The sequence below is a fragment of the Heptranchias perlo genome, chromosome 18 (assembly GCF_035084215.1).
Source record: "Heptranchias perlo isolate sHepPer1 chromosome 18, sHepPer1.hap1, whole genome shotgun sequence".
Lineage (NCBI taxonomy): Eukaryota > Metazoa > Chordata > Chondrichthyes > Hexanchiformes > Hexanchidae > Heptranchias > Heptranchias perlo.
The window spans coordinates 19,764,778-19,980,344 of record NC_090342.1 but is presented as its reverse complement, the minus strand read 5'-3'; the positions used below and the strand labels follow the sequence as shown (position 1 = coordinate 19,980,344).

The following is a 215,567-nucleotide window of genomic DNA, read 5'->3' as shown; positions in this document are numbered from 1 at the left end:
AAATATTTTCATAATAATGGTTTTAATAGTGAGTTTCCTTCTTGTTGGTTTATGTTTTGCACTTTACTGTTGTGTATTTGTAAGAGATATAAAGAAATCTGCAAAAGAGAGATATGCCTATTGACGATCATTGTTTGTTTATAATTAAACATTCTAACGTGTAACACAAATACAGGTTAAACTTAGCAATTAATCACTTAAGGCGCACACATAAAATGAAAAAAGAATGTACTTGATGGGAAAGTAAATATTCTGTGAAATATTCAAATTCAGACCTTTATTGCTTGTGGGGAATGCTAGAAATAGATGATGGAGAAAAATTGGAGTATCGCAGCAGTGAAAAGCTTTCTTGTAATTATCTGTAAAACATGATGCCATCAGACAAATAAAAGAAAAACATTAAGTTAAAGCTCTGTTATTCAATAGCAAGGAATGAGCATAACTTTCAAAGCTTAGTTATTATAAAGCAAATATATCGGCTTACGTTTGATTAAAAATATATATTTGAACATAAAATCTCTTTTTGCACCAAAAGATGTATGAATATTTAACAGAAGTTGAGGATTGCTGTACCCTTTCTGCACCAAAACCAAAACTATATTACTTTGCACTTTTGTTCATTTCATGAATCAGAATCAAAATCATTTTATTAAACTGCAATCCTGATAGGAGATGATTGAAGTTGTTATAAATCCACCTAAAAACTATAAATATAATTAAAATTCATGCATATTTGCTAGAGAACGCCTCTTATTGACATGCAGAATTAGTCGACACAATCATTAACATACCTCAACCTTAATACAAATACTGCTGTATACTTAATTGTCAATGGAGGGTGAACAAGGAAAGGAAGTAGGAAAGATACAGGAGGAGAGAGGGATCAAGATCAGTTTGCAATCAGAATTAATAATTTGTATTAGTCTTGCTTCCTTGTCATTTAAATTTTAAAAAACTTTTTTTTATTAGCAATTTCCTCATATTAACGTGTGAGCTCTTTGGCCATTCACAGTGCTGCTCAAAGATCAAACTTCACAAAGCACATTTCTTGTGGCATGGTAGAGATTATATAATTTATTTTCCTAAAGTGGAGTGAGATGATCCTCTTTGCTGCTGAGTTAAGAATTTAAAAAAGGGCAACTATAGCTGCCAAGCAGATTTACGTGATGGACAGTCTTGGAACTGGAAACTGGAATTTTGGGAGTCAGCTTTGGCTCAGTGGTAGCACTCTCACCCCTGAGTCAGGAAAGTTGTGAGTTCAAGCCTCACTCCAGAGATTTGAGCTGACATGTCAGTGCAGTACTGAGGGTGTACTGCACTGTCAGGGGATGCTGTCTTGCAGATGAGACTTTAAATTGAGACCCCGCCTGCCCTCTCAGGTGGACATAAAAGAACCCATGACACTATTCAAAAAAGAACAGGAGAGTTCGCCCAGTGTCCTGGCCAATATTTATCCCTCAACCAACATGACTAAAACAGATTATCTGGTCATTTATCTCATTGCTGTTGGTGTGAGCTTGTTGTATGCAAATTGGCTTCTGCGTTTCCCAATATTACAACAGTGACTCCACTTCAAAAGTAATTCATCAAGTGTAACGTGCTTAAGGACATCCTGAGGTCATGAAAGGTACTATTTAAATACCAGCTTGTTTTTCTTTCTTTGGTCGTGAAGGAAACTGCTTAACTATTTAACTGTTGTGATATTGAAAGGATAATATTCTCTACAAAACTGGAGACAGTTGAACAAAAGCAAAAAGTTCTGTTTATGTGCGCTATCATATAACATCTGATATACAGTACAGCTAAAAAGCATGTATTTTCTAGTTCACAGGTTGTTCGGATTGCCAATTCGCTATGAACAGATCATCAATGAGTGTTTTGGTTGAGTGGAATCCTTTTCCTAAAGGAGAACAGGCAGAGAGTTACTTGATGACATACGGAACGCTGTCTCCACTTTTTTCCAGTACTGTGGTGAGATCAATACCATAGCTAAATCTTGCCATATTACTTTGTTAGCCATTATGACAGATTTAACTGAGGCTGCATTTATACTCCATAAAGTGAATCACTTTCGAGTTCACTTCAGATTTGGAGAGACAGTTTTTACTGGCTTTTCCACACTGAGACTTTACTTTCTGGTGTTGAAATCAGCTTCATCCTTTTGACATTCTGATGTCATGACATTATCACATTTCTTGTAACTGACTGCTGAACTACAGTAAAACACAGATTGAAACAAGATTGCAAATTACTCAAAGTTGGTAATTGGTATGAGAGTGAATTAGTAACATTTTTATGCTTCATGTACAGTGGAAAATGTATATTCTGCTATAAGTCTGCACTTCTGACCCGAAGTGCAAACGACTGTTGTCTGGAATCTGCATTTCCACTGTGAATCCTGTGCCCCTCCTCACCCCCAAATATTAGGGGTTTCACTTCCATTGCTCCATCAATCAGTAGTAAGATCATTTGGGAAATCCTTGTTTTACACATCAACTCAGCGTTGCAGTGAAGAGAAGTCATATTCAATAAGTGACGCAAATATTGTCATCTTTGAACAGATAAATTCCATAACAAAATGTAATTTATACATTCTAGAATTTTATGATTGGCTCTGACCAACATCTTTCGTAAATAGTTAATGTCTGGTGCATAGTTGACAGTATTGGACATTGCAGGTTCTCAGTGTGTAACACAATACCAATTTCAGGAAATATTTTTTAGATGGTACCATTGTTTTAAACAAAAATCCCTTCTACTAATGGATTAAGATAAGTTATTAAAGACAAAACCACAGAACATTCTGTTCAATGTATCGAAAAGTACATGTTGTGGCATATTTAATAAAAAAGACTCTTTTATAAACATGTGTTAAGTTACCTTAATTTCTGTTATAAGAAATCACATTGAAAATTTGTATAGGCCTGAATGAAAAAATACTATTTTGTCAATTTGATTTTTGAACAGCACCGAAGTAAGATCGAAGGACTTTGTCTGTAAAGTTATAGAACTTTGGTAACATTAGTAAATAGTCACAGTGTAGTTTGGGTGAATTTAAGATATTATTTCAGACCCATTAAATAATCAAATAAAGTTCTTTCGTTTAGCATAATCTCGCTATAGTTTAAGTATTTTGCTCAATTAACAGTTAATGTTTATGGTTTTCCTTTTGCTGTTCAGAGATCTGTCCAAGGATCAAGTATCATCCTGGATGACCTTCAGGAAAATATGAACTATTATTTTACCATAAAATCAATGAGCAATGGGAAAATCTTAGACAACAAGTCATTCACTACATGTAAGTACTAGTTTGCTGAGTAGGCTGTTGTGATTTGCAGTCAGGTAGCCATGTTGTGGAGTAAGAAAAAACCCAGCAAAACATTTTTTAACATTGAGTGGTTTCCCTATAGTAGTAATGCAAATTTGATTATTTTAAGAATAATCTAATATGAGGCTCGTGTAGTGGCACAATGCGTTGGATTATTAAACCTGCTGAGATGTGGCAATGGGGAGATGCAGGTTTGATTCTACTCCACTGGTGAGTTCCTGGTCTTAGTTGTTTTGGTCCCTCCCATGGTTTTGGTGATAAAATTGTATGAAGAATCATCTATTAACTGCTTTTGTGTGCCTCCTACTAGCTAACTCAAAGCAGTATTGGTGGAAGCCTGGGAGTTAGTTTCCAACCACTTGCTTTCTTATCTGCAGTTAAAAAGTTGCTTGAAGACCAGGGAATCATCAAAATCACAAAAAAATGCATTTAATTAATACTTCACAATATGGCTATCTGGCCATAAGGAGGGATTGAATGAGAAATTGCATTTAGCTCCCTAAGCTGTTCCTTCCAGAGATCCAACCCATCTGATATCTCAACGAAGGATTCTTCTTGCCTTCAATCCTTGAATACCTATCTAAACTTATATTTTACATTATATTTTGACAGAAGATTAGCTCAATCCCACTGCAAAGTGTGAGTAGATGATTTAAGCTGAAGCTCCAGTGGGTTGAGGGCATACTGCAATGTCATACTTTGAGGGTACCATATTTGGATGAGAGTTAAACCAAGACTCCGCTTTCCTGTTCTAGTTTTTCAGATGGATGTTAAAAGATTCCATGGTGCTGTTTAATAAAGATGTGGAGATGCCGGTGATGGACTGGGGTGGACAAATGTAAGGAATCTTACAACACCAGGTTATAGTCCAACAATTTTATTTTAAAATCACAAGCTTTCGGAGATTATCCCCTTCGTCAGGTGAATCACCTGATAAAGGGGATAATCTCCAAAAGCTTGTGATTTTAAAATAAAATTGTTGGACTATAACCTGGTGTTGTAAGATTCCTTACATCTGTTTAATGAAGAGCTAGGAGTTTTGCTGATGTCCTGGCCAGCAATCTGCCCTGAACCAACATAACCTAAAACTGATTAATTGGCTATTCATCTCAATGCTGTTTAGAAAATCTTGTTTTGTGCAAAATAGCAACCTTGTTTGCCTATTTAACAACAGTTATTGTACTTCAAAGTAGTTCATTTTATGTGAAACGCGTTGAGAACTTTCTGAGGTACCTGATAAGGCTCCATATAAATGCAAGTCCTTCTGTCCATCGTTCTTTCTGTCCCCTTCTACCACAAAATAGAAATGTTGCCTTTTTTAACTTTGTGTTCTCTATTTTTACTAATTTCAGTGGTACAAACTACAGTACATGACTTTATTACATTGAAAACCACTATAGAAAAATTAAATTAAAAATCCAAATTATTTATGGGTCAAGATTACTTGATGGTGCAATCTTAAATTATTGAGAACGCTTAGAAAAAAGCTGCATTCTAAATTTGACACTGCCAAATTATAGTTGACAATTTGGTGAGAGAAATATTAACATTTTCTATTTCTTCAGGTTTGCTTGGAGAAAGTGGCATTAAAACAAATGTTTCAACAACTACTGCTTCATTCAATTGGCTTGAGTTTGGGTCTGGAAGATTTATTACTACAATAAGCCTTAATTTCACTTCGTACACTGTACCACCAGGTACCAATAAGTATGTATGGAATCAATTAAATCCTGGAACTCTGTATAACTTCTCTTTAGAATTCAAGCAACTACATCATGTAGGAATGACTTTGATGCAAGTATTTTATGTTATCATTGAAACAGGTATGAAAATCAATTATATATGAATGGTCTGTTTTTCTACATTTTAATGAGTTAAATATTTTGAAAACAGAATATTCTGTAAGAAATGATTTTGTTATGTAAACTAAAATTTAAGCGCTATAAAAATCTCAACGAATCAGTTATCAGATGAGTTTAAAATTGTAGCATTTTAAAAGCAAGCATGCCACTTGGCAGTACACAAGAAAAATAAATCATATCCTGCTTCTCAGACAGACGGATTAGAGGAAACATTTTCTCAGGTAGATGTTCATCTCTAATATATTATAATGGCAAAATGCCAGTTTATAGAAACAGCCGATGCATAGGAAGCACTCCAACCAATCAGAGTTTGCATAACCATCTGCTGTTGACGTAAAATTAAACAGAAAAAAATTATGTCCTCTTCTCATTTAATGCTATCCTGTTGTTAGAATTAGGCTAATAACTTCAGTCTTATGCCCTTAGGGCGCATGGTTTTGCTGTTTAGAATATGTAAGTTTAATTATATTTTGTTAATAAAGAGGCTTGAGCAGTGAACACCCTTTCCACTCGATGATAATGTTTTATTTAAATTGTTAGGTAAAAAGGAAGTTTCGCTTGCCACTGAGATATTTTCATTTGGAGTTTTGTTGTATGAAAGTATCAGCTGGTATTGCATATTACATTATTTTTGGTCAGACAGGATTCTGACATTTGCAGAAATCCATCACCATGTTGGATAGTTTCCAACTCAAACTACTCAGAAATTCACACTGATAGTCTCTGTTTGCCTAATTTGAAGTGAACTATTTCTTCAATTTACCTAAATCCAGAGAGTTTAGGGGAAGGTTGGCAAGACTTAAGATTTAGAAACTCATAATTGTGTGCAGGGGTAAGGCTGGAGTGTAACCAACTATGCATTGATTAGCATACAAGACCACCCTGCCAGTTAGGGCATTGGCTTGCAGGGTTATTTCGAGCCAAGTGGAAAGAATCTCAGTGACAGGTCAATCACTCCAAGTGCCCTTAATGAGGCAGGCTGGCTGGTTAGTCATCAGTGTGGAGTACTGCGGACTTGCTTGGTTCAGGTATCAGATTACTGTGTTTGCCACAGAGGGTTGATTTAGTCTCAATCTTCCCTCACCAGTTGTGTTGATTTTGAAGCGAATTTGATCCCAAGGATAGCCAGCTTATTTTCTCCTCCTCCGGCCTCCTGGAGGACAATCACTAGCTAGTCATCAGAGAGTTGATAAGTATGGATTTGAGCCCTTGCTGGTTAGACAGGAGCACTCCTCATAAATGGGATGGTGAGCAGCATAACTCACCATAAATGATTAAAACACATTGCTGCCATCCTCCTGACCACAGCACACATTGTAGTCCAAGGGCCAAATTTCTATAATTCTATATGTAGACCTCTTATAGTTTAACTAGCTAATAATACAATTATTACATTTGTAGCACCATGCCCTCCTGGCTGGATAGGATCACTCTATAGTTGCTACTGGATCAGAAAAGATTACAAGAGATGGAAAGATGCATCACATTTCTGTGAGTCAGCGGCTAATAGAGCTCACCTTGTTGACATCAATACCGAAGAAGAACATAAGCTTATATCTTCACATCTGAGGTCTGTGAATGACCTCAGCATGTTATGGACTGGTCTAAATGACATTGAGGTAAGTAGGAAATCTTCTGTTTCATAAATATATATTTTGAAAATTAATGGTGATGAAGCTTGAAGGGTGACCCACAAAGAATGGCCACTTGGAGAAGTTGCTGATGCCTATGAAACCATACCCAGCTTCAGTCACTGCCTTTAGGAAAGGAGAGATATGCTAAGAAGAGTATTTTTATCCCAAATTTTATCAATCAAACACAGTTCATAATTGTATTGATAACAAACTATATAAAGCAAACTGGCTGAATTACTGACTTAGTTCAAAACAAACTAAGGCCCTGAATCCTGGGCTGGGAGCCAAACGTATAAAATCTCTATGTTCTATGTCAATAGAAAGTACAAATTGGTCACATAATTTGAAGTTTTTTAACTTTAAGAAAATTCTATAATGCTGGCTGTCTTGATGCAATAAATGCTTCTGGTTTTGCTTCTGTTTGGTTGATTTTCTTTATTTCAAATGGAGTAAGTGCTCATTTCCTACCTTCTTGCAATAGTTCCATTTCACTTATCAATTTCAACTTTTCTTATGGTTATTTTGTAATCAAGAGAAATGAAGGTGGCCAAACCGGAAAAACCTCCTTGTGCAGCATACTGCCTGTGTGCCACATAGAATGTGTCTGCAGCATGTTGGCAACATATTCAATTTTCTAATATTTCTCCCATACTTTGTTCCCTTCAATTTAAAATTGCCAGAAGCCTAGCTTAAAGTAGGGGTGGCTAAAGGTAGGTGAGGAATGACCCCATAGTAGGAAGTAAGCAGGCTGATCAAAGCCATTTTATTTTGTTGCTACTGCCATATTTTGTTTTTCTTCTAGTTCATGAAATTATCCTACTGTATAAATTAACCAATTCCAGTCGAGGTTGTGTCCACGAATGCTTGAAGCCACAGTTCTGAAGGACAATAAATTATGGATAGTATGCATTTTCCTTAAACCTTTCATAGTTGTTATCTAACGATATTTCAAAGCCTGTGCTCTAATAAACAACGTTTCCAGTCTCAGAACACAGAGCTGAATTTCTCTTGAGCTCATTGGAAAAGTTCTAACCGCAACTAGTTTGACAGGAAATAAAGAAGCTTCCTTTATTAAACTTTGTGTCATATGTAGTCACATGTTCAGGATATCTTGGCTAAAGAAGATTGAGGTGGAGTCTGGCTCTTGAGCAGTATTTTAGACAACAGCAACAATTTGTATTTACATAAGAGTCCAAAGGTGTTTCACCAATGAAATAAGGTAGAAGAAGTGACACCAAGGGCTCGATATTAGGAGGGAGGCGGGTTGGCAGCGGGGGGTCGACTGGGCGCATGGGTAACGCATCCAGTGAATTTGGGATGCTCCGCATGCGACCGCAGCCTAATTGAAGGCACTTACCTTGGCTTCTGGGTTTCCCGTTCTAGACCTGCGCAGCCGCATCACAGGCTGTCAGCAGGAGGAGCCCTATTTAAAGGGGCAGTCCTCCAATGCTCCTCCTGCAGCAAAGAACCAATTTAGGATCATGGAGCAGGCCAGAGGCAAGGCTGCTCCAAGGTTCTCTGACTCCTCACTCCAGGTGCTGCTCGATGGGGTGAGGAGGAGGAGGGAAATTTTTTTCCCATCAGATGGATGGAAATGTCCTCCCTCCACCACCAAGAAGGCCTGGCTGGAGGTGGCCGAGGAGGTCACCAGCAGTGGCAATGTGTCCAGAACCTGGGTGCAGTGCAGGAAGAGATTTAATGACCTAACCAGGTCAGTCAAAGTGAGTATACTTACGCATTCTCCCACACTCCGTCTTCCACATCACCACACAACTCCTTCTGCACTGCCACCACAATGCTCTCGCATCACTCCTCACGTCCACTCAACTATCATCCTCACCTTGCCTGCATGTACTCACCGCCCCAGTTCCCATTCGAACACTACCACGCAATCCAATCCTCATACAATCTCATGGCAATGTCTCACACGCACCCTCCCATGCATCTCCCTCATGCTCACGCTCACCCACACCAACGCATGCAGCGGGTCACCATGCAACCATCACTCAATTATGCCTCTGTGTTTTGCCTTGATAGGAGAAGAGATGCCAGAATGCCCGGGAGAGGGCAAGGACTGGAGGGGGCCTGCCGCACCAGATGGCCTTAACAGATGCGGAGCAGCAGGCACTCGAAATAAGCCGGACGCTGGAGTGCCTGTCCGTGGCGGACGCTGAGACTGGGAGCGCACAAGTGGCTGGTGACAGAAATCTAACACTCAGCACTCATGATAGCGAATGATCTTAGTATCACTTGGCATCTGCAGCACCTCAACATCTGTCCACATTGCTTTCTGTTCTCTTGCAGGGCCATCTGCGAGCACCGTGACTGTGGAGGGCGATTCCTCAGAGGGCCTGCTGGCCTCTGAGGGGGCATCGTCACATCTGAACTAGCCATCCACCAGCGCAGATACACACACCTCGGTGGGTCCCCGTCCTCAATTAGTTGAGCTTGCACATGGTGAGTCACCACGCACATGTGAGCACGAGCAGACCCTGGTGGCAGGGGCAACAGTGGAGAGTCCGCGTCGGTGGGGGCTCTCTACTCCAGGCTCTGCTCAGCTGGACCCAGATGCTGAACCCTGGGTGCCAGCCGTGAAAAGGAGAGTCATCGAGGGGCAGCAGCACATTGCCGAGGTACTGGAACAGTTGCCACGCGCGCTCTCCACGATCACACAGAGGATGGAGGAGTCCAACTGCTGCATGAGTGGAATACTGTCACAGGGACGTGAAGGCATCTCTGAGATAGTGTCACAGGTAGGCGCGGGAACGTCTGTGATTGAGGAAAGGCTAGCCTCCATTGAGCGTCAAGCACGGCTCAACAATGAGTCCATTCAGGCCCTGACAACGGCCGTTTGGATTCAGGGTGAGCAACATTCTGCCGCCTTAAACAGGCTGACAGATACCTTACAACTAGCCTTCCAAGGCTTCACACAAGTCCTCCAAACTGTTGTCCAGCAGGGTGGAAGCAGTGATGTGGGCCTGGGCCAGGAGAGGGATGATGGTGAAAGGGGACATGGAAGTTGGGACGCCACTCAAAGCGCTCCTACGTCTTACCCGTTGCCCCTCTCTCAACCAGTACCCGCAATACTGCCCCCTCTACAGGTGGCAGAGTCTGCCTCTGCACAGGTGCAGTTGGAGCAGTCTTTGGAGGGGTCCTCACGGGTGCCAAAACCCAGAGGGCATCCGCGCAAAGCATCTCATCGGTCAGGGCATGGACAAGAGCAACCTGCCACTATCTCTGCTGAAGCCACAGGGGTAGCATCACGTAGGGGTTCCCGTAAACGTAAGGTGAAGGTTTTGTGAGCACGAAGGGAATGCACAAGGGTGTAAGACAAGATGTCATGTTTTGATTTTATTTTCGTTTGTTTTGCAAAAAATCATAAAAAATTGTTATCACCACTACTGCCGCACCTTTGAAAATCTGATCTGGTTTGTGCAATAATGCCCTTTCCTGAGGATCACCATGAAGACCCACACCTGATGACACCCATTGTGTCACTGCAGAGTGGGTGTAGGTGCATTTGCAGGGCTCTTTTGTGTAGACGACTGAGAGACGCCGGCGATGTCCCCGGTGGCACACTGAAAGGATGCAGAGGAGAAGTTGTTGAGGGCTGTGGTGACTTTGACAGCGACAGGTAAGAAGATGGTGCTCGGGCCAGCCGGGAGCAGCTCGGCATGAAGGAGGCTGCAGATGTCCACAACTACATGTCGAGTGACTCTGAGCCTCCATGTGCACTGCTGCTCAGAGAGGTCTCGGAAGCTGAGCCTCAGTCTGTAGACTCTGTGGCGAGGATAGTGCCTTCTGCGACACATCTCTCTCTGCGGTTGCCCTCTCTCCTGCTGTGCCGCATCCGGGGGCTGCACGCACGTCACTGGGGAACCTGGAAGTGGGCGGGTTGGAGCCGGGCTCCGGACCCGCCCTGGGAATCCCCAATTTTCGGGAACCCCCCGCCACGAATCCCCCAGCTCAGACGTCCAAAAATCGGGCCCCAAGTCATGGAGGGAGAGATTAGGACAGGTGGCACAAAGTTTGGTTGAAAGACACACTTTCAGGTTTGTGGAGAAGTTCAAGGATTTAGGGAGGGAATTCCAGCGAGAGGGGTCAAGGCAATTGCAATCTCGTATCAATGATGGAGTGAAGTTACGGGGTGTGCACAAAAGGTCAGAGTCAGGAGACCAAACGGTGCAGAAGGGGTTTTCATAAAATGTGTGGGGCAGGGCATGGAGGAATTTGAAGATGAGGACTTTAAATTTAATATAATGGGGGGCAGGTATTCATTGTGGGTCAACAGAGTGTTGATGGACAAGTGGGACCCAGTGTGGGACAGGATACGGGCAGTTGTATTTCAGATAATTGAAGTTTTTGAAGGGTATAAATACTTGAAGGGGAAAAATGTGCAAGGCTATGGGGAAAGAGCAGGGGAATGGGATTAGCTGGATTGCTTTTACAAGAGCTGGCATGGGCTCAATGGGCCAAATGGCCTCCTTCTGTGCTGTAACCATTCTATAATTCTAGAGCCTGGGAGCCAGTAAGGAGGACATTGGATAAATCATTAGAGGTGACAAAAAAGCATGAATAAAGTTTTCAGCAGTGGATGGGCTGAGATAGGAGCAGAGGCGGGCAATATGATGAAGTGGAAATAAGGTACCTTGGTGATCGTTAGGATGTAGAGTTTGAAGCTCAGCTCTGGGTTGAACAGAGTGCCAAGTTTTTACATAGCCTTGATGACTTGTGTGAGTGGGAAAGGGGATGGAGCCAGTGGCAAAGAAGTAGAGTTTACGGCAGGGGCCAAAAACAATGGCTTCAATCTTCCTGATATTCAGTCAGAGAAAGTTTTGATTCATCCATAGCTTGATGTAGGACAGGCAGTCTGACAGTACAGAGGTGGTCAAAGGGTCAAGAGAGATGGTGGAGAAATAGAGCTGGAAACTGACTCTGTGCCAGTGAATGATGTTAGGAGAGACAGCATACAGATGAAGTGGCCGAGGATAGGTCCTTGGGGGATCTCCAGAGTTATGGTGCGGGGGCAGGATGAGAAGCCGTGGCTGGGGATGAGCTGGTAGGGGATAGGTTTTAAGTAGGTTCAATAATTAAATAGCTAGAAGCATGTCTGATTTATATTTAATGTATTGTCATGGAATAAATGAAGATTTTTTTTGCCAGCCAGCATCACTGGCATCAAAAATGTGATATCCATTTGTTTGTAATGTCTCATAATCAGGTAATTTTCTGATATATTTTAATAAACTAGTTTTTACTTTGCATCCTAGGACCATTGAGAGGTGGATTCTGAATTAAGTAACAAATGTCATGCTGTATTCAAAATTGTTTTTTGTTTGATAGATCAATTTTTTTTCTAAGCAATTCTACAACTGACAAGCCACTAATAGGGTTACGATGAGGTAAATTGTGATAGATTGTTTCCAGAAAAGACAGAGCACAAATTTAAGATAACCCAAAAAAGAATTAAAGGAGAGGTTAGAGAACAATTTCTTTATGTAGTGGATGGGTTTGAGTGTGGAATTCCCTGCCACAAATAGTTGTTGAAGCGGAGTTCACAAATTCTTTTAAAGGGGAATTAGATAGTTGCTTGGAAAAAAGGGCTATTAATGGGTATGGGGAACAAGTAGGATGGGGGATTGGACTGGTGGTCCAATTAAGTGGTTCATGTGGAAAAGAACACTGGTGCAGACTTGATTGTTGAATGGCCTGTTTCTGTGCTATAACATTCTATGATTCTATGTATGTTTTCATGACAATTTGCTGAATATTTTAGACAGCTGTTTTATAGCATTTGCTTTCTGTGGGAGATTCACAAAGCTAATAAGCCAAGAGAGTGCTTCCTGCTTATTTTGGGAGTTCATAATGAAGAATTTAGTGATGAATGGATGCTAATTAGGATAAGCTTGCTTTCTGATCACATCATCACATTTTTAACCTTTGCCACCACTAGACAACATACACAAACATTTAATCTGTATTTGGAAAATCAAGTATTATTGTTTTCATTGAGTGTTCTTGTGGCTGCACCCTTGCTGGCAAGTGGCATTCCATCACACTCCTTACTTGAGCCTTGTAAATGTTGGAAACGTTTCGAGGTATCTGGAGGTGAGCCACTTGTTATCGAGTATCTAGCCTCTGCCCTGCTCTTGTATTCACATTGTTGATCTGGCTGGTCCAATTCAATTTCTGGACAATAGTGACCCCCCCCAGGATTTGATGGTGGTGGACTTAGTTGGTACTGTTGAAGATAAAAGGGAGATGGCTGGGTTTTCTGACCATTGTCTGGCACCTATGTGTCACTTGTCAGCACAAATCTGAATATTATCCATGTCCTGCTTAGGTAGGCATAGTCTATTTCATTAATGCAGAATTTGTGAATGGAGCTGAATGTGCCATAATTGTCAAGGGACAGCCTCAGTCCTGACCTTATGATTGAAGGAAGGTCATTGATTAAGCAGCTGAAGATGGTTGGCCAAGGGCACTTCTCTGAGAAACTCTTGTAGCGATATCCTCTGACAATCACAACCATCTTTGTATCAGATATGACTTGCCATTGGAGGGTTTTAACTTTGACCTCCATTAATCTCAGTTTTGCTATACAGATAATATACAGATCACTGTTGCAAATAAAACAGCTTTTAACATCTCAACTGCTTATATTTAGACAAAGTTTGAAAATTCTTCAGTATTTGTTTTGTTGCCATCCATTTCTTTGGATAAAATCACCTTTTAGAGGGAGAACAAAGCAAGAGCTCCTCCTGATGGCTGTGTTGATGTCAACATTCTCCATTTTTTTTCTCAAATGGAGGTAACACACCTGTAGGGAAGATTATCTTTGTTTACTATTTATAGTGAAATTATAAATGTGACCAGAAAGAACTAATTTGTGATCTTGCTACGAATGGCAAACAGAGAAAATCTTTCTTATTGCAGATTACTGCTACCATCTGAAAGTACAAGTGCCTTTTTATACAGAGCAACACATCCATCTGAAGGAGCTCAGTTTGCATTACTCAATGCTGCAACCCAAAATCGGTGAAGAGTGGGAAAGAAAGATCATAGATGCTCCCAGCTACATTGGTTTATAGGGTTTTGAAAAAGCTTTTGCTAAAAGAGAAAAAAAAAACAAATTAACTATCTTAACAACTAAAGTTTGGCATCAGTTGTAACTTACTTAAATGCGGAGTGTATTAGAATATATAGTAAATTAATGCTTTTAGCTATTTATCAATTAAACAAAACTGCACTGGAGTTAAAGGACAGAATGGTGACATTCTTTAATCAGAGCTAAATGGAAATTTCAGCCAGGGTGCATGGTGTGTACCAGACACTAGTAACTTATCTCAAAGACTCAAATGTCTAATTAATTGTTGATACTGAAGACCAAGTTTCTATGCAAAACAGGATATGATTTAAGATGAGAACTACATTTATAAGGTGTGGAGATATTCTGGCAAACATAGAAAACCACACTATTAATAGATGCTGGATATTAAATTATGTTACATTATTTTTATAAAGCAATCATTTAATTAATATTAAACAATAAGTTGCATTTCTATAATGTTCCTCACATGCAGAGAGACATCTTAAAATGCTGTCAATCACTGATATACATAGGTACTTTTGCTTAAGTCAAAGTTGTAGTCAATTATATCAGGGAATTACCTCAAATGACTTGGGGATTGATTCAGGGACTGGTCACAAATGCGTTTGGAAATGCAAATTTATAACATAAAATAGCAATTGGCTTTGGTATTCCAGTGTATACTCAATTAAAATGGCTCCTATATACTATTAAATGGTGTGGCTTGAATCTGCATTGTTTAATCAGCATATGGGAGTCATTTATGACCTTGTAAATCCTCTTCTGTGCGACCAAGTCCCTCGCCCCTGCCCCCTCCACCCTTGCTTCTTACATTAGTGAGGAGCTCATGGATTTCTTCATCTCCAAGATAGAGACAATTCAATGACTCTGTTGTTTTCCCTCTTCCCCCTGCCCACTAAACCAAACCTCATTATTCCTGAACCCATCCTAGCCCTGAACCCTTGTCTCTCTTTCTCTCTCTCTCATTTCTGTCTATCTCCCCGCCCCCCCCCCATACCCTCTCCAAGCCCATCTCATCTATGAGACTATCCTTCTGCTCCCTTGACCCCATTCCCACTAAATTCCTGATCACCCAACTTCCCTTTCTTGACCCTATTTTAGGCAACATTATAATTGGGGCCCTCTCCTCAAGCACTGCACCTCTGCCTTTCAAAACTGTTGTCATCACCCTTCTCCACATAAATCTAATCCTTGACTCCTCTGTCCTCGCTAATTACCATCCCATCTCCAACCTTCCTTATCTTTCCAAGGTGGTTGAACGTATTTTCACCCTCCAGATCCGTGCCCACCACTCCCACAACTTCCTGTTTGAATCGTTCAGGTTTTTGCCCCTACCACAGCACTGAAACTGCCCTAACCAATGTTATGAACAACATTCTTTGTGCCTGCAACCATGATGCATGATCCTTCCTCTCTGCAGCGTTCAACAAAATTTATCACATGATCTTCCACTGTTTCCAATCTTAACTATCCAAATGTAGCTAGAGCTTCTCTGCCAAAGGCTTCTCTTCATCCCCCCCACTTTCCTCATCTAAATGCTGCCCCTTGGCAACATCATTCAAAGTCCTGGAGTCAGCTTCCACACTTATGCCGATGACACCCAGCTCTGTCTCTCCAGCACCTCTCTCAATCTTCCAGTGCTGTCAGGCTGCATGTCCAACATCCAGCCTTGGATGAGCCGTAACTTTCTCCAGCTAAACATTTGGAAGACAGAAGCTATTTTACTTTGATCCTGCCATAAATTCGGTACCCCTACCCTGGCCACTGTTTTTGGCTGAACCAGATTGTTTGCCATCTCTGCTTCCTGTTTGACCCCAGGCTGAGCTTCCAACCTTATATCCTTTCCATTACAAAGACTTCCTACTTCCATCTCTGTTAAATCAACTGCCTCCATCCCTATCTTAGTCCATTTGCGGCTGAAACTCTTGTTCATGCTTTTGTCACTTCCAGACTTAATTACTCCAATACTCTTCAGGCCAGCCTCCCATACTCCACTCCATAAACTTCAGCTCATCTAAAACGTAGCCACCTGTTTCCTCACCCCCACCATGTCACGCTCAGCCGTCACAGCATTCCTTGCTGAATTACATTGGCTCCCAGTCCCCGAATGCCTCGAATTTAAAATTTTAAATCTTATGTTTAAATCCCTCCATGGCCTCACTCCTCTCTTTAACTGTAACCTCTTCTAGCTCTATAGCCCCCCACCTCTGACTCTTTGGCCTCGATTTTTGGATGTCCGAGCCGGCGGGTTCGTGGCGGGGGGGCTCTGAAAATCGGGGATTCCCGGGGCGGGTCCGGAGCTCGGGTCCGGAGCTCGGCTCCAACCCACCCACTTCCGGGTTCCCCAGTGACGTGTTTAGATGCGTGCGCAGCCCCCTCATGCAGGACTCCCGCCGGCACTTAAAGCCAGCGGGATCCCACTTAAGGCAATTAATTTCCCCTACTGGGGGAAACACTCCCAGTTGAAATGGACGTGCTGCAGCCATCAGCCTGTGGCAGCTGCAAAGGTCCATTTGACAGGTTTGGTGGGGAGACCCCCACTCATTGCAGGAGACCACTCTGTCACTTTGCACAAAGTTTGACCTCCACCAGCCTCCTAACAATAAAATTCACCAACTTGGAACCTCAACCCCTACATTTACCGACTTGCGGACCCCCTCAAACGTACATCTTCCGGATGGGGGCCGCCGTAGCTGCAGTCATGACCTCCTCGGAGGACGAACAGCATCACCAGCCTCGCCGGTCACGCCATCCACCTATGACACGTGGAGCTCCACAACGCAGTGCTGTGACACATCCACCTGCACAGCAGGAGGGAGGGCAACGGCAGAGAGAGATGCGTCACAGAAGGCACTACCCTCGCCACAGGGTCTACAGACTGAGGCTCAGCTTCCTGGACCTCTCTGAGCAGCAGTGCACATGGAGGCTCAGAGTCACTCGACATGTAGTTGTGGACATCTGCAGCCTCCTTCATACCGAGCTGCTCCCAGCTGGCCCGAGCATCATCTTCTTACCTGTCGCTGTCAAAGTCACCACTGCCCTCAACAACTTCTCCTCCGCATCCTTCCAGGGTGCCACCGGGAACATCACTGCCATCTCTCAGTCGTCTGCACAAAAGAGCCCTGCAAATACACCTACACCCACTCCGCTATAACACAATGGGTGGCATCGGTTGTGGGTCTTCATGGTGATCCTCAGGAAAGGGCACTATTGCACAAACCAGACAAGATTTGCAAAGACGTGGCAGTAGTGGTGATAATATAATATGTAATGTGAGTTGATCAGAAATAAAATGTAAGTAAAAATCATGACAAACCCTCAAACACCCTTGTGCATCCCCTTAATGCTAGCGCCATGTTTGCCTAACGCTTCCTACTACACATATGTGATGCATGCCCTGTGGCTGCAGCACAGGTAGTGGCAGGTTGAGTGAAGTTGACCGTGAAAGAAATGCATGAGAGGGTGAGTATGAGACAGAGCCATGAGATTGTATGAGGATTGAGGATTGGGATGAGTACTGGCGAGGTGAGTACGTGCAGGTAAGATGAGGATGAGGTTTGAGTGGGTATGAGGGGTGATGTGACAGAGTAGTGTTGGCAGTGCAGAAGGAGATGTGGGGTGGGGGCGGTGATGTGGCAGATGGAGTGTAGGGGAATGAGTAAGTGTACTCACTTCGGCTGACCTACTTAAGTCATTGAAGCGCCTCCTGCACTGTATGCAGGTGCGTGATATGTTGGTGGTGCAGGTGACCTCCTCTGCCACCTCGAGCCAGGCCTTCTTGGTGGCAGAGGCAGGTCACTTCCTCCTGTCCGCCGGAGAGATCTCTGTCCTCCCCCTCCTCCTCACCCCATCCAGTAAGACCTGGAGTGAGGCATCATTAAACCTGGGAGCCGCCTTCCCCCTGTGCTGCTCCATGCTGTAATTTTGGCTCCTTCCTGCAGCATCAGTCAGTGGAGGACTGCCCTTTTAAGTAGGGCTTCTCCAGCTGACAGCCTGTGATGTGGGTGCGGAGTCCGCACGCTGCGCAGCTTTCTAGCGCGAAACCCGGAAGCCAAGGTAAGTGCCTTCAATTAGGCTGCGATCGCTTGCGGAGCACCCCGAATTCACTGGTCCACGTTACCCACGCGCCCAGTCAACCCCCCGCTGCCAACCCGCCTCCCTCCTAATATCGAGCCCTTTATACGTCTTATTCCGCCCTTTTGTGCACCCCCTCCCTTTGCCCCACAATTAGCAGCCATGTCTTCAGCCACCAAGATCTCACCCTCACTAAACCCTTCTGCCTCTCCACTTTCATCTTTTCCTTTAAGACTGTCCTTAAAACCTGCCTCTTTGGCCAAACTTTTGGTCAGCTCTCCTTATCTATCTTTCTTATATATATTTCTTATATATTAGCATGGATAGTGGATTGGTTAATGGACAGAAAACAGAAAGTAGGGATAAACGGGTCATTTTCATGTTGGCAGGCTGTAACTGGTGGGGTGCCGCAAGGATCAGTGCTTGGGCCTCAGCTGTTTACAATCTGTATTAATGACTTAGGTGAAAGGACCGAGTGTAATATATCCAAGTTTGCTGATGATGCAAAGGTAGGTGGGAAAGTAAGCTGTGAGGATGACACATAGAGGCTGCAAAGGGATATAAACAGGTTAAGTGAGTGGGCAAGAAGGTGGCAGATGGAGTATAGTGTGGGGAAATGTCGGGCTATTCACTTTGGTAGGAAGAATAGAAAAGCAGAATATTTTTCAAATGGTGAGAAACTAATAAATGTTGGTGTTCATAGAGAACTAGATGTCCTTGTACAAGAAACACAAAAAGTTAGCATGCAGGTACAGCAAGCAATTAGGAAGGCAAATGGCATGTTGGCCTTTATTGCAAGGGGGTTGGAGTACAAGAGTAAGGAAGTTTTGCTACAATTATACAGGGCTTTGGTGGGACCACACATGGAGCATTGTGTACAGTTTTGGTCTCCTTATCTGAGGAAGGATACACTTGCCTTAGAGGCAGTGCGACAAAGGTTCACTAGATTGATTCCTGGAATGAGAGCGTTGTCCTATGAGGAGAGATTAAATAGAATGGGCCAACACTCTCTGGAATTTAGAAGAATGAGAGGTGATTCCATTGAAATATATAAGATTCTGAGGTGGCTTGACAGGGTAGATGCTGAGAGGTTGTTTCCCCTGCCTGGCAAGTCTAAAACTAGGGGGCATGGTCTCAGGATAAGGGGTCGGCCATTTAAGACTGAGATGAGGAGAAATTTCTTCCCTCAGAGGGTTGTGAATATTTGGAATTCTCTACCCCAGAGGGCTGTGAATGCTGAGTCATTGAGTATATCCAAGACTGAGGTAGATAAATTTTTGGACTCTAGGGGAATCAAGAGATGTGGGGATAGGGCGGGATAGTTTAGTTGAGGCCAAAGATCAGTCATGATCTTATTGAATGGCGGAGCAGGCTTGAGAGGCTGTATGACCTACTCCTGCTTCTATTTCACGTGTTCTTGTGTTCTTTGGGTCAGTGTCTGTTTACTTTGTGAAGTGCCTTGGCACATTTTTGTACATTAAAGATGCTATGTAAATACAAGTTATTGTGGTTGTTGTAGTGTGGCCGAAAGCCGCTACCCTCAGAAAATGATGGAATGTTTATTAACTGGGAAAAGTAATCTCGAAAGCCAAAACTGAAATGCTGGGACTGTATATGGGAAGGTCGGAACAGAAGAATGGCCTATGGCACACAGCTGCAGGAACTGGCAGAAGAGAAAGCATAATTGGTTTTGTGGCATCTATTTCCAGCCTAATTATGATGACTGAGTGATTTGACATGCAGTCAAAAGTACATGACTTAAATCAATATGTGTCTTAACAAGTGGATGTCTTCCAAGCTAGTTTTTTTTAAAAATGAGACATTGACTAGTTTATACAGAAGTACTCCCATATCCTACTTCTTTAAATAGAAAGACTTCAAATACAAACCACAACAGTACTGATCTTACTCAATGTAATAGACATAAACATTTTCTTTTCTCAGACAGAAACTGAGCTTCGGTGGACTGACACATCTACCTATAGTTTAAACAGCATTTTGCTGCAGACTCTGCCAACAAATGAGAGTGATTGCTATGCATTACAATTGAATCCAATGGGCCCAGACTATATGCTTACAGGGCTTTTCTGCTTCCTGTCTCTACCATACGTTTGTGAATATGAAGGTAGGTTACTTTTAGACAGCTGATTCTACACTGGAACAAATATTGCTAGCATAATTATATTTATTGAATGACCAAAGCAAAACTAATATTTCCTTTATTTGTATTTATATAGAGACCGCACAATGTGATTTAGTGGCTAACCAAAAAAATTAACAATGCTTTGTTATCCATTTGAAGCAAAAGTGAACTATGTAGGCCCAGCTCATTCAATATCTTATTTTTCCAAAGACCATTTCAATCTATTGTGTGACGTTTTCTTATGACAAACGTTGACTGATTTTACAAGATTATTTAAATTATGGCTTTAAAGACTAAAATAACATAATGGGTTATTCTGGTGGGATCAACCATGGCAGAAGGCTTCATGATGCTTAATTGTACTGTGATGCAAATATGTGGTGGTTGACAGCTGGTGTGGAGCTGGGCAGTTTTTGTAGATCATACAGCAGTAGAAAATAATGTTCAAGGTTTTAACTACCATTTTTATTGTAACAACAATAATCTGCAAGAAATGGACATTGCAGTAAATAATTGTGACATGGAAAACACGGTTAATTTTTAACTTCAAATAAGTTAAATCATCAAAATAAAAGTGAAACTGCAAACCATAACCTTAACCTTGCTCAGGACCACCAAATTCACAAGACATCTCTGGCCTTTTCCATGCTTTGTTTGTTCTTTTCTGTGAACATACTGTTTGTCTTTGCAAATTTCAGATCTGTTGATCTTACATGTAAACATTCACTCCCTCCACCACCGGCGCACAGTGGCTACAGTGTGTACCATCCATAGGATGCACTGCAGCAACTCGCCAAGGCTTCTTCAACAGCACCTCCCAAACCCACAACCTCTACCACCTAGAAGGACAAGGGCAGCAGGCACATGGGAACAACATCACCTGCATGTTCCCCTCTAAATCACACACCATCCTGACTTGGAAATATATCGCCGTTCCTTCATCGTCGCTGGGTCTAAATCCTGGAAGTCCCTTCCTAACAGCACTGTGGAAGAACCTTCACCACACAGACAGCAGTGGTTCAAGAAGGCAGCTCACCACCACCTTCTCAAGGGCAATTGGAGATGGGCAATAAATGTGGCCTTACCAGTGACACCCACATCCCATGAACGAATAAAAAAAGATAGTTTTATTGCTTGAAGTACCAACTTTGTGTTTTGCCATCTGGGGGATCAAAGATTCAGAACCTAATATGTAGAATTACTTTGTTGATCAATGAAAAATCACTCTAAGTAACTCTTTGTGTACATTTTTATCTTCATATTTTGAAAGAAGTTTCTTGTGTCTTTATCGGTCATGATTTTGAATCTGAACCTTTTCTGTGATGGTAGAAGAGCTGAAAGCCCTGGCAAGCTGTCTTGTATTGTTACGGCACAGGTTACGTTAAAGTTATTTGATGGTTTTGAGGGTCTTGCAGGATTTGTTGTGCTTGGAGTCTGCTTAGTGGTTGAAAGTGCCTCTCTGCCCAAATTTGTCTTTTGCTTCCAGTTCTTGTTGAACTGTTTCTATGAATAATACTTCTTCTTGGTTTCCTGGAGTGTAATCAGTCTAAATCGAAGTCTGTCAAAGCGAAATTAATTGCTAATTAAACACTTGTTAACATTGATTTTAGTCATTTTTATTTGCTTTTGTATAAACTTCTGATATTTTTGTATTTTGTGACTTCTGTGGCAATATTGTTTGTGTTAAACATTTGAAATCTGTTTAATAGTTAGGACATAAAATGGCAGTGTTGTGGTTGACTGCTTCTAGGTGATACAATGCTGGGAAGCTCAAGGTTGCTGTCGCTCTTTGTTTATAGGTAGTGTCATTTGGATATGCAGTATACATGCAAGTACATCATGGGATGAGTTGTATCATTTTGCCAGTTTCACCTTCAGAATTTCACCAAAACTATATCTTCTATGTAGGGGTAGATTTTTGTCTTTACTCCCCGGGCATTAAAAATTGCCTGGGTGGAGTGCAGAAAGGAAAATCTGGTTAGGAGGATTGCACGCCCCTTACGGGACCTGCTGGATTTTCCTTCCATTAATTTCAATGGAAGAAAAATCAGGTGGGTTCTATAACTAGCATGCTATCCTCCCTGCTAGATATTCTTTTGTGCGCCCATCCCAGGTGATGCTTAACACCCAGGCGGTAACAATGAAAATCTACCCCGGTTCAATCCACAGGTGTTATGAATTTGAATTATGAATTTGTGTTAAGTTTTTATACTGATTATAAGAATTTTGAAGTAGCCATTTTTAAATGTGTTGTTCTTCAGTCCTAGTTCTTACAAAGACTATTAGACTAAAATTAGAAGACGTTAAAGAAAATGAAGCCACCGTTGTCTGGGATGATTTACAAGATTTGTTCACTTCAACATCTGAACTATTTATTTGGTACCAAACTAGTTCTGGTGAAGGAATGCAGTATTCCCACAGCATATTACTAAATACTACTAAAGCAGCTATTCCTGGGCTGCGCCCTGGACACCACTACTATTTTGCATTAATGATGAGCGACATTGCGGGTGCTCAAAGAACTCTTACTCCAGTTTTGAGTGTAAAAACAAGTAAGTTTCAATGGTGTTGCACTGCTAGATGACTATGTAACATCATTGTTAAATTCTGTGTGATGGTGAATCTGAATGTGGGTGCTGGTTATACCTTCAATTTGTTAGCCTGTGTATATTGTCACAAATTTTATAAAATCTACAAACTCAATAGAATTATTAAAGGCGCACCATGGGATAGTATTTGAAAATTCAGCACAAAGTGATAGGCTGCAGATTTTTCCTTCACGATTTCAACAGAGAGTTTCCAATCTTGACCATAGCAACTGGTGAAGACATATGCTAGAGGTGTTTCCCCTTATAAGAGGGGAAAGGGAAATCTGAGGACAATTCACCCTATTGTGTTCTCGCATGACACCTGGTAGCTGGCATTGGATCTGGTCTGAAATTCCTCAGGATGTCTGAAAGTGGTTCACAGCCAACAAAGTACTTTTGAAACGTAATCATTGTTGTAATGTAGGCAAACATGGTAGGCAATTTGCACACAGCAAGGCCCCACAAGCAGTAATGAAATAAATTATGAAATAATCTGTTATCATGGTATTTTTTTGAAGGATAAATGTTGACCAGGATACCAGGAGAACTCTCCTGCTCAACTTTGAATAGTGCCATACAGGGCCTTGATTTAATGTCTCATTTGAAACACGGTACCTCCGACAGTGCAGCACTCCCTCTGTATTGCACTGAAGTGTCAACCTAGATTGTATGCTCAAATCTCTGGAGAGGGAGATAGAACCCACCAGGCTGATAAATAGAATATCAAGAGCTTTATTTCTCTTACTATGTCATTTCATGATTTTAATTATATCTCTTGATGCTGCCGAAGATTTGGTTGCAAATTCCATGCTAAAGTGCAAAGTTGCTATTTTTCTTTGGTGTTTACTAATTCCAAATTGACATTAGGTTAAAATAATCCTGTGATGGACCAATGCATCATTGCCAGCTTTTTTTACCTCTGTGTTCAGAAGCGAATATAGCAAACATTTTCTTTGAAGATTCAAATCACTCTTATCACCCTTTCCATCTTGTCATTCTGTTAAGTCTACAATTTATATTTTCAAATTACACATTGTTACTATTTGTTGATTCTGCACATTTATTGTAATTATTGTAGCACATTTAGTAAATTTACACTTGCTAGTGTAGTACTGTCATTTGTGACAATGACAAGTTAAAGATAATGTTTGACATCATTATCTATTGTGGATTATAACATTAAAACAGTCCAAGTACAAGTATGTTGATATTTTCAGTTGACAACCCTATCAGCACAAATCCTAAATACGACTATATTTTATAAAAATCTAATAATACAATATTTCATTTTTGGAATTCAGAAGAAACTTTGAAAGCTAAATCAGAGGATTAGTTTAGGTAGTCAAAGGAAAGAAAGTATCACTTGTATTTAATAAAACTATAAGCTGATTAAAGAATTTTAATGGAAATGACTGAGAATTCAAAATTTATATTAAGCCATCTGTACTTTTGGAATAACAGTAAAAAGGCAAGCATAAATGTTAAAGTACAAAATCTGCCTATTAAAATACAGTAGAAATAGGATGAGGCTTTTTCTTGTATTTAAATTGTAAATCATGTTTTTTAGCTATGGTGTTTTTTTTACTAAGTTATTCTGGTGCAAAAATACAGAAACCTTCAGTTATTAATCTTTTGTGTTACATCAATACTTATGCATTTGTTTAACTTTTAAAATTATATTTCTCCTATTAAATAGGACCAAATCCACCAAGAAATATTACACCTGGAGAAGTATCATCCACTGTACTACAGTTGCTTTGGGCTCCTCCAAAGAAATCACAGAATGCATCATTTCATCACTATCTTGTCAGTTATATGGAATTTGGATCTAAAAGTCAAGGAACGGAAGATGTTAAAAGAAATGAAACATCTGTAGTACTTAAGAACCTTAAGCCATTCCACTCTTACAAAATTTATGTACAGGCAGTGGCTGAGGAAGGATCACTAAGTTGTGCTGAAGGACCATTGTTTGCAACTACAGGTAAATTTAGCTGTAAAGGGATAACTATTTTCAAATCAAAGACAGATCCATTGGGTCTGATTTTATGTTTTTTTGCAATAGTGTCAAACTTTGTTATATTTAGTTATGTTTCTATACCAATATATTTTTATCATGTAGCATCTGGAAAATTCCTCTCTTTAATTTAAAAAACCCAAAATATGACGCAAAATATGACTTTTGGCCCATCAGGATCATAAAAGCATGGCAAAATGATTGCATATGTGTTTGACTTTAGTATTAAGATGGAATAGATAGATCTGAGTGAGTGATAATGAATTTAAATCTTTAAAATTTGTACAGTGAAAATAATATTGCATTTAGATTTTACTAATTATTTACTATTTATTGTGAATTTAGCTCCCAGCCCTCCAGTCAGTATTTATATTGACAATGCAGATGTTTGGGAGGACATAGTCACTGTGCACTGGGAACCACCATTAGAAGGATGTGATGACTACCATCTTCAAATACAAATCAGTAATAATAATGATGCAGTAAAAGAATATTCAGTGATAAATGCAACAATGTTTCGATTTGATTTCTTGATCCCGGGTGTCACATATGATATTGAGGTGACGGCAGTAAAGAATGGGAAGAGAAGTGAACCAAAACTTCTCACACAAACTACACGTAAGTCAGAATGAGCTGAGATTTTGATCATAATTTATTTAGAAGGATTTTCTGATTTAGCTAATATCATGGCTCCGAAATTCCACAGGTGGTCTACCTATCTCCTGCTGCAACTTTGATGGGAGCCTGGTGGAACCCCCAAGGAAATGGGAGAGGCTCGGTAAAGTTGCTGTCTGCTGTTTCTAAGAGTTTCCTGATTGCCTTGTAAGGGGTGGAACTTTCATCCAGCCCTTACAAAGTAAATGACAGGTCAGAGGTGGAGCCAAGGTGGGGACTCCCTAAGTGAGAGTTTTAACTCCTGAGACTCACTGGGGACCCTGCGTAGTAGTAGTGCCTTGCCCGCACACAGTGAAAGATGAGGCGTATTGGCCTCCACAAGGGCACATATGGGCCCAACGGTAGGATCCAGGCTTGGCAAGTGGCCTGGATGCCCAAAGAAGAAAAAAAATGTAAACATTTATCCTGGATTGGACACCTTGTTTGGAGACCTTTCCGAGCAGTGCTCGGGTTGGGCAAGGTTGGTTATACGAATTTCCGCCAGCTTAGGGCAGGTGGTCCTAAATGGCTCATGTTCTCACCTGCCCCATGAAAATGAGGTACCCTCCCATTGACTGCATACTCTGATGGGGATCAGTGTTGGAGAGAACTCATGGACACAGGCACCAGAATCAGCATGAAACTTTGGAGCTCATGACTTTATGTTTTAAAAAAGGGAATAAATATTCTTAAATGTTTTTCTGAATTTTCAGTAGGATCTCATAAAGGGCTTGATTTGGTATAATGGTTTGGAGTTACCTCATGCACGTTCTTATATTACTCTTCACAGTCACGTTTGGTTTGGTCCCGAAATCCTAATTAGTATATGTACCTTGTTTAAAGAATTGTTTTTGTTGTTGCTATGAAGTAATACACTGCACAAAACATCCAATTTTTTGCTTTTTCCTAGTGTATCTCTCGCATTCTGTGATATCAAACAGTTGCTGATTGGCATATATCATTCCTTCAACAAGCCAGTAACAGGCAATTTTAACTATATAAATACTAGTACATATATGAGAAAGATTGTGCTGTAATGCAGAATTTGCAAATGTAGAAAGAAGAACCAAGTTCAAAAAAATTGCATCAGAATCCAGGGCAACAGATGTTAATTGGGTATAGCAGTGCAGAATTACCATCTTTAAAATGAGGAGAAACCCCAAGAAGCCACATTTGATTTGCCAAGCATGATATTGTCTTTGGCTCCCACCACAAATTCCGTTCCCTGGCCACCGTCTCAGGCTGAACCAGACTGTTTGCAACCTTGATGTCCTATTTGACCCTGAGCTGAGCTTCTAACCTTTTATCCTTTCCATCACAAAGACTGCCTAGTTCCACCTAGAATCATAGAATGCTTATAGCACAGACGGAGGCCATTTGGCCCCTCAAGCCCATACCAGCTCTTTGTAAGAGCAATCCAGTTAGTCCCATTCCTCCCGCTCTTTCCTCATAGCCCTGCAAATTTTTTCCCTTCAAATATTTATCCAATTCCTTTTTGAAGGCCACGATTGAATCTGCTTCCACCACCCTTTCAGGCAGCGCATTCCAGATCATAACTACTCGAAGCCTAAAAAAAGTTTTTCCTCATGCCACCTTTGTTTTTTTGCCAATTACCTCCGTAATATTTTCTGTCTCCGCCATCTGCTGCTGAAACCCTCATCCATGCTTTTGTTACCTCCAGACTCGACTATCCTCATCCTGAGAATGAATTTTTCAAAATTGCAAAATTACCTTCTTGTCTTTATTTCAGAGCCTAAACCAGTTGAAATAGTTATTCCCATTAATGTTCAGACTCACTCAACAGTACTGTATGTTGGAATGCCAAAGGTTGGTTTATTTGATGGAGTTAATGTTACATTTGAAGATGAAAATAAAAGAATGCCTACAGCTAGTAGAAATGTTAATATAACTATGGAAAACCTGACACCAGGCAAAGAATATAACTTTGCTGTATACACAACCAGTGGCAACATGAAGAGCAAAGTCTACAGAGTTCCTGTTGTGAAAACATGTAAGTATCTATGATTGCAATTTATAAACACCTGTAACTTGAGTATGAATTATAAAATTTTGCAAATGTTTTAGCAATTTTTGACCATTTTTTCAATTGGGTTTGAAAAAAGAGTTATGTTTAATGCAAAGTTTATTCACACAAGTTTTTTTTTGAAAACAGGCACTGAGTTGATAAGTGGTTAAAATGCTAATAAACTAGTTTTGATATTACTTCCCAAAGACTAAATATTTAACAAGTTGTTGGCCGTTTTTTGGTAATCAGCAAACACCTCACACTCATTGTGTTGTGAAGTTTCTGGCCCCAGGCACTAAGCACAAGTGGTCTAGGCAGGCCTTCCTTTCTGTCTGTGAATAGAAGATGGTAAAAACAGAGATAGAGATAGAGATAATTTCAAGTCTTCAAATTGAAATCTGTGAGGCCAAGCTTTGGCTAGACTTAGGGGTTTTGCATGCAGGAGGGTAATTGGGAGTGATTTTAAGTCAAGTAAGATGACCCACTGATGTGGAAAGTGTAATGCATTCATTATTTTGTATTATTATGCAGAAAAGTTGTCCTGATTTAAATGTGAATCTGATCATAACTTCTCTGTAAACTCAAAAACTGTGAAATAAAGGAGCTTAACAATTGGTATCCGGCCTCGTCTTACGAAATGTTTTCTTGATCTGTCTCCAACAGAATGAAGAAGCATGTGTGCATGAGATACCAGTATCCAGTTCAGATCACAAAGGGGTCTTACTGTTATACTCCTAGGTTACGTAATCGTATAGTTAAATATTGGACAGCACAGGCACACCCTTAAACATTAGCTGTTCAGTCTCCTTAAGGGAGTGACTGGCACTGCTGTACTAGAGAGAATATCTAAAGCAACATCTTCCACCCTCCATAAACTTGAGCTCATCCAAAACTATGCTGCCCATATCCTAACTCTCACCAAGTCCCGTTCTCCCATCACCCCTGTGCTCGCTGACCTACATTGTGCTCCCCGTCCAGGAATGCCTCGATTTTAAAATACTCATCCTTGTTTTCAAATCCCTCCATGGCCTCACCCCTCCCTATCTCTGTAACCTCCTCCAGCCCCACACCCTCCGAGATCTCTGTGTTCCTCCGATTCTTGCCTCTCTCGCGCATCCCTGATTTTAATCGCTCCACCGTTGGCGGCCATGCCTTCAGCTACCTAGGCCCTAATCTCTGGATTCCCCTCCCTAAACTTCTATGCCTCTCTACCTCTCTCTCCTTTAAGATGTTCCTTAAAACTTACCTCTTTGACCAAGCTTCTGGTCATCTGTGCTAATGCCTCCTTAAATGGCTCAGTGTGAAATTTTGTTTGATAACGCTCCTATGAAGAGCCTTGGGACATTTTACTACCTTAAAGGCGCTATATAAATGCAAGTTGTTGTTATCTATTATAATGCTTTCATTTAGGTACGTAAATTCAGAAAGCAAAAGCAATGGCCTGTGTAAGTGAATCAAGTTCATCTGATAATACAGAAGTATATTATTGTCAAATATTTGAGTGATAGTTGACAATAAAAGCAATTTATTATTAGTTATACTGGAACATTTGCACCTTTCTTTACATGCTTCTCTAGCCATTGTCTTACTTATTAAAAGAAATTTTGTCAATTCCATTAAATACCAACTTGAAACTTAACTGTGCATGGTGAGGACTCAGTGTTGCAACAGGTTTTTCTAGTAATTAGCATTCATTCACAAAATTATGCAAGCCACTAACAATGTACAGATATGTTTTTCAAAGCATATTTAATCCTTTTTTTTATTGCTTATTCTAGGCGCAGGATTTTCTGCTGGAGTAACTCCAGTGGATGGGAAAGGGAAATCAGTTAGGGAGTCGCTCCACCAAGTTACGCGTCACTTCCATGCTTTTCTGCTGGAAGTGATAGGGGACGTAGAATACATCACTCTAATTTGGATGCATATGTTCCAATTAGATATAAATGATGGGAATACACCATACTATTTTCTGCTATTTGTGCCCTATTAAAGTTGGACGTTAGGAATTCTGGTGTGTTTTTGGTATCCAGAATTGCTGTGTTGGTGGAGGGTATTTAAAATTTAAACGACCTGAGCCTTGTGATAAAGTGGATCCAATTAAGCAGGCCTTGTTATGTATCATGGCCTGGCACTTTACATTCAGCTCAGCGCTGTTGCTAAGGGAGTTAAACTTTTGTCAAACCGTGAAACAGCACCCTGGTTGATCATAGTGTAACCAATTGCTGAGGATATGGCTGTATGTGTTTTTTTAAAAAAAATTTTTGGGGCTAGGCTCATCGGCTGCCAGCCACATAATCGTATGGCACATGTCAGAGGCCCTTTTCTTTCGCCCGGCAAAGCAGGTTCCTTAACAGAAGCTGGAATCCCATCAGGAGCCTACCAACAATACTTATGTTATCCTGACCTTTTAAGATCAACCAGGGTTGGGGCATTGGAATGGCCAGAACTCCCATCCTTTGGCACGATTCTACCAAAATAGAAAATTCTGACCCAGATGTTAGCATACAATAATGTAATTAATCAATAGTTAGAATATGTGGGGGAAAATGTTATTACTGTAATATTTTTCTCCAGTATGGCACTAAAGACGCATTGGTTTGGTGGCATGAAGTAGATTTAGTACCATCAAATGAATATTGAAATTGAAATGCTTTCTTTTAGTTTTGAATCACAGCTGATATCAAATTGTGGAACTATTGAGGAGCAAAAGCTGTTAATTTCCAGTTGTACAAGTAAGAGAATTAAAAAAAAAACACATGCACCAAAAGGCATAAAAACTACTTGGAAACTCCTCCCTTGTCAGGAACAGAGACCTGAATGGCCTATCTCATTTTGCCGATGATTCGTGTATTTAGTTACAAAGTACTACTACTAGTTCACTTCAGAAGTGGAGTTATTGGGACACAAGAGCTGATGCTCAAAGATTGTTGCAAAATATTGATAAAATAATGCCGGCAAGCTCATTAATGGCAAATTGCCTGTCCCGGTCTCTTCCATTTTTGTAGTGGATTCTAGTGTAATCCTGCAAGTCTAAAATTCTTCTGATGGCAGAGTTACACCTGAAAACTGACACCTTTGTTGGGACCAAAAGTTACACGTTTACATTGCCGGTTTCAATTGTGGGATTGGGTTAGTGAAGCTCTCATGATAACACCATTTAAGTGTGTTAAATGATAAAATTGATCCAATTAAGCAGGCGATGTAATGTATCATGGCCTAGCACTTTAAATTCAGCTCAGTGCTTTGCTAAGAGAGTTAAACTTTTGTCAAATCCAGAAACAGCACCATAATATTGAAGTTTGTCCTCTGGCAGCTGTTATCATCCTTAAAGATAAGACGCAGAATAAACAGAAGGTTTGGGAAAATCTGATGCTACCTTGTGCTGAGATGACTAACATGATATACTGGTCTAACTGTTACAGGTCACACACATTCACCCACTGGAAACATTACACAGATTGGTACTTTACAGTTAATTTCCTTTCTGAATTTGTTACACCAGTACTTGTTTCCTTAGCACAAACTTACTATTGCCCTAATACCTAACCAGAAGTAGGAACACAAAATGCTGGAAATATTCAGCAGGTTGATGAGCATCTGAAAGGAGAAAATAACAGGCCACTGTTCCCCCATTCCAACATTAAACTGTGCAACATTCCAGTTTAAAAAACAATCCTAACTAGATCTTTGATCTTTATACTTCCTGCTCCCATGTTTTAGGGCCCTGGATCTAGGATTCCTTATTGGCCTCTTCAAACTACCTTCAGCTAGTGGAGTTCCATCTCCATGCTTCTGAGTTATCTTGTCCTGAAATCCATTGGGCCATGAAGATGTCTCTGTGCTGCTGCTTTGTCCCATCGGGATGGTTGTTCTTACATACTTGGGATGCATTTATGTTTAGGAGCCTATGTTGTTCTATGAAGAGAATGTAAGATAAGTTTTCCTAACTATGCACGGATCATGAGACTCCAAGGTATCACACCAGTGCATCTGCAAGGCAGATAATATTAAGCATAAAAAAGGCCATCTTTTATCACAGCCTACGTTTTTCCATAATTGTGCATTGGAAAGCAGGTCAAGAAGAAATACATTTAACAAGATCGTTGGCTGATATACTAATCTCAATTTCTCTCACTCCTTCCAGACCTTTTAGGCTAACCCAGTCCACAGCAACTTCTTTGGGTAATAGCAACAGTTTTATTTCCTGTGGCTCACCACTCTCAAACTTGTGTGCTTCAATTGATAGCTAGATTTTGCTTGCCTGAACTCTTGCCACCTTTGAGGGGTGGTGCATATAGCATTGAGCCAGCTGTTGATCTCTTCTACATATGGATTGAGTTAGTGTGCACCAGAGCTGAATATTGCTGCTTTCCTGGCCAGGATATACTATCCTGAGAGGTTATACCTATCAGGAAAGTTTGAAGAGGCTGGGGCTCTTTTCTCTAGAAAAGAGAAGGCTGAGGGGTGATCTGATAGAGGTCTTTAAGATTATCATAGTATCATAGTAGGTACAGCACAGTAGGAGGCCATTTGGCCCATCTTGCCTGTGCCAGCTCTTTGAAAGAGCTATCCAATTAGTCCTATTCCCCTGCTCTTTCCCCATAGCCCGGTAAATTTTTGCCCTTCAAGTATTTATTCAGTTTCCTTTTGAAAGTTACTATTGAACCTGCTTCCACCACCCTTTCAGGTAGTGCATTCCAGATCATTACAACTTGCTGCTTAAAAAAATGTTTCCTCATGTCGCCTCTGGCTCTTTTGCCGATCACCTTAAATCTGTGTCCTCTGGTTAACGACCCTTCTGCCACTGGAAACAGTTTCTCTTTATTTACTCTGTCTAAAACTTTTATGATTTTGAACATCTCTATCAAATTTCTCCTTAACCTTCCCTGTTCTAAAGAGAACAACCCCAACTTCTCCAGTCTCTTCACATAACCGAAGTCACTCATCCCTGATACCATTCTTGTAAATCTCTTCTGCACCCTCTCTAAGACCTTGACATCCTTCCTAAAGTATGTGCCCAGAATTGAACACAATACTCCAGCTGAGGTCTAACCAGAGTTTTATTAAGGTTTAGCATAATTGCCTTGCTTTTGTATTCTATGCCTCTATTAATAAAGCCCAGGATCCCATATGCTTTTTTAACGGCCTTCTCAACTTGTCCTGCCATCTTCAAAGATTTGTGTATGTGCACCCGAGGTCTCTCTGTTCCTGCACACTCCTTTAAAATTGTATCATTTAGTTTATATTACCTCTCCTCATTCCTCCTACCAAAATGCATCACTTCACACTTCTCTGCGTTTAAATTTCATCTGCTATGTGTCACCAGTCTGTCTATGCCCTCCTGAAGTCAGTTACGATCCTTCACTTTATTTACTACATTTCTGAGTTTTGTGTCATCTGCAAACTTTGAAATTATATCCTCTATACCCAAATCCAGGTCATTAATATACGTCAAAAAGAGCAGTGGTCCTAATTCCCTGGGGAACGCCACTGTATACTTCCTTCCAGTCTGAAAAACAATCGTTCATTACTACTTTGTGCTTTCTGTCCCCTAGCCAATTTTGTATCCACACTGCCACTGTCTCTTTAATCCCATGGGATTTAATTTTGCTAACAAGTCTATTATGTGGTACTTTATCAAATGCCTTTTGGAAGTCCATATATACAACATCAACCGCAATACCCTCATCAACCCTCTCCGTTACTTCATCAAAGAATTCAATCAAGTTAGTCAAACACGATTTTCTTTTAACAAATCCATGCTGACTTTCATTTATTAGTCCATACTTTTCTAAGTGCCAATTAATTTTGCCTCGGATATGGGGCCCGATGTTACCAGGGCTGCGGGTTCTTGGCGGGGGGGCCACGCGCCCGGCGAAATCAGTCAGCTCCCCGCGCGATCGTAGCCCAATTGGATCCACTTACCTGGTCCTCCGGGTTCCCCACTACTGATCTGCGCGTCGGGCAGGCTGCGCATGCGCAGTAAGATCTGTCAGCTGGAGGAGCTCTATTTAAAGGGGCAGTCCTCCACTGACAGATGCTGCAACAAATAGAAAAAATTACATCATGGAGCAGCCCAGGGGGAAGGCTGCTCCCAGTTTAATGATGCCTCACTCCAGGTATCAATACATGGGGTGAGGAGGAGGGGGAGGACAGAGATCTTCCCCCCGGCGGGCGGAAGGAAGCGGCCTGCCTCTGCCACCAGGAAGGCCTGGCTCGAGGTGGCAGAGGAGGTCACCTGATTCGCCAACATATCGCCCACCTGCATACAATGCAGGAGGCGCTCCAATGACCTCAGTAGGTCAGCCGAAGTGAGTACACTTACTCTTTCCCCTACACTCCGTCTGCCACATCACCGCCCCCACCCCACATCTCCTTCTGCACTGCCAACACTACTCTGTCACATCACCCCTCATACCCACTCAAACCTCATCCTCATCTTACCTGCACCTACTCACCTCGCCAGTACTCATCCCACCACTACCACTCAACCCAATCCTCATACAATCTCATGGTTCTATCTCATACTCACCCTCTCGTGCATTTCTTTCACGGTCAGCCTCACTCAACCTGCCACTATCCGTGCTGCAGCCACAGGGCATGCATCACATATGTGCAGTAGGCAGCGTAAGGCAAACGTCTCATGATCATGAAGGGGATGCACAAGGGTGTTTGAGGGTTTGTCATGGTTGTTACTTATATTTAATTTCTGAGCAACTCACATCACATATTATATTGGCACCACTACTGCCATGTCTTCGCGAATCTTGTCTGGTTTGTGCAATAATGCCCTTTCCTGAGGATCACCATGAAGACCCACAACTGATGACACCCATTGTGTCACTGCAGAATGGGTGTAGGTGTATTTGCAGGGCTCTTTTGTGCAGACGGCTGAGAGATGTCGGTGATGTCCCCGGTGGCACCCTGGAAGGACGCGGAGGAGAAGTTGTTGAGGGCAGTGGTGACTTTGACAGCGAGAGGTAAGAAGATGGTGCTCGGGCCAGCCGGGAGCAGCTTGGCATGAAGGAGGCTGCAGATGTCCACGACTACATGTCGAGTGACTCTGAGCCTCCATGTGCATTGCTGCTCAGAGAGGTCTAGGAAGCTGAGCCTCGGTCTGTAGACCCTGTGGCGAGGGTAGTGCCCTCTGTGACGCATCTCTCTCTGTGGTAGCCCTCCCTCCCGCTGTACTGGTGGATGTGTCACAGCGCTCTGTTGTGGAGCTCCACTTGTCAGAGGTGGATGGCGAGACTGGTGAGGCTGGTGATGCTGTTCGCCCTCCGAGGAGGTCATGACTGCAGTGACGGCGACCCCCATCTGGAAGATGTACATCTGAGGGGGTCCGCAAGGTAGGTACATGTCTCTGGACCCCGGGGTAAGTGTGCAAGTTGGTGACTTTGATTGTCAGGAGGAGGGTGGTGGAGGCCAAACTTTGTCCCAAGTGACAGAGTGGCCTCCTGCAATGAGTGAGGGTCTCCCTCCCCCCCCCCCACCTGTCAAATGGACCTTTGCAGCTGCCACAGGCTGACAGCTGCAACAGGTCCATTTGAACTGGGAGTGTTTCCCCCAGTGCGGGAAACAGTCCCAGTTTGCTTTAAAATCCCACCCCTCCTCACATAATCCCTTAATCGGGTCAGTTAATGACCTGAACAAGCAAAGTAAATAGCGTCAAGTGGCATCCCGCTGGCTTTAATTGCCTGCGGGATTCCCACCAGCGGGGGCTGCATGCGCACGCCGGCGCATCAGCGGGGAACCCGGAAGTGCGCGGGTTCGAGGCGGGCTCCGGTCCCGCTCCGGGATTTCCCGATTTTCGGGACACCCCCGCCAGGAACGCACCCGATAGCGGGTGCTAAAATGATGCCCATGGTCTCTAAAAGCTTCTCCACCACTGATGTTAGGCTCACTGGCCTGTAATTGCCATTTTTATCCCTCTCCACAGGTTTTGAACAGGGGTGTAACATTTGCAATCCTCCAGTTCTATGGAACCATCCCCATATCTAAGGAGGATTGGAAGATTGTGGTATTATGAAAGGGTTTGATAGCATAGACATAGAGAAGATGTTTCCACTTGTGGGGGAGACCAAAACTAGGGGCCAAAGACATAAGATAATCACTAATAAATCTAATAGGGAATTCAGGAGAAACTTCTTTACCTAGAGAGTGATTAGAATGTGGAACTCGCTACCCACAAGGAGTAGTTGAGGCAAATGACATAGATGCATTTAAGGGAAGGCTAGATAAACACATGATGGAGAAAGAAATAGAAGGTTTGCTGATGGGGTTAGATGAAGAGGGGTCGGAGGAGGCTCGTGTGCAGCATAAACACCGACCTAGACCAGTTGGGCCGAATGGCCTATTTCTGTGCTGTACATTCTATGTAATTCTATGTAAATGCACTATCAAGTTTACTACTACACTGTTGAAATGCACCTTTTTTGGTTAATTAATCCAAACTGTCTCTAAATTTTCTACTCTGTACAACTGTCCAAAAGTTCAAGTCTTATAAGAGTCTCGTCTCATTTCCTTATTAAATTGATAACAGTGATATTTGCAGCTTTGCTGTGATTGGTTCAAACTGAGTACTAAACTTGACGAACAGTGGGCAGCATGTGGATGCTGCAATTAAACTTTTGTATTCATAATTCTTCATGTTTGATGACAAATAGGTCCATTGGAGTTTCACATTTTTGGCATTCAGAATTTTGGACTTACTGTGCAGTGATACTGCAGTAAAGCACATTTTAGCCTTTTGCTCAATGTAGTACTCAACAAATAGTAGGAAAGAGAAAGAAACTTGTGCAGACTAGAGTTTGAATTGTTGGACCTGTATGTACTATGGTATAAAACAAAATGGAACTTCACAAAATATCGCTCTGTGGATGTTTTTTGTCTGATCTGGTCCAGCAGTTGATGGTGGTTGCCATATAAGGGAGTAAGTCATACAGGTACAGTTTATATACTAGATTTTAAAGTACTTATATCTGTAATATATCTTTACTAACAGTTTCAACCCAATCTTGTAAAGCAACTTTTGCTACATAAAGATGTTTGACTTTGCATGTCTCACTTATACCCTCTATCTTCTGAGGAGTTTGAATGTGATAAAAGGAAATTCCTTGGGGTACAGCCCTTCATCTCTGCTGCTAAGCCTCACACTACCACAGTACTTATCACATTTTGTATTGAATTTACAGAGCAGTAGTTAATTACACAGTAGGGCGGATTTTCCAAATGCATGTTACTACTGGGGAACCTCATTCACTGACCATTCATAGTGAGAAATTTTTGCAGGCTTTCCAGAATTTTCCACCTATTCATTTTTATAAGATTCTTACACTTCGCAAATAAAATGTGACTATATTACCTAAAAAATCAGAGCTTATGGTCAATATGGATCGGGAAGAATTCTTTTTAATCTTGTCTACAACAACAAAAATGTCCATTTATATAGCGCCTATAATGTCAAAAAATGTTCAATCTTATCTATAAACTGAAATATTGATCATCTTCAGCAAAGAATTCTTAATTTTCTACCTCTGATGGCATTACTGTATGAAAACTTCATTCTTATGTTTTCCCTTTTAGCTCATGGTGTCATTAATTATCTTTGTATTTTTATTCTAGGTTTGGCCCCACCCACTAATTTACATGAAGGGAAAGTCACAGAAACATCACTGGAATTACTGTGGGATAAGGCAGAAGGCCATTTCCACCAATATGAAGTGCTATGTGCAAACTGTGACAAGCAGCTTGTGGTAATCTCAAATTGATCTTGGTGCATTAAACCATTCACTATATACAGCATGTATAACATGTGTTTAACATTTAATTCTGCTTTCTGCTAAATAGCTTTGCAAATAATTTGAAAATGTTATAAAACAACTCTTGGTGCAGTTAAACTCCTGATGGTGAAATTTTGTTTTGACAATCTCAATTTCATTATAAAAATTTCTAGCTATATTTAACCCTATTATGAAAAGTGTTTGATAATGTGTTATATATTGAATTACAAATGTATAAAAACCACCACATTTATTGTGTAATTTACTAATTTCAGGTCCAGAAAGTTGAACAGGAGTATGTAGTATTTACACATCTGACCCCCGGAAAACTGTATAATATTTCAATTCGAACAGAAAGGGAGGGCTATCGAGATAGCATACCGGTGAAACAATTAATAAATACACGTAAGATTGCATTTTGTCAAGCTTTATTTTAAATACATCGGTTTATCTTGTCTACTCTGAGTTAATTTTAATGGAGAAGTTAAAATGTGTTAATTGGTGAGAGAGCCTCAGAGTTAGTGATAATGGAACTTTCTTTTGTTATTAACTGATGTTTACAATTTTTTTCCCAGGCTTAAAAGTGTTGAGGGAAAAGAGGCAAAATAAAATCTTGCATTATTAACAAAAACAACAACTTTCAGCATCCAAAGGCACTTCACAAATGGAAATAGAGAGGGAAATGGAAACTGTGATATTGAGGGAGAGGTTAGGAGCGGTGACTGAAAGTCTGAGTAGCAGATGGGTTTTAAGAAGGCTTAAAGTTCTGAAAGATGTAATAGAAAAACATCCAGAAAATGAAAATATAATAAAGAGTAGTCAGCAAGATTTCAGATGGGAAAGTCATGCTTGACCAACCTTATTGAATTCTTTGAAGAAGTAACAGAAAGAGTAGACAAGGGTAATGAAGTGCACTTAATATATTTGGATTTTCAAAAGGCCTTCTATAAGGTACCACATTGTCGACTCATGACTAATGTCAGAGCATGCGGAATCAGGGGACAGGTAGCAGAATGGCTAGCAAGTTGGCTACAAAACAGAAAAGAGAGTAGGGGTTAAGGGTAGCTGCTCAGACTGGCAAAAGGTGGGAAGTGGTGTTCCGCAGGGATTGGTGCTGGGATCACTGTTGTTCACAATTTACATAAACGATTTGGACTCGGGAATCGGAAGTACAATTTCAAAATTTGCAGACGACACCAAATTGGGGAGTGTACTTAATACGAAGGAAGAATGCGTTAAAATGCAAGAAGACCTTAATAAGCTTGCAGAATGGGTGTGTAATTGGCAAATTAGTTTCAATATAGAAAGGTGAGGTGGAGCATTTTGTTGGGAAGAATAAGGAGGCCATATATTGCTTGGATAATAAGAGTCTAAATGGGGTAGAAGAACAAAGGGATCTGGGGGTACAGATGCACAAGTCACTAAAAGTAGAGAGGCAGGTTAATGAGGCCATAATAAAGGCAAACAAAGCACTGGGTTAATTTCGAGAGGAATAGAATTGAAAAATGCAGGAGTTATGTTAAACTTGTATAGAACCTTGGTTAGACCACACTTGGATAACACTGCACAGTTCTGGTCTCCATATCATAAAGAGGATATAGAGGCATTAGAGAAGGTGCAAAAAAGATTCACAAGGATTATACCAAAACTGAGAGGATATCCTTATCAGGAAAGACTAAACAGGCCGTGGCTCTTTTTTCTAGAAAAGAGAAGTTTGGGTGGGGGGACCTTATTTAAGATAATGAAAAGGTTTGATAGGGTAGACGTAGAGAACATGTTTCCACTTGTGTAGGAGTTCTAAACGCGACGTCATCAATATAAGATAGTCACTAACAAATCCAATAGGGAATTCAAGAGAAACTTCTTTACCCAAAGAGTGGTAGGAAGGTGGAACGTGCTACCACAGGGAGTAGTTGAGGCAAATAGCATAGATGCATTTAAGGAGAAGCTAGATAAGCACATGAGGGAGAAAGGAATAGAAGGATATGCTGATAGGGGGTAGATGAAGTGGGGAGGGAAGAGGCTCTTGTGGGGCATAAATGCCGGTATAGACCAGTTGTGCCAAATGGCCTGTTTCTGTGCTGTAGACTCAATTTAACTCAATGTAAAGTGAAGTGGATAGGTGAAGGGGTTTAGGGACTTAGAAAGAGTGAGATGAAGGCAGCTGAAAGCTCCAACACCACTGGTGGGGCAAAGTGGAGGTGGGGGTGGGAGTGGTTGGTGGGGCGTCAATGCACAAAAGGCCAGAGTCTAAGGCCCAAAGGTTGTGCAGTGTTATAAGGCTCGAGGAGATTGCAGAGATAAAGTGAGGCAAGGCTGTGGTGGAATTTAAGGATGGGTAGTTTAAATTTGATACGTTGGGGGACAGGGAGCTAGTACGTATCAGTAAGGATGAGGTGGGGGGGGGGGTGGAGGTTGATAGGCAAACTAGGTATAGTGAGGTATAGGATACAAGCAGCTGAGTATTGAATAAGGAGTTTAGTGAGGGTGCAGGATGGGGACCCAGAAAGGAGGCTCGGTGAAATATTAGAGTTTACAGGATAAGGGTTTCAGTAACAGAGGGACTAAGGTATTGAATAAGGGGTGTTGGTGATGGATAGAATGTGGGGTTTAAAGCTCATCTCAAGATTGAGCAAGACACCAAGGTCTGGTTCAGTCCTCACTGGCTGGGGAGGGGGATGTTAAAGGTTTGCTAAGAACTGATCTTCATAGTACACAGGTGGTGAGATCGTGCTACATTTTAATGAAATTTCTCTGGCTGCTCTGACTTCTGCTAAACTCTGGCAGTTATGTTTGAGTCAGGAATTGGCTTGGGTGGATGGGGGGAGTGGTTGGCGGTGGGGAGCAACTCCCTCCCAAGCAACTGCTGGTCTCAGCCTGACCCCAATCCACGTCTTGGCAGTCGATACACCAAAATATAGTTAACAAATCAGCCATAGTTAATGAGTAGGGTAATCATATAAAGAAGAATAAATAGTAAGTGTTTGTGTTTTTATATTTTTTCAATCATACCTTTAAAATGACTTCCGTATGGCCACCCTCTTCATATTAACAGTGGATGACTTATTGGGGTTGAAATTGGTCCACGCCAGTAGCATGAAACGGGCTCATAGCGAATCGGCAGCCTGTTTTACACTGCACTCAATTCTTTTCTATTGACTTTAATAAAATAACTGCATTCACAGCACATCTCATAGAGTCATAGAGTCATAGAGTTATACAGCACGGATAGAGGCCCTTCGGCCCATCGTGTCCGCGCCGGCCATCAGCCCTCTAATCCCATATTCCAGCATTTGGTCCGTAGCCTTGTATGCTATGGCATTTCAAGTGCTCATCCAAATGCTTCTTGAATGTTGTGAGGGTTCCTGCCGCCACAACCCTTTCAGGCAGTGAGTTCCAGACTCCAACCACCCTCTGGGTGAAAAAGTTCTTTCTCAAATCCCCTCTAAACCTCCCGCCTTTTACCTTGAATCTATGTCCCCTTGTTATAGAACCCTCAACGAAGGGAAAAAGCTCCTCAGTATCCATCCTATCTGTGCCCCTCATAATTTTGTACACCTCAATCATGTCCCCCCTCAGCCTCCTCTGCTCCAAGGAAAACAAACCCAATCTTCCCAGTCTCTCTTCATAGCTGAAGCGCTCCAGCCCTGGTAACATCCTGGTGAATCTCCTCTGCACCCTCTCCAAAGCGATCACATCCTTCCTGTAGTGTGGCGACCAGAACTGCACACAGTACTCCAGCTGTGGCCTAACCAGTGTTTTATACAGCTCCATCATAACCTCCTTGCTCTTATATTCTATGCCTCGGCTAATAAAGGCAAGTATCCCATATGCCTTCTTTACCACCTTATCGACCTGTTCCGCCGCCTTCAGGGATCTGTGAACTTGCACACCAAGATCCCTCTGACCCTCTGTCTTGCCTAGGGTCCTCCCATTCATTGTGTATTCCCTTGCCTTGTTAGTCCCTCCAAAGTGCATCACCTCGCACTTTTCCGGGTTAAATTCCATTTGCCACTGTTCCGCCCATCTGACCAACCCATCTATATCGTCCTGCAGACTGAGGCTATCCTCCTCGCTATTTACCACCCTACCAATTTTTGTATCATCAGCGAACTTACTGATCAAACCTTTTACATTCATATCCAAGTCATTAATGTCGACCACAAACAGCAAGGGACCCAGCACCGATCCCTGTGGTACCCCACTGGCCACAGGCTTCCAGTCACAAAAACAACCTTCGACCATCACCCTCTGCCTTCTGCCACTAAGCCAGTTTTGTATCCAAAGTGCCAAGGCACCCTGGATTCCATGGGCTCGTACCTTCTTGACCAGTCTCCTGTGGGGGACTTTATCGAAGGCCTTACTGAAATCCATGTATACCACATCCACTGCGTTACCCTCATCCACACGCCTAGTCACCCCCTCAAAAAATTCAATCAAATTAGTCAGACATGATCTTCCCTTGACAAAGCCATGTTGACTATCCCTGATTAATCCTTGCTTCTCCAAGTGGAGACTAATTTTGTCCTTCAGAATTTTTTCCAATAATTTTCCTACCACTGATGTTAGGCTCACTGGCCTAACATCTACCTGAACCTGAATCAGGATACAATTCGGGCACCCCATGTAACAAGAAGATACAAAAATAGGAATGAAAAAGTGCTATTCAGCTCATCTAGCATACCCCATCCTTTAAATCTATATTCAGAACCTATACAGAACAATTTTCTTTTCTTTTTTGGAATTAGGCCAGTACCTGTTAAATCAGGATTCTGTCTATTTGTTTCTGAATGGCGTTGGCAGCTGCTGCCCTACCTTAAAGAGGAATTATCACTCTTAACAAACACAAAATAAATTTTGGCAATGAACAGATATTTTAAATAAATTTGTAATTAATTAGTTCATTTTTGTTATTTTAGTGCCAAGCCCAGTGGAGTTTTTGAATTATAGCAAGACTTCTGATTCAGTAACTGTCAGCTGGCCACGATCTGCTCATGTATTTGATGGATATAATCTTACACTATCCAGCGAAATAATCCATCAGGTTGTTAAGATTCCTTTTACTCACTCACGGTAAGCATGTCAATAGCATTTTGAAAATTATGATTCACTAATATTTATAATATAAATGGTCTGTGTATATGCTTATATTCTCAGTTGATAGTAATTCATATGATGTACAATATATGAAGCCATTTCAGTTTTTTATATATTATGGAAATGATGACATTACCTCGCAATGTAATTACTGGAATAATTTTTCTTTTGAAAATGAATGCATAAACTCAATGCATAACTGAGGGAGTTCATTATCAGAGTGCAGTTTTTCTGATGAGATGTTAAGGCTGAGGCCCTATCTGCGCGCTCAGGTGGTATGGTAGCATAGTGGTTATGTTGCTGGACTATAATCCAGAGACCTGGACTATTATCCAGAGACCTGGACTATTAATCTGGAGTCGTGAATTCAAATCCCACCACAGCAGTTGGGGAATTTCAATTCAATTAATTAAATAAAATCTGGAATTAAAATACTAGTATCCGTAATGGTGGCCATGTAACTACCGGATTGTCGTAAAAACCCATCTGATTCACAAATCCCCTTTAGGGAAGAAAACCAGCTGTTCTGGCATATATGTGCCCCACAGCAATGTGGTTGATTCTTAATTGCCGAGCAAGCCACTCAGTTGTAAAATCTCACTTAAAAAAAAGTCACAATAAGAATAAAACTGGAAGGACCACTAGGCACACGGACACGATGAAGGCAAACCAAGCCCAGTCGACCCTGCAAAGTCCTCCTCACTAACAGCTGGGGACTTGTGCCAAAATTGGGAGAGCTGTCCCACAGACTATTCAAGCAATACCCTTACTCACAGAATCATACCTTTCAGCCAACGTCCCAGACTCATCCATCACCATCCCTGGGTATATCATATCCCACCGGCAGGTGGATGTACAGTGATATAAAGTCAGGAGGTAGTGGCCCTGGGAGTCCTCAAACATTGACTCCGGATCTCATGGCATCAGGTCAAACATGGGCAAGGAAACCTCCTGCTGATTACCACCTACTACCCTCCCTTAGCTTGCTGAATAAGTCCTCCTCCATGTTGAACAGCACTGAAGGTAGCAAGGGCACAAAATGTACTCTGGGTGGGGGACTTCAATGTCCATCACCAAGAGTGGCTCAGGTAGCACCACTGCTGGCCGAGTCCTGAAGGACATAGCTGCTAGACTGGGCCTGCAGCAGGTGGTGAGCGAACCAACATGAGGGAAAAACTTACTTGACCTTCGTCCTCACCAATCCACCTGTCGCAAATGCATCTGTCCATGACCGTATTGGTAGGAGTGACCACCGCACAGTCCTCGTGGAGACGAAGTCCCATCTTTGCACTGAGGATACCATCCAATGTGTTGTGTGGCACTACCACCGTGCTAAATGGGATAGATTCAGAACAGATCAAGCAGCTCAAAACTGGGCATCCATGAGGTGCTGTGGGCCATCAGCATGCAGCAGAATTGTATTCCAGCACAATCTGTAACCTCATGGCCCGGCATATTCCTCACTCTACCATTACCAACAAGCCAGGGGATCAATCCTGGCTCAATGAGGAGTGTAGAAGAGCATGCCAGGCATACCTAAAAATGAGGTGCCAACCTGGTGAAGCTACAACTCAGGACTACATGCATGCTAAACAGCGGAAGCAACATGCTATAGACAGAGCTAAGCGATTCCACACCCAACGGATCAGATCAAAGCTCTGCAATCCTGCCAAATCCAGTTGTGAATGGTGGTGGACAATTAAACAAATAATGGGAGGAGAAGGCTCTGTTAACATCCCCATTCTCAATGGTGGCGTAGTCCAGCACGTGAGTGCAAAAGACAAGGCTGACGCATTTGCAACCACCTTCAGCCAGAAGTGCCGAGTGGATGATCCATCTTGGCCTCCTCCCGAAATCTCCACCATCACAGAAGCCAGTCTTCAGCCAATTCGATTCACTCCACGTAATATCAAGAAATAGCTGAGTGCACTGGATACAGCAAAGGCTATGGGTCCCAACAACATCCCGGCTGTAGTGCTGAAGACTTGTGCTCCAGAACTAGCTGCGCCTCTAGCCAAGCTGTTCCAGTACAGCTACAACACTGGCATCTACCTGACAATGTGGAAAATTGCCCAGGTATGTCCTGTCCACAAAAAGCAGGACAAATCCAATCCGGCCAATTACCGCCCCAACAGTCTATTCTCAATCATCAGCAAAGTGATGGAAGGTGTCGTCGACAGTGCTATCAAGCGGCAGTTACTCACCAATAACCTGCTCACCGACGCTCAGTTTGGGTTCCACCAGGACCACTCTGCTCCAGACCTCATTACAGCCTTGGTCCAAACATGGACAAAAGAACTGAATTCCAGAAGTGAGGTGAGAGTGACTGCCCTTGACATCAAGGCAGCATTTGACCAAGTGTGGCACCAAGGAGCCCTAGTAAAATTGAAGTTAATGGGAATCAGGGGAAAACTCTCCAGTGGCTGGAGTCATACCTTGCACAAAGGAAGATGGTAGTGGTTGTTGGAGGCCAATCATCTCAGCCCCAGGACATTGCTGCAGGAGTTCCTCAGGGCAGTGTCCTAGGCCCAACCATCATCAGCTGCTTCACCAATGACCTTCCCTCCATCATAAGGTCAGAAATAGGGATGTTCGCTGATGACTGCACAATGTTCAGTTCCATTTGCAATCCCTCAGATAATGAAGCAGTCCGAGCCCGCATGCAGCAAGACCTGGACAACATCCAGGCTTGGGCTGATATGTGGCAAGTAACATTCGCACCAGACAAGTGCCAGGCAATGACCATCTCCAACAAGAGAGAGTCTAACCACCTCCCCTTGACATTCAACGGCATTACCATCGCCGAATCCCCCACCATCAGATCCTGGGGGTCACCATTGACCAGAAACTTAACTGGACCAGACATCTAAATACTGTGGCAACAAGAGCAGGTCAGAGGCTAGATATTCTGTGGCGATTGACTCACCTCCTGACTCCCCAAAGCCTTTCCACCATCTACAAGGCACAAGTCAGGAGTATGATGGAATACTCTCCACTTGCCTGGATGAGTGCACCTCCAACAACACTCAAGAAGCTCGACACCATCCAGGACAAAGCAGCCCGCTTGATTGGCACCCCATCCACCACCCTAAACATTCACTCCCTTGACCACCGACGCACAGTGGCTGCAGTGTGTACCATCCACAGGATGCACTGCAGCAACTCGTCAAGGCTTCTTCGACAGCACCTCCCAAACCCGCGACCTCTACCACCTAGAAGGACAAGAGCAGCAGGCACATGGGAACAACACCACCTGCACGTTCCCTTCCAAGTCACACACCATTCCGACTTCGAAATATATTGCCATTCCTTCATCGTCGCTGGGTCAAAATCCTGGAACTCCCTTCCTAACAGCACTGTGGGAGAACCTTCACCACATGGACTGCAGCGGTTCAAGAAGGTGGCTCACCAGCACCTTCTCAAGGGCAATTAGGGATGGGCAATAAATGCTGGCCTCGCCAGTAACGTCCACATCCCATGAACGAATTTAAAAAAAAATCCCATAACACTATTGAAGAACATGGAGCTCTGCTGGAGTGATGGCCAATATTCAACCTTCAACCAACACCATCAAGACAGATTAATTGGTCATTTAACATTTTCTATTTGTGAGACTTTACTGTGCACAAATTGGCTGCTGCATTTACCTACAAAATAATAGTGACTGCACGTCACACCCAACAAATTATTTTTGGATTGGATTGCTCTGAGGATGTGGAAAATACTACATAAATGCAAGTAGAATAGTTAACACTTAAACTGCCAATCGCTTCACGGGACAAAACCACAAAGGAATTTAATATAATACCAAATCAATAATGTAAATTTCTTTACCCAGTAAGCTTTACCTATTTTTTTACCAGATTTTTTTTTAATGTTCTAAACAGACATTATGAAAACCTGTGGGAATTGATGTTATCCCTTTTGTGGTGTTCGGCATAACTGACTTATGACTTCATTGTTCATGTGCTTTCAGGTCAGCTCATTTGTGAGATATAGATCATATCCCATGAACCTTCACAGTGTATCTTCCATTTCATTATGAATTCAGATGAGAATGTTGACCTGTTTAAAAAGTTTGTTAAACTCTGTGCTGAATATTTAAGCACAGTACTTGCAGTAAATTGCGTAAAATAATGAGTTCCAACAAAGCAAAAGCCTCCCTGAAAGGATATGGCTAAAAAGATGTAACAATTTTATTTTGTATGTTTACATATTGCACAGAACATATAATTATGACAAGCTGAAACCAGGTACCATCTACTTTGTAACTATTGAGACAACAAGTGCAACAAAGAAGAGCTATCCCACTACAATCAGTGTTACAACATGTGAGTTTAAGTTACGAAACTAAAAATACTTATCAAAAAGTCTGCCTACATTTGCCATAAAATGTGCACCGAGTTATTGTGTATTTACATATCCATACGCCTGTGACTTAATTAAATGTGAAACAAACTTAGTCATTTTTTTTGTTAATAATGCTGATTACTTGCCACCAAAAATTCCCCTCCAGTCATATTTGGGGCTGTGGTTTGATTGGATAAGGCAATGTCCATTTTTCCTGCTCCCCAAGATGGATTACTTTCTTTATGAATAGTCTTCCATCAAACAATTCGGCCTCTGAGTGACAGAATGTACCTAATTAAGACAGTTGGATGTAAACCTGTTACTTATTGGGAGGCAGCTCTCCACTGCTACTATGTTTCTAAAGATTCATTAGTACTTATTGGCACATCCTAATGTCTGGTAAAATTTAAATCTGGTCGATAGAATTTAAAGAATTCTCAAGTGAACCATCTGAACTTTTTAAACTGATATTTTAATGTCTTTAAATTTACACGGCCATCTACTAAGATTATAATTTAGCCAGTGCTCCATTTTCCCCAGTCAGAATGATGTGCAGCAAGAAGTACAACTCGCAACCACGGGCCCCGATATTACCGGGGAGGCGGGTTGGCAGTGTGGGAGGGGGGGGCGGGTGGGGGGCGACTGGGCGTGTGGGTAACCCGCCCAGTGAAATCCGTCTGTTCCCCATGCGATCGCGGATTAATTTAAGCCACTTAATGTGGCTTCCGGGAAACCTGTGCAGCAGGCGGACTGCACACCTGCATCACAAGCTGTCAGCTGGAGGAGCTCTACTTAAAGGGGTAGTCCTCCAATGCTGCTTCTGCAGCAAAGAACCAAAATTATAGAATGGAGCAGCCCAGGGGAAAGGCTGTTCCCAGATTTACTGACACCTCACTCCAGGTCTTACTGGATGGGGTGAGGAGGAGGAGGGATATTTTCTACCCGGCGGATGGGAGGAAGTGGCCTGTCTCTGCCACCAAGAAGGCTTGTCACCAGTAGCAGCAACATCTCCTGCACATGGATCCAGTGCAGGAAGCGCTTCAATGACCTAACTAGGTCAGCCAAAGTGAGTACACTTCCCATTCTCCTACACTCCGTCTTCCACATCACCGGCCCCACCCCACAACTCCTTCTGCACTGCCAACACTACTCTATCACATCACTACTCACAACCACTCAAACCTCATCCTCAACTTACCTGCACTTACTCACCTCCCCAGTACTCATCCCACCACTACCACTCAACCCAAGCCTCATACAATGTCACGGCTCGGTCACATACTCACCCTCTGATGCATCTCTTTCACGGTCAGCCTCACCCAAACCAATGCATTCAGCAGTTGGCCACTTCACCATCCCTCATTCAAGCCTCTCTACTTTCTCCCCTTATATGTAAGGAATCTTACAACACCAGGTTATAGTCCAACAGTTTTATTTGAAAATCACAAGCTTTCAGAGGCTTTCTCCTTCATCAGGTGAGTGTGGGATTCCATGGAAGGTACCGCATATATAGTCAGAGAACAATGCCTGGTGATTGCAGATAATCTTTCCAACTGCCCGTTGTCAAGGCAATCAAAGGAGTCGAATAGTGTTCAGACAGAGAGACATTACATACAGGATTACTGAATATACAAACGGTCAGAACCCAACGACAGAGAGAGAGAGAGAGAGAGAGAAACATCCGAAAGGAAGAGAAAGAGAGAGAATGATCAGTTGTATTAAAAACAGATAACTCTTTTTTCGCTGGTGGGGTTACGTGTAGCGTGACATGAACCCAAGATCCCGGTTGAGGCCGTCCTCATGGGTGTGGAACTCGGCTATCAATTTCTGCGCGACGATTTTGCGTTGTCATGTGTCTCGAAGGCCACCTTGGAGAACGCTTACCCGAAGATCGGTGGCTGAATTTCCTTGACTGCTGAAGTGTTCCCCGACTGGGAGGGAACCCTCCTGTCTGGCGATTGTTGCACGGTGTCCGTTCATCCATTGTCGCAGTGTCTGCATGGTCTCACCAATGTACCATGCTCCGGGGCATCCTTTCCTGCAACGTATGAGGTAGACATCGTTGGCCGAGTCACAGGAGTATGAACCATGTACCTGGTGGGTGGTGTCCTCTCCTGTGATGGTGGTATCTGTGTCGATGATCTGGCATGTCTTGCAGAGGTTGCCGTGGCAGGCAGATACACTAGCATTGGCCTTACAAGGCTTCACACATGTCCTCCAAACTGCCGTCCAACTGGGTGGTAGGAGTGATGTGGGCCTGGCCCAGGAGAGGGATGATGGCAAAAGGGGACATGGAAGTGGGGACGCCACTCAAAGCGCACCCACATCTCACCCGTTGCCCCCCTCTCAACCAGTACCCGCAATGCTGCCTCCTCTCCAGGTGGTTGAGTCTGCCCGTAAATGTGTTTGCACAGCGGAGTTTAGGGTATAAATTAATAATTTTGAGTGGAAAGAGAAAGGTGTTGCAGCCAAAACTTTGTCTGAAGTGACAGAGTGCCCTGCTGCAATAAATGAGGTATTCCCCCCAACTGTCAAAAAATCCTTTGCATCTCCCTCTGGCTGCTGGCTGAAACACGTCTGCTCCAACAGGGAGTGTTTCCCACAGCACGGGAAACACGCTGAGGATCCTTCAAAATTGCACCCCTGCCAAAATCTCCACTCGATGAAGTCTGTCAAGTACCTCAACTAGCTAAATAAGTATCAAAATTATCATCCCGCTGGCTTTAATTGCTGGTGGGAGTCCCGCATGCGGGAGCTGCGCGTGCACCCGAACGTGTCACTGGGGAACCCGGAAGTGAGTGGGTTGGAGCCGGGCTGCGAACCCGCTTCGGGATTCCGCCATTTTAGGAGCCCCCAATGCACCTTGTCAGCCATCCGAAAATCGGCCCCACTCTCTCTGCATCACTCTAAATACGACAGAGTTGATTTTGGTGTGGAGCACAGATCAGGTCCATTCCGGCTGCCAGGAGGGCTGATCGATTTTGATGGTCAGGACTAATTAGCAGTGAACAGGCGTAATCCCAGCACTAATCATGCTGCTTATAAGCTGCTTGCCATTTGAGACAGCGGGAAATCCGGCGAGACAGACACAGATCATTGGCATTCAGCGATACCTTAAAGGGGAGGGCTGGAAAATGAGGGAGTCAATGGACCAGCTTAATTCAGCATTGGAGAAATTTATAGAATACACCCAACAGCAAGAAGTTGAAGTTAAGAAAGTCTTAAGGCTTAAAACTCCCAAAAGAATCAAGGAAAAATGAGTGCCGGAACTGCATGCTGCTTTCCCTTACTGCAGCTAACGATCCATTCAAGTAACATTGGAAATGGCCACCTCCCAATTTATACCACTCATGTTTGTGGTTGAGGAAGTAGCAGCACTGAATTGACATGAAAATGGGGTCTTAACGGCATCATTTGACCCCTATTTACATAAATTCATTCGGCTCCTGCCTGTTTCTGGCGGATATACTGGCTGCCTAAATTGAGGTCTGCCCAAAAATCAGAACCGACAGGCGGTAAGTTGGCATTTTGTTTTCATACTCATCCAGCTACCATCCCGTTTACACTAAAAAATGGGGCAGTAGCCATTCTCCACTCAAACCAGTACACTTAAAGAATATTGATGCCCTATGAGATCTGGGTGAAGTCAATGTGTTCTTACTCTATTGCTGAGACATACCTAAAGGTGACATGTTATTGATTTACTTTTTATCATAAAAACATACTCAATGCTTGTATGTACATTAATTCTGAACACATGCAAGTCTTTCTTTCTTTCTTTTCAAATTGCATCCTGTATTTGCTGACAGAATGTCACTGAACTTATGGAGATAGAAATTCGCCACTAAACTTAAGGGGGTAGAACGGGGCGCGTGGTTTGATCCCTGTGCCTGAATCAATAGGCCCGAGGCTCATCAGATATTGGGCCTCATTTAGAATACAACGGTGATCTGCGGATACCTAATAGGCCTCCCCAGGTAGCTAGCCGGCGAAGAGAAATCAAAGATTGGGCTACTGCAACGCCAGCAGCGGTCCATCTCATGAAGCAGGGAGGACAACTGGGAAGTGGGGGGGGTGGTGACTGGGAAAGGGGATGATTGGTAAGGGGAGTGACTGGATCGGAAGGGTAGCGATGGCTAGGATGGAGGATAGCGGTGGCCAGGAGGGAGGTTAGTGGTTAGTGGCAATTGGGGAGGGCAGATGCCAGGATCAGGGAGGGCAAAGGCCAAATGGAGGGGGTAGCGGTGATTTACCTTGTTGGTTGTGGCCTGTAGCGGTCCCTTTAAGTATAGCCTGTTAGGCCGTGTGTAGACTGGTTTTCCTGAATACAACCGACACTGGCTGTGTCAGAGAAAACTAATATTGCAGAGGGGTTTCAAATAGGTGCAAGCCTCTTATTTGCATATGCAAAGGACCTAACGCCTGTTTCAGGTGTGGGCCCTGGATGCCTGTTTTTTTTTTCTGGTACAAATATGGCAGTCAACGCACTTGCGGCTATTAATGAATGTGCACTTCCTGGCCCACATATTGGGGGTTTAGTTCCTGAGAAACGGGCGCTGCACTGTCGAATTTCTAAACCATGCTACTTACTTTTAAGACTTAATGGGACCTGCTTAAAAGCAAATATGCATTGAAATGCCTTGCCTATTGTGTAATATATACCCTTTATAGTTAGTAGAGAAATACTGAGAATAAATCATTGTATGAATTTCCTAGTTCCTGAACCTCCAGTAGACTTGCAATTTGTTGAACAGGATGAGTACTCTGTATACCTATTTTGGAAGCATCCACGAGGGAATTTTGATATCTTTGAGGTGAGTGAAACTTCTGTTTTAATATTTGTTAACTATTTGAAGTACATCCACCCGTAAGGAAAGATGATTACTGTATAATTTGTTTTCATTTTTATGGTCGAATGTGGAAACTTAATGTTGCTTTACTCAGTTTACGCCTTAGCCGTGGGAAGCAAATGATGATCTTTCAAAGGAATGAAGCTATATTTTAATATTTAATAAGGCAAGCATAGTTAGATGGGTCACCTAACAATGTGGGCTTACGCAAGCTGGATTAAATTCCTTATCATTCAAAATTAATTAATGAACAATATGTTTCTTCAGTCATATTTGAATTTTGTCGTAATAATTGAGTAGGAGTTCTGGCAAATGGTTTTGAAGAATAACAACTTTAAAATGAATAATTGTGGCTTATGTTTCAAGTACAGTATTTATTTTATCATCAAGTTTATAAATTATTTCCAAATAATTTTCAGTTTGGTTTGTTTTAATTATTACTGTGATCAGACTTTATAATTGGATTGCCCTTAAACTAGCTATATATCATAATAACAAATAATCACTAAAACTTAATGGGAGGGGCTTGTTTTGGACCATCAGCATCAAAGGACTTTAGATAACTTTACTGGGAGAGGAGAAAGAGAATCTTTAGACTCAAATAGCACTAGTTTTGACCTGCTTGTTAACTTACTTTTTGTAAGCCTGGTAATAGAAACATCCTTTGCAAACCTTGTGCTTTCAGGCCATCAATACAATATGTTACACAGTTGTGCAGAGGAGATCTCGCTGTTGCATGAAATATGATACATGGCGGTTTTGTCTTTCACAAGTAACAAAAGCAGGAAAATCAATATTCTGATAACTTTTTGGAAAGTACATACTACATTCAATCTGCTCATTAATTTATTCGCAACATTTTCATCACATTGTTACAACTGCAGCACAGCAGATAAAGTGCTGTTGATCCAAATTGTAATATTGATTCTATTCGCAGTTAAGGTACCATTTATCTGGTGCCAATGAAACTACATATAGAACAACTCTACGTGGCAACAGTTTGAGCATCAAAGATCTCATTCCAGGAGTGGAATATATTTTTCAAATGAAAACAATTAAAGGCATGGATGAGAGTGAAGTAATTGAGAAGAGGCTAAAAACAAGTAAGAATTCTGAATATTATTCTTGTTCTATTTATCTATCCCCATTGTGATTTTTAATGAATATGGGGGTAACTTTCCATGGGGTTTCTCTCAATTGTCTGCTGTAACTTCAGCAGGTGAGCCGCAGAAACCTTGTTTTTCAAGGGTTCTCCTGCTGAAGTTACAACAGGTGATCGGGAAAACATAATCAAAATTCACCCCCTATATATATTGTTTAAAAGACTATTGCAAAAGTATAGATCAGAAAAGAAAGAACTTGGATTTATATAGCATCTTTCACAGCCTCAGGACATCCAAAAGCACTTCACAACCAATGAATTGTTTTTTTAAGTGTAATCATTATTATATGAGCACATGCAGTGTTAATTTGCACATGGTTAGGTACCAGAAACAGCCATGAGATAAATGACCAATTAATCTGTTTTTCTGGTGGTTTGGGGCGAGGGATAAATGTTGTCCAAGACACTTGTTAAATTTCCCTGTACTTATTTGAATAGTGCCATGGGATTTTTTACATCCACCAGAACAGGTAAAGCCTTGGATGGTGAAACCATCATGGCTTGCAGGGATTAAACATTAGTCCCAGACACTCTTCAGAGGATTCAGAGCATAAACTGTTGGTTAGGTTTCGTACTCGTGGGATTTTAAAATAATTAAACTGCTAAAACAGTACAGCAGAGTCCTGCTGCCAGATCCACAATACCGGCACCTGTAGCTTCCACACGGGTTTTGTTTCTTCTACAGGCAAAACCAGGCTATCTGTGCATAATATGAAGCTCAGGTTTCCACCTGTACCTGTTAACTATCTCGCACACTATTAAAGCAGCCCCGGGCTTCACTACTTGTATCAATCACATCCCAATATTGACTGAAGATTTCTGAATGAATGATATCTATATATCAATGTAATTTTAGAAAATGTAATAGGACTTCTTTGCTGTGATATAAGGAAAAACAGGAAGTTTACTACTACATCGGTAAGCTCAGGGGATTGAACTGCCCAAAATAGCGGACGTGCTTAATACGTTTTTAAAGGCGCCTTTGCAATTGATTCCTATTGGTACTGGCAAATGATTAGCGCTATTTGCCCGATATAGGCCGCTGCCCTTGATAAGCTTGGACGGTGTAAGTAATGGGGGCTGATCTACTTTCCAATTTTTGCATTTCCAGTCTTTTTGGTAGAGGTCTACGACATTTTCAATTACCTTGCTTGAATATTTAGAATTCTCTACCCCAGAGGGCTGTGGATGCTCAGTCATTGAGTATATTCAAGACTGAGATCGATAGATTTTTGGACTCTAAGGGAATTAAGCGATATGGGGATCGGGCGGGGAAGTGGAGTTGTGGTTGAAGATCAGCCATGATCTTATGGAATGGCAGAGCAGGCTCGAGGGGCTGTATGGCCTACGTCTGCTCCTATTTCTTATGTTCTTATGCTCTTATTATCATCGGATCCTAACTGCTATTTTAACCATTGGCCTAAGCAGGGAAGTAGTTGTGGCTTTTCCGCCAGATGGAGATTGCGGGAAAAGCATCCTAGGCCAGAAGAGGCCTAAACATATATGGTTTTGAAAAACTTTTCGTGTGGGGCCAGAAAGAGCAGGAGTGCTCCTCCAGGCAACACAAGAAAAAGTCTAGGCCTTCCCTGCACTATGTTTAGCCCCCTTCCTTTCCTTGAGACTCTCCCGGGTGCTGATGACCATTCCTTTGATGTCAGCCGATGGCCTTCTGCCACCTGAAATTCCGTTACCATCCCGTCGGCCAGCTACCGCTTCCCACCCATTTTGGGCGGGCAGCTGACCAGTGGTGTCCAGATGAGGCCCAGGAATTAGAATCACCTGGGTCTCACACTGCCGAGGTCAAGGGGGGGTTGGCTCGCTTTGCCCCTGCCCACCTGATTCCCACTCCCAGTTAAAATCAGAGCTATAATGTTTGGCATTTGAATACAAGGAACTGAACTAATTTATTTTAGAAGAAAAGGATGATTTCAACTTGTTTTTCACCAACTGCTTAGTTACGGTCCAAAAAAGGTAACTCCCCATAAAAATGGTTAAGAGATTTGAATTTAACTAGTTACAAATTCTGCCAAAAAGAATTGCTTAGAACTTTGCTAAAGTCATTCCAGTCCACCAAAAATGTACTGATCCTGCACAGTTACTTACATCACACCACAGTATTTCATACCCCTTCCTATTTCTCCACTTACTTGGTGCTCTTGGTAACATTATCCGTAAGCATGGGTCAGCTTCTATCTGTATGCTGACACCATGCAACTTTACCCCTCAACCACCATCTTCCTAAACACTACCACCACAGTGCGCTCCTACTGATTGTCTGATATCAAGTCATGTATGAGGCATAACTTTCTTCAGCTTGACATTGGCAAGACAGGACGCTTTCTCTTTGGCTCTTGCCAGAAACTTTTCACCTTAGCTCATGATAGCATCCCCTTCCTCGGGTGCTCCCTCAGGTTGAGTCTGATAGTGTGCAACTGTTATGACTTTTCAGCTGTCTTTCTCAATAGTCCTTACTCATCACAACAGGCAGTTTCAATAGACAAGCCCACACTTCCTCCGAACTGAAATTTAATCTTGATGCATTAAGAGTATGGGATATATCAGGTCACCTGATCAACAGTCTATCCTTTTACTGTAAACATACACCTGATTGCACATAAAGTTCCACTGTGTGTCACTCACTTCAGAAGATGGGTAACATCAGTTTTGCAAGACATTTTTCGTAACAGACTAATTTTTTAATCGGATTTTTTTCAAAGTGAAATAGTTTACAAAAACAAGCAATACAGGCAATGCATTAATTAGCATTAACTAATACAGCACTTGGGGCTGGAGCCATTTCACGAGAATAACTGAGCAAACAGGTCAGACAAGCTCCTTGGTGATCCCTGCTGATTTTGAGACAAACTGATTCTTAGAAATTTTTGTGCTTCAGTGAAAACAGGATATAGGAGAATTTACCTAAGTATTAGTTCATGGATTTTAGTAAATCCCTGTGCCGCATGGCACAATTACTGACCTATTTAACACACAAAATGTCCTGTTATTTTCTATTAATATTACTGTTGTAAAACAGATACTTGTTTTGATATTCAGTCTGTCAAACAAAGCTGATCAGCTGAACAATACCAATGACTATAACACCTTTAAAACACAAATGTCATTGAAGATTACCACATGGCATGTGTTGATGACAGTTGTTAATATACATCATCTGGGTTTGGAAAATTCAACACATCTCAACACACAATAAATTTCAGACACATTGGGGGCGATTTTTGTATATAGCATTAATCAGGCACTTTGCTGGTCTGAAGGAGTTGGCCTGGAGCCCGAGCCAATTTGCTGATCTGGGGAGGCGCCAATTTTGAAAAACCTGCAGCAGCACTTTGAAGGAGAGGGGTGGAACCATTGGGAGTGAAATGGAGCAACAGTATCTAGCAGCAGAGAAAACTGACAGCAGCAAGGAGATTAAACAAGGAAGCCTTTAAGGCTCATAAACCACAAGCAACTGCAGTAAAGATTAGTGCCAAGCCTGCTTCCAGCTTTCTCGTACTGTAGCTAAGTATTCCTTTAAAGAATGCTTAAAATAACTGCCTCCCGATTTCTACTGCCCAGGATCAGGAACTGGCAGTAGCAACACAAGCAGAGTTGAAAAAAGCAATGCTCTGCCCACCTGAATTGAGGTCCGCCCAAAAATCGGAACAGGGATCAACTAACGGTAAATTAGGGCTTTGCTTTCCCATGTGATTTTGATTTCACTACCACTCTAAGTTTTATGCACAATTGGGCCCGCCACAACATAGAAATCGCCCCCATTAAGTTCAAAGCAGCTTCAATTTTTTAAAATCAAAAATTAAGCAGCCTTGTTCCTGAAGCTGAGATCACATCAGCTGCCACCTTGCAGCCTTGAGCAGACCTAATTCCATTTTAATCAACTGAGCAGTGATTGTATTTAAATCTGTGGGTGAAACCAAAGATAAAAATATTTATTTTCGTCACACAGCCTCAGTACGCTGTTTGATTCTGAGCTTAGCTTCAAACTCTATAATCCAATCTGTCATCAAAACTATCTATTTTTGACCTCTGTAACACTGCCTGCCTCCACCCCTATATCATTTCCTAGCTGCTGAACCGTCATGTACACCTTTTTCACCAGTAGGCTGAATTCCACCAATGTTCTCCTCTCTGGCCTGTCAAGCCTCACATAATGTGGAGATGCCGGTGATGGACTGGGGTTGACAAATGTAAGGAATCTTACAACACCAGGTTATAGTCCAACTGTTTTATTTGAAAATCACAAGCTTTCGGAGGCTTTCTCCTTCGTCAGGTGAGCGAGTGTGGGATTCCATGGAAGATTACCGCATTTATATTCAGAGAACAATACCTGGTGATTACAGATAATCTTTCCAACTGCCCGTTGTCAAGGCAATCAAAGTGTTCAGACAGAGTGATGTTACCTACAGGACCACCGAATACACAAACAGCCAGAACACAAAACAGAGAGAGACAGGGAGTTACGTGTAGCGTGACATGAACCCAAGATCCCGGTTGAGGCCGTCCTCATGGGTGCGGAACTTGGCTATCAATTTCTGTTCGACGATTTTGCGTTGTCGTGTGTCTCCAAGGCGGCCTTCGAGACACACGACAACGCAAAATCGTCGAACAGAAATTGATAGCCAAGTTCCGCACACCTCAACCAGGATCTTGGGTTCATGTCACGCTACACGTAACCCCACCAGCGAAAAAAAAGTTATCTGTTTTTAACACAACGGGTCATTCTCTGTCTTTCTCTTCCTTTCGGATATTTCTCTCCCTCTCTCTCTCTGTTTTGTGTTCTGGCCGTTTGTGTATTCGGTGGTCCTGTAGGTAACATCACTCTGTCTGAACACTTTGATTGCCTTGACAACGGGCAGTTGGAAAGATTATCTGTAATCACCAGGTATTGTTCTCTGAATATAAATGCGGTAACCTTCCATGGAATCCCACACTCGCTCACCTGACGAAGGAGAAAGCCTCCGAAAGCTTGTGATTTTCAAATAAAACAGTTGGACTATAACCTGGTGTTGTAAGATTCCTTACATTTGTAAGCCTCACATAGGCCAAGATTGTGGATTGATCCTTTGAAGCAGAGCCCCAATTATTTTTCATAAATTTGTTTTAAAGGTGGCTTCTTTACCAAGTGGGATGCTGGGGCTACTTTAACGTCTTTCTGGGGTGGAGACCAGACCAGTCACAGAAAGTTGTACATTGTAGCCTCTCTGAGCTGGTGAGGGCCTGAGATGTACCCGTAGAGGTGTAGCTATCTGCCATTCCAATGCAAAACAGGGAACCTTGCCCTTACCCTTGCCCTTACTTGTGCCTTGTTGATGGTGGAAAGGCTTTGGGGAGTCAGGAGGTGAATCACTCACTGCAGAATACCCAGCCTCTGACCTGCTCGTGTAGCCACAGTATTTATCTGGCTGGTCCAATTAACTTTCTGGTCAATGGTGACCCCCCCAAGATGTTGATGGTGGGGGATTTGGTGATGGTAATACTGTTGAATGTGAAGGGAAGGTGGTTAGACTCTCTCTAGTTGGAGATTGTCATTGCGTGGCACTTGTCAGGTGCAAATGTTACTTGCCACCTATCATCTCAAGCCTGGATGTTGTCCAGGTCTTGCTACATGCGGGCACGGACTTTTTCATTATCTGAGGGATTGCGAATGGAACTGAACACTGTGCAATCATCAGCGAACATCTCCATTTCTGACCTTATGATGGAGGGAAGGTCATTGATGAAGCAGCTGAAGATGGTTGGGCCTAGGACACTGCCCTGAGGAACTCCTGCAGCAATGTTTTGGAGCTAAGTTGATTGGCCCCTAACAACCGCTAACATCTTCCTTTGTGCTAGGTATGACTCCAGCCACTGGAGAGTTTTCCCCCTGATTCCCATTGACTTCAATTTTACTAGGGCTCCTTGTTGCCATATTCGTTAAAATGCTGCCTTGATGTCAAGGGCAGTCACTCTCACCTCACCTCTGGAATTCAGCTCTTTTGTCCATGTTTGGACCAAGGCTGTAATGAGGTCTGGAGCCGAGTGATCCTGGCGGAACCCAAACTGAGCATTGGTGAGCAGGTTATTGGTGAGTAAGTGCCGCTTGATAGCACTGTCGACGACACCTTCCATCACTTTGCTGATGATTGAGAGTAGACTGATGGGGCGGTAATTGGCCAGATTGGATTGGTCCTGCTTTTTGTGGACAGGACATACCTGGGCAATTTTCCACATTGTCGGGTAGATGCCAGTGTTGTAGCTGTACTGGAACTGCTTGGCTAGAGGCGCAGCTAGTTCTGGGGCACAAGTCTTCAGCACTACAGCCGGGATGTTGTTGAGGCCCATAGCCTTTGTTTTATCGAGTGCACTCAGCCGTTTCTTGATATCACGTGGAGTGAATCAAATTGGCTGAAGACTGGCTTCGGTGATGATGGGGATATCGGGAGGAGGCTGAGCTGGATCATCCACTCGGCACTTCTGGCTGAAGATGGTTGCAAATGCTTCAGCCTTGTCTTGTCTTTTGCATTCTGCCATCATTGAGGATGTGGATGTTCACGGTGCCTCCTCCTCCCATTAGTTGTTTGATTGTCCACCACCATTCACGACTGGATGGGGCAGGACTGCAGAGCTTTGATCTGATCCGTTAGATTTGGAATCACTTAGCTCTGTCTATAGCATGTTGTTTCCGTTGTTTAGCCTGCATGTAGTCCTGTGTTGTAGCTTCATCAGGTTGGCTGCTCATTTTTAGGTACGCCTGGTACTGCTCCTGGCATGCTCTTCTACACTCCTCATTGAACCAGGGTTGATCCCCTGGCTTGTTGGTAATGGTAGAGTGAGGAATAAGCCGGGCCATAAGTTTACAGATTGTGCTGGAATACAATTCTGCTGCTGCTGATGGCCCAATGTGCCTCATGGATGCCCAGTTTTGAGTTGCTAGATCAGTTCTGAATTTACCCCATTTAGCACGGTGGTGGTGACACACAACACATTGGATGGTGTCCTCAGTGTGAAGACGGGACTTAGTCTCCACAAGGACTGTGCAGTGGTCATTCCTACCATTACTGTCATGGACAGATGCATCTGAGACAGGTAGATTGGTGAGGATGAGGTCAAGTAGGTTTTTCCCTCATGTTGATTCGCTTACCACCTGCTGCAGGCCCAGTCTGGCAGCTATGTCCTTCAGGACTCGGCCAGCTCGGTCGGTAGTGGTGCTATCAGCCACTCTTGGTGATGGAATACTCTCTACTTGCCTGGATGAGTGCATTTCCAACAACACTCCAGAAGCTCGACACCATCCAGGACAATCTAGCCCGCTTGATTGGCACCCCATCCACCACCCTAAACATTCACTCCCTTCTCAACCAGCGCACTGTGGCTGCAGTGTGTACCATCTTCAGGATGCACGGCATCAACTCGCCAAGGCTTCTTCAACAGCACCTCCCAAACCCGCGACCTCTACCACCTAGAAGGAGAAGGGCAGCAGGCACATGGGAACAACACCACCTGCACGTTCCCCTCCAAGTCACCATCCCGACTTGGAACTATATCGCAGTTCCTTCATCGTTGCTGGGTCAAAATCCTGAAACTCCCTACTTAACAGCACTGTGGTTCGAGAAGGTGGCTCACCACCACCTTCTCAAGGGCAATTAGGGATGGGCAATAAATGCTGGCCTTGCCAGCGACACCCACATCCCATGAACGAATAAAAAAAAAAGTGCTCCAGGGTCATCAGCAGAGGTTCATGGCAGGCCTCGATCTTGGGGAATTACTGGGATTACAGGCGCTCCAATTTCAGAACCCTCCCATGCAGATGCCAGAGATGAAGTATAACTCAGGCATAAGTTGCTTGGGAGGTAATACTGTACAATTGTCTGTCATAAAAATATTACATTTTCACACACTTCTTGTCAACTTTGCATTATAAATTCCTATGTCTACATTTATAATGTAAATTGCCCATGTAAACTTGTCTTGTGATTATTACACCTCCTGTCAGTGAAGGCACTGTTGCACCTCAGTTTTTCAAGTCCTAGCTCTTCATTCTCTATTGCTGAGAAACTCTTGCATGCCACCCAATTATACTTCTCTGCTTCCCAAATTGCAGTAAGTTTTGCTATTTAACTATAAATAATATTAAATCAAAGTATCATTATAAAAATAAGAGCAGAATATATGGCTCAGAATTTGCTGACAAAATAACTGTATGTGAATAACGCACACAGTTATTAATGTTCAAATCGGCTAGCAACTTGTGGCGAGGAAGAGATACCTCATGAATTGCGAATCGCCACAAGTTGCTGGCCGATTTGCGTTGCACCACCATTAACTTTGTGAAAGCAGCATCTCTCTGTTAACCTCCCCGTGATTTTCATGATGTTGCACGTTAATTGCACATTAAGTTCAGCACAGAAAGTTTAGTCTAGTGATTAACAGCGTAAGTACCCTTTTAACAACGCGATAATTGTTAATGACTGTCAATCAACCTCTCTTGCCCAGAAAGTGAACAATTAAAAGTGTGGAATTTCATTCCTTCAGGTTGTGAATTGTTGGAGATTTTAAAAATATCACATTTTAAATTTAATTTTTTTTCCATAGTTTTTCTTTCTGTCTCTTTTTTCTCTTTCTCTTAGCCCAATTTTTCTTTCCTTCTCTTTATTTCTTTTTCTGTACCTGATTTGACATTGAATTCACCCACTCTAATTCACCGTCCTTCTCAGTCCTTCCTCTGTTTATTTCTCATCCTTTTAATCTCACTGGTTAAGGAGATACACTGTTTGGGACGTTGGTGAATAATGCAACAGATGCCTTGTTCCCTCGCTGCGCCATTATCAGTTTGCACTTCCAACAACTTTGTGGGCAAAACATTTTTGTGCTGAAGGGTGTGGGAACAAGTCTAACCAATAGGGCACGCCATAAGATGCTCCGCTCCAGCAAATTCAGAGCCTATGACTTTAAAATAGGGATTGAAAAATGCTTGTGCGCCGTGGTCCAATTATCCCCTACTCTCTAACTCAGCTTCACCTGAAGACTGCACTTAGCCTTGATTCTCTATGTGTAATGCCACAAGAGATTGCTTAGTATTCATAATAAATCTTTCATTATAAACACCATTGATATATAAATAAATATATTCAATTACATATTGATTAAATCTCATGATAATCTGTTTTTATTTCAAGAACCTGAAAAGCCTCAAATGCTGGAAGTTTCAAATATTTTACCAACAGCATTTACTGTACACTGGAGAGCACCTGTTGGATATGTTGATAATTACAAAGTGGATCTCATTCCTGACAAGGGTTTTGTTAATGTCACAGACCTGGGGGATGGCAACTTCAAGGTATGACTTTCATGAGGCTATTCACAATGTGTGTATCCTAAGAGTGCTCTAGACAGTATAGAGGATTTGACTATGCATTGAATTAAAATTACTCCAGATGCAATGAAAATAAGGCTGCATTTGCATGTTTCAGTTTTGTTCTTCTGGCAAAACCTGTATGATCCTTCCAGAGATTTACCTTATACACAATCATCTCCAAGAGATTCATGAATAGTGTAACACAGGCAGTGTGGTGATATTCAGCACAATGACATTAATTACGCACCTGCTTGGCAGGTCTCATAAATATTTAATGATATGACTCGTATCACAATCTGATCGACAGAGTACAGCTGAATTAGTCTGACTGAGGTGATAAGTAAAATGCAATAATGATGGTACTGTTCATTTTATCTTTCACTGCATTCATATTTGGAGCCACAAGGACAAAGGTATTCTTTTCCTAAAAAAACTGTTTCGTATTCCGTAATTTATGATAAAGGTAATGTGTGTTTTACCCCAGTTAGTTAAATATCTATTGGAAACTGAGTGCTATTGTTTGCAGAAAGTAGTTTCAAAATAAATGAAAATGTATCTTATAAACTTAGATGCAAAAGTTAAAGAATGTATCCAAAATATGCTTAATAGTTTTTTTTTGCTCTGTTGGACTTTCTTATCTAATAATAACCCCTATTTTGTCTTTCTACTGTACTAGGCTGATGTTTCTGATGCTACCCCAGGTATACAGTACACCGTCACAGTCTCCTCAGTCTCTTCATCATTTAGCAAGTCTGTCAGCAGATCATTTACAACAAATGAAACTAGTAAGTAGACTTGCTATGTTCAATAACCTGTGCCCAATACTACATGCTTTAGCTGGCTTTAAATCAACTTTTAAAAAAAAATTTTGAGAAGATTTAAGAAACACCTATGTGATCGTTGTAAACATTTATAAATAATTTAGTGAATGATGCATATGCAAATGGTAATAAATTCTGTGCAAACAACTTTTAAAAGCTACAGTCACTAATTTGCTCTATTTGTGAAAATTATAGTTTCTTTACAAAATGATATCAAAGATAACTACTCTCTTGTATTTGTTGAGTTGGATATTTAAATGTAATTACAACAGAATAGATTATCTACTTAAACCACTAGAAATAACTTATTGGAAAACATCTCTTTATTGCAGATTTAAGTGGACTGCTCCAAAGATCAAAGAAATGATTTATGATACTTGATTTTCTTTTTAAAAAATGAATTTTAAAAAATGAATGAAAATTGCTGAAGTATCTTCTATCATAAGAAGAAAACAATAGTTTGCCACATGGATGGGCATAAAACTGATAAAATGAAATTCTGAAATGCATTTTATTTCTTCGTTTGCCTGGTTTATCAACTATATTCAGCAATGTTATCATAAATATTTATATTTATTGTTCTATCATTCATCACATATTAAGTAATTTAGCACTTTATTAACACATTTCAAAGAGGATGTGTGTCTTCATATATGTCAGCATTATACTTGTGGCAAACCATAATTATTTTTCTTCAAAGTAACTTTATATGTAAATAGGAATAAGTAATAAGATCTAGGCTTAATTTCCTTTTAAGGAAGAATGGTGCAGATTTTGACTTCTGGGCGACCGACCGGTGGAGTGCGCTGGTTGGCTGCCCATTCTGGCGGCGAAGAGGCCCTTGTCATTTTGAGACTGCGGCCTCATTCAAATTTGGCAGATGAGTTGCTGGGCGCTAAACAGGCAAAGAAAAACGGGCCAGAGCTGCTGCCAGGGTTGCGTTTGCAGAATGAGGAGGTCCTGGGCGGCAGTGGCCCAGATTATTTTGCTTCTTCGGGGCCCACAAAAATAATAGGACACTTACCTTTAGAGGGCCTCTTCTCATCCATTGCCCATGGAACTGTACTGCGCAGGCTCCAACCAGTTCCTACCTAAAATGGCATTCGGGGTCCTATTTACGCTATAGGACCCCAATTTCCATATTAAAGGGGCCCATGAATTAGGCGGGCGCTTCGGACACCCGGTGGTAGGTCCCTTTTAAAATGGAGACAGCCTCATTGCTGGTTTTAATGGGATGATAAGGCTATCATCCCCATTTTGAGGCTGTTACCACCCTGTTAACGCCAGGCGAGGGCACTCAAAATCGACCCCAATGATTGGACATTACCCTTTCTGTTTGACTAATTCTGAAATTCTAGAATTTGTGTCATTTTATACAATATTAGTGCAAGGTGCAGAAAAAAACTGTAACATCTTTTGGCAATTTCATGTCCTATTCTAGTATTTTATTGCAAATAATCCAGGGTTTAATTACATGCCAGTCCTATTCTAAGTATGTGTAGTCATTTTCTTTTTTTTTGCCAATTTTCTCCTCTTCTTAAAACACTGAATTCTGCTGGGGTACTGTTCCACAGGCTCCAGGTGCCATACAGGTACTTTGCCCAATTGCCAAGACAGTGAGTATTGGCAGGCTATTCAAATGTGGAGGGTAACCCAGTGCAGGCTGATATTGGTCTTCACCTAACATTCAACACTCTTTGATTTTCCAGCAGGGGGTCACTGGATAGCAGGAGTACAAATCCAGGCTAATTTTTTTCCCTCTGTTTAGTCTGGGGTGCTAAAGCGAATACTGCCAGTTTTGTTGAGTTATTTTGGAATGGTCTTTTGTCAATTTTTTTTTGCTCTTTATTTTGAAGGGTTATAGCTTCATTTGGAAGTCTTCCTTGAGACTTTTTTTTTTGCTTGAGGAATTTCCCTATAATGAAATGGATGGCTGGAAAAGGTTTTTTTCCCCATAGGGATTCCCAAGTTTATCATTTATTTGTTGGAAGAGGAAGTTGAGGAGGAGGAGCAGCAGGCAACTCAGGAAGTCAGGCTTATAAGGCAGTATCAGAGGAATTCCAGACCCTCCTGCAGATACCCAGCCAATGGGTATATAGCCCCTGAAGATCATTCTTAAGTATGTCCATGGAGTTATGTGTCAGGAAACGTCTGTGGGATGTGTGAAAAGCTCTTGAAGCTGCCACTTGCTTCAGGATGCTCTGCATTGTAGAGAAGCCATCTCTGATAGTGCCAGAAAGGATGGCATTGAACTCTGCCGCCATCCCTGCCATCTGCTGCACATCTTTGGAGATTCATTGCTGAGTGTTCATTTGGTTTTAATGCTTTGCAGGCATTTGCCTTTTCATGGCAGGACCCTTGAAATCATTGTTTGCATGCTCAACAGCCAGGTTCTGACATCTCCTAAGTACATGATGCTCTACCTCCAATACCTCATCCTTTGGCTTCCATTTAAATTGTGAATCACCCTATTCAATTCCTCATCTAGACTATCTTTATCATCAGAAGTTAACCTATCAGGGCTAGTGAAGTTGGCCAATTCCTGCTAGCAGTACCAGATGTTGAAGATTTTGGCATTGGTTCCTTCTCGCTCTTCGCAGCAGCTTTCTTGCTTCCAGCTTCTGTGGACATATGAAGAATGAGAAGTGTAATGAGTTTCCTGCTGTCTACTTTTTCCTTCCTGTTAGACTCATGTAACGGTCTCCTCAAAGTACGAGCCTCAAAAAAGAGAAAGCATTTCTAATCTTTGACCATGAGCATTTAGTTAGCACAAACCATCAGTGTATGCAGGCCCTCCCACTTCTCCATTTCCTACAGCATTAGCTGAGTGAATTCCCAGAATTTGCTTTGACGACTCCTCCTCTTGCTGTCTCTCCTTCTGTACCCTGCCATTCTTGGGGAATTGCAATCTTTCCCTGCATGACAAAAGAATACGTGTTCTTGTCAAATACAGACTTTAAATTGGCAACTATTTGAGAATTTTTGTCACTTCTCTTATGGAATTCCCACTGAAGTGGTGAGGTTTCGATGGTCATGCATGCATTCCAGAATGTTGTATCCATTTAATTAAAATATTCCATGTGCAGGTGTCACTACAGTTTATTAAGTGCACAGGGTGATTCCATTAGATTTGTGAATGCACTTTTAGGGTAAAAATAGGTCTATTGTCTGAAATGTACAAAATGTACATTAATAGCAGCTTGCAGCCACCACACTTGCCTTTGCTGACCGTGTGAGATCAATAAACCTCGTCCTGCATTGGAGACAGGTCCTGGGGGGTTAGGGAGTTGCCACTCACTACCTGTGCCACTTCCTTGCACCTGGTTCTGGCTGCTGTATTGGCAAGTTTAATGACATCTTTCATATTTTATCCTCCCCCTTCTGTGCCTAATTTCAGTCAGAATCATATTTACATCACTCTCCAAGGAATTTCAGGCTCTTTTTATTCCAGATTCCTTTTTAATCCTTGGATTGAAATTGCTACATGCAGATCCTGCTTTAGGAACAATCCAGCGATAAGAGCTGCATGTCCACCCAGAGAGCTACTTCCATTGTACCTCCTCCCATGAATTTTCTGGTCCTCCTGGAGTAAGTGGGTAATTGCTGGTCCCTTTGTCCCAACCAGGAATATTCAAATTTACTGACCCCAGAATTTAGGACTTGGTCAGCGTTGATCTGCTTAAGTGGTCTGGAGTTCTGCCGCACTTACAATGATGAATGATGGTACTCAGAATTTTGGGGTCTTTGTCTTTTGCTAAGTGAGTGTTTGTGCTTAGTACGCATTGGTAGTTGTACAACTGGATATATTCGTGGTTTGTAAAATGTAATATATTGTGGCAGATTTAAATTCATTTTTGTTGCACTTTTCCATTGAAAAGACTATGTAGAGTTAATTGGGAAGTATTGTGCATACTGATCAATTTTAATTTGTTAACTGAAGCAGTAGGATTTTAAAACATTTTCTTTTGGGTATTTTTATATAAGTTTGTTTTTTAAAAAATTCTGCTTTCATCACCTGCACCTAACTTAACCCTAGGAATGACCAGATGCACTATGGCATGGACGTAGAATTTCCTGGAGACAAACCTTTAAGAGTTAAATTGTACAATTTGAGTTTTCCGCATATCTATTTTGTTTTCGCTAAATTAAGAAACCAAAATGAAGGGACAAGGGCCATACTACAAGACACCATCAAGGCTGAAAGTAGATGAGGTAAATCAGGAAGTAATGATGAGATGATACCAAACTTCTCCTAACTAAAGATGGCAGGAAGTATGAAAGAGTAAGGCAGGTAGTGAGTTCCACATTTTGAAGGCCAGAAACAGAACAAATTAGAGTAGAATGCAGTCAATGAGCATTGGTTTCAACGGAGTGAGGAAATGGGAGGAGAACAATTGTGTAGGATGTCATATTTTCAGCTAATGAGGCACAAAACAGGAAAGTTTAAATGCATAATAACCATAGTAGTATTAATAAAATAAGGAATCATTTTCTACTTTTGCACTTCTGACACAGTGCACATTGAAGTAGTGGAGTATTGCGTGCCAGTTACACAGCCCGTCCAATTTTCTGTCCAATAATTTAAATGGGTGTAAAATTGGGCAGGTTGTATATCAGGTGTGCTGTCCTACACCTCCAATATTCTGATTTGCGCTCCTGGCAGCCATTGCTCTGCGATGGGAGCACAATTGCAGAAAATTTACCTGATAGTGACAAAAAAAGTTGAGAGAGAGAGCATGGGAGAGAAATTCCATGGAAGAGGTGAGCGATGGATTGCTTATCAGATAACAAGCTTTTATTTGTTTCCTATCCAGAAGTTTGAGAGAGACAATAGAATAACCTCTCCAGATATGGGAGCAGTATTCAGTCTTAAACAGATTTGGGCTTTATAGAGATTTAACAGCTGTTGAAAGGAAAATAAGTAGTTTTCTAAGAGGCAGCTTCAGCAATGGAGGTGATTTAGGAATCATTTGAGGTGAGGCCAAGAATGTCAACAGATGAATCTATTATTTGGCATTTATTGTAGATTCAAGGTCTGATTCCCAATTGAGAGCCCCCTGCAAGAAGTGATAATTGCAGGAATTGCTGGTCAGAAAATTATGGCCTGTATCTCCTGATTTCCCCATCCATAAATAAAGAGAAAATCCATGGCTGCGGGCCAGTGATTTCTTGACCAGCATTCTCCATGAGCACTGCTTCTCACTGGGAGCACCCAGCTGAGGATCCAGCCCTTCAGTGTCTTGGAACATGAAATTGAAATCAGTAATAAAGGTTTTTGTGTAATCCAGCTTTGTAGTTTTGATGCATATTTAAGCATAGGTAGTAAGATTTTGTTTGTTGTGTGGAGTAGGGTGATGACTTCAGATATTTGTGATTAAAATTCATTTCTGGTGGATTGTGTTTGCATGCTTTGTGCTATGCGACTGTGTCATAAGTACAGTATCCTAACATTGGGATGTGAAAGAGGCTCACACCATTGTTTATTTGATGGTTATTTGCTACTCAGTAGTTTTGGAGAAAAATATTTCATGGAAGGGTAAATTACTGCCATATATAAAATGTACTGTATAAATGTTGTTATAGAGTAAGTTTTCTCCTGTTAAATCCAACTTCTGTTCTGCTTAAATACAAAGCAAAACATTTCAGACTCAGTGGTCTTTTTTAACCAGTAGGAAATAACATACAATTTATGAGTTTTGCAAGGCAGTAAAACATTGAGGAGTCAGAATGGGATCATAAACTGCAAGAACAAAGTTTAGTTGACGATGAAAACATTTCATCTATGTGGCTCTGTATATTATACACAAACATAAGAATTTCTGACTCTTTTATTTTTGGGCTTTTCTTGCTGGTGGAATGCTTTGGCAGACAGCATGCTCCAGAGATGAGATTTCGCAAGCAGTATAGATATATAATCTATAATACCATATTTACCCTTAAGATTATTCTTTTGTTTTTCATAACATATATTGCAAACTTGTTCACTGTGATCATTCATCATTTATCAATATGTTTCAATGCATAATGCTACAGTATATTTTTTTCATAAGAGATGTGTTCTTTTTAACAGATGCAGCCTCTCCAGATGGTCTTACAGTAGGCCCCATTGGTGCTACAGCTATAATGTTGGCATGGAGCTTACCTTCTCGGCCAAATGGAAGAATTTTATCCTATATGGTCGAGTACAAAGAGGTTTGTCCTGTGCAGCAAGCCAGCTTTATCCACGTTTCAACAAATGCAGACACTCCAGAGTTTCTTCTCAATAATCTGAAACCAGGGACAGCTTATAAAATTCGGGTAAGAACATTTTTCTTGCTGCACTTCATAAAAGAAGCCATTAATGAGATATTACTCATGCTGCTATCTGACCTGCAGTCCACCTCCACCATTTCAAGTGGCTGTGAAGGTCACCACTGAGTTTTTATTCTATGAGGTAATTACAAGCTGCCTGTAAGAGCAACAGTAACATTAGCCAATCAGCTGTACACTGTTGCATCAATTAGTCAAAGATGCATTGTTTGCTTGAGCAAGCCAGCTCATTGCCTTCCCCATGGACAAGTAGCAGCAGCTTGACTTGGCACTGCAACTTTTCAGAATGGCAGGATTCGCCAAAGTACAAGGAGTCTTAGATTGCACCCATGTGTTCCCTTGATCAATCGCATCTTCCATAGATGCGTCCAAACTTTTCAGACGGCTTGGTACACTCTCAAATGACTGCATGAAATGCTGATACTGACCTACCAAATTACATTTATAAGCAGGTTCTGTGAGGTCCAAATCTCTGGGCTCTATATTTGAAGGAGCCCTTGAGCTGATCTTCCTGCCAGCAGGTGAAGACTCCTCCAATGTCACCTCCACTTACTTCTCCTCACTTGTGTTCAGTCATTTACCAAGTGCTGCCTCATGCAAATCACTAACTGAACCTGTCCAGAGGATGTATGTGTGTTGGTGCTTGCCAGTGTAGGAATAAGTGACACAAGTTCCTGTGAGCTCTTCGGTTAAGGGAGGACAGTGGGTTTTGCCACCTACACCTCTTCAGCACCTAAAGGATTGAAGAAAAATATATTTTAGAATGCTTCAAGTGAGACACTTGTTGAAATAGAGCTTACATGGTGCTACAGTGTATGCTTATGTCTGAAGGTGTGAATGAGTACATGGGTGTTAAGCTAATGAATAAAAATAAATGATGTTACTAGCTGTGAGTTTGAGTTCGGGCTTCAAAATCCCCCGTTTCCTTGACTACCTCCATTCCTAGAATCTCCAGTACACTCACTTTGTAATAATTCTTAGATTCGGTAACACTCCTCTGAACAACTGTTATGTGTACACTGATGCCAGCAGCCATCTACCTCACTGCCTTCTTCTGCAAACAGTATAAAATAGGGACCAATGTTGGAGTGAGGAATATGAGAGAAAATGTGTGTCACCCAAGTGTCCTGTTGAGCAGCCAACTCATGTGAGTTCCTGAGCATGAAGTCTGTAGTATCTTGTCTTGTCATCGTGCTTTGCATTTGTACCTTGACACTTTGAGTTGAAGGCCAAATGCATTGGCTTGGCAGCAATACAGAGTGGCCTGCAAAACATGCCTGTGCATTTGAAGTCTGTGAACAGTTGCCAGAATGCTGTGCTTTCTCCCTCCTTGGTGCTCCACCATGCTTATAGAGAAGTACTGCTATCGTGCATTTTAAAATGAGATTATAAAAGCAGGATACGTTTGAGCACACTTGCCGTGGCAATCTTATGAAGACCAGCACATTTATTACTCATCCATTACCAGGATCAATTTATAGGTGAGTCACCATTTACTTTTTCATCCGCCTTTATTCAGGCTGCTCTGGTGCTGCTCTTCTCTGGGATCTTCCCTCCACTCTGAAAGGAGCATCCTTCACTACAGTATCTAAAGTTGGATCCTGGAATGGTGCTGCTTTGCCTCAATGGCCGTGCTTCATCCATTTTGCCCCTTAAGTATGGAGATAGCTTTAAGGATGGCCAGCAATTATTTAAGAGCTGCTGTTCCTAAATAACCAGTCCACTGATCCCAGTGCATTCCTATCATGGCATGCGGTGTGTGCCAAGAATGCTGTGATATTATCAAAATGATCTGACCTCCTATTGTAGTGCCCAAGAGCATTCCAGACAATGCCCAAAAGAGCAGCAGTGCCACCACTTCTTCCCATATTAGCTACCCGCTGCTTTGCTCAATTCAATTGTGCCTCTTCCAGACTCGCAAATTTTTCTAGGCAAGAATTTAAATTCACATACTGGTCACTATCAGTCAGAACTTCAGTATACAATATGCAAAGAGTTCCAATTTTTTTGGTCATAATTCTAACCAATATTTGGGATAATGAGGTAGAACTTCTGGTCAACACAAACCAAACAGGTTTATGGAAGCTGGGAAATCCAGCGGGGATCAAGTTCCCTAGCTCCGTGCCAGACTTGTTTAGTGTATAAACTTACAGCCTACCTTTTAGATTAGTGTAAAGTACTCTGTACCATACAATATTCATTAACAGTATGAGAGCATTATTTTAATAGTGCCTGCTTATAAACTCAGACAAAACTGCTGGGAATGTCTGAAGAGAACTACCTCACATGCTGAGGTTCATCATGGAGGTTATTATGTTTGACTAACTTGCTTGTGTTCTTTGATCAAGTAACATAGAGGGTTGATGGGGGTAGTGTGGTTGATGTACATAGTCTTTCAAAAGGCATTTGATAAAGTCCCACATAATAGACTTGTTAGCAAAATTAAAACCCTTGGGATTAAAGGGACAGTGGCAGTGTAGATACAAAATTGGCTCCTTAGAGCAGAGAAGGCTAAGGGAAGATTTGATAGAGGTGTTCAAAATCATGAACGGCTTTGCTAGAGTAAATAAGGAGAAACTGTTTCCAGTGGCAGAAGGGTTGGTAACCAGAGGACACACATTTAAGGTGATCGGCAAAAGAGCCAGAGACGACATGAGGAAACATTTTTTTACGCAGCGAGTTGTGATGATCTGGAATGCACTGCCTGAAAGGCTGGTGGAAGCAGATTCAATAGTAACTTTCAAAAGGGAATTGGATAAATACTTGAAGGGAAAACATTTACAGGCTATGGGGAAAGAGCAGAGGAGTGGGACTAGTTGGATAGCTCTTTCAAAGAGCCGGGACAGGCACGATGGGCTAAATGGCCTCCTCCTGTGCTATACCTACTATCATATTATGATACTATGATTTTCTGCAACCTAAATTGCAGACAATCTCCACCACAGGGATGGCACTGCCAGTGGCAGTCAAGGTCACCACCATGCTCTCTAGCTCCTTGCAAAGTACCACAGGGGACATCTGCAACATCAGTCAATATGTGATACACAGATGCATCAAGCAGGTCATTGATGCTTTGTTCTCCAGAACAAACAACTTAATCACTTTCCTAATGGAAAAGCAACAGCAGTATGAGAGGGCATTGTATTTTTTTCATTTGATCAAGATATGTCAAAGCCATCTAGGTGCCTAGTTACCTAATGCCTACTTCCTAGGGAGTAATCATAATTCTTTTATTTTAAGGCAGTCCTCTGGGCCTGGTTTATTCGAAGGAGAAGGTCAACTTCAAAGATGGCTCCTAGGAGACCCTGGCTCCCTCCAGCCCTGGCTAATGATGCCCATGTAAAAGCCACATTCAGCAGTTGAATGTTGATATAATGAGGCCCATGAATCTAGGGTGATAATAGAACAAACTGTTGGCATCTTGATGCCCCAACAGATCAGGACAGTTCTGCCAAGGTCTCCAGGATCATCTATACAATCCACAATTCAAAGAGGCCTAACCAACAAGGAGGAGGCCCATCCACAGGCAAGACCAGATCAGTATCCTGACAATGACCCAGAGAAGGTCATGGATTAATATAATATAACAGTCTCTCATAGAGGAAACATTTACTTGAGTGTCTGAGCCACCCCACTGAACTAAGCACCCAATACACCATTACCAACATTGTCCTCTGCAGTTCCTCAATTACCTTGGATGTCCATCCTTTAATCTGCTGCTATCTCATTATGCATCATCAGAACTCAATTCTCTGGACAAAGGTCAAATTAAATGCAACCCATATATTTCCCTACGTGTATTTCTCTGTGTATGTGCCTTTAAAGTTCTTTGTCACCAAGGAGAAGCACCAGGATAACGTATGGTGTACACTTTCTAGAATTAATCCTATTACTTCTCCTAAGTGTTTTCACAGTAGAAGGACTCAGTAAGGTGACTGGGTGTTCGATGTCAGCGGTAAACACTTGGGACTGAGTTAGTCCTGCAACTCCTTGTGCTGGGTCATGAAGTGGCCCCACAACTGGTTCCACCATATACACTCCTGCCATGGCTGCCTGCTCCTGAATCACTGGTTCCACCACTTTTGTCCCATCCAGACGTTTTGTCCCATCCAGACATTTTGGGCTATAAATTGGGCTATGTAGTGCTCATTGTGTAGGCGCTACGCGGCCACCTAAGGACCCAAGATGACGTCCGGAATACATGCGCACACTTCCAGCGTGGCGTGCGCTGGATACCATCTTGGTAAAGGTGTTTGCACACGTGCAGATAATGAACACTGACACCGTGTAAAGTAGGGAGAATATGCGTTAAATCAGTGTGCAACGGTGATTTAAGGGGACAGATGCAATTTTGGAACTCAACGCTCCAGCCAACACACTGTCTTAACCACGCACAGCTGAACAGGTCGTAGATGGCCTGGAGGATACCTCACCTGTACTATTTAAAGGAATCATGCAGGTTAGTTGCTGGATTATTGCTTCTGGCTGTCGGTACAATTGTACGTGTTTGTTGAAGCTTATACTTGGAGAAAGTTGCAATAGTATATAAAGAGTGGCGTGGCAGGTCCTGCATTACTGTTGGTGGCATTTAAAACAATGTGCTGAACAAGGTTTCTGCCAACCATGGGTGGCCTGCCTGGGCATTGAACAGCGAGGTCATGCAGAGTAGGTCAAGCCCCGAGGAGAGGGAGGAAGAAGAGGAGGCGCAGGGCACTGAGCAGGAGGCCATGTCCAATGAGGGCCTTCAGGGAACAATTCTCTGACCTCAACCTGAGCAAGGATCAGTGCATCCGACGGCTGTGGTTCAGGTCGTGACGGAGATTTGTCAACTGCTGCAGCCTCAGAGCAGGGCAAGGACAGCATTGCCTGTGGCTGTGAAGGTAACCGTGGCGCTGAGCTTTTATGGCTCTGGATCCTCTTAGGCTGCTGCTGGTGATATTTGCAACATCTCACAGTTTGCAGTGCAGTGCTGCATAAGGGAGGTCACTGAGGCACTGTATGAGCTGCATAACAGATTCATAACGTTTCCTCTTGACAAAGAGAAGCAGAATGAGCAAGTACGAGGGTTTGCCCGCATTGCAGGCTTCCCCATGGTGCAGGGTGGGCATTGACTGCACGCATATTGCCATGCGTGCTCCACATCTCAACTTGGCTATCTTCATGAACAGAATGAACAGAAAGGGGTTCCACTCCCTCAATGTGCAGCTGGTGTGCGACCACATACAGAGCACCATGCAGATCAATGCCCACTACCCTGGCAGCAGTCATGATTCCTTTATTCTGCAGCAGTCCAACATCCCACCTATCTTTCAACCGGCACGGCAAGTCAAAGGCTGGCTGCTGGGCGACAAGTGCTATCCCCTCATGAGGTGGCTCATGACTCTGGTCAGGAAGGCATGCACACGTGCAGAGCAGGCCTACAGTGAAAGCCATACGGCCACATGAAACATCATCGAGCACACCATAGGTGTCCTCAAGCAACGCTTCCGCTGCCTGGACCTTTCTGGAGGAGCCCTTCACTACTCCGCTGAGCGGGTGTCAAGATTTGTCGTGGTATGCTGCATGCTGCATGCTGCACAGCCATGCCCTTATGAGAGGACAGCCCTTGCCACTGCCTATCCGGCAAGACTCTAAGCCAGAGGAGGAGGAGGAGGAGGAGAAGGAGGAAATCGAAGAAGAGACAAGGAGGCAACAAGGTGCACAGGCCCTGTCTGCCAGTGCTCTGCGTGCTCACCTTATTCATGAGCGATATCAGTAACCACAACGACACCTCCCAGGTCACCAACAGTCCTACACTCCTCACCTTTCCTCTCCCACATGACCATCAAATCGTCCTCCTTATGATTACACACTGCTTCCTCTTGCAGCTCATCGCATAAATAAAAACCACTACCAACTGCAACTTCCAATACAAATTTATAAACTAACACATGAAATCGTGTATACAGCATTACACTATTCAACCTTGTGCATTCCCTTAGTGCTTGTCGTTTGTGTGTCTTTACCTTTTCTTAGTGCTCCTACGAGGTGCATCCTCAGTGGCTGGAGCATGGGTGGTGGAAGGCTGCTGACCTTCAATTGAGGAGCGTGCAGATGGCTGTGGAGGATGACCTGGAGCAGCTCTAGGCCAGGAGGGCCTGGCTTCAGACTACACCATCTTGGCATAGGCTGCAGCAGTCTGGCCTGGCTGGCTGACGAGTAACAGCAAGGGCACTGGCAGAATGGCAAGGATGGGAGCAGGAATGCTGTCATCCTGAGAGAGGACAGCAGATTTGACTGCCATGGCGCCACTGGCACTGCCATGGCGCACGGGGCGGCGCCTCAGCAATCCTGGTGATCTTCTGGAGAACAGATTGCTGGACTGCTGTGATGGCCTGCAAGCCCCGTTCCACAGTGGAACCCAGAACCACATTAGCAGCAATCTGAACTTCCAAAGTAGCGGTCAGATCTTGGATGGCAGATGTTTGTGCTGCAATGGAAGCTGTGACATTGGCCATCAGACGCTGCACCATGGTGGGTTCTACAGGTGTGCTGATGGGAGGTGACCACCCGTTCCATGTGGGAAAGGATGGGCCCCAAGCTCTGCGCAAAGCCCTGTGCCACGTTTGAGGTGGATTCCTCCATGACCTGTGACATTGCTTGTAGGCTTTCCAGCGCACCAAGCATTTGGTTGTGTATGCCCATCAGCTTTCTTCTGTAGCCTGGCCCATCAAGGTCATCATCTGACTCCTCTGTAGCAGAACTAGTGAGCGACCTCGTCCTCTGGCGAGCTGGCACTTGTGGTATCTGTTCCTTCTGCCCTGGCTCCTGCGCACTTGTACCCGGTGTCTCACCATATGCACATCCCTCCTCTAACCTAGCCTCTACACTACACGTGGTGTCTGTATCTGAGCTGGTGGCTGCGAGTTTCAGATTGAGTGATGGTGCAGCTTCATTGTCACTGTCCTCATCCACCCCGGACGGTGCTGGCTCCAGTTCTTGGGCATCTGCAATGACAAAGGGAGATGGGTTGAGTTGTGGAGCGGGGGTGGAGAAAGTAAGATATGTGTGCTGACACCATCAGCAGCACGTGAATTAGAAAAGATTGTGGAATGAGAAGGAGGATAAGGTATGCAGAGACCCTCATCGTCGAGACTTCCAGCTCCACCTGTAGCCACGGCTATAACGACAGACGGGCAATGATCCCCAGCACTGTCTCCTCCAAGGGGGTGAGAACGTGTAGGTGTGCCTGTCCTCCCCCCCGGTCTTTGCTGCTGCCAGTTGTTATGCGCCACCTTCTCCTGTAAGACAGAGGGAAGTGTGTCACTGAGCGTCCTGCAAGGTGTTTGGGTGATGTGGCTGTCATGGTTGAATAGCTGCCAGTGTGTGTGACCTGTGAGTTGTGGGTGTGTGGCTTGCAAGAGTGATGCTGTGTGAGGGTGAGATGCAGCATCCGAAGTTGCGTACAGATGGAAAGCGTTTGTTGGTGGGTGGGTGGCGGGGGGTGTCGTGCATGGAGCAGTGTGCAGTTGATAGGATGTGCCACTTGACATTTGAATTCACTCACCTTGACCACTCGTGTCAAATCATTGAACTTTTTCCTGCACTGCATCCACGTGTGTGGTGCGGTGCTCCTGGCATTCACTTCCAGTGCCACTTCCTCCCACTGCCTCCGCAGCTGGTGTCTGGAAGGCCTCCTGCCACCCTGCGGATACAAGATGGTCCTCCGTGCGTCCACCTCGTCTACCTCGGCCTCTAGTGCGTCATCCGAGAACCTTGGTGCGCACTCTCTCGCAGGTCCAGCTGTTAGAATTTACTTCCACCATTGATTGAATTAACAGTGCACCTCCACTTTAAGAGCTGCAGGCTGCCTTAAAGTAGTGCTGGCCATGCCCCATATCGGGCCCCCTGCTGGTGGTTTAAGCCAATCAACAGCACAGGTAGCACTGGCTGCATGTAGAAATCATGCAGATTATCAGGCAGCACAAATCTCACGTGCTGCCTGCAATTCAACTACCGGGCGCGGGTTAATCACACACCGTGACCCCCGCATCCGGTTTCGGGGGTTATCCAATTTAACCCCTTTGTACCCTAAAATCATTTTGATAATCCAATTATTTCTACCCTCCATACTTGGTCACTTATCTTTAAGTAGCTGCTTTGCTTTAAATAGCACAAAATCCCACATCTTCATTGCGTGAACCTTAAGCATTGCATGCATTTCAGTCAGGATGTTTGAATTTTAAAATTGGCTGAACCCAGAAGGTAATGCGTTATTGGCTGTGCTCAACTTGGATGGGCATAAAGCCCACACTGCACCATGCTTCTGCACAAATTGTAAAAATTCTACCTCAAAGAGCTAGATTGCTCACTTCACTGAAAAAATGCTTTGTTTAAAAAAGAAAGTAAATTCTCTGTTACTGACTGCTTTTCCTTATCATTTAACAATTTACAGTCAAAAACTTAAATGCCAAATGTGGTCCTATAGTAAACCTCACCATTGTCTAGTCTTACCTAGATTTGCAGCAAATGATATATCCCTTCAAACTGCTATAATTGCTCACACAATGTAAAAATTATTTATTATGTTACCACAGCTGCTATAAAATATACAACTGACTTGTATATTTGAATTATGTTTGTTTATTTTACTTTTCTTCAAACTTAAATTCAAATTATGCAGCCATTTAAAGAACTTCAAATATGATTTATGAAGTAGATTCCATCATAATACAAATCGCCAATTTATAGAATTTTTTGTTGGGAATATATAGATTAAAACTGCATTTTGTTTATCTTATTAGGTTGCAGCTGAGAACAATATAGGCATTGGAGCTTTCAGTACTTTTCGCCAAGTTGTAACTGCAGAAAGTGGTAAGTTCAGTCCAATAATGTTAACATTGTTGTGCTTCCCTAGTTCTACATTACTTCAAATCACCGATACAAAATGTCACTGATCAATGAAGTGTAAAGCATCATGTTTCAAGATTTTTACCTATCTGGCCTAGAAGAGATTTCAGGCTCACAGAATGAGGCCATTCAGCCCATCGTGCCTGTGCCTGATCTTAGAAACAGCTATCTAATTGGTCCCACTCCCCTGCTCTTTCCCTACAGCCCTGCACATTTTTCCTTTTCGGGTATATATCCAATTCCCTTTTAAAAGTTACTATTGAATTGGACACCAGCTGAGGCCTAACCAGAGATTTAGAAAGGTTTAGCATAACTTCCTTGCTTTTGTACTCTCTGCCTCTATTTATAAAGCCAAGGATTCCATATGTTTTTTAATAGCCTTATCAACTTGTCCTGCCAGCTTCAAAGATGTGTGTTTGTGAACCCCTCAGGTCTATCTGTTCCTGCAGCCTCTGTTGTCCCATTTAGTTTATATTGGATTCATTAATATTATATTGCTATGAAGTCAAATTTGGTCTACAAGGTGTTAACTTCTAACAACATACAAGGTTATCTGTGATGTTGATTAAGTACCAGATGAAGTAGTTAACAAAATTGTATATACGCACAATACTATATTAGTTTGAGACTATGGGAAAGGTTGTTTACACATTTCAAAGAGGTTTGCATCTATAATGTTGGATTGGTTTAATTCATTGAACACAGCAGGAGGCCTAGCTATACAGACAGTGAAATGGACATGGCTTTTACACTGGGTGGGGAGATTTCTGATCCAAAGTGGCCATTTTGATTGCAGCTCAATGAGCCAATTCTTGACACAGAGAGCTGGAGGAGTGTCAGAGATTAAACTTATCTTTCTTTTTCTTTCTGTGGGGAATAAAGTCAGTATGCAGCAAATTGTTTTGGTAAGAGTCAGTGAGGCAGAGAGATCTTTCTCTCCAGCCAGAGTACGTGTGTTAGAACTTCTAGATGGAGGCTTGAAGGCATACAGCCTATAAAATGAAAAGTTAGTGCTGGCTAGTTTCAGGGATTGCTCGTCTGTAAATTGAGTTTAGTCCGTTAACAGGGGTGGAGTAGTGTATTTGTTACTTTCTAAAATATGAGGAACAATATGAAATAGATTGTATTTCACTAGAAAAATGTGTATTGGTCATATTATTTCATATAAAATAACTCAAGTCTCACATGAGATTCTTGAGCCACTTACTAGGGAAGAGTAGCTGAGTTGGTTCCCCATTGCTTTCCTCACTTTTTAATCTCCTAGGTGGGCTGCAACCAAGACTAAAGATCCCCACCTACCCTTTATGATGGGTGGAGCCTCCTGCATCCATCGGATGCAAATAACTCCCGTTGGATGTCACCCAATATTTAGAGCCAGCGCTCTGGTCTCCGCTTGCCAGGGCTGTGTGGAGTGGCGCCCAAAGTTAAAATAGTAGCAGAATGATAGTAGTAGGATTGTATAAATCATCGTTTTGTTTCTTATTGTTTATGTTTTAAAATGTTATGTTTTAAATATGATGTGGTTTAAATTAATTAATTTGGTTTAAAATTTACAATTTTTTGCTTGGATTTATGAATTAGAACCTTTTTCATAAATCTACAAGTTGGAGGGAACAGTTTTCAGACCATTCACTTTTTATGTTCGAACATTTGTTTCCTAGCTCCTGGTCCAGTTTCATCTCTTACTGCAACAGTAGTCAACCATACAACTGCCAATGTGACATGGTTTCTACCTAAACGACCAAATGGTAAAATTACACATTTCAGTATAATTATAAAGTCTGTAAGAAGTGGGCGTATATCAAAGAATATATCAGTGAATGCAGATACACTTTTCCCAAACACCTTACCACAATGTGAGGTAGGTGAAAAGAATTTGAAGGAAAATACTTAATATTCTTATGGATAAAGTTGTGTGCTTCTTTTAATAATGTATGGTATTGTATACGAATATCATCATAGCCGATGTGATAAGATTAAAACACAGTTAACTTTTTTCACAATGTTTTGAAATAATTATTTTAATGTACCAATCTATATTATTAAAAATCTTATCTGCAGTATTGTATAATTAGAATGTATGATGATTGCAAATCTGTACCAATCTGTAATCAGTTCCCCAAATTGGTTCGTCCTAGCCATGTGATGCCACAGACCAATCAATCATGTGGAAACAAATAACTTCAAACTATTTCAGCTGCCACAATAGTTTCACTTTTCCTCCTTCATTAATTCTCACCCCTGGTATTTTAACCACTCTACCCAGCCTCTGCCATCTACCAGGTCCCTCAAGCGAAACAGTTCCAGTTTGCTCCGTCCCACCCTGTTGCACATGGGCTACAGTTCCAGGTCTTTGGCCTCCACCCAATGCTTTTTTATGAGGTACTTTAATCAGAAACTGGTTTTCGACTCATTCCTTTGCTGCTCAAGCGTCCAATCTTCCCTACCTGCCACGAGTGGACAATGGTGATATGAGGTTTGCTGATAGATTGCTGCTGATCTGTAGTTACATGGCTCTAGGCTTCCACCTGGCTCTTCTTATTTGGTTCTTTTAATGGAAGTTGGCATGACCTTTCTCTGAGACTGATACTGGCCCAAGGCAGAGGGAAATTATGAAATTATTATTTTACCTGTCTTCTGCTCTCTTTACTATTTAATTATTCATCCATTCAGCCCTACAGCTATTCCATGGGTTAATCTTGGAGTTGGTGAATTTAACCTTAAATACCAGTTCGCACAGTAGGTTACATGTGAAGGTCTCCTGGACTAAATGTAGTTTCTAACTTTTTTTTTAGCCTGTACTCTAGAACTGCAATTGTAATCAAAATTCCCATTGCCCCATGATCATAAATGTAGAGTGTAGTACAAATTTGTGGTTAACCCTTATGAAATAACATTGTTTGATCTCAAGAATGCTGTTGTGTTTCAGGTCTTTCAATTATTATTTATTTGTTACCATCAGAAGGATAAGTAATATTATGTAAGGGAGATGAAAGTAATGTGTATCTATAAGTGGAAACCACGTACTAATGGGAACTTTCTAAAAGAAAGTAAATGGTTCATTATGAAAATGTTGATTTTCACAGGCTAAAATCCTAAAATATATGTACTTTCAATCTTACTGTCAAGCTTACATTGCTCACTTTATTCTCAGTGGACTGTTGTACCAGCAATGCCATGGATTGAATATAAGCTTGTTCATCTTGCAATTTGTTTAAGGTGTTATTTAAATCCATGGAATTATTCTTATTATCTGAAAGGGAGTGACCTCATTTTGTCAATAAGTAAGTGTTATCTTCAGGATTTTGGAGTAATGAGCTTTAAAAAATTTAATTTCCTTGGTTCATCCTATTTTGTAAGTGAAACACACCAAGCCCTAACTGAGAAGGCCAGAATTTACTTGTACCTAGGCATCTGCCAATCTTGGTCTTGACCTGATCACAAACAAGCCAATGAGCTGTATCTTACAGGTGCCCTTCTACATATTTTTATTAAGAGACCCATCTCCCTGTCACAGTTCTAAGTGCTAAGATGTGAATGATGTAATTTAGCTTATAAGTAAACATTGGTCTTTGTTATGTAGGATGGTAATCCAACAAGTACAACTCCTGCAGCATTGGTTTCATCCTCTCCACCTACTAGTGATGCATTTTCAACAGCCACATCAGAAAACCCAATACAAGAAGACGTATCACCTGAGTTTGCCAGCATTTTGGTGAATCAGCTGAAATCATACACCACCTATCTGTGTGAAGTATCTGCATTCACGAAAGAAGGAGAAGGCCAGACAGCAAGTGCTCTATTTAGAACTCCGGAATGGAGTAAGTGTTCAGTCAATATTTTGTTATGTATGTTCATATTTAAATATGCATTCCTTGGTGCACTCATTGCAACTTTTTATAATCAAATAGGAAAATCTGAAAATTTATTTATCCATAGAAAATCAAAGTTATATTACTATTGTATCCGTCCGTCCAGAGTGGACTACGGGCTCGATGTTCGGACGTCCGAGATGGCGGGGGGGGGCTCTGAAAATCGGGGATTCCCGGGGCGGGTCCGGAGCCCCAACCCGCCCACCTCCGGGTTCCCCAGTGACTCACTTAGATGCGGACCCCCTCAAACGTACATCTTCCGGATGGGGGCCGCCATAGCTGCAGTCATGACCTTTTCGGAGGACGAACAGCATCACCGGCTACGCCGTCCACCTCTGACAAGTGGAGCTCCACAACACAGTGCTGTGACACATCCATCTGCACAGCAGGAGGGAGGGCAACCGCAGAGAGAGATGCGTCGCAGAACCAGAACCCTCGCTACGGAGTCTACAGACCGAGGCTCAGATTCCTGGATCTCTCTGAGCAGCAGTGCACACGGAGGTTCAGAGTCACTCGACATGTAGTCGTGGACACCTGCAGCCTCCTTCATGCCGAGCTGCTCCAGGCTGGCCCGAGCACCATCTTCTTACCTGTCGCTGTCAAAGTCACCACTGCCCTCAACAACTTCTCCTCCGCATCCTTCCAGGGTGCCACCGGGGACATCACTGCCATCTCTCAGTCGTCTGCACAAAAGAGCCCTGCAAATACACCTACACCCACTCTATAGTGACACAATGGGTGGCATCAGGTGTGGGTCTTCATTGTGATCCTCAGGAAAGGGCATTATTGCACAAACCAGACAAGATTTGCAAAGACGTGGCAGTAGTGGTGACAATATAATATGTAATGTGAGTTAATCAGAAATTAAATATAAGTAAAAACCATGACAAACCCTCAAACACCCTTGTGCATCCCCTTCAAGCTCACGCCACATTTGCCTTACGCTTCTTACTACACATATGTGATGCATGCCCTGTGGCTGCAGCACAGGTAGTGGCAGGTTGGGTGAGGCTGACCATGAAAGAGATGCATGAGAGGGTGAGTATGAGACAGAGCCATGAGATTGTATGAGGATTGGGTTGAGTGGTAGTGGTGGGATGAGTACTGGCAAGGGGAGTAAATGCAGGTAAGATGAGGATGAGCTTTGAGTGGGTGTGAGGAGTGATGTGATAGAGTAGTGTTGGCAGTGCAGAAGGAGATGTGGGGTGGGGGCGGTGATGTGGCAGATGGAGTGTAGGGGAGTGAGTAAGTGTACTCACTTCGGCTGACCTACTTAAGTCATTGAAGCGCCTCCTGCACTGTACGCAGGTGCATGATATGTTGGTGGTGCTGGTGACCTTCTCTGCCACCTCGAGCCAGGCCTTCGTGGTGGCAGAGGCAGGCCACTTCCTCCCGTCCACCGGGGAGAAGATCTCTGTCCTCCTCCTCCTCACCCCGTCCAGTAGGACCTGGAGTGAGGCATCATTAAACCTGGGAGCAGCCTTCCCCCTGGGCTGCTCCATGCTGTAATTTTGACTCCTTTCTGCAGCATCAGTCAGTGGAGGATTGCCCCTTTAAATAGGGCTCCTCCAGCTGACAGCCTCTGATGCGTGAAACCTGGAAGCCAAGGTAAGTCCCTTCAATTAGGCTGCGATCGCGTGCGGAGCACCCCGAATTCACTGGGTGCATTACCCACGCGCCCAGTGGACCCCCCGCTGCCAACCCGCCTCCCTCCTAAAATCGAGCCCTAAGGGTTTTCTATTTACAGGCATAGACACAAAAATAAGGAGGTAATGTTAAACTTGTACAAAGCCTTTGTTTGCTTCCAGTTGGAGTACTGTGTACAATTTTGGATACTTCATTATGGATAAAAGCAAGGGAAAAGGTGAAGCATTAGATTCACTAGAATTCATATATGAATAATGTATACATGCACATATATATACACACAGACATACATATATGTGTGTGCGTGTGTGTGTATATATATATATATCTATATGATCTGTGTGTGTCAATATAGGGCATGGATGATTGAATTAAGCCAAGAAGGGGATGGAGGAATGAGGCAGATGGGATGGCAGGAGAGAAAGGGAGAGATTGGTGAGGAGGGGAAGAGGGAGGGAAGGAGAAGAGTAGGAGAGCAAGGAGGGGTAAAGGGAAGAGTGGTGGCGAGCGGATGGAGGGGGAGAGGAGGAAGGAGGGACAGGGAGTTTGGCTCCAACCAATTAAGTGATGCTTATTGAAGGTGAAGAGGTGCTCAGATGAGGCAAAACAATGTTTCGTGCATAGGAGGGAGGAGGTGGTCGTTTGGCTGATGGATGCGGGCTTCAATTATCTAAGTGATGGTCAGTGTGGGGGGTGGGGAGATGCGCTCAGGTGAGGTGTGTGGGCTCCAATCACCAAAACGATGTGTGTGGGGAGGTTGGGGGTGGGGGGTGGGTGCTTGACTAAGATGGGTGTTTGCGTAGGGGAGCGGGTGCCAGGTGCAGTTTGGAGATTCATTCCAAATATCTGTGCTCAGTGGGGGGATACTGGAGCCAAGTACAGTGGGGTAGCACCATACCTCTTATCAATGGAGGGGAATCCAATGTGGAATTGGGGTATGTTCATGATATTTCTGCTTAGGGCGGGGGATTGAGTGATGGGGTGCAGTGGACTTCCCATTATTTTCCGGAATTTCTAGTCAGTAGATGAGGGCTAGGGGTTTGGAGGAGGTCCGATTTCAGAAATTATGGTGGTTCATTGGTTCTTCTCCGGGAATAGCAGCAGAGTACTTCAGGCGATCGAGTTTGTGACACTCTGGGAGTTTCTGTTGCAACTCTGTACAACAAGTGAGACGGTGACAAAAAGCTTTTCTGCAGGTCCATTGGGACATCTACAGCTAATATCCTGGAGAAAATACAGTTATTTTGCATGTCCAATGTTATTCCATCCAATCTCTCAGGATACACAACAGCCGTGGTTCAGTAAATCTGCCATTCCGCCCTCTTACTACAAAAGTCCTCCTCCTCTCCCCCCCAGGAGGGTGTGGGGTATCTTCTTCTTTGCAGCCCATACAGTGTAGTACCTAGCATTTTTTGTTTCTGATTTTATTTGTACCGTTCTCTACCAACATGTCCACCACTCTCCAAGCAAAGGATTCCTCCATACCATGTAGTAAATGAAGTTAGGAATTGCACTAAGATTTTACAGAAGAGGTTACATAATATTAGGTGGGATGTCACTAGTTAATAGGTAACGCAATATTACCCTGACATCACCAGAGACCCAGTCCCAAATCCCAGGAATGGTGTCATTGGGAAGATTGTTGTACAGAGTTGCAATGGAAACTCCCAGAGTGTCACAAACTCAATCGCCTGAAGTACTTTGCTGCTATTCCCAGAGAAGCACCAATGAACCACCCCTACCCACCCATCCAACTACCAATGTCCATAATTTCTGAAATCGGCATGAGTTCTGCTGAGGCCCAAATAGGGCATACAGGGTGGAATATTGGGCACTCCCCCAGATGTGGGTGGACATATGGAAGATCCATCCACAGCCTCCCCCCCAACACAACTGGAATTTAAAGGGCCAGTCTAAGTGGGGTGGAATCTTGGTGTAACGGGGTTACACCCCAGTTCCTGGCCCTCAGGTGGAATTGGTATTTCTGTTCTCTCCAGCCCTAGGAATTTTGAGGACTCAGTGTATAATGCTGTTTATAAAACAGGAAAAAATTTGGGACCTATGAATTTAACATACTGTTCTTTATCCCCCTATAGATTAGTGATCAAATTGTTATGCTATTTTATATTTCTTAAATTAACAAACTTAACAGAAGTCATGATCTATTATCCTGTGTGTGCATTGAATAGTCAATGATTGCTGAGATAAAGGTGTGAAACATGTACTTGCAGTTCCAGAAGAACCACCTCAAAACCTAATTGTTAGTAACATCACATCAAAGTCATTCATAATTAGTTGGGATCCACCACCAACAGTAACAGGAAGAGTCTTTTACAGAGTTGAGCTGAATGGCCCATTGGGTAAGTGGTGTGAATTTCACTGAAAATGTTCAATTTCCTTTAATATAGACTTTGTACACCTAAGTTACCTGTGGAAACTTTTTTTCTTCTTCTGTGGAATAGTGGATCTATTCTGTTTTGCTTAAGTTATCTGTTTAATTTCAAATCTGATGCATTTGCAGCCTGCCATTTTTTCCTTTTCTCTCAATTTTCCGTATTTCTCAAACTTATGATTCCTTGGGCCACCCCCTTATCTATATGCATGTTCTTTTGTTCTTTCATTGTCTCTCATTAAAAATCTTCGAGCATCTAACACCTTCCTATTAATAAGTGGAATTTATTCATTACTCCTTCTCTGTGATTGATGTATCTGTGATTCTCCCCCTCCTTTGTCTCAATTTTTTTCAACTTTACTAAGATGCCTGTTAATCATTTGGTCGTTGGTTCTGATGAAGAGCTACACACAAGAAATGTCATTACTTGTCTTTTCTCTTTACAAATGCTGACTGACCTGCTGTGTGTTTCTAACTGTTTCTACTTTTATTTCAGATTTACAGCATTTGCAGCTGTTAATTTTTTATTTAACATTCTAAGGTTAACATTCTCCTGGTCATGAATTGTGAGGTTTGGGAATACCAAATGAACACATTGTAAAATTATTAACTAAAATTAGTGCAAGAGTTGAAATATCAGTTTCTATTCATGGTTTCTTGAATATCTACTTCCACACCAAGACTAACAGTTTTACAAATCATCTTCAATAAAATAGAAAACGTGGTCCTTGATGTAATTTAACATTTGCACTGGGCAACACATAGGGTGTCATTTTAATCCCAACGAACGGGTGGGTTGGGGGTGGGTGGGAGGTAAAAAATAACAATTCTTTAAAGTGGGACTGCAACCCAGCTCCAACATGCCCGAAACCCGGAAGTGCCATCCCCACTTAATGACGGTGGGCGGATTGTTAGAGGGGCAGTGTACCGCATTTCAGTGTGCCTCATTGAAATAGTTGAGGTTCTTAATTTTTTGTGGATTCTAAAGCTGAAACAAATGTAAGCTCACCTGCATGGGTTTCCCATGTCTTCTGATTCTCGTTGGGTGAAAGCAGGCGAGAAGGGCCAGATCCATGAGGTGAATGTCTTTATTGCACTGCGTATGGGTCAGGAGGAGCAGGAGCGCTTCATCCAGGCCCAACAAGCTCACCTACCGCGATCGGACTCCCACAATTTCCCCCCCCCCCCCGACCTCCGATTCTTCAACCAACTGCCGATCCGATCATCTCCACCCCCTCCGATCTTCTCCAAGGCCCCCCCCCCCGATCTACTCCAATGTCTCCCCCTCTGATGTCCTACATGCACCCCCCCCCACCCCTGATGTTGTCTGCGGCTCATGATTTCTACCCCCCCCCCCCCCCCCCCCCACCTTTTCCATTCGCGACTCCTTTCCCTCCCTCCTGGCAGCCAGCATGCGCAGGAAATCTGGAAGCAAAAATAATGACCTCCAGTTGAGTTGTGATCGCAGATTGTGACGCACTCACTTGACTTCCGGGTTCCCCACGAGAATATCGACCCACCCATTGAGTTCCAGGCTCCGAGTAAAAATCATACTCGTAGATTCACTACCAATCACAAATGCCATGATCAAAGTGGAAGAATCATAATGGGCATTGATCACATTTATTAAAAAAAACACATTTAATGTGTTAAATTGTATTTGATTCGGTAAGGTGAGAGACAATATTTGTACTGCTCTAAATATATTGAAAATAATATAAATAGGAAACTGCATTTACTGTGGCCAAGCATACCTGTTAGAAAATGGTTGCTTTCTATGTCAGTTACTTGCTAAGTGTAAATATATTTCTTTTTTTTTATTTAGGGCAAATATCACATAACAGCACCAGAGATATGAAGTTCTTTTTTACTAATCTGCTACCATTTACAAAATATGAAGTGTTTGCAATTGCTGAGACAGTAGTGGGACTTGGACCAAAAACCAGTGTTAAAATCACTACATCGTCAGAAGGTAACCTGTAAAGGATACAGTGGAAAATTACAGCACACCACTGAAATAGTAGCTGCATCTTTTAACATTACTCTTTGTTTGGTACAGATCTTGCAATTCAAATAATTTGGAGTCCATTTTTTTTTCATTTTAATTTAGCATTTCAGAAGAGTCCAGTGAAACATAAGTTTCCCTAAATACCACAGTAGCAATTATGAAGGAACAAAGATCATGGGGTAAATTTTAACTGAGACCCGGGAAGGGAGGTGGGTGGGGGGTGAAGATTTCCAGGTGCGAAACCTGTAAGGTAAGTGGATCGTGCCCTTGATGAAGCCCATCAATTTCACTTCCGGGTTTCGCGCTCGGCAGCCAGCTTGATTGTCAGGCTGGCTGGTTGTCAGGCAGGAAGGCCTGCTGCAGTAGGCTGCAGCCGGGGATCGGAGGGAGGGATCACGGACCAGGGTGGAGATTGGGGGCTGGGGTGGGATGGGGGCCAGCAAGAGATCGGAGGGGGCTGGCAAGAAGATTGGGGTGGGAGGCCAGCAAGATGATCGGGGTTGGGGGGGACCAGTAAGATGATCGTGGGGGAGGAGGCCGGCAAGAAGATCGGAGGGGGCCGGCAAGAAGATCGGAGGGGGCCGGCAAGAGACCGGGGTGGGGGGGTTTGGAAAGAAAGATCAGAGGCCGCTGGAAGTCCAGTGCCGAGTTGGAGGTAGGTGAGGGTCTACCATGGGGGTGCGGGTTTGGCCGATCGCGGGGGTCCTGTCGGTCAGGTGAGCTTGTTGTGCTTGGATGAAGCATTCCTGCTCCTCTGGGCCCACAAGCAGTGCAATAAAGGCACTCATCTCATGGATTCGGCCCTTCCCACCTGTTTTCATCTGATGTGAATGGGAAGAGATAGGAAACCCGAACAGGTAAAGTTAAATTTTTAAAAATTATCCAATACACAAAATATTAAGTACCTCAAGTATCTCAATGAGGTACATTGCCCTTTTAATTATTGGCCCGCCGGCTTTAAGTGTGGGCGGGACTTCCTGGTGTCAGCTCTCCATGTGTAGACAAATGTGGCAAGGTTAAACCCAGAAGTGGGTGAGTTGGAACCAGGATGTGGTGACGCTCTGAAAACTTGGAATTTTCACTTATAAAGTATAAGGTTATCTGAATTTTGTGAATTACATTGTAACTAAATCTCAGCATATCGGCAATATTACCATGCTATTGCATGACATTTGTGAAAGTATTAATGTATTTGAAAATTGTGTATTTCAGGTTTACTCACCATTAACCTGTGTTTTGTTTTCATAATAAGTTTGCATTTGTAACTTTACAGTTCTCTATAAATTCTTTGACGTAAGGGACAAGATTTCAGCCTTTGCTTCAAATTTAGAGTTGATATTAGGGACTATTAAAATATATTTTATTCAGGGATGTGATTTTGTCAGACTGCTCTTAACATGTTACAAAATTCCCATGCCATTACTATAATGAGGGAGGAAATTAAAAATTTGTCGCATATGATTGTGTGTACTATTAGATAGTAGCAGCATGATCTATTAATGTACTAATGATTTTACCATATTAATTCCTTACCCAAGTTGTTTAGATGATGAATTGCAAATATATTGAATTAAAAAATGTGACTCTGACGCTGCTGAAGTATATTGCAGAAATCACTGTCCAAACCGATAAAAAATCAAAAAAGCAACAAACAGCGGATGCTAGGAATTGGAAACAAATTACAGAAATACGCAGCAGGTCTAGGCAGCATTTGTGGAGAAAGGTATGGACCCATTGTCAGAACTGGAAGATATTACAGATGAACAGCATTTAAAAAGAAACAAAACAAGTGGAAGGGGAAAAACACAAACACACAGGAAAATAAATAAAATGACATGTTTGGAAAACAGAAGACTGTTAAATGGCAGGTGATAGAAGCATGAGACAATAGGAGGCATAATGAGAGAAGTCAAAGAAATAGAAGACATATACGAGACACAGTGAGGGTGAGCAGCTGAAGAGGTGGGGGAATAGGTTGGTGGAAAGGTAAGCATGATAAATTGGCAAAGTGCAGCAGGTTCCAGTTGCCCAGGAGCCCGGTAGAAGAAAATAACGGGTCGACACCAAGTGTGCAGATCATCCTGCCAACATGGTGGTCCGACAGGTGGTCTCCACCCCAAGCACAAACTCCCTTCTTCCTCTATCCCCAGAAAAAGAGAGAAAATGGGAGCTATAGTTAAGGTCTGAAGTTGTTAAAGTCAATATTAAAGCAAAAGGGCTGCAAAGTGTCTGGTAGAAAAATAAGGTGCTGTTCCTTGAGCTTATGGAACTTAACCACTATACAAGTCATTTTATTTCATTTCCTATGTATGTGTTCCCCCCCACTCCTCCCCCCCCCCGCTCTTTCCCTTGTTCTGTTTCATTTTAAATGCTGTTCATCTGTAATATCTTCCACTTCCGGCAAAGGATCCATACCTGAAACCAAAAAAAGATCCTGTTTAAGATGTAAACAGACATAAAAGCTTGTGAACCCAACTCCAACTCGACAATTTTTCTTTCACTCTTAATTTGCAACATTATACAGAAGGTAATGTTCAAACTTTTTGCTGTGGGATTACTTTATTCTAGGAATTTCCCTGTAAAGAGTAAAATTATAAACTTAATTAACCTGCTACCATTAGATGGCAGTAACTGATAGAGGTAACAGAAAAAAACTGTTAAACAAAAGTACTACTCTATCTGCAAGATTATCTGAGTACTGATTAGCAAAACAGAAATAAATGCTGTTTTCTAATTATTTCTAACTGGAAATGTGGTTTAAATGTTTTACCTGAAGATGTTTGATTTGCTAATGGGAATAATAATTTTCATGCATCTGTGAAGTTGGGGCATTGAGACTTGATGAACCTGAATTTTCATGGGCTCAGTGACACACTTCCAGTGTATATCAGTTAGGATTTCAGCAGAGGTAGTGCAAAATTAGCTAGCACCATGATGGTGCTAATCAGTGGTTCAAAGGATAATAATTTTTTGCTTTCCCACCTTTTCTCATTTTTCTCTCACACCTTGTCCTTTCCTGAAGGGGCTGTATCTTACTGGGGCGCAGTTTCATGGATACTGGCAACCGTCCACTACTTCATTCAAATGCCCATTTTCAATGGCTGAGCTGGGACAGTGATTATCAAGGGGATATTCAACCACAAAGGGCACCACAGCAGATTCTGTTTTCGACCCACCTTGACAGACACGCTTTCCAGCAGGGATCAGGAACCTTGTCAAACGTTTATCTCTCCCTAGCCCAGGTGTGCTGGGGTCAATTACAGCACTCCAGAGACCAGCTGACTGATTGCAGACTGGGTATTAAACCTCAAACTTTTTGGTCTATATGGCTAAGTGGTAAAATGGTGCTTTTATCTGCTGCACCATTGGGGAACTATACCATTCAATTTTCATATTTCTCCTCACTTTTAAATCTCTCTACATCACACAGTTTTTGCACCTTGGAAGGTGGGCAAGTGACCTCGTCCCAATTTACCAGTGATGCCTTTGATCCATTTGCTGGAAATACACAAGAAATTCCTAGGATGACTTGCACATTCCTTTTTCCTTCATCCAAATGGGGACACATGGCCTCTGTTGGGCCTCCTGAGGTTATGACCAAAATCTAAAATTTGTGTTGGTAATTGGGACTTTGGACCCAGACCTTCCACTCCGTTAAAGCTCCATGTCCCATAATTTCATCAATTTTACTTCACATTATTCAAACTGAAATGTAATAGATGTAGCACAGAACACAGCTGTTTTCTGTGCTCCATCTATTACTATTTTATCATAAATATGTTGCGTAGATTTTTTAAATTACTTTCTAATAGGAATTGTGGCTCAGTTTTTAATCTGTGTTTTGTCAACAGTAACCTATTACAGTAGTTCATTTACAAAATGAAAGCACATGTAAATTAGAATGGTTATCCTGCTTTTTAGTTCCAGGAGAAGTATTTGATTTAAAAGCAACAGAAGTTGAAGCTAAATCTGCAAAATTAGAGTGGGGAAAGCCTCGTCAACCAAATGGAATTATTATCCAGTATCAAATCACTGTCTTTCCAAAGGAGTCTCCAACACCTATACAAAATATAATCTTGACAGAAAACCTCCAGGTATTTTGTTTCGTTTTGGTTTACTTGGACATTATAAATATTCATTGCCTTTTAATAACATCCGAGTTAATTGCCCCTTTTTATTAGCCAAGCTTCTGCTGAAACACAGGCTGTATAAGATTCATACCTATAGAAGTGTTTCCTAATGTGATTGATACTTAGTCATATTTCCTGTTACGGAATCAACAGATATGGGGATCGGGCAGGAAAGTGGAGTTGAGGTTGAAGACCAGCCATGATCTTATTGAATGGCAGAGCAGGTTCGAGGGGCTGTATGGCCTACTCCTGTTCCTATTTCTTATGTTCTTATGCTATCTTCATTCGCATGTAGGGAACTTAATGTGGATTAAAACGTGTTACATAGAACAATTGGTCAAAGAGCCTGTGCAAGCAGGGTTGCTATTGGGCCTGATAATAAATAATAACCAGAAGATGTTAGAGTAGGGCAGAGTCAGAGAACACCTTGGCAACAATGACCCACAAATGGAATTTAAGAGCAGGCTTGTGATGGAGAAAAAAGGATGACTACAGTAGAAATATTCAACTTTAGAAAGAAGATTATGAAGGATAAGCTAAGGAAACTGCTGGACAGCATTATTAGAAGCGGAAAACATGGATGAAAGTGATCATATTTAGAAATACTATACACAGAGTAAAAACAGATACATACCACTAGGGAGAAGGATAACAGAAAGAAAAGAACAATGTATGTTTTACAAATTCAGTCTTCTGTAGATATCTTTTCAGGTTCAGTCATATCATGTCGATACCATACACAGTCCGAGTGTAACTTTTATACGACTTGACTCATACTGCCCTATATCTTCTTGTACAATAGCATGACCTAGGTCGGGGGGCTGTAATAATATTATCCTCTTGTGACCGAACCAGATATTCATGTCTTTTGCATGTGTACTTCTTCAATCATTCTAAAGACTGACCGAGCAAACATTTAATGAGATGAGGGCAGAATGTTAAGCTGCTTTGTTTCACAACATGTGAATATATAGAATGCCATTTGAAAACAAAATCATTTATTGCACTCAACTTCATTTTGCTTCCCATACATACAGAAAGTAATGAACTTGCCAGGCCATTCCACATTGGTAGACTGGTTTGCTTATATTTTCAGAATTAACTTACTTTCTAAAAGCCTATCCTTGACCCTCCCTATCCTTGCAAACTACCATCGATTTTAACACTCCCGCACCCGACGAGAACAGGATGTGCGAGGGGCAGAATACTCACCTCCCTGTGATTGCCTTGGATCCACCCACACCCCCCCCCCACCGACCCCATGTCATTTACCTTGCTGGGGATCATTTCCTGGGGCCCCTGGCAGTGTCTTGCTGCCATGCAATTTCCTGATGCCACCCATCAACCATTGTGTCATTCTTGCTGCCTTCAGGCGGATATCTGATTTGATGAAGCACAGGGGTTAAAATAGCCTCAACGTCTCGCTGATGTGGCCGTGCAAGCTTGGCGATTGCCCTGCTCCCCCCCCCCCCCCCCCAAATGCTGCACTCGTGCCCCGGGTTAAAATCAGGGCTTAAGTGGCTCTAGGTTACAGGACACAACACAGGAAGGTGTTTTGTGGTACTTGTAGATAGCTTGTTGAAAACAATAGCATCATGTACAGCAGCAATAAATAAAGTTAGCCAGATCTTGGCATATATGGCCAGAAGGATAGAGCAGAAATCTCAGGAGGTGATAATGGGTCTGCATACGGAATTCATACAGCCACATTTGGAGTAATGTGTACAATTTTGGTCATCGTGTTGCAGCAAGGATAGCCAGACATTGGAGGTATTGCAAAGAAGGACAACCAAAGTAATACCTGGCTTAAGGTATCTGAGCTATGAGGAGAGATTTAAGAGCCTGATAATTTGTACTGTGGAAAAGGGAAGACTCGGGAGATATTATTCTAGTAGTCAAAGTCCTTAAGGGAGTAGTCAAATGCAACCTCGATAATATGTTAGAGATAGCAACAAACTCTAGAATTAGAGGACATGGGCTCCAGCTTAGAAGAAGGTAGGTGCGTAGGCCATTTAGATTTATGTAGAGGGTAATGAATGTGGATTATTGTGCCTATAGAGGGGTGAAAGTAAGGAGCTTTGGAGATGTTTTATATAGTGAACAAGTGAAGGTTATTAATTTTTGGGACGGGTTAGGTGGACTGTAAAGTATTTTACAGTCTTGCACTTTTCCACAAACAGCCTGGTGCCTAAATTACTGTGGAATGAAGACCTTGTTGAGTAAATCACACCTTTTGAAAACTTTAAAAAATAAATTTAGTAATGAAGCAGGATATTTTACATAATGCTTTTTGCTATAGGTTTCTGCTACTTATTTAATTACTTGCATCATTTGCTTGTAGCATATACAGTGGTTTTTGAAAATGTAATCACATTTAATTAGTACCTATTTAAAACAGTTGTTATGAAATGATAGCCACTATAGATATTTAAAACAATAATTTAAATTATAATCTTTTTTTAAATAGAATTACCAACAAAAATCAAAGCACAGTTGAAGTTGCAACTTGGTAATAAAAATAAATATATATTTATAAAATTGGGGAAGTTGAAGGAGCCCAACTTAATACTGATGGTAATAATGAAAATAATATTATTCTGATTGCTGAACGTGGAATGGAACACTATTTAACTTGATTCTATTTCAATATAGAAATTAATTGGAAAAGTATATTGATGGGACTGTTTTTGTTCTAGGAAATGAAAAACTCTACTGAACCAATAAATCCTGGTATGTTGGTTACAGACTCCAATATATTGACTTCAGAGAATGATGCAATAATATTTACAGACTTGGATGAAGGCTCCGCTGAGCTGTTTTCTGAATCGTCATCTTTAGAGCCTGCAGTGACTTCACCTACTTTTTCACCAGTTGAAACACTCATCACTGTTAGTTCAGAACTGTCTACTATTCATGAAAAAAGCTTGGCTGCATCTCTGCCTGATCAACTAACATCACATGCACGAGTTTTTCCTTCTCCACTAATTTACTCTAAAACGTCACTGTCTAGTACAGTACACTCAATGGCTGCTACTGGCTTCACTGCGTCATTTACTGAACGAACAACCCCCAGCTCCTTGGGGCCCTTTGAGTCTCTTCCTACAATCAGCATGACTCTCCAGCCGAGATCAATGTTGCATAGAAGATCAGTTATTGCAGTTGTCAAGGCAGGTGGGATTTCCCTGCCTCCAAGTTCCTCACCATTTCCTCCTCAATGGAGGCTTCTGGCTAATGGCCTTCAAAATATCACTGAAGGTAAATAGGTCACAGCTCCAGTATGTCGTGACAACAGGTGGAGATGACCCAGTGACATGATGATGTAATTAGTATATACACTTGCTTTTTAGAGTCACAAAACATTTTATAAAGAATGTATGTTTTGACAGTGTAAGCATTGTTTCTTTTTTCACAAAAAGAGATTTAATAAATGAAGGTCCTATCAACATTATACCAGATAGTTCTAGAATACAAAAACAGTTTATTTAAATATTTTTACAGTTTGTAACAATCCCTTTTTTGTACTTCATTATATTCAATTTAAAGCAGGTTGTTCCTGTTTAACATTTATGAGGGAATCTTAAAAACTATTTAAACTGTGCTTGTACGTGTGAATGATATTTATTGCAGTGTTTCTGTCTCTTGGCTCCTTGTTGCTTCTTCCCTATTTTCTTTTTAGGGGTTTATTTTGTTTTCAAGTACTAACATATCTATGACCTTTACTAAATGTGAGAATTGTGAGATAGAGGACGTTTTCCTTTTTCTACCTTATGCAGAGAGTGAAAGCAGTCTCCAGGTCATTGACCCTACATCTGAGCAGCTGTCATATGTTGTAAGGCAACTTGTACCTCATACTGATTACATTATCAGAGTGTCAGCATTCACTATTGTTGGAGAAGGACCACCAACAAGTATTTCCTTAAAGACGCAACAACATGGTACGTTACTGAAGAAACCATGATGTTTGTTTTTGAAATTAATGTGATGTCTTAGATTCTTCAAAGTTAATTAAACCTTTCTCTTTGGTGTTTTTAGTTCCAAGTTCAGTGCAGAATGTAACCTATAAAAATATCAGTTCTACATCTATACTGATAGTATGGGACCCACCTGCTATCCCTAATGGCATAATAACTCACTACACTATCTATGCTGTGGAGGAAGGCACAAATGAAGCATTTCAAGGAGTTGTGATAAGCAATAACATTACTCTAACAGGTATTTTAAATAAGCAAGCAAGTTTAACTTAAATGTGAAGATGAACACACCACTACTTTTTAGTAACTAATTAAATCTTTTCAAGAAGTTATTGATTAAGATGATTATGAAACTAATTTTCATTATTGTGTTGAAGGCAAAATACCTAGTTGAAAAGCACCTCTAATGGAGCTGTACTTAGAAACCTATGGCCCAATGTCCTGAAAGCTTACATTTGGAGACTGCACACATCTGTGGCATGGGTACAACGGCACCTGTAGGGGAGAGGGCAGTCTGCACCAAATTTTCCAATATAAACTCTGCCCTCTATTTTGATTAGGCTACAGGAGAACTTGGCCTGCTGCACACAGGCAACATTGGATGCAGGAGCAGCTCCTAAAAGACTGCAGCTCACCATAAAAAAGTTATGGGAATAGAAAATTTGCCTAATTGTTCACAATGGCACCGTGGAGATATGTGGCCAATATTACTTGCTTTGGTATTGAAGGTTTGGGGGCCCTCCCACAGAAGGTGCACCAAAGGAAAGTGGTCTTATTTGGCTGTAGGTCACTCGCCAGTAAAAGCCAGCTGCATGGAGGGAGATCTGTGCCCAGAGCAATACAGTCACCCAGCTCCTTCATACCTGGATGAAAGTGAGGAAGTCACGTCCTACTCTCGGGCAGGGCAAAGGTGAATGTGGTTTTCCACTTGGTCACTAACATGTATGATGATGTTTCTACTGGTCAGAAATAATCTGACCCTGCCTCTCCATGAAGCCCATTCAGTTAATATGAAAACCTGTGATACCTTCGCGGGTTCTATCTGTGACTCTTTGCACTCTAGGAAGCCCTGCCATCTGGTGAAAGTTGTGCATCCTGTTCAGCTAATGCCTCCTCTCCACTGGAAAAGTAATGAGGTGTTGGCCCTTGCCAACATAGCAGTTGCTATTTCCCTGATACATGCATGCAGTGTAGGTTGTCTCCTGGGGTCTTGAAAGGATGTGATGACATGGAAGCTTCTTGCTGTGGTTAACTTTATTTCTAAGCGAATGGTCATCCCTGATCCAGATGCCAATCATTGGGCAGTAGCGGGCACAACTATGTGGCATGAGTTAATTAAGCCTTCATTTAAACAAATTTGCTTGAGTTCTTTGAGGACATAACGTACAGGGTGGATAAAGGGGAACCAGAGGACGTAGTGTATTTAGACTTCCAGAAGGCATTCGACAAGGTGCCACATAAAAGATTATTGCTCAAGATAAAGAATCACTGGATTGGGGGTAATATTCTGGCATGGGTGGAGGATTGGTTATCTAACAGGAAGCAGAGAGTTGGGATGAATGGTTCATTCTCGGACTGGCAACCAGTAGCCAGTGGTGTTCCGCAGGGGTCGGTGCTGGGTCCCCAACTCTTTACGATCTATATTAACGATTTGGAGCAGGGGACCGAGGGGAAGTTTGCAGATGATACAAAGGTGGGAGGGAAAGTAGAGAGTGAGGAGGACATAAAAAACCTGCAGGGGGATATAGACAGGCTGGGTGAGTGGGCAGAGATTTGGCAGATGAAATACAATATTGGAAAATGTGAGGTTATGCACTTTGGCAGGAAAAACCAGAGAGCAAGTTATTTTCTTGATGGCAAGAGACTGGAAAGTACTGCAGTACAAAGGGATCTGGGGGTCCTAGTGCAAGAAGATCAAAAAGTTAGTATGCAGGTGCAGCAGGTGATCAAGAAGGCCAACGGAATGTTGGCGTTTATCGCTAGGGGGATAGAATATAAAAACAGGGAGGTATTGCTGCAGTTATATAAGGTATTGGTGAGACCGCACCTGGAATACTGCATACAGTTTTGGTCTCCATACTTAAGAAAAGACATACTTGCTCTCGAGGCAGTACAAAGAAGGTTCACTCGGTTAATCCCGGGGATGAGGGGGCGGACATATGAGGAGAGGTTGAGTAGATTGGGACTCTACTCATTGGAGTTCAGAAGAATGAGAGGCGATCTTATTGAAACATATAAGATTGTGAAGGGGCTTGATCGGGTGGATGCGGTGAGGATGTTCCCAAGGTTGGGTGAAACTAGAACTAGGGGGCATAATCTTAGAATAAGGGGCTGCTCTTTCAAAACTGAGATGAGGGGAAACTTCTTCACTCAGAGGGTGGTGGGTCTGTGGAATTTGCTGCCCCAGGAAGCTGTGGAAGCTACATCATTGAATAAATTCAAAGCAGAAATCGACAGTTTCCTAGAAGTAAAGGGAATTAGGGGTTACGGGGAGCGGGCAGGAAATTGGACATGAATTTAGATTTGAGGTTAGGATCAGATCAGCCATGATCTTATTAAATGGCGGAGCAGGCTCGAAGGGCCGATTGGCCTACTCCTGCTCCTATTTCTTATGTTCTTATGTTCTTAAAGTTGGGAGGTGCTGATATCAGATGCTGATAATGCAGCCTTCCAAAATGTCAATTGGTAAATTGGGCACACAGAGTATCTGGTACTTGATATCCCATGTCAGATTTGTGATTGTTAATGGCAGCATGTGAGACCCTGCTGGCAGCATGTGGCCTTGGAAAATAAGGGCCTATAGTTTTTTTAATGCTCTGAGAAAAGAGATACTGCTGCCTGCTGTCTCCTAACATTTAAAAATAATTGCTTGTGCAGCAGGTCTCTGTGTCTTGCCTGCTGTACTTCACACTATACAGTTACCAGTCTAAGACCAGTAGTAGAACGACAACTTTGAAGACCACATGGGAATGTTTTAAATCTGTGTGCCTCATTTTAATTTATCTGCTTTTCCACAGATCTGGAAACTTCAGGTTTTTCTGTTTATTTTTGTAGGTTTGAAAAAATTCACAGATTATAAAATGAGAGTGACAGCATCCACCTCTGTAGGTGAAAGCTCTGTCTCTGAAAAAGATGATATTTTTGTGCGAACTCTCGAAGATGGTAAGAAACATTTTGAAATGAACCAAATCCTAGCTTTGCAATCATTCCCATTGTTACATTACTCTATTCTCTTTTACCATAAATCTGTCTAAGCATTTCTTCTTCCCCTTTTTTCCTGATTTTTTTTCCCCCCCTTATACTTCCTTTCCTGATGGTGGGTTATAGTGGTAGTGACCTTCCGTTATCTTGCCCAAATGGTCATTCTTCATGTATGAGCCTGGACAGTGCATGCTGGGAGGCCATTAATACTATGGACCCCCACAGCTAAACTTCATTCGTCATACATCACTGTATGATTTCTGCACATGCATTTTCCAGCAGGGGAGTCATCAGACATTGATCAGTTTTGAGAACATTTCGTAGCCTGCAAACGTTGAGACCAATTGGTGTGGCCACACTGCTGCCCTAGCTGGGATTGGCTAACTCAGCAAAGGTACCTAAACTGCATTTTTAGATTTACTTGTCTTGGCATGAGATATTTTCCCTGGTAAGAATCCTGGATAAATATAACATAAACTTATGATGCATTTATACTTTTTTTTTTGACACTCTGGGGTGCCTTATTGCCTTACAGATTCATTCCAGATTCCTTGCAGTGACATTACATCAAGCCAAAGCTCTACAAGCCAAAGCTCTACACTCTGCCCGAGGGGATTTCTCCCTGACTGCATCCCCCCGGCATACAATGGCAGGAAGGCTCCAAATGGTTGCCTTCCAGTGTAGAATCACTAGAAGCAGTATTGGTTTCAGTCAGCAGTGCCCGGTTTACTTTGCGTGGCTCTAACTGCAATCCTTCTGCCCAGGAGTGAGCTGTCTACATGCATGCTTACATATATGTACAGAGTTTCTCTTCCAGTGGTTAAAATTTAACGCCTGGATTTCCCACAGGTGTTCTTCCAATTTCCCGCCATAGGTTTGGCAGAAGACCAGTGGAAACCTTGGAGAATCTGCATAAACAGCTGAGAACAGCTATTTACTCCATTTCTAGGGCTGCTCGGCTGGTCTCCCACTGAATTTCCGGTGGGAACCGGAAATACCTCTGTAGAATTTCAAGGCTTACTTGTGACCTATCTTAATTCATCAATCCAGAAAGACCTTACAATCACCCCATTTCAGAATCATCCTTAAATGATTCCAGATTTTTATCTCCTCTACTCTCTCTGGAGTCCATTCCAAGTATTAGGGTGTGATTTTAAACCCCAAGAACGGGTGGGTTGGGGGAGGGTGGGAGTTGAAAATAGTTGTTTTTTTGGATCGGAACCCCAAAATTTTCGGACTTTGCATTCCCACTGGAAAGCCTGTACTTTTATGTGCCGACGTTAAACCCGGAAATAAAGCCGGGTTGCGGTTGTGACCCAAAAAACAACTATTTTCAACTCCCACCCACCCCCAACGCACCCGTTCTTGGGGTTTAAAATCACCCCCTTAATCACTCTTTTTGTGAAGAAGCACTTCCTGATATCAGTCTTAAATTCATTTTTCCTAGTTTAAACTTGTGCCCCCTTGTCCTACTCTCAAAATTTAAGTTAAAGTAATATTTTGGATTTAATTTTCCGTTCTCTTCACTATCTTATATACCTCTATAAGTTCATCTGTCTGATGCCTCCTTTCTAGGCTGAAAAGGACATGGTTCTCCAGAATTCCCTCAGAACTCTGTTCTCTCACACTAGAGATCGGCTTTGTGGTTCCTCTCTGCGCCATCTCCAATGCATGAATCTCTCATTTGTTTCTCAGTGACCGGAACTGAACACAGCACTCAAGGTGTGGTCTGACCAGAACACTGTCTAGTTTGATCATTATTTCGACTTACACTGTGCTATTTTGGCTATGCATTTAAGCATTCTATTGGCTTTATTGATTGCTGTTGTCCATTGGTTGGTCAGGTCGAGTGTCGAGTCTATTAAGGCTCCTAGATATCTTCCAACTTCTTCTTTAGCTATTTCAACAATATGTGTGGGGTACGTGTGTCATCCATTTTTCCTTCCTCTGTGCAACACTTTACACATATCAGCATTACATTTAATCTGCCATTGCTCTGCCCACATACATATTTTGTCTAAGTCTTTCCATAATTTCTGAACTGCCTCCTTCGATTCCATTACCCTTCCTGGTTTGGTATCATCTGAAAATTGAATTATTTGTATTGAGCTTCTGAATCCAAGTCATTGATTTAAATTAGAAACAGTAATGATCCCAACACTGAGCCCTCAAGCATTCCACTCAGTACTTCCCTCCACCCCAACATGACTTCTCTAACAAGCACCAGTTGCAGATAAAATTATATGCAAAGGCAGATACAGTGGCTAGATACTAATAAGGTACAATAACCAAATGCACACTACAGGGTAAATTCTTCGATCCTACGGACCCAGTGATAAACTGTGTCTTAAGGGAGCGCAGGTTTCAGATAGGGCTACAACACATTGACTATTTACCTCTTGAACTTGAGCTTAATTGCAGCAGCGATTGATGGGATAATTTTTTTCTCTCCCAGCAATATTGGAACTGTGTGAAATAAGATTGGACACTCTCAACCCAGTTCCCAGTGGACATGGGTGTACAACAAAAAACTGACCCAATTTTGCACTAATTTCACTTAGATGGACTGTAAGGATGTCTGCCGTGAAAAATGGAAATTTCCCAGTAGTGTAATAAGAAATATTCTTCTGATGCACAAATTAAAACACATCATTAGGGTAGAATGGATGGAGCAATAGATTACTGGAGCTGGGAGCGCTTGATGTTGATGCTGGGTGCAAAAAGTGGGAACCTTTTCCTAGCAATGACATCTTTCACTTTGATAAACACAAAACAAAAGACCAAAAAGAAAGAAAAATGAATGAAAAGGAACACAATCTACCTTTTAGAGTCCTTTCCCTTCTCCACCTGCCACATGCCATTGCTGTTGATTTCAGAGCTGCAAACTGAAAGGTGGTTCCACACATGATCGAGGAAAGCTGACTGCCAAAATAGGGATTTTTATGTACAGCTACTTTAAATGAAAGCCTTGGATTCAACACTTATCCCTAGCAGCATCGTTGGATTTTTTTTTCATATTTCCATTAGTTTATTAGTACACCGATTCAATTTAAACCTTCATTACAGTAATTAAGTATTACAAGTATTTCCAAAAATGTCTTTGACAAAATACATTTATGTTCTTTGTTGTACCACACAGAACCAGAGACACCTCCTGAAAACGTAACCTTCAAAAATATAACTGAAACAGCTGCGTACTTGAGCTGGTCACCTCCAGAAAGGCCGAATGGGATTATTATATACTATGAAGTCACGTACGCTAATTATACTGATTCCTTTACAATGAACAGTTCAGAAACGAACATTTGTCTAGAAAACTTAAAGACATTTTCTCCTTATAACATCTCTGTGAAAGCATATACCAAGTATGGTCATGGGAATCAAACATCTTTAACTGTGCTTTTGGTGACTGAACAAGATGGTAAGTACTGTTCTGTAATACTATCACTAAGGCAGCATTAGGTTATTAAGAATTTAGATTTCTGCCAAAAAGATGGAGGCGCACTGCTTTTACTAGGAAAATGGAAAACTATAGCTCTTACATCAATACATCAAACATGTTTTCTGCAGCTGGGTTATAATTCTGATCCAATAAAAAGCCATCTGTAGTGGAAGTTGATATCTCTTTAACTGTTTGTTCATACAGGAGAACTGTTTTCACCCAAATGCAATTCACTTTAAAGAGACATGTTTTTTCATTTATAGTGAGGGCAAAGGGTTAACAATAAACTGGCAAAATATTCTACCCAAAATCCATCCGGTTTAAAATGTTCCGACTCTTTTCTTGCTTTCTTTACAGCTCCTAGCAGTCCGCCCTTTAATGTGACCTATAAGTGCATTAGTTCCACTGAAGTAGCAGTTTCATGGAACCCACCACTGAATGCCAATGGCATTATATTATTCTACACTGTAAACTTTTGGAATGTCTCCCACTCCATTCAAACCATCAGCAATAAGACATCCATACGTCTGTCTAATCTTCGCAAATTTTCCCAGTACTGGGTTACTGTAGCTGCTAACACAGTATTTGGAAATGGAAATGAAACAAGTGACGTTCTGAATATGATGACTTTAGAAGATGGTGAGTCAATATAAACTGTGTGCAGATTCTGACAGAAAATAATGTACAGTTTTCTTCACAAGGGATGAGCAAAGCTACATATGAACTGAACTGATAATTAAATATGTTGTGCTATAGCGTTTTAAAATATTCACTTCGAAGAATGTTTGTTGGGATGCAAGAGTTCTTATTGAAAATTTACAAAAATATGTCTTACATAGGCACAGTAGTATAATTCTCAGTTTCGTGCATCCTGGAAAAACTACTCCTGAAATTGCACTCATCATTCATTCGATCTACTCATTCCACATTTTATGTTGGTTTAGTCCCAACTAAGGTTCACTTGTCCCCTGTATTTTAACTTCCATTTTGAGACTTGGTCCTGGATATCATTGATGGCCATAATTGTGCTGCTTTATTTTTGATTGATTTCTAGTTAGTAGTAACGACAACTACAAGGTGAAATAATTTCGGCAATGGCATTATCATCGGTATAAATAAGTTATCCTGCTTATTCAATAGAAGTACTGACACATCTCCAGGTTTCTTTCTTTCAGAATTTGGCCAAAGTTTACAGAAGTTGTCTTTAATGAAGAGTGTTTTTTTTAATGGGTCATCACTCTCTAATGGAATTGACTTCTGTCATTAGTGAGGGAGGTTTTTAACCATGTGTTCAAATAGCATTCATTTAAATGGAATTACTGCAATAAAGAACCTTCAGTTGTTACAACCCAATCCCTACTTATCCATTCCTCTGAACTCCTTGCCCTCCCTTTAATGGCAACAATCATAATACTTGCAAGTCTTTCTTTTCTTTTGTGACAATGAATTTCAATTATAATTTATCGGCTTTGAATATTGTAATAAGATTCAAATTCAAATTAATTTAATGGCCCAGAAATTGCACCGAGTGGCGAACCAACAGTGCTCGCTGCTCCATAGATTTATACTAACCCAGTAACTTACCGCGGTCTTTACTGGGTGCATTTCCTCTAATAGGAAACGGAGAAGAGCCCAGCGTTCGCTCCAGCGAAGCTAAGACCCATGGGAGAAGCGAGAGGATCAATCTCTCCTCTCGACCAATCAGATTGCAGCATTTTTGACAAGCTGCGAACAGTTACTGCAAGCTGCAATGTTAAATCCAGGAAGTGAAAGGTACAACACTAAATTCATTTGTAAAAACAGTTATAGACAGCAAAAAAAGAGAGTAAGAAATAAACAAATTAAATAAAAGAGACAGAAGGAAAAAGTTTTTTTTTAAATTAAATTTTGAATGTAATTTTTTTTTATTGACCAAAAACTATTAAAATAAGGAATAATGAGACTCCACATTTATAAAAGTAAATTTTTAGTTGTTTGGCAGTCATGAAGACTTACCGCGCTGTTAAATCTGGTATTTTTAAGCGTACCTGTTTTGTGGCAATATTAGTTACTTTCTGGCTGGGCAGATTGAGCAAGTTGGCGCCGGTCCATTGTTTCCACTGATTCCAGCTGGCGGTATCCTTTTAATTCGAAGTTGTCATATCACTGGCAAACCCCATTTCACTGCGCATGTGCGAATGCAGCAACCTGCTCCTTGATTTCGCCACTAACAATGGTGAATGCTGTTGAGCTCACCATTCTTTTTAAAGTAATTTCTAGGCCATTATTTATTTTCTAACTCAAATTCATAATGGTTTTAACTGATTAAGAAAACTCACAATGCTTTTGTGAGCTTAATCTGATAAAATGCAAAATCAGCTGGAGCCCATATACACCAGGTCCCAGCCCTTAGCCAGAGTTTCACGTGTGGTTCTGTGGGTTCAATGTATCCTCCAATTCCTACAAGGACATTGACATAAGGGGGAATTGGGTTAGGGGCAGCTGCTCTGTAAATTTGAAGTTCCCACTTCTAGCCCTCAGGCTAGCCCTGGCTGAAGTGGGGCCCACCTGCCGGTCCAGCCCAGGATCACGGCTTAGACCTCTGAAGATGAAGGTGCAAAAACATTTTGGAGGGGTGTTTGAAGTGGACCCCTTTGTAAGATTCCTCTTTTGGGGGAGGGGAGAGGAGGAAAACAACAGCTGCCACTGGTTTTTCTAACTGCTGGGATTGGGGCCATGCAGATGTTATAGGCCATGTTCTCTATTTTTTTCATATTTTATTTGTTAAAAATGTTCTCATTGACAGTTCGCTGGAGTATGATTCTGTGGGTGCTAGTCAGTTTCTGGTATGCATGCATCTGGCCATCATTGGTGTCTGAGCCTTGACGGTGAGTTTTCCCAGACCAATAAACTTTAAGGGAACATGAATACAAGTTCAATCTTCCCTTCACCCGATGTCCACTCACATGCATTTCCAGGAAGAGTGCCTGGATAGCCATTAGGAACAGGAAAAACATTTTTTTTCCCTCCCTAGCCCATGAAAAAAAAAATGAGACTGACCCCGGAATATCAGCTGGGGTCAGCGCCCACAGGGACAGGTAGGTGCAAAGCCCGCCCGCCACCAATCCGGTGGAATTCCCGCAAGATCAAAAAATGTAGGTCTTATTGTCATTTATTTGCAGTTATGGATCAGAATACAACAGGTATAGTGCAAAGCTGTTATATCTCAGCCATGCATGGCTGAGTAATTTTTAATTTGTTTTTATTTTCATTATTCATTTATTTTACAGTTCCTGATAGTGCACCAGAAAATATCACATATATACTTCTCTCTCCTTTGGATGTTGAAATATCCTTTCTTCCACCATCAACTCCCAATGGAATTATCCAGTTTTATACACTGTACCTTACAGTCCAAAATGGTAGTGAAGAGCACATTGCAAACAGTACAAATTTGACCATCACTATAAGAGGTAAGTTAAAGAAAAATAATTGAAAAATAATTTCAATTTGCTATTTAGCTTTTTATTAGAGGTTTTTATGTTTAAAAATATCTCATGTGAGTACTTTGTTTATTTTTCAAGTCTTGACTGTTTCTAAACAATTAAGAACATTGCAGAATTATGCACCCAATGCACTTCATCGTAGAAGCCCAGATGTAATAGTACACCAAATTTAGGGTGAAACTGCCTTGATAGCATTCAATAGGGAAAAGTGGTCTTTTAAAAGGACATCATCTTAATGAATAAAATGTTCAGGAGATTTTTTTTCTGGTGTTATTTGAGGAGGCAGAAGACCAGAAAATTCATACATTCATTTTGTTGGGATGACATTGTGCACAAGTAAAATTTTCATTTGTATTGCATGCCACTCAACTGTCCCTGTTTAATTGGAACATACACTGAAAGAAGCAGCCATGATATGCAAGTTTCCCAAGCTGGCAAATCTGTTGATCTTCTGATTCTACAGAAAACCTTTTTCCATTGCAAGTATTGCCCCAAATTTCCCCTTTCAACACATTGCGGCTTGAGGTTTTGATATGATTTATGTAATCACGTTGTATCTTGGCAAACAAATGAATAAAAGGTTTGTCAAAGACTTTATGGTGAAGATGGTGCTCCTTTATATATCTCATAAACTGCTTACAAAAAAAAAATCAAATTTTGTTCAGACACATGCAGTGCACTTACCTAAAATCTGACAACTATAGGTTCAATTCCAACAGATTCCTACCACTTTGGATTACCTGCCACTGCTTGGGTGAATTTTATCAGTACGCTGAATGAAATGCCCAGTTTTCATTAAAATAACCAAATATTAAATACAATGTATATTTAATCCACAAGAAAATTAGCTTGTGAAACATTTTTTTGTGAAACAGTACTAAAATGAAATATTTTCATTTGTGAAATATTTCTGTCACTTATATTATAACACAAGTTATAAGTGAACCACTGGCAATGGAAATTAACTCTTTGTGCCTCTTCATTAGCTGTGCCTTTTGTCTAAATCAGGCTATATTTTGCACTGTCCAATAAAAATGGGAGAAATGTCCATTTTTAATCTAAATTAATGACCACCTAATGAAATCACAGGTACACACACCTTAGATATATTTGACTCCTGAGAATGCAGTTTTGTTAGCAGGATTGAAAAAAAGGCAGACAATCATGACACGTCTCAGTAATGATCTTTTAACATTTCTCAAATAGATAAAAACGCATATAACCAGTACAAATATCAAAGTTGTTAATGCAGCAATGGACTTCACAATATTTGTGTGAAATGGCTGGATACCAAGTTAAAAAAGACTATTTTATGATCAGGCCCTAGATATACTGGTAACTAATGTAATGAAGAAACATGAACAGATTTTTGCTGGGAAGGACGACACTCACTACTTGGGGTAGTACATGCATTTCCTATATTTTTGCATTCTTCAGCCAGCCAGTGATCCTCCAACCTCACTGGCCCCTATTCCTATGATTTCAGACAGAAAACTCCCATGTATTATGGACTTCTTTCACTGCTGTGGTTGTACTTCAAAATCTTGTTCCTTGAAATTTACTAATTCCAGGTCTGGAAAGAATATCCTGATTTTAACTCGGGTGGGAATCGGAGGTTCGGTGGTCAAAGCGGGGATGAAATGTCCACCCCCTTACCCCCACCAAGGAGTATGAGATAGTAACTCCCAGGCCTCATTAGCATTTCCCAACACAGACTCCCGCCTGAAGCCAGCAGAAATGACGTCATCGTCAGCGGGTGTGAGTCAAAATTCATGGGGGTCAGGCTGCTACGGAGGACCCATGGAAATGGTCCCCGGCAAGGTAAGTAAGGAATGAAAGTGGGATCGGGAAAGTCCACTGGTTAAGCCGCCTCACTGCTTGATACAAATGGACAGAGCATGCACAGCAATGCTCCGCCCATTTGCACTTCACAATTGCAATCGGGGTTCTTTGTACATCATAGGACCAAATTTACACATTACAAGCGGTCTCCTGCCTGCCCATTTCAGGACCCTACCTAAGACACAACAGACAGAACACCAGCATAAATGGGGTGGTAAATGACTAACACATTTTCAGGCGCTACCGCCCTGTTTATGTCGGGTGGAGCAAGTTAAAATCGGCCATAAATTATGTTGTCACCAACAATTGAATGTATAAAAGTACAGGAAATAGTGGTATGTAACTTTGGTATTAAGGCTGTGAACTTTTCTAGACCAGTTTCTTGTCCTCATAACTCTCAATAAAGCAATATGAGATGTACAGCTTAAAAATAGAGGATAGATTACTCCATGAGAGACTTTTATTTTTGATGCCAGGTTGCCAGGTAATAATGTCAGATCTTTCCTTGACTTGTATTTAAAGAATTGTTTATAGGACTATGTGCCTAACAAGGTAAACTCTATTAATAAGAACAGAATTAGTGAGTGTCAGTGGAGCATCTGAATGTGTGACATACCATAATTGAGAGATGTCCATTCTATCACAGGTGGCACTGTAAAAACTGGGGATAGGTATGGACCAGCCATTCTGAGTGAAGTGGTTTATTCAGATAAAATAGAGTGCTGCATATATGCAATTAACTCCTGCCTCTTTGAAAACCCATAAATAGTGCAAAATCACCACAGGGCAAGAATTCCTCATCATAAATATGTTCATGTAATTTCTTATATTTGTTCTTTCTAGTGAAATCATAAATGCACTCTTTTAGAGCTTGATTACGATTTCACTAGAAATACTGAACAGAGGAAATCTTCACAAACACATTTACAATATGGTTACATAAAGCAACCAGAGGAATTCTTACCCCCATATCTAGGCTAAGTAATAAACTTTAAAAAGCTGCTCCAGATATGCCCTTACTTTCCACAGCAGCACTGGTGTTAGCACATGGAACAAGTCTACCACACTCTGATCTTTCCCCACTGATTGATCACAATGGCATGTATTGCAATTACATTTTATTGTGAACTAAATATAATTCATCACATTATGGATCTAGATGTAATCATTATTCTTACTAAGTATGTACCAAATTAATCATATTTTCTGTATTCACATTTTACAGGTTTAAAAGCTAATGAAAAATACTCATTAAAAATATCTGCAAGTACTAGCAAGGGTGAAGGTGTTCAAAGCCAACCACTGTACATTTTAAGTGGGGAAGGTGGTAAGCATAACTGTAAAACTATCAAATGTTATTGTCCAGCAATTGCAACAAAGTATATGGAACCTGTGAGTTAAAGGGATAGTTTTATCATTTTGAAACATTTATTCTTTTGACAGACTGATAGTTTTTTTTAGAATACCAGAACAATACTTTTAAAGCATATTATCTTTTGATTATGCTATTATAAGGATAAAAAACACTTTTCTTATAATTGAATCTTTCACTTTCATCACTTTGGAAATTGCAGCAGCTTTGAAATCTGATGTTTCAAAATCGGCAGAAATCCAGTTCCCAAAGTGCAGTATAACCATAACAAATTTTTATTGAACTATGGGAAACTGGAACAAACGAAATAGCTGCAAGGTGCTAATTTCCATCTGGTTTGTACGGCATCTAATTGAAGTGTAGCTGCAAGCTGGTTTCAGTTCTAGATTACACACCTAGAATGTGATACTTGATAACAGACATGCTATGATTACTTGGTTACATGAAGATGTAGCAGTGATCTGTACATGCATGACAACTTTTTCTACATGACCAGAATGGATTCAGAATCAGAACATGAAGTAAGTAGAATGGGAGGACCCTAGGCAAGACAGAGGGTCAGAGGGATCTTGGTGTGCAAGTTCACAGATCCCTGAAGGCAGCGGAACAGGTAGATAAGGTGGTAAAGAAGGCATATGGGATACTTGCCTTTATTAGCCGAGGCATAGAATATAAGAGCAAGGAGGTTATGATGGAGCTGTATAAAACACTGGTTAGGCCACAGCTGGAGTATTGTGTGCAGTTCTGGTCGCCACACTACAGGAAGGATGTGATCGCTTTGGAGAGGGTGCAGAGGAGATTCACCAAGATGTTACCAGGGCTGGAGCGCTTCAGCTATGAAGAGAGACTGGGAAGATTGGGTTTGTTTTCCTTGGAGCAGAGGTGGCTGAGGGGGGACATGATTGAGGTGTACAAAATTATGAGGGGCACAGATAGGATGGATACTAAGGAGCTTTTTCCCTTCGTTGAGGGTTCTATAACAAGGGGACATAGATTCAAGGTAAAAGGCGGGAGGTTTAGAGGGGATTTGAGAAAGAACTTTTTCACCCAGAGGGTGGTTGGAGTCTGGAACTCACTGCCTGAAAGGGTTGTGGAGGCAGGAACCCTCACAACATTCAAGAAGCATTTGGATGAGCACTTGAAATGCCATAGCATACAAGGCTACGGACCAAATGCTGGAATATGGGATTAGAGTAGACAGGGCTTGATGGCCGGCGCGGACACGATGGGCCGAAGGGCCTCTATCCATGCCGTATAACTCTATGACTCTATGAATATAAGAATCGTAGGCTGAGTATAAAAGTAATAGAGATATCAGCCATTTTTGACAAGTTTGCAGCTTTAAATGAGAGTACTTGCATTTTTGGATGTGGATTCTGGATGGGACCCGTTTCTGCCCCATAACGGCAGCACTGTAGTTTCCATCACAATCTGGGATCTCCCATGTGTGCACCAATGCTGCAAGGAGATTATATTAAAATGAGGAGGAAGTTAATGGAAAAGAAAATTGGGTGCAGTGTAAAACTGACTGCCAATTTGCTATCAGCCCGTTTTGCACTATTGTCATTGACCAATTTCACCCCCAAGGGATCCTAAAGGGGTGCTTTCACTGCCTTGATAGATCAGGAGGAGCTTTGCAATATGCTCTTGTTGATAGTATAGTTGATTGTATCCAGTGGCTCAGTGTAATGCCAGCAGCTCATTGATAGTACTCTAGCTTCTGAATCAGAATGTTGTGGGTTCAATTCCCACTCCAGAAGCTTGACTACATAATCCAATGCAAAAGTTAAGCCTTCAATTACATGGCTAATATTGTGTAATAATGAAATATGCAGTAATTTGAAGTGATTTAAAAAAAAATTAGCTAACATTAAAATTCATTCAAGGCATTATGGGATGTATAGTTTACTTAGTCTAAATCCTTGGTATGGTACCTAGTTTGTCTTGTGGTGTTACAGTAATAGATGTTAAACTTGCTTGTATCATGTAGACAGAAACAAAATCATCGTTTACTTAGTTTTATGATTTGGCAGTACTCAATTTTTAATTTAAAATGGACAGAATTGCATCAAAATGCAAATTGTTGATATTCCATCTATATGGTATGAGTCAACATTCAAATACAGAACTCTTATCTTTTTATCTACAATCCATAGTTCCTAGCTCATCTCCACAATCACTCACATCAAAAGAGTTGTCTTCTACCACTGTACATCTGTCATGGAAGCCTCCCATGGAACCAAATGGAGTGATTCTGTACTACTCAGTCTATGTTTGGTAAGATTTAGTAAATTAGTTGTTAACTTTAACAGTAAATTTTAATTTATAGCAAATTGTATACATGGCATTTTAAACCATTTATTGTACAATTAATCTTATCAAAAATATTTACATTTTTCAAATGGATATTTATCCTGTGCTTCTTCCCATATACTGTACTAGATGGGCAAGACAGTGTGAAGTGTAGAATAATTTACATCTGCTGTCAGTGATGCACCATGATAAACCGTCTGCAGGGTGATTTAAGCAGGGCAGGATGGATGATATCAGTTTTGTCTTTCCCTGAGATGGATATTTTGATGTCATGAGGCACTCTATTTAGTGGCTTGAATTGAAGATTCACCTCACTGAAGGAAGTGAGTTTGAGAGACATATGACTCAAATTCAATGTGCTGGTATAGAATCAAGCCTGCAAACTGTTTGAGCCACTGGGCCACATTGTGAAGATATTGGCCCCAAAAATATGAGGACACAATCCCACTCAGGCTCATGCTCGCCCTGGAGCACGCCATTACTAAGTGCAAAATAATTCAGCAAGCCATTAGTAATATTCACGAGCTAACTACTTCTAACCAGAGGAAAAAAAACTCTAGCCATAAACTAAAGTAGGGCTGATTTTGTGATAAAGGCAACTCAGCAATGTTTAAATTCCACCACCCAGCTATAAGCCAATTAAGGTGCATTTATGCTGCAACTTTAGTGTTGCTGCAAAGCTTTTTCTAGGATTGGATCCCAAGCTAACTCCAGAGAGAAACAGTGCCAAACCTCCCCACCTCCCGCTCCCCCCCCCCCCCCACCCCCGGAGGATGTAGCTTCACACCATTTGGGTTTGACAACGCAAGATTCAGAGGCATTGGTCTATGTTTTCTAATCATACCGCATTCATTTTAATGGGTTACTGTCAACATTGTAATTGGAAAATCTAAGCCATTGTGTTACAGATTATCCTGTGGGGTACACCCCAAGATAATATGACCGTAAAGATACATACTTCCACATAATCATCAGGGACAGCTGTAGAAATGTCTATTTTCTATTGTCCTGGTAGACTCAAAGCTTTGATTAGGCAGAATGCAAGTAAAATGCCTGTGAATGGGTGGGTGCAAGCTATAGTAAGAAAGTGGAGGCCAAAGGACTGGAACAGGAGACTGAACAATGAATAAAACAGCTCTGAAGGCATGAGTGAGGCAGTGCCCTGTTACAGTAATGTAGCAGAAATGAAAGAAGAAAAATAACACTGCCAGAAAAAAATGGAGTGAAAATGTTAAGAGAATGAACAACATAAAAAATAACACATACATTTCCAGATGAAAATCTTTAAAAAGGAAATAACCAAGAAGATAATTTAGTGCATTGATCCATTCTATGTTTTGTATATGACATGAGCAAAATCTGATCATCAGAGATCATGTGAAATTGACAGGCAAGAAAAGACCAGCTAGTCCATCAAGCCTGCCCCACATCATGATGGCTGGCCATCGTGGTTAAACACTTCAGAAGTGAGACACCTGTAGGAACGAGTTCATTCCAGCTGTGCTATTGAAGGTTGTTTTCAGCAGCACTTCGGAACTGCTCTGAACAAGGTGTTCTATTCACTATATACATAACTAAGGCCAAATACAAGATAACTGTAAAACAAACTTCAAGAAACACTTGATGAAGGGATCATTAGGCTACAGGAATAAACATAGGCAACAGACAAGCAAATATTGCAAAGACATTGATCCAAAGAAAAATCTCAAAAGCAAGAGAGAAAAAAGTTAAATACAAAAGTAAAATGAAACAATGACATTATTAAGGAGGCCACAACTCTACACTCAAGTTGTAGCCTTCTCTTCCATGCCAGCTCATGCTACCGTCTCTAGCATCATGGCATTAACTTTCATAGAATTGGGCGCCCTAATGATGGTTGCTGAGCAAGGCCTCAGAAAGTTAGGTTCAAAGTGGTGACATCTCTAGTGACTTAATTGTTCGAATGCTTAATTTACTCTTGCTAATTGGAAGATAACTTCATTAAAAAAATTAAACTTAAATATGAGTAATCCTATCTTCTTAGCCTTTACCCTGCTCAATAAATAAAAACCCTATATGCTTAATATAACACATGCTGTGACATCATTTAACTTTTTGTAACATTTTCATATCCAAGCAAGAGGCCTGAGTTATGAGGAAAGACTGGACAAAGCTGTGCTTTTCGGTCTTGAAAGCAGACTCAAGGGGCCGTATGGCCTACTCCTGCAACTATTTCTTATGTTCTTATGAAAAGAAGTGACTGGGGTAATTTTATTGAGGCATATAAGCTAATAGGTGAAATGGGAAAGGTAAATCCATAAAATTACCTCAAATTAAATTGTGTGAGTAGGGCAGAGGACAATAGGTTCAAACTAGTGACTGATAAATTTAGAACTGATATCAGTAAGTTGTTCTTCATACAAAGAGTGATCAGTATATGGAAGGGACTTCTGGATAGAAGACTGGGGAGAATTAAAAAAACTAGAATTGTTTAAGAAACAGTTGGATTCTGCAGTGGAGTAGAACTGTAGGTTACTTCTGCATGGATGAACTAAGATGAACTCAATGGCCTGTAATTATCCTGTGATCTTGTGATATGAAATAATGTAGATTCTTTTCATTTTCGGTCATTATTTTTGTTACAGGAGTGCAACAATGCAACTAATTTTAAATGAGACAGGAACATCTGTACTGTTGAAAGACTTGGACAATAACACTGAATACCATGCTTTTGTAACAGCAAATACTAGGCTTGGTGATGGTGGCATGAAAAGTAATAACATCACGTTTCGAACATCTGAGAATTGTAAGTATCTACACTGCCTTTAGAAACTTGTAAGTAATAGGTATTAAAATATTGGCATTATTGATGAGTAATTGTTACAGAAATATATAAAATAACACATTCTTTCTATTCTTACATTTTTTTGTGAAAGGAAGCTATCTAACTAATGTATACATATTTTCCTGCAGCAAATAACTCTCAAGGCATTATCTCCTATGTGAACAAAAGTTCCACCTCTATTCAGGTTTTTTGGAACCCTCCTTTTAAACCTACTGGAAATGTCCAATATTACACAGTTCACTACAGAAATGCTTCTGGTATTTTTACACAGGTATGATATTTTCAGGCTTTAACTGGAAAAGTGTCTTGCCATCCTCATATCAAGCAGTTAATTGGAAACAATGGGAGGTTTGTAGATGTTAAGGGACTATAGCCTAGAAATTACTGTTGACGATATGAGTGGATAAGCACATAATACATTCATATGACTTTTTTTTTGTCCATTATATTAGTATGACATTAAACCATCTAAAATAAATGGGTTAAGACCTATGTTAAATAACATGCAGAGGATTGTCATACTTTCATTCGCTAATGTCACAAACTATAATTTATAGGCTTATAAAACATACTGAAATTGTGTTATACTAATCTTTTTACGAATTCCAAAATTAATTAGTAATCAATCTGTGCTTCAAAAGTGAAATTCACTGAATATTTGGAAATAACGAGCACTTTGGCAAGCTGACTGACCAAATCAAATAGCTGAATATTGAAAGAAGAATTAATTATATTTAATTGCTTAAGTGGTACAATAAAGAGTGGAAAAAAATGAAAATGCAAACTATAAAGTAGAGAGATAAACTATAAGTTAAAAATGTCAAAGCTGTCGAAAGATTCCAAAGTGTCAAGGGACATGGGTAGGCATAATACCTGCTTTAATCATTCAGTAGACTCGGGGTCAGCATTGTAGAGTCTGGAAAATCCTCCTGATAGACTAGCATGAAATGTGCAGCCATTCAGTAGATGTGTGGCATCTTCAACTGCACTGCAGCTACACAAGGGCAGTTCCTGAGTTCCCAGGTGTGGTCATTTGCCACACACCTTACCACCCCACATCTAAAATGGTTGAACTTGCACCAGAGATGTCTTGGCAGCTTGAAGCCAGACAGTCTCTCATCAGGTTTGGTGATGAGGAAAGAGTTTTTTTTAATGGAGGGATCTGCTCATCTCCATTCTGTTCACCATAATGAGGCAGCATCATTAATGGTGTTTACTCACAGGGTGGCAGATGGTTGTTATGAATTATACAGAGTTTCAAAAATCCCCCATTGCAGCATCTTGTTGGTTCTTAAATGATTCCAGAGTTTTTGCTTCCACCACTTTATCCAGAAGTCCATTCCATGTATTGATCACTGTCTAAAAGAAGCTTCCCGATATCAGTCTTAATTTGCCTTGTCCTACTCTAACCACTTAATTCATCTTTTCCATGCCATATACCACCTTATGTACCTCTAAGATTGGGTCTCAGACATTTCCTTTCAAGACTGAAGAGTCCAAGTTACTCAGTCTTCCCTCACAAATGAGACTGCGGATTATCCTTGAGGCTCTTCTTTTTATTTCAAAAAATATACTTTATTCATAAAATTTGCATCAATACATACAATACAGTTGTCATATCACATTCCAAACGTACACAATACAGATTATACAAGTACAGTTCAATGAACACATTGTACATAATTACAGTTCATCACACTCTAGGATGCCTCATTGCATTACACTCAATACAGATTATTGATTACAGATTCATTACAGGTACATTACATCAATTTGAATTTTACATTCTGCCCGAGGGGGTTTTTCCCTGATTGCAGCCCCTCAGTATACAGTGGCGGGAAGGCTCTAAACGGTTGCCTTTCCCCACCAAGCCTTTGCGGTGGCCGCACCCAGCCTCATTGCGTCCCTGAGCACATAGTCCTAGACCTTGGAATGTGCCAGTCTGCAACACTCGGTCGAGGACAGCTCCTTGCACTGGAAGACCAGCAAGTTTCGGGCAGACCAAAGGGCGTCTTTCACCGAGTTGATGGTCTTCCAGCAGCAGTTGATGTCTGTCTCGGTGTGCGTCCCCGGGAACAGCCCGTAGAACACAGAATCCTGTGTTACGGAACTGCTCGGCACAAACCTGGATAGATACCACTGCATCTCTCTCCAGACCTTCTTTGCAAAGGCACATTCCAGAAGGAGATGGGTGACTGTATCGTCTCCACCGCAGCCTCCTCGGGGACAGCGCGCGGTGGCGCTGAGAGTCCGGGAGTGCATGAAGGATCTGACGGGAAGGGCCCTTCTCATCACCAGCCAAGCTAGGTCTTGGTGCTTGTTTGACAGCTCTGGCGATGAGGCGTTCTGCCAAATGACATTGACAGTCTGCTCGGGGAACCAACCGACAGGATCCACCATCTCCTTTTCCCGCAGGGTCTCGAGGACGTTACGTGCGGACCACTTACTGATCGCCTTGTGGTCAAAGGTGTTTTTCTGCACAAACTTTTCCACGAAGGACAGGTGGGGCGGAACGGTCCAACTGGATGGAGCGTTCTGTGGCAGCGTGGCCAGGCCCATCCTTCTCAACACCGGGGACAGATAGAACCTCAGCACGTAGTGACACTTTGGGCCCGATTTTACCAGGGGTGCGGGTTTTCGGCGGGTGGGCCAGCGCGCCCGGTGAAATTAGTGGGTTGCCTGTGCGATCGTAGCAGGCAACACACTAATTGGATTCACTTACCTGCTCCTCCGGGTTCCCCGCTGCTGATCTGCGCGTCGGGCGGGCTGCACATGCGCAGTAAGATCTGTCAGCTGGAGGCGCTCTATTTAAAGGGGCAGTCCTCCACTGACAGATTCTGCAACAAACAGCAAAAATTACAGCATGGAGCAGCCCAGGGGGAAGGCTGTTCCCAGTTTAATGATGCCTCACCCCAGGTATCATTAGATGGGGTGAGGAGGAGGGGGAGGACAGAGATCTTCCACCCGGCGGGCGGGAGGAAGCGGCCTGCCTCTGCCACCAAGAAGGCCTGGCCCGAGGTGGCAGAGGAGGTCACCAGCGCCACCAACATATCGCCCACCTGCATACAGTGCAGGAGGCGCTGCAATGACCTCAGCAGGTCAGCCACAGTGAGAACACGTAGTCTTTCCCCTACACTCCGTCTGCCACAACACTGCCCCCACCCCACATCTCCTTCGGCACTGCCAACACTACTCTGTCACATCACCCCTTATACCCACTCAAACCTCATCCTCATCTTACCTGCACCTACTCACCTCGCGAGTACTCACCCTGCCACTACCACGCAACCCAATCCTCATACAATCTCATGGGTCTATCCCATACTCACCCTCTCGTGCATCTCTCTCACGGCCAGCCTCACTCAACCTGCCACCACCTGTGCTGCAGCCACAGGGCATGCATCACATATGTTCAGTAGGCAGCGTAAGGCAAACGTGTCGTGAGCATGAAGGGGATGCACAAGGGTGTTTGAGGGTTTGTCATGGTTCTTACTTCTATTGAATTAAAGAACAACTCACATCACACATTATATTGGCACCACTACTGCCATGTCTTCGCGAATCCTGTCCGGTTTGTGCAATAATGCCCGCTCCTGGGTATCCCTATGAGGACCGACCACTGATGCCACCCAGTGTGTCACCGCAGAGTGGGTGTAGGTGTATTTGCAGGGCTCTTCTGCGCAGACGACTGAGAGACATCGGGGATGTCCCCGGTTGCAGCCTGGAAGGCTGTGGAGCAGAAGTTCGGGAGGGCAGTGGTGACTTTGACAGTGACAGGTAGGAAGATGGTGCACGGGCCAGCCAGGAGCAGCTCAGCATGAAAGAGGCTGCAAATGTCCACGGCTACATGTCGACTGACTCTGAGCCTTCGTGTGCACTGCTGCTCAGAGAGGTCCAGGAGGCTGAGCCTCGGTCTGTGGAACGTGTGGCGAGGGTAGTGCCCTCTGCGACGCATCTCTCTCTGCGGTAGCCCTCCCTCCTGCTGTACAGGTGGATGTGTCACAGCACTGTGTTGTGGAGCTCCACGTGTCAGAGGTGGATGGCGAGGCAGGTGAGGCTGGTGATGCTGTTCGCCCTCCGAGGAGGTCATGACTGCAGCTACGGCGGCCCCCATCCGCTAGATGTACATCTGAGGGGGTCCGCAAGGTAGGTACATGTCTCCGGACCCCGGGGTAAGTGTGCAGATTGGTGACTTCGACCATCAGGAGGAGGGTGGTGGAGGCCAAACTTTGTCCCAAGTGACAGAGCAGCCTCCTGCAATGGCTAAGGGTCTCCCAGCCCCCCCCAACCTGTCAAATGGACCTTTGCAGCTGCCACAGGCTGACAGCTGAAACACGTCCATTTCAACTGGGAGTGTTTCCCCCAGTGTGTGAAACAGTCCCATATTTATCCAAAATCACACACAGTCCCTTAATCAGGTCAGTTAATGACCTGAACAAGCAAAGTAAATACTCTCAAGTGGCATCCCGCTGGCTTTAATTGCCTGCGGGATTCCCACCAGCGGGGGCTGCGCGCGCACGCCGGCGCGTCATCGGGGAACCCGGAAGTGGGCGGGATCGAGGCGCGATCCGGTCCTGCACCTGGATTTCGGGATTTTCGGGGGCCCCCCTGCCGAGAACGCACCCGGTAGCGGGTGCTAAAATCGGGCCCTTTGTGTTTGCGTACCAAGAGTCTAAGCACAGCTTGATGCAGCCGCACACAAAGGTGGCCATCAGGATGAGGGCCACGTTGGACACGCCTTTCCCCCCTTTCTCTGGAGATTTGTACATCTCCGCTCTTCTTTGCACTGCCTCCAGGCCTTGAGTGTCTCCCTTTGTCTCAGTGATCAGAACTGGACACAGTTCTCAAAGTATGGTCTGACCAGAGCACTTTACAGTTTTGTTGCAACTTCTTCTGACTTGTATTCTACTGTTATGGGTGGATAGTTCAACATTCTGTTGGTTTTATTGATTGCTGCTCTGCATTGGTTGGACTTGTTGATGGTCGAATTTACTAAGACTCCTAGGCCTATTTCAACTTCATCCGTAGCTATTTCAATTTATGGAGTGTAAGTCATCCATTCTTCCTTCCTTTGTGTGGTACTTTATACTCGCCTGCATTAAACTTTTTGTTCAAATCATTTTGTAATTTCTGAGGAGCCTTCTCCAATTCCACTGACCCCTCCCAAATGTAACCAATTTGCATTGAGTTTCTGAATTCAAGTCACTGAAGTAATAGAAACAGTAGTAATCCTAACACCAATCTCTGGGGTAACTCACTTAATATGTCCCCCCTTCAACTTGACATAACTCTTCTAACAGCTGTCTGGTGTTTTCTATCCTTCAGCCAATTTCTTAGCTTATCTGTTCCCAAGATTTTCCCTGAATCCCCACAGCTTTGAGCTTTACTAACAGGGGTGGATTTTCCTATCTACTGCTTGGGTGTAAAGTATTGCCTGGGCAGAACACAGAGGAAAATTGAGAGAGGAGGAACGCATACCTATAACTCAGTTTATTAGCCTATAGCAACAGATAGAACACTAGAAAGTCAATAAGTATGGAAAATAAAGAAATCTGATGACCTCATGGACCACCGTAGGGTTTGATGATCCCAGTTCAGAAACATGATTTAAAAGGTATGCTTGGATGCAAATACATCAGAGAAAATAAGAATGCAGACAGAATATAACATTATTTAATGTCATAATCTAAATAACAAAGCATATTTTTAATTAATTTCACCATTTCTGGTATATAAAATGCTTGAGATGAGACAGAAAATTCACATATGCAACGAGCTACTTGAAATTGTTTTTCAGAACATCACAGACTTTGAAAAAGAAAGTATTGGTGAAAATGCAAATGTGTCAGCACTTTTGGTTAATTTGGCCAAATTCAGCCACTATAAATTGTGGGTGACAGCCTGCAGTATCTTTGGAGATGAGATTCAGACGAGTGAAATGAATGATGTGTACACTGATGAAGATGGTAAGTTTATTTCAATGCAAATACAGAACTACTGGGGTATAGGTTAAAATAGAAAATAGTAAAAAAGGTACAGTGACTAAAATGATAATTAACTTATCGTACCTTGTCAATCAATCTTTCAACTAAGAATTGATCAACTAATTTGTGCACAATGCAGCAGGACATTTTTTGTTAAGAAATATACACTTATCAGCACAACCAATCTCTCAGCAAGCTTTGATTTTTGTGATGAAATGCATTTATCTACCTCTCTTGTAAGTAATGACATTGCTGTGATAATGATGGCCCGGAAATTGCTTCTAAAATAATGATGAGCTCAACAGCGCTCACCGTTATTAGTGGTGAAATTGAAGAGCAAGTTCCAGCGTTTCTCACATGCGCAATCCGGGGAAATCCGGAACGTGCGCTCTCTGGTTTGCCGACAATGTGACAGACTTGAGTTAAAGGGACCTCGGCGACTGGAATCAATGGACCAACACCAACTTGCTCTCCTGCCCAGCTGGAAACTAAGTAATGTTGCCACAAAAAAGGTAGGCTCAAAAATATCAGCTCTAAACTAAGATTTAACAGCGTGGTAAGTCTTAATGACTGCCACCAAACTCTCTAGCACTGCAAATTAAATTTTAAAAATGTGGAGTCTCATTAATTGTGATTTTAGGAGTTGTTGGACATTTAAAAAAAATTCTTTTAATTTTAATTTTTTAACTTTTTCTTTCTGTCTCTTTTTTCTCTATCTTTTAATTCAATATTTCTTACCCTCTCATTATTTTGTTGTTTCTAACTGTTTTTACAAGGTTTATAATTTTTTACCTTTCATTTCCTGGCTTTGACTCACTGACTCTTTGCAGCGTGTCAAAAATGCTGTAATCTGATTGGTCGAGGGGAGAGAGCGATCTTGTCATTGCTCGCATAGTCCTAGTTCCTTTGGAATTAACGTTGGACTCTTTTCAGCTTTGAATTAGAGGAACTTCATGCAGTAAAGACTGCGGTAAGTTTGTGGGTGAGAAGAAATCTAAGAAGTGGCGAGCGCCGTTCGTTCGCTGCTCGGAGCAATTTCTGGGCCATTGGGTTTCAATTATTGGCTGAATGAAATAACACCCCATACAGCTTTTGTGATCTTTGATTTATCTTTTTCATGCAAAACATGTACTCATCCCTGTGCATTGTTTTTCTGGTACAATGCACTTGCAAGAAAAAGTGGAGTTCAGCAGCAAGAATTAAACTTATCTCTATTCGTCTAATATTACTGTATTGAACATAACTATGAGCAACTGCCTATTGGCCCAGAACTTACTTACCTTGGATGCCGCTCTGTAATGGCGTCCATCCCAACCGCCGTCAAATTCATCGGAGCAAGTTCGCAAATGCGCACATGCGCATTAAAACCCGGAAATCGCAAACTTGCTCTGATTGGTTCAACGGTGTTTTGGCAGTCCCGAATTAAAGAGTCAACCACGCCACATTCAGTACAATCAAACACAATCACCAAACAACCGTAAACTTACCCATCTGCCCAGCTGGAACGAAGATACTTACGCCATGAGAAGGTAGGGTTGAAAATACCAGCCCCACAATACTTTTTAAAAGTGCGGAGATTTATAATGACTGCAAAACAACAAAAAATTAAATTTTAAAAATGTGGAATGTCAAATTATTCCTATTTTAATTTTTGATCGTTAAAAAAAATGTTAAAATAATTTTTTTTAACTTTTAATTTCTGTATGTTTCAGTACATTATAAATAATTTCCTTGCCTTTTTATAATAAGGTATGTTATTATGTTAAATTGTTATTTAGACTAACATAAGGAATGTCACTTTAAATGAATGAGTATTACTTGCCTACTTGTGGGCGGGGCATGCATTCCCACAGTCTTTGCATGCGCACATGGCCTGCGCTGATCTCGGAGCGCACCATTGGAGAAGATTTCAAAATTAAGCAAATGGATGTTGTGGCCTACGTAGTGAGTATATTTGTATTTTTTATCCGCAGGATGTGCGGAGAGGCTTACCATGCTGGTCGGAGCAAGTTCCAGCCCATTATCTTTAGAGGTGTCTCTATATAAAAATGGTTATTACATCTAAACAACATTCTAAATAGTTTTCCAATGAATATGCCTTTACATTCCTAAAATATAGGTACAATACTGTCAGGTTCTGAGATTTTTTAAACTTTTTTTTCATGGAAAGTATTTGAAATAATTTATGTTTAAATGTTGTGTTTTAAAATTAAGTGAATTCACACAGGTTCAAAATCCTTCTTACAGCTGCAGGGACAAAAGGGGGATCGATGTGGTAACGAACCACCTATCTTTACTGTTTTCCATAACAACCAGGAGCAATAAGTAATTTGTTATCTCACTTTAGATTACTAGAAGACCAGTCACTTGAAATGGTATTCTTGAATACCCAGCAGGGTGTTGTCTGCTGGAATATAGGTAGCCAAATTGGTTGACAGGCCTATTGGTGAATCCCTGAATGGGGAAGAAAAATATGGCCATAGCACTCCCACTTCCTAGGAACATAGAGAAAAAATGGAAAAGGGGACACACGAAGAGTCAGTCGGTCCATTTAGATCAGGGAAAGGAAACTGGCTTAGTGAGGGAGAATTTGGCCAATTTAAACTCAAAGCTCACCAGAACCAGAAGGCTGACCAAAAAAAGTTGTTAGCCCATTACATGGAATAGTGTTGTATGGTCAATTATTTTTATCATTATTTATGAATAAGGGTTTGATGTTAAGTTTTGATTATAATTATCGCTTTATGAAGGATTCTGCTCCATTCAATCCACCAATACTGATTCATATACTGCGTATTGATTAAGAATTGCTAATGTACAAGAAATCTTGAAGAAAGATTTGTTTTCAACTGCACGCACTAAATGTTCACAATGACATTTGAAAATGATAGAATATTCCTGCAGGCGGGGTCAAAGGTTACATAAGGGCTGGCAAAGAGTACTCCTTCTTAATAAATTCCACTTTAACCATTGCTGCTGAAGTTTAGAAACAGGCCTTCAGATACTTGCTTAATGCAGCAGTAGATGATATAGTGATACAGTGGACTTTCCTTCATGTCCCCTGTGGATGCCTGGAAGAGCTCTGCAGCATGAGAGCAGTGGTAGCATAGTACACTGGGTATTGGATTGTGGAATCACCCTTATAGTTCATCACACTGCAGTGACAATGACGCTAACATTTTTGCACCTGTGATTTCAAAATTAGGTTTATGCAAATAGGTTTTGCAGTCATGCCTTTTTGTGACTGAAACAGAGTTTCAGTAAGAGTTTTACCAAACTGAAAAATATTTGCATCCAACAAAAAACAAGAATAATTCCAAAATATGTTCAGAACAGCCAGTACTATGTCCCATTTGGAGAGTGTATATGTGACCAGAATTAGCTGGTAGAAAAGTTGAAGGCTTATGCAGTACATATATTTTTTAATTTTAAAATTTATGATTGATTTGAATTTCATTTTCAGTACCATCAACTCCTCCACAAGACTTGGTGATATTAAATCATACAGCAGACTCTGTCTTGGTTAGGTGGAAACCTAGTCCTATGCCAAATGGTATTGTGCAGCTCTACAGTTTTAAAATAATTGACAACACAAGTGAAAGCATATATTTTAAGGTACTGTTCTTTGAGGTTTGATGCAAACATTTCACTATTGCATACCATTCATGGCACTTAGGGTTTTGAATTGGTATATATTTTTTAAGATATATAAAATTCATACTTCTCTTTTGAAGGTGGTAGTGACTATTTCAATGGTGATGTCAAAAGAAGTTTGACTGTTGGCAGTACCACTGTTTTACATGGCAACATTCAGGGAAATCACACTGACTCAAAAATAATATGGGATTGTTGATTTGACTAAGATAAATCCCATAATGCATGTTTACTTGTACACTCCCTCTCTGGGTAGATTTAAAATGGACAAAAATACATGCTGTAGACAATTAACAATTAACTCAAGTAATTGTTTTTATTTTCCACTCAAGTGGTTTACTTAGTCGCCAAAAATGATATGCCCACAACATATATTTTTGATATATATTAATGATCTGGACTTCGGAATACAGGACATACTTTCAAAGTACTCGAAACTCGAAAGTGTGGGAAACAGTGAGGAGGATAGTAGCAGACTTCAGAAGGACATAGACAGCCTGGTGAAATGGGCAGACACATGGCAGATGAAATTTAATGCAAAGAAGTATGAAGTGCTGCATTTTGGTAGGAAGAATGAGGAGAGGCAATATAAACTAAATGGTACAATTTTAAAGGGGGCGCAGGAAATCTTTGAAGGTGGCAGGACAAGTTGAGAAGGCTGTTAAAAAAGCACATTGAATCCTTGGCCTTATAAACAGAAGCATAGGGTACAATAGCAAGGAAGTTATGGTAAACCTTTATAAATCACTGGTTAGGCTCAACTGGAATATAGTGTCCAATTGTGGACACCACACTTTAGGAAGGATGTCAAGGCTTTGGAGAGGGTGCAGAGGAGATTTACTAGAATGGTACCAGGGATAAGGGATTTCAGTTATGTGGTGAGACTAGAGAAGCTGGGATTATTCTCCTTAGAGCGAGAAGGTTAAGGGGAGATTCAATATAGGTGTTCAAAATGATATGGGGTTTTGATAGAGTAAATAGGGAGAAACTGTTTTCAGTGGCAGGAGTGTCGGTAACCAGAGGACACAGATTTAAGGCGATTGGCAAAAGAACCAGAAGCGAGATGAGGAGAAATTTTTTCACGCAGCAAATTTTTAAGATCTGGAATGCACTACCTGAAAGGGTAGTGGAGACAGATTCAATAGTAACTATCACAAGGGACTTGGATAAATACTTGAAGGGGAAGAAATTGCAGGGCTGTGGGGAAAAAGCAGGGAAGTGGGACTAATTGGATAGCTGTTTCTAAGAACCAGCACGATGGGCCAAATGGCCTCCTTCTTTGTGATGTATGATTCTATGAAGATAAACCACACTCTACTCAAACATACAGTATAAATGAAAATACCCAAACATACAGTATAAATGGAAGTACTCAAACACAGTAAAAATTTTTACGCAAAGTATCTCATGTTGTTTTCTTTTATGTTTCAAGAATATATCAGGATTATTTCATGAAGCATATCTCACTGGCCTTGAATCATTTCATGAGTATTACATCAGCGTATCAGCATTTACCAAAGTGGGAAATGGAGATCAATTTAGTAACATTGTAATTTTCAAAATAAATCAATCAGGTTTGTTGAACTTTATTGATATTTTATAACAGCTGTTTCAAGTACATGAATAATATGTTTTGTCATAAAACTTTGCTGGTATTTTAGAACTCAGTAATTATTGGATTTTGTTCCTAGATTCTGAATCATAAGTAATCTAATAGTCACATCATGCCTGGTAAATAATCCATCCATCATTTGTCTGATGCATTTGTGCATAGCCGACTGCAACACCCTCGCTATGTCTCCTGTCGCTGCCTGGAAGGATCCAGAAGCGAAGAAATTGAGGCTGATACTGACACTTTTACTGCCACTGGCATGGCATGGCCGCCAGGTCCAGCAGGCAGAAGGTCTTCCTTGAGGAGGCTGCAGAAATCGGCGACCACCTCCCATGATGTTCGGAGCCTCTGAAAGCACTGCTCCTCAGAGAGGTCAAGGAAGCTGAGCCTCTGTGTACACCCTGTTAGGTGGGTAGAGCCTTCTGCGAGCATGGCCCCTCTGTTGATGCCTTCTCTGCTGCCCACCTGCAGTTCCATCCTTAGCCCGTCCTTACTGCTGGTGCTCCTCTTCCTCTTCTTTAGCCCAATACAGTGCTGCTATAGCACCCGTAATCAACTTCTCCTTTTCGAAGTATAGAGTATGAAGGTCACAATTGCAAACAAACTATTCTCTCAAAACCATAGCCCACAATGAACCGAGGAAGCAACTGTGAATGCAGAAGCTTTATTCAGATTGGGCCTCCTTAACTTTAAGCACCTTGATAAAGCCGTGACCAATCCCACCTCTGCACCCCTGGCGACTTTGTCGACCCACGGGAACCCCATGCTGCAGCAGTTAAATGCAATTCGGAGTTCTAATTGCATCACAGGACCCCGATTTAAATACATTCATGAGCCTCCCGCCGCTCCATAGTGGGAGACTCGTCGGCCCCGATAATCGCCGCCATTAATATTGCGGCTACCGGGGACGGGGCGGGTTGCTCGTTTTCAAAATTTTAATCCCTCGCCCAACCCTCTCCCGCCCGGCCGGTGGCGGGGAGTTGGGGGGGGGGGTGGGAATTAGAATCAATGCCATACTTACACCATTACCCATCAATTATAAAATTGTTCAGCTAATACCTCATAGGTCTACGGTAGGTAGAGAGTTTCAAGTCTCCACTCTGAAAGAAACAGAAACATTGCTCACCCACATTGTAATCTTACTGCAGATTAAATCCTTTCAATACGTTTTCTTGAAAATAAACTATAGGTAGTAATCAACACGCACATGGGGAAATGTTGCTTGCATGCAATTTGTTAATTCATTCCTGTCTTTATCTGTGCTACAATGCTTTCTCTACCGTACAGTTCCAGATACTATCCAAAATCTTCAATGCAATGCGTCAAGTTGGCAGTCGGTCATTGTCGAGTGGGATCCACCATTAAAACCAGATGGAATTATCACTTATTATGCACTCATATTTGAAAATAATGTTCAAAGAATTGCTCTCAGTGATTGTATATATACTTTTAAAGAACTCCAATCAAATACTTCCTATCAGTTCAGTATAATGGCTGCTAACTCTGTGGGCCAAGGAAAAAGCAAAAATTGCACAGTCACTACATTACCAGAAGCAGGTATGAATTTCAGTAGATTTGGTCTACAGTGTTTATACCATGAAAACTTCCAAAATGTTATGACTAATATGTATATTGTATATTTTTATTAGAATTTCATTTTATAGGAATTGTAGTAATTTTAGGTTAAATCCAAGATGGTTGTCTTTTCCAGAATGCAATGTAAAAATGAACTGTTGGATTTCAATAGCTCACCTGTGAATACTAAAGCATAAAGGAAAGATTTCCTCTGTGTGCTAGATGGGGAGGTGGTAATGTGCAAGAAAATGGCTTCAATGTGAAATGCTTTCTAGTTGTTACCAGGTAAAAGCAGAATACTGTTCATGCCTGTCCTGAGGGCAGCAGCAGCAGTGAGTATGTGATTAGAACGAGAAGGAGGGTAGGTGTAATGTTCCATTGTGATTAATATTTAAGAAGGGAATTCCAGAGCGTAAGGTGGGCTGAAGGGAGGGGGGATGCACAAGAGGCCAGAGGCAGCATAATGAAGAATTCAGAAGGTTGAGACTATGACCATTGACTACAGTCTGTATCACCCTTGTCCTCCCACAACCATAACTTCATAAGCAAAACAAACTTATCCAATGACTCTCCTTCTGGCTTTCTCAGATATGCAGTACCTAGCTCCTGGATATTTTTTTCTGGTGTCTCAGAATATCTTTAACTGAGCATATTGATACTCCAAATGAATGCAGCATTTCCCTATTGTCAACATTAGTGCCTTTTCTAGGTGGAAACTTCAGCTGCTTATATTGATGTTTCTGATTTCCCCAAGGCAGAATGGCATAGACTTTGGAAATAGAAGAGTAATTGTAAGCCCGTGATCTGATTCAGATGAAAGCCCTATCAACTGAGCCAAGTTGACACACAAAGATGTGACTGTCATTTTAGTTTGATTGCTATTCAGATTGAATGCTATTGATTTTTCATAGGCTGATAAAGCAGAAGCAATGATTAATATAATTCTATTTTTCAGTCCCTAGTGCTCCTAAGGATCTAGAGATAATTGCCATTCAATCGACCTTTGTTACTTTGAGGTGGATGCGCCCTGATATTGTCCCTGGCTATTTAAGGCTTTTCAGGATCATTGTACAACTACGCTCTGCCTCGTGCATGGACTGGGGAACCCAAGAATGCGTTGAAGCTGAGAAAATTGAAGATTATGACGTTGATACTGAGAATGACACCATGGAGACAATTGTACCTGGATTAAAGAAATTCCGATGGTACAGATTTAGGGTTGCTGCTAGCACAAATGCTGGATTTAGCAATTATTCAACTTGGATTTCTACAAAGACGGCAGTTGGCTGTAAGTATAGATTGAATTGATTATGAAATTATAACAGCAGTTAGTACATTTTGCCGATAGTTCATTTAATTTTTGTATTAAAATTAAATATTACATTCCTCATCAAAATAAATGATTTTCCCCTCATAGGGCTTAGATATTACACTGACAAAAAAATGATTTTGAAGGAAACCCCTGTAGATTTTCAGGCCCTTATCTCTTATGAAAAATATTTTTGATGACTTTGTAATATATTTGAAGTGTACAGAAATTAAATATAATTATAAAATAATGTGCAAAATATTACTTGGGCACAAAAGCTAATGCCAGAGTGAAGCTTTATATGAAATGGCTCTTTATACCTGTTCTGTTTGTATGTATACTGTGTTTCTGTGTAATAAGCCACTCCTTTTATATTGGAAAAATATTAGAATTGGATTTATCTATAACACTGAGAGTACATAGGATAATTGTGAAAAAAATATAACGGATGAAAAATGTAATATGCATTTATTGCTGAAAAGATCGACACAAATTCAAATATTTCTATAAAGTGGTTATTAACCCAAATGGCAAGCGTAATATGTCCATTAATGGACTGCCCTAAACTATTGAGAGGATGAGTCACAAAATGATATGATAGCCAGATTTACCTTCTCACAAACCTGTTCTAGCTACAGCTTCTGGAGCCTAGTATGGAGAGAGCAGTAAAGACAGCCCTTGACCTTTGTTACGACCCAAATTCCAATGCAGCAATAGAAGCATGGTAATCAGGAAATTATGGTTATTAGTTACAGAAAATGCATTACTGTGGAAAGCAGAGAAACAGTATTCAGAACAGGAAGTGGACAGCTTATCTAGGAATGAGAGAATGAGGACAGAGAATTCTTACAGGGCAAATTACTATGATTTATAAGGAGGAGATATAGCAGTATCCGTCACCAGTACTTACTGGACTTGATTTAAAACTACCTTAAATCATGCTGTGACAGTTCCTGATGTGCCAACCAAAGTTCATTTAAATTCTTATGAAAGATGTGATACTAGGCATATTTTTGAGTCATCCATTATAGAAATTTTTCCTGAAATAAAATGTTTTTGCTTCATATACATTTTATTAACTGAAGGCGTTTTTAAAAAATTATACGGGCCTGGAATTTCCTGAAAACCTACACCAACACAACTACGTAAGTATGGCGAAATGCCGATTTTCAGTGCCAAGGGTCAAGGAAAGTCACACTACAATTGAATTTCCTCTATGTTTTACACTGATGCTACGAAACCTCTGCAAAAACGCTTTGCCACTCATTAACATAGCCTCAACCAGAATTGCCTGAAAAAGTACACTCCTTTCAAGAAGCTTCAGGGACTCTGCAGCATAATCCAGGAAACAGCATAGGCATACATATGCCAGGTCACTGATGCCCTTTAAAGCTGAGCAGTCCACTTCACCTATGTGAACAGGAATGGATTCCACTTCATGAATGTGCAGATAGTTTGTGACATCACTCAGAAGATCATTCACGTCAACACTCAATATGCAGGAAGTTGCCTTGAGGGCTTCATCCTCAGGCATTCAACACTTTCTGACCTCGTAACGAAGAAAATTATATCAACGGATGATTAGTGGGCAAGACGCCATACCCCCTATTGCCACAGTTGATGACCCAAACCGACTTTCCCGAACAGAAGCAGAAAAGCGGTACAATGAGCACATGCAGCTACCAGGCTGGTAATTATGGAGCCATTGAGATGCTGAATGCGTGCTTCCGCTGCCTGGACAGTCAGGTGGGGATCTGCAGTATACAATAGGGCCTCTAGAATTGTCATCGCCTGCTGTGTCCTTCACAACTTTACCATCCAGGAAGGGCTGCAGTCTGAATTGGCTGAAGAGGTGGCCCTAGCTTCGGAGGATCCTGAACTTCAGAGATCAGAACATCAGAATGTCATCCATTCAGAGGAGTACTTGCTGACAAGTGCAACAGGCACCAAAGGGTAGATACTCTCAGACTCTTCGTGACTTAGTCTACCTGGACACCACAGCCCTAACCTCTTTCTCCCAATTTGCAAATAAAGAGATACTCCCTCAAACGAATACCCATTTTACCGCATGACAACACATCAGCCCTCTTTGCCCCGTTGTGACTTTGCCAACAATCATCACCTGAATCAATAAGCCATCACCAAATGAATTCTCCCTTTCCAGTATGACTGTGCTGTCCATGAATAACAAAGCGTAAGTGCACTGTCTATTTTAATAAAATAATTGTAAAGTGCATCATTCTACTCTTTCCTAACACTGTGCTTCCACATGCCTTTCTATCACCTTTCTTTATTTCAGATTTCCAGAATCCTCAATATTTTGCTTTTGACATAGTCCATTGATCCTTCTAAGAGCCACCTGGGGGCTTGGATTGCAGGAGATGGTTTGCTCGTCCTGCTGCACAGAAGGGTCATGGGACTGAAGTGGCTCTCATCTCATGGCAGCTAGCCCCTGATTTGGAGCCACTGCTGGCTACATCTCTAGAAGGTGCCCGGTCTTGCCTCCCAAGTTCCACTGGCATGATGCCCTGAGGCGGAAGGCCATAGTCTTGACATGTAGTGTTCTTGAGAGACGACAGTATCAGGCAGATGCATTCCAGCCGTTGCCATTCTATGGGTTCCTGGATCTGTGGCTCCAGGGATGAATGCGATGTCTGGTCTAAAGGCGTTGATAAAGTGCCGCATAATAGGCTTGTCATCAAGATTGAAGCCCATGGAATAAAAGGGGCAGTAGCAGCATGGATAAAGAATTGGCTAAGTAACAGGAAACAGAGAGTAGTGGTTAACGGCTGTTTTTCGGACTGGAGGGAGGCGTACAGTGGTGTTCCCCAGGAGTCGGTACTAGGCCCACTGCTTTTCTTGATCTATATTAATGACTTGGACTTGGGTGAACAGGGCACAATTTCAAAATATGCAGATGACACAAAACTTGGAAGTGTAGTGAACAGTGAGGAAAATAATGATATAGTTCAAGAAGATATAGGCCGGCTGGTGGCATGGGCGGACACGTGGCAGATGAAATTTAACACAGAAAAATGCAAAGTGATACATTTTGGTAGGAAGAATGAGGACAGGCAATACAAACTAAAGGGCACAATTCTAAAATGGCCACAGGAACAGAGAGATCGGGGGATATATGTATACAAATCGTTGAAGGTGGCAGGGCAGGTTAAGAAAGCGGTTAAAAAAGCATATGGGATCCTGGGCTTTATAAATAGAGGCATAGAGTACAAAAGCAAGAAAGTCATGATGAACCTTTATAAAACACTGGTTCGGCCACAACTGGAGTATTGTTACTAGTTCTGGGCACCACACTTTAGGAAAGATGTGAAGGCCTTAGAGAGGGTGCAGAAGAGATTTACTAAAATGATTCCAGGGATGAGGGACTTTAGTTACGTGGCTAGACTGGAGAAACTAGGGTTGTTCTCCTTGGAACAGAGAAGATTGAGAGGAGATTTGATAGAGGTATTCAAAATCTACATAGAGAGAAACTGTTCCCATTGGCGGAAGGGTCAAGAACCAGAGGACATAGATTTAAGGAGATTGGCAAAAGAACCAAAGGTGACATGAGGAAATACTTTTTTACACAGCGAGTAGTTAGGGTCTGGAATGCACTGCCTGAGGGGGTGGTGGAGGCAGATTCAATCATGGCCTTCAAAGGGAAACTGGATAAGTACTTGAAAGGAAAAAAATTGTAGGGCTACATGGATAGGGCGGGGGAGTGGGACTAGCTGGATTGCTCTGCATAGTGCTGGCTTGGACTCGATAGGCCAAATGGCCTCCTTCCGTGCTGTAACCTTTCTATGATTCTATAATGGCAGTGATCAGATCCTGAAAGCCCACAGCAGTTTCCTTGGTCTGGAAGCCATGATTCATGCTACACTCCAATCTGTCCCCTATTCTCACCAGAGCTGCAGCCTGTTCTTCCGTCGAGGTGGAGGCACCAAAGGTGCCTGGCTGCTTTTTAGCTGGAGTTCTGCTGCAGATTTCAAAGCAGCTGCCCCTGGCTGCGTTGGTGCCTGAAAGGAAGACAAAGCTTCTATGATGTTTCAGCAAAGGAGAGCTGCAGACTTAATAGTCAGACCTGTCAGTCACTGCACATCCTGGGAGATTGCCCACAAAGCCTGTATGTAGGTATGATGTTCCTCAAACATTCTTCTTTTCAGGCAAGTACCCATGCATTCTGGGTCCCACAACTCCGAAGACATAGGCAGCTTTTTCCTCAGCCTCTGCTAGGAAGGGAGCATGTCCTGCCCCATTACCCACTCCTCTGGATCTCTCCTGCTCGATGAATCACCTGGTGCCAATTCCTCACTACTAAAATCTAATTCCCTTGGGTGAAACACTCTGAGCTGATGCCTGGGAGAGAGGAAGCAAGTGCTATAAGTGATAAATTGGACAGGGTTTGGGCAAAGGAAGATACAGCAACTGGAAATAGTGGGTGGGCTGGTCTCTGTCCTCCTCCTAATCACTTTCATCTTCATACGCAACAAGGGAGAACAAAATTCCACAGCTCCTCCTCCTCATCCTGAGCATCATCTTCCTTGTTGCTGTGCAGTGTCTGCAGAAATGAGATGGTAGAATGTGAGAATGAGTGAGCATTATCCCCTTGGGATTAAAGAGGTAGAGAAAGGGCTGGAAAATTGTGGCTGTATGGTGTTTCACAGGGATGCCAGGGTGACAGTGTACATGCTCAGTTACTAACCTGGGGTTAGCAAGATGCTACTGATCTCATCATCTCCCACAGCAATAGCTGGGTGAATGACCAAAAAACTGCATGCCTTGTCCTCAAATGAGATGGGGGGTTTAAATGTGGGGAAGACTCCTCCAGTGGCCTGCCTCTGGTGGGCATTGTGCACCAATTTCTCCTGCAAAAGATAAGTAAATGAGGGTAAGGCTGGCAGTTGAGTATGTGCCAAGTGGCATGGGAGAGGTGAAGTAGTAGATGTGGGGATATGAGAGTGCTAAAGTGGAGGAAGGGGTTTTTGGGGTTGTGCAAGACTGTTATTGGAGCTGTGTAGCCAGGACAGGGAGTTAGAGCTGCCCTTAACCAATGCATTTCATTATTTCTTCAGATTATTGACTGTATCTAGGTAAAAATACAATTGATAACATAACACATAAAAACTTAAATGATTTGCAAAAAAATTTAAACTTACCCATAAATACTAAATTTTTGATCCATCTAACAAGTTTTTATTCCATTGGCTTTTCATTTCTCTGGGCCTTGGGCCTTGTTCTATTCTTATCAGTCTTCATCTCTGTCTTCACTCTTAATATTTCCCCAGCTCCACGTATGCACAAGCCATTAGTGCCCCTCACTGCTGCTTTGCACATACACAACTCAATCTCTGATCTGTCCATTCCTTCCTGGCCTGAGTTTGGCTCTTGTATCCCCATGAGAAAAGACATGGCACATGTAAATTTTAAAAAAATACAATATATCTGAATGGTGATCCTTTTTAGAATGTTCATCTTTTTATGAATACTTTTGATTTTTGCAGTAACTATTCTGGAGAAATGCAACTGTAATCAATGATTTCTTATATACTCAGTTAATATTCTACTGAATTAGACAAAACTTGCTTGCCCTATTTTGGCTCATACACTATTCCTGGAATGTTGAAGTGTTGTCTATGAGTTTGCTTTGATCCCAACTGTATCGATGTCTGATACATGTTCTAATCCACAGTCAAAAACATAACTTTAAACCAAATCATGATAACTATATGTGGATAATGTTTACTGTTGATTTGTTTGCTTAAATGCGTTAGCATTGTGCTGCACGGCATTGTTAATTTTGAATTATTCTTTGAGAAGAAATATTTTTATTCTGCAGATTCAGACAGCCCTCCTGAAAATGTAACTGTTACAGTAAAATCCTATGACATCATTGAGATTGGCTGGGAAGAGCCTGCAATTATCACAGGCCCAACTTCTTATCTAATAGATGTAACATCGGTAAGAGCTTTGCTTGGACCTGCACAAAAAAAATGAAATCCATCCGATCTTTGTGCCCATATCTGTTTAAAAATGGTACTTACAACAAAGTTGCCTGTAAATTTTCAAACAAATAGTATTTTCTATTTTTGATGAGCTGGTGAATGAATTGAAAATCATACTATTGTAGTACTGTAGATAATTCAAGCTTAAATTGTTTTGTCTGTGAAACTTTATATTTTTAAACTTTAAAAAAAAAAATTCATCCTCCTTGTTTAATTTATTGTTACTTTCTTCTCCCTCTCTTTTAGCACCATTCCTAGGCTGAGGTAGCCTGTTGTAAGACTCCTGCCTGTATGAGTTTTGAGTCCACCTTCAGGGAGTGTGTCTCAGCAATCTAGAAATCCTCTCCCCATTATATTTTGCATCCCCCCCATCACACATAGCCAAATTTGGGAATTGATCCTATGGAGAATCATTGGTGTGAAGCTGCACACTACAGCTCTGTGAAAATGACTTGCAGCCCCATCAAATTGTCACCAAACTATGAAATAGTTAATTTTCAAATAGAGTTGTTTTTAGCTAATTTGTCGGACTAATGTGGGTAATTGTTCAAGTTTGTGCTGCTGGCAGGGAGCCCTTTCCACCAGCTGCACAGACTTGGAAAATCATCCCTAATATATTCATTGAAAATGTTATTTTAAGAATTTAAACATTAATAAATAATTCCTTTAAAATAAATGCTACAACAATTGTGCATTTTAGCTTAAACGTTGTAGAAAATAAATGTTTCTTTTTTTCAATTTTATGCAACAATTGTTAAATTGTCATGACAGTCTTTTAACAAATGATTTCTGAAGTTAGGGAAAAATATTTTGATTGTCAGTATAGGAAATGAAAGCCTGTTTAGTACATCAATAATTTCAGTCATGGTCAGATCTTAGTGGGGTTAGAGGCACATCTGTCAAAGTGTACCATGTAACACCATTACACAGCTTTGATTGACCAAATACTTCAGCAGCTGCATTTGAGCACAAAGTGTCTAGTAAATAGATTACAGCTGAGTTAATCAAACATGGATCTAAATGAAGCAAAGTGAATATTGAAAAATAGTCCCTACATGACATATAGTAATTGTCGTGAAAAGTTATTTGCAATTAAAAATGTTTTTCAGCTCAGTTGCATTGATACTTTGTAGCAAAGTAAGAGATGCAAAACTATTTGATTTTAATGAAAACAGAAAATTGAAATTAGCAAGATTATTAATAAAAAGAACAAAATTGTTCTACGCATAACTAATTCTATAAAAAGCATTATAAGTCCATCATTCTGATGAAAACAGATAAAAATGCAGAAGCAAATTACAGCAATTCTATATATGTCTAGCCTTCGATGCATGTTAGTTTAGAAGATCTGTAGAAAGTCATTTTTATATTTACTGCTAAAGTTTATATAATGTATTAACAATTTATTTTTAATTCCTTACAGGCAGATAGTGGGGACTTCAATATGACCATTCTTAGAACAGAGAAACAGAACAAAACCTGTGAGATATCTGGTTTAAAGCCATTCACAAGATACTCTATAATCGTCATAGCATTTACTGGCAGAGAGGAAGAGGCCCGTATTCATGGCAAAGCCAGTGAACCAATCATCGTTCGGATGCTTGAAACTTGTATGTGTTCCTTACATAAAACATAAGCTGTGCTTTAAACTATTTCCAGGATATGCATGAATGAGGGTTTTTAAAGTATTTTTGTATACGGTTTAAGTTTTCTGGTTATAATCTTGTTATTTGTATATAGTAGATGGGTACAGCTGAGTTAAAATGTGGAATGTTTCTGATGAGAGTGAAGTTCGGTCTATGGAAGTAAAAGAAAGAAGAAAGGTGCCACCTCCGGGTATTCACTTGTTATCTGTATCTCTTGAATGTCTTTTTTTTATTATTATGCTACTTCCTATCATCTCATGTAAATATTACTTCAGCCGTTTAACAATCTCCTGATTTCCTTTTAAGCAATTTACATGTCATTCTAGTGTTTCTCTGATATGTGTGTTTTTATTATATTTTTTCCTTCCCCTCCCATTTGTTCTCATCCTTTTTAGATGTTGCTCATCATTAATTTTTTGAGTTCTGGTGAAGGGTTACACCTGAAATGTTAACTTGTCTGTTCTCTCCATAGATGTTGATCAGCCTGCTTAGTGTTTCCAGAATTTTGTGTCTTTGTTATAGATTTCCAACATTTGCAGTTTTTATGATTTTTATTGATAAAGCTGTTAGTGATGTACATCCTAAAGATTTATAGGGGGTGTTTTTTTTTCTCGTTATCATCCCATTTGTGCTCAAAAATGAGATGGTAGCAGAACCAAAATGAAGGGGTTGCTAGTCCTGCTGACATACTGTTGCTTTGATGTATGTTCTGATTTTCCGATGCACTTAAATCCTGGTGACCTGAGCTCCCATCAGAAACAGGCGGGAGCCTCGTGCATACGTGCAAATAGGACTCGAGTGATATCACTTAGACCACAACCCCATTTTCGCCTCTGCCCACTTAACTAGTGCCAGTTCCTGTTCCTGCCCACAAACCACAGGCAGTACAAATCGGGAGGTGACCACTTCCAAAGATACTTGATGGGATCCTCACCTTCTGTCAGGTAGAGGTGGTTGGAGCTTTTGGAGACACTTTTATGACAGTCACTTGTGGATTTTCCCACCTTAACGGATTTTAAAGCTTATGTAGTTGTTCCTGTAGGTCGGGCACTTTTGTTGCCTGCTGCTCCACACCTCCCTGTTAAGTTGCTGGAGGTGAATATCACTTTGCTTTACATCTCTACCTATTCATTAGTTCTATATAGGGTAAATTCACCAATCTCACGCTCATGATGGACAACCACGTGCAATGAGAGCTTGGGTTGGTGAATTAGTACTACAGTGCTGTAGCCATACAACAGCTTTGAGTGCAGCTTCTCGCTGATAAATTCACTGATGCTGCACTATCATAAAGGTTAATTGTCTGACTTTGTGCTCCCAGCGAAGAGCCTTGCCCATAGCAGTGCTAACTGTGCATGATTTTCCAACCATTTAAATTAATGGTCATAAAATCAAGCACTGCATGTGCCTAAATTTCCAATATGTATCGCAGTAGGTTGGACTCCCCACCAGGATTGCAAAGTCAGAAAATTCCCCCCTCCTCTCATATGTTTTCAAAGATCGAGCTTTGGCTGTTAAAATAATCCACCAAAACCTGCTTTTTTAGTGCCTAAAGATGCACCACAGAATTTTATGCTTCAGAAGATACCAGATGAAGTGACAAAGGTCTATGCATCTTTCTTGCCACCGTCTATGCCAAATGGTAATGTTCAGGGATACCAGGCTATTATTTACAAAGAAGGAGAAACTTCTGAACTCCGTGTAAACAATCTGAAAATTGTTGACAACAACCAATCACTCATTGCTGTCATTGAAGGGCTAAAAGGTGGAAACACATACACCATAAGGGTAAGAATCACTTTTTACTATTTAAGAACATAAGAACATAAGAAATAGGAGCAGGAGTAGGCCAATCGGCCCCTCGAGCCTGCTCTGCCATTCAATAAGATCATGGCTGATCTGATCCTAACCTCAAATCTAAATTCATGTCCAATTTCCTGCCCGCTCCCCGTAACCCCTAATTCCCTTTACTTCTAGGAAACTGTCTATTTCTGTTTTAAATTTATTTAATGATGTAGCTTCCACAGCTTCCTGGGGCAGCAAATTCCACAGACCTACCACCCTCTGAGTGAAGAAGTTTCTCCTCATCTCAGTTTTGAAAGAGCAGCCCCTTATTCTAAGATTATGCCCCCTAGTTCTAGTTTCACCCATCCTTGGGAACATCCTTACCGCATTCACCCGATCAAGCCCCTTCACAATCTTATATGTTTCAATAAGATCGCCTCTCATTCTTCTGAACTCCAATGAGTAGAGTCCCAATCTACTCAACCTCTCCTCATATGTCCACCCCCTCATCCCCGGGATTAACCGAGTGAACCTTCTTTGTACTGCCTCGAGAGCAAGTATGTCTTTTCTTAAGTATGGAGACAAAAACTGTATGCAGTATTCCAGGTGCGATCTCCCCAATACCTTATATAACTGCAGCAATACCTCCCTGTTTTTATATTCTATCCCCCTAGCAATAAAAGCCAACATTCCGTTGGCCTTCTTGATCACCTGCTGCACCTGCATACTAACTTTTCGATTTTCTTGCACTAGGACCCCCAGATCCCTTTGTACTGCAGTACTTTCCAGTTTCTCGCCATTAAGATAATAACTTGCTCTCTGATTTTTCCTGCCAAAGTGCATAACCTCACATTTTCCAATATTGTATTGCATCTGCCAAATCTCCGCCCACTCACCCAGCCTGTCTATATCCCCTTGTAGGTTTTTTATGTCCTCCTCACTCTCTACTTTCCCTCCCATCTTTGTATCATCTGCAAACTTTGATATGTTACACTCGGTCCCCTCCTCCAAATCGTTAATATAGATTGTAAAGAGTTGGGGACCCAGCACCGACCCCTGCGGAACACCACTGGCTACTGGTTGCCAGTCCGAGAATGAACCATTTATCCCAACTCTCTGCTTCCTGTTAGATAACCAATCCTCCACCCATGCCAGAATATTACCCCCAATCCAGTGATTCTTTACCTTGAGCAATAATCTTTTATGTGGCACCTTGTCGAATGCCTTCTGGAAGTCTAAATACACTACGTCCACTGGTTTCCCCTTTGTCCACCCTGTACGTTATGTCCTCAAAGAACTCAAGCAAATTTGTCAGACATGACTTCCCCTTCATAAAGCCATGCTGACTTTTTCCTATTAAATTATGTTTATCCAAATGTTCCGCTACTGTCTCCTTAATAATAGATTCCAAAATTTTATCCACCACAGATGTTAGGCTAACTGGTCTATAATTTCCAGCCTTCTGCCTACTACCCTTTTTAAATAAGGGTGTTACATTAGCAGTTTTCCAATCTGCCGGGACCTTTGCCGAGTCCAGAGAATTTTGGAAAATTATTACCAAAGCATCCACAATCCCTACTGCCACTTCCCTCAAGACCCTAGGATGTAAGCCATCAGGTCCAGGGGATTTATCCGCCTTGAGTCCCATTAATTTACTGAGTACCAATTCCTTAGTGATTTTAATCGTATTTAGCTCCTCCCCCCAGAGCCCCCTGTTTGTCCAGTGTTGGGATATTCTTAGTGTCCTCTACCGTAAAGACTGAAACAAAATGTTTGTTCAGCATTTTTGCCATCTCCATGTTTCCCACCGTTAATTTCCCGGTCTCATCCTCTAAGGGACCTACGTTTGCCATAGCCACCCTTTTTCTTTTTATATAACTATAGAAACTCTTGCAATCTGTTTTATATTTTTTGCTAATTTATTTTCATAATCTATCTTCCCTTTCTTAATCAATCCTTTAGTTACTTTTTGCTGTCTTTTGAAGACTTCCCAATCTTCTATCCTCCCACTATGTTTGGCTACCTTATATGTTCTTGTTTTTAGTCGGATACTATCCTTAATTTCTTTACTTAGCCACGGATGGCTGTCTTTTCTTTTACACCCTTTTTTCCTCAGTGGAATATATTCTTTTTGAAAGTTGTAAAATAACTCCACACCACTACTCATGTACCGTCTTATCCTTTAATCTATTTTCCCAGTCCACTTTAATCAATTCCGCTCTCATACCATCATAGTCTCCTTTATTCAAGCTCAGTACACTTGTTTGAGAACCAACCTTCTCACCCTCTAATTGGATATGGAATGTAACCATGTTATGGTCACTCATTCCTTAACTTGGACATTATTAATTAATCCTGGCTCATTACACAGGACCAGGTCCAAGGCTGCTTGCCCCCTTGTAGGATCAGTTACATACTGCTCAAGAAATCCATCCCTAATACACTCAATAAACTCTTCCTCAAGGCTGCCCTGCCCAATTTGATTTGTCCAGTTAATATGATAGTTAAAATCCCCCATAATTATAGCTGTTCCCTTATTACATGCCCCGACTATTTCCTGATTAATACTTCTTCCAGCAGAGTTGCAACTATTAGGAGGCCTATATACTACGCCCACTAGTGTTTTTTTACCCTTATTATTCCTTATCTCTACCCAAACTGTTTCATTATCCTGATCCTTTGTCTCAATATCATTTCTCTGTATTACAGTGATTCCTTCCTTTATTAACATAGCCACCCCACCTCCCCTTCCTTCCTGCCTGTCCTTCCTGATTGTTAAATGCCCTGGCATATTTAATTCCCAGTCGTTGTCACCCTGCAGCCATGTTTCTGTAATGGCCACAAGATCATACCCATACGTAGTTATTTGTGCCGTTAACTCGTCCATTTTGTTTCGAATGCTACGTGCATTCAGATAAAGAACTTTCAAGTATGTTTTGTGACACTTAGTTCCTGCTTTTTCCTTTAACACTTTACCTTTTACTCCATACCTTCTGTCCCTTCCTGACACGCTTTCCTCTGTCTCCCTGCTCAGGTTCCCAACCCCCTGCCACAGCTTTGATGCTGGGTTAATCGCCTTACGCCTTCTAGTTTTTATTTTATCTGTCGTGCCTAAAGTACACTTTCTTTCCGCTGCTCTACGCTTTTCCCTCTCACTTGTTCTTGAACAACTGTTTGTACTATTTGTATTGTAGATTTCCCCTGGGTCTTCCCCTCTCTTGCTGCTCTCAACTTTATTCCCTTCTGACTCCCCGCTCAGGTTCCCATCCCCCTGCCACTCTAGTTTAAACCTTCCCCAACAGCACTAGCAAACACCCCCGCGAGGACATTGGTCCCGGTCCTGCTCGGGTGTAACCCGTCACGCTTGTACAGGTCCCACCTTCCTCAGAACCGGTCCCAATGTCCCAGGAATCTAAATCCCTCCCTCCTACACCATCCCTGCAGCCACGCATTCATCCTGTCTATTCTCCTGTTCCTATACTCACTAGCACGTGGCACCGGTAGTAATCCTGAGATCACTACCTTTGAAGTCCTGCTTTTTAATTTATCTCCTAACTCCTTAAATTCACCTTGCAGGACCTCATCCCTTTTTTTACCTATGTCGTTGGTACCAATATGGACCACGACTACTGGCTGTTCACCCTCCCCCTCCAGAATGCCCTGCAGCCGCTCCGTGACATCCTTGACCCTAGCACCAGGGAGGCAACATTCCATCCTGGAGTCATGTTTGCGGCCGCAGAAACGCCTATCTGTTCCCCTTACAATTGAATCCCCTATCACTATATCCCTGCCACTCTTCTTCCTCCCCTCCTGTGCAGCAGAGCCACCCGTGGTGCCCTGAACCTGGCTCTTGCTGCTTTCCCCTGATAAGCCATCTCCCCCAACAGTATCTAAAGCAGAATATCTGTTTGAGAGGGAGATGGCCCCAGGGGACTCCTGCTCTACCTGCCTAGTCCTTTTACTTTGCCTGGCGGTCACCCATTTCCTTTCTGCCTGCGTAATCTTTACCTTCGATGTGACCACCTCACTGAACGTGCTATCCACGATAGTCTCAGCATTGCGGATGCTCCACAGTGAATCCACCTGCAGCTCCAGCTCCGAAAGACGGTTAGCCAGTAGCTGCAGCTGGACACACTTCCTGCACACATGATCGCCAGGGACACTGGTAGTGTCCATGACTTCCCACATAGTGCAGGAGGAGCATATCACGGGTGCGAGCTGTGCTGCCATGACTTGCCTTAGACTCTCAGACTCTCCTCCCACTCTAGGTCTCTCCTTTTATACTGTGCTCACCTCTCGGACTCTCCTGCCTCACCTGTGACGTCACACAGTAGTTGTCTCTTATTGCAGGTCTGCTGCTGCTTTTATTCCCCAATCTCAGTCTTCTACTCTCAGGTCCACTGCCGCTCTGGGGAAAAAGTTAGGAAAAACAAGGCAAAGCAGCACCTCCTTCCCCCACTTCACCGAACTCCCACACGTACCAAACTCTCCGTTCACACAGTGTTGTCCGCACACCGTGCTGTCAGTTGAAATAAAAAAGATTAAAGTTACACAAAAGATTATGAAAGACACTTGTTCATTATTGTGAAGACTATTGGATATATTTTCTCTGTGTGTAAAGTTATATTCTTCTACTAAACTCACTATAAACCAACAGTTTAGTAAAATAATTTTTTTAATAACTTTACATGCAGAGAAAATATATCAATGATTTTGGCTTAGCATTTGTTCGTAACAGGGGTGCTGTTTAGTCTGGGTATATCTTGTTTCTTAAACACAGATGCTCATTTTCATTGAAAGCAATGTAAGTGTATTTCAAAAAAAATAGTTCTTTTTAATGTTGGTTTTGGAAGATAAGAAAAATATTTGACGACAAACATTTTGATGTGCTTCAGCAATGTAACATTTTTGAAACCCATGTTTCTGTTTATGAAAATGGGGCATGTGATTACTTAAGAATAGCATATTTCACTACATCAAATGATTATGCTGAGCATTGGTAAGCTCTCCTTTAGTATTCCAAAGTATTCTGATTTAATCCTTAGAAGGGGACTATGACGCTGACTGAGATAACATTTTAGCAGCAGAATGTGTTTGATATTAGTTAAGGTTTACTCCAGCTAAGTGAACTTCCTTTCTGTGTTTATTTAAATGCCAATTCTTATTTTCCAAGGTCCGTGCTGTTAATGGAGCTGGTGTTGGGCCACAGACATCAGAACAGAAAATAACTATGGATGTGAAAGGTAGGTATTCTGATATCTTTTACATAATTTGCTTCTCAAGCAATTCAATTATGCCTTCCATGAGTGAGATAAGGGTATAGATAAGGCGAGAATAGAAATGAGGACACTTGCTGGCCGATAGTAGCATGTCACCAAACTCTCTCTCCCCAACACCTCCAAGGGCTCCAGACCCAAAATACCTCGGACGATTTCCTCAAATGTGGATAGCTCTTTCACAATGGGAGTCCCCCGCCAGCGCATATCCACTCATGGGGGTAAATTTTTAATTCCTGCCAGGAAGGGAGTGGAGGGAAGACTCCCGGGAGCGAAATCCGGAAGGTAAGTGGGTAGATCGCGACCTTAATGAGGCCCATCAGTGGCACTTCTGATTGACAGACTGGCTGGCTGTCGGCAGTGAAAGGAGCTGCACGTCAGAGTGGTGGGCCGGAGGGAGAAAGAGATCATCGGGCTTTGAAAAAAATCGGATGGGGGGTGGTGGGAGGTGTGGGGACGTGGACGACATCGGGGGTGTCAGCCAGCATCAGGGATCGGGGAGGTCAGCCAGCATCAGGGATCGGGGAGGTCAGCCAGCATCGTGGATCGGGGCGGCGGGGGTGGGTGGTCAGCAAGCATCGGGGATCGGGTGGGGGGTGGCCAGCAAGTATCGGGGATCAGGGTGGGGGTCAGCAAGTATCAGGGATCGGGGGGAGGGGGTCCATCATTGGAGTGGGGTCGGCCGATTGTGGGGGTCCTGTCGGCCAGGTGAGCTTGTTGGGCCTAGATGAAGCACTCCTGCTCCTCTAGACCCACAAGCAGTGCAGTAAAGGCACTCACCTCATGGATTCGGCCCGTCTCCCCTGCTTTCACCTGATGTGATTTGGAGGCGATGGGAAACCCGAACAGATAAGGTTAAATTTGTTCTAATTGTACAATGCACAAAATATTAAATAGCTCATTGAGGCACATTGCCCTTTTAAGTATTGGCCCACCGGCTTTAAGTGGGGGTGGGACTTCCTGGTGTCTGCTCTCCACAGGCATACAAATCTGCCTGGGTTAAACCCAGAAGTGGATGTGTTAGAGCTGGGATGCAGTCCCACTCCGAAAACATAGCATTTTCACTGCCCACCTGCTGCCAACCCACCCGTTCTTGGGGGTTAAAATTTATCCTGTGGTATTTTTGTACATCCTTCTCCTGAAAGCACACATAAGAAATGCAGGATGTTAGAAATTACATACATCTCTTGGTCTCTCAGGATTTTTTCACTGGCTGAAAGGGCAATGAGATCATGAGGCATGGTATCAATTATCTGTGCAAGTGGCCATTGTTGCCTTAATATTCTAATTGATGCACCTGCATCAGCTTTCTATGTTAGTTGTGCCATATCCTCAGACAGCAGTAAAAGCTGCTGTTGAGTTCAATATAAGAGTAAGAATTTTTAGGAACACAATTCAAACGCTGCAGTGAATGTTCTTTGAATCACTGATGAAACAGTCTTAATACAGTCAATATTTTATAGCTACAAAAAATTTGTTTTGTTGCTGTCATTAACTATTTGTCATCATACATTCAGTAATCATTATAAATTGTGAAGATTGTGGAAGCTCATAATTAACAAACTATTGCATACAATATGTTGAGCAACATGCTTTATTTTTATGCTTATGGAGCACTTATACTGACCTAATGTGATTTTCTTGTTGAAATGATGCAAGATAAGCAGCATACGTCCAGTGTAATTGCCAAGTCAATATGATTCAACATTTTTCTCATGCGATAAAGTCATAAGATTCTGCCCCAGTGTCAATATGAATATTAAACACTGCCTATAGTCCATTGTTTCCATAATCCTGAAGCAGAACTTCATGATATCACAGGAGATGTAAGTTTTACACAAAATGTCTGCCAACAGGCTACCTCTAACATCTCTAAGCTTAAAAAAAAACAATACGACAGAGATAATTAAGAGATATTTATAACTATACATATTCCCTTTATAACATTCAGGGTTATGGCTTGTTCAGCAGAGTAAAATACTTCCTCCCCACCACCAACAGTTGCAGCAGGCCTATTGCTTCACATGTTTTACTGGCATTACAATTATAGAGATATCTCAACAGATAACATGATACATATATCGTACAAATATATTTATTTTATACGCTTAATAATTTTATACAGTAATTATGCCCTATTACTGAACCAAAGGGCATGCAGGAACAGAGACCAGGGGGTATACGGGGTTTTAAGTACACTAATAGTTGAAGATGGCAGGACAAGTTGAGAAGGCTATTAAAAAGGCAGAGGAGATTCTTGGCTTTATATATTAAAGATAGAGTACAAAAGCAAGGAAGTTATGCTAAACCTCACTGGTTAGGTCCCAGCTGGAGTATTGTTACCAATTCTGGGCATCACACTTTAGGAAGGATGTCAAGGCCTTGGAGAGTGCAGTGGAGATTTATTAGAATGGTACCAGAGATGCAGGACTTCAGTAATGTGGAGAGACTAGAGAAGCTAGGATTGTTCTCCTTACAGCAGAGAAGGTTAAGGGGAGATTTGATAGAGGTGTTCAAAGTCATGAAGGGTTTTGCTAGAGTAAATAAGGAGAAACTGTTTCCAGATACAGACGGGTTGGTAACTAGAGGACACAGATTTAAAGTAATTGGCAAAAGAAGCAGAGGCGACATGAGGAATTTTTCTTTTACGCATTGAGTTGTTAATGATCTGGAATGTACTGCCTGAAAGGATGATGGAAGCAAATTCAGTAGTAACTTTCAAAAGGGAAGTCAGTAAATATTTGAAAGGGAAAAATTTGCAGGGCTATGGGAAAGAGCAGGGGAGTAGGATTAATTGGACAGTTCTTTCAAAGAGCTGGCACAGGCACGATGGGCCGAACGGTCGTCTCCTATGCTGTATTATTCCATGATTCTAAATCTTAATTTTAACAGTCCTAGAGCTCAGTACTTAACCAGAGCTTTTACATTTTCAATATTATTTTAAACAATGATTTTAATTATTCCTTTTGCCTCCACAGCTCCACCTAAACCTAATCTCAAACCAGTTGTTGCTTTAGACAAAAATGGAATATTTCAAGTCACTTCCACAACTATTACAGTCAGAATGCCTGTATGTTATTTCACAGATGAACATGGTTCTATCAAGAAAATCCAAGTAATAGTGACTGAAATAAGAGGTAGGAGTTTATTTTTCCAAACTTCGTTGAAGTGTCATCAAAATCAAATATAAATAAAATTAAGAAATCCATTAAAATAAAATACAAGTATAACCTGCATTGTTAACAGTTCATCAATTTGCATTAATTGTAACAGAATAACATCATGAGAGCTAGTTCTGATGATGGTACTATAAGTCTGATTCCCTGATCAAGCATTGACATCGAGGAGTGATGCTATTAAGGAACACTGGCCAGGAAATTGAGCGTACCAAAAATGTCATCCCCCAGCGCACCCAGCACTTCTTGAGCTACGGGAAAGGACCATCAGTATTAGAGAAGCTATGCTAGATGAACTTGTATTCAGATTCCAATTTGAATTAAAGACTCCATTTTGTGAGTAAAAAACAGCTTCTTCAGTGATTGTCCAAATACTAGCTATTTCAACCAATGTTAATAGGACAGTCAAATCTGTAAGATTGGTACCACTGTCCGCATCTAAGATAGACTTGGAAGCTCTGATCTTCTCATTGATACATCAATTTGGTTAACAACTAAATGTTTATTTTTTTGTACTAGTAAATAGATACGGAGTTTATGTACTCATAGTGGTATCAGGTTATTTTTATACTTGGTCTTAGCTAAAGGTTTTAGAAGGAAGGAATAACAGTCAATTACAGGTAAATTACACAATGCATTTAAGGGGAAACTAGATAAGTACACGAGGGAGAAAGGAATAGAAGGATATGCTAATAGGGTTAGATGGAGGAATTGTGTGTTTCTGTGCTGTAAATTCTATATAAGTCTATGTAAAATTCATTGGTGTAGGTTGAAAATCATTGCATTTTTGAAAATTTGTTCTGGGGATATGGGCGTCACTGGGAATGCAGTATTTATTGCCTAACCCTAGTTGCACTGAGGGCATTAAAAGTGAACCATACACTGTGGGACTTGAGTCACATGTAGGCCAGACCAGGTAGGGGTGGGGTAGGAGTGGCAGCTTCCCTTCCCCGAAGGACATTAGTGAACCGGTTGCATTTTTAATGAAATAATGACAGCATTCGTGGTCATTTTCTAGCCTACAAGTTACCAGATTAATTGAATACAATTTCACAACTTGCCATGGTCAGATTTAGGGCATGATTTTTATCTGGAGCTGGGAAGAGAGTGGGTGGGGGCAGGGGTAGATTTTCACACGGGAAACCCGGAAGTAGAGTTGGCGGGTTGGAATCTGCAATCCCGACCTAATTGAATGATAAAAAATTTTACTTAAGAACATGAGAAATAGGAGCAGGAGTAGGCCATACGGCCCCTCGAGCCTGCTCCGCCATTCAATCAGATCATGGCTGATCTTCGACATCAACTCCACTTTCCCGCCCGATCCCCATATCCCTTGATTCCCCTAGAGCCCAAAAATCTATCCGTCTCAGCCTTGGATATATTCAATGACTCAGTATCCACAGTCCTCTGGGGTAGAGAATTCCAAAGATTCACAACCCTCTGAGAGAAGAAATTCCTCCTCATCTCAGTCTTGAATGGCCGCCCCCTTATCCTGTGACTATGCCCCCTAGTTCTAGACTTTCTAGCCGGGGAAACAATCTCTCAGCATCTACCCTGTCAAGCCCCTCGTAATCTTATATGTTTCAATGAGATCATCCTTCATTCTTCTAAACTCCAGAGAGTATAGGTCCAGTCTACTTAACCTCTTTTCAAAGGGCAACCCTCTCATCCCAGGAATTAATCTAGTGAACCTTTGTTGCACCGCCTCCAAGGCAAGTATATCCTTCCTTAGATAAGGAGACCAAAACTGTATGCAGTACTCCAGGTGAGGTCTCACTAAAGCCCTGTACAACTGTAGTAAGACTTCCTTATTCTTGTACTTCAACCCCATTGCAATAAAGGCCAACATGCCATTTGCTTTCCTAATTGCCTGCTGTACCTGCGTTTCTTGTACTAGGATGCCCAAGTCTCTCTGAACACCAACATTTAATAGCTTCTCACCATTTCAAAAATATTCTGCTTTTCTATTCTTCCTACCAAAGTGAATAACCTCACATTTCCCCACATTATACTCCATCTGCCACCTTCTTGCCCACTCACCTTAATCAGTCTATATCCCTTTGCATACTCTTTGGGGGTGATTTTAAACCCCGAAAACGGGTGGGTTGGGGGTGGGTGGGAGTTGAAAACTGTTATTTTTTGGGTCGCGACCGCAACCCGGCTTTATTTCCGGGTTTAACGTTGGCGTGTAAAAGTACAGGCTTCCCACTGGGAATGTAAAGTCCGAAAATTTTGCAGTTGCGACCCAAAAAAACAACTATTTTCAACTCCCCTTGCACCCAACCCACCCATTCTTGGGGTTTAAAATCACTCCCTTTGTGTCCTCCTCACAGTTTACTTTCCCACTTAGCTTTGTATCATCAGCAAACTTAGATACATTACGCTCGGTCCCTTCATCTAAGTCATTAATATAAATAGCTGAGGCCCAAGCACCGATCTTTGTGACACCCCACTAGTTACAGCCTGCAAACCTGAGAACGACCCATTTATCGCTACTGTCCATTTTCTCTCCTTTAACTCTCCTAATCCTCTATCCATGCTAATATATTACCCCCAACCCCATGAGCCCTTACCTTGTGTAACAACCTTTTACGTGGCACCTTATCAAATGCCTTTTGAAAATCCAAATATACTACGTCCACTGGTTCCTCTCTATCTACCCTGCTAGTTACATCCTCAAAAAACTCTAATAAATTTGTCAAGCACGATTTCCCTTTCATAAAACCATGTTGATTCTGCCTAATCATATTATGATTTTCTAAGTGCCCTGTTACCACTTCCTTAATAATGGATTCCAGCATTTTCTTGACGACCAATGTCAGGCTAACTGGCCTGTAGTTCCCTGTTTTCTCTCTCCACCCCTTCTTGAATAGCGGGGTAACATTTGCTACCTTCCAGTCCACTGGGACCATTCCAGAATCTAGAGAACTTTGGAAGATCATAACCAATGCATCCGCTATCTCTGCAGCCACCACTTTTAGAATCCTAGGGTGTAGGCATTAGGTCCATGGGATTTGGTCCACGGGATCATGAAGTAATCACAGGTTAGTTGCTGGATTATTTCTTCTGGCTGCTGGTGCAATTGTACGTGCTTTAGGAGGTTTCCTATACTTGGCTATAGTTTAAGTGAGTGGTCTGGCTGGTCTTGCAGTACTTTTAGTGGCATTTAAAATATTGTGCTGAAAAAAGTTGCTTCCAGACATGGGTGGCCTGGTAGGGTTTTCTCTGGTAATTGAACATGACTGGGAGAATGAAGAGAGGCCATGCAGAGCAGGAAAAGGTGCTAGAAGAGGGAGGAGGAGGAGGAGCAGGGCACTCAACAGAAGGCCATGTCCATGGAGGGCCTTCAGGGACCAATTCTCTCACCTCAACTTCAGCGACGACCAGTGCATCAGACATCTTTGGTTCATAAAAGAGCTCGTGACTGAAATTTGTCAAATGCTACAGCCACAGCTGCAGTCTCAAAGAAGGGCAAGGACAGCATTGCCTGTGGCTGTCAAGGTGACCGTGGCTCTTACTTTTTATGCCTCTGGCTCCTTTCAGGCTGCTGCTGGACATATAAGCAACAACTCGCAGTTTGCAATGCACTGCAGTATAAGGGAGATTACTATACAATGAGAAACACATTCATCTCATTCCCTGCTGCCAGAGACAAGGAGGAGAAGCGAGTATGTGGTTTTACTTGGATTGCAGGCTTTCCCCATGGGGAAGAGTGCCATTGACTGCATGCACATTGCATTGAGTGCAACTCATTTGAACTCAGACATATTCATAGAGAGAAAGAGATTCCACTCCCTCAATGTGGAGCTGGTATGCGACCACAGGCAGCGCATCATGCAGGTAAATGCCTGGTATCCTGACAGCAGTCATGATTCGTTCATTCTGCAGCAGTCCTCTGTCACACCTATATTTGAACCAGCATGGCAAGTCAAAGGCTGTCTACTGGGGGACAAGGGTTACCCCCTCATGAACTGCTAATGACTCCTGTCAGGAATCCACGCACACGTGCACAGAAGGCTACAATGAGAGCCATGCTGCCACAAGGAATATCATAGAGCACACCATAGGCGTCCTCAATGCTTCCACTGCCTGGACCCTGGAGTACTCAGCTGAGCGGGTATCGAGATTTGTGGTTACATGCTGCATATAACCTGGCCATCGTGAGGGAACAGCCCTTGCCACCGCCTATCAGGTGAGAACCTGAGGAGCAGGAGCATGAGCAAGAGGAGGAGGAATTGGGGGAGTAGGAGGAGGAAGTGGAAGAGGAGGAATTGCAAGAGGAAGAGGAAGAGGAAGAGGAAGGGAGGCTACAACATAGACAGGCCCTTTCTGCCAGCGATACCAGTAATCTCAACTACACCACTCTATTCACCAACAGTCCCACATTCCTTACCTCTCCTCTCTTACATGCCCATCAAATCATCCTCTTTATGATTACAGATTGGTTCCTCCCTCAGCTCACCGTAGAAATAAAAACCACCATCAAATGCAAATTCAAATCCACATTTATAAATTAACTCGTGAATGTATGCATACAAAATTAGACTATTCACCCTTGTGCATTCCCTTGGTGCCTGTCTTTCGTGTGCCTTTACCTTTCCTATTGCTCCTATGAGATGCTCCTTCAGTGGCTGGAGCTTGGGAAGTGGAAGGCTGCTGACATTCAATTGAGGAGACAGCAGATGGCCTTGGAGGCAGAGAGGTTCTGGCTTCAGACTGCACCATCTCACCCTGAGCTGCAGCAGTCTGGGCTGGCTGGCTGACAGGCAACAGCAACGATACTGGCGGAGTGGCAGGGGTGGGAGCAGGAATGCTGTCATCCTGAGAGAGGACAGTAAGTTCCTCTTCCATGGAGCCACTGCCACTCTCCCTGAGCAGCAGCTCAACAACCCTGGTGATCTGTTGGAGAATAGATTACTGTGACGCTTGGAAGCCACTTTCAACAGTAGGACCACAGCCACAATGGAAGCAGTCTGAGCTTCCAAGACAGCAGTCAGATCTTTGATAGAAGCAGTTTGTGCTGCAATGGAAGCTGTGACATCGGTCATCAGACGCTGCATTGTGGTCGGCTCCACAGGTGCGCTGATGGAGGTTACCACCCATTCCATGTTGGAAAGGATGGTCTCCAAGCTCTGCGCAAAGCTCTGTGCCAAGTTGGAGCTGGACTCCTCCATGCTCCTTGACATTGTGCGCAGTCTTTCTGGCACGCTTTCCAGTGCACCAAGCATTTTGTTGTGTACGCCCATCAGCCTCCTTCTGTAACCTGGCCCATCGAAGTCATCATCTGAATCCTCTGCAGCAGAACCAGTGCGAGCTGGCACCTGCGGTATCCGTTGCCCCCACGCTGGTTCCTGCGCACTTGTGCCCAGTGTCTCACCACGTGCAGATCCCTTCTCTATCCTAGCCTCTAAAATACGTGCAGTGTCAGTCTCTGAGCTGGTGGCCGGGAGTGTAAGATTGAGTGACAGTGTCTCTTCATCATCACTGTCTTCTTCCTCTGCCTCCTCTGACCAGGAACGTTCCAGTTCTTGGGTATCTGAAATGACAAAGGGACAAGGGTTGGGTTGTGGTGAGGGGAGAGGCGAAAGTAAGAAGTGCGTGCTTACACTATTTGCAGCTTGTGAGTCAGTAAAGATTGTGGGATGAGGGAGAAGTGTGAAGAGAGAAGGAGAATTAGGTATGCAGAGACCCTCATCATCGATCCCTCCAGCGCCACCAGTGGCCACAGCCTCAGCAATGCCCCTTCCCATGATGGTCAGCACTGTCTCCACCACGGGAGTTAAAAAATGTAGGTGCGCTTCTTCTCCTCCAGCTCTTTGTTGCTGCCTCCTGTAATGTGCCACCTTCTCCTGCAAGAAAGAGGGAAGTGTGCCAGTGAGTGTCCTGCAAGATGTTTGGATGATGTGGCTGTGATGGTTGAATAGCTGTCAGTGTGCGAGTTGTGGGTGTGAGGCTGACAACAGTGTTAAATGTGAGAGGGTGAGGTAAACCATTGAATTGAAGGGTTGAGTACTGATTGATAGAGATTGTTGGTGGTGGGGGGGGTGCAGTGAATTTTTTTTTATTCGTTAATGAGATGTGGGCGTCGCTAATTGCCCTTGAGAAGGTGGTGGTGAGCCGCCTTCTTGAACCGCTGCAGTCCGTGTGGTGAAGGTTCTCCCACAGTGCTGTTAGGAAGGCAGTTCCAGGATTTTGACCCAGCGACGATGAAGGAACGGCGATATATTTCCAAGTCGGGATGGTGTGTGACTTGGAGGGGAACGTGCAGGTGGTGTTGTTCCCATGTGCCTGCTGCTCATGTCGTTCTAGGTGTTAGAGGTCGCAGGTTTGGGAGGTGCTGTCGAAGAAACCTTGGCGAGTTGCTGCAGTGCATCCTGTGGATGGTACACACTGCAGCCACAGTCCGCCGGTGGTGAAGGGAGTGAATGTTCAGGGTGGTGGATGGGGTGCCAATCAAGTGGGCTGCTATGTCCTGGATGGTGTCGAGCTTCTTGAGTGTTGTTGGAGCTGCACTCATCCAGGCAAGTGGAGAGTATTCCATCACACTCCTGACTTGTGCCTTGTTGATGGTGGAAAGGCTTTGGGGAGTCAGGAGGTGAGTGACTTGCCGCAGAATACCCAGCCTCTGACCTGCTCTTGTAGCCACAATATTTATATGGCTGGTCCAGTTAAGTTTCTGGTCAATGGTGACCCTAGGATGTTGATGGTGGGGGATTCGTCAATGGTAATGCCGAATGTCAAGGGGAGGTGGTTATACTCTCTCTTGTTGGAGATGGTCATTGCCTGGCACTTATCTGGCGCGAATGTTACTTGCCGCTTATGAGCCCAAGCCTGGATGTTGTCCAGGTCTTGCTGCATGTGGGCTCGGACTGCTTCATTATCTGAGGGGTTGCGAATGGAACTGAACACTGTGCAATCATCAGCGAACATCCCCATTTCTGACCTTATGATGGAGGGAAGGTCATTGATGAAGCAGCTGAAGATGGTTGGGCCTAGGACACTGCCCTGAGGAACTCCTGCAGCAATGTCCTGGGGCTGAGATGATTGGCCTCCAACAACCACTAACATCTTCCTTTGTACTAGGTATGACTCCAGCCACTGGAAAGTTTTCCCCCTGATTCCCATTGACTTCAATTTTAGTAGGGCTCCTTGGTGCCACACTCGGTCAAATGCTGCCTTGATGTCAAGGGCAGTCACACTCACCTCACCTCTGGAACTCAGCTCTTTTGTCCATGTTTGGACCAAGGTTGTAATGAGGTCTGGAGCCGAGTGGTCCTGGCGGAACCCAAACTGAGCATCGGTGAGCAGGTTATTGATGAGTAAGTGCCACTTGATAGCGTTGTCGACGACACCTTCCATCACTTTGCTGATGATTGAGAGTAGACTGATGGGGCGGTAATTGGCCGGATTGGATTTGCCCTGCTTTTTATGGACAGGACATACCTGGGCAATTTTCCACATTGTCGGGTAGATGCCAGTGTTGTAGCTGTACTGGAACAGCTTGGCTGGAGGCGCGGCTAGTTCTGGAGCACAAGTCTTCAGCACTACAGCCGGGATGTTGTTGGGGCCCATAGCCTTTGCTGTATCCAGTGCACTCAGCTGTTTCTTGATATCACGTGGAGTGAATCGAATTGGCTGAAGACTATGTTCTGTGATGGTGGGGATATCGGGAGGAGGCCGAGATGGATCATCCACTCGGCACATCTGGCTGAAGATGGTTGCAAACGCTTCAGCCTTGTCTTTTGCACTCACGTGCTGGACTCCGCCATCATTGAGGATGGGGATGTTTGCAGAGCCTCCTCCTCCCGTTAGTTGTTTAATTGTCCACCATCTTTCACGACTGGATGTGGCAGGACTGCAGAGCTTTGATTTGATCCGTTGGTTGTGGAATCGCTTAGCTCTGTCTATAGCATGTTGCTTCCGCTGTTTAGCATGCATGTAGTCCTGAGTTGTAGCTTCACCAGGTTGGCACATCATTTTTAAGTATGCCTGGTGCTGCTCCTGGCAGGCTCTTCTACACTCCTCATTGAACCAGGGTTGATCCCCTGGCTTGTTGGTAATGGTAGAGTGAGGAATATGCTGGGCCATGAGGTTACAGATTGTGCTGGAATACAGTTCTGCTGATGGCGCACAGCACCTCATGGATGCCCAGTTTTGAGCTGTTAGATCTGTTCTGAATCTATCCCATTTAGCACGGTGGTAGTGCCACACAACACGTTGGATGGTATCCTCAGTGCGAAGACGGGACTTCGTCTCCACGAGGACTGTGCAGTGGTCACGCCTACCAATACTGTCATGGACAGATGCATTTGCGACAGGTAGATTGGTGGGGATGAGGTCAAGTAAGTTTTTCCCTCGTGTTGGTTCACTCACCACCTGCCGCAGGCTCAGTCTGGCAGCTGTGTCTTTCAGGGCTCGGCCAGCTCAGTCAGTAGTGGTGCTACCGAGCCACTCTTGGTGATGGACAATGAAGTCCCCCACCCAGAGTACGTTCGGTGCCCCTGCTACCCTCAGTGCTTCCTCCAAGTGGTGTTCAACATCGAGGAGGACTGATTCATCAGCTGAGGGAGGGTGGTGGGTGGTGATTAGCAGGATGTTTCCTTGGGTCCAGAGTCAATGTTGAGGACTCCCAGGGCCACTCCCTCTTGACTGTATATCACTGTACCGCCACCTCTGGTTGGCCTGTCCTGCCGGTGGGACAGGACCATAGCCAGGGATGGTGATGGAAGATTCTGAGACATTGGCTGAAAGTATGATTCTGTGAGTGTAGCTATGTCAGGCTGTTGCTTGACTAGTCTGTGGGACAACTCTCCCAATTTTGGCACAAGTCCCCAGCTGTTAGTGAGGAGGACTTCGCAGGGTCGACTGGGCTTGGTTTGCCATTGTTGTGTCCGGTGCCTAGTGGTCTGTCCGGTTTTATTCTTGTGACATTTTTTAGCGAGATTTTACAACTGAGTGGCTTGCTAGGCCATTTCAGAGGGCAATTAAGAATTAACCACATTGCTGTGGGTCTGGAGTCATATATAGGCCAGACTGGGTAAGGACGGCAGGCTTCCTTCCCTAAAGGACATTAGTGAACCAGATGGGTTTTTACGACGATCCGGTAGTTTCATGGCCACCATTACTGATACTAGTATTTTAATTCCAGATTTTTATTTATTTAATTAATTGAATTTAAATTCCCCAGTTGCTGTGGTGGGATTTAAACTTATGACTCAGGATTATTAGTCCAGGCCTCTGGATTACTAGTTCAGTAACATAACAACTATGCTACCGTACCCTGTTAGGCAGTAGATGAGGCTAATGGTGCAGTTGTTGGGATATGCCACTTGAAGCTTGAACTCACTCACTCACCTTGACAACTTGTGTTAATTATTGAACTTCTTCCTGCACTGCATCCATGTTTTTGGAGCTATGCTCCTGGCATTGACCTCCTCCGCTATTTCCTCCCACTGCCTATTCAGCATATGTGTGGAAGGCTTCCTGCTCCCCTGCGGATACAGGATGTCCCTCTTTCTCTCCACCTCTTGCGCCAAGGCCTCTAGTGTATAATCAGAGAACCTCAGTGCACGCTCTCTCCCGGTGCAGCCATTCTTCAAAGTATTAGAGCACTGAATCACTTCACGAAGGACTCCCACCACTTCTTGCAGCCACAATGCACCTTCCCTTTAAGATGCGTGAGCCACTCGCAATATTGAGGCCCCTGGTGATGCGTGCAGCCAATCAACAGCGCAGATAGAGCTGGCTGCACGCAGCAATCATTTAAAACAACAGGCAGCACAAATTTAACGTGCTGCCTGCATCGCAATGGTCTGGGAAAGCTATCCTGGGAGCGTCAAATTTAAAGCTCAGTTAAAATCAATTAAAAAATGCTACTTAACATCTCTTAACTACCTTAATTACCCCGCTAATGACCCATCCGCCGGCACTAATTGGTGGCATGACCTCGGCGATTCAGCTTCGCGCACAAGTCCAAATGCACCTACGTTAAACCCGGAAGTGGGCGCTTTGGTGCCGAGTTGCGGTTGCGACCCAAAAAACTATTTTCACCTCCCAACCGACTCCAACCCACTCATGCTTGAGGGATAAAATTCCCCCCTTAAACTCACAGCCTCTGACTTGCTAGTCCAGTAACATATCCATCATCACTAGGAGACTTTGAAGTTGGAAGTATACTCATTAGCACACAGAAACATATATACCCACCACAAGATGTATCTTACTCTCCCCATCACCACACCAAAGTTAAAACAAAAGAGAAACAAAACTTACTTTTTACTGTCGTGACTTTAGCCACAGATGGTAAACACCTACTTGTCACCCTATACAATGCAGTATTTTCAAGTAGAATCTTTTTAAAGAATTACCAAAGTAAAAATGGTTTGATTTGTTCAAAATTTGTGTCTTAGTAATAGACACCATAACAAATGAATTTTGATCATCCATACTTGACAGAAATATGACTGAAGTTATCAGATACCGATAGCAAATGTAGCTAGGTAACCAGTGATGAATGCTAATTTGAGACACAGCAATAGACCTATTGCTTAAAATGCACTCGGAGCACAGGCAGGATGTAATTTTCTTTTTCCAACGTTTCATTTATAATGGGAAGGGAAGAATGCATATTTTAAATGCTGCTGTGTCTGATTTCTCTGGTGTGGAAAATAAAGCAGTGGATACTGTAACTCCGAATAAAGTACTGAATTTTATTAATCATTGTATCCTGCTGTACTGATGTTACCAATTCATCACATGATGTTTTAACATAGGAGACTTGCTGCATTTGCATTTCATTGAGGATTATGCAATTCCCAGCCCCCTCCAGAAGGACTGTGCAATTCCCAGCCCCCTCCAGAAGGTTCAGCCATTGTAAACATTTTAACTTTTTTAATGTTGTCCCCAATAATTTAGATTACAAAAAGACTTTAATCCTGGACTCATGTTAAACTGACATTGTGTCTTTTCAGGCAAGTACTCACATCGTAAATGAAACTAGCTGAGGTCACCTATTTAAGACAACAGAATTTTTATGAGGGACCGCTCATGGTAATTCTCAGCAGGATCATACCACACATCAGGCAGTGAACACTGGGAGTTGTAGCAAGAAATATTTGGCAGAATGTTTGTCTTAGTTGAAAATTTGTCCTTTGTACTTAGGCAGGGATGTGCATTTTATCAAAAGCTGCAAAGTGTTTTTTTTCTTCTCTTAGTCAGCATGTCTCCTGACTAATGTTACATACTCCAACTGAGGAGTGTCAAATTTTGACATCTCCATTCTATTGGAAATTGACTATTATGTGAAAGGTCTAACTTTTAAAGATAATAATGATGCACAAGAATCATGTTTAAAGCATCATAAAACAATAATGGTATTATTTTTATTTTGCATTTTTATTTTACACTTTTATTAATTTTTGTGCTCACCATGGTGGCATTGAATTATAAAAGAGCTTCCCATTTTAGGCACACAGTATAAGGACAAGTTGAGGGAGTTTCACTCTGAATCTGACCATGCTATACCTAGTCAGGAATGCTTCATACTAATGATGCATCTCAGACATATGCTCTAAAAAGCATCCCTATTGCTCCAATGTTACATTTTGCATTTCCTACACTGCCATCATGTGGTTTATGTAAGTGAAAGTGCCAGTTATTGTGGCGTTATCGGGGTCGATTTTCGCATGTCCGAGCGGGTGCGTTCGTGGCGGGGGGGGCTGCTAAAATTCGGGATTCCCGGGGCGGGTCCGGAGCCCGGCTCCAACCCGCTCACTTCCGGGTTCCCCAATGATGCGCTTTGATGCGCGTGCAGCCCCCGCATGAGGGACTCCTACCGGCAATTAAAGCCAGCGGGATCCCACTTAAACCAATTTGATAGTTCAGGTCGTTTGCAGACCTGATTGGGAGGATATTTTAGGAGGGGTGGGATTTTCATCTCAACTGAGCGTGTTGCCCGTACTGGGGGAAACAATCCCAGTTGAAACAGACGTGTTGCAGCCACCAGCCTGTGGGAGCTGCAACGGTCCATTTGACAGGTGCGGGGGGAGACCCTCACTCATTCCAGGAGGCCACTCTGTCACTTTGGACAAAGTTTGGCCTGCACCACCCTCCTCCGAACAAAAAAATCACAAACTTGGAACCTCAACTCCGGTGTGCAGACACATTTACCTACCTTGCGGACCCTCTCAAACGTACATCTTGCGGATGGGGGCCGCCATAGCTGCAGTCATGACCTGATCGGAGGACGAACAGCATCATCAGCCTCGCTGGCCACGTCGTCCACCTCTGACATGTGGAGCTGCTCAACACAGTGCTGTGTCATATCCACCTGCACAGCAGGAGGGAGGGCAACCGCAGAGAGACATGCATCGCAGAAGGTACTACCCTTGCCACAAGGTCTACAGACTGAGGCTCAGCTCCCTGGACCTCTCTGATGAGCAGTGCACACGGAGGCTCAGAGTCACTCGACATTAGTCGTGGACATCTGCAGCCTCCTTGATGCTGAGCTGCTCCCGGCTGGCCCGAGCACCATCTTCTTACCTGTTGCTGTCAAAGTCACCACTGCCCTCAACAACTTCTCCTCCGGATCCTTCAAGGGTGCCACCGGGGACATCGCCGGCGTCTCTCAGTCGTCTGCACAAAAGAGCCCTGCAAATACACCTACACCCACTCTGCAGTGACACAATGGGTGGCATCAGGTGTGGGTCTCCATGGTGATCCTCAGGAAAGGGAATTATTGCAAAAACCAGACAAAATTTTCAAAGACGTGGCAGTAGTGGTGATAACAAATTTTAATGTGCTTTGCAAAACAAAAATCTAAATGAAAAACATGACATTTTGTCATACATCCTTGTGCTCTCCTTTGTGCTCACAAAACCTTACCCCTACGTGGTGCTAGTCCTGTGGCTTCAGCAGAGGTACTGGCAGGTTGCTCTTGTCCATGCCTTGACCGATGAGATGCTTTGCACGGACGCCCTCTGGGTTTCGGTGCCCGTGAGGGCCCCTCCAAAGACTGCTCCACCTGCACCTGTGCAGGGGCAGACTCGGCCACCTGGAGAGGAGGCAGCATTGTGGGTATTGGTTGAGAGGGGGGCAACGGGTCAGACGTCGAAGCGCTTTGAGTGGTGTCCCCACTTCCATGTCTCCTTTCACCATCATCTCTCTCCTGGCCCAGGCCCACATCACTCCTTCCACCCAGCTGGATGACAGTTTGGAGGACTTGTGTGAAGCCTTGGAAGGCCAGTTGTAATGTATCTGTCAGCCTGTTTAAGGCAACAGAATGTTGCTCACTCTGAATCCGAATGGCCGTTGTCAGGGCCTGAATGGACTCATTGTTGAGCCATGCTTGAATCTCGATTGGGGCTAGCCTTTCCTCCATCGCAGACATTCCTGCACCTATCTGCAACACTATCTCAGAGATGCCTTCATGTCCCTGTGACAGTATTCCACTCATGCAGGAGTTGGATTTCTCAATCCTCTACGCGATTGTGGAAAGTGCGTGTGGCAACAGTCCCAGTACCTCGGCAATGTGCTGCTGGCCCTCATTGACTCTCCTTTTCATGGCTGGCCCCCGGGGTTCAGCATCTGGGTCCAGCTGAGAGCCTGGAGAAGAGTGCCCCCACCGACGCGGACTGTCCACGGCTGCCCCTGCCACCAGGGTCTGCTCGTGCTCACATGTGCGTGGTGACTCACCATCTGCAAGGCCAACTAAGTGAGGATGGGGACCCACCGAGGTGTGTGTATCTGCACTGGTGGATGGCTGGCTTAGATGTGACGATGCCCCCTCAGAGGCCGACAGGTCCTCTGAGGAATCGCCCTCCACCGTCACGGCGGTCGCAGATGGCCCTGCAAGAGAACAGAAAGCAATATTAAGCATGTGGATAGATGTTGAGGTGCTGCAGATGCCAAGTGATGTTACGATCATTCGCTATCATGGTTTCTGTCACCAGCCGTTTGTGCACTCCTAGTCTTGGCGTCCGCCACGGTCAGGCACTCCAGCGTGTGGCTTAGTTCTGTCGAAGACTTAATTACCTATTATATACAATGCATTAACTCCAAACACTTATTTTCAGACAAGTAAGAATTTTAATTAAAAGAAGCTTGTATACAAGGGAAGAGGGCTCTAAAACAATGGTCAGAACAACCTCTTCACTGAACATAGGAAGACAGTTCACATTTATACAGTTTAATTAGTCTATCATAGAATATGGGCGTACATGTACATTCTTTATTAGTTCAAGTGGTTAGTCAATCAAAATAAGGAACCCACCCTCTAGTTCCTCATGACTGCCTCGTGATTTTTTTAAACATTGTCTGGGAAAGCATGTTTCCTTAGTAACAGTTTTTCTTATCAGTGGGTCTGTACTTATTCATTTCTGTTAGTCAGACAGTTATCTCATAAGCAGACAATAGCTCTTCTTTGTGTCTTTGGTGAGAACTAAAACATAAGCTTTCTATTATATCCAGCTGGTCAGCTAACATGGTCAACTTATCCATCATGCATTTCTTCTTTTTTTTGTTTTAAGGGTATTAGGAAATTAATATGGTCAGCTTTATGGTTTAGGTGTATTAGAAAGTTAATTTGGTCAGGCATTTCTTTATGGTTTTCCACAGTTCCAGTGCCTGCTGCTCTGCGTCGGTGAGGACCACCTGGTGTGGCGGGCACCCTCCGGTCCTTGCCCTCTCCCGGGCATTCTGGCATCTCTTCTCCTATCAAGGCAAAACACAGAGAGGTGTGATTGAGTGATGGTTGCATAGTGACTCGCTGCATGCATTGGTGTGGGTGGGGTTGTCCATGAGGGAGACGCATGGGAGGGTGCGTTTGAGACATATCCATGAGATTGTATGAGGATTGGGTTGCATGGTAGTGTTCGAATGGGAACTGGGGCAGTGAGTAAGTGCAGGCAAGGTGAGGATGATGGTTGAGTGGATGTGAGGAGTGATGCGAGAGCATTGTGGTGGCAGTGCAGGAGGAGTTGTGTGGTGGTGGAGGCGATGTGGAAGGCAGAGTATGGGAGCACGCGTAAGTATACTCACTTTGGCTGACCTGGTTAGGTCATTAAAGCGCTTCCTGCACTGGACCCAGGTTCGGCACACATTGCTGCTGCTGCTGACCTCCTCGGCCACCTCGAGCCAGGCCTTCGTGGTGGCAGAGGGAGGCCACCTCCTCCCATCAGATGGGAAAAACGTTTCCCTCCTACTCCTCACCCCATCGAGCAGCACCTGGAGTGAGGAGTCTGAGAACCTTGGAGCAGCCTTCCCTCTGGCCTGCTCCATGCTGCCAAAATGGTTCTTTGCTGCAGGAGGAGCATTGGAGTACTGCCCCTTTAAATAGGGCTCCTCCTGCTGACAGCCTGTGATGCGGGTGCGCAGTGCGCCCGCTGTGCAGGTCTGGAACGGGAAACCCAGAAGCACACGTAAATACATTCAATTAGGCTGCGATCGCGTGCAGAGCACCCCAATTTCACTGGGCGCAGTTTGTTTTTATGGAATTATACAAAATTAAGTTAACAGATATTGTTGAAAAGTAGAAATGCATGTATAATAATGTAGACTTGGTACTTTTTTGTAGAATGTCAATTTTCATAAATTTAAATTTGACAAACTGTTTCCTGTTTGTTTCTAAGTAGTAATTCCATTGTAATGCCTGTTCTCATATAATCAATTTAATATTGTACATATTCTGAGTTGAAATAGAGTATACCAAGACTGGGTTAAAGCTTTTCACATTGTCCTAGGTATAAGTGATTCCATGAAGACATTAGTACATGAATAGCCCAATGTATTGAGTTAATCCCATGATTACTTTTCACTGGTCTACCTGAGTTTCTACAGCCATTTTGTTCACACTTTATCTTATGTTCTTACAGTACATACTTACAATATCTCATTTGTTACTTCATTTTTCCGGTTTACATTTTTTGAACTTATAATATTTCTTTATAATCTTATTTAATATTGTTATTCTCCCATCCAAATTGGATATAATAATAAAGAGCTTTGTCATGCGGAGGCACAGTGGTGTAAGACAGAAACAATACACAATGACACAGCAATGTGGGGATGCAGGTTTGATTCTCTTCTAGGAGTGATAATTCTGATGCACCCACACCAGGAACACACATCACTTAATTGTACATTCCCAGCCAGTGATTTTTCATCTATTGACTTTAATAGATAGTAAATTATGGGCTGGAAATGTACAGTTTAGTAATATGCACTCTCGGCATGCCTGGAACGGTTGCATCAGAATTTTTACCCTTAAGTTCCTGTTCTCTGCCATGCTGCTGTATGAAGGTGCTAAGTGGAGGCCAGATTCCTCCCTATAAGAAGGAAAGATAATCCAGGTTACTGTGCCATCCTCTCAACTACAAGTTGTGTGTGCTCCACAAATTTAAACATGCTTTGGAGCAATTATAAGTATATCAAATTATCAAAACAGTTGAAAAAGAGAGCTTTGTCTTAATTACCAAGTTCAGACTATACCCATCAGTGAGATTTTCATGGAAAAGTGTGAACTGCTGCAAAACTATTGAAATAAGCAATTTATTATTTACAGTGAGACATGCAAAAATAAATTAATTTATTTTAAATGCAATTATTAAGTCTCATTGAAAACTAATGGAGATTTTCAGATCAGCTCCACTGCATTAATGGTTTGTCTTAAATTTATGGTGAATAACTTTATCAGGGTGTTTTATTTCTCACAGGTTCGCATGTAACTCAATTAATGTTGGCTAATTTCTTAACAGCTATAAATGATGGAAATATTTCTACATGGTATGATGCTTATGTAAGGAAGCCAAAGCCATATTTTGCAAATGAAGGCTTTAAAAATCCACCATGCAGTAGAACAAACACTTACAGAGAGAATGCTAATGAAGAAACGTATACCATCGGAGCTGAAAAATTGTGTCGACAAAATGCAGAGAAAATTTGCAATGGACCCCTAAAACATGATAAGCAGTACTTGTAAGTAAAATACTTGATTCTGATTCCTTTTGTTGTATAATTTTCAATACAATAGAAGCAGCAACATTACAGTGATGTTTGTATTGATTTATAAGAAACTAGCAAAAAATGCACAAATAAAACAGGATTCTCTATTTTCTTTGCAATGTTAAGTTCTTGTTCTTTGCTGCTCACTCATTATTATTGCAGCGAAATTTTACTGCTGTAGCACTGGGGAGGGGCCTAGGAGAGGGACATCTGTATATATGTGTGGTGTCAAGTGCAGTTATTGAGATTCAGTTTAAGTTTAGGTACCATATGTGCTTAAACCCAGCAACACTAACAGAAGCACCTTAGGTGGTAATATGGTGGAGGCATTACATTATCACCATTAGGTAATTAATCTAAAAAAAAATGCCTGCACAAATTCTTATTGCTGTCAGGGTATGGATTCCAAATGCCATCTGTGTTTTACAACCTTGCGCCACCTATGTATTTTACATTTTGAAATAACGGCCTAGTGATGACTGTGAAACTATTTCTCCTCAACTTTCCAAAATAAAAATAGCAGCAGTACTTACCAGCATGAACTGGCATAAGTTACCTGAATGTTAACCTCACATGGCAGTTCACTGCTGATCTTCCGCAGAGTTTTTCTGGCCTATCTATCCCTCTGATGGCTTTAGATAGACTGAGATATACTTTTAAAATTTGACCAGAATAAAGCAAATTTAAATTTTTAGTGTTTTTGCTGCTGGTATTGTAAGTAACAGTATGATTTGACCTCAAGGTCCTGTTCAGCTGTCTATTTGCTCATTCTCTCCCTTACCTCTGTCTTTGATGCCCTTGTCCCCGGTAAAACCCTTACTCTCTTCCACCCTGGTCGTTCGCCCTAGTATGGCCCCCATATTCACTCCCTCAAGTCCAAGAGGTGCAGACGTGAGCGTATCTGGCGCAAAACTGGCCATCCATTGCCACATTTGGCTTGGCCTCATCTAGCACTATCAGGTCCTGCTGTCCTTTGCCAAGATCACTCACTACTCCAAGATCATCTTTGATTGCAAAGATAACTCCCAGCTTATTTTCTCCACTAAAATCTGTCTCCCATGCCCTCTCCGTCCTCACCTCCAACAAGTGCGAGAAGCTCATTGACTTCCTTGCCACTAAGATTGATACCATTCATTCAGCTGCCTCTGTCGCATCCCCTATACTCCTTGCCCCCCAAGCCAAACTTCCCCCAAGGCTCCCTCCAACTCGAGCTCTGAACCCGCCTCATTCTTTAGCTTCTCTCCATCTCCCCTCATGCCCTGTCCGAGCTTATCTTAACCCACTTCCTGTTCTTTGAACCTGATTCCCACTAAATCTCTGACCACCCAACTTCTCTTCCTAGCCCCCATGCTAGCTGACATTGTAAATGGCTCCCTCTCCTGATGTACTGTTCCCCTCTTTTTCAAAATTGCCGTCATCACCCCCTCCTCAAAAAAAACAACTTTGTCCTTGCAAACTGCTTCCAACTTCCTTTTCCTCTCCAAAGTCCTTTAACTGTCATCGCCTTCCAAATCCGTGCCCTTCTTTCCCGCAACTCTATGTTTGAACCTCTCCAGTTAGGTTTCCGCCCCCACTAGAGCACTGAAGTAGCTCTAACCAAAGTCATAAATGACATCCTCTGTGACTGACCGTGATGCACTATCCCTCCTCATCATTCTCAACCTCTCTGCAGCCTTTGATACGGTTGACCACACTATCCCCCTCTAACACCTCTTGTCCGTTGTCCAGCTTCTTTGGCTTAGTGTCAATTTTATTTCTGATTATGCTTCTGTGAAGTGCCTTAGGCATTTTTCTACATTAAAGGTGCTATATAAATGTAAGTTGTTGTTCTATTTAGAACTCTTGGACATTTACAACACAGAAGGAGGCCATTCGCCCCATCGTATCTATGCATCTAATCTTCTGGGCTAAAATCCAGAATCTTGTCTTTTGAGGAAAAAATTAATAAAATGACAATTTTTGTATAGGTCTGTTGCCCCTCAATGCTACCTATCTGATTGTCTGGTAAAGATACATAAGTTGTTTGAACTATTAAACTTGTTTGGTTTCATAAAAATATTACTAGTTTCTAGTCTTAAGTGTTGTCACAATTCAAGATTTTTTGACCAACCTTCCACAAAAAGGATTTGAAATTAAGGGTTTTTAAAAAAAAAATTTAAGCTAAGCCCATATCCACAAACTTTAAAAGGGCATCTAGATGAAAGGTGGTTAATATGCTAAAGGAAAGCTGCTTTCCTCAGAGACTAAACAAAAAACAATTTGTTAGTTTGTCTAGGTAATCAAAGAATGTCTCTCATCCATTGTGTTGGAAAGCCTTTTGATCTCTGTCTGTTAAGAGGAAGATAAAAAGAGAGACACAGCAATATAAAGAAACAGCCTTTTGAAACAGAAAGACTGCGAGGGTAGTCAGAATTGTTAAAGGGAAAGCTGCAAGGTCTTTGCTGAGAGATTCTTTGCTGATGCACAGAGGTTAGAAATGCTGGACGATAGTTAGAAGACACCTTATTTAATTCAAATAAGAGGTCCCACTGATGTGGAGAAGTGTGGCGTGTTCTTTATTTTGTATCATTATTTGAAGATTAGTTGTACAATTAAATCAAGTGAATCTACTCATAACTTTTGCTCTGTATGAAATACGGCAACTTAACAATTTTTGTATCAAGCCCGACCTCACAAATTGTTTGTTTGGTCTGCCTTCAGAGAGATTGAAGAAAGTATACATGCAAAAGAAAGAACTTGCATTTAAATAGTGCCTTTCTGGTCCTCAGTACATCCCAAAGCACATCACAACCAATGAAGTATTTTGAAGTATAGTCACTGTTGTAGTATAGGGAAATCTGGCAGCCAATTTGCACAAGTCAGGGTACTACATACAGCAATTAGATAAATGACCAGGTAATCTGTTTTTGATGATGTTAGTTGAGAGATAAATGTTGGTCAGGACTCCAGGAGAACTCCGTTTTTCTTCAAATAGTGCTATGGGATCCACCCATGTGTCCACCTGAGAGAGCAGACAGGACCTTAATTTAACATCTCATCTGAAAGACTGTACTTCTGACAGTGCAGCACTCCCTCACTACTGCATTGAAGTGTCAACCTAGATTATGTGCTCATGTCTCTGGAATGGCTTAGAGGTGTGAGTGCTACTATTGAGCCAAGGCTGACATGAATAGCTGGCTCAGATCACAAGAGGATAATGTTATTATAGCGAGGTCCTGCTATAGGGCAAACAGATATAGGGCATTGTGAGTCTAGTCCCATAAAAAAGTAAGACACTCAGACTTGCTTATGGGAGTGACTGACGCCACTGAATCTGAGAAAGTTTATAAGGTATCCAAATTCACAGCAGATGTACTAGGAAATAATCTCTCTATAAAGATGTTTTATAGTCAACTTTATTTGTAATAAATTTGTCATTTTTTTCTTTTAGATTCAAATTTCGAGCAACAAACTTTCAAAGACAATTTACTGATTCAGATTACTCTGATCCAATCAGAACCCTAGGTAATTCATATGACTTAGAATTGAAAAGTGTTTCTTTTTTTGGTAATATTAAGGTGCTATGGTCTCGTATATTTGAATTCTTTATTTGTGATGGTGTAAGAGTTCCATGTTGATATGGAGAGGTCCAAAAGGGGTTAAATTAAAGCTAATGTAACTCGTCATGTGCTGCCAATGTATTTTGGCTTTTTCACAATGGCTTATGGGTCCCAACATTGATCTCATCAGCAGTGTAGCAGAGCTTCTCCTTGGTATCCATTGCTAGCTAGCTAGATAAGAGCAATGGATGGAGGGATAGATAGATAGACAGACAGACCAATCCTACAACACCCCGTGGTCCTTCCTTCCCAATTCTACAGAACATTTGAGCCACAAAACCATGTACGAGGATTGCAAGTTGAATGTACATACATCCGCTGCCAAATAAACTACTTTTTTGGTTCTTTGGTACTACAAACTGTTAGTGACCTTAGTCTTTATGTCACTGTTAATAATATTGGCCCGAACTTTCAACTTCAGCAGGGATGTAAAACGAGCGATATCAGATCAGATGCCCATTAAACGCCCCACCCAACTTTCCTTTCCAGTGAAAAGTTCCCTCCATTCTTACCACAATACGGACTGTTTAGAAAAATTTACTGGCTGTTAAGTTACAGGCACAGTAATTGGTGGTTGAAAGTTATTTCCATATGTTTGTTTTCGTTTGTTCACCACATCTCCTGTCTATTTTTCTGATTTAAACTTTCAGCTAAGTTAAACACCTTCCATGTTTTGGTGTCCAAGTAATTATTGGATTTGGAGATTTCGGCCAGAAGTTTCAGCTTTGATGAGTTATAAAACAAGCGATATCTGATTGGTCGTCCGTTATACACCCTGGAAAGGAAAATTGAGCGGGTGTATCATGGGTGGCTGATCCGATATCGCCCACTTTACTCCCCCACCGAAGTTGAAAGTTCTGCCCAATGAACGAGTATTGGGACACTGTTTAAGATCAGCATTCAGCATTGCACATGGGAATTAAAAGTTTTGCATTTTCTGCACAATGAATATTGTTCTCTTTTTTAAGTTCAGAGTGCTTATTGTTTATCAAAGTTTATAAAAATGAAAGAAACACTTATATTCTATCATTTTAATTAAAAGTTTATTAGTTAGAGGACTTAAAAGACAGTAAATATTTCATTGCTGATTGTAAAACAGCTTCTATAGGTCAATATATTCGGCAGAATACCACTGCCAATAATTATCTTTCTATTTTCTTAGTAATTTGAATTGGAATGTAATGTCTATTAGAAAATTAATTCAATGGTAATTCAGTACTAATTCTTCTGCAGAGTGAAATTTATGGTATAAAGCCATTCATTCTGGCATGTCATTTAATTCTCTCCTTTCTGACAGTGTGTTTCATACTGATGTCTGCATAGCATAAGCATGAGACCACGGTACTATTAGTGTTCCCCCTTTGATATGCTCCATTTGCCTCGTGGACGTATCAGCAAAGTCATTCTTATTCATCTTTATAATATGAAGGATAAAGCCCCATATTTCCTCAAGGGATCAGTTGGACTCCCGCCACAAGGACAAAACCTCCTCCCACCCATTACAATGCCTATGATGCCAAAGGGGCGGAGCTGGGGGTGGGGATTCCCTACGCTGGGAGTTGATGCCTCTCCAGCTTGGGAGGAACCCAATATATTATTGAAGGATGATACGCCGAGAATGATGAGGCATACCGGCCTCCAAATGGATGCAAGTGGGCCCCATCAGGGGTGGGGGGCGGGGGGTGTCCATGAGAGGGAAGTGTCTGGACCCCAAAGAAAGGTCAGTCCTTTGTAACAAAAAATTTGGATCAGCCTTCCTACACAGAAAGCAAAAAGAAAGAAGGATGGGGTTTTGGAGGGAGCCTGCCCCCCTCCACTCCGGATGCACGCAGGCACTGGATTTTCCAGCCTTATGCAGCAGGTGGGCACCAGAGTTGTGCTCTTAGTGGCACAGAAACCCACCAGCCTAATGCAAATGAGGTGTCCCTGAAAATTTTTAACTTATGCCAATCTTATCAATTAATAGGTCTGAGAGTCAAGTGTAAGCAACTTTAATACTCTATTAAGAAATATGAGTATAATCAATCATAGCAAGCAAGCAAGTGATATACGTCTATATACTTACAAGCAGACAACCGATTGGGTGGACCTAGTATGCTCTGAGCTTGACCTCCGGTGTCTTCAGTCCAAGCTGCTCGATTTCTCCTTGGATACCCTGGTTCTTATACCCATTAGTAACCAATTCATGTCACCTGACAGATCCCCGTCTTCCTGACTGTTCCAAGGCAAGACTAAGTTGCTGGGTCCCATTCTTATCTATATTTCTCAAGGTTGCCTTCATTCTGCTGGGCTGAACTCATTCCTTTTCTCTCAGTATTTTTCCATCACTCTTAAACTTTCTTACCTTCTGTGAATCATATTAGTTGATTAAAATCACACTTTGTTAGATCTTAATTTAGTTTGCATTGTAAGCTGTCTTAGGTGCATTTCTTCTACTTTCTTAATCCTATCTCCTTTTTTTAATTGGTTTGCTTAGGAGTGTGTTTCCTATCTGCATTGCCAGCAAAAGTCTGTTAAGCACCAGACTGTCTGCCTGTGGTCAATTAGGCTAACTTCACTTACCTGTGATACCAGTGTTAGCCATTTTCTACCATTATCCCCAAAACCTATCCCCTCCCCCGCTGACACCACAAACTCCAGCAGAGTCAGCCCTGGAGAGCACCGGCAGGCGTAACTGTTGGGAGGTGGGATCGCTGCCCGTGAATATTTGGGGCGTAGATTTTTACATTATGCCATTTATATTATTTAGCTTTTTAGTTGCTAACAATATAAGTCATTATAAAAAGAAATTTCAAAAAATTATATCAAATATGTCACTGTATTTAACTTTTTAAATTGGAAGATAAATATATTTGGAACATGTTAATCAAATTGGGATTTTTAAGTCTCTGTGCAAAGAGATTTTGTATTGAAATGTTCAACATACGCTTGTAATAATTTTTTAGCTGCAGTTACAAGAAAGAAATCCTTGCCACAGGACCCAGCATACCAAAGGGTTAAACTTGTTTGCACAGCAACTGATTTGACTCCGTTTAATGAACCTGTATAAACAAGGCTTTGTTGCTTTGTCCAGTTCAAAGCACCTATTGATGGTGAAACAAGTGTCTTGTGTTTTCCCAATTATACTTCACATTATTTTCTGCAGTTCTTAGATGTGTTTGTTCATTGTTTTTGCTGTTCAAGAGCTCTAATGATTTGAAAACCAGACAGCCGATTTTAACGGTTAAGTCACATTATATGTGTTCATGCTGTAAAAAGGGACTGACCCCAAGAGTCTCTAATCACTGTTTTCCCCTGACCTAAGGTTACATTTCACTTTTTAAATCATGGTTTAAACTTATGACATATTCGTTCCTATCTCAGTGACTGCATTCTTTGTGATCACTTTATTAATGTTAGAAAAGTTGATTGCATTTATACTTACCATGTACTTTGCTAAGCAGACATTGAGATATAAATCTTTTTAGCCCTGCCTGCCAGGCGGAAATCGGCCAAGTGGGCAGTTAAAATCACGCAGGTTACTTACCCTCCCTGGAAATGCCAGGAGCTGACAGTCCACGATTTTAACGTGTTCAACAGAACAAGGGCAACAAGGACACCCGCCCAAAGCCATATGCATGTCAGGTCCCGATGTAGTCAGTGGGAGTTAAAATATCCCAGGCCTCATTACTAGAGCAGCGGGTGAGTTTCTAACTCACACCGCTACTCATCTGCCAGGAACTGGCCCAGAGTTAAAATCAGGTTACTAGTTTTATTTAAAATCACACAGGAATGTACCCGAAAAATATTTTGGCAGTTTATTGTCTTTTAAAATATGAACTCATTTACAATTTGGCAAAAATTCATGCATGATGCCAGATCTAAAAGTGTGGTCTTTTATTGCTGTACAAGACTGTTAGTCAAACAGCAATGCATTTGCTATACCCTTTTTAGTATGGATAGTTGTACGTATTATGACATGCAAAATGTTCTTTTTATTGCTATTACAGCCGAAGGTCTGTCAGGAAGAACTATTGAAATCATCCTTGCAGTGACTTTGTGTGTGCTTTCTGTCATTCTCCTTGTGATAGCTGCCTATGTGATTGCAAGGTAGGAAGGACAAATCTTATAAGCTCTTAATTCAACTCCCCCCACAGCTATCCTGACAATTGCATCGTATAGTTAATTAAAATACTGTTATTTATTTAATATGAATAATGTCTGATGGGACACAAAATTCCCCATCCCACCTTGCTTTCCCTAATTTCTCTGTACACCTGCAGCATAGAATCAAAGTAGGCAAAGAGCTTGAAAATACTTTGGCTGCCAATGCTGCCACAAATTTGCCTTTTGCAAGAAAAACAAAGTCCTCAATACTTTTGCATTGTTTTGCCAGAGTTCAAATTGGGTTCAGTATGAAAGCTTTTTACGATTTATATAGTTTTGCAGCCAAAAGAATCTAAAAGTTTAACATTTTTAATAATCTCTTTTGCTGTGTATTTATACTGAGTATTGCTGGTGTCTGTAATCCATGTACAGAATAAGACAAAAGCAGAAGGAAGGAGGCACATACTCTCCAAGGGATGCTGAAATTATTGACACTAAATTCAAGCTGGACCAGATGATTGCAGTGACAGACCTGGAACTAAAGGAGGAGAAGCTGACACGGTGAGCTTCCGATATCCTAGCAACCAAAGGGTCCTGACCCTATTCTGACCTGTACTTGTTTGGAAGTGTTTGCAGTGCTGTTATTTACTGAGGTCACTCAACTCCTTTATGAAAGGCCAAACTCCATCTTTTAGACACTTCATACCAGCATAGATAAAAGCAGTCAATCTTCCTTGGGCATGAAAAAAACGCAGCAACACGTTCTTTCTTCTTTAAAACTGAATAGACGTCACTAAATTTTTAATTGATTTAAAGAAAGATTAAGGTGATATTTAAAGATACAATATTTTAACATGATAAATTGTAATTATGCTTTACTCACGAATTGACCTGTGCCTTACTTGGTTGAACAAATGAAATTAGAAGTTCAATCAATTACAGGGATAAGAGAGCTGATTGAGAAGTGTGAATGTATTAGAGTGAGCCTTTAGCATGTAATTACTTTGTCTGGTTAATCAGCTCCCTGCCTGAATACCTGACATGAAGTTATGTTTATATTTTGCCTCCTTAATTGTGACTTTCCTTCTAAATTTACATCCCCTCAAAAGTACACCAAAGTTTGCAACTTTTTGAGGAGGTATTTATTCAAATAAAATATTTTATTTTGAAATAAAATGAAAACTGTACATCATACAGTATTAAAGAGTTTAAGGAAACATTCAGGTTTTTCTTACCACTGATTGCAGTGAATAAAAAAAAATGTCAAAGCAATGATCAATTAAAAATGTAATACTGGAGGGATTGTGTTTGGGAACATCACATTGAACATCTCATTGAAACATACTAAATTTTTACAGGGCTCGACAGAGTAGATGCAGGGAGGATGTTTCCCCTGGCTGGGGAGTCTAGATCCAGGGGTCACAGTCTCAGAATAAGGAGTAGGCCATTTAGGATTGAGATGAGGAGAAATTTCTTCACTGAGGGTGGTGAGTCTTTGGAATTCTCTACTCCAGAGGGCATTGGAGGCTCAGTCATTGTGTACATTCAAAACAGAGATCGATAGATTTCTAGATCTTAAAGGCATCAAGGGATATGGGGATGGTGCAGGAAAATGGCTTTGAGGTAGAAGATTAGCCATGATCTTGTTAAATGGTTGAGCAGACTCGAGGGGCCGGATGGCCTACTCCTGCTGCTATTTCTTATGTTCTTATTCAGAAAGTTTTTTGGGGGGGAGAAAGTAATACAATTCATCTTTGCATAGATTAAGTAGAAACCATTAAATACATTGACTTTTCAACCCCCTTGCCACAGCGATTTTTCAGAAGACCAGGAGCAGATTGGGGTAGAAAGGTGCTCAGTGAGCTGTTCACTGTTTCCCTACTTCTTTGCGCTTTCTGCCCATTACCTGCATTGGTGCCCAGGCTACAGCGTATGTGAATGATATGCAAATGTGGAAAATATGTCCTCTAATATGTATCTCGTGATTTGTGTCTTTTGATTGTTTCACATAAGGGCTGCCTGTTAAGCTCAGCAGGTCCAAAGTTCTCCTGATGGCAGCTTGGGACCCCAATTTCTTTTTTGTTGACATCTACGCCTGTGCAAGCACTGAAAGAGCATGGATTTATGCAGGCTGAAGAAGAGGACTCATAATTATTTTTTTAAAATCGCTTTTGCAGGCAGCATGAATGCCTTGGAAGCCTGTCCGTGTTAAATTCTGCCCCCATTTTGGCGAGACTCCCCAACATAGCCTGGGAGCCTGCCCACATTCAAATGACCCGGAGGCCAGAAGGTCAGCTTCAGTCAAAGGCTCATCTCCCATGTTGGGTTGAAGTCTCATGCCCTGCTGGATCCCCCATCCTACCCTTTCCCCACCAGCGATGAACCCCAATCAGCAGTGAGGAAGAAGGCCTAGGTCATTTTCACTGAGTATAAGTAAGGTATATGCACAGTTTCCCTGTGCATACCTGCATCTTCAGAATCTAGAATCAAACACAGTCTACCCATGTCTGCAGGTGTCATTCATATTCCTACACACAGCTTGTAAATATCAAATTTGAAATGTGCACTGGGACAGTTTTACTCCCGGTGTTCAATTTCTTCACACCAAATATACACATGGAACATGTACTGTACAGCTGTACTGTTCAGTTCAGGATAGTGAAGAGAAAGGATGAAGCAGGAAAACTAAAATAAATCAGTAAATTAGATGTTATTTTTCGATGTAATTAGATACCTAGACCATTTCCCGGGACTTTGGTGCCCTACTATCACCAGCTTTCGATAGTTTAAACGTATAAGACCTATTTAAATAAGACCTGAATATTTGGAATTCTCTACCCCAGAGGGCTGTGGATACTGAGTCGTTGAGTATGTTCAAGATTGAGATCAATAGATTTTTGGACTCTAAGGGAATCAAGGGATATGGGGATCGGGCGGGAAAGAGGAGTTGAGGTCAAAGATCAGCCATGATCTTATTGAATGGCGGAGCAGGCTCCAGGGGCTGTATGGCCTACTCCTGCTCCTATTTCTTATGTTCTTATTTCTGTTTCACTTGGGTATTTATATGAGTATTAGCACTGCAGTACAAATCTATGTAGTTCTGTAGAATCACTAAATTGCAGTTGCTACAATTATCCCTACATGAGTGACCATGTTTTAAAGCATGAACTATTTGATACACATCGTAGATCTGGTGTGGCAATGTGCATCCACCTGTGCTGGTGCTTTGTTTAAAGAATTGCTTGTGTTGTTGAAGAATTTAGTTGGTTGGCTTGCTGTAAATAGCGCCTGCATGTTACCAGCACATGTTCTGACATAAAGACAAAATGTTAAAGCAAGCTTGGCACATTGACTTCCAATATCAACATTCTATTTATTTACAAACTAACATTCTGATGGCTCCTTTCTTCCAGTTATTCCTCGTTATTCTTTAGACGCAAGGAAATTTATGTCATCCAGTAAGTGAAGTGCTCAGTCTCTTGAAGTGTTGCTATCCTGACATATTATGATGCAATTTCATGCAAAAGATTATCAAGTTGCAGTAACAGGAACTGTGGAATTAGCAAAATACACCACCAAACTTAAGCATTTCAGGACATTTCAGCAACTTGAACACCAAAACATTTCCAAAACAGCTTGTTGGGTATGATTTCAGAATAAAAAGGCAATGGAAAGGAAAATCAGGTGGGGTGTAAAATGGGCATCCCATCCGCTACCGCCCGTTTTGCGTCCCCGTCAAAGTTGAATTTCAACACATATGTCCTTGTTACTGATCTGCCAAGCAGTGGAAACAATTTTTCACTATTTACACTCTCAAAACCTTTCATAATTTGGAAAATCTCTATTAGATTAGAAAGGAATTGGTAAAATTCAATCCGGAAGCCTCCTCTAAGCTCAGGGCTAGTACCATCCTGCTCTTGTTATATCTTGTTCCCCTTCCCACTCGTTGGCACACAAGCATACACACAAGCACAAAAGCATCAGACACAATGGCTTGCAATTCAAACTCTGTTTGAAGGCGTTCCTTAGAGCCAGTAATCTAACAAATGTTCCACTTCTATTACTGCAGGCCTGGACACGGCCTCTCAGCATTGCCAGTTGGCCAGAACAAGATAGCACCCTGCATCACTGTGACAAATTTTTGGGCTTTGAGCCAGGTATTGTCTGAGGTTCAGGGTCACTGATTATTCGTTTAAGCTAACCTTGCATCGCCTATCATCTGGAGTGCACCTTTACTGCCCAATATCTAGTTGAATGATAGCAAGTCCTGGGGGTTGTAACATAGAACCCTCGATGCATATACCAACTACTGTAATTTCACATTTGTTGCCACAAGCATTTTTCTATCTTTACAGAAGACAGACTGAAATGCACTCTAGTGACATGAGGCACAGTTGCAAACCAAGAAACTGACTTGTTTTACATAACATACATGAATGGACAAAATACAGTTTTCACAGTGAGATCCATCAGTTTCTTACCACTCCTCATTCCATGAAAATAATAAAAACACAAACTCTATTGACACTCTGAGTGAACCCCAATATCAAGCTAGCTAACCCCAAGCTAAGTGGTTCTATATTTTTGGTTACAAGCAGTACAGGTTCAATCTATCATTCCCATGTTTCTGTGTCTGCTAGTGAATGTTAAGTCAAAAATGCTGCAATTTAATATTATGAACAGTACCATAAATTGACAAAATTCTATTTAAGTAATGCCAGTAAAACCCACCAAGTACCATAACAGATACACACGCCCAAAATGTTGCAGATAGTCCACTTGAGGAGGTAACACCAGGTGGGTTAGAGTGCACAGGTGAAGAGGAGCAGGAGGTTGTGTCAGAGGAGGAGTAGAAACCTGCTACCCAGATGGCCATATGGATGCTAGGAATATCCCTCTCTGTACTTTGGGAAATCTAACACCACTGTGAAATTGGGTAACCAATGTAATGCTCCTGTTATTCAGTGTGAAAGAATATAAAAGTATTGACCTTGTTCACCAATCCATTTGGTACATGTTTGTTATATTTGAATGCAGCAAATTGGCTACACAGGACCCCTATACTAGCCTAGAAAGAGGGATACGCAAAAAGTTGAGGGAGGAAGTGACCTTGACTGCAATAGGCATGATGTCCCTATGGTGGCAGGTCTGCTTGCAGCAAATGAATCAGGTTTACAATTGCCTCCCTGCTGAACCAGAGCCTATGGAGACAGTTCCTCTCGGTTATTGCCAGGTAGCAGTGTCTGGCCTGCAGCTACAATCGGTGGTAAACTGTTGGGTCTAGGCAGTTTGCCTCTGGTGCTATCTAATCTTATTGGCATGTCTTCCTTGACCTTCTTTGTCCTCTTGCACGAAATATATGATAGGGGTATGTTGAAAGCAATCTCTTCATTTTCCAATAGAACGGCAGGTTAAAAAAACAATTCTCTAATGAAATGGAACTAGCTATTTAATGTTAGAAATAAAGAATAGCAAAATATATAAGTAACAGAAATATTTGTTCTTCTAAAGAATTACAGATGGCCAGAATTCATTCGGGACAATATGTCCACAATAAATGAAGCCAGTTATGCATGTACAAGGCCTGAATGAATAAAAGCAACACATTAAACTGTGATTTTTTTTTCACTGTCCATCATATTGTGTAACATGCCTTGTCAGGGTATGGTGAGTACACGAAGAGGAGACCATATTCTTGGTTAACAACGAGTGTGTGATATAATATGCACATGAGAACAATGGACATCTGATACCAGGGTGCAAAAGTACATTAAATATTCTGTACCTTCTTAAAATACAAATATGCAGTTTATAGGGCCATAACTTTCCCAAACTAAAGAAAGATAGAGTACATTTGTTCTATTGCACAGGATTTGAATAAATTAAATGTGACATAACTTAAACAATGAATTTCAGTTTCATGAATTGTAAGATTTTTTGGGAGAATAATCGCTCTGGTTACTGTGTAAAGTAAAATCGTAAATATGATCTTTAAGAATGCATCTACGATGTCACTATACATAATGACCAGAGTAATTCTTCCTCCTTTGCAGTTATTTTAATGCTAAATGGACACTGTAGAATTCATAATATTCAATACGTGTGTTTTTCATAATGACAACACCAGGTGATGTTAGCATATACAAGTTTACAAAACGATATCTCATCATTGCACTTTTACATTTTAGAATTTCCTATTAATGCCAATTAATCAATAAATTTGGTGGATTGCAAATTCTTGGCAAACACTTGCAATGTACATGTTAATATTATAGTTATGGAAAACTGGCACACCATTTATGACCATAACAAATTTAATAAAAAGTCACTGTGTCCAGCTGTGAGATTCAGATATAAAATTGCTTAAAGTAAAATCAATACTCTAAACATGAAATACATATTTAGAAAAAAGCATAAAAATATACCATGTGAACATCTGTGAAAATGGACAGAATAGTAATTTATATGGGTTTTAAAGGGTAGACGCACACAAAAACTAAAGTAAAAAAGGGAATAAAACTCGATAGTAATAAAAAGTTAATGCTTTCAGTTGTGAAAGTACACTTCAACAATTTCACCAAACATTTTTTTTAAAATGTAGAGAGCATAAAAGTCATAAAAGTAAATATAGTGGCCTCGGAATCCCTGAGGTTGCAATTCCAGCATTACCTTCCAGTACTGACCACATTGGCGTTTTTCAGGAGAGCACCGTATTTGCATAGGCCTGGCGGATGTAAGCACCACTTAGGGTGCATCGCTTTTACACAGCTACCCATACTTGCCGGAAACTCCGGCATCCACCCACCCAATCAAACCCAGCCATTATATCTTCGGCCTACTGAGCAAGGGGGGTAAACTTCAGAATTTGCTTTTTTAAATCGGGAGGTCTTCAGTGGTCCAGGCCACATACAACATTGTGGAGGCCAATATGCCTCCACTTATTTATCATAGCCGCCACACAAATGCCTGTGGAACGTCTCTGTTCCCTGCCTGTTCATTTGCCTTGTAAGGGTCAGATAGAAGCTCCACCCCTTACACGTCAATGAAGAGACTCCCGGAAATGGCAGAGACCCAGCATAACTAGATCTATGCTGTTTCCCTGGGGATTCCGCTGGTCGCTAGCCAGAGTTATGGTGGGAGACCAGCAGAACCCTTGCAGAATTTCAGAATCAGTGTTTGTTATTCATCAACACAAAGATACAGTTTTGTGTCATTTAGATATATAAAAATTCCATTTGTAGGCAAGATTTCATTAGGTTCTGGATTCTTCCTTTCACTTTATGCTGGTGCTGACTCATGCTGGAATACAATTCCACAAGCTGTGATACCTCATCTAAATGGCCTTGATTCATGTGTAAACCTTGACTGAGTTTTGGCTTTTTGACAATGGACTATTACAGTCAAGCATGTTCCTGTCCTTAACTGATGACCACATATGCACAATCAGTAGTGAAAACCATGAATGATTTTCCCCTTCCCTAACCCAATTGATGTGGAGATGCCAGTGATGGACTGGGGTGGACAAATGTAAGGAATCTTACAACACCAGGTTATAGTCCAACTGTTGGACTATAACCTGGTGTTGTAAGATTCCTTACATTAACCCAATTGAAACACACCTTCTACTGCCCAGCCAAGCCAACTTAGTTCAGTCCACAGATTGAGCCTAGGACCTTCACTGATCTAAAAGGCTCAGCTACTCACAAGATAAACTCACTTAGTTGTCTAACCTATCTTAATGCAAATCACCATAATTTAATTCAATATGGGTACATCGCTGAAAGGAAATAGGAAAATTAAGTTTAAACTGGGATTCACTGACTAATGTGCATTCATATACAAATTAAATGATTTTAATTAACTGTAAAGTCCAATTCATAGCAAAGTTTTAAATGAAATAATAACAGGTCACATTAGTCCTGGCCTGACTTGACTTTCAGTGCAATGCAGTAAAAGTAATAGTCATGTTATAAAAATCTATGAAACACTAATAATCATGTAAAAGTCAGCTTCTTATTTTTAATAATGCAGTTTTGTAAGTATGTACTTTAAAGCATAGTTATATCTCCTAATACTAAATTTAGATATATGACAGGTTTTTCAGGCCATAATAATTTGCATCTAAAAATATTTATATTCATTTAATTAAAAAGTGGAAATGATGTGTTCTCAATTTTCACAAAGCATAATATTTGTTGCATATTCCACAATTTATGTTACATTTTTGTATATTGTAATGTCTGTAAAACAAATACATATTGTATTTAGAAAATACTTTACAAAACTTTACAAAATCTCTGCATTGCAGGTTACTCAGTTATAGGAAATCTCTGAAGTAAGTAGTTGAAAATTTCTCTGTGGTTTTTGTTCATAGTTTGATAAAATCTGATCTGTGATTTCTTTTCCATTTTCTGTCAGATTAAAAGCCAAACTACCAACCAGAGTATAAATCATAAAAGCATGACCAATTGCATGGTAACTGGAGAAGGGCTTTTTGTCTCTCTGGAGTGAACCTTACATGTCTGTGTTTCAGCTTTGGAAGCAATACGGGCTTATTTAAATTCCTCGTAGTGCAGGAAACATGTCATTATTAGAATAAAGATACTTTGATTATGTACTTTTTTAAAATTCCAAATCCCAAGAAAGAACTTTATGTGGTACAAAAAATCTTCAAAAGAGTGTCGCATCTACGTACTGTATTAATAAACATTTCTCCAAACAAATCATCTACTATTTGAATATTACATTTTCAAACATAGTTGTGCGTAATTCTAAAGAAGTACAAGGACTTAACTATGACATTATTTGAGTGCAATCTATCATCAGCAGAATGACCTATACACAGGTGGCAGATTTTGAACAAAACTGATGTGAATTTGTAATTCATTATTTTTTTGATTCTTTCTGTCCCACAGGCCCATTAACAAGAAATCATTCATGCAGCATGTTGAAGACCTGTGTGTTAACAACAACCTGAGGTTTCAAGAAGAATTTTCGGTATGTCTCCAACAGTTGTCACAACACACCAAGAATTTAGCAGCTTCACATGTCACAATTCATGTCTAGTTTAGTGCATGTGAGACCAGTGAGAACCCTGGCCTTGATAATCAATACCTAATTACCAGGTTTAATGTTTATATAGTAATGTTACACTGATTTAGGTTCTTCACTATATGTGGCAACCTGATCGGAATAATTTACCAACCGTGTCAGCGTAGGTTGATCCTCTGCAGACCACCCCACATTGAAATTTTTCTTGCTGGGGTGTCACTGTGAATGTTCATTAGACAGAGATTAATTCAACAGAGTTGTACATAATTTTTAAAATATTCTGTTCTTCAGGGCAGGATCAAGATAATTTCAACACTAGAATATTGGACTTCCATTCAGAGCAGCCTGAGTTTGAAATCTAGCCTTAAATTGTATTTGAAAGTCAATTTCTGGGGCAGTAAGCAACATTGACAGTGGCTATGGAGAAATTCAGGACCGTGATTATCATGCCATTCTGCTTGAAAAAGGGTAGTGTGGAACCAGGAAAGCAAACAAATGGATAAAAAGAGTAAAATGAAAAAAATATATTTGATTTAAATGTGGAACAGTTAATTACTGTTCTATATAATTCAGAAAGAGAAGTAGGTAAATGCTAGGTTTAGAGTTTTATTTTATTGTTTTATATTTTGTATCATATTTATGTGGTAATTCCAGGGCCATCTTCAGTGGAGCCCACAGTGCCAGACATCCTAATTGGAGTATCTCTTGTGAATGCTCAGACTATGCTATAGAGGCCTTGGGCTCTATCTACAGAAGGTTTTCTTGTCCAGCTGTAAAATAATGGGACATCAGATGAAGAGAATTTTGAGGCAAGGCTTCACAGATCTTACTGCTGCCCTCAGATATGTTCCCATGCAGATCAGTGTACATGCTGAAGGAGTGCCTTGGTAGCAGAAGCATGACTGGAATACGATGGATGAGGCTGCTATTTCTGAAGGCAGTGCAACATCCCGCCCATCCAGCCCTCTCACTCAAATGCCACAAGATGTGCCATAAAGCAGGCAGGGCCAGCCAGCCATCTCACTAACTCACCCCACAAAGCAAGCACCTAGAAGAAGCATTAGGATAGGTGTGAGAAAATGTACACCATATATTGTCACCAAGAGAAAGCACTAGGGCAAAAAACATTAATGACACATTGGACTGGTTACTTGTAGGGAAACAGATTGATTGCACTTAATATGAACTTTTTCCAGAGAAAATGGGACTCAGTAATCATATGTTCTGACTCATTCTCTCTGGCTTTCACTGCCATTGGCTGAGGCTGTGCCTCCTTGTCAACCTGCTCCATGCCTAGAATCCTGCCAGATGGTAAAAGGATGTGCTGTCTTATGCTGCTGCTAGCTTTCCATAGGGAGAGTTATGAATGAGATAGCTTTTGTGAACTATTTAGTTGAGTCTTTTTTGAAATGGAAAGCATCCTCCACATACTAAGCATCTGTCAATTGGTTTTGTCTATTTCTTTCAGCCTGAAAGTTATTAACATTTGTCAAAATTATTTTAAAGGGCTGATAGTTGTATTTTGGTATGTGTAACTTTTCTTCTTCCTGGAAAAAAATTGCTAATGCCCAGAAGGAGCATACCTCTAGTATGGTTGCCTTCTGCGACAGGTGGGCACCACAGGACATTAATTGTATAATTGATACAATAACAAAATACTAATTTAGTTTATGTTATGCTTCTTTCAGTTGGATTAAATCCCAAATTAGATTATTTTATTAGTGGTGCCCTCCTAGATGGGGCACTTGTGGTACTGATTTCTGTCTGGTGACACTGGGGTCCAATGAAAATGTATGGTGTGAAAGAGAGAGCTTTTTGTAGTGCTATGTGGAAGTTGCTTTCCTTTTGGAGAATGAAGAAAACCCTATTATCTAGATAGTTTTGCCTCAAAAATTCCTCGGGCTCACTCTGCCAGTTTAAGTGCAGTTGAGAGGGTGCCATGGCACTGTGCTCTTTACTCTGTCGGATTAACCAGGGTCAAGGCAGGGTCGATTCTTGTTAATATCTTATGCAGATGCCCATGCCAGCATGGGTGCATTTTGGGTGCCCATTAGGAGAGGAGGGAGTGGGAGAGGCAGCAACACTTGGCCACTTTTGAGAGCAGCTGGCAGGTCCCCTCCAAAAATGCACTTTCCATAGCTGATTGACTCTCTTTATAAAAAGGCCAATCTGAATCATTGCTTGCCAGCACCTCCAGTGGCTTCCAGGCTAGGACCCTCCATAGGCCCAACTTCTGCCCCCACAGTTACTTGTATGTTTGGTTCTTCCTGGCATCCAGATCATTGGGTAAAATGGAGGCTAGAGCCACTGGAATTTTGGCATGGCCAAGTTCTTCTATTGACCCTGCTTCCCATCAAGTTTTGGATGGATAGAATTCTATATGCCAAGGCCCCATCAGATACAAGCCAGCTGGGTAGGTTCCACCCAATTTTTCTCACACTTCAGTGCACCCCCAGCCAATTTATGCTGGGACTTTGAGGATCCCCTTTCCCCATGTTAACTTTGATGGAAGGTTGGAGGAAACCCCTGTCTGTTTCTCTAGGGTTTACACCAATCTTCTGTCAACGATCAGGGGAACCCCACGGAAATTCCAGCCAATCATCTTTTGCAGTATGTCCTAATTTAACAACAACAACGTGCATTTGTATATCGCTTTTATTGTAGTAAAACATCCCAAGGCATGTCACAGGAGGGTTATCAAACAAAATTTGACACCAAGCAACATAAGGAGATATTAGGGCAGGTGACCAAAAGCTTGATCAAAGAGGTAGGTTTTAAGGAGCATCTTAAAGAAGGAGAGAGAGGCGGAGAGGTATAGAATGGGAATTCCAGAGCTTAGGTTCTAGGCAGCTAACGGCAAGGACTCCAGTGATGGAATAATTAAAATCGGGATGCGCAAGAGGCCAGAATTGGAGGAGCACAGAGATCTTGCAGCGTTATAGGGCTGGAGGAGGTTAGAGATAGGGAGGGGTGAAACCATGGAGAGATTTGAAAGCAAGGATGACCATTTTAAAATCGAGGCATTGCCGGACTGGGAGCCAATGTAGGTCAGGGAGCACAGGGGTAATGGGTGAACGGGACTTGGTACGAGTTAGGATATAGACTGCAGAGTTTTTGATGAGCTCAAGTTTATGAAGGGTGGAAGATGGGAGGCTGGCTAGGGGAGCATTGGAATAATCAAGTCAAGAGGTATAAAGGCATGAATGAGGGTTCAGCAGCAGATGAGCTGAGGCAGGGGCGGAGACAGGCGATGTTACGGAGATGGAAGTAGGCAGTCTTGGTGATGGAGCGGATATGTGGTCAGAAGCTTATCTCAGGGTCAAACAGGATGCCAAGGTTGCGAATGGTCTGGTTCAGCCTCAGACAGTGGCCAGGAAGAGGGATGGAATCGGTGGCTACAGAACGGAGATTGTGGCTGGGACTGGAGACAATGGCTTCGGTCTTCCTAATATTTAGTTGGAGGAAATTTCTGCTCATCCAGTACTGGATGTCGGACAAGCAGTGTGACAAATCAGAGACAGTGGAGGGGTCGAGAGAGGTGGTGGTGAGGTAGAGCTGGGTGCCGTCAGCATACGTGTGGAATCTGACATTGTGTTTTCGGATAATCATAGACTCATAGAAAATAGGAGCAAGAGTAGGCCATTTGGCCCTTCGGGCCTGCTCCACCATTCAAAATGATCATGGCTGATTGTCTAACTCAGTACCCTGTTCCCGCTTTTTCCCCATATCCCTTGATCCCGTTAGCATCAAGAAGGAGATAGATATATTTCTTAAATATATTTAATGCCTTCTGTGGTAGAGAATTCCACAGGTTCACTACCCTCTGAGTGAAGAAATTTCTCTTCATCTCGGTTCTAAATGGCATACTCCGTATCCTGAGACTGTGACCCCTGGTTATGGATTCCCCATCATCGTGAACATCCTCCCTGCATCTAGTCTGTCTAGTCCTGTTAGAATTTTATATGTTTTGATGAGATCACCTCTCATTCTTCTAAACTCTAGTGAATATAGGCCTAGTCGACTCAATCTCTTCTCATATGTCAGTCCTGCCATCCCAGGAATCAGTCTGGGAAACCTTCGTTGCACTCCCTCCATGGCAAGGACATCCTTCCTCAGATAAGGAGACCAAAACTGCACACAATACTCCAGATGTGGTCTCACCAAGGCCCCGTACAACTGCAGTAAGACATCCCTGTTCCTGTACTCAAATCATTCGCCTTCCTAACTGCTTGCTGCACCTGAATGCTCGCTTTCAGCGACTGGTGTACAAGGACACCCAGGTCTCGTTGCACCTGCCCTTTTTCCAATCTATCACCATTCAAATAATAATCTGTCTCTTCTGGTTTTACAACCAAAGTGGATAACCTCACATTTATCCACGTTATACTGCATCTGCCATGTTCCTGCCCACTTGTGTGGGACCTAATCAAAAGCCTTCTGAAAATCCAAGTACACCACATCCACTGGTTCTCCCCTATCTATTTTACTAGTTACCTAGCATGATTTCCCTTTCATAAACCCATGCTGACTTTGTCCAATCTCGTTAATGCCTTCCAAGTGTTCTGTTATCACATCCTTTAAAATAGACTCCAGCATTTTCCCCACTACTGATGTTAGGCTAACTGGTCTGTAATTCCCTGTTTTTTCTCTCTCTCCTTTTTTAAATAGTGGGGTTACATTTGCCACCCTCCAATCTGTAGGAACTGTTCCAGAGTCTATAGAATTTTGGAAGATGATCACCAATGCATCCACTATTTCCAGGGCCACTTCCTTTAGTACTCTGGGATGTAGATTATTGGGCCTTGGGAATTGTCAGCCTTTAGCCCCATTAATTTCCCTAGCACTATTTTTTTACTAATACTAATTTCCTTCAGTTCCTCCCTCTCACTGGACCCTTGGTTCCCTAACATTTCTGGTAGGTTATTTGTGTCCTCCTTTGTGAAGGCAGAACCAAAGTATGTTTTTAATTGTTCTGCCATTTCTTTGTTCCCCATTATAATTTCCCCCATTTCAGACTGTAAGGGACCTACATTTGTCTTCACTAATCTTTTTCTCTTGACCTATTATAGAAGCTTTTACAGTCGGTTTTTATGTTCCCTGCTAGTTTACTCTCATAATCTATTTTTCCCCGCTTAATCCACCTCTTTGTTCTCCTTTGCTGACTTCTAAACTGCACCCAATCCTCAGGCTTGCTGCTTTTTCTGGCAATTTTATGTGTCCTCTTTGGATCTAATACTATCCCTAATTTCTTTTGTAAGCCACGGTTGAGCCACCTTCCTGTTTTATTTTTGCGCCAGACAGGAATGAATAATTGTTGTAATTCCTGCACACATTCTTTAAATATTAGCCATTGCCTATTCACTGTCATCCCTTTTAGTAAAGTTCCCCAATCTATCATAGCCAACTCACACCTCGTACTTTCGTAATTTCCTTTATTTAGATTCAGGTCCCTAGTTTCGGATTCAACTACTTCACTCTCCATCTTAATGAGGAATTCTATCATGTTATGGTCGCTCTTCCCTAAGGGACCCCGCACAACAAGATTGTTAATTAATCCTTTCTCATTGCACAATACCCAGTCTAGGATCGCCTGTTCTTTAGTTGGTTCCTCAACATATTGGTCTAGAAGTCCATCACGTACACACTCCAGGAATTCCTCCCCCACAGTAGTTTTGCTAATTTGGTTTGACCAATCTATATGTAAAGTAAAGTCACCCATGATATCGCTGAAAGGCAGCATGTAGATGAGAAACAGGAGGGAGCCAATGATAGATCCTTGGGGGACTCCAGAGGTAACGGTGCGGGAGCTGGAAGAGATGCCATTGCAGGTGATTCTCTGGCCCTGACTGGATAGATAAGAATGGAATCAGGCGAGCACGGTCCCACCCTGCTGGACGACGGAGGAGAGGCATTGTAGGAGGATGGTGTGTTCAATCATGTCAAAGGCTACAGACAGGTCAAGAATGGTGAGGAGGGATAGTTTACTACAGTCACATAGGATGTCATTTGTGACTTTGATAAGGCCTGTGGCAGGGGAGAAAACCTGATTGGAGGGATTCAAACATGGAGTTGTGGGAAAGACGGGCACGGATTTGGGAGACGATAACATGCTCAAGAACTTTGGAGAGGAAAGGGAGGTTGGAGATAGGGCGGTAGTTTGCAAGGACAGAGGGGTCAAGGGTGGGTTTTTTGAGAAGGGGGGTGATGACGGCTGATTTGATAGGGAGGGGTACAGTACCTGAGGAGAGGGATCCGTTAACAATATCAGCTAACATGGGGGCCAGGAAGGGAAGTTGGGGGAACCCCCGCGGATTCCAACCAATCATCTTTCGCAGTATGTCCTAATTTAAGGTATCTCCACTAATTTTCAAGACAGTTTCTACTGTTTTATTTTTGCCTCAGTACTGATGTACGGCATTTAAAATACCAACTTTGCAATTCTGTCTCATTTCAATTAATGGAAAGATTCAAATTTGTCAAATGGGATTGAGAAAATAAATGTAACCAGAATTATGATGCTTCCTGCTGCCTAACCCTTTGGATCATCTGATTCTCTTATGGGAAAAATGGTGTTCCAGTTTTGGTGGTTGTTAAATTTTTATGCATATAGTGTTTGTATAGTCTGTAATACTTTACCAGTACATTGTAAACCAATTGCAAGGCTTAAAATGGAATGCTTAACTTATTTTGAAAATAAATCTCCCTTGCAGGAAGCTTAATAATAACTTGGAATCAGTGGCTGTTCATGGGCTTTTATATTAGGACTGATTGTCAGAAGTGACAGTTTGAAACATCCATGTGTTACAGGAGCTCCCCAAACTAGGTCAAGAACTCACATCATCTGATGCTGACTTGCCTTGGAACCGAACCAAGAATCGCTTTGCAAATATAAAACCATGTAAGTATACACATTTACATTAAATTATTTGATTGGAGGAGAGCTTTGAAGAACTATTAACTGAAATATTTTTCAGAAAATGTTTCATTTAATGCATAAAGCAGTGATTGCACAAAAATTATGTGTGTTTGTTTTTAATATACTTTTAAATTCAGCTAACATTGATTTGTGTCTGGCCATAATTCAAATCAGCAAACCTTAATAATGTCAAGTAATCTCCATTTTGGAGAAAAGTGGTATTTTAGGTTAAGAACATGGGGCCAACTTTAACAAAGATATGTAAAAGTTTTTCTCTAGTGGTTCCTTGTTCAACATTTGTTCAGTTGGCTAATTGGACTTATTTCCAGGATTGGGCTGAGGGTTAGAATAGCCATTTTATCCCCAGCAAGTCAAGAGGAGTTTTGTCAAAAATCAGTTCCATCTCCACTTTCACATGTTGTTTTCCAAATCAAATGTTTCCACATCTGGAAGTGCTCATGAGATTTGGATGAAATAGCTTATGCTTATCTTGTCCCTTCCTTCTATTTTTGCAAATTGTTTTTTAATTTTTTTCACATCCATGGGCCAAGTACTGGGTCCCAGCTGAGAGGTCAAGTGGGAAACTTGCTTCCAGTTTTTGCCAATGCTGCTGTTAAACTAACCACTAGGAGGTGCACAAGAGCTGCAGGGAATGACTCGCTCTCCAGTTTTCTGATTCCCTTTAAGGAAGTGCCTGGTTTCAGCTCATTTCCTATGTGTAATAACACAGTCCAGTCAGTAACACTCCATGTAAGAAATCACCAGATACAAACTTGTGTCTAGTGATTTTGCATCACAGTGTATTGGTCTCAAATAAACAGGAACCCCATACAGTTGGTAAAGCATAGTTGCTAAATGTTCAAAGCAACTTGGGCATTCCGATACTGAGGCCTGTGCTGGGGCTTACAATTGGCCTCATCACCCTGGGCTAAGGAGTAGAGAAGTTAGCCTGTTAGCTATATAGACCTGTTGAAAAGCTCACCTGTGTGGACATTGCAGGTAAACAGGATTAGATAAACTGTCATGCTACCAGAGATAATTTTCAACAGCCATTCCTGAGATTGTTTCAAATTCATTTGGGTGAAGCAGACTAAAAGCAATGAATTTCTATTATTAGCAGTCATATACATGGGGAGTAATTTTAACCCCCAAAAACAGGTGGGTTCAGGGCGGCTGGGCAGTAAAAATAGTTTGTTTTTGGAGCGGGTCTGCATCCCGGCTCCAACGCGCCCACCTCCGGGTTTAACCCAGGCGCGTTTGAATGCGCGTGCACAACAGAATCCCGGAAGTCCCATCCCCACTTAAAGCCAGCGGGCCGATACTTAAAGGGGCAATGAACCTCATTGCAATAGTTGAGGCACTTGATTTTTTGTGTGTTAGAAATGTCAAACAAATTTAACCTTACCGTTCAGGTTTCCTATCACTTCTGAATCACATCAGGTGAAAGCAGGCAAGAAGAGCCAGATCCATGAAGTGAGTGCCTTTATTGCATTGCCTGTGGGCTAGGAGTGCTTCATCCAGGCCCAACACACTCACCTAGTATGAACTGACTCCGCGATCGGCCATCCCCCCCCCCCCACTCCCCAATGGTGGACCCCTACCTCAATATTCTGCAAGGCTCACCCAATGTTGTCCACATCTAAATAATCTTAAGATTCTTTAAATTGAAATTAGAGTTTAGAGTTTGATACTTGTATATAAAATGCATTATGTCCAGATCATTCAAGCAATATTATCCTTGTGTTATTATTAATACAATAAATGTGTTTTAAATTTATAATTACATTGTATTTGGCTTAACAAAGCATCTGGAAACAACAATATTTACGTTACCTTCCATATCGATCATTTTTAATTTTTCAAGATTTGTTGCTGCAAGATAAGTTTAGCACTATAAAGTCTGGCTTCAATGTCACTTATACAAACATTAAACTACAGGTGCATGAAACAATGTACTTAATAGCTTTTAAACTTTGTAATCTGATCCAACTGTTCATCCAATTTAGCATTCTTTACTAATGTTTTTTCCCCAAGTGAAAAAGTAAAAAATGTAGAATCTGGTCACTTGTGTACTAGTGCTCCCTTGGAGCATAACACTGTGTTTTCAGGGATAATTGTGAGTGTGCTGCAGTAGATCAAAGATCAGAATAATGTTTGTCATGGCCTATGAGCCAAGACTAAGATCTTATCGGAGGAGACAGGAGTCTGTGTCTCCATAGTCATTGCTGCTTCATTTTTGAGTTAATAAAGGGAGAAATGCCTTTATTATTTTAAGCATTAACTGTGACGTGAGATGGAAAGCATGACATTCCTTGACTAATGTAACTACATTTTGCAAACTATTTGGAACAGCTGTTCTTAGTTTGTGTATTCTATGTATCTAAACTAAAGGCATGATTTGGGAAGGATTAATAACAACACTGTACAACAAACATGAACGTAACTATTTGGCATTTCTTTTACGTAGACAATAATAACCGAGTGAAGCTCATGCTTGAGGCTGGTGCCCCTGGGTCTGATTTCATCAATGCTAGCTATGTGTCAGTAAGTACTACTCTGCTTCGTACTTCAACAGCCTCAAAGATCAGGACAAATACATTTAAAATCCATTTGACTAAATGTATTACTATCACTTGCAGTTTCACCCATTTTAGGTTGTTTAAATGTGATTAGGTTCCCTTGATGCATCAGTTATAGAGCTAACTTGATCAGAAGTTAATGATGTTATATTATGCTTAAAGGCCATGTAGCATCTAGAATTTCTGATTTCTGTATATGGAAAATTCTTGCTACTAAATATTAATTGTAGTTGACACTGCCTATAGATTACCCTGTTTCGTGGTATCTATGATGATTGTGGCCATCTAACAGAATTTTGATAATAAACATCAGAAAAAACTATCAAACAGGATTTTCATATCTACACAGTTTTATGAAGAGCCTGCCCTTCGCACTGGCCAAAATTGTTTCATAGAAAAATCACAGTGGTCTTAATTTACTTGCTGCTCTCTAATATTACTAAACAGATCATTAATAGTATCACATAAAATTAATGTTTGTAAACCTTGACCAAGGACTAGCAAAAACATAAAATAACAAAATGTAAATTGTGAAGTAGAAATAAAGCACTGATTAAGACTAGTTAAAATGAAATTAAAGATGAAAGAATAGCATTTAAGCTATCACATTAGCTGGGCTTTGCTTTTTAACCAACGTTTAGTTGAATGTTTATCTAATTCTTCCTACAAAGGGTATACTATGCTGATCATCAGCTGTCTTTTTCACTTTTGGATTAATGTGTGGTACTGCAATGCTAAAAAATCAAATTTGCTTAATTATTTTTCTCAAGTAGTTGGGTAATTAAAATAGAAAGTTAAGATGTACAGTATTCTTTTTGAATTATTTTCACAGTGGATCCCAAACTTTTAGGCACGCTGTCCCAGTTAATGAGCATCCAACTTCTTCACAACCCACATTACTGTTATGATCAAAAATCTTATGGAATTTGCCGTCCCAGATAACTGTAGATACACAATCAGCTGTGCTAAACTAGCAACATTACTCAGTTCATCAAGCAGGATAGCGTAAATTCAATTTGCTTTAATTCCATCAAGCAGCTGTGATTAAAGATCAAATGCCATTTTGTGAATTATGCAAATATTACCTGAAATTTGGAATCATTTTCAATTTATGTGCAGCTTCAGTACCAGTTTTATAGATATCAATAGCTGCTAGAAAAGAGACTACTCAATACTGAGTGAGTTGTTGGTGCAATTAGGTCAGGTAGATAGCTTTCAATGCCTTTTCTTGTAATGAAATTGCATTTAGGTGAATTTATTCTTGATGTTTAACTTTAAAGTGTTCAATGGGCATACCACCAAATCTGGATGCTTCGCTGTCCAGTCATTCAATAGTGTGAAGAGTTTCACAGATTCATTCGCATGGACCTTTGAGCTTTGTATTACTACCCAAGAAAATAAATATAAAGGCAATTTTTTATTTTGTTGTTATCATACTTCCTGATCATTTTTTAGCCACAATATGAGGCTTCCCTCAAAAGTAGTGTTCTAATTGCTCAGCTCTAAATTATGCAAAATCATGCCATAGTGGCCAAATCTCAATTTTTTAAATTTTCAATTGATCCAGCATCCACAGCTTTTTGGGGGAGAGAGTTCCAGATTTCCACTACCCTTTGTATGAACAAGTGCTCCCTGACATCACCCCTGAATGGCCCAGCTCTAATTTTAAGGTTATGCTCCCTTGTCCTGGACTTCCCCCACCAGAGGAATAGTCTGTGGGGAATAATTGTCACTTGTCAATTAATTCTACCTTTATACTGTCATTGAATGCCTATCAATACCTGTTCCACTATGTTACAGTTGCCTGCAGCATGGTAGCACAATGGTAAAGATAACTTTCTAATAGCAGGAAAGACAGCAAGATTGTAAAATAAAGGATTTATACCAGGGAGGAAGAATTCCTCTGTTTACTATTCATAGCAAATCTGTAAACATTTTGTTTATACACACATTTTAATTTTGCTACAATTAAAGATAGAAGAAGGGGCTTGCATTTACATAGCACCTTCTTCTCCTCAAGACGGCCCAAAGCACTTCATAGCTAATGAAATGTAGTCACTTTTGTTATGTATTGAAATGTGGCAGCCAATTTACACTTAACAAGGTCCCAGAAGCAGCAATGAGATAAATGACTAGATAATCTGTTTTTTCATGCTATTTGCCAAGACATGGGGAGAACTCCCTTGCTTTACTTCAAATAGTGCCATGGGATCTTTCATGTCCATTTGAGAAGGCAGATATGGCCTCAGTTTAACATCTCATCTGACAGCGCAGCACTCCTTCAATACTGCATTGGAATGTCACCCTAGATTATGTACTCAAGTCATTCAAGTGGGGTTTGATTCCACAACCTTCTGACTCATTGTTAAGAATGTTATCACTGAGTAGCAGAGTAATTCTTCCTTCCAGAAGAGGACCATTTCTATTCCAATATTCATTCTACTGCTAAAGTAAAATAAAACCACTAGTTGGAATATAAAGTTTCTAATATCTAGAGCATTACATACATAGTCATTATATTTTAATTTATTTTTCTTTCATCTTTACTATTTTTTTATAGGGTTACCTATGTCCAAATGAGTTCATTGCTACTCAAGGCCCTTTACCAGGAACAGTGGCAGATTTTTGGAGAATGATTTGGGAGACAAGATCTAAATCCATAGTTATGTTGACACACTGTTTTGAAAAGGGCAGAGTAAGTCACTGTAAGAGGATGACATACTGTGGAATTGTACTTATCCAAACACAACTTATCTGAATAGATTGGTTAACCTAACTGGCCAGACCTATCAGAATGGCCTGCAAATATAATTGTTTCATCATAATGTATTTCTGTTTCTGTGCTAAATTAATATTATCATTTAGTGCAGTATGACATTAAAATTAATGAATGATCAGTTGCACAAATTATTCACTTATCTGAATTTACACAGGTGAGATCCCAGCAGTTATGCCAGGATTGCATTTACCAGTGCCCTCCGGCACTGACCCCGTCACAGTATGCAGGATCAGTGGGAGGGCATCTTATTTACATGGGGCCAGCAAGCACTCGTTCCACTACAGGTGCATCACAGGTGCCTGCCAGCCCCATCCTGCCGGAAACTCTGGCATCTCCTTCCGACCAGGGAGTTGTCCTGTCTCTCCCACACCTCCCAGAAACAATTTCTGGACCTTCTTTATAAGGAGGCCAATACTTAAAAAAAAAAGTGTTTCAAAACTTTTCTTCAGTGCTCCAGGCTGCTTCCCTGGCCTGGAACCCTCCCGACTACCCCGGTGGTGCCTATTTGCACACTTCTGGAGGCCAGTATGCTTCATCTCACTGGGCATGCTGGACTCCAACCATATGCTGGGTCCCACAGAGCATAGGGAAGTGGCGCCTCCCTGCTTAGGGGAATCCCTGCCCCCCACGCAGCTCCCTTTGCATCACTGGCCTTGTAAGGGGTAGGCAGAAGGCCAAGCAGGAACTGCCAACATAGGCTGGGACCCAGAGTTACAATGGGAGTGCACCAGAAATGCTGAGCAATTTCAGCGTCAAGGTGTTCCCCAAACTGTTCAGATAAGCAACATCTCTCTGTATGGGGGTAATTTTAACCCCCAAGGCTGGGTGGGTTGGGGGCGGTTTGGATGTTAAAATAACAGCTTTTTGGAGCGGGACTGCATCCAGACTCCAACTCTGCCGTTTCTGGGTTTAACCCAGGCAGGTTTGTCTGGATGTGCACAGCAGACACCAGGAAGTCCCGCCCCCACTTAAAGCCAGCGGGCCAATAGTTAAAGGGCACTTAAAGATACTTAAAGCACTTCATTGAAATACTTGAGATACTTAATACTTTGTGCATTGGAAAATTAAGATGAATTTAACCTTACCTGTTCGGGTTTCCCATCGCTTCCAATTCACATCAGGTGAAAGCAGGCAGGAAGGGCCGGATCCGTGAGGTGAGTGCCTTTGTGGGCCTGGAGGAGCATGACTGCTTCATCCAGGCCTAACAAGCTCACCTAGCTGACAGGAACCCCGCGATCGACTCCCCCCGCCCCCCCCCACCCCTCCCCCCATGGAGGACCCTCATCTACCTCCAACTCTTCACCCAACCTCCAGTAACCTCCGATCTCCAAGTCTTGGCCCTCCGATCTTCTCCCCGGCCCTCCGACCTTCTCCCCGGCCCACCAAACTTCTCACTAGCCCTCCGATCTTTTCCTGGCCCACCAGACTTCTCCCTGGCCCTCCGATCTTCTCTCCAGCCCACCGAACTTCTCCCCAGCCCACCGATCTTCTCTCCGGCCCATCCGACCTTTCCCCACTCAGGCTGGCTGCTGGGTGTGAATTGGAAGCCCAGAAGTAAAATTTATTGGCCTCATTAAGGTCCCGCCAACTTACCTTCCAGGTTTCGCACCCGAAGATCTTCCCCTCCGCTCCCTTCCTGGCTCGAAGTCAAATTTCTGCCCTGTATGTCAATTCACGTTATTATCTGGGCATATTTAAAATTTCATAACAATATTTATTTTAATTCAGATAAGATGTCACCAGTATTGGCCTGAGGACAACAAGCCAGTAACTGTGTTTGGAGATATTGTGATCACTAAACTAGCAGAGGACATTCAGGCAGATTGGACCATCCGAGAACTAAAAATTGAAAAGGTACATAGCTGCTGTTATACTGAACTTACTTGCAACACATTTCAAAGTATAATGGAGGATTTTTTGATAGTGAAATCATGTAGTAAAACAATATCACCCTACCTGACTTTACCAAAATGGGCTCCACAGCACTATTCCATTCAGCTACATAATAAATGAATGAAATCATTGGAACTTTTTTTACTATATAACTACGGCTTGATCATATCCAAGCTCACTATAAGTGAGTTTCATTAGAATCTGTGCATAAAATTCATATAGACACAAATATTATGACATCATCAGAACACAAGAGACTGAGGAGCACCTCACATGATCAAGCTTGTTTTGTCTAAATCCATCATATATGTTAGCCTCCAGTCATATTACACTGCTCGTTTGAGATTAATAACTTAAGTGCAAAGCGCTGCTGGTAAGTTACACTATCGTCTACACCTCAGACTCAGGAAAGAGCTCTGTGCATAGCGAACAATGATATCAGCAATATTTGACTATGGGGGCATTATAGCTGCGTTTGATCCTGTCCTCACCCACTGTCCATACACATGTATTTCCAGCTTGGGTTATTGGGCAGTGATTAGGAATGGGAACCCTAGCCAATTTTCCCCTCCCTGACCCAGTAATGCTTGAGGCCAGTTGTAGTACTTCTATTGACACCAAAGTTGACATCAGCCATTAGGTACATATAAACTCATTTGAGGTAGCTGTTCTCCTTTTTGCATGAATTTTGTACTTATCAAGATAAGGGATGTTAATGCTGGGAAAGAATTCTTTCTCATTTGAGGGACTCAGGTTAAAGCTCACTCTACTCTACCCCAGCACCCAAACTCTGAAGGGCACCCCCTACCACATCAGTGTGATATTTTTCCATTTTGCACACCTGACATCCTCTGATCTCTTTGAATGAGATTGCCAATTACTGCAGTGGGCCCATAACTACTAGCATCTGGATTGAGACTATACCAACATAGGACCTTACAACCATCAGAAAGAGGAGATTTCCAATCCATTAGTCTGGGCTGGTTTTGTACCAATATCCCAGAGGTGAAAACCAGTCTCAAATCTATTGCACCACCCAGTTCCCCTGCGGTAACTAATTTGTTTTAATAGTCAGGAAAGTCTGCAAGAGAGGTCACTTGAGGGTGAATCTCCATATTTTGATGATACGTTCAGCTGTCTGTTATTAGTCATTGTTTTTGTTCTGTATTTTGACGCCCCAGATTCCTTAGTAAAGCATACTGATGCTACAGCTGCTCAGTCAGTGACATTCTTTTTCTATTTCATAACTCCTCCAGCCTTACTGCCTAAATGACGATTGTATTGAAGTTTTCTTTATGTTTATATATTATTTATTGTGTATGAATTTGTGACAGTGGCTGTCGAGCAGGTTATATTAAATACTTAGCATTCATGTTCAGCATTATCCCTTTCCCTTAGATTTGATTACAGTGCGAAACACAGTCCTAGGATAATTTATTTACCATGAAATATGTGACACTCTGAAAGCTTTTAACTCCTCTGTGATGCAACACATTCTTCAAGTAATATACATCTTTGCAAAATACCACATGTGAAATAAGCTATTGATGATAAACATTCCTAATACTGAGCTCTCTTAATACAGCAGATCAAGACCTGGCTCTGGGGTTCCCCACCATGTGCTGGTAATGCTTGATCATAGAGAACTAGAGTTACAAAGCAGCACACTTATTGGCCTTTTAAAAAAAAAACATAAACCATAACCTAGATTTTCTAATTAGCATTATTTTAATGCTGGCAATAAACCATTTAAAATAACGTCAGTCAGAAAAAAATGGCTTATAATTGTACCAAAGAGTATGTGTATTAGACATTATTGCAGTCTGCTGCGCGTTATGCAACCATGGAAAGAGGCATTGCCATCGACCGTGGAGAAAAGAGCCAGCCTGAACCAGTAGCAAAAGAGGATTCCAACCAGTTGCCAAAAGACGAGTGCAGAACCAACCATTCACTCAGAAAAAGTCTTAAACCTTTATTTAAGTACTTGTACTATCTTATGCACAACAGTCATTTGTGCATATGCCCAATCTAATCTAGCAAAAATTAGGATCCCTGTCATTCCTCTCAACCTCACTTCAAGACTTATGAATACTCCATTTCTGCACAACTACCTTATTCTGCTTCATCTCAAATAAATTCTCATGAATTATTAGAATACCAATTTACCCAAATCTTATTCAGCCTAACATGTATTCAGTGTGTTTTACTCCAGTATTCTGCCTTTGCGACAAAGTATGGTGTGTTTCTTCTACTTCTTAAACATGTGCTCTTTCTAAGTCATTGAAATCAATGGCATGAAAATCATATGGGTTCTACGAGTGGGTGATCTGCTCCGTCAAATTACCGCCCAGGTGTTGAAGACAAAAATTTACTCTGCTCAGTTAAGACTGAACATTGGTCTCTGCCATCTTCTGCTCCAGAGCACAGAGAGAAAGGAGCACAAGAAAAACACATTTTATAATGCTGGCAGGAGGATACCCCTTGAAACAGAGTTTACATGACATGACATTCTAATGTTTTTTTCATTCATTCATGGGATGTGGGCATCACTGGCAAGGCCACATTTATTGCCCATCCCTAATTGCCCTTGAGAAGGTGGTGGTCAGCTGCCTTCTTGAACCACTGCAGTCCATGTGGCGAAGGTTCTCCCACAGTGCTGTTAGGTAGGGAGTTCCAGGATTTTGACCCAGCGACGATGAAGGAACGGCAATATATTTCCAAGTCGGGATGGTGTGTGACTTGGAGGGAACGTGCAGGTGGTGTTGTTCCCATATGCCTGCTGCCCTTGACCTTCTAGGTGGTAAAGGTCGCGGGTTTGGGAGGTGCTGTCGAAGAAGCCTTGGCGAGTTGCTGCAGTGCATTATGCACTAGTGTGTTATGCTGCAGTATATGCCCACGTGCAAGCGAGTGAATTGGAAAGTAAGAATTAAAAACAAAGAGTGATACTATCCTTGGGAAATGCCTCCAACCTCACCCTCCTCCATTTCCTCTATTGCCTCCAGGCCTAGAAACTCCAATGCCTCCTCCTCATAAGGAGTCAAAGGCTTTAAATGAGATGAACCCTTTCTGGTTAGCACATGCTGCCACCTTTAATGTGTGGATTTCATTTGCAAGCAGATAGGAAAGGGACATATTTTTGAATGAGAAAGATGAAAAATGTTATGTTTCATCCAAGTACCCATCCCATCAGCAACCTTATATGAGTCTGTGAACACACAGCATGCTTGGTGTTTTTGCTTGCATACCTAATGAGCAAATGCATTGATATAGCAACAAGACAGTGTTCTGCTAAAACTCGTGCATGCCTGTCCATTTGGAAAGTAAGTTGCCAGAGTGCTGCTCATTCTCAAACTGTGATGCTCTACCAAGCTTAAAGGGAACTGTTGCTAAGATGCATTAAAAAGGGAGATTGTAAAGTTAAGCAAAGTTTGGGCACACTTAATTTGGAAAACTTTGAGAGACCAGAAAATGTCTTTCTCACCTGCTCCCAGAATTGATGCATTGACTTCTTTCAGCCACCTCTATCCAGCCTGTTGTGGTGTTGCCTTTCAATGATCCTTAACTCCAAAAATAAATCTTCTTCTCTGCAGGTTGTCCTGCAGCAGGACTTCCAAAGCTGCACCCTGGAATGGTGCCATTCTGCTTTGTGCTCCAGCTATTTCTTCCCTCATTTGCAGGATAGCTGCAAGAGCAATGAGCAAACTTTTCGGGTTGCTGGCACCAGACAACCAGCCCCTTGACACTGTAGCGCTCTCAGTGCATTATGCACTGTGCACAGAGCACCACAACATCATGTAAATACGCTCACCTCACATTATAATGAAAAGGCAGCTCAGAGCACTTCTGGTGTGCACAGTACCTAAAAAGCAACAGTTCCAATGCCACTCCCCTGGGACCATATCATCAGCTTCCATTTGTCTCATATTTATGATCATTACATGTCATTAATATCTTCTTCATAGCTCTGGCATATAATTTATCTTAAATTTGACTTCATAGTTATATTGTTAATAATTGTATCAGTAATTCAAGAAATATAAATGACACCTTTGTTATTTAATTGTCAAAATGCATCAAATTAGTGATCTCATTGCATTTAGTTGCAGAAGTTAGAATACAAAAACGAATTATAAATACATGCAGTTTTAAGTAAGTCTGATTTAAAAGCATATTCTAACTAAAACGCTGTTGCCTGCAAATATTTTCTTCTATTTTTTCCAGCTTCATTTAAAAATTCCTTTAAAAATCCTTAACTTTACATAATATATTGTTCTTCAATGTACTTTAAGGTCTTAGTGTCATACTTAGTGGTTTTAATTTAATATCTATTTGAGCAGTATGGCGGTTATATGATGGTGACGCATTTCAACTTTACGTCTTGGCCTGAACATGGTGTTCCTGAGACTAGTGCAGCCCTGATTCATTTTGTGAAGCTAATTCGAACAAACAGAGCCAATGATAACACCCCTATTGTTGTACATTGCAGGTAGGAATTTGCTGAACAGATTTATAATACATAATGATGTTGCTACAGGATCTATAATTAAAAGGAATTTTCCCTGCGGTTAAAATATATTGTCATTGTATAGAATGATACGTTGTGTGTATCTCGCTGCAAATTGACAGAACATTACTTAAGTATTTTGTTCCAGTAATGGACATGATTAGTGAAATTAGAAGACAATGCTGACAGATGTTGGGACATTGAGGCAGTGTAGGCCTCTTCACTGAATGTTCCCTCATTTTCCTCCATGATCCTTTCCAATTTGATCACAGAGGAGAATCCTGGCCATGTGTAGTTCACAGTTTCGGAAAGGTTTGAATGATTACCTCTTTTTTCCAGTTCTGGTCATACTTTAAATATTTTAACCAAATATACAACTTAGATGTGCAAACTTGCTATAATTCTGCAAGTAATAAAAAGTAGAACAAAATATAGATAATGATTTAAACTAGTAAAAGATGAACTATATATATTTAGAAAATCATGAAGGTGCCAAAACTACATGTTAAATAATCTCTATTCGTTTTGTAGGATTCTCACTGTAATTTCCATTTAAAATTACAATAGTAAGTCTGAAATATCAGTGTGTTATTGGACAAACAAGTGGAACTAAAAGTACTGGTACGAGTGGGAAGGGTATTGTATGTAGCTGAACAAGATTTGTTTTTCTCCATTTTTTCCCCTCAGTGCTGGAGTAGGGAGGACAGGTGTCTTCATTGCACTCGATCACCTTATACAGCATGTGAACCACCATGACTTTGTGGATATCTTTGGATTTGTGGCAGATTTACGAAGTGAACGAATGTGCATGGTTCAGAACTTGGTAAGAAAGTGGAAATTTTCTACTAAGGCAAACAGACTCTGTGTGTTCACTAATATGTATTATCTTTGTTCCCTTTTCACCTTCATTTTAGTACTAAAGGTAATCATGATTTGAGACTTCATGGCATGATTTTCATACTTCATTTTTATTAGGAGCTTGCTGCCATTGGCAAGTTTTGATATACTGTATCAAATCCTATAATCATCTTAAACACCTCAATTAGATCACATCTTAATCTTCTATACTCAAGGGAATCCAAGTCCAGACTATGTAACCTGTCCTCATAATTTAACCCTTTTAGCCTGGTATCATTCTGCTGAATCTGTGCCGCACCCCTTCCAAGCACAGTATATCCTTCTGAGATATGGGGCTCGATTTTAGGGTCGGGTTACCTGCGGGTTTCCAGCGGGGGGGCCCCGAAAATCCCGATCTCCGATCACGTGACCGGATTCGGACGAAATCCCGGCCACTTCCGGGTACCGCGCTGACGTGCGGGGCTGCGCGCGCAAGCCCCGCTGGTGGGAATCCCGCATGCAATTAAAGCCAGCGGGGTTCCACTTGAGAGCACTTAACTTGCTCGTTGTGGTCAGTTAATGAGCTGAAGCAGCTGTCAAAAGAGGAAGTGCGGGATTTTACGTTCAAAGCAGTCAGTTTCCCACACTGGGGGAAACAGGACTCTTCAAACCAGGCGTGTTGCAGCCAGCAGCCTGTGGCAGGTGCCAAGGTGCGCTCTACGGGGGAGCGCCCTCACCCACGCAGGAGGCCACCGCGTCACATAGGGCAACCCCTGCCCTCCACCAACCCCCGCCAAGTCAGAGGACAGACCGACACGAAACCGCAGCCCCAGTCCGAGGACCCACCCACCTACCCTGCACAACCCCTCAGACCAACACCTGCCAGATGGGTGGTGCGTTGACATCGTCGGAGGACGAACAGGATGACCAGCCCCAGCAGCCTCGCAGTCCACGCCGTCCGCCTCGGAGAGGTGGGGCCCCCCAACACGGTGCTGCGGCACACCCACCTGCACAGCAGGAGGGAGGGCAACCGCAGAGAGAGATGCGTCACAGGAGGCACTACCCTCCGCACAGGGTGTACAGAGCGAGGCTCAGCTTCATGGACCTCTCCGAGGAGCAGTGCATACGGAGGCTCAGAGTCAATCGCCAGGTAGTCGCCGACATCTGCAGCCTCCTTAACGACGAGCTGCTCCCTGATGGACCAAGCAGCATCTTCTTACCTGTCGCCGTCAAAGTCACCACTGCCCTCAACTTCTTCGCATCCGGTTCCTTCCAGGGTGCCACCGGGGACATCACCGGGGTCTGTCAGTCCTCTGCACACAAGTGCATAAGGCAGGTCACCGATGGGTTGTTCCGCAGGGCCTCCCACTACATCAACTTCGCCATGGACGAGCGCAGCCAGATGGAGAGGGCGGTTGGATTCCATGCCATGGCCGGCTTCCCACGGGTGCAGGGTGTAATCGACTGCACCCACATCGCAATACGGGCACCTCCGCATGAGCCAGGGCTGTTCATCAACAGGAAGGGGTATCACTCCATGAACGCCCAGCTCATCTGTGACCACCGCCAGAGATTCCTACACGTGTGCGCCAGATACCCCGGCAGCTGCCACGATGCCTTCGTCCTCAGGGAGTCCGCCGTCCCGCCCATCCTGCAGGCACCCAACGCCGGCAACGGCTGGCTCCTCGGCGACAAGGGGTATCCCCTCCACACGTGGCTCATGACACCTCTGAGGAACCCCATCACCGAGCCGGAGCGTCGGTACAATGACAGCCACACTGCTACCAGGTCTACAATTGAGCAGACCATAGGGCTTCTCAAGATGCGCTTCAGGTGCCTTGATCGTTCTGGGGGAGCGCTCCAATACACACCATTCAGAGTGGGACGAATCATAGTTGTCTGCTGTGCCCTGCACAACATGGTCCAACAGAGAGGGGTGCCGCTGGAGGAGGCCCCATCCACACCCGCCACCCACATTGAGGAAGGCGAGGGCGAGGAGGAGGAGGAGGAGGCGGAGGAGGAGGAGGCGGAGGAGGAGGACGCGCCCGAGGATGTTGGACGACCCATGCGCCGAGCCGCGACTCACCGGGATGGTCGCCAGGCCAGGGACGCACTCATACGTCAACGGTTCTCCTAGAGTCAGACACTGCGATGCGCTCGCATCTCCTCACCTGCACATGCGAGCGGCTATACCAGCCCACTCCACTGAAGAGTGCTGCCAGTAATCCTGCACCCACAGCAGTGTGCCCAATGGGTGGCAGGAGGTGTTCGCCGTCATGATGGCCTCCACGGAACGTAACTATTGCACAAGCCGCGGAAGAATGGACGAGAGGTGGCAGGAGTGGTGAGAATAGACTATTTAATATCTGGAATGTGACATCATTTAAGAAACAAAGTACAAAATAATAAACACCCTGGTGTATTCCCTTTGTGATTATAAGGCCTTTGGAATTCTTCTCCGGGAACCCCTACGTGGTGCTACCCCTGTGGCTCCAGCAGAGGTAGTGGCAGGTTGCTCGTCTTCTTGCCTTGACCGGGTAGATGCTTTTGGCGGACGGCCCCTGGGTTTCGGTGCCCGTGAGGGCACCTCCACAGACTGCTCCTCCTGCACCGGGGCAGGGGCAGACTCGGCCACCTGGAGAGGAGGCACCATTGCGGGTGCTGGTTGAGAGGTGGGCGACGGGTGGGACGTGGGGACGCCTTGAGAGGCGTCCCCGCTTCCATGTCCCCGGTCACCATCATCCCTCTCTTGGCCTCGGCCCACATCACCCCTTCCACCCTGCTGGACGGCAGTTTGGATGGCATGTGTGAGGCCTTGCAAGGCCACCCCTAGTGTATCCCTCAGCCTGTTGGTGGCGTCGGAATGTTGCTCACCCTGAATCCGTACAGACGTTGTGAGGGCCTGCAAGGACTCGAAGTGGAGCTGTGCGTGACGCTCGAGGGAGGCCAGCCTGTCCTCCACCGCAGACAGTCCCGCACCTACCCGCGACACTGTGTCGCCGGTACCCTCCTGTGCCTGCGCCACCAATGCCCACATGCAGGAGGTGGATTCCTCCATCGCCTGCGCTATTGTGGACAATGCGCGCGGCACCTCTGCCAGCACCTCAGCAATTAGCTGGTGGCCCTCGACGACTCTCCTTTTCTCTGGTGGCCCCCTGGGTTCAGCATCTGGGTCCGGCTGAGCAGAGCCTGGAGATGAGTGCTCCCTCCGTCGCGGACCCTCCGCGGCTGCCCCTGCCACCAGGGTCTGCTCATGCTCACTCGTGCGCAGTGACTCACCAAGTGCTACCCCAACTAGTTGGCGAGGGGGACCCACCGAGGTGCGTGTCTCTGCGCTGGTGGATGGTTGGCTCTGATGTGACGATGCACCCTCAGAGACCGCCATGTCCTCTGAGGAATCGCCCTCCACGCTCGCTTGATCCAAAGACGGACCTGCAAGTGAACAGAGGGCACTTTGAGGCATGTGGACCAACTTGACAGTGCGCCTGATGGCAGGTGATGATACGGTCACTCGCGATCATGGGTGTTGAGTGTCAGCTTTCCCTTACCGGCCGTTTCGGCAGCGACACACTCGCCATCGGCCACCGACAGGCAATGTCGCGTGCGGGCGAGGTCGAGCGCCTCCACCTCTGCGTCGGTGAGCTCCACCACTTGCGGCGGCCCACCTCCGGTGCGTGCCCTTTCGCGGTTGTTCTTGCTCCTCTTCTCCTGTGAAGGCAAAACACAGATGTGTGAGTGGGTGCGTCTTGCATCGTGAGACGCATCGAGCATCGGTGTGGTTGGGTTGAGCGTGGCGCGGAACGGATGGGAGGAAGTGTGGGCCACGTGCCCATCCCATTGCATGGGGATTGGGGTGTGTGGTAGTGTTCGGGTGGGGTCAGGGACGGTGGGTACTTGCGTGCACGGCGAGGATGGTGAATGAGTGGCTGTGAGGATTGCTGATGGAGCGCAGTGGTGGCTGTGCAGGAGGGGGTTGTGATCTGCTTGGCGTGATGGTGGGGACGGGATGTGGGAGGGTGCGTTGGTGTACTCACCTTGCCAGACCTAGTCAGGTCATTGAAGCGCTTGCGGCACTGCTCCCAAGTCCTTGGGGTGTTGCCCCTGCTGCTCACCTCCGCCGCCACCTCTGCCCATGCCTTCCTGGTTGCGGCGGCAGGGAACTTGCGCCCATCCTCAGGGAAGAGTGTTTCCCTCCTCCTCCTCACGCCCTCCAGCATCAGCTGCAGTGCCAGATCTGAAAAACGGGGCGCAGCCTTTCCCCTTTGTTGAGCCATTCTCCCAGACCTCTTGCTTGCAGCAGGAGGGGCTTTGGGAGACTGCCCCTTTAACTGGAGCTCCTACATCACGTCGACGGTACTGCGCATGCGCAGCCGGCCGGCACGCAGCTGGGGAGCGCAGAACCCGGAAGCAGGCCTTAATGGGTCCAATTATCCCGCGATCGCGTGGGGGACGCACACAATTACCCGTCCGCGTTTTCCACGCTCCCGGAGGACCACCCGCTGGGAACCCGCAGGCCTGTTAAATTCGAGCCCATGGTGTCCAGAACTTAACATGGTACTCCAGATGTGGTCTAACCAGAGCTATATACAACTGTAACAGAACTTCCAACCACTTGAGTTGGAGGCTAACATTTCATTAGCCTTTTTGATTATTTTTTGTACCTGTCCACGAGTTTTTGGTGATTTCTGTACATGGACCCTTAAATCTCTCTGCTCCTCCACAGATCCTAGCTTCTCACTGAACTCCATCTGTCACAGTTTTGCTCACTCACTTAATCTATCAATGGCCCTTTGCAACTTCCTGATCCCATCTACTCTACTTATTGTGCCACCTAACTTAGTGTCATCAGCAAACTTGGACACACGGCTCTCTATTCCTTCATCTAAGTCATTGATAGAGTATTGCTATTTAACTTTCCCCAAATGTACTCTTTCACACTTTTCTACATTGAAATGCATCAGCACCTACCTGCCCATTCCATTTAACTGCTTATTTCCTCCTTCATTCTTCCTCACTGTTTGTCTTTCCTCTTAGTTTGCAAACTTCAGTATCATTTCTTTTCTGCCTTTGTCCAAATCATTTATACAAATGGAAAAAAAGAAGTCCAAGTACAGATTTTTCAGGCACACTACTTGTCACAAGTTGCTAATCTGCATAACTTCTATTTATCCCAACTCTTTGCCGTCTTGCCCCTGGTCATCTCTCTATCCTCACAGCTATATTCTCTTCAGGCTCATTTATAAAAGTTTTCATTTTCATTTTTTTTCTTAATGGCGTCCTATGTATACTCATTTGCCACAGCAGCATATAGATTAATATACACCAAGGAAATCCACTTACAACATAGCCACTGTCACTGCAGTTAGAGTTTGTGGGCTCTTTTGAGACTTATCACAAAATGGCTGTTTTTTCCCAGTTTCCTCCAACAAAGTTAGTGAGACTCCAACACATGGACCTTTTCAAACTTCAGGATCAAAAAGGAGTTTGAGAGAAGAAAGTAGGCTACTTTGTAGCTTGCACAATCCTGTATCCTATATAATTCCTCAATATAATTCAGCCTCGTGTGAAAAAATAAAAGCGATGTCACCTAGCAGCTGACCAGTTTTAAACCTCTCATCAACTGTCTCTCAAACACTCGGCTGTCTGTTGGTCTTTAATCCTCACAGCACTAACATACTGCCACATTCAGGAGACAACTATGATGAATATATTTTCTGACATTGTTATCTATGTATTATATAGTAACAGAATTATGAAGTTAAGAAAACCACTGTCCACATTTTTTGCTGAAATTAATATGATTAATACAATTCTAATAACTTGAGAATTTGTGTGGAGGCATATTATTTCTATTGCAATGTATTATGTGGAGGTTTTAATTTGGACAGACAGATGAAGTTATGTTTTAATAATAAATAATTAAACTTCCCAATTTCAGTTTCATTCTATTTGTTTTTTTTAATATTAAAAAAAGTTTCAACATTTAATTGAATGCAGGCTCAGTACATGTTCTTACATCAATGTGCTTTGGATCTATTGAATAACAAAGCAACCAGTCGTTCCCTGTGGTTTGTAAATTATGCCGCTTTGCAAAAAATGGACTCTCTGGATACAATGGAAGGTAATAAGACAAGTTTTAATAATACATTTAATTATATGTAAAATTGAATCTACCATAGAAACAGTCCATTTTTGTAATATTTCTAGAGCATAAAATATTGTTGTTACTACTGGGATCCAAGAATATATTGAATCATATCCTGCAAATTACTGTGATTAGTGTTATCATATGAACACTTAACACATTCATATCAAATTCCTCTGAGTAATTTCCAGTTTATATCTAGTAATGTGCATCCCCTCCCTCCCCCATAACACTCTTAAATACCACAAACTCGGATGTAATGGATAGTTTCCTCCTTCCACCCCTATAAAAATAATTTCTATATATAAAGCTCTAACTGTAACATGTTCTTTGCATGACTCTCAACGATAACATGGTACAGGGCTTACTCAAGCTTAATATTAGGAAATGTTCCTGTGGGTAAGCAGGAACTCTGTGGAAGACTGATGGGCTCCCAATCAGAGAGACGGTGGTCAAATCACAGTCCTCACTGTCAATCAAAGGGGCAGAAAATCTAGCAGGACAAGTCCCACTCCACTTAACCAGTCGTAATGAAACTGGCAGCAACATTGAAGACAACTGAAATTCAGACTATTCCACCTTCTCAGCAGAAGAAAAAGGGTGTAGTGTTTACCACAACACCAGTAAAATAAGGAAAATATAAATAAATAAGTGTTCTCTTTGTATTGGGGATTAGTTTTCAAAATAGCATCTGTCCATCAACCAGTCTTCTGAAAACATTGTGATCCTCTCATATTTCTGGACACTTTACTAAATGGAAAGTAGTAAATGAAGATCTTCCAGCAACAGAGAAAAAAACCTAATTAGCTGCTACTTTTTCAATAATTATTTGAAAAGCTTCCAGCAATAAAGCTGCATGACAATGTTACATTATGGTTGGGGCAGAAAGTGCTTGGAACGGTGAAGTAACAGTTACCACCGCTCCATAGTTTTAAATCAATGAACTTACTTACTGCAGTCTTTAGTGGGTGCACTTCCACAAATAGGTAGCGGAGAAGAGCCCCAGCATTAGTTCAAGCGAAGCTAGGACCTATGGGAGAAGCGATAGGATCGATCTCTCCCCTTCACCAATCGGATCGCAGCATTTTTAACAAGCTGCGAAACTGTCTCTGCTAGCTTGGAACGTTAATCAAGAAGTGAAAGATACAACATTAAAATCATTGTAAAAACAGTTATAAATAGCGAAAAAAAAGAGAGGGTAAGAAATAATTGAATTAAATAAAAGAGACGGAAGGGAAAAGTAAAAAAAAGTTTTAATTATTTAATTTTTAAAAATGTTTTAATGACCAAAAACTATTAAAATAAGGAGTAATGAGATTCTAAATTTTTTAAAGTTAATTTTTAGTTGTTTGGCAATCATTAAGACTTACTATTAATACTTAGTTTAGACCTTGTACTTTTAAGCATACCTGTTTTGTGGCGATATTAGTTACTTTCCAGCTGGGCAGATGAGCAAGTTGGCGCTTTTTCAATGAATATTTTGCTAATTGCAGCTGGCGATATACCTTTAATTCGAAGCTGTTATATCGCCAGCGAACCATTAGGAGCAAGTTCCGGATTTCTGTGTTTCACTGCACATGTGCTAATGCCGGAACTTGCTCTTTCATTTTGCCACTAACAACGGTGAGCGCTATTGAGCTAACCATTCTTTTCCAAGTAATTTCTGCCTCGTTATGTTCTGCACTTATCCTCTTGGATATCAGTCTACATTTTGGGTTGTAATAGTCAATGAAATAATGTGTCTGTCATGACTGTCAAGAGTCACAAGTAACAAGAGTTCATTTAGTGATTACTGAGTTGGTCTTAACATGGCAGGAATGGTTTGGGCAGGTGGGGGTAAAATGGCAGGGGGGGAGATTTGCATCTCAATCCTGCTCACATCCATTTTTACTTACCTGATTTCAGGCATGGGAAAGCCGCCCATCGCAGAAGAGCGGGGGCTTGATTTAAATGGCAGTGTTGCACCCTAATTACATCACTGGGATGCGTACGCCATTTTGACCCTGGGCCAGACTTCGGCCCGCACGCAAAGGCTGGTGGCAGTAAGGTTCCATGCCCAGTTAAATTCTTTCTTTTTAAAAAATGTAAAGGTTCCTTGTAGGCTTGAAGCAGCAGAAGTGCCAAGATAACTTGGGCCTCCTTTGACCTGGGCGTGACCCTGCCACCCGATTTTGGATTTTACAGACAACTGTCCAATCCGCACTTACCTTTGTCATGGACCGTTTCCATGGATCTCTGACGGCAGCCTGACCCCCCACCAATTTTGACTCCTGCCTGACGTCATTCCCGCCGGCTCCGGGCAGGAATTAGAGTCGGGGCATGAAAATGAGGCCTGGGAGTTCAAATATCCTCGGCCTCATGCTCTGGGGGGCTGAATGGTTCACCGCCAACTTTGGCCCCCACAGGCCCAAATTAAAATTGCCTCCTAGAGTCTAATGTGCAGAGCTCCTTTGTCAATGACCTCATCAATGCATTGTCAGCAGTTTAATAACTGGTCTGCCGACTAGGCATTGCACTCTGCAGGTTGCAGCCTAAGTGAAATTTTTTAAAACTTTGGAATGAGCAGCTTTTTTACAGGTTTAAAATTGTTACATTGTTAATACTGACTTTTCTGCTAATTTCTTTTAGGTGATGTGGAATTAGAGTGGGAGGAAACAACCATGTAATTCTCAAACACTACTGAAGGAGATTAAGACCATTTCATTAAACTCATTTCAGGAAATTAACATGAGAGCTTCTATAAGTAGGGGCCAAAATTCATCTGTAAATAGACTTGTTTAAATTACCACCATGACAGATTCCTTTATCACCACTGTGCCTTTATGAAATGCTTCTTTACACTTTTGTGTTTGGTTTGGATGCATAATCAATTATATAATAATCTGCATATTTTTTGCATGAGTTCTAAGTGTTCATTTTCATCACTTAATATATCTCACATGTTAATGGATTTCATTTTACTATACTGTTTATTTTTACTCTTTTGTAACTTCTTGCATTTTTTAATGTAAAGTGAGCCAAATCTGATGTAAAATTTAATTTTTCATAGCACTTTGTTGCTTTTGCTGTGTATATTTTAGATTGCAGTGTGCATCTGTAAATGCAAGTTGTGTTTGGTTTTGAAGTAAATATATCATATTTCAGTTGTCTATATTATTTCAATTACCAAAGTTTTATTGTGTCTTCTGTATTATCTCCATTTGTGATCCAATGTTCGCCATTAAAATGTTGGCTTTTGGTGTCTGTAGCTGAACTCAGTGCACACTGGCAGAACAGTCTGTGATCCTGAACAGCTGAACACTCACCCCTCTGACACCACAGAGATTAATCTCCTACTGCAGTTCAGACAGTAGCTCTTCAGGGACACTCTGCTGTTTACACTCACTGCTCTGCGCCAGCTCAAGCAGAGCTATCAGGTTGGCCCTTGTTTTTATCTGGATGAAGTTCCATTCTTTAGTTCTAAGTACTCTTATTACTGTGTTGAACTGCAAAGAGACTCGTGCATTGAGAAAGCAATCCATTTTACATTTCTTTTGCATTGTCAAACACATTTATCAACTAGCAACCCAAGTAAAGTGTAAACTCTGAAAACTGGGCATAAAGTGTATTAGCTGGAATTATTTTATACATATTTATATAATACTTTGGGCAGGGAATTACCTTTAGCTGCACTGCATCTATTAAAGAACAGGATCTGTTTTTCAAATTTATACAGTGGTTCTGAGATTACTTCAAACTAATGTACAAATGCTTAACACATTTGTCTGAAATTCCTCTCTCCACTATTTTAACGAAAGTTTTAACACATTGATTTTAGATGCGTTAATGAATTTCAGAAGAACACGCTAAGCATTCCTACACTAGTAACCCCTGGTGTAATTTGAGGGCCTATACTAGTTGAGCTGTGGCTTCGCACAAGGGCCAAAAAATATTTTATGTTTCCCACTTCCTGTAACTGATTATGTGCTTCTCTCCCATTCTGCAATTCCTTTCATCTACCACTCAATAAAATGTTGCATTAATTTTGTGCTGATGTTCCAATATTTAGACCTGTTGTATTGCACTTGATGGACGTGTTTTATCCTTGCATGCGACAAGACTAAGGTCAATAATGCAGCAACAAGACTAAGGTCAATAATGTGATTGACAGGCTAACAATCCCTGTGAGCCACTCCACCCCATTATCCCACAATGGACTTCCTCTATGTGCTATCATGATAATGGGATCACTAATCCCACAAAATAATGGTTACTTCATTAGAACTTCATTTATGTTCTTGCACAATCTGTCATACATAGGTCCCACAACACAAACATAATTCCAACAGAAATATTTAAAAATTTAAAATATTAACTTAAGCAAACCCAAGAATTATGTTTTAAACTGAAGCATCACAAGGACCCCATAAATACAATACTTAGTCACTAAGTGAACCTCAGATTATAATCCTGCTGATTAAATAAGTGAAGATTGCACATCACTGAATTGTTCTTGCTCAAATGCTGAATTCTCTGAGTTATGGGGCAGGATTTTAGTATGCTGGTGGGAAGAGTCCCAGGGCGGTGATTTGCAGGTGCGAAACCCAGAAGGGAAGTAGATCGTGACTGTAATGCGGCCAATCAAAGCCTCTTCCGGGTTTCGCGCCCAACAGCTAGCCTGATTGTCAGGCTAGTACATCAGGACTATTGACAGGAGCTGCACATCCGATTTGGGGGAGGGGGGAAAGAAAGTGAGAGAGAGACCTCATTGGCAGTTAGGATAGAGATGGGGGGGGGGTGGTGGTGGGATCAAAGATTAGAGTGGAGACCTCGGACATCAGAGTGGAGACATTGGGATCAGAGTGGGAACGTCTGGATCAGAGGGGAGACATTGGTCATTGGGATCAGAATGGAGACATCGGGCTCAGGGTGGGGTGGGGGGGGTCCGGGCAATATCGTTTTTAAGGTATGTTTATTTACTTTTTTTACAATAGGAAATGTAATTTCATTTAGTCTATTTTTCATTGATCCGGCCCTTCCGGAAGTCGTGGGAAAGCCGCCCAGGTAATGTTAAAACATTTTTAACTGTCCAATACACAAAAAATAAACTACCTTAGGTACATTTGCTCCTTTAATTATTGGCCTGCCGGATTTGAGTGGGGGTGGGATTTTCTGGTGACTAATGTGCGCACGCACACAGAATTGCCTGAGTTTCATTCAAAAAAGTGCAGGTTCCAGCCGGGATGTTTGCCCGCTCCCAAAAACAGCTATTTTGATTCCCCACCCTACCCTGCCCCCAACCCACCCATTTTTCCCTTTTAAAATCCTGCCCATAGAGATTGAAGATTTATAGCAGTAAAACACAAATAGAATTCTCAAATCATCCTTACTCTTTAATTAATTTGGAATTTTTTCAAATTATGTTTAAAATTCATTAATAGTATTTCATTCACCTTATTATTGTCCTGTGGCCAAATGATAAGTAGACACTACGCTGTATGTAATATGTAAGATCTTAAACTACAGAAGTCATTAGTGAAATATAAACTACTGTTATAAAAATTATGTACAAACAATTTGCTGGCCAAAACCTACCCTGTATTTAGAGTTATAAATGGAGAAATGTATAGTAACTCCAACTGGAGACGTTTGCTGCAAACTGTGCAAGTGCTATAGTCCTCAAAACTTCATAGAACACAAAAGTTTCCTGCAAGATATCCAGCAAAGGCAAAACTTGCGCCAAGGTCAAAAGCAGGCAAAATTACAATAAAATGAAAACATAGCAGCCAGGAAAAGCTTTGATAGTGAATCCCTAAGCTTTAATCTCTAATCAAATTGCATTTTTTTCATCATTTCTTAATAATCCTTCTTTAACAGCTGCATAAGCATTAGTATAAGCAATGTATTATACTATAACACAAGGTATCTTAGGACTTTAGAATGGTTTCTACCTCATTTATTTAGCAGATTGTTGTTCAACTCCTATGAGATCAGAAAGATATCAATGGAAAACTGCTGTGCAGTACAATGCTACATAATGCATTTACACAGAAATTAGAAGCTTGTATCCCAAAATTCCAGGTCCTGTGATCTGTCACCAGAAGTGCAGTGGGGCTGGACTTCCACCACCCAATGGGCCCACTGCTGACCCTGCCAGAAATTGTGAGGCCACTTCAGTAGAATATTGCTGGGCAGGACCATGGTGCAAGTTCTTCCAGGAATTGGTGCACTGTGCCCAGAAGGCTTGGGAAATATAATGCATGGAAGGTGGAGGAAGTACTTCTGAGGATGCAGCTGTAACATTTAAAGCTGGAATGCTCTTAAAGCATAATCAGTATTCTGGGAGGTGAAGACATGGCTTTAACAGGAACAAGTGGAGAGCAGCAAAATTTGCAGAGTCTGATATAAATATTCTCATTATTGGAATTAGCAACAAAGGATGCAAAAGAGGGAAAGAGTGGCAGGAAACCAGCAGCCAGAACAATGTGGAAGGAAGTGGCACAAGTAATGAGTGGCATCTCCTTAACCCCCAGGACCCCTGTCCAATGCTTGATAAAGTTTAATGACCTCACAAGGTAAGTGTGATGGCTGCAAGCTGCGATTAATGTATATTTTGTACATTGCAGACGGTATTTACCCTAAAAGTGATTTCACAAACCTAAGAGTATCACACTGAGCACTAAATGAACTGTAGTGACACCTGCATATGGAAGACTTCAATTAAATCAATATAACATCCTACAGTTCATGTATGCCAATTGAAGCCTCACTAACTCTTGGAATTCTATAAGAGAAGTGATGAGAATTCTCAAATAGTTGTCAGATTAAACAGTCTGTGAGTGACAATAACAAACAGGAAAAGATTGCCTGCATACCTGAGAAGGACAGGCAACAACAGGAAGAGGCAATGCAAATCCTGGAAACTCAGCTATTGCTGTAGGGAATGGAGACATAGAAGAGTCTACACCCATAGATGGTTTGTGCTGACTAAGTACTAATGGTCAAAGATCAGAAATGGTTTCTCCTTTTTAAGGCATTCTGAGGAAACCCTTACATAAGCCTAACAGGAAGTGGAAAAGTGGATAGCAGGAAACTCATTATATTTCTCATTCTTATTATCTCCATAGAAGTTAGAAGCAAGAAAGATATTGCACAAAGAGAGAGAGGGAACCAATGTCAGAACCTTTAACATCCAGCAGTGACAGAAATTTACCCATTCTGTCATGAACCATTTGCACTCACCAGCCCAGGTAGGTTATTTGGAGTGATACAGATAATCTAGAAGAGATACTGACAGTAAGGAGGATAGTGATAGACTTCAAGAGGATATAGACAGGCTGATGGCATGGGCGGACACGTGGCAGATGAAATTTAACACAGAAATATGCGAGGTGATATATTTCAGTAGGAAGAATGAGGAGAGGCAATATAAACTAAAGGGCACAATTCTAAAACGAGTACAGGAACAGAGAGATCGGGGGTATATGTACATAAATCTTTGAAGGTGACAGGTTGAGAAAGCGGATAAAAAAGCATACGGGATTCTGGGCTTTATAAATGGAGGCATAGAGTACAAAAGCAAGGAAGTCATGATGAACCTTTATAAAACACTGGTTCGGCCACAACTAGAGTATTGTGTCCAGTTCTGTGCACCGCACTAAGGCCTTCACATCTAGGAAAGATGTGAAGGCCCCAGAGAAGGTGCAGAAGAGATCTACTAGAATGATTCCAGAGATGAGAGACTTTAGTTATGTGGATAAATTGGAGAAGCTGGGGTTGTTCTCCTTGGAACAGAGAAGGTTGAGAGGAGATTTGATAGAGGTATTCAAAATCATGAAGGATCTAGACAGAGTAGATAGAGAGAAACTGTTCCCATTGGTGGAAGGGTCGAGAACCAGAGGACACAGATTTAAGGTGATTGGCAAAAGAACCAAATGTGACATGAGGGAAAACTTTTTTACACAGCGAGTGGTTAGGGTCTGGAATGCACTGCCAGAGCAGGTGGTAGAAGCAGATTTAATCATGGCCTTCAAAAGGGAACTGGATAAGTACTTGAAAGGAAAAAAAATTGCAGGGGTACAGGGATGGGGTGGGGGGAGTGGGACTAGCTGAATTGCTCTTGCATTGATCTGGCATGGACTCGATGGGTCGAATGGCCTCCTTCCATGCTGTAACCTTTCCATAATTCTATGATCTTTTTGGTCCCTAATTGGCCCCACCCCTCCTCTTACTACCCGTTTACTATTTAAATGCCTTTAGAAGACTTTAGGGTTCCCTTTTACGTTAGCTGCCAGCCTATTCTCATATTCTCTTTTTACTCCTCTTATTTCCTTTTTCACTTCTCTTCTGTACTTTCTACATTCGGCCTGGTTCTCACTTTTTTTATCAACCCAACATATGTCGTATGCCCCCTTTTTCTGCTTCATCTTACTCTCTATCTCTTTCGTTATCCAGGGAGATCTGACTTTGGTTGACCTACCTTTCCCCCTTGTGGGAATGTACCTAGACTGTACCCAAACCATCTCTTTAAAGGCTACCCATTGTTTAATTACAATTTTGCCTGCCAATCTTTGATTCCAATTTACCTGATCCTGATCCGTTCTCAACCCACTGAAATTGGCCCTCCTCCAATTAAGTATCTTTACTCTAGATTGCTCCTTATCCTTTTCCATAACTAATCTAAACCTTATGATACTATGATCACTGTTCCCTAATTGTTCCCCCACTAACGTTTGCTCCATTTGACCCACCTCATTCCCCAGAACTAGATCCAGCAATGCCTCCTTCCTTGTTGGGCCGGAAACATACTGATCAAGAATTCTCTCCTAAACACACTTCAGAAATTCAGCCCCCTCTTTGCCCTTTACACCTTTACTATCCCAGTCTATATTAAGATAGTTGAAGTCCCCCATTATCAGAAATCTATAGTTCTTGCATCTCCCTGTAATTTCCCTGCAAATTTGCTCCTCTATATCCTTCCCACTAGTTGGTGACCTATAGAATACACCCAGTAGTATAATGGCGCCTCTATTGTTTCGTAACTCTAACCAAATAGGTTCTGTCCTTGACCTCTCAAGGACATCCTCTCTCTCCAGCTCTGCGATATTCTCCTTAATCAGTGCTGCCACTGCCCCCCCCCCCCATTTTTTCCTTCCCTTTCTTTCCTGTACACCTTGTATCCAGGAATATTTAGTACCCAATCCTGTGCTTTTTTGAGCCAGGTCTCCGTTATCGCCACTACATCATATTCCCATGTGGCTATTTGTGCCTGCAGCTCACCAACCTTATTTACCACACTTCATGCATTTACACACATGCACTCTAAACCTATCTTAGACCTTCTTGTATTCTCTCTTAGTCTGATCCCACCTAATACTGCCCTATTTCTTACTCTAGTGCTACCTATCTCTCCCAATCCTTTGTGCACCTTGTTTCTCATTTCTAATGCTACAGTCTGGTGCCCATCTCCCTGCCAAATTAGTTTAAACCCTCCCCCACAGCACTAGAGAACCTCCCTGCGCAGACATTGGTCCCAACTCTGATGAGATGCAACCCATTCGTCTTGAACAGGTCCCTCCTGCCCCAGAACTAGTCCCAATGCCCCAAGAATCTAAAGCCCTGGCTCTTGCACCAT

At 42.1% G+C, this 215,567-nt stretch overlaps 1 protein-coding gene across 3 annotated transcripts; it reads left to right on the top strand.

Annotated features, from left to right (window-relative positions):
* Positions 1–6,696: 6,696 nt before the first annotated feature.
* ptprq (protein tyrosine phosphatase receptor type Q) lies at positions 6,697–209,966 on the top strand. 3 transcript variants are annotated; one of them, XM_067999470.1, is made up of 56 exons: positions 6,697–6,809; positions 19,954–20,134; positions 22,414–22,704; positions 24,437–24,721; positions 25,100–25,372; positions 27,159–27,419; positions 37,059–37,189; positions 37,492–37,621; positions 42,136–42,289; positions 46,538–46,644; positions 51,380–51,477; positions 52,451–52,616; positions 61,849–62,009; positions 62,704–62,812; positions 68,919–69,145; positions 77,941–78,010; positions 79,708–79,907; positions 81,630–81,867; positions 85,797–85,925; positions 87,783–87,929; positions 91,887–92,059; positions 94,792–94,825; positions 95,869–96,030; positions 96,128–96,307; positions 99,121–99,228; positions 102,407–102,688; positions 103,067–103,348; positions 105,979–106,161; positions 109,262–109,363; positions 111,565–111,685; positions 114,346–114,506; positions 114,674–114,816; positions 120,343–120,511; positions 123,993–124,144; positions 125,616–125,757; positions 127,083–127,352; positions 128,326–128,658; positions 134,519–134,640; positions 136,108–136,294; positions 137,877–138,118; positions 143,289–143,358; positions 146,370–146,528; positions 163,319–163,538; positions 166,996–167,069; positions 171,154–171,253; positions 171,683–171,811; positions 179,559–179,585; positions 180,166–180,247; positions 187,109–187,199; positions 189,685–189,761; positions 192,357–192,491; positions 194,304–194,429; positions 198,806–198,954; positions 199,660–199,795; positions 205,807–205,930; positions 208,583–209,966. In XM_067999470.1, the coding sequence occupies exons 1-56, from the start codon at positions 6,780–6,782 to the stop codon at positions 208,618–208,620; spliced, it is 8,673 nt and encodes a 2,890-aa protein (XP_067855571.1). In that variant the 5' UTR covers positions 6,697–6,779; the 3' UTR covers positions 208,621–209,966. The 3 variants fall into 3 exon arrangements, with proteins under 3 accessions (XP_067855571.1, XP_067855569.1, XP_067855570.1); XM_067999468.1 differs by having other exon boundaries at positions 94,792–95,350; XM_067999469.1 differs by lacking the exon at positions 179,559–179,585 and having other exon boundaries at positions 94,792–95,350.
* The last annotated feature ends 5,601 nt before the right edge of the window (positions 209,967–215,567 follow it).

Excerpts from the sequence above, each read along its gene's own strand:
- ptprq (XM_067999468.1), top strand. The coding sequence starts at position 6,780 with ATGTTATGGACTGGTCTAAATGACATTGAG. Across the intron at positions 62,010-62,703 it reads TGGGGGATGGCAACTTCAAG|GCTGATGTTTCTGATGCTAC; the intron begins GTATGACTTTCA and ends CTACTGTACTAG. Across the intron at positions 198,955-199,659 it reads CCTATTGTTGTACATTGCAG|TGCTGGAGTAGGGAGGACAG; the intron begins GTAGGAATTTGC and ends TTTTCCCCTCAG.